This window comes from Acanthopagrus latus, chromosome 21 (assembly GCF_904848185.1).
Source record: "Acanthopagrus latus isolate v.2019 chromosome 21, fAcaLat1.1, whole genome shotgun sequence".
NCBI classification, from domain to species: domain Eukaryota; kingdom Metazoa; phylum Chordata; class Actinopteri; order Spariformes; family Sparidae; genus Acanthopagrus; species Acanthopagrus latus.
In genome coordinates this window covers 26,921,471-27,202,555 of record NC_051059.1, presented here as the reverse complement: position 1 = coordinate 27,202,555, position 281,085 = coordinate 26,921,471, and the positions used below count along the sequence as shown (strand labels likewise).

The 281,085-nt window shown below is 43.6% G+C and overlaps 14 protein-coding genes and 1 long non-coding RNA gene across 33 annotated transcripts in view; 10 read left to right on the top strand and 5 right to left on the bottom strand.

The window, feature by feature from the left end:
- Nucleotides 1–3,328: 3,328 nt before the first annotated feature.
- On the top strand, nucleotides 3,329–8,558 carry crfb16 (cytokine receptor family member B16). Its single transcript, XM_037083030.1, has 7 exons — nucleotides 3,329–3,453; nucleotides 4,378–4,531; nucleotides 5,748–5,938; nucleotides 6,340–6,464; nucleotides 6,732–6,879; nucleotides 7,389–7,540; nucleotides 7,658–8,558. Exons 1-7 carry the CDS (start codon nucleotides 3,387–3,389, stop codon nucleotides 7,775–7,777), a joined length of 957 nt encoding a protein of 318 aa, XP_036938925.1. The 5' UTR covers nucleotides 3,329–3,386; the 3' UTR covers nucleotides 7,778–8,558.
- Nucleotides 8,559–8,714: 156 nt separating this feature from the next.
- Nucleotides 8,715–15,888, bottom strand: LOC119010650 (neoverrucotoxin subunit beta-like). The gene is made up of 4 exons (XM_037082983.1): nucleotides 15,838–15,888; nucleotides 15,073–15,182; nucleotides 13,151–13,263; nucleotides 8,715–12,539 (listed from the first exon to the last, which is right to left on the bottom strand). The coding sequence occupies exons 3-4, from the start codon at nucleotides 13,248–13,250 to the stop codon at nucleotides 10,561–10,563; spliced, it is 2,079 nt and encodes a 692-aa protein (XP_036938878.1). The 5' UTR covers nucleotides 13,251–13,263; nucleotides 15,073–15,182; nucleotides 15,838–15,888; the 3' UTR covers nucleotides 8,715–10,560.
- Nucleotides 15,889–19,413: 3,525 nt separating this feature from the next.
- LOC119010644 lies at nucleotides 19,414–26,494 on the top strand. The gene is made up of 3 exons (XM_037082957.1): nucleotides 19,414–19,613; nucleotides 21,594–21,706; nucleotides 23,169–26,494. The coding sequence occupies exons 2-3, from the start codon at nucleotides 21,607–21,609 to the stop codon at nucleotides 26,489–26,491; spliced, it is 3,423 nt and encodes a 1,140-aa protein (XP_036938852.1). The 5' UTR covers nucleotides 19,414–19,613; nucleotides 21,594–21,606; the 3' UTR covers nucleotides 26,492–26,494.
- Nucleotides 26,495–31,787: 5,293 nt separating this feature from the next.
- slc39a6 (solute carrier family 39 member 6) lies at nucleotides 31,788–42,948 on the bottom strand. Of its 3 annotated transcripts, none has more exons than XM_037082982.1 (12): nucleotides 42,800–42,948; nucleotides 40,878–41,085; nucleotides 39,696–40,239; nucleotides 39,343–39,499; nucleotides 38,927–39,025; nucleotides 38,664–38,833; nucleotides 38,048–38,242; nucleotides 37,675–37,759; nucleotides 37,114–37,515; nucleotides 36,938–37,018; nucleotides 36,073–36,263; nucleotides 31,788–34,445 (listed from the first exon to the last, which is right to left on the bottom strand). In XM_037082982.1, the coding sequence occupies exons 2-12, from the start codon at nucleotides 41,078–41,080 to the stop codon at nucleotides 34,293–34,295; spliced, it is 2,280 nt and encodes a 759-aa protein (XP_036938877.1). In that variant the 5' UTR covers nucleotides 41,081–41,085; nucleotides 42,800–42,948; the 3' UTR covers nucleotides 31,788–34,292. The 3 variants fall into 3 exon arrangements, with proteins under 3 accessions (XP_036938877.1, XP_036938875.1, XP_036938876.1); XM_037082980.1 differs by lacking the exon at nucleotides 42,800–42,948 and adding an exon at nucleotides 42,334–42,777 and having other exon boundaries at nucleotides 34,293–34,445; XM_037082981.1 differs by lacking the exon at nucleotides 42,800–42,948 and adding an exon at nucleotides 42,358–42,777 and having other exon boundaries at nucleotides 34,293–34,445.
- A 20,643-nt stretch (nucleotides 42,949–63,591) lies between these two features.
- On the top strand, nucleotides 63,592–123,090 carry tmeff1a (transmembrane protein with EGF-like and two follistatin-like domains 1a). Its single transcript, XM_037083020.1, has 10 exons — nucleotides 63,592–65,136; nucleotides 91,540–91,649; nucleotides 97,963–98,092; nucleotides 103,869–103,898; nucleotides 107,951–108,047; nucleotides 109,082–109,230; nucleotides 114,153–114,212; nucleotides 117,195–117,318; nucleotides 117,435–117,596; nucleotides 118,804–123,090. The coding sequence occupies exons 1-10, from the start codon at nucleotides 64,980–64,982 to the stop codon at nucleotides 118,886–118,888; spliced, it is 1,104 nt and encodes a 367-aa protein (XP_036938915.1). The 5' UTR covers nucleotides 63,592–64,979; the 3' UTR covers nucleotides 118,889–123,090.
- A 2,096-nt stretch (nucleotides 123,091–125,186) lies between these two features.
- cavin4a (caveolae associated protein 4a) lies at nucleotides 125,187–137,223 on the top strand. Its single transcript, XM_037083029.1, has 2 exons — nucleotides 125,187–125,767; nucleotides 133,861–137,223. Exons 1-2 carry the CDS (start codon nucleotides 125,360–125,362, stop codon nucleotides 134,425–134,427), a joined length of 975 nt encoding a protein of 324 aa, XP_036938924.1. The 5' UTR covers nucleotides 125,187–125,359; the 3' UTR covers nucleotides 134,428–137,223.
- A 1,393-nt stretch (nucleotides 137,224–138,616) lies between these two features.
- LOC119010701 lies at nucleotides 138,617–141,124 on the top strand. Of its 2 annotated transcripts, none has more exons than XR_005072034.1 (3): nucleotides 138,617–139,578; nucleotides 139,659–139,791; nucleotides 140,508–141,124. It is a non-coding gene; the product is annotated as an uncharacterized LOC119010701 (long non-coding RNA). The 2 variants fall into 2 exon arrangements; XR_005072035.1 differs by lacking the exon at nucleotides 140,508–141,124 and having other exon boundaries at nucleotides 138,617–139,241; nucleotides 139,478–139,578; nucleotides 139,659–140,476.
- Nucleotides 141,125–143,855: 2,731 nt separating this feature from the next.
- On the top strand, nucleotides 143,856–152,598 carry ift57 (intraflagellar transport 57 homolog (Chlamydomonas)). The gene is made up of 11 exons (XM_037083013.1): nucleotides 143,856–144,401; nucleotides 145,182–145,356; nucleotides 145,831–145,949; nucleotides 146,352–146,442; nucleotides 147,074–147,145; nucleotides 147,347–147,469; nucleotides 148,801–148,872; nucleotides 150,154–150,285; nucleotides 150,493–150,555; nucleotides 151,038–151,104; nucleotides 152,198–152,598. Exons 1-11 carry the CDS (start codon nucleotides 144,247–144,249, stop codon nucleotides 152,377–152,379), a joined length of 1,251 nt encoding a protein of 416 aa, XP_036938908.1. The 5' UTR covers nucleotides 143,856–144,246; the 3' UTR covers nucleotides 152,380–152,598.
- Nucleotides 152,599–153,122: 524 nt separating this feature from the next.
- Nucleotides 153,123–155,564, top strand: LOC119010652 (tripartite motif-containing protein 16-like). The gene has a single exon (XM_037082986.1). The coding sequence runs from the start codon at nucleotides 153,239–153,241 to the stop codon at nucleotides 154,910–154,912; it is 1,674 nt and encodes a 557-aa protein (XP_036938881.1). The 5' UTR covers nucleotides 153,123–153,238; the 3' UTR covers nucleotides 154,913–155,564.
- A 618-nt stretch (nucleotides 155,565–156,182) lies between these two features.
- tmem71 (transmembrane protein 71) lies at nucleotides 156,183–175,464 on the top strand. 3 transcript variants are annotated; one of them, XM_037083012.1, is made up of 12 exons: nucleotides 156,645–156,831; nucleotides 160,813–160,815; nucleotides 166,442–166,538; nucleotides 167,851–167,940; nucleotides 168,726–168,771; nucleotides 168,949–169,158; nucleotides 169,989–170,260; nucleotides 170,392–170,586; nucleotides 170,901–170,967; nucleotides 171,100–171,161; nucleotides 171,255–171,304; nucleotides 171,406–175,464. In XM_037083012.1, exons 4-12 carry the CDS (start codon nucleotides 167,910–167,912, stop codon nucleotides 171,427–171,429), a joined length of 957 nt encoding a protein of 318 aa, XP_036938907.1. In that variant the 5' UTR covers nucleotides 156,645–156,831; nucleotides 160,813–160,815; nucleotides 166,442–166,538; nucleotides 167,851–167,909; the 3' UTR covers nucleotides 171,430–175,464. The 3 variants fall into 3 exon arrangements, with proteins under 3 accessions (XP_036938905.1, XP_036938907.1, XP_036938906.1); XM_037083011.1 differs by lacking the exon at nucleotides 160,813–160,815; XM_037083010.1 differs by lacking the exons at nucleotides 160,813–160,815; nucleotides 166,442–166,538; nucleotides 167,851–167,940; ... (6 more) ...; nucleotides 171,255–171,304; nucleotides 171,406–175,464 and adding an exon at nucleotides 165,056–166,179 and having other exon boundaries at nucleotides 156,183–156,831.
- Nucleotides 175,465–175,630: 166 nt separating this feature from the next.
- On the bottom strand, nucleotides 175,631–221,527 carry LOC119010656 (zinc finger and SCAN domain-containing protein 2-like). Of its 11 annotated transcripts, XM_037082998.1 has the most exons (15): nucleotides 219,924–219,984; nucleotides 216,269–216,425; nucleotides 210,536–210,624; nucleotides 209,141–209,249; nucleotides 205,486–205,642; nucleotides 199,750–199,838; nucleotides 198,355–198,463; nucleotides 194,719–194,875; nucleotides 188,978–189,066; nucleotides 187,586–187,694; nucleotides 182,903–182,991; nucleotides 182,201–182,814; nucleotides 178,830–178,927; nucleotides 178,651–178,738; nucleotides 175,631–177,935 (listed from the first exon to the last, which is right to left on the bottom strand). In XM_037082998.1, exons 12-15 carry the CDS (start codon nucleotides 182,424–182,426, stop codon nucleotides 177,028–177,030), a joined length of 1,320 nt encoding a protein of 439 aa, XP_036938893.1. In that variant the 5' UTR covers nucleotides 182,427–182,814; nucleotides 182,903–182,991; nucleotides 187,586–187,694; nucleotides 188,978–189,066; nucleotides 194,719–194,875; nucleotides 198,355–198,463; nucleotides 199,750–199,838; nucleotides 205,486–205,642; nucleotides 209,141–209,249; nucleotides 210,536–210,624; nucleotides 216,269–216,425; nucleotides 219,924–219,984; the 3' UTR covers nucleotides 175,631–177,027. The 11 variants fall into 11 exon arrangements, 10 of the variants coding, with proteins under 10 accessions (XP_036938893.1, XP_036938896.1, XP_036938894.1 ...); XM_037083001.1 differs by lacking the exon at nucleotides 216,269–216,425 and having other exon boundaries at nucleotides 219,924–220,046; XM_037082999.1 differs by lacking the exon at nucleotides 194,719–194,875.
- A 1,530-nt stretch (nucleotides 221,528–223,057) lies between these two features.
- On the bottom strand, nucleotides 223,058–228,753 carry LOC119010660 (zinc finger and BTB domain-containing protein 49-like). Its single transcript, XM_037083007.1, has 3 exons — nucleotides 226,496–228,753; nucleotides 224,828–224,888; nucleotides 223,058–224,542 (listed from the first exon to the last, which is right to left on the bottom strand). Exons 1-3 carry the CDS (start codon nucleotides 226,853–226,855, stop codon nucleotides 223,641–223,643), a joined length of 1,323 nt encoding a protein of 440 aa, XP_036938902.1. The 5' UTR covers nucleotides 226,856–228,753; the 3' UTR covers nucleotides 223,058–223,640.
- Nucleotides 228,754–229,367: 614 nt separating this feature from the next.
- si:dkey-7l6.3 (zinc finger protein with KRAB and SCAN domains 1) lies at nucleotides 229,368–233,624 on the bottom strand. Its single transcript, XM_037083008.1, has 4 exons — nucleotides 233,081–233,624; nucleotides 232,137–232,249; nucleotides 231,724–231,841; nucleotides 229,368–230,426 (listed from the first exon to the last, which is right to left on the bottom strand). The coding sequence occupies exons 1-4, from the start codon at nucleotides 233,349–233,351 to the stop codon at nucleotides 229,615–229,617; spliced, it is 1,314 nt and encodes a 437-aa protein (XP_036938903.1). The 5' UTR covers nucleotides 233,352–233,624; the 3' UTR covers nucleotides 229,368–229,614.
- Nucleotides 233,625–234,122: 498 nt separating this feature from the next.
- Nucleotides 234,123–266,305, top strand: lrrc6 (leucine rich repeat containing 6). 4 transcript variants are annotated; one of them, XM_037082990.1, is made up of 12 exons: nucleotides 234,123–234,232; nucleotides 235,267–235,434; nucleotides 235,660–235,737; nucleotides 236,257–236,429; nucleotides 236,932–237,152; nucleotides 237,993–238,166; nucleotides 249,125–249,202; nucleotides 250,999–251,064; nucleotides 251,343–251,412; nucleotides 253,834–253,929; nucleotides 254,883–254,974; nucleotides 265,360–266,305. In XM_037082990.1, the coding sequence occupies exons 1-12, from the start codon at nucleotides 234,223–234,225 to the stop codon at nucleotides 265,553–265,555; spliced, it is 1,422 nt and encodes a 473-aa protein (XP_036938885.1). In that variant the 5' UTR covers nucleotides 234,123–234,222; the 3' UTR covers nucleotides 265,556–266,305. The 4 variants fall into 4 exon arrangements, with proteins under 4 accessions (XP_036938885.1, XP_036938884.1, XP_036938887.1 ...); XM_037082989.1 differs by having other exon boundaries at nucleotides 251,265–251,412; XM_037082992.1 differs by lacking the exon at nucleotides 253,834–253,929.
- Nucleotides 266,306–277,458: 11,153 nt separating this feature from the next.
- The window catches only part of kcnq3 (potassium voltage-gated channel, KQT-like subfamily, member 3), a 77,857-nt gene continuing 74,230 nt past the window's right edge, over nucleotides 277,459–281,085 (top strand). The window contains exons 1-2 of the mRNA XM_037082977.1: nucleotides 277,459–277,716; nucleotides 278,220–278,667. Of these exons, the coding sequence (XP_036938872.1) occupies nucleotides 278,354–278,667 (314 nt within the window). The 5' untranslated portion in view covers nucleotides 277,459–277,716; nucleotides 278,220–278,353. The remainder of the gene's footprint in view (nucleotides 277,717–278,219; nucleotides 278,668–281,085) is intronic.

The following is a 281,085-nucleotide window of genomic DNA, read 5'->3' as shown; positions in this document are numbered from 1 at the left end:
CAGATAAAATAAACTAATTTGAAAATGTGATGCTTTGGCTCTAATGCAGCTCTCTGATTGGTCACGCGTCACAGTTAATATCCTCTAAACGCTGAGTAATGAATCTGAGAGGGACGGCTGACGAGCAGTGTTGTCAGTGATTCAGGTGTTTTTTATGGGTTCACCTGGTTGTTTCCAGGTGCCATAGTGACGGCAGATAACGCTGGTGTGACTCTGATTATTGATCCTCTGTAGTGTTTGATACTTATGTCAGAGAACTAGAGACATTTTTACCCTTTTTTTAAAAAACTTACTAAAACCAGCACTTTGTAGTTTTAGGGAAAATAATCAGAATCAGAGATTTTCTTTTTCTGTCTAAACAAATAAACAAAAATAATCAAACTGTCTTTATTTTCATGACTGAATGAACAAACTGACCTTAAAATCAAGTTTATTCGTACAGCACAATTCAGACACAAGGCAGCTCAAACTGCTTTACAGAGGCACAAAATGACATTAAAAGACATTTAAAGACATTAAAAGTTACATAAAAATAATGAATAAAAAGGAAAACACAACTTCATGCTGTTTAACTTTGTTTATATATGGCGGACCCTGCCATGTTTATAGTTTCAAACAGTGTTGTGGGACCTTATTTTCCTCTGAGAACAGACTCTTTATTAACTGATGGGAAAAAAGTTTGTATTATTATGTCATTTACATTGTAAATGTCAAAAACCAGAGTTTGAATTTTGTTTCCAAACTGCGTAGTGCCCCTTTAAAAACCAAGTAATCGATGATCGATCCAGTTTTCGATAAATTCAGTGGTTGGCAACTTATTAATTGTAATTTGTTTGTCACATGATCACATTGAAATAAGTCAGAGCTGAACAGAATTAAATGGATCGATCGCTCAATAAGAAACTGAAACAATCAGCAGTGGTTGTTACTCTGATACTGAGATGAACATTTACTGCAGCGAAGCCTCGACACGTTTTATTCTGCTGCTCCACATTAAAAATAATCTTATGAAGGGAAGTGAAACCTCAGCAGCGTCACCGCCCGTCTCTTCTCTTTGTCTGATCGCCTCTCACATATTTCCTCCGGTGAGGCAGAAAGAGGAAATCAGAAGGAAGGCAGGAAGCAGCGGGACACTAAACATTTTCATGACCAAATAAGGAAGTCCAAGTCAAATGAGCGAGCAGAGCGATGACGTCGTGTCGTTTATCAGTTCAGATCTGTTGATGTATGTTGGTCCTGTAAAATACATCCAAGTGTACAAGAAATGTTTTAAAATGTTTCAGTCGGTGGGATCAAAACAAATAAATGTTCCCTGATGTTCGCTGTGGCAGATGTTTTGTGTTTTTTTTGCAGATGTTTTGTGTTTTTGCTGCAGATGTTTTGTGGTTTTTTGCAGATGTTTTCTGTGTCTGCTGGTTTCAGGCAAAGAAACAAGCAGCGACAAAGACGAGGCGGGTGGCAGGTTGTGAGAGTGGGTCAGTGTTTTATAGCTTTATGGTCAGAGACAGTTAATGTTTGATCGTCATGAAAGTCCAAAGTCCAACACTTCACACTCTCTCTGTCCTGAAGCAGAAACACTGTGAGACAAGAGCACAACATGAGTGGAATGAAGCACAACAGGTCAAAATGTTTTCACCAGTCAAACATGAGAAGAACAAATATCTTTCTTTTCACAACACATGTGGATGTTTAAGTGGTTAAAGGAGAAATCCACCCATCAGGGTGAACAGTAATAAGGCATCCTGGTGATATTTAATAGAAGAAACATTCCAGAGAAGAAATTAAAACTCAGAGTTTTGATGCTTAGAAATATTTATTTTTTCCGTATCTGAAGAGAGGTGGAGTTTGTGGGAGTCGAAGCCAAATACATGCTGTTCCCCTTGTGTCCTACAGGGGGCTCCGCCTCATAATAATACATCTAAACTGCTCATGCAACTGATAAAAGATGCATTTAATACAAAAAAACACTCAAAAACTGTATATTAAGCATACAGAGAATATCATGTTCTGTGTTTTCATTAATCAAAAAAACAAAAACAGTTGCATCATGTAAACAAACTGGTATTTAAAGGGTTAAAATCCAGAAAATGAATATTAATAATATGATAATTATAATATGAAAATAATATTATGTTAAATATGTTTTGTATTTTCACCTAGAACATTTTGTGTACTAAATGTGGTCTGAGTCATTTTCATGACAAGTTGCATGAGGATTAAAATTGATATAATAGCATCGTGAAATGTTAATGTGAGTTGGACAGTCGCTGCAGCAGCGCGGCCGCCTTGTGGTGGAAAACGATTTGTGGCTCCATTTTATCTCTGCACTGTGATTTGTAATCAGCTTGTGGTGAAACGAACACTGCAGGAACATTTGGGGAAAGTTTAACGGTATGAAAACCTTTCAGAAAACAAATGTTATTAGTCGCCGTGATGGAAGCAGGTAAACCTTCACACCTCAGCTCACACGGCTCCACTGCATGATGCAGAACGTGAAAATAAACCAGAATGTGTTTAGTTAGAGTGTCACTTCACATTAATTCAGGTAATTTTCTTTATTTATCTCTTATTCTGTTTAAATAAATGTGTCACTGTGACGACTTCTGTTGAAATTTCATGTTGTATTTGTTTATTCAACGAGGCAAATTTGTGTAAAAACTCTTTCAACATGTAGATGGACGTGGTTCTGATAATCTGATTCCTTCTCTGTTGTGTTTTTAGGTTTGATGTCACTGATGGAGCCACATGATGCAGGAGAAACCTGCTGCTGATATATAGATAGATGGATATGTGTTTATACTGTATTTGAGATAATGTAGCAGGAACAGTGATCCCTTGATTCTGATCAGGCTGTGAAGAAGAACCAGCCTCACATACCAACAGCAGCTCTGTAACCCGTCACTGTTCTAGCAGCTGATCCGGTGAGTTCAGTTCAAGCTGTAAATTTCGGCTGTCAGTGACGGAGCTGAAAAACGAGTCCAGCCGGCTCTGTGGCCCAGAATCCAACCGCAGCATCCAGACACACCAGCTTTTCTCTGACTGCAGCAACACGCACATGGCTTCTGCTTTCTTAGACGCCAAAGTTTCAAGGACGGAATAAACTCCAAGAGAAGCTTCAAGTTCTGGATTAAACGGGACTTTAATGTGACGTTCACAGTAGATTTAAAGCTTTTATTCTCCTCTTGGATGAGCTGAAGGATCGAGAGATGAGCTCTGCATGAGAAACTAAAAGGAGAATCTAGCTTTTGTTTTTGAGGGATTTTCGGACAGTACTCTGGATTATATGCTGTGGTCCGGATCAGTTTCCATGCAGGTCACTGGCAGGATGTGGACCTGATGTGACCGGGTCTCTCTGTCCTTCTGTCCTGGAGAGGAACATTGTTGTCATGAGGCTGAGAAGCACAACGAATCTGCTGGTGACGACGATGATGGTTCTGCTGGACTTCCCAAACCGTGAGTTCACTTTCACTCTCTGCTGATACAGAAACAGGTTTTGGATTGGGTGTGTCCGATCCACCAGCCAGGGTTGTTGAGAGCGACAATGCTGACCCATCATCCTGATCACGACCTGATTCATCTGCAGACAAACAGGATAAGAAAAGTGTAAATTCAAGATGATTTTCATTGAGAGCTGTTTTGTTTTCATGAAATTGTGTTCTGGTTACATCTTTAGTTTAAATCAACCTTCGCTATGATTACGCAGTGATAATCGAGTTGTTCATGTCAGTGTTAATTATGATAATTATCATGACAATGATCTTTGTATAAATACAGATTATTATCTCGTAATGATGGGGAGTGAGAACACGTTCAGGTGTGACCTGTGATCAGGTCATTTCAAAATCAAACTTGGATTTTTACAAACTTTAGAATATTACTTAGGTAACAGTTCAAACTTTTTTTTTTTCATAACTAATAAACTAGCTGTTCTCTGAGGAAAATAAGGTTTGAGGCTAGACAGGTGGCAGGGTCCGCCACATATAAACAAAGCAAAACAGTATGAACTGTGTTTTCCTTTAAGGTCTGTTTGTTTATTCAGTCATGTAAACAAATAGAGTTTGTTTATTTTGTTTGTTTAGACATTAACGTTAACGAGTGCATCTGTTAGGGACACACATGTGGCTGACAGCACTCTGTTCTGCATACAGAAAATAGCATTTATTCATATTCAAACCACAGAAACTGGTATAAAAAGAAACCTAAGCCTCGTTTGCTCCTGTGTCTGTTAGTAACTACAACTCCCAGAGTGCATCTCAGCAAGAAGCATTCAACCACAGGACTTTAAATCCTGCTTCCTCCTGATGAGAAAACAGATTTAAGCCTGAAGGAAACCCCTGCTGCCTCCTCATCCTCCCCTCTGTGTCTGCATATCTGTAGGTCTGATTTCAGACATTGTGTCTCCAGACGTTCGGATGCTGTCGGCTCCCAGCGGAGTTTCCATGGAGTCTGTTGACTTGACTCACGTGCTGAAGTGGCGTCCGCTGCAGTCACCCTGCAACACGACAGTCCTTTACTCCGTCCAGTTCCAGGGGTGAGTCATCCGTCACAGCTTTCAGTGTTGAGACACTGACCAACATGTTATTAGGTTTTTCAGTCAGTGCAGAGAGACTTTCAGAGAGTCTGTAAGTGTTTACTTACAGAGTCCGAGTTTATAAAGTGAAAGCTTTAGTTCAAGGCCATAAATCTAAATATAGTTAGTTTAATATTAAAGTGACCACGAGGAACTTCTGAGTGAAACAGTCTCTGATTCCTCTGATGATTATCAGTGACCTGTAACAGCAAACGAAACCATCAGAGATGTTTTTATACAGTTATTATTCACGCCTGTGCTCGGGTCTGATCGCATGTATCACATCTAAAATAACATTCAGATCCATCACCTCATCACGATCCATCCTGCGGTCTCTCTGTCACTCGCTTCCAAAACAAATGCAGATATCTTTACAGCAGCAGCTACTGGTGTCACACTGCTTTTGTCCAAAGGGGGCGCTACAGTCGAAAAAGACTGAAAGTTCCTCGTTGTTCCTCGAAAATTGAGAAAACAAGAAATTATCCTCAGAAGATGAGATCAGCATTTTGGGGTTTTTTGGTTTTTTTTTTTTGCCAGTTATGCAAAAGATAAAGGTCAAACTGTAAATACATTATGAATTATGTTAATGCCAACTTTAATCATGATATTTGTTGTGACAGTAAAACAATAAACTTTGTTGACAATAAAAAGGTTTGCTCAGGTGTCAGAGCAGCTGACTGACAGGTGAAATGAAATGACTGACTAATCTGACTGGATAATAACAAAGTAATTAAAGGCACACCTGTCTGATTAATGAGCAGGTGTGTCTGTGATGATGAACCTCAGAGTTGCTCCAGTTCTTTGTTTTCACATTCAGTCTGCATTACATCAGCTGTCAGTCACACAGAACAAGCTCTAATTAATTCTCGGGAACATTCCTGCGGTTGTTTTGAAGTCTTACTAACACTCCTGTGGTGTGAGCAGCGTTCACTGTTGAAGGCAGGTCAGTCGGTCAGTTGTGTCAACACTTTCCAGATTAAAATATCATATATCAACTCACTCTGTGCTGGATTCTTGCTTTTAATCTCACAAGAGTCAGAGTAAAAACTGTATTTCCACAAAAGTGAAGTTTTGTTTAGTTATTTCCATCAACCTTTAACACAACCATGCTTCACAAAGTGCATGAAAATATGTTGACTGAAACAACAACATGGCCCGTGTGTTTTTTCTCCTTCAGGGAGTTTGAGCTGTCGGTCTTGAACGGCAGCTGGGTGGACGCTCCCCAGTGCCAGCAGACTCGTCACACTCACTGTGATCTGACCTTTGACCTGGGCTCCGACTCCGACTACAACCTCCACGTCAGAGCGCAGTGCGGGTCCACACTGTCGCCCTGGACCGACCTCAGCCCACCTTTCAACCGCAGAGACAGTAAGACGCTAACAAGGTTGTTTTTGGATGTTTACATCACTGGAGTGAGTGTCAGATTGCTTCACTGTGCGAGCTGAGGGAGGTGTTTGAATTCAGCTCAACCTCTGACTTAGAGGTTGAGCTCTCTGTAATGTTGCGTTCATGAAGTAAAGTCCATTTCCCCTCCAGCTCCAGTCAACAGTCGATATTACAGAAAATAAACACACAACAGTGGAGGTCAGCTCCAGATCACTGCTGCAGTCAGGTTGATAAACAGGAGTGAAGATAAATCCATTTTTAATCCCAGAAGTTACAAAGTCATCTCTGAGATCTCCTCCTGTCAGTCAATGGCTCAGAATTTGAGTTTTTAAGCGTCTTTACGTATGAATGAATGACGGACTCTCTGAATCTTGTGCTGGCAGCGGTGCTGACAGTGCCGGAGATGGTGGTGACGGCGGTGGGCGACGTCCTTCAGGTGTCGTTCAACAAGCTTCCTCATCCTGCTGTCGTCAGCGTGACGGTGTGGAAGAAAGGCGACGAGCAGCAGGTCAGAGTTTACTTCACATCTTTATTTCCTTCTTTTGTTCTGTTCATCCAGGTTTCTAACTATCTTTTAATTATCCCGCTGCTGCCCTACTTGCTTATTGTCTAGCTTCTTCCTCTTCTTTCTTTCCTTTATTCTTAACTTGTTGTCTCTTTCCAGTTCTTCCCTCCACACATGTAATTCCAATCATCCCTCCTTCCTGCATAACACAGTAGGAAAACATATTGTCACACCTGTGTATCCCTCCCTCCTTCTCTCCGACTCCTTCAGCCTTCTATCTACATGTTGTCAGCTGAGCAGACGATGCTTCCTGTCGCCGCCCTGCAGGAAGGAGCAGAGTACTGCATCAGAGCTCAGACGGTCCTGAACTCACAGATCCACAGCAGCAGCACTGCCACCCAGTGTGTGTCCATCACAGGTACACACATACACACACACACACACACACACACACACACACACACACACTTATATACCTTATTTTTTTTATTTGTAACAACCTTTATTTACATAAAATATGTCCTAACAAAATTGTCCTCACCCCAAAAATACCAGCTCCCCTGAAGTTGAAAGTCAGAATATTCCATGTCCACAGCTTCCAAAATGACTTTTATTCTTCTTTTCACTTTACAATAGTGACCCGACCAAAAATAAATCCAATTCTCTCTATTTTTGTGTTATTGTCTATTCTATATTTATCATCTCTATTTAATGTCAGTATTGTTTGTTGTTATGCACCAACAGACCAAAACCAATTCCTTCTTTATGAAAACTTACTTGGTCAGATAATAAACAAATAAGAAGTGACCTTATCTCTTCTATTTGCTGTAAAAGCCAAATGATCCAGTTTGTTGATTTTATCATTAGCTAAAGGAACGTTGGAGTCTTGGTTCACAGAAATGACAATAATTCATGATTGTGCTGCAGCTCCAGACGCTGCCTGGAAGAAGCCGACCACTGTGACCCTGACTGTCATCACCATGGCGGGCCTCTTGTTCGCTGTGTTCTGGTCCGTCGTTCACTGTCGTCCAGATGCCTGTCAAACATATTTTAACAAAGAGCCACTGCCCCGCACACTGGTCAGTCCCAGACATCAATAGATAACAAATAGATCAAATGAGAATATGGAAATTGTGGTTGTTCAGATGTGATGAAATGTGATGAAACTTCTAAAGAAAATTCATCTTCTGTTGCAGCAACCTGATAGGAACATTCAAATCCAAATCAGCCCTGAGGAGGTGGAGCTCTGTGACCCGATCCACGTGGTGCCGAGCGTCGACTCTCCCGACTGTCGAGCCGAAGATCTCAAACATTAAAAGGTCACGACACATCTGAAGTTCTGCTCTTCATTTTTCAGAGGAACATTAAAGTTTGTTGAAGACGCTGCCGAACTCAGCTCTCCTGGGAATTTTGTTTGTGGTGGATTCGAATGTTGTTGAAGAGACCTTTTTTCAACAAGAACATGAGTTGATTAATTTTTAATGCATGGTTACCTTTAAAACACATATTCAGGTAAAAATTACCTTCAGAAAACTGTATATTCAAAGTCCCCTGAGTTGAATATTCTGTATAAAGATGTTAACTTGATAACATTTTGTTCATGTTGCTGCCATGTAGTGCTGTATGTTTTCTGTTCTTATGGTGTTTTACTGTATTTCATGTTTCCCTGCTGAAGTTAACTGAAAATGAGTGTTGGTGTCAGTTTTAACGAAGAGACATGAAGGTGATTTTCTAACACTAATATTTAGTGTAATTAAATGTAAAATGTTGAAATACCAAAACTTCTGATGGTTTTATGAAAACTAAAATAAACAAATACAACACTGAGAAGACTGTTTGACAAAAATTGGTTCAATATTCAATATTTTTATGTTGGTTAAAAGCAAACACAACAACTATTATTAATGCTCGATCAAGCATCTTAACTTGAATCTAAGTAGTGGAACCTCTTTTTAATGAACCTGGTATGAAGGTGATATTTTAAACTAATGTACAAGTTTAAATACCAAAACTCCAGAAGAAATCCCAGATAAGCAAGTTTAGGAATGAAATTCATCCACTGATTCATAGACTGTTTACCAATAAAAGGTTCAATATTGTATTTTATTTTTAGATATTTAAACAATGCTAAAGAGATTTCTTCTCCAAACCCCACCGACCCCACGTTTATCATGACCTTATTAAATCAGTTTACTTTCTGTCTGTCCTGTCACTAATTGTTGAGGGATAGAAGAAACATATACACACATATTATTGTAAATTAACGCAATTTTTAAACATTTGGCAGTAACTTGATGAAAGTGAAACATACATTTTTAGAATATACATAAAGAAGCATAAACAAAAAAACATTTCCTGCAAGTATCATGTTACCAAAAGTTCAAGTGAAGAAACTGACGTCAGATACCTGGAGCATGATGGGAAATGTGAGAGGTAACACTTTTGTAAAAGTGTTGTAATTTATCAAACAAAGGATTTAAAATGACAGTCAGTCAAGAAAATTTAGTTTCATCACATTTATATAGTTAAGAAAAAATCACAAAACAAACTTTTGATGCGACTGGTCAAACGAGAGTTATATATTCTCTTTATGTCTTTACACTTTAAATGAATAATAAACTTATCATTAGTTCATCAGTGTTGAACAAGTACTCAAATATATGAAATGCATCTGTATCTGAAATAATTACATTTGTTCGATACATTTTAACAGTCAGAAAGTTATGACACTGCTGATATAATTAAACATGCACTCAGAGTAAATGATTGCATGAGAGCAAATTTAAAAAAAAACTAAATAATCTTTTATTAAAAGTTCCAATCAAACATAATCAGTAAAGTGGTCAACTGCTTAAATAAGTTCAGTTTTTTTTCTTCCAACATAAAGATTTGTATTTAAATCTCTAATCTAAACCATAAAACAACATCTCAAATGAAAAGTAGACAGTAAAATCTATCATGTCCCCACAATGTCAGTGGGTCCCCATATGGTGAGTACACCACCAGGTGTCGTCTGACTGTGACCCAAAAACTAAAAAATTGTTTTCCACAAATAAGTAAAAAAATAAAAACCTTCATCCTTTGAATCTTTGCATGTTAGAAGAAAATGTGTGTGATTGTTACATTTGCTGGCGTCGCTTGCAGTGATCAAGTCAAATATCAACATTTTGTAAAATTCTGCATTAAGAGAGATTTGATAGGATTAAATTGGATTTGTGATCTATTGCCACTGAGAGGTGAATTACATCACATTCACCTGTAGGTTTGTCTGATGGTACCACCCAGAGTTGGTGTTAATTAAATCATGTTTTACAGAGATGGTGTTTTTTTTTATCAATGGCCACAAGGTGGTGCCATTTGTAAGATGTTTTAAGATCATGCACATTTATTCATGGAAAACTTGTGCACCAAGTTACATCTTCTAAAAGGGGCACAAGGTAGTCATGGAGAAACAATGCAATCTCAGGTTGTTCAATGTATAATATAACTACGGTAATAATACAAACTCAGAAATATGTATATTCTCCATCAAACAAGCTGTTTTCAGAGGAGAATAAGGTCCCAGGAGGCTGTTTGAAACTAGATAGGTGGCAGGGTCCGCCACATATAGTATGAAATTGTGTTTTCTGTCTATGCTTTATGTTTGTTTATTTAGTTTGTTCAGTCTTGCGAACAAAGAGAGTTTGTTTATTTAGTTTTTTTTAGGCAGAATAAAATCAGTCGATAAAGATCTCTTCTCATTAACATTTGTGCACAAAACTACAAAGTGCTCCTTAAAAAGCAACAGAATTGAAGAAATATATTATATTAGTACTGTATTCCCCCCTGGTTGTAGAATTATATTAAATTTTCCACATAATGCAGCTGAACTTGCTGCACAAGCTTCCCAAACTTTGTTTCAGCCAGATTCAGAAAGTGCATCAGGCCACATCCTCAAAATTTGAAAGTCAATTACAGACAAAAAGTGAATATGCAAGTTTTGTTTTGGCTCATCTAAGTATGCCATGTGCCAAATCTAGTGAGGATGGATGCAAACTGAGGCACGAAAGGTGTTTACCAAAAAATGTAACAACCACGGTCCATATCAATTAACTCAGCCTCACAGTTGTAATGATCTCCATGACATCAACTCTTCCTCTCTGAACTCTTCCGTATCTGACGCATTGTCTTGAACGCTGAACCCATCATCAGGTTCTGGACTCTCACTTGAGTTTGGTTCATCTTGTGGTTCTCCAGGAGGGCTGCATGGTGAAGTTTTAATGGAACCACTGTCAGTCATCGTTAACATTTCTTCTTCAGGCGTATCAGGTTCTGGTCTTTCACTCGCGTCTGGTTCATCTTGAGGTTCTCCAGGAGGGCTGCAAGGTGAAGTTTTAATGGAACCAGTGACTTCATTGGCTGGTCCAACACCTACTGAGGTCACTGCTCTGCATCTGAACTTGTACTCTGTGTTTGGACTCAGATCGCTCACTGTGACTTCTTCAGCTCCTGCTGCCGTCTTTTCTTTCCATCCATCCTGTCCACTGACACAGTACTCAACAGAGTAGGAGGTGATGTTCTCTGCTCCAAACTCTGCTGGACAAATCTTCAGCGTCACACTGTTGTGGTTTATGTCTCTGACTGTTAATGTTTCAGGTTTTGAAGGAGGTTCAAAGTTCTCATTAACAGAGAAGCCGTCTTTATAAAGGTAGATGCTTGAACCTTTCTGTGACTCGTCTGTTGAACCAACTGCCAAGAACTTAATGTTCTTGTTCTCCTTGTTGGCCTCTGCAAAGTCACTGAAGAGTTTTGCTTTTTTTCTCATTTTATCTGTTACTTCTCTTGAGGCGTACCACTGTTCCTTCTCTACATTGTGAGCAGGAGACCCTCGAGCTTCGTCTGGTTTGGGTTTTTGTCCTAAGTACTCTGATAAAGCTGACAGGTACGGTTCATCACTTCCCAGTGATGTGAAAAAAAAACACACAGCATGATCTGCACTGAGAATTTCCTTGTACACATCTGACTGAGATGGGATGATCTTGGTGTTTTTCATCATGCTCGTGAAAGACTTCAAGGTGTAAATTTCTCGTTCTTTAAAGTCCATCCACTCATTCAGGTCTTTGCTTTTGAAAGGGGAAGAATGTCTCTTCTTCCAGATCTCATGAAGCACATCTTTCTCTTCTTCTTCTCCTCCTCGGATCGCTGGAAGTTTCTTTGCCAAGTTTCGTTGAAATTCCAGCTTGAACCCAGAGCACATGTCTTTAAAGGTTTTAATCTTTCTGCCAATTTCTGAGAACTGCTGTGCAGCAGTTTTCAGTGCATCATTGCACCTCATTTCCACCTCCTTCAGGTCCTCCAGGACAGCCTGCATTTCATCTATGAACATAGGACCTACTTCACGCACAACTGTTGTTGCAGAAGTTTGCAGCTGAATCAGTGGCAGCAGCCAAACCTTCACTGGTACGGCGTTTTCTCCGTTGGCTCCCAGCAATTTTGACAGACTTTGGTAGACTTGTACTGCATCCTGAAAGGATGAGGGAGTTTTATCAAGTAAGAAGTCTCCGTGGAACTTACAGGAGAATTTCTCAACTGATTTTTTCTCTTCAGTCTTCATTTGCAGGGAACCCTCACCATCTATACTAATGCTGGGAATTTTATTGATCATCACTTTCAACTTGCCCTCAACTTCTTGACAGTTTTCATCGTTAGACACATCGCTGTTAAAGACAAAGAAAGCTTTTGCTCCATAAAGGATACCTGTGACTACGTGTGTCGCTTTCCCTTGCTCAAAATCATCCAGATACCTCAAATTATTTGTCCCCAGGTGATCCATCGATAGCTGCTCGAACTTTGTGGTTGCTTCATACTTCAGTGTCACTGTGGCCTCTGTTTTCGATTTCTTATCATGACTTAGATATTTGGCCGCTCCTCCAACTTCGACGTTGCCAGAGAGGAAACTTGCCTTGAGGGATGCACTTACATCTAGTGCTGAGGTTTTGTCCTCAATAGATTCAGATGCAACAATCTCGAAAGCGCTGTAGTGCTGTCGCCTTTCTCTTATATACTGTACCAGATCATCATGACCCCACAAAGTCATACCTGCAAAGAAGAGGAGAGGAACAAACTCTCAGCTTCTTTAAGTGTGAACAACAGCAATTAAATTGTTGTATTGAATACCATGAAAAACAAAACACCTCTTTAAATCCCATGTCTGATTTAAAACCATCAGCACTTATCTCAGTCTCACTCCTGAAACCTGCTACTGAATACTAGACTTGTAAACAGTGACTGTAACACTTCATAACCTCAAACCACGTCATCAACTTCCTCTGTTTACAGCCATAACAATAAAACCCCTGAGAGTAAATTATAATGAGCTTCTCTTCACAATGCAATTTTCTTCTGGAGAAATTTTGTGTCCTGGCATTCATGTGGATGATACTTGACACCAACCACCCATCCAAACAAAGTTGCAGCCATTTGGCGCCATGTAGAGCTGTCTCTGGATTCAAACAGGAATATACCTGAGTTCAGTGTCCAGCGTCTGACTGCGGACCAGAACACAGTGCAGTGTAGTCTGGATTTGCAGACCACCTCAGCTACGCAAAGTCAATGAAAACAATGATGCTGAACCATCTTCCTAGTAGCCATGAAAGATTTAGTTGTTGTTCAGCTCTGATTAATTCAGTGTTCAACAGCTGCCTCCTTACCAGGAATGAGTAGATCCCTGCGGCAGTCGTACAGCATCCCGAGGCTGAAAGGTCGGCCGAGTGCCGCCACCTCTATCGTGTTGCTGTCTGCAGAGCCCATAACTCAGCCTGGCCTGAAATAAACAGACGAAAGCTTGTTAGCTCACGTTTCTCCTTCTGTTCAGCCTGTTATTTATCTTTAAACAGCTGCATAAGAATTTACTTTTTAACATTTTTATTTAGTGATGCCAGACATAACAACTGAGACACAAGACATGACATCACAAGACATGACATCACAAGACATGACATCACAAGACATGACAGGATGAGGACAAACGAATGCTGAACAAAAAAAAATAACTAGAATACAGGAAACAGGAAACAGTGGAGGGATGTTGGCACTTTATACTGGAGACATTTTGCTGGAGTCTGTGTGTGAAGGTGTGTGTGTGTGTTGTCAGCAATTAGGCACACACATACATCACTGTGGGGATCCAGACCCGCCCCAACCCGGTAAAACAGAACTGTAAACACTTGTGCCAATTATAGACTCAAACAATGGTTCCCCACTCAGCTTAAAGTGGTTTGGTCCACTCAACACGAACACTGCAGCGCTCAGTACAGGTGTGTTACTGGTGATAACTTCTGACACACAATAGAATAAAACACACACAATTACAAGTTGCTGTATTTTGTTCTCGGTCACCATATTGTGACGTAGAAGCTGCGTTTCCTAATGTATCATGTCCGTAAGGCGGGAAATAAAACCCCCATTGTTTTAAATCATTAATCCCTGAAGTATAAACCCATTTTCAACCTTCGTTGTCTTTTTGATTTGTCTAGTTTTCTGTTAGAAATGCCAGATATTGGCTTTTGTAGATTATAACAGCAATATTTCTGTAATATAATTAGGTGAATATAACCTATGCATCTTTAAAATATATATTTCTTTTATTTTCGTATTTTCATTAATAACTATTATTACTATTAATGTAGTTATTTTAAAGTTTTTAACATGCTGGTAAAACCCTGGAGTTAAATACCTTTCAGTTATTCAGTGCAGTTCAACAGCACGAATTAGCTTTTCCACTTTATATATTTAATACCAGTTTGTTGCACTTTTCTTTGTTTGTTGCACACAAAGGTCCTTTAAGAGGGAGCTGGCTGATGGACAAGCATTTACTATAACAGTCCAAAAATATCAAGAGTTACTAAATGTATTCACAACAAAAACCAGACATGGTTTTTATGTTTTAGTTAACATGGAACTGATGTGCTCTGAATTATTGTCATAATATTGTGACTGTAAGCAAAATCAAAAAGAGACAAACACAGAAATCATCATCACTGTTTTAGACTTTTAATAATATATTTAGATTTACTACGCTGTCCTTTTATATTTAGATGATTTTTTATAATTAGATGATTTCTTTAGATTGTAATACAAATTTTTCGATAAGTGAATAAACGAGCTGGAAAATAATGTCCCAGAAGCTCGAGGGGTGGCAGGGTCCGCCACATATAAACAAAGTAAAACAGTATAAAGTGTGTTGTCCTTTACGGTCAGTTTATTCAGTTTATTCAGTCATGAAAACAAAGTTTCAAGTTGTCAAGTCAGACGCAGGAAGTCTGTCAGGCCGCGTCTTCACATATTTTACGAGCAGTTACAGATAACAGTGACTGATACCGAGAACACGACCACATGAGCTTATTTGGGCTCATCGCAAATAAGACACTGACAAAAACTGATGATGACTGAATGAAATATCAGCCGTCAAAAAATCTAAATTATATGTATGTATCAAATATCTCTATATTTCCAGGTATTGTACCAAATATAGAAATTCCTGTATTGTGACAACATTTAAGTGATGTGAATATTCTGTTCTGCTGTTAAAATAAACTCAACTCTGATGTGTAACTTTTATTTATTTTCTTACTTCCAGCTGGTCGAGTTGGAGAGTCTGATGGTCTCGATGTGCAGAGAGAAGAAATGTGAATGAACGTCACTGTTTCAGAGTGAAGGCGAGCACTGCCGGTCATCGACCACCTGAACAAATCAGAAGAAATAATTTAATTAAAACTGAGGCTGGTTTTCAAAATCACGTCCAAAAGCCACAACTAGAATATTACAGACCAGAGCGCATACGCTGCAAGAATCCCCTCTGTCATAGATACCAGCCGCCTGAATAAACTTCATTTAAATTTAAAAAAAAGTTCTTTCCAGATTCAGGCATTATTCCCTGAGGTGTTGAAAAACGGCCAATATGACAATGTTAAAGGAAGTGAGAAATAAAGTGAGAAATAAAGCTCCTGGATCGTCACTTTATCTGATCAGCAGCAGAAGTTAATGAAGTCTGTTCTGGACTGAGACGCCTTCAGATCAGATTTAATACAAATCTGCTCAGTAGTTTTTGTTTAGTCCTGCTGACAAACAGACAAACAAACAGTCACAACCTCTCCGATGAAGTTAAAGAATCAACTCACATGATGTTTCTGTGCAACAGGATGTTTAAAACAAGAAAAACACATTTCAACTGTGTTAATCAGACTGTGTTCTGAACTGATCTGAGTTCAGTTAAAGTTAAACGTGTCTGAGATCGACAACAAACACACGAAGAGTCAAACTGAGCTGCAGTTAAAATGTTCAGCAGCACATCGACAGAGAGAAAACACAGAAGAGATCAGTGTGTTCAGAAACTTACCGCTCAGAGACGTGAGGGCGAGCTGCTCTGCTGCCTCTGCAGCTGCTTTATAAGGACCACACACACACACACACACACACACACACACACACACACACACACACACACACACTGGGCATGGCTTCAGTCCGTCACTGTGTTCACCGTCTCTCAGTGAGAGAATCACTGTCAGCAGCCTTCAGTCGATCAGCTTCTTGTGTTTTAAAGCTCTAAACATCAGTAAATGTTAATAAATACTGTGCAGTTCATTTATGAACTCTGGTGCCATCAGACAAATTAATACTGATGTTTTTAACCTTTAGGATTGTTTGATAGTTAGTATAAAGTGTTAATAAGACTTTCAACAAAAAATAAGTTTGAATAAGTAAATTTAAGTTGAAATTGTCCATATTTGTTAGTGTTGTTGTTCTTCTACTGCAGAGATTTACACCAAAGTCGCCTCAGTTTTTGTAACATCTGAACATGAACATAAAAACTTTCTAGTGGAAAAAAAAGAAACAATCCGACAAAAAGTTTGACACCAAGTTGGTTCAATTAGATGAAAAGACAAAGATTGTGACAGACGAGTTTATTTTGGCACAGGAGTCAACATTTACAGAAATACTGAGCAGATTGTGCATCTCAGTGAAGGTTTCACCGTCCTGACTCTGTTTCTTATTTCTTATTTTTGATGGAGCAAAATGTAAAGACAAGACTGATGAAGGAAAAGTAACCTGAGCGTGCTCGGTGACGGCCAATCACAGCAGCTGCTGATGGAAGGCACAACTGTTTGATGTAAAGAAGAAATAAACTTTTTTGTTGGAGTTTCTAACAAAGGAAGCAGACAGCAGGCGGCCCCGCTGAGTTAGAGAGGCCGAGACAACAACACTTTGATAATATTACACAGGAACATTTGCTCTCCTCAAAGATCAGGCAGGGTTAGTTTATGACCGGAGACCCGGATCAACTGGAACAGAACCAGCCTGAATGACTCGACACCGAGTGAGACCGTCAGTCTGAAACCAGCCCTGTGAACCTGAAAGTAACAGACAGATCACTACCTGCACCGTCACTGATAACAGCTTTAAAGTTCAAGGTGTGCTAGAGTTTGATATCCGCCATTGAGAGACACTGACTGGTTTCTGTATGAGAGCTGAGGTCAGCTGAGGACTGATCCACATCAGAACAACCATGAAGACTCCTGAGACACCAGGCCACAGAACTCTGTCCACCTCTGGACTGAAGGTGCAGCTGCTGCCTCACCGACACCCTCCGATTATTTCTAACCAGCGTGCAAAGTCTAGTTTTCCCTGAACACTTTGTACGTGATGTTCTGTTCCAGCGGCTCGGCTGGTTTAGAGGTTCTGTGTCGTATCATTCTTAGATTTCAGATGAAAGCTGCTCAGTTTATATCAGACTTCTGGAATTTCTTGCTTGTCGTGGACAGAAAAAGGTGGATCAGAACTGTGTCGTATATGTTTTAATGGAAACATCAACTGTATTAATATCCAGTATCCTGACAGGAAGGACTGCAGGTGGTTCTGCAGGTGGTTCTGCGGGTCATGGGATTTCTGGGAAATCAGCCCGGTTCAGAGTGGACCGCAGATTATTTCTGAAGGAAACACCCCCAAAACACACACAACCAGACAGAAGACATGCAGTGCACATGCTGTTATAGATTTAGGTTCCACTGTTCTGTGTCTTCTTGGACTCCTGTTTTTCTCCATGTGCTCGTTTTGTTCTCACCTGACTTTAATTCATAATTCGAGCCTGTTTTGCTCTGATGTGGATCTGCAGTCAGCTGTTCCTTAGATCCAAAGCTCTGTCTCTGTAAACAGAGTTGCATAGTGCACCTTTAAATATCCAGTACACGTTTTATTAATCTGATTTTTATTGGTGCTTTATTGCCCTTTAATCTCTGAACCACTTCAAACTGACTCATGGAAATTTGTCTGTTTGGATTAATTTTGTTTCTGAGTCCATTTGCATCATGTCTTTTAAATTATTTTTTATCAATACTTTTTATTTTTATATTTTGCTTGTCTCAACCTGTCATTGCAACATTTTCTGTCCTGTTTTATTCGTCACTTTGGGCTGAATCGTTGTATGAAAGGTGCTATATGATTAAAGTTATTGTTGTTATCATAATTAAAAACTTTGCACCTACATGAGTGATTAATGATGTTTCTGACATTTCTGTTCCCGTCACTCGTCTTGGTTGTTTCTTTTTGTCTGAGAGTTTAGGAAACAAATATTCTTCTGTTGGCAGAAAAAAAGAGAAACTACGGTGAATTCTTGGTATTATATTTCTGGGCTGATCTTTAGATAAATTCTTTGATTAAAAATACTTTCTTTACTTTACTTTACGAGGAGCTTTGGATTATTTACTTGAAGCAGCATTTCTGAGGATTTTATTCATAAGAAAAGTTTCATCACTATCTCTGCAGAGCTGATTTAATTTCATATTTATGATGGATGATAGTTTTGTTCTCTATCTGACAGATTTACAGATGAAGCAGCTTTTTGTTAACACGCCCCCATAAACATTTAATGAGGGAGTGAAATGTCTCAATGTTTTCTTTACTGCTTGTTTAATAATTTAACCTTGTTAATAATTCAACCTTCAGGTCCAGAGGTGGACAGAGTTCTGCCGTCAAACCGTTCTCAACTCTTTAATGACGGATATCAAACTCTAGCACACCTTGAACTTTAAAGCTGTTATCAGTGACGGTGCAGGTAGTGATCTGTCTGGTACTTTCAGGTTCACAGGGCTGGTTTCAGACTGACGGTCTCACTCGGTGTCGAGTCATTCAGGCTGGTTCTGTTCCAGTTGATCCGGGTCTCCGGTCATAAACTAACCCTGCCTGATCTTTGAGGAGAGCAAATGTTCCTGTGTAATATTATCAAAGTGTTGTTGTCTCGGCCTCTCTAACTCAGCGGGGCCGCCTGCTGTCTGCTTCCTTTGTTAGAAACTCCAACAAAAAAGTTTATTTCTTCTTTACATCAAACAGTTGTGCCTTCCATCAGCAGCTGCTGTGATTGGCCGTCACCGAGCACGCTCAGGTGACATGTGGAGGCGACTGAAGTAACTTCAGTATAAATCTCTGCAGTCTGACAGGACAGAAGAAGTTTCAACTTATATTTATTCAACTTATTTGCTAAAATTAACACTTTATAATAACTATTAAACAATCCCAGAGGTTAAAAACATCAGTATCAATTTGTTCGCATCAAATAATGTTCATAAATGAACTACACAGTATCTATTAACATTTACATTTAAGTATCATGAACATGAACTCAACTTTCCAATAAACAGTCACTAATGAATAATTTATAAAGTATCTCATTGCTTGTTAACAGTGAAATAACTACTAACTAAAGTGTAATTAAACATACATTTGCCATTTTCAAATAATATGTAATTGCTTATTGTATTGCTATGATAGCTACTGTAAAGTGATATATACATATACACACACACACTAAAACATCAGAGACGGTACGCCTCTCATGTTCTCTGCCTTTTAATAACAGAATAAAAACACGTGTACAGCGTCAGAGTTCAGACACGTCGGGTGAGAAGATGCAACATGTTGACTCGACTCCATCTGAAGGCTGCTGACAGTGATTCTCTCACTGAGGAGAAGCCATGCCCAGTGTGTGTGTGTGTGTGTGTGTGTGTGTGTGTGTGTGTGTGTGTGTGTGTGTGTGTGTGTGTGTGTGTGTGTGTGTGTGTGGTCCTTATAAAGCAGCTGCAGAGGCAGCAGAGCAGCTCGCCCTCACGTCTCTGAGCGGTAAGTTTCTGAACACACTGATCTCTTCTGTGTTTTCTCTCTGTCGATGTGCTGCTGAACATTTTAACTGCAGCTCAGTTTGACTCTTCGTGTGTTTGTTGTCGATCTCAGACACGTTTAACTTTAACTGAACTCAGATCAGTTCAGAACACAGTCTGATTAACACAGTTGAAATGTGTTTTTCTTGTTTTAAACATCCTGTTGCACAGTTTCACCTACTGACCTCTGACCTGCGTCTTACATCATGGCACTGATACGGATTATAACTCTGTGTGTTTTCATGTGTTGGAAGATATAAAGTTCACCAGCTGTTGTTTGCATGTGGGTGGATTTTTAATTGCTCTGTCGTCAGCTCACGTTCACATATTTTAGGGGAAATACTTCATTTTAGTCTCATGTGTTGATCAAAGTTGTGGTAAAAAATGTAATTGTGGCTAATTGAGTTCAGGACCAGCTGCTACAGTCTGTGCTTCGTCTGTGTGCTGTTTGACTTCACAGGACGTTTATTCACACTTCAGACTGTTTGACTCAAGTAAAGCAGTAACATGCCTCTGCAGTAATGTAAGACATCTTTTAAACTTCAGTCACTGATGTCTAAAGAACTTCTTGTGGTTCAAAATTAAAGTTTTTATTACGGACACATTTTACTTCATACAGCAAAAACTGCACAGGGGATTTGAACATCAGGCCTCAGTATCTTTACTAGCAGAGATATTCATCAGCTTTATTCAACAACATGTTTTAGTCATCCAACATTTTAACATTAACCTGCCTGAACAAAGACACAGGTTTGAATAAAGCTGGTGAATATCTCTCCTGGTCATGTGCATGTGTCGTGCTGAGGCCACGAGTTCAAACCCAACCTGCAGCTTTTGCTGCATGGAGGAACATCTGGATGACATAAACTTGAAACTTGAAAAGATGTCTAACATTACTTTATAAAAACTTTAACTTTGAGCCCTGTAAGGACGTCACTAATGAACGTTGGAAGTGGACTTTCAGTCTGGCTCCACTGGACGTCTTTTCAATGCCGGCAAAGATGCTGACGTGTAAAATGTTGTTATTTAACGGCCAATTTTGTGAGGTCACAGTGACCTTGACCTTTAACCTTTGACTACCAAAATCTAATCAGTGCATTCTTGAGTCCATTTGTTAAGGTGTTTCTGAGATATCACATTCTCAACTGTGACTTCATGATGTTTTTTAAACCCAAGAACACACAGAAACAACTTGCCACCTGATTCAAAGTGAAAATAGCATCAACCAGACTTTCAAGTAAACAGCTCAGTCGCTTAATAATAAGAAGTTAATATGTGTGACTTCTTCCTGGAAGTCACGGAGAAGGAAGTCACTCAGACCTTCAGGATCGCAGCACTTATTTCTGCCTCTAACCCAGCTCGGCTCAGACTTCCTGTTCAAACCTCTCTGATGTAAACAAAACAGGTTAGAACTTCTCGTCTCATTCAAATGAAGATTAAACACAGGAAAAAGAACAACTGACGGAAACTGAGCACAAAGTACTTGAATGAAGCTTTGGTGGTCACAAGTGTAACAACATGAGACAAAATGCATAATTTACTGCACACTGTTTCCTCCAGGTGAAGTTCAGGTACTACAGATACTGATCCAGTTTGTTTCCTCCAGTACAGTAACAGAGTTCAGGCTCTGACATGGACTCAGAGTATCAGAGTAAAAAGTCTCCCTCTGAAGGACATTTGTGCTTCGGGTCGACGCTGACCCCAAAACATCAGCAATAAGACTGAAATAGTGATGATATTGTGTTTGAGTTTTCTTACAGTTGAAATATTATTATATTATTTCAAGTACATCAGGACAAAATGGTTGATTCCGCTAGTTCCACGTTTCCATTTTGAGAATACAAATTAAGAATGTGAATGTTTGTGCAGCTGGTGAAAGATGAATAACAGAAAGAGAGACGTGAGCTCACACGCTGTCTACTGCTGTCGTCTGTTCTCTTAGTTCAGGTCGAGCGATGGACTCCGAAGCCAACAGGACGATCGAGATGCCAGCGCTCGGTCGGCCCTTCAACCTCGGGATGCTGTACGACTGCCGCAGTGAGAAATTCATCCCTGGTAAGGAGGCAACAGTTTCACTAATGAATTCATCAGAGCTCAACACGCAGAAATGTCTAGTCAACTGTGGCTGCACAGTGAACTTAGCTCCTGATTCATGAAGACAGTCGATGTGTTTCTGTCTGGAGGAAGGCAGCGACTTGGAAGAGTCCAGTAAAAAACGTATGAAACAGTTTTGTACTGACGACAGTTTGTTGTTTATTCAGTTTGATTATCAGTTTTTCTCTTCTGGTTAGAGTTTCTTACCAAAATCTTCACAGTACACCCACCTTAAACATCAGAAAATACTGAATACACAGTATAAATTTGTAAATTAGCGAGCTTAACATAAATGACTAAATGATATATGTGAGCAGAAAACATGAAGGGTTTGGCAATACGAATGTACTCATTAACTCAACACTGGATAATGTTCACACAGTTCATCTTAACATCCTCTGATAACAGCGAACTAATGTCATCGTGACCACTTTAAGTCTCCTTATGTCAGTCATCAGGACAGTTTTAAGTCCATCTGGGTCGACTAGCTAGCAGTTCTGGAATTATAAAGTTAAGTCATTTAAATGTGTATCAATAAGTTAGAGGTGTAATGTGTCAGAGCCGGCATATAAAACAATATGAAGAAACTAAAATTATCAACAGGATGAGCATAAATAATAGTTTTAATCTCTGTATTAGGTTGCAGGGATTTTTTTTCAGTTAGCATGCTAACCAGCTAGCCTCCGGTGCTCCGAGCCCCCAGCTGGCACAAAGTCAGTCTATAGGATCATTCAGTTACTGGGCTTAGTAGCTTATAGCAGCTACAGTTAGCAACAGTTAGCGGCTATGTTCAGTGTTGGGGTAGCTTGTTATAAAGTAATCTGTTAAAGTACTCACATTGTTTTTTTGTTGTGGCACGTTATCTAGTTGGGTATCGTAAAATAACTTATAGTCTCGACTGTTTTAGACAAACACAGAGCCTGTTTTAATTTGGTCGTGTTGGGTGGATTCTTAAAAAACAACAAACACTTGACTTCAGTCTGTAACTCAGACTGTAACAGTTTTTACAGACGTCTCTTTTATAAAAGTCGTCTTTTGCTGTTTGGAACTGTATGCTACAGTGGAGGACCTGAGAGCGGCCACGAGGCAAAACTGACAGCAAGACTGAGCGGTTCTATCAAATCTCTGGCTGCAGCAAAGACGATAGTGAGCAGCTGTTAGCTGTTACTCTAGTGATACTGTAGGGCTTCGACATGTGGTCTGTTACACCTTCAAACTTTTAGTAAAGGTGCTGTTTTACTGTGTTGTTTACTCCAGAAACAAAGGAAATATTTGTATATATGATATGTTAAGTTGGGTCTTGGGTTTTGTTGAACATCAGCTGGAACAGAGGCCTGAAGAGCAGATCACTGAGTGTGTGATGATACTCAAGCATAATGTTGATGCTGATGCTTCTGATGCTTTTTCTCCTTGTCGTCTGCAGGCATGACGTTATGGGACCACGATGATCTGGTTAAACATGTTGGAGAAAGACCACAAAACTACAATGGTGTGAAAATAGATGCATCTGAATCAATTCAGGACAAATGTTCAGCTCTGAATGTTGAAGGATCTGTGAAGGCGAGTTTATTCTGTGGACTCATATCTGTTGAAGGATCTGCTAAATACCTGCATGATTATAAGACTTACAAAAACCAGGCCAGAGTCACACTGGAATATGAAGCTTACACAAAGTTCCAGGAACTGTCGATGGATCATCTTGGAAAATGCAACGTAAAGCATCCCGAAATATTTGAAAAAGGATTAGCAACACATGTAGTCACAGGTATCCTTTATGGAGCTAAAGCCTACTTTGTCTTTGACCGTGAGGTGTCCAATGGTGAAAGTCAACAACAGTGTGAGGGCCGACTGACGGAGATCATCACAAAGATTCCCCTTATTGCGGGTAAAGGTTCCCTGAATATAAAAGACAAAGACAAACAAAGAGATGATAAATTCTCCTGCAACTTCCACGGAGACTTCTTACTAGATAAAACTCCCGTGTCCTTTCAGGATGCAATACAAGTCTACCAAAGTCTGCCGAAATTGCTGGGAGCCAACGGAGAAAACGCCATACCGGTGAAGGTCTGGCTGATGCCACTGATAAGTTTTGATTCTTCTGCTGCAAAACTTGCGCATGAGGAAAGTTCTGTGTGCATTGATGAAATGCAGGCTGTCCTGGAGGACCTGAGGGAGGCACAAATGAGGTGTAATGATGCACTGAGAGCTGCTGCACAGCAGGGTCCAGGAAGTGGCAAAAAGATTAAAACCTTTAAAGACATGTGCTCCAAGTTCAAGAAGGAATTCCAACAAAACTTGGCCAAGAAACTTCCAGCAATCCGGAGAGGAGAAGAGGAAGAGGACGCTGTGCTCAAAGAGATCCAGGAGCAGAGACGTTCTTCTCCTTTCAACAGTAAAAACCTGAATCAGTGGTTGGACCGTAACGAGAGAGAAACATGCATCTTAAACTCCCTGACCAGCAATATGAAAAACACTAAGATTGTCTCATCTCCAACAGACCTTTATAAGGAAAGTCTCAGTGCAGATCATGCTGTGTGTTTTGTTTTCCCCTCACCGGGAAGTGATGAAAAGTACCTCTCAACTTTATCAAACTACTTGAAACAAACACCCAAAACAGACGATACTGAAGAGTCTCGTACTCATGATGTAGAGAAGGAACAGTGGTACGCCTCAAGAGAAGCAACAGATACAATGAGGAGTAAAGCAAAACTCTTCAGTGACTTTGCAGAGGCCAACAAGGAGAACAAGAACATTAAGTTCTTGGCAGTTGGTTCAACAGACGAGTCACAGAAAGGTTCAAGCATCGTACTCTATAAAGACGGCTTCTCTGTTAATGAGAACTTTGAACCTCCTTCAAAACCTGAAACATTAACAGTCACAGACATAAACCACAACAGTGTGACGCTGAAGATTTGTCCAGCAGAGTTTGGAGCAGAGAACATCACCTCCTACTCTGTTGAGTACTGTGTCAGTGGACAGGATGGATGGAAAGAAAAGACGGCAGCAGGAGCTGAAGAAGTCACAGTGAGCGATCTGAGTCCAAACACAGAGTACAAGTTCAGATGCAGAGCAGTGACCTCAGTAGGTGTTGGACCAGCCAATGAAGTCACTGGTTCCATTAAAACCACAGCTGGAAAACGACTGGCAGATGTTGTTAAAGAAAACAGCAAACTGCTGGAAAATCAGCCAGGTCCTCTCCCAGTTTATAAAGTTCCCCTGGTAGAAGAGACGATGAGAGTCACAGGGGGCAGGTGTTTCAGTTTTGGGAATGAGTCCACCAAACATAATCGCACCATCATGGTTCTCGGAGCAACTGGAGCTGGAAAATCAACTCTCATCAATGGGATGATCAATTACATTCTGGGTGTTGAATGGGAGGATTCATATCGGTTTAAGTTAGTTGATGAGGATCAATTGAAATCACAAGCTGAAAGCCAGACGTCTGAAGTCACTGTGTACAAGATCAACCACCAGGAGGGGTCGAAAATAAGATACTCACTGACCATCGTTGACACTCCAGGATTTGGAGATGTGAAAGGCAAAGAAAGAGACAAACAGATCACAGAACAGCTGCGTGATCTCTTCTCTTCGAACCAGGATGTCAGTGACATTGATGCTGTGTGTTTCGTAGCTCAGGCGGCTTTAGCTCGACTCACACCATCACAGAAATATGTGTTTGACTCTGTGCTCTCAATCTTTGGCAAAGATGTGGCAGAAAACATCAGAGTTCTGGTGACATTTGCAGACGGCCAGCGTCCACCAGTTCTAGAGGCGATCAGAGCTTCAGGTGTCCCGTGTCCTAAAACAGAAGACGGGCTGCCACTTCACTTAAAATTCAACAACTCAGCGTTGTTTGCAGACAACAAATCATCTGCAGCAGGCAGCATGAGGGAGGAGGATGAAGATGGAGGCTTCGGTCAGATGTTTTGGAACATGGGAACAAGAAGCATGAAGAAGTTCTTTGATGCTTTGAATGTGATTGAAACTAAAAGCTTGACATTAACTGTGGAGGTGCTCAGAGAGAGACAGGAGCTCGAGGATGCAGTTGAAAATCTGCAGAGGCAGGTTAAACTTGGGTTAGCCAAGCTTGAGGAGATAAAAGAGACAAGTGAGAAACTGAAGGAGCACGAAGCAGACATCAGCAGGAATGAAAACTTTGAGTTTTACGTCACTGTCACGAAGCCTGTAAAAGTCACCATTTCACATTCTGGATTTTACCTCACCAACTGTCAGCAGTGTCATTACACCTGCCACTTTCCCTGTGGAATACCCAATGATGCAGACAAAAGAAAGTGTTCTGCAATGGCACCAAATGGACACTGTAAAAAGTGTCCAGGCAAATGTCACTGGGATGTACATTACAATCAGAAGTACAAATGGGAGTATGAGGAAGTTCAGGAAAAACAAACTGTGAAAAAGCTGAAAGAAAAGTACCTGGAAGCCTCAGAAGCTGAGACACTTGTTCAGGCACTGATCGACAAACTGAGGGCTGAATACGATCATGTGCAGACTGAGGTGGAGAAACTGATGGAGAGCTCTGCCAAGTGTTTAAAGAGACTCAAAGAGATCGCACTGAATCCAGATCCGCTCTCCACTCCAGAGTACATCGACATGCTGGTTGAGGAAGAGAAATCTGAGGGCAAACCAGGCTGGAAGCAGCGAGTTCAGTACCTCATAACCATGAGAGAAAAAGCCGAGATCATGGCTAAATTAGACAGAGGAGAGATTCTCCTCCAGAGTCCATAGAGATCAAGAATCATTATAGAATGAAAGACAAAATCCAGACCGTAAGAAGACCTAAACATACCGCCAAGACAAAGAGGCATCCACTGCAACACACATGACAACAACAGATGGACCATAATGAGTTCAGACAGATTCTTTTACTTGGAGACTTGAGTTAAATCAAACCTCCCTCACCCTTTGAAATTTGGCATGAAGCTCACAGGTTTGTTGTTTTAATGCCAGTTGGCTACAAGCTGGTGACCTTTTGTTGCAAACCACAGATACACCGACACTGTTGGTCCACCTCGCCTCCAAACTCCCTTAATCCCAATCCAGATCGAATTCCAATCCAAATCCACGGAGGCCACAACTCGCAACTCACAGGTCAAAGGACCCAAAGGACCCAAAGAACCCAAATGGATCCATTCCTCAGTGCGGCCTCCATTGATTTGATTTGTTATTATCTGGCTGTTTTTCACGGGAAGATGGACAATCATCAGACATGTTTGTGACAACCAGAACATGTATTTTTAAGCCAAACTATGATTTTTTCTGAACCCTATCCAGAATAAAAGCACAAAGAAAAAAATGAAAACTGAACCTTAAGAAAAATAAAGTTCCAACACAAAGAAACACCAAGGTTGCACTTACAGTATATGAGGTTTTGCATAAACTTACTTAGCTGACGTCTATTCTGACAGTTGGGTTGATTCAAAGACTTCAGGGCAGCATTTGACCAAAATGGAAATTACAAATTTGACCATGTGTGCTCCTGAATATTTAGGTGTGACCACAGTTTGTCCTGGAACTATTCAAAGACCATGTTTTTTATTTTCATATGCTATCACGGTATGTTAAATATTTGCAAGAGATTAACAAACTGTATGTTTTTTCCTTACGGGTTTTTAAAGAAGGACATCAGCTTCTCATGAACGTTTTCTGCTCTTCAGGTTGTTTCTTTCACATGTATTGACGATGATGGTTGATGTGAAAATGTTTTTTTTTTTCATTTTTGTTCCAGATATGAAAATGTGGCTGAATCACTGACTGATGGAGAAATTATGAGAATGATAAACGTGAATTAAATTCTCTCTATATAAATATAAATACTGCCTCGTGTGTTGTCTGTTGTCCTGTGTAGCAGCTAAACTCTGAGAATATAAAAGTAGGGAATGAGTAAATATATAGGAAGTATATAGGAACTAATGAATGTCCAGCTATCAGAATTCATCAGCATTTATGAGATAGACAGAATTGAATCTGTATTAATTTCACCTTCACCCTTCAAAAATGATAAATTGATAACTGACTGATTAATTTGGTTGAGATATAAAGGTTGCTACTCATTTCTTGACATGTGTGCAGTTACTGTAACACTGTAGATACAGAACCAACCTTCTTTATTAATGAAACGCATAAAAAGGAATTAATTAAACAGGGAAATTCACTTTGCGGCAACTTTCAGCAGCTAAAAGAGACAAAAAGTTCAACAAACCCAGGATATGTTCCTGTTATCTTCACTGACTAACAATCGAAATCATTAAAAGATGATTATCAGCTCAATAAGACATCCCAGGTTTTCCATATCGAGCCATGTGCGTGTTCACATAAAAGGGGAGGTGCTGTGATATTAGATAAAAATGCAAACTAATAAAGAAATACATAAGAAATTAAAACACATAAACCAGGTGGAAAGTAACACAGGTACAGCTGCTAAATGTAAGAAGGATAACTGAGCTGATGGGACTTTTCACACAAAGATAGGCAACTTTAAAATAATAATAATGATAATGATAATAATAATAATAATAATGATAATAATAATAAGTTGGCATAATGGAAGCTACTGTAGTTTCTGGGCTCTCTTCATCAAAAGGTGTTGGCGTGTAGTTTGTTAATAAAGACTTCTGCGGCGGCTCGGCTGGGTGGAAAGATGGAACGATCTTTACTGAAACAGATCTCAAGCCTGCGTCCGAACCAGGCGGCCGCTCCCTGGTTTTCTCAAATCCCGCCAAAGTTCTGTCCATTGTTTTGCCGTCTGCTCTACAGAAATCCTCTCTAGCCTTCAATCTTAGGAAATCTACAGTAACCGCCCCTCCTTCTGTCCTCGTGAGAGCCTTTTTAGAGGTCCTTCTCCAGTACACACCCACTTCCTAATGATAATAATAGATAATGATGTTGCCCATAACTCATCTAACTTGGCTGCAGTCAACCTGAGGTCTTGTCCCTAAAATGACCCCTCAGGTTTAGTACTTGATGGTGGCCTTGACGTCTGCTAACCCACAGCTGAAAAACAACTCCGAGACCCTCGGAGCTGTGAGCCCCACTCTGTCTACATTCCTTAACTCACACAAGGAGGAGAAGCAATCAGTCATCGTTAAATCTAAACGAAGTAAAATCAAAGATCAGAATGTGTTGCCATGCAGATATCTCACTACACCTCTGCTGTAATAAAATCAACCTTCTCATGTGCAACATAATATTATTCAAATGAATTAAGACTGGCAAAACCAACTTGGATTATTATGATGAACATTTGACAGATAAAGAAAGTAAACGATGCTTTCTCAACATCCAATCAGAGGTTGCAGACACTAAATGTAGATGAGAGAACAGTGAGATGTCAACAGTGGCACAAGCAGCGCCTCTGTGTGGATGTAACTGTAAGTGCAGCAGTTGAACTGTTTTTAATGATTTCTTGTCTGGGTTGAACAAGTGGCATGTTGATATCAGAGTCAGTAAGGATCAGATTATTGTACCGAGTGGTGGAGGAGGAGCGCAGACAGACAGCAAAATAAACAAGAAGAGGGAGAAAGACAAAACATTTCTGTTGCTCTTTATATTCAAATTGAGTGGCAGATTATTTGTTCAGCCTCCTAATTTGCTCCCAAGCAAAGCTTCCGTCCTGCGATGTTGTAACCCACCTGAGCAGCCGACTGTATATGATTACACAGAAACAGAAGACGATAGTGCCAAGCTTCACATATACTTCAACCAAAAAGCATAATATTAGTTTCTGACCTGTGTTTGTCTTTCACATGTGAGAAAACACATCTGAAGCTCACTCGCAGTCATGAAATTAAAGTAGTTAAAAGTGAAAAATCAGTGTTTGATTGTTTGTTTTTCTTTAACTTGCTGGTCGTCTCATCTGTTCTTCTGATTATAATGTGGATTCAGTAACATTAATCTGGACACACGTCACAGCATCCATCTGCTCCCAATAACAGCAGAAATCTTTGTTATTTTCATCATTTAGCAACAATTCTTGTGGTCTTCTTGAAAAGATGTGTAATTACACTGTGAACATATGATCAACTCTGTTCCATATACTTGATATGTACAGAAATATAATGAACTGTATTCTATAATAACTTCTTGGTCAAACACTCTCAGATGTTTAGCTACATAAAAAAAAATCAAGATTGTCATGTTAATGATTTGAAATGGTTTTTTTTGTAAAAGTAAAGACTGATTGAAAGAACAAAAAGTACCTGCAGAGGTCCAAAGTGCACAGTGACACATCCAGTTCTACACGTTTTATTTTTAATCACTGAGTTAATTTTTATTCAGTTGGTGTGCTGATGTTCTGAGCTATATATGTGTATATGACAGACACATGTACATATCACAAGAAACTGTATCAAACGTGCCAATCAGTTCCATTAAATTTTATCATCAATTTAGGTAAAAATCTGAATTTGTTTTGTTTTTTACAAGCTGTTTAAAGTGCTCGTTACCTGGAGAGGTGATCCGATGACCTCAGAGACAAATAAGTCCAGAATTTTGGTTGGAATGTACAAAGTCTCCAGTTTTATTTAAGGTTTTACTTTTTTTTTTTTTTTTTTCGGGGTGATCACAAAAACAAAAAGCAATAATAAGCAAAAATAAGATGAAAAGATAATAAAGAAAACTAGGACAACACGAATGACATTACATCTCTGTCTTATCACATTATATAGTTCTAAGAAAACATGAATTAACTTCTCTGACTTGTGAAGTTTAACATCAGCTGTGACCTTCTCTGGTTTCTATTTAGATGGATGAAATATCAGCAAAGTGAAAGAAACACAGACGCTTTCAGTTTGAGCCAACAGGCCACAGATTGTCTCAGCATGGGCTGTAAAACGGACCTCTCATCATATCATATAATCATATCCATCATTCAGCAGAAGCCTCCGTATTACTACAGGACAAGAACACATCATCAGTCCACATCAACATCAAACAGAAACATTATTCACATCAACATGTTTTTAAATCTCAAAGAAAATCAAACAGATATAACTGGGCAACACGTGATAATAAGGTACTTGGAATAATCATCAGCTGATGAATTCTTGATAGATGCTTATTAACATGAGAGTAAATGAGTGTTGATAAGAGGATCTTTAACATGTGTATAGTTAGATTATAAAACAGTCAGAAGCAAATACAAACTCAAATAACCGGAAAAAAATACTTTGACAAGATTTCTGTCACGTGACTACGTTTGCTTGTTCTAATTTCAGATTTCAGGTCTCAGTCTTTTATATTTATACACATCCCAGTATGTACCAACATTTATAAAAAGGGATTATCTGCAGCTGTGTTTCAGTCACATCACCACTGGAAACAGTCGAGGAACCAGCTCTTCTTGTTTTTATAGTCAAAGATCTCTGCGGAATCTGAGATCAAGTAATAAAACAGTGAATATACACATTATCAGTAAATTTAGCTTTAACATGTAATCTGCATTTTGACCCATGATGCATTTTGTGTATTTTTAATTGCATGTTGTTGCTCAGTTGTACTTCAGAAAAGGAACGTAATGAATAATCTCAGTGAAGTTTGTGGTCGTACAGATGTTTGCTGTCACTGTTTGCATGATTATTAGATTATGTAACTGACAACTGATAATAAATTCATTTTTTGGATTCATATTTGTCTTTTTCTCTCTTCAGTCTCAATCATCCTTTGTTATTATTGGCTCACACAGTTTATTGGAGGTAATATTTCCAGGTCATGTTAAGGTTTCATATAAGTTTATATACTTTCCACATCTGAAAAAGTGACTTTTTATAGAACATTTTTTCCATATGAGCTCTGGAAATACTTTTCAGTCTAAACATACAGGTGAATATATTCAAAACACTTAAGTTAATTTGTCTAATGACCAACTTATTCAGTTCATTCTCAGCTGTTCAACAGCAGCAGAGTTTTGAATATAATCCACAAATATGAGTATTAAAGTTGAACTGACAGATAAATAATTGGAAGTTTTCAGTTCTGTATTATTTAGGATGAGCAAGAAAACATGAAACCATAAAGAGGCGGAGCGTCGTGTGAAGGTGAGCGACTTTATTCATGTTCAGGAATGTCAAAGAGCAAAGTGAGTCGACGTCACAGCTGCCTGAAGGTCACTGCGGCCAGCGGATCAATACAGGGGTGGACAAAATAACAGAAACACTGTTTTTACAGTTTGAACTCAACGGTCAATTCTGAGGCCACAAAAAGTTGTAAAGATCAGAAACTGCAACGTCCAAAGTCAGTGTTGGTCCCTGAAGGTGACCTTTGTTTTATAGAGGGAAACACGCATGTGTGCCAGTACACGACCATACGAACAGAATGAGGCTTGAGATGTTTTCAAATGTTTCTCACAGAACGGATTATAAAATATTCTCAACATTTGAGCGCTTCAACTCGAAACTTTGTTCAATGTTTTAACACGTTTTTCTTTTTTCCTGCATTTTAACATCATGACAACACGAGAGACAAAGTGTCTGGAACTGAGAGGGAGGAGCTTTACAATGAGTTAAATAAATAAAGGCTTTAATTGAACTTGTGAAATGTGCCCCTCTTCCACTTTAACGCAGATGTTGTCCTGATGTTTTTAGACTCAGTACATCATCTCAGTTGGAGCCTGATGATCCTGTTCAATGGGATCGTTTTTTTAAGTTTTCACACAAGTTGCAGCCTCAAAGACGACCAAAGAGTCAAACCAGCCGCTCGACGACAACATTCAGACGGTGAACGTTCCCTGCAGAGCTGTGTGACTGTACTGCAAGCTGATTGGTTTAACCTCCGTCAGCAGGTTCCCACCCTGTCATGTGATTCTTTTGGTTCTAGTAGAATCTGACGCTCTTCACAACAAACAGCACATGGAGTCAAACCACAGTCGACAACTGAAATCAATGAAACACATACTTTAACAGCATGTTACATAAATATATACACACAGTAGAATATTGTACATGTCATATACACAGTAGTAGTAGTAATCAGGACTGAGCTGTCATTTTTTTAAACAGTTTGACTTTTTTTTTTCTCGACCTGTGTGGGAAACTTGTTATTTGACCTTCGACATCAGAGAAGCCTCGTAAAAAAACAAAACAAAGACATACTGACATCTGAGTGTTTGTAACTGAACAGAAGAAATATTTTAACAAAGATTAAAGAAACTTACTTAACAAAAATATTAGTTTTTTCTGAATCAGCGTTGAGCTGCCACATCAACCCTTCAGCTAACAATGAAATAAATTAAAAAGACTTTTAAAAACACAGCTACCTGTTTCCCTGCTGAGTCTTTCTGTGGCTGTGATTTGCTTTCAGATGTTGAACAGTGTATTTGTCTTTACGCACAGTGACGTCACAGTTCAGCCTGTCAGTGCTGCTGCTGACGGATGAAAGAACCAGTCTGTGTGACGAGGTTGTCACTAAAAGTCAGAAGGAGTTTGTCGTTTAGACTGTAATGCATGATGAAATGAAATAATGTCTCTGCATGGTGTTTTTAACAGATTTAACATCTAGAAAGATAAAACAAATCTGGGCGTTAATGAGATCTCATCACTGTAACGTCACTCTGTCCTCACACCATCATGGAAATTTTTCCTTTTTATCATTTTTAAACTGCCAATCAAAAGAAATCATTTAATCAGAACATGAATCGTGAGAGTTGTTTTCAGCTAATCAGGCTGGTCGACTAATTGGACAGATTTCCTGCTTGTTTAATTGAACTTTCACATTATTATTATTATCATAGTTATTATCACATGAGGAGTTTTAAGCTCCTGACATGATGGACAGAGTTTCACAGAGTTTATAAAGTGTCTCCAACTCAATAACTCACTGAACTGACACATTTGTTAAGGGAGTCTGGGGACTTTCTCCACGAGCAGCTGTATTTGTAAAATGTAACATGTTTAGATCAATAAAATGTTTCTTCTTTCACAAACTGGGTGTAAACAGTGTGTTCACACAGGACTCTGGATTACAGTGGACGAGCTGTGTGCAGCCGCTTGATGTTTTTTGGTTCAGCAGAACGCTGCGACGCTCCAGAAATGTTTTGTGAACTCGACACTTCATCTAACACTCGACAACACGGAGGGAGGAGATGATGACTGAGTTTTACTTTTTGGGTGAACTGCTCCTTTAATGGCTTCATCTCCAAACAAAACACTTTTCTGGCTCCAGCTTCTCAAATGTGAATATTTGGTGGTTTTCATACTTATTGATTTGCTTATGGTATAAGAACGTTGACCTAACAGAAAGTACAGGAGGATTTTAAAGTGTAACCTGTTACTCAGTTCAGTCGCTGTTATGGCACTTTGAGAATCGACTGGAATACTAACGAGGCTCGACTCAGCAGCAGAAACACTTTCAACTCATCAGAATAATGAGAAAAAAAAATCTGACGTAACAGTTAAAAAAAATAATGGAATTAAATATGTAACTTTCTGTTTCCACTTCCTATGAAAATACAAACTAAACCGAAGTGATTGCTCCGTCTAGAAGAACTAAAACTATGTTACACGTCTGAAGGTCACTGAGATGCGGCTCCTCTCCTTCAGTATCCCAGATCCAGCTGGATTTTGTGCTCAAATACAGCGATTAGCAGCATTATAGAGAAGCCCAGCAGGATGCCGGCGTTCTGCAGGAGGAAGAAGCCGCAGTGGCTGAAGCCGTGATCCCCGGCGTCGTTATGCAACATCTCCGGCACCTGAAGAAGAAAATGACACGTGACGTCATGATGAGCTGCAACGGAGAACAACAACACAATCCAATCATCGTGCTGAAGAGCGACACCGAGGAGGAGCGGCTGATTCGCCAGGCTGAAGTGAAGAGTTGTCTCACAATACTGGTCGTAACTACAGGTTTGATCTTATTGATCGTTCACGCTTGGACAGAAATGTAAAAAGGGATATTTTGGCTTCAGCAGCATCAGCTGACCAACAATTTTATTTGAGTAATGGTCAAGAAAATGTGTTTCATGAGGTCACAGAGACATTTGACCACTCAGATCTTACTGAGAACAAGCAGACGTCTCTGAGATATCACACACAACCATCTCAACAACCATCTCCGGTGCTGAAGCATGATGCCTTCAAACATCCCAACATGCACTGAACTCATCGTGGGGTTGTTGGTTTGAGCCCCGTCACAACTCTACAGGAAGGTGCTCCACGTACAGGTTTCTGTTTTGTGTTAGTCATTACAAACAGTAATATGAGCTGCTTGGAGGCTTTGGAGGAAAACTTGTAAATCAAGCTGGGACAACATGAGTCAGCAGGTTTTGCACTAACTTGTGGAGTCCATGCAGCTGGAGAGCACGCCGTCATGACAGGAAACGAGAGACGAACCAAATACTCAAAATGTTCTGACACTGAAAACTAACTGAAAGCTGAAGCATCAGAACGCAGCGCAGAGCGACGGCCACCAGAGGGCAGCGGAGAGCAACACCAGCCGAGACAGCAGCGCTTTGTGACAGCTCACCTGTGTGTGTGTGTGTGTGTGTGTGTGTGTGTGTGTGTGTGTGTGTGTGTGTGTGTGTGTGTGTGTGTGTGTGAAGAGGTCATCTGGTCCTGAAGGCTGCTGCTCTCTGAGATGAAGCACTGCTGAGAGTCGCAGTGAGTCGGCGAGACTTGTTGAGTGGACGGAACAGATGCTGCTGACTGGACCAGAGCAGGTTCACTTCTCCTCTCACCTGATTCTCTCACCTGATTCACTCTGTCAGCATTCACACTCTGTTTGTTGAAAACCTTGTAATAGTTACTTTGCACTGCTTTCACTTCATAACCCTCCAACATCGTTTGTAATTTTAATGTTTTCAGAGGTGATTCTGATGATTCTCACACTTCAGCTATTATTAGCCATTATTGTTGTGGTTGTTGAGCGTCAGGCTGCAGTAAACAACACAACGCAGCACTACAATACAAACTGTTTCAATGAGTCAGCAAACTGTTCTCAGAGGAAAGCATGCATGATCTCATAAGCTCATGATGCACATCACTTATCTGTTGGCAGCTTTTAACCAAAAGTCATCAAAGTTTTGTGGTATTTGTCATAATGGACCTTGTTGGAAGGTTCCATGTACAACTTCCAGCTTTAGTTCGCTCAGAAATATTCTCGACTTAATTCACTGAATCGGATCAATTTGTGAAATCAGTGGCGACACCCGGATCCATTGAGAAGCAGAAGAGAAGCTGCGTTGTTCTGAAACTTCCCCAGAGAAGAAAAGTGTTTTCAAACTGCTGTTCAGGTGACAAAACCCTGCAGCAACGACTCGCTCTCCTAAACAACTGCAGAAACTAACGTGACGTGCAAGTTTGTGTTTGTCATTGACTCACCATGTCCACCAGCGCCACATACAGGAAGAGCCCGGCTGTGAGGGCGAATATCCACATGGAGATGTTGTCTGCGTAATGTCCGATCAAGATCCCGGTCACCATGCCCAGGTAGGCCATCATGGCCGACAACACGTTGTACAGAATGGCCTGACGCACCGTCATACCAGACTTCAGGAGCACCGCAAAGTCACCTGGGAGACGGAGCAAAGATCTGTGACAACATGTAATCCAAACATTTCTTCATGACGTTATATTTCTTTCCTCACTTTATTAAATGCGTAATATGTCATTTCTGCCACTAGGGGTCAACAAAACACAACAGAAGACGTTGTCGGGGAGAACAGAGTCTGGGACTGAAGAAGAAACACCTGTAGTCTCATCAGATTCTGATTCTGATCCAGAGACGTTTACAGGCGGGAGGAGAGCTCAGAGATTACTCTTTAACTTCTGGGATTAAAAAGTGGATTTCTCTTGTCTCCTGTGGATCAGCCTGACTGCAGCAGTGATCCGGACCCATCGGTGGTTCTGTGAGGATATACTGAGTCTCGTTATCATAAATAAAGTTTGTGTTTTTATTAAAGGAATAGTTTGACATTTAAGACATAGTGAAGACATCTGAAGAGAGTTATGATAACACTGATTCGACTCTCGTGTCCTTGTGGTAATATGAAGCTGCTAGAGCAGCAGCTAGTTAGCTTAGCTTAGCATAAAGACTGGAAACAGTTGGTAACGGCTAGCCTGGCTCCGTCCAAAGGGGAAAAATAATTAATAAGACACATAAATATGAAAAGAACGCTGTGGTAAAGTATTTACAGGTTTTATATGCAGTGACTCTTGCAGATGAGTGTTCTGCTGAAGGTCTTACCTAACTCATGAGGCAGCTCGTGACAGAAAACAGCCACAGAAGTGCTGAGACCGCTGGACAGACCCTCAGTGAAGGCAGCTCCTGCAGGACGATGGCAGAACATTCAAACAGTCATGAGCACGGTAATATTGTTATCATGGCAACAACATCTAAGACCACGAGTAACACCCACTGACCGATAGCAAGGCCGTCGCTGAAGTTGTGCAGTCCGTCTCCCATGATGACCATCCAGGCGAGCGTGGCCACGCCGGCCTGCTGGAAGTGCTCCTCTGAGTAGGAGTGGGAGTGGCTGTGAGGGTGGTGGTTCTGGGAGTGGTGGTGGTGCAGGATGTGGTGGTAGTCGTGGTGGTGGTGGTGCATGCTGTCGGCCTGGCCCACCGTGTCGTGGAAGTGCGAGTGGCATTTGTTCTCGCAGTCCTCGTCGGTGTAGGCCGCGGCCCCCGACACTTCGGCATAACCCTGCAAAGAGACGACGGAGACATGCTGCGCCAGCATCGACTGCTCCTCCTCCGCCAACCCGCCGGCCTGCAGGCTGCTCGAGTGGTCGCCGTACATACCCGCACCGTTGGTCTCCACATCTGGAGAAAGAAAGACAATAATACATTCATTCTTACTGCAGGATACTTTGATATTGGCCTCCAACAGGTACGTCTGACTGAAGATGATCATCCATCATGTCGCGACACAACTTTACTGTTCCTACATTAATTATGACCACCGCTGGATTTTTGTCTCACCTTCAGTCGGCTTCAGGTCGTTCTCCTCCAGAGCCGGCTGCTTCTCTGGATCCGCTTTGTCGTTCTGATCCCACTTCTTCTGGATCTGTGAGGACGGCAGGAACACCTTGTTTTTATTTCACACAACTGAAAAAAGAAACTGTCAGCGCCACTTGTTTCCACCTAACAATAAATATCACTCAATAAATGCCATCTGTTTATTCACTGACTTTCAGAATAATAAAATTCATTTCTAAGAAAAAAACAGTAGATGGATTAGTTTAGATCACTAAGTACAGATAACAGTGAGGGTAGAGAGCCTGTGTTTTACAACAACCACTTTATCTCCGTTCTAAAGAAGCAAACATGAAGAGAAATCGGATCCAACTTTGACCTTCTGTTTCTTGTCTTTGTACATTTTTCCCAGCGTCAGGAAGTGTTCGATCAGAAACATGAAGTAGACTCCGCTCAGAGCCGTCAGGCCTTTCCACACCCCGTCCAGGTTCTCCTCCTCCTCGTGGTGGTGGTGATGTCCCTCAGAGAAGTTCATCATTGGATCCTCGTGGTGCTGAGAGACGCCTCTCTGAGACTGAAGCACCAGCAGGTACAAACACAGAAAGGCTTGAATGAGACGAGGCGGTCGACAGCAAAACAACCGAAAAGCAGCTGGGGAACATTTACAGTTTACACCAGACAGAACCAGGTCTTTCAACACCTCCTCTTCTTTTAGTTTGGTCTGACTTGAGGAGACCTACTGCAGGTAACACACTGACTGAGACATAAGAACCTCATAAACCTGACATCAGAAGACCTAAAAGCTACAGATCTTCAGTCCCTGAACTGAAAAACGCCGAACAGATGCAGAAGAATTATTTGCATTTTTGATCGGAGCTAAATTTAAATTCGACTTGAGAGGACGGACAACCTGAGGCGGCAACAAGACATCTGATGTGAACTTCCTGCAAACTAGAACTTCCAGTTGCAAACATCTGGTCGTCCAGTCGACTCACGTGGGGGATGAGATGAAGGAAGGCGTCGCCGCTCAGCGTGCCGACGGCCAGCGCCACCAGGAAGCTGAGGAGGAAGTTGAAGAAAACTCTGTTCATGAGCGGGATGAGGATGACGCCCAGCAGGGAGAGCAGGCTGATGACGGTGATGGAGACGAAGCCGCCGACCCACGCTGCAACAGAGCCGTCACAAACACTTCAGCTCCCCGAGACGTCCTCCAGAAACTTCCACATAAATCCATAACAGTGATGTGATGTCACCTCACCTGTTGTGATGCTTTTGCCACTTTCTCCACCGGAGCGCTCGCCGTGGTCGTGGTGCGAGCTGTTGTGGTCACCATGGTGACCGTGACCGTGTTTATGGTCTGGAAATAAAAATAAAACAGACTTTGATCAGTCTTGTTTTGCCACATCAGAATACAAAACTTCCATAAAAATGTTCCTGCGGCTGCAGATGATGGCTCGATAACGACGCATCACTTTTTGCCTTTTTCATATCACGTGTCTCGTGTGTTCGTCTGGATCCACGTTTACGAGACGAGTTCACGGATCTAACTGGACTCACGTGGACGAACTGAGTGTTTCTGCAGAGTCTCCTGATCATCGCCACTGCTGGCTGCTGTCCGACAAGTATTATTTTTATTAAAGAATGAGTAGACTCCTTCCATCGATAGGCTCCTACCTCTGTCGACGTGTTCTGTGGCGCGAACATGCAGGATGCACGCTCCGCCATCGATCTGGTGGAGGAGGGCGGGGCAGAGGAAGCTGAAGTCGCTGACGGACACTCCCGTCTCCTGAGACATCCCGTGAGAGGAGAGAATGCTGGAGGCATCCAGACACTGGAGGCGAAACACAAACACTGAGCAGTGACACGCACACAGAGACACATTCAGGCCTTCACAGGCGGTCGTTAATTTAATCTGATTCCCTGATTACAATTTTCCATTTTTTTTGTAAATTTGACATTGAAACTCTCAAATATCCAACATTTTATAAAATTGCTCAGCTGTACGTAAGACGCGTGTGTCCTCCTACCTCTTTGCTGTCCACACTGTTGTTGTCAGGGAGATCCTGGTGGTCGTGATCGTGGACATGGTCGTGGTCGTGGACATGGTCGTGGTCGTGGTCGTGGACATGGTCGTGGTCGTGGTCGTGGTCGTGGACATGGCGACTCTCCCGGTTGACTACTAGGTTGGCAGTTTCTGTGCTGCTGTCTTGACTCTTATTAACTTCAGGTTTCACCACCAGCTGGGTGCTGTGTGCCGCCGTGGCGTCCACCTCCTGAGACGCCGTCTTCTTGTCGTCCAGGCCGTCATGGATGTCCTGGTGTTTGGAGACCTCAGGGCTCTTTGGGAACTTTTTGGCCGGTGACGGTTCGGCGTGGACGTGTTTGTGGTGATGCGAGTCGTCGAGAGGACGGTTTTGATGGGGGCCTTCGTGGTGGTGATGATGATGATGGTGGTCGTGGTGACCCGCTTGCTCGTGATGTCGCACCATGACGTTCCTGATGCGGTCCAGCCCCACGTTCTCCAAGAGACGCTTTAACCCAGCCAGAGAGATGGTGCCGTTTTCTCCATATCTGAAAAGATTCAACGTCATCAGTCGCTGCAAAAATGATACGTACAAGCCGACGTCCAGAGGAGACGTCCCTGCTGTTAATCAGTTACAAACATGTTTCATTTAATATCATGTAACCGTTACTGAAGGTCAACTTCACGTTATAACGACGTCATCGCCCAGCAGGCTCAGCAGGGTTCATCTGACAGCAAAAAAAACCTGAATGAAAGTAAATAGTTTTTCTTCATTTCATTAGCTTATGGTGATGACTAACTCACTGTTGCTACAGCTCGCAGCAGTTAAACACGGAACGTTTGCACACCTGAGGCACCTTCAGTGTGCTCAGACTGAGAAATATCAATACAGATGTAGATACGCCGTTCTGTTTTCCTTTTACTCCACACAGAAGACAATCAGGAGTCAGTAAGTGGATAAAGAATGGCACCGATTAGCAGAATTGATGATGGTATTGATATCTCTATATCTGTATTGGATTTAAAGCAACAACATCAGAATTGTTTCCATTATATTTTCTCCAGTTCAGTGTCAGATGGTCAGGAAGCTTCACGTGGTTGTAAAGAACACTAATCTCTGTGCCACCTGTTAATGTAACTAACAAGAATAAAACAGTGACTGAGTGTTAAACTGTGAGGAGCTCACCTGTTGAACAGAGCCTCCAGGTGTTGTCTCTGACTCTCCTTGGCTATCTGGGAGTCCACCACGGCTGACAGTGAACGCACCGCGCTGTTGGTCTCGGCAGTTGTCGTGCTGCAGTCCGAACTGGTCGACCCGCCGCCGCCGGACAAACTCATGGCTAGGAGAAACATCACGACCGCGACGCGTCGACTCTTCTTCTCATCCATCGTCTCTGAGAAATAAAAAAAGGGACGTTCAGAAACAACAAGATGCTTAAGAGTGTTTGTTAAGCTACGTTCAAACCAAACATGTTAAAACGTTTCACACTCACGTCTGAATTACTGTGCACCATTTCTATCATCAAACAGATTTATACTAATTACTTCCAACTGAACACTGAAAACAAGACTTTTTACTATAATAAAAAAGATAAAAACACTGAACTGACGAATACAATCATCACAATTATACAAAACTTTAAGCAAAAAATACAAAAACATTAACCAGGTTCAGTTTCAGGGTTTGGGAGTCAGATATCTCTAGCATGGCTGGAAATATTACATCGTTATGATGATGAGTTGCATCATCACTGCACATTTTCTGACTATTATCACAACTTTTCATATTTCTGTTTGTTAATCAGCAGCGTTACAACCACAGCACAACACTGTCCTCATGTAGTGGACGAATACAGCAGTAATTAGTACTTATTGTGGTAATTAGTACAAACTTAGTACAAAATGAGTGTAACTAAAATAAGAAATTGATCATTAAAGTCTAGCATTACAACATTCACACGTCTGACGTTCAAATGCACTTTCAAGTGTAAACTGAACTACGCTCTGCAGATAAAATGTCTTCTGTCTACAGTAATACAGATTATAATGAATCATCTGAAGTAAACACACACATTGTGGTCAAAGTTGACACACACACACACACACACACACACACACACACACACACACACACACACACACACACAGGTCTGACGTTGCTTTCAGGGACTTCACGCTGTTACACAATGGAAAACTTTAACCAGACGACGTGTGAATGACGGATTATGGCTAATTCTGGATGTGAGATTACTACAAAACACCAATTATTAATCAAATCCGGTGTGATCACACGAAGCTGATCTCATTATCCGCCAGATAAACCAAATTACAACCCACAGACGGCGGTGTTGTGAGAGGACAGATGGACCCAGTTAGCTGGGTGAGAAAACGGTTAAATACGTTGTCTAGTTTGTTGGATGTTGAGCCGAATTAAAGACATGAGTCTTATAAACTGGATTATCAAAAAATTCAGTCACGTTGAGACGGCTGTCATCATGTGACGTGATATTACATTAAACTTAGAGGTTTTCTGAATGGGGTCTGGCGCGCAGCTCATACAGGCGCGTGTTTGCGGGTGGCTGGAAACAGCTACATTAACTAAACGAGGCGCTCATCTTCAGCAGGAGCAGAGTCGGTCTTACTGAGCAGCTGCCGGTGATACTGACACGGTCGATGCTCCGCCGCCTCCCCGGGTTCTGACGGTGTGTTAGCCGCGTTAGCAGCGCTGCTAGCCGCTGTTAATCGTCAAGTTTGTCGGCGGATGCTGACAGATGGCTCCGGCCAGGTGGCTGCGGCCCGGGCTCGCGGCTCGGGCCTCGTGCTGCTGCCGGGACTCGACCTCAGCTCACGGCCACCACAGACACAGCCAGTCCGTCTGTACCCGCCATGTGTGTCCGTCTTCTCCCAGAAACACACACACACACGCTGGAGGTAAACAGTAACACGTTGGGTTTCTGCGCTCTGCACCAGCCCGGTGCCGTGTGCACAAAGACGGAAACCCGGAAACTGAAGTCAGCCGCCGCCGCCGCGCGGAGCCGACACGCTGCACCTCCGCCCGGACACACACACCAACACAACACGCTCCTACACGCCTGGAACACAACTCACTGTGGTCGTAAGTGCTGTTCGGATCCGCTCCGGGTGCTGTGTGACGGCTTCACGGTGCCGTTCGGTCCGCACTGGTACTGAAGGCGGATGGATGTGGTTTGTGTGCTGCCTCCAAGGCCCGTCGGAATTCTGAGAGACGCTCCGCAGGGTGTGGAAGGAGGGAGGATGTAAAGCTTCCCAAAGCCCCGGGGGGCGGATAAAGTTTGTATTTGATCAAGCTGAAACTGGTGACTATTTTTGTTGAATTAGTATCTTATTTTTAACTCGTGTTGGCAAAACAGACTTTGTGTTATGTAAGTCCTGTGAGTACCATGTTTTGAAAAACTGAAAGTAGAGGAGATTCAAATCTGAAGTACAAGAGCCATATTTAAAATAAGTTTATTTAACCTCTCTTAGAATAAAATAGTATTTTATTACTGGTCGGTAAAGATAAAGAAAGACTTCACATTTTGTACTTTAAATTCTTCCTTTATTTGTCGACTCATCTTCAGGACTCCTCTGTCAACAGCTGTCTGATCTCTTCAACACATTTCTGCACATACATGTTGGATCTCTGGGCCGGGAACAGGATCTTGATGTCAGGATTGTTCTGGTTCTTACTTGTAGACCTTCTTTTAAAGGTAGAACCAGAAGACAGCATCTTCCCGGTTCTTTCTAATTCACACGTGGGGTATTTACTGATGTATATCATGTTGAAGAACAAGATGTTATCTGTATTTCAGCCATTGAAACAAAAACAAATCCAAGAGACACACTGAGCTGGAGACGAGGGGACCGGAAGCACAAAAATGTGAACTTTCTGCATGTTATAGGAGCTGTGAGATGACTGCTTCGAGTGAACGATGGGAGCTGATTGTTTTGTCTTTATTTTTTTTTAAATGTATAAATTAGGTCAAGATATGTGACACATATGTTGGATACAGTCATCATCATCACTGATCATCAGGAAAAACTGCATGTAGAAAGCTGAGAGCGTCACTGCAGTGTGTAATGCAGAGCAAGCACCAGAGAAGGTGGGCAGTACCTGAAGGCACCATGGGAGGACTGGGAGCAGATGCTGCTGCTGTGCAGGACAGTGGTGCAGATCAGAACATGTGACTGGGCTTTCATAGCATGTGACGGCACCGCCAGTGTCCAGGTCTGTGGGAAAGAAGAGGGGAAGGGGATTAATTCAGAAGGATGTGGAAACTCAGAATTAGTTTGGAGTCCTGGGAAAGATTCATGACTCCCTCTGGTTAAAGGTTTGAGCCCTCAGATCACCTGTCTGGTAAAACACAGGAGGGGAGTGATGGTGAGGAGGCAGAACCAGGGTCAAGTTCTGATGGACTCAGAGGAGCTGAGGCATTCTTAATTAAATTACTTTTATTTGTGTTAACGATACGAAATAAGCCAAAAGAAATGTGTTTTCATCAGAAGTTGGGCTGTTCGGAGGAGGACGATGGTTCTGGAGGCCCAGTTCTGCCATTTAAAGAAAGAAAAGATGATGAAAGTTTATCCTTGATTAAAGAAATATATATAATTTCCCACAGTAAGACATTATTATGAGACAAAGAGCAAAAGAGAAAGGGAAAAAGCCATGATTGTTATATAAATTACAACTTTTTATTTAATAATTTTGACTTTTTAAGGCTTGATAATTCGGCCTGAGGCTTTGTTTTACAAAGAAAGATGAAAACAAAGTTGTAAAGTCATTTAGATCAGTTTTAGACTGAAGGGAAACAACGTGGTGTGTTTGAGCTGCATGTTTGTTCCAGAGCGTAAACATCTGCTCATACAGCTCGCAGCCGTTTGACATTTTGCACACCTGAGTCACACTCGGATCTGTTTCCTGCTCACAGTGTTCTCAGCAGTTTCACCTTCAGGACAAAAATGTCTAAATGTAAATATGAGTTCTTCACGTGGATTGTTTTAAAAGGTGCAATATGTGAGAACTGGCCACCTGTTGAATACCTGCAAATATAGCTGCTAACTGCTGCTAGCTAGAAAGCTCAGTTTCTAGAATGCTCAAAATGCAAACAAGGCTTTTTTGTGAATGTATATGAGTCAAACCTTCATGTAAAAGCATAATTACAACGAAAGAGACACTTTTAAGATTTACCTTATTTTAGTTTTTAGCTCAAACTAATTTTCAATGGGAGTGCTACGGGCACTTTTATGCTAGCATCAAAATCTCTATTTTTAAACCACTAAGAAGGCTCAGCACAACATGAAACTTTGCTGGTAGCATCTCCAGGGTGCAGCCAGCGGTCGTATCAACTGACTGTCACCAGACTGGATGCTAGAAGCATCAGGGGAGTGCTTGGTGTCGTCTCATATCGGGTTTTCACTGCTTGAGGTACAAAATGGCTAAAGGCTAGCTGGTTAGCATGCTAACTTCAGCAGATATCTCTGCAACACAACCGTAATCAAAATGGACATTTCTTCATATTCTGTTGATTTTTAAGGCTTTAAATGTATCATTTGTACAAATTAAAGGGTAATAATTCTTCTGGTGCAGTATAACATGTACTGCACTCACAGTAACTGCACTGGAGTCAGCTGGACGCGTCAGCTGTGATAAAAACACTGAGCCTAAAATCAGCTGCCGCCAGATCTGTAATCAGACGCGCCTTCAAAACAAACAGTGGCTCAGTCAACATGTGATCTTATTTTGCTCCCAACAAAAAGGAATTAAATCCACTTCAGGCGCCTCAGCAGAAGTTTTCGATGTGTTGTTGTTGTAGTTTCTACTGAATGTAAGAGTGATACGAGGTGGGCGATCAGGTGCTCGTCGTCTCCTCGGGAGGTTCTGGCTGCATCAACACTGGACTCAGCTAATGTTTACCAGGATTTGTGTTAATGACCAACCTGGGCTGGGTGACACGGTCACACTGACGGGCCTCAAGGCCAAACACACAGACCGGACCAAACCAGGTGGAGTTCTGTGGGGAAGAGAGGCGACTGAAGCCGGGTTAAAGGATCAGTCTGCTGTTTTTATTTACAGACAACACATGTTTTGTTTAGACTCAAGCTTGGTCACAGTTTAATCTCTCTACATATAGACTGTGTACGTCAGCGCTGACCCTCACAGTGGCTGTTGGTTAAAGGTCACATCAGTATTATTTTAATGCAGACAAATCATTTAAACAAAGAATCCACAGAGCTCGTAGAGAGATTCAATCATTTTAAAATGTTTGTCGGCCGATAATATAAAACCACAGAGAGACCAAAGCTTTGATATCTGAATACACACACACACACACACACACACACACACACACACACACACACACACACACACACACATTTGGTTGCACTTTATAATATCTATCATATCATTAAAATAAACAATGATATATATTAAAATGACACATTTATAGTCAATTAAACTTAAGTTAATCATTCCTTCACTGTTAAAAGCAACAACACACTTTATAAACGACTGTTGAATGGAAAGTTGCAGTTAATGTTCATAAAACTTGAAATGGTTGATGAATACTGTGCAGTTCATTTATAAACCGTCAGATAAATGTGATGAATGTTTTATGAAGCACTCCTTCTCAGCCAGTTTCTTGTGATGATGTGATCTGTAAAGAATCGGCTCGACAGCAGCTTCACTCCTGGACACACAGGGTGAACCTGGAGGTCAAGGCCCCCCTGGAGAGTTCTCCATCTCCCCTCTCAGATGTTCAAAAGAAGTCGAGGGCTCATCTCACCCAGCCCTCAAGAACAATATTGGTTTTGGTCTCAGCCGCGGCTGCTGGTCGGGCGTGTTTCTGCTTCTGGACTTTGTGAACTGCAGCTTAACTTCAGGCTGAATAATCCTCACACAGCAGCGTCGTCGTCTTTAAACATGTTACTGCTTTAAAAATGTATCAGGCGTCGAGTCCTGTGCTTAAATCTGACTTCTGAGGTGAAGGAGTATTTCCATTTTATACTACAGTTTAAATTAAACATCAGCAGTCGATCATGTGGCTTAATGTGCTTCCTGTTGATTTTGTTCTCTGAGGTTCTTTAAAGTTGCTTCATCAGATTCAGTAGAATTGATTAAAATCGTGATGATTCACTTTGTTGTGTCGACTGTCAGATGTTGTTCTTTGTGTATTTTTGTCCATGTTGTCCATTTTTCTTTTCCTTTGAATTATTTCCAGGTGATTAGTGGAGAGGCATCACAGTTATGTAAACCACATCCAATATTTGTTTAAAAAGTACTTTTACAGCCGGCTGTTTGCAGAACATTAGATTAAACCAACATTTTACAAAATGTGTGATGAGTAATGATCAGTCAGAGCTCAGAATTCAGCTGGAGGCTCCAACTGCCGACACGCTCCAAACACTTCATGAACGAGCTCATGAGTTCCTGTACGGATCAATATTTTACACATCAGACACATGAGAAGTTCATCAGACAAAATTAAAACAACCCGACAGCATAAAGAGTGTAAAATACAGCCGAGTACAGATGTTGAAAACCTCGAAGACCTTGAAAACATCCACGTGCTGATTATTATCATGATTGTGGAGATAAATCAGGAATAAAATTACGATAATGAATATATAGAATAAATGTGACACTAAAATATGGAGGACGGGAGAAAAAACATTGTACAAACTCAAAGTGAGATAATTCCTCTCAGTCATCTCTGATGAGACCGTCTCCTCCTTCTTGTACTTTATTGATCCTCTGTTGTTTTTCTTTAATGTCTCCGGTTCTGGAGGACGATGGTCGAGTCTCTGAGTATTTACAGCAGCTGAGACTGAGCAAGAGTTTATTTAATACTCTGTCACTGTACTTCAGTAGATTTTGATGGTAGTGCTGAATGAAGTTGCTGGTTTGAGGCTTTACATGTAAGAACGCCTCTTAATTGATTCACAGGAAGAAAAACACAGCTGGAAATGTATTTTTGTGTTTCTTTAAATAGTTAAATATCATATCACATTCAGTTTGACAGGGTTTTGATCTAAAAGGATTCCTTTCATGCCGTCTTTATGTAAAAACAGAGCTGTCAGGTGTTCTGACAGGCTCACAGCAGGATGACAGCAACAGTCTGGAATAATCTCCATCCAGTGAGACGAGTCCGTCCTCGGCTGTCTGTCCTGCCTGGTGACTGCAGTGGTTCTTTAAATGTCCACAAGGGGGCGACGCTTTACATCAGAACGCCTGACTGAAGCATGATGGACATTTCTGGGAGAGGTGGATATTTTAGATCAGACACCAGGAAGCTTGTTCCTCAGACGGGGAGCCGCGAGAAGCAACGAGTCGATTATTCCTGCTGAGAGTTCGTGGAAAAGGAATATGAGAGGGTGGAGCAGCATCGACTTGCTGGTTGAGTTCATGGTGTCAGCAGTGGTTTTGTTTTAGCTTTCTGTTTTTATGATGGGGGGGTTGGTCAGGTTGGCCACCATCCGACAGTGTCTATTTGGAAATGAGACTTTGTCACGAACTGCACCTTTAAAATGAGACCGGCCAGCAGCAGGAGTCAGACTAACACTACGTCTCAGTGTCGGGTCGTTAACATGTTGAGTGCAGGAAAAGAATATTAAAACAAACACGTGTGGGCGGATAGTTTCAGCTGAACGCCAGCGTGCCGTCTCTCACATGATAAAACCTGTTGTTCCTCTGAACTAACACTGCCGGCGTGTTCAGCTGCTGATATCTGAATAATAATGAAGTCGGTGACACGGCGGTCTGACAGAGCGCCCACTCGCCTGCACGTCAGTCCAGCCAGTGAAGGAAGAGGAGGTGTAGACAGCAGGTCTGACTGTGTTTTAAAATGAGCTGTTTTTTGAACAGAGTTTGGTCTGCGACAGCTCAGCCGGCCTGATGAATGTGTTGCCGAACACACACAGTTTTCCTGTCGGTGTTGACTGGTTTGTTTAGCAACAAGCTGAGCTGAAGAGCAGACCATCCGTCCACATTCGCCCCCGCGGACCAACTGACGGACGTCTGAACATGTAAACTGGTGTTTCCTGGATCAGAACCAGCGTCCACACAGAAAGCTCTGGTGTTTTATCTGTTGCTCAGGTTTTGGATTCCACTCCTACAGGAAAGTTTGAGGACCAGGCGTTTGAAAATTATGTTGTTGTGTTTTTTTTTTAATGATTATGCACATCAAGAAAAAGAGTCAAAATGTTGAGAATGAAGTCGATTCTTCTGGTGCGTCTAATACAGTAAGGGGAGCGGCTGACAGTCATGAGAGCGGCCCGAGTCTACAGACATACAGGATGTAGGACACAAAAGATGTATGAGTATAAAATCCAATCCAAAATCCAAAAGTAGAAGAGCAGACGTGTCACAAAAGGCCGACGGGTGAAGGGAGTTTAGACAGAAACAGAGAACAAACAGGAACACATGAGGGCCGGAGACAGACGCAGGATAACAGGAGGGACGAGAGGATGAGAGCTGAACAGACGGACCGACAGAGAGCCAGCGAACAACACAAACAAACCTCTCGAGGGAGATGAGTGCAGGTGGAGAGACACAGGTGAGGGAAAAGAACAGAAAAACACCAGAAACAGGGATGTGGCTGATGAGCTGGAAAACACTGGAAGGAGGGAAAGTCCAGTGAGGAGGTGCAGTGCAGGTGAAGGGCAGGCTGATGAATCTGATTGGACTCAGGTGAGGAGCAGAAGAGACCAGGAGGAAACACACACGATGAAACTAAGATCAGCTTCGTCCACATCAGGCCTTCTGTCGAGGCGATGTTTCATGTCGTCTCTAAAGGTCGACTTCAGTCTTGAAATGTCAACGTCCTCCTCGTCTCAGTTTTCCTCTCAGGACAGCAGAGGAGGAATCAGGTATGTGACAGCTGACATATTGAAGGAAGATATTATGATAACTTATATTTAGTTAATTCAAGCAACTTTACTCAAGCCGACTTTTAAGACTCAACATGACAGGAATACAAAAAAACGACGTGATGTGTGATAAAGAAATAATATCTTTGAGTCATTTGTTCTGCAGGTTTTGATTATAAACCAAAGTGTCGGACAGACGACAACATGGCCTTCAGACAGTTTTGTACACTAGCAGGTTATAATAACGTCTTCAGACGCTCTCAGCTGTCATTTAGTTAAAGTTTCAGGACTGTATTTTGCACGATTGTGACGCCATCATGTTCCCAAAAGTCTGTTCATGGAACGACTGGAGCTGGTTCACTCTGATCTGCAGTTTAAAAACAAGTGTTGTCCTTAAATCTGAACAGACCGCGACTGAAACATGGAAATATTCTTTTAAATACCAGAAAACAATAAATTCACACAGTCATGAGAGAAAAAAGCCATAAAACAAAAAAACTCTGGTCTGCTTCATCAGCCTCCACACACAGCTGAGGGGAAATACACTAAACATAAAGAAACTACAGCCAGCAGCTGAGCTCATCACAGGAAAACAGGAAAATAGGTAAAAAGAAATCTGTTGGACCTTCACCTGGACCAAGCCAGAGAGCAGAACCAGAACAGCAGCTGTGCATGTTTTGTGGAAGCTGTGGTAACCACGGCAACTGCTCTGCACCACACACACACACAGAACAGGGGCGGGTCAGAACTTTTCTAATTATCAATGAACAATGAGAGGATGAACGATGTGGGGGAGCTGAACCCAAACAGAACTTCTGACCACAACGAGTCGTCATGTTCCGCTGTGAGGTTGAACTTTCTCACCCTGTTTGACTTCTTTTCTTTTTGAATCTCTTGTTTTTTCGAGGCCTCATGAACTCACAAAGACAAGAAATGAAACACAAGTCAAAGTAGAGGCCGAGGAAGAAACAAGTGGAAACGCAGTGAGGAGGGACGAGAGGTGGAGCTGATCCTGAGGGCTCAGGCTCAGCTTCCTGCTGCCCAGTGATCACTGAAATAAATAACAGAAGGTGGATTTCTTTTAATTCTACTTAAGAAAATCTCCGTTGTATAAGCTATTTATTTTCACTAACCCTCCTCCTCCATCACCAAGCCGTAGATCCAATCAGACCCAGAAAACTCTTTTTCTTAATTAGATTTCTTCTTTTTGTTCTTAAGAGAAACATGTTGCTGTTTCAGTGAGGTGTGAATAATAATCGTTGAATGTTACAAACAGATGGGTGTCTGGATGGTTCTGGATGGTTCTGGATGGTCCTGGACGGAGGTAGTCAGACAGAAAAGGCTGAAATTAGAAGTTTAACGAAAAGCTTCTTAATCCTTTTTAAAGCTGGATCAGAAAACATAGATGCTTTATCAAGATGAAGAATGAAACTCGTTCTTTACATTGTTTATCCTTGAGATGCACAACATGTCACACAGCATGTCACACAACATGTCACACAGCATGTCACACAACATGTCACACAGCATGTCACACAGCATGTCACACAACATGTCACACAGCATGTCACACAACGTCACACAACATGTCACACAGCATGTCACACAGCATGTCACACAGCATGTCACACAGCATGTCACACAACGTCACACAACGTCACACAGCATGTCACACAGCATGTCACACAACATGTCACACAGCATGTCACACAGCATGTCACACAACATGTCACACAGCATGTCACACAGCATGTCACACAACGTCACACAACGTCACACAGCATGTCACACAGCATGTCACACAATGTCACACAACATGTCACACAACATGTCACACAGCATGTCACACAACGTCACACAACATGTCACACAGCATGTCACACAATGTCACACAACATGTCACACAGCATGTCACACAGCATGTCACACAACATGTCACACAGCATGTCACACAACATGTCACACAACATGTCACACAGCATGTCACACAACGTCACACAACATGTCACACAACATGTCACACAGCATGTCACATAGCATGTCACACAACATGTCATTTTTTTTCTCAGCAGCTGATGAAGAAACTTCTGACTTGTGTCCATGAACTCATTGCAGTCATTGTATCTGCTGTGGTTCAGTAAAACTCTGATTTGTCTCGTGTTTGATCGCAGCTCTTGAAGCTTCATCATGAGGTTTATTATTCACATTAATGAGACCAGCGAGAAACAAAGCAGAACACAGTCGGCTGTCGTACTGAACATCAGGAGAGAGTGTTCGACCCGTCTCCTGCAGAGGGAGGAATATTCCAAACAGACATCTGGAGCAGGAGTTTCATCACATCCTGTCATGCACATTTCATCACATACATCATATTAGAGGCCTTAAAAGGAAAGTTGATGAAACTCTCAGACACACAGTAAAATATTTCTGTGTGAAACGCTGCAATCGGCTGTTATTTTAACGGGCAGCTCGTCATCAAGACGGATCATCAGAGAGAGAGATATTAGAGACGGCTGGTGAATCGTTCCTGAGAACACTGAGAGCTCCACGTGTCCTGCAAACAGGATCAAAAGTCCACTGACAGTGTGGTTCTGTGTTTTAATTCACATTTACACTCAAACTGAATAAAATGCGATGATCGGGGGAGCTGAGGAGGAGCACATGAACAATAGTTTTTGTTCCTGGGATTCATTTTTCTAGGGGAACCTGTCGTGAACATCTCACATCCTGGTGTCACCTGTTGAAAACCACTGGGGGAGCAGGAAAGGTGAGGTCGGTAATCTTAGATGGAGGGCAAGTGTGTTTGAGTGCAGCTTTGCAGCGGCCACACAGAGGCAAAGCAACATGAGGCAGTCATCTGAGACGCTGCAGACGAAATATGGAAGTTACGCTAGAAGCAACGAAGTTTGGGTTCAAATAACAACGCTGCTCGTGTAACTACAATTACACGTGTACTTACATCATGTACGCGACTTCAGTTATGTCACAGCCGTGTTACCTTCTCTAACAGGCCTCGTTGGTTCAGTATGTGGTTTAATTTATCCATGTCCATCCCCAACCGGCTCCCTGCAGAGAATTTTATACACTTTATACAATGTTGCCTGACTTCCTCCTTTGCTGTCAATAATAACTACGTCCACTAGAGGTCGCCATCTAGCGAGATACATAAATGTGTGTCGCACCTGGTTGTTTTTTCTGATGAGGACGAAGGCAGATGTGCTAAACCAGGTTGTCGTGCTCTGACATTTGAACACATTTAACTGTGTTTCTGTTCGATTCCAACAATGAACTCAGTTTTCTCAACAGCTGCTGAACTAACACACTGTGTCTCTGACCTGACTTAATGTTTCCTCAAACTTTTCAGTTTGAACATGTTGTCAGAGCGAGTGGTCACACTCCAAAGTCCTTGACTGGCTGATGGGCGGCGACTCCACAGCTGTCGGTGTCGTTTAGTCTGCTGATCTGAGATGAACAGATTCTCATCAACCCCTCTGACACGAGCGAGTCGACGTCACTGTGCTCTGAGTGTCTCAGCCTTTATTTCATCAGGACATGTCTGTGCTTTTTCAACAGCTGTCTCACATCTCGTGTCACTGGCTGGTTAGCATGCTAAAGTGGATCTATGGAGACACGCATTCAAAGTTAGCATCAATGAGCCAGAGGCATTAGCTTCTACAGCATTAATGTTAGCTTCTCAAACAAGCTAACATTGTTTTTTAGCCTGTCAAAGATGCTAACAACAGTGTTAGCTTCTTTTACAGGCAATCGTCAGCGTTAGCTTCTCCTGCAGGCTAACATCAGTGTAAGCCTCTGAAGCAGGATGTTGTCTGTGTTAGCTTCTCCAGTGTCAGTGTTAGCTTCTCTTGAAATGAAAATGAGAAATCGCGAGACCCGACCAGTCACTGCGTGTCCGACTGTGACAGAACACCTCATCACAGGTGAGGTAGTGATGTCACTGAGTAAATGACATGTGTGCCTGCAGAATAGAGCCAATCAGAAAAGAGCCGTTGAAAAAATAAGGCCGGCCTTAAAACACCTGCTTTCAGAATGGAGTTTGGTTTACCAGCCTGTCCACTGGACCTGCTGTCATGATAACAAGGCACTTAAAGCTGAGCTGACCTGCCTTTTAATAATGAACTTTGTAAACAATAAAGTGATGATGGGAGCGGAGCTGTGTTCACCTCTGCTCAGCTCAGAGTCAACAGTCCAATAATTAAACACAAGCAGCACAGCAGCCACAGTGGGCATTTTATAAACAGCTAAATAAAATGTGGAGTGGCTTTACCCAGATGGGCCGTGAGCTCCACGCCGGAGTGTGATGACGCTCTGAGGATCATAAAGGAACCTGATCGTGTTTCTGTTCAGTTCTCTGACACGTCGACAACCATCAACATGTCTGAGGGGGCATTTCTCAGCCCAGAGTGAGTCTGGTTCTGATTCAGTTTACCAATCTAAACATCCTCGAGGGTCCGACAGATGCAGAGACAGCGCTGTTGAATATTTTTTCGAGGGGCCGTTATCACCGAGCTGCAGCACTCGGTGTTTCTCTGAGCCGTTGATGCAGCTCTCCAACCGTGTCATCACCAGGCAATATTTATTTCTCTGATCCGTGATTACGACGTGGGCGACTTGTTTCTTATAGGTCAACACTGAATTGACTTCGGAGCACGTCGGGGGGGTTCAATCAATAAGAGTGGCTTTGGTAAGGCTGCTCCCTGATCCGTGGCTCAGCTAAATCGATTGTCACCAGGAGGAGGATCCAGAGGGAGCTGGGGGGTGGAGGTTTTGGGTGGTGCTGGTGTGTGTGTGTTCGTGTGTGTTTGTGTGTGTGTGTGTGTGTGTGTGTGTGTGTGTGGAGGTTCGGGCGCTGCTGGTGTGATTGAAGGATTAAATCTGCTGGTTTCAAATCAGTCCACTTCATTAACAGATCGACAGGCTGATTGAGTCGGAGTCCGAATGATGATCAATGAAGCGCAGCGGAGAGCACTGTACGCCCCCACGGGGAGGGAGAGCAGAGGATGATGGGAAACAGCCTGCACAGGGTCGGGTGCGTTTGAGGACAGACAGCCGAGGCGGACGGAGGAAACAAAAACAAACATCAGAGCTGTGTGGCGTGTCGGTGAAATGAAATGACGGATACGTTGCTGTGGAGTCGTCTTCAGCCAGCTGACGTAACGACTGACTCTCAGCAAGCTGCAGCAGAGATCCCTCCGCCTCCCCCCAGAGACATCCTGAGGGAATTCCAGGTCAGATGAAAAATATAAACTCCCTCCAGTGGTTTGCTGCTTCTCCCTGAGGTTTACTCCCAGATGGACAAGAAGGGAAACCTCCAAAGGCCCTGAGGAGGTGTCCTCATCAGATGCCCGAACCTTAACAGAACCCCGTCCACCTCCCTTCAGAGGTCAGAGGTCGCTCTAACGCTTCAGAGGGAGTTTAAGTGAGTTTCCATAAATTAAAATGCGTCCTGAGCTTTGGAGACGGGCTGTTTTTATTCTGTTCGGATGCAACTTTTCCGATCCGATGTCGGGCTCCATCTGCTCTGTGCTGAGAAATGCTTCCGGGACGCATCTGAATACATCCATCAGTTCGTCTCCACAGCTCAGGACCGAGGGTAGAGCATCGACTGGTAAATCACAAGCTTTGTCTTCCAGCTCAGCTCTCTGTGAAGCACATGGCTGCAGTACAGCTGACGCTGCAGCCGCCGGCCCGTCAGCCCTCGCTCATGACTGCGTCGCTTGGGGCAGTAACTCACTCCCGACCCAGAGGGAGCCATCGACCGTTCTCAGGCAGACCACCACGGCCTCGGACTCTGAGGTGCTGACTCACCCCGGCAGCTTCAAACCGTCCTGCATCAGGCTGAAGATCAGGGTCCGATGAAACCAACAGAACCACATCATCTCCCCAAAGCAAAGATGCATTTCTCAGGTTCACAAACCAGGCGCTCTTCTGGTTTTTCCCTCGGCAACGCCTTGAGATCCTGTTGCAGCAGCGACAAGGTGACGACCCTGTTGGAGTCCAAGACGTGTTTGACTCTGTGCCGAGAACACAGAAGCAGCTTTTCAATCACTGGATCAGAGGAGCAAACAGAGTCTCAGCTCGCCGACTTCATCTCTTTATACTGAGTGTATTTCCTCATCAAACAGAGATGGTCGAAAATAACAGCTTGAAAAGACTTATTTTAATATGAACGTCTGAATTGAAGTTTTTTCTTCCAGATACTGGTGTACAAACTGACTCTGGTGACAGTAGAAGTTCTGATCCAGCTTGTTTCCTCCAGTACAGTAACAGAGTTCAGGCTCTGACATGGACTCAGAGTATCAGAGTAAAAAGTCTCCCTCTGAAGGACATTTGTGCTCAAAGCTAACTGAAGCTCACGTCATATTAATAGAATTGAAAGACTATTCAAGTTAAAGGTAGAATCAGTAGGATTTGTCCCAGCTGCTCCTGAACGCACCACAAAGACAGCTGATTGTTGAGTCTCATTCCCAGGACGTCAAACAGACACATGTTGGGTTGGTAAAGCGTCCCGAGCAGCAACAAAGAGAGAAAATCAGAAACTCTCTGCAGATACGAGACACTAACACGACTTTTCTCCACATTCCAGCCTCCCTCTCTGTCTGTTTACGGCTTCTTACGGCTTTTACGTCTTTGTCTCGTCTCGCTGCGTCTGATTGGTCCACATCAGTCTGCTGATGTTGGGAAATTCACCTCAGATGCATCAAACTAAAGTAACGAGGCTGTTGTGAAGCTGTGAGGAGGAGAAAGTTCAGATGTTTGTGTTCAGATATAAAATAGATACAGTACAGATACATGAAAGATGTCGTGAATGTGACGTCAGTAAAACCAAAACATTTGACTCTATGATGTAAAAGATTAAATATGACATCACGGCTTCACTGAATGTTTTCTCACCTGCTCAACATGTAAATGTTCTCTGCAGAACGATCCGTCAGGCGCTGACAGTAATCTGTGTCATTAGAGTCTTAATGTTTCATTTGTTCATCATCACATCCTGTAATTAGATCTCAGGATCAAATCAAAGGTGGAGTCACAAACGAGCGTCCTCTGCGACTCGTCTCTGTTTAATTTTTTCTGTTTTAATGAGAGTCGTCGAGTGTCGTGATCGGACAGTTTGTCTGCAGACGGAAGCGTGGCTTCTTTTGAACGGATCCGTGCTTTCAACTTTCAATTAGCTGGCTGACAGATGGAGGAGGGAGTCATTTCCTTTTTCAGGCGCCGTGCGAGTCAAAAGGAAAATGAGGCCGCGGGGCGAATGAATCCCAGCTGAAGTCGAATCGTCTGTATTTAAATCCTGTGACGGTTCAGGCGGATGTTGTCGGGGAAGGATGAGACAGTCAGGTTCTCCAAAAAAGACGATCCGAGCGTCATGTTATCTCCAGTCTGAACCAGCACTGGAGCTGTGAGGAGAACGAGGCGGCCATGATTCTAATCTCAGTATTAAACTGGACTCACTTCCTCACGTCACGTGTTTCTGATGAACCTCTTCGCTCCAACAGGCTCGTAACTCACAATCTCCCCTGCATTTTTATCACTATGACTGATCTTATGACCTCACAGGTCATTTTTCACAGTTTACAGTCTTTCTTTAATATCTCTCATCTTAATAAAATGTTACTGGAGTCATTAATTATGTAAAAGCAGCGCAGGAGGACGACTGTAAGGATTCCTTACTGCAGCGTGAACGGGACGAGGAGTGAAGGGTCCTGTTACATCATGCATAGACTCAAACTCACAACCATCAGCCAGGTCACCAGGATGTGACTGTGGCATCGGGAGGTGGAGGTGATATTACAGCCAACATGGCTGCCAAAAGGCCGAGCTGCTCGAGACTCACTGGATGTTTTTGAGGACGCCTGGAGACATTTCCAGCTGTTGTTGGCTATTCTAACAGGAAGTCCACCTGCCCAGGACTAAAACATGTAGTTTAATCCATAACCGGGTGTTTTCTTTAAGCTGTAACTTCCTCTGTGGTTAGGCAGAAAATCACCTTGGTGACGGTCGAGAAAAGATCATTATTGGTTTAAAATCACCTGGTTTAGTTACAAAAGATCAGAAAAACCACCATGTTCATCTGAAACACACACAGCTATCAGAAAAAAAAATAAAAGTCTGACATGTACTCCACAAAACTGCGGAGTGGTCCTTTAAAGTAGATTTATATTGTCTGAGTTCAGGCAGATGTGAACAGCGTCTGTATCTGCTGGAAGGTGCAGCTGGAGGAAACACTGAGGAAGCGAGTGTTGGTTTAGGATGTTTCACAGGTCTCAGTCTCCTGCTCGGTGAATTGAAACGTCCCGTGACACCGAGGACACGACCTCCCCGACCCTGCGTGTCCCCTCATTGTTGGACTTTCAGCCGAGTGTCACTTGATTCCAGGGGAACTTCGGCCCGATCGCTGAGGACCGGCAGATTAAATGGCTCGCTAAGACTCTTTCTCCAGCAGTTAAAGGGTTGTGTGGTGATTAGCGAAGGGTTAAAGCTCCCCTCCTCTCTCCGGCCCTGCAGGATGGTTTGGATTATCTCTCCTCACCCCCCTCTCCTGTGTTATCAGCGGAGGGGGTCGACCCTCGCCTGCAGAGGAGCCCGGGCTACAGATGGCGGAGGAAATTACAGTCTGCACGCCACGATCAGGATCAGAGCTAAAACCCCCGAAAACAGCCGTCTCAGGTGGAGGTCTCTGATCGTCAGGGAGACTCAGCTGCTCATGAATGATTCATTTCACTTCATTTTACTTCATTTCACTTCATTTTACTTCATTTTACTTCACCTGCAGGACTTCATACAGTCACTGATTGAATATTAGGTCAAGTACTGAAGTCCAGCGATGAGGTACCTGCAATATTATTTCTTCTTCACCGAGAGAACAGTTCAGACAAACATGTGAATATAAAGCCCTCCTCTCCTCCTCCTGATGATATAAAGTCCTCCTCTCCTCCTCCTGAGGATATAAAGTCCTCCTCTCCTCCTCCTGAGGATATAAAGTCCTCCTCTCCTCCTCCTGAGGATATAAAGTCCTCCTCTCCTCCTCCTGAGGATATAAAGTCCCCCTCTCCTCCTCCTGATGATATAAAGTCCTCCTCTCCTCCTCCTGAGGATATAAAGTCCTCCTCTCCTCCTCCTGAGGATATAAAGTCCCCCTCTCCTCCTCCTGATGATATAAAGTCCTCCTCTCCTCCTCCTGAGGATATAAAGCCCTCCTCTCCTCCTCCTGAGGATATAAAGTCCTCCTCTCCTCCTGATGATATAAAGTCCTCCTCTCCTCCTCCTGATGATATAAAGTCCTCCTCTCCTCCTCCTGAGGATATAAAGTCCTCCTCTCCTCCAGCAGCTGAGACTTGGATTGCGCCTTTTTCAGCTTTTTACAGCAACTCTGTTTTACTGTGAAGCTCCAGAGATGTTTTGTGGACTAACTCCAAGAGATGATGACTGAAATTACATTTCTGGGCGAACTGTTCCTTTAATTCATCAATAATTCTTATCTGATAATATAATGTATGTTGTTCTGAATTCTGCAGTTGTGCATTTTGAGGATTTTTCCCTTAATTTTGATTTTAATACTTCAATACAATGTTGAGGTTTTGGGTTATTTTGCTTCCATGATGTTTCTTTTTTCAGACTAATTGAGTCTGACTAATTCATTTTAGTTGTTTTCTCTTCTGATATTAATTCAAATCAGGGTGTATTTAATTACATTTCAGTAGTGTTTTAAATGAAGGACTGTATTTTATTACGTATTCAAACACGTGAGTTTTTCTTCCTCGGCTGGTTGCTGAATGATTTCCTGCTCGTCCTTGCAGCGAGACGACAGACTCCCAGCGTCTGCCAATCCACAACAAACGCAGTAAGCCAATTAGAGATAACTATCATGGAACTTAATCAAATTAGTATCGCTGATTTGCCGTCCCCTCTCTTTTCCATTTAGGCCCTGCAATCCCCACAACATCCCCTCTCTCCTCCCCTCCATCCCTCCCATATACGCTCCACTACAGCAGGCAGGCGGCCCACCAACAAAGGCTTTGTGTCTTAATGTACGAGGGAGAAAAAGAAACACAGACGGTAGAAAAACCCGTCTGTGCTCCTGCTCGAAGAATTAGTATTCAGGAAGAGGTGCGCTGATGGAGCTGAGGTGGAAACAACCGTCAGAGTCGAGAGTCCAAAATCACAAAGACATGAAAACAGCGACCGTCCTTCCTCTCACACATCTCCACAGGGACAATAAATCAGAAAATAGCAACTGTCAGCTGTGAATTTAAGAATAATTCAAGTATCAGCGTCACGTGTGGCATCACACATCAGATCCAGCAGGTCGGCGGCTGCACGATTACAAGAGTGACACAGTTGTTACGGATCAAGACTGAGATTCGAGTCTTTGTCCTCGTCCACACTTTGACGCATATTTTTTCGAAACATCTTTTTCCCCCTTCGTTATAAATAATCATCAATCCTGTCCAACAGAACATCTCAGTACGCATCAGATATCAGATATTTACTGATTTATTGATGAGTTTTTTGACACATACGTCCTCACTGATGCCGGACGAGTTAAAATGAAGACAGATTATTTATTTTCAGCCCACAGTGTCTGCAGAAACACACAATTCACTGAAATGATTATATCAAAATGCAACGCAGGCAGTCCACAAATCTACACAAGTCAGGCCACAAGAAATCAAGAGCAACAAAACTAAACTAAATATGAATAATGACGACATGAAACAACAGACGCAGGTGAGACACGAGGAGGACGACAGGACCGAGGGACAGACGAGCCATCAGAGAATAATAACACACAGGTGAAGAGGAAACAGACAAAGACAGGAAGTGTACAGCAACACGTGGCGCACGAGGAGAGATCCTACAAAATAAGAGAGGAAATGACTGAACCAAAAACCCAAACTGTGACGAGAATGTAAAAGAGAAATTAACCTGAAACCATCTGCTCAGTGTTCATGTATACAGACACACCAGGTGTTTCCTAAATGTGTTCTGGACACGTCCTAACGATTCTGACCCGACAGCCCCGTTAATAACCTGTTAATGAATATGTAACCGGACCGCTCGGCGCCGCAGTAAGCTGAGACATATGGTGGGAGGAATAATCTGACAGCGACGGCCGGACGACCGTCAGGCTTCAGTTAAAACCCCCGAAACACTTCCAGCAAAGTGGATGAAGCTTAGTGAGAAATTAAGACCAAACCGTCTCCGGCACAACAAAACGAATCTTCATTAGTATTTTCACTGAGCGGCTCTTAAATGTAGCAGCGAGGGTTTTATTAGCTCCTGTTAAACTCCTGTTTGAAGTATTAGTACTGTACTGGAGTATTTAGATTATCTGTTACTTCATATTTATACTTTTTACTCGTCTACATTAATCTGATTACTGTAGCTGGTAGTAACTGACTGCATGTAACAGATTAACTTTAAATACATTTATTTATTATCAGAAAAAACGTTCTGATAATCATAAAAATGCATATTTATATCAACACACACATATAAATGATACAATATATTATATATACAGTAAATATCATATTTATTCACTTGTATAATATTTATATGTTTTAGACATACCACACAGCTCTATATTGTATTATATATATTTATAAGCATATATAGCATACTGTATATGTCTGTCAATCACTTCCATGGCCGCAGGTGTATAAAAGCAAGCACCTAGGCATGCAGACTGTTTCTACAAACATTTGTGAAAGAATGGGTCATTCTCAGGAGCTCAGGGAATGCCAGCATGGTACTGTGATAGGATGCCCCCTGTACAACAAGTCCTGTTGTGAAATGTCCTCACTCCTAAATATTCCACAGTCAAGTGCAAGTGATTGGGAACGACAGCAACTCAGCCATGAAGTGGTAGGCCACGTAAAATGACGGAGCAGGGTCAGCAGATGCTGACACGCATAATGCGCATAGGTTGCCAACTTTCTGCAGAGTCACTTGTTACAGACCTCCAAACTTCATGTGACCTTCAGATTATCTTAAGAACAGTGCATAGAGAGCTTTATGGAATGGGTTTCCATGGCCAAGCAGCTGCATCCAAGCCTTACATCAGCAAGTGGATGCAGTGGTGTAAAGCACGTCGCCACTGGACTCTAGAGAAATGGAGACGTGTTCTCTGGAGTGACGAATTGCATTTCTCTATCTGGCAAACTGAAGGACAAGTCTGGTGGGTTTGGCGGTTGCCAGGAGAGCTACCAACTAACAACCAGGAGGTACTTGTCTGACTGCATTGTTCCAAGTGTAACGTTTGGTGGAGGGGGGATTATGGTGTGGAGTTGTTTTTCAGGAGCTGGGCTTGGCCCCTTAGTTCCGTGAAAGGAACACTGAATGCTTCAGCATACCAAGAGATGTTGGACAATTCCATGCCCCCAACTTTGTGGGCGCAGTTTGGGGATGGCCCCTTCCTGTTCCAACATGACTGTGCACCAGTGCACAAAGCAAGGTCCATAAAGACATGGTTGAGAGAGTCTGGTGTGGATGAACTTGACTGGCCTGCATTGAGTCCTGACCTCAACCCCATAGAATATGAGGATGAATTTGAGCAGAAACTAAGAGCCTTCCCATCCAACAACAGTGTGTGACCTCACAAATGTGCTTCTAGAAGAATGGTCATAAATTCCCATAAATATATATATATATATATATATATATATATATATATATATATATATATATATACAGTATATATAATATTATACATAGTATATATAAAGTTTGTATCCTAGTTATTCATATTTATACACTTTAAACATATTTTTAATCATATACATAAACATTAATTGTGTTTATGACTTTTTTTAATATTATTATATACATACATACATATCACTATATTTCCTGTTTTATTGTTTTATATATGTCAGTATTTTTGTTTTATTTCTTTTCGTTGTGTGTTTTATTTGTACAAACATTAGATGAGATAAAGTCAGATGACTCACGTATAACAGATAAAAATGAATAAAAAAACACTCAATCAGAAAAAAAAATCAATCAATAGACAATAAACTTATAGAAACGCTGAAATCTATAATAAACGTCTGTTTTCTCTCCCGGACGCGGCCACGATTCGTCCTGTTGCTCTGATGATGAACCACTGCACCACAGTGCCTTGCTCAGAGGCACCGTGCTCATTACTCTGGCTCAGAGTCAGTCAGGTGAAATAAATCAGGGACCACTTCTTTATTTCTGCGGCGTCGCTCCCTCCACACCTTCTGGAAGCTCTTTAACCTCGTCCAGGAAGCTAATCAGCGGCGTTGTGAGTGATTTAGAACCGGGCCGCTCCGCTCTGCCGTCTGGCAGGCGGTGATAGCACCCCGGAGAGCTGTTAGAGCCGCCGGCGTGGAACCAACCGTGTCCAACAGCACCGCAGAAGGCCCAAATCTACTGGTGCTGCTGCTGTGTGAGAGGACGGAGACACGACACACTCAGCAGCTGGACCGAGAGGTGGCGGGACAAATTAGTCCACTAGTCCGTCTTGGTGGAGCGCCAGCGGCGTCCAAAATGGATCTGTGAGCCAATCTGAGCTGTGTAAATATTAATCCAGTGGACGTGGAGAGTTTAATGAGTCGTGTTGGGTTCTGTTTGAACAACCGGCTCAGAACCTGCACATGATGATTCAGTGCTGATGAGATCTTCTGTTTGAGTTCTGGGATGAAACACAAACTCTGAAACAGTCGCAGGTTTTATGTAAAGAAGATTTAATACATGAAGACTTTAATTTGTCTTTAAACTATAAACCAAAGACAGAGTTCCTCTGAAAGGCTCCCGGTCCAGCCATGACTGTACTGATACACGAGCATTAAAGCATAATGAAATCTTCCTTTTTACCAAAAGAGAAGAATAATCACTGATTTAAAATCTTTAAACAAATCTGCTCCTGTTAACTTTAGCCCTGTTTCACACTAATAATCCAGGAGAGCTGTTAGCCCCGGGCTAAAGGGGGCTAACAGCTCTCCTAGCTCAGGGCTAACAGCTCAATTAGCTCAGGGCTAACAGCTCTCCTAGCTCGGGGCTAACAGCTCGATTAGCTCAGGGCTAACAGCTCTCCTAGCTCGGGGCTAACAGCTCTCCTAGCTCGGGGCTAACAGCTCTCCTAGCTCGGGGCTAACAGCTCTCCTAGCTCGGGGCTAACAGCTCTCCTAGCTTGGGGCTAACAGCTCGATTAGCTCGGGGCTAACAGCTCTCCTAGGTCGGGGCTAACAGCTCGATTAGCTCGGGGCTAACAGCTCTCCTAGCTTGGGGCTAACAGCTCCCTTTAAAGAGGAAGTTCTGGTCAAAGCCGAGCATGTTAAATGCTCCTGCTTCTCTTCTTCGTTGGTTTTACTAAAAACCACACCACCATCCTCTGTAGAAAATCTATATGTGGCGGCTCATGTTGGTATTGCTGGATAATAAATGAACGTGTGGGAAACACTGCTGATGCCAGAACCGGTGCTGTGTGATGAATACAGATTCTGTCTTTCTGGGCGGGTCTCAGTTTAGACCTTGACGGGCCTGTGAAGGAAACCCTGCTGCTGGACCCTGGAGTTCTCTCTGAAGGACCCGGGTCAGAGTCCAGAGAGTCCACTAACAGAAACAAGAACAGGAGGGTCCACAGAGCCCCTTTAATATTCTGGTGCCGCCCGGTGAACTTCATCTTCTGTTAGGAGAGTGTTGATGAAGATGAAGATGTAAATAATTATGAAATGTGATGTTTGCATTAAACTCTTCTCTCTCTGACATTTTGTTTTATTGTATTTTTTTTTCTTTTTCAAAAGTGTGCGTGCGTGAGCGTGCGTGCGTGTGCGCGGGGGCGTGGAGGGGAGTGTTGCGTCCTCTCACGTGACCAGCCTGTCTGTCCGCTCCCGGTCCGGGTCTTTGTTGTGGTTGCAGCTGCTGCTCTTCTTTTTACGCACCGCGGCTCGCTGACGCGCCTCTTCACGCACCGCACCGCACCGCACCGCACCGCACCGCAGGAGCTCCGCGAGAATCAGCCCGACCGGCAGTGAGGACGAGCCGGGTAGCTGCGTGGCGCGACACCCGCCACAGACACGCTGCGTGGCTCACATCGAGCCAACAAAAAAAAAAAAAAAAGAAAGGAGAAGACGCGGAGGTTCGGTGCGGAGGTTCGGTGCGGAGGGCGGACGGGACGGGAGAATGCAGCCGCTGCCTCCTCGGCTCCCTCTCTGGACTCACCGGACCGCCTCCTGAAGCAGCTCCCCGCACATTCCTCCATCTTCCCCGCACACTGCGCGTCTCTCCTGCGGGAGGCAGCCGGGCTGCTCGCTGTCGGATTACACCACATTGTTTGCACGCCTCCTTTTTTTTTTCTTCCTCCACCTGAATCGAGACTTGCGTGATTTTGTCCTCCTTCATCCTCCTCTTCATCATGGTGTCGGGCCCCACGGCTGGAGGGAGGTGTCCCGGCGGGGTCTTCCCGTACCTGGTGTCCGCCTGCCTGCTGTCCGCGCTGCTCCACCTGCCGGAGGCTCGGGCGTCTTATTACCCTCAGAGCGGAGAGTGCAAAGGGAAGAAGGACTGCACAGGTAGGAACTGCTGCTGCACCTCCATCACCTCCATCACCTCCACACAGGAGCTGTGTGCTGATACCAGAGCCTCCTGCTGCTCCTGCTGCTCCTCCATCACTCTGCTGTCCTCACAGGACGGTCAGTTAGTTTCCTGCTGACAGAAACCACCTTAATATTCCAGACTGTGACCTGAAGGAGTTTATCGTGATGTAGCAGAGATATCTGCTCGATATTTATCAGACAAGTTAAATATCGGCCGATAACTGTTGCATCATGGGTAATCTGCAGGTAGAGCTTATTACAGACGGGTTTAGTGCAGCAGTTGTGATTTTTGTGTGTCTGTGTGTTTGTGAGTGCTGGTGGAAGTTTGTGTTGTTGTCTGTTCCTCAAGACATCGTAAACTCGTGAAATACTTTTATTTCTGCTGGAACAGCGGACGCCGTCTTTCTGTGCCACAGATGTAATGTTTGACTTGTGTTTCACGTGTTGCTGGTGGGCAAATACACAGACAATTAAGACAGAGAAGAAGAACAATAACTACGCTGGTGTGACGTTCATGAAACCAAACTGCTGCGGCCGCGTTGAGCCGAGCCACACTGGAGCTGTCTGCGCTCAAAATGTTGGCTTCTATTATTGATTATTGTATTGGTAATCGTCAGTTGTCATATCGGCTGAAAAATATGATGTTTCTGTTCTGGGACGAACCACAGACTCTGGAAATATGTAGAAAACAGAATTTTAGAGGATTAACACGTAAAGACTTGGATTTGTTCTATAAACTGTAATCCACATGAAATGTTCCCCATGATGTCACTGATCACGCTCCCTCCACACGTTCACTAAGCCACAAAGAAATCATCTAGTTTTTTGTTTTTCTTGTCTCCTCCATGTGTTTGTTCACTGGAGGCTTCAACTGTCCACGTCTCACTTGTGTTTGCTGGTTTTTGGACCAGGACTGTCTTCATGACTGCCTGTGATGTCACTAATCAGGCTCGTTGGCCCCGCCTCTTAAAATCAGGTCTTCAGTGAGCTCCAGAGAAACTGTGAACTGTGCTGCAGACGTTGCAGACGTATGGGAGGCATTTCATCTGCTACAGAGGGAGTCTGCTGTGATCATGCAGCTGTGTGAATGATCATTTATTGCATGTCATGATTGTGTTCAGGCCTCACAAGTGATTTGTATGGATTTTGATTTAACTTGAAGGAATCAGTGAGCTTTTTTTTTTTTTTTTATGAACAATCTTTTCATATGTTTATCATGTTAAACACCAGAAGTGATGGCACCTCCAGCTTCCTTAAATGAGGAAAAATACCTTTTGAAGTGTATTTTGTGTTATTAAAGATGTCTCTATGTTGGTGCCTCGATGTTGAGCCTTGAAAATATCGATGTTGGATGTGTTTTTCGACCGTGTCGTCACCCAGGCATCTCGGGCAGGTTGGCAGCGAGCGTCACCATTTTGGTGGTAACTGACTCCGTCTAACTCCCAGCATGCAAAGGGGCGGAGCTGAAGCGAGCCGCCTAGTTAGTTAAACAAGCACACCTAGCTGGATGCTACTGAGCTAGCTAAGAGAAGCAAATGTCACCTCAGGACACGATACTCACATTAGCATTAGCTGCAAACAGTGAGCAACAGTCGGCACAGGTTTGTGTTTCTGTTCACGTTAGTTCAGATTAAAAATCCTCCAGAAGCTTTCAGCAGCACGAACACGGCGGAGGTGACGACCAGCGGCTGGAATCAGCTCAGGTGACGGCGAGCAGACTGATGTAGAAGTAACTTTAAGGGAAAAATCTTCGGCCTCGTCCAAACGAATTACTGATATTTTCACCCCATAAAAAAATGGACAAACCAAAAGAGGAAGCTGATGAATTATTGTGGACGGACACTGAGGTGTAACGTCATCGTCACCTCACACCGACACGCAGAAACCAGAATGAAAAATGACCAGAAGAAGGCGTTCTTTGAAACGAGAGGCTACAGGAAAATGTTTGTTTTCTGCTAAATGTGGTTATAAATCTGAGAATTTTCTCAGGATCTCGTCACAAGGAGCAAGTTTATGTACGAGGAAGCTTTTCTGAAAGGTCGTCGTAATATTCTCAAAAAACACCAGAGAGCATGACGAGTAAATACACGTGAGATCATGGAGGCGTCTCACTGTCACTGATCAGTCAGTCGATCGACGTTCGTCCTGCGTATCGACGACTCATAAATTCATTATGGAGTTCTTCCTCTTCAGCTTTTATTAAATATGTAGAGGATAAAAACAGCCGTCATGTAGATGCGCTGGCTGTCACTCCGGGGCGTCTGGATGAACCCGCCTCGCTCCTGTTTTATTAATGAAACGCTGAGTCGCCTCCTCTGCTCGGCACGTTTGTTTGCATTGACAGATGGAGCAGTTTTCCAGGCAGACGAGCTCCACGATCCTGATCCGGGCTCTCCGACACGCCTGCACAATGCAAACATTATGCAGAGGCAAAAATGAAAATGTTCCGAGTCACTAACCAAACCCAACACTTCCATTCTCAGCACAGAGAGTTTAATTCACACAGTTCACGCTAAGCAATCACCATGTTGCACTCGATAGCAGATAATTGACTGCGCTGCTCTCAGAGAAAACAGAAGAAAAGGCGGCTTTTAGAGAGTCGGAACAAAATGGCATGTGGCACTTTGCAGGGAGCAGCAGGCTGCTGTGTTCAGGGTTTGACAGGAAAATAGATCCCCGGAGAAGCATCGAGCATTCATAGCACGCCATTATTCTCCGCTATTATGACTGCGCTGTAAAACGTAGCGTGTGGAGCGGTCGGGCAGAGCGCTCCTGACGTCAGCGGTGGATCCCTGAAGGCACCATAACGTTTGTTCTGCCGCACAGCTAACGTAAAGAGAGAGCCGGGTTCTGTTCTGTGGTTCCTGTCGACCCGACCGACCCACTTCCTGTCTGTGGTGGATCAGGGTCCCGCTGGAGATGAAAATATCTTTGAAAACTCCTGAGAAATATTAAGTTGATATTAAAACAGCAGCTGTAGTTTCAGGAGGAAGTGGTTGAGCTGCTGAACACGATGTGAAAACAGTGAAGCTGCTCAGCATGTGTTGATAAGTGGCTGATATTAGACGCAGCCACATGATGTGCTGCTGCGTCCACACGAGCGTCTCCGTCATGAGTCTTGAGGGAAGTCAGCATTTAGTTTCTGTCCTATCGGAGATGTTTAAATGAGTCTTGAGTGAAACAGAATCAGAGCGGGGTTTATCTCGCTCTTGATTTTACGTCCTGTTGAACATAAACTGTGTCAGATGAGTTTAAGATGGAACGAGCCGGATCAAACCTCCCCGAGGCCCCGAGGCCCCGAGGCCCCGAGGCGTCCTCGCAGCGGGTCCCTCTGTCAGGTGAAGTCATCCACACGGTGATGGTTCTTCACCGACTCACCAGCAGCACAAAGAGGACAAACAGTCATCAGTGGACCGTCCCCGTCCGGAGACGAGACGTCATGTTCGGCGGGAAACGATCGGTTATCGACGTCCTGTCCGGCTCCGGGTGGAAACACGGCGAGAGCAAATGAGATCGATGAGTTTGAATCTGTGACATTAACGCGATCGTGTTCAGCCGTCAGCTGCTTCTGCTGCGTCCTCCACCCGTCGTCTGGTTCTGATCTGGTTCAGCTCAGATGAAACGTTCAGTGGAGTTTTCTTTCTTAATAATTGTCCGGTTGTTTTCCAGTTATCGTGTGTCAGTGTGTCCTGTGGTCGTCCTGCCTTCGTCCTGTGTTCCTGTGTTTATGTCTCTTCTCTGTGTTTGTTTCACAGTTAAGCCGTCTGGATTCTCTCTCGCTGGCTTTTTGTTTATCTCTGTTGTCATGAAGCTGATGGGTCGGATGTTTTTACAGTTTAACAATAAACACTATAGACGGGAATGAAACAGTAATCTTCAGTGCAGATGTCAGAATTATTAATCACCCGAAGCATCTTCTTCTGCATCATGTAACATAAAAACCAGTTTCTCATCGGCTGATATCAGAAACCTGTTCGACATACCTGTGACCTGCACACTGACTGGTCTCTACTGTGTGACAGTATGAGGATGTATTTGTCTTCATGTTTCAGATCAGTTTCAGGAGTTTGCAGCGTGGTACCAGGACTGGTGTTGGTCCTGGTCCTGACTCGGTGTCAGTTTACCACCCACAAGCAGCTCGGTCATCGAACATGAGAGAAACTGGATGTCAGTTAAAAACAAGCTCAGGCTCGTCTAGCGTGGATGATTCCGTCAGTAGATCGTCTCGGCCCCACTGCTTCACTTCAGTAATAAAATGGCAGAAGTTGGTAGAGAGCCCAGATGAGCCCAGATGAGCCCGGATGGGCCCGGATGGGCCCAGCAGGTACTGCGAGCAGTTATGAAGTGAAGGAGTTTAACTTCAGTGTTGTTTCTGTGGTGATGTCTCCTGCAGACCGTCTGCAGTGTGAGTGTACACAGAGACGGTGGAGCAGTCGTGTTGTGTTCCAGGACAGTCGGGACGAAAGAGAAGTGAAATCCTGCTGACTATAAAACACGATGTGCTCCTGCAGATCCTCTCAGAACACTTCCTGTTCACTCAGCGCTCACACGTTTCCCTCAAACCCGTCATCGTGACGTCGAGTGGAAGGAAACTCACCCGCTCGACAAACACTCAGTAGCCGGCGTGATTAAGACGCGGCGACATTAACAGATGAATATTGATGTGGTGTCGACACTGTTTACAGTTCACACCCTGCTGACGCTCTGCCAGCAGCTGACGGAGGAGAGAACTGATCAGCTGCTGTGAGGCCGGAGACACGGAGCTGACGGAGCCGGAGAGCGTTTACAACAACACGTGAAGAAGAAGAACGAAGAAAACATATTCTTCTTCTTTGTCTCCTACCTCCTCATTACCTCCTTCTTCCTCTTCATTTTCTTCTTCTTCTTCGTTAAAACACAGGACAACATTTTATCTTTACCTTGCTGTATTTTCTAACCAGCTCCGTCTGCGGCCGGCTGGCAGGACGCGGCTGTGTGGATTCTGGGTGACGCTGCGTGTTTGGACGCTGGTTAACAAGCGTTTTATACGTCGTAATGAAGCAGAAACAAACAGATGAGAACTGACACAATGTTCTGTCTGCTCTCTGCAGAAACAACAGCCACAATGTGAGTTTGTTCACAGCGCAGCAGGTTTCTACATATCAGCTCCTCTCAAGTTTTCCATGCAGATGCTGCTGATCGATGGCACGTCTTCCTTATTGAACAGGACGACGTGCTGGGTGTCTGTTTGTGTTTGAACGTGTGAGGAGCTGCAGTCGTTTCTCATTTATTCACGTCAGATCCTCCCAGAACTAAACTCCAGATACTGCAGTTAAAGTTTGTGTCTGCAGGAGATTTTTGCTCTCTAGTTGTGAATATTGACACATTCAACTGTTTCTGGTGTTTCACAATCAGATTTTTGGGGGGTTTGATGACAGCAGCAGTTGAAAAGCTGCCCTGTCGTCGTCTTCTGGTGCACTCAGGGGTTTTTATCATCATGACTGTGACTCATCAGTTCTTCTGAAGTCACATTTGTCGCCACTTCTTTGTTTTGCAGTAAAAATTGGATCCGGGTTCATTTTGTTCATTGTGTCATTAAACAACATTACCGATGATGATTAATGAGACACGCGGCTTCTGACCTCACTAAAGGTTTATACAACTTTTTTTGGAAACAAGAGAGCAAATTAAAAAAAGACAGTTCACCCCGACATGAAGACGAGTCGTTATCTGCCCGAGTAACTCGCCGTATGACTCAGGATGAAGATGTTATCATGACACGCTGATTCTGCGATGATCGATACAAGACACTCCTCAACTGTACGTCCTGATATCATGATGTAAAAAACACTCTCAAGCTTCATTAAAACCTGAATCAGCCACCAGCTGCTCCTGTTTACACTGTGCTGATGGACGAACAGACGGTCGTCGCTGGACTTTCAGACTGGAGGAAACTGAAAAATGTGGTTTTCCTCGGGCAGGTTCTGATCCTGTGAGGACTGCGGGTCTTTATCTCCTCACCTACTGCTGATGGAGCTTTTATTAGTCCACAAAACATTTCTGTGACTTGATTTAAAATGTAATAAACAACCAAACAAACTTAAAATGGCTCCAGAAGCCCTGAGATCCCAAAACTGATGTGAAAAAAAGACGTCATTTACACTCTTTTCAAAGCAGAAACCTTCAGTTTAGCTTCAGGTGGGGTCACCTTTTCACTTTGGATGAACTGTTCCTTTAATGTGTCTTCAGTGGTGTTTGTGTGTCTGAGCTGAAGAGTTTCAGTCTTAACGAGATGTGAAGGTTTGTAAGAAGAGAGACGGACGAGTTTTGAAGAGTCGTCGGTTCCTCGAGGTCAATCCATGAAAAACACTTTCACCACCTGCTCGCTCACGTTGAGTCCGAGCGTCTCGACACTGAGATGCCGGGACGCCGTGTGTGTAACAGATTATATTTTCAAGGCCACATCGGATGAACTCGTCGACTGTCTTTCCACTGATGCCGGCTCGGTTTCTCGCGGTGCTGCTCCTCTCCGGCAGAGAAGGAATTATCCACCGATCACTTTTGGCAAAGCAATTATCTGCAGCGCCGCGGGGCGACAGGCGCTTTTAATTGTCTTTCATGAGGCCATAAAAGGTGTTTGTCAACTGGCTGGATGTGGACTTTCTAAATCTGCGGCGCATCTCAGAGTTTAATTAAGCCTCAAGGATGAAACGCAGCGTAAAGTCAAGGTGCTCTTTGTGTCTGTCGAGGTCGAAACTGTCTGTCTGTTGTTGTTCAGCTGAAGGTCGGCAGGTCGAGTCTCTGCAATTACATTCACTCGAGTTAATCTGTGAGTGTGGATATTAAAGAATGTGGCAATTTCAGAAAAAGGCAGACGGGTCTTTTCAATTCGTTCCGAAGATTAGATCACATTTGAGAAGAGGCGCCACAGGTTTAAAAAAAGCTGTAATATTCTGACAGCAGGGCCCCAAAATCCTGAACAGTCACAGAGAGGAACGATCTCATCAAGCCTCCGAAACGTTCTGCAATTAACATGCAGTTTTCAGCTTTAATTTCACATCCGATCCTGAAGGTAGTTACACATTAAAACTGCCAAAGTCGTGTAAAGTCACTCACCTGTCTGTGGCCGACCAGCACATCAAGAGGTTCAGTATCTTGCCCAAGGACACTTGGACATGTACATCAGGGGAATCGAACCAGTTTCTGCAGACTCGGCCCCGATGATCATTTGGAAATAAAAATCAGAGGTTCAGCTCGTCTCTGAAGAGTGACAGGCTCCTCTGAGACGGTCGGACACTTTTAATTCATTGATTTGCTGTTTAATAAGTTGAATGAACTGAACATTGAGTCTGAAACTCTTGGAGAGCAGATGTTGTTCCTGTCTTGAACAGGCTCCATCACGTTGGCGGCTCTTGTTTCGTGGTGCTTCCACTGTGACGAGGAGGGAAAATCACCTGCAGTCATGTTGAGAAAGAAAAAGTGACGTGATAAATATGAAACCAGCTTCCTGTCCTTGATATCTGAGGCCGGCGCTGTCAGAGGAAACACAGGACGTCCGTCAGCGTCCACGATGACTCACAGTAAGGTGATCTGGCGGCTCTACAGGTGTGTCGCACCCTGCAGGCCCTCAGGTGCACCCGCCCTCCCTCCCACCACGCGCCCCTCCGTCGCCCTGCAGCGCCGGCTCTCCGCCGCCGTGACACACTGATGTTTGCACTTCAAACGGGCTGATGTCACTCAGCAGGCGCCGCAGGTGTGAACGCTTCGCTGTCTTTCATCTCACCTCAGATCATTTTCAGGGCGATTCTGCAGGAGGAACGTGACACTCACTTCCTCCTCTCTCCCCTCTGACACCTCCTCCACCAGGAGGGCCGGGGTCAGGGGTCAGGGGTCAGGGGTCAGAGGTCAGAGGTCAGGGGTCAGAGGTCAGAGGTCAGGGGTCAGAGGTCAGGGGTCAGAGGTCAGGGTCGGCTGCAGAGCAGCATCACTTCCCTGCTCAGAGACTCGTCTTTCTGATAAAATATTGATATTAACAGTTGATGTTCGATCAGTCAGCCGAGTAAAGAAGTGAACTGATACCTGAGCTCAACTTGTTTAAAGATCTGTGTGTCTTGCAGTGACGTGTCTCTGAATTAAAGATATGAATAAAATGTCCGTGAAAGAATGTTGATCACATGTTCTCTGAGGAGACGATGTCTTCTAATGTCTCGTACAATCGAACCCGTCTGACACGTTCAGTTTATAAAGACCTGAAACACAGAATGTTTCCTGCTCCTGTTGGATAAATGACTTTTATTACTAATGATACCATGTTCTGATTCTGATACCTGAACTTTGTGGATCAGCTGAACTGAACAACACCAGTGTGTTAAAATGCTCCTATTCTTTAACAGCTGCTAACAGTGTGAATGCAGAACGATTCTCGTTGCGTCTCAGCGACTGATGTGCTGCAGCAGACGAGTCAGAGCAGACTGAACTCTCTCGCCTGCTGGTCGCGTCCTTCCACCCACTCTGTGAGCATCAGCGCCACCTTTAGGTTCACCGTGTGTTTTTAAGATGAAGGTCAGTTCTAGCAGAAGAACCTGAAGCGTCTGACAGCAGCTGCAGCTCCGTTAAAGTTGGCAGCGTGACTGGAACATGAAGTGAAGCCAGACCTCCAGCGCAGCTCCCACAGCTTCATCTGAAGGCCTCTGCAGACATCAGGCCCAACAAAGACTCAGTGTTCAGGCAGGTTCGGCCTCCGAGGCTGAAGTCGGTCCAGACCGCCGCCCCCGTGTATACGAGGAGATCAGCACAGAGAGTGAAAGCATACCGCCGTGTACTGATAACGAATACCAGGTGCTGGTACCGTTTCAAATGTGAACGATACCAACACTCGCAGCCGTGGCGCCAACATGGCCTCTGCAGCAGAGACTCTGTCACGTCCACACTCCGGTCCGCTAACACGTCTTTATCCTCCTGGACGTTTGGGCGTCAGACCAAAGGAACAATTAAGATCTGGCGACAACCTCCAGCCCCTCGCTGAGAAAACTGAAATGATTTCTGTGACATTGGCGTAATGTGTGGGCTGTCAATTATGCGAGGTAATGCTGCGTGCGTCGATGGCTCTGTAGATTAGACGTGAATGGCAGATTTATGAAGGCGGAAGCCTCGTTTGTCAGATTTAGAGCGTCTCGGCCTGCACGCTGCCGCCGCGGCTCTGCTCCAGCCAGTGTTCCTCCCCGTGACGTGCAGGCCTGATTAAAGACGCAGGGCTCATCAAAATGCTAAATACAAGGGTGGTGATTTAGCATCCGTTTGCATGTGAGGATGGATCGAACAGCAGCGTGTGTTTCCAAGCTGTCAGGAGCCAGAATCACTTTATATCTGGGGTCAGCGACGGAGCAGTTGTTGGTCTCGACGAGGCCGACGCCAAAACAGTCGCCACACGGACGAGCGACTGGATCCGATGACTAACATGAGACCGGATCAGCTGCAGAATTATCAAATTAATCACAATCAGGTGACAAAATGTCTCAGCAGTAAAACGAGCAGTTTGAACCAAATCTCCAGATGATCTGCTGTCAGTTAATGTCAGCGACGTCTGAATCATCACGTTAGCATTTAGCACGAAGCTCCACTGCAGCTGTGAGCGCGGCGAGAAGGTGAGACGCACGTTTTCATGATGAGGTGAAAAAATGAAAACTGCTTGCAGTCTGTTATCCTGACAAAGTGAAATGATTTAAATGTGACTGAATCATCTGTGAAAGTATCAAATTAATCAAAATCAGCTGACGGATGTATTAAATTAATATGCTAGCAGACAAGTTTGTGACCAAAACGAGCAGAAATTTGAAGCAAATCTCCAGAAGAGACACGAAAGAAAATGTGAGCTGATGTCGGAACATCTGCTGAACGTGTTAGCAGAGTCACGTTATCACGCTCACGTTAGCATTTAGCACAAACATGCCTGGGAAGAATCTCCGAGCTGCTGATCATTTAATGAAAAGACGTCGTCTCTGGTTGTGCTGCTCCTCCGGCTGTGATGATGAATCAGTGCAGGACTCTCAGCAACATGTTTGTGATTGTGGTGAAGGGTCAGAGGTCACATGACAGTAATATTCCCTTCAGAGATGCATGAGAAGCCGCTGGGATGGAATGATGTGAATGAGATGTGTTTGCTCTCAGACCTCAGACTCCCCTCAGGAAGCGTTCAGCTCTGAATGTATTTACTGCCGAGAGCAGCCGCGTCCGTCCGCATCAGGCGCTCGTCATACGTGTTTTTGCCTTTGCTGTTTGATATTTATTCTGAGCAGCTCGTCCGTCTTTGTTCTCCTGAACACTGGTGATTTCTGCCAGACGAGCCGTGTTGAATCCACAGTGCAGTTATCGGTCCGGTCGGTTCAGCTGGTGTCAGTAGAGACGAGCGCGGCTCTCTGCGGTTCATCCAGGAGGATTTTAAACACCTCCATCAAAATAAAATGTTCTGATTTTGGTCTCCACCATCTCCTGAGGGAAACAGCTGGGACTGACAGAAGGAGTTCATGTGGAACATTTGCTGAATTTACAAGAAGGTCCAAATAATGCAGAATGAGTCAGAGACAGAGTTTCACAGAGTTTATAAAGTGTCTCCAACTCAACAACTCACTAAACTGACACATTTGTTAAGGGAGTCTGGTGCTGCTGTGGTGGCTGAACATCTCACTCACCTCGAGCTGTTTATCTTTGATAGATCACTCAGGACTGATGTTACTTCAACATCTTTAACATCACTTCTGATCACCTGTTGATATACAGATATTGATCGGTGCAGCTCATTTACTCAGACGCTCTGTTTCCATTCAAACACCAGATCTGCTGCCTCCACCGCAGATCAACACGTTTCCTTTTCTTCTGTGCAGCTTCTTCTCCACCACCAGCTGTGAGAAGGCTTTCTGCCTCCTAAACACAGTGACTTCAGTCTTGTCTGAGTCGTGACTGTCGAGCAGGACGTGAGCCGCCGTCAGTCTGTCAGGTAACTGCAGCTCATTAGACTTCCTGTTCCTGTCAGCTGACTCGTCAACCGTACGAGCGCTCTGACCTCCTGTGGTGAAGTCGCCGACGACACAATTAAAAAATCTCTCCAAAGGAAAGAAAATCCTGTGAAAATCTGCCGAATAACATTAAAGCCACATCTTCATTTGTTTTAAAGGTTTGATTTTTTTAAATCTAGATTTACATTCAGAGGAAGCTTTAATGATTAGCTGCATTTTAATGGGATTTTTTTCTTGCTGTCTTCAAAAAATAAAAAATAAAATAAATCCATGTATTAAAAAGCCTTAAAATGTCTATTAATATCATCAATTAATATTTTTAAGAAGTTTTCCCACAGTGAGTTAACAGAGAGCAGTTCTGCCTTCAAAGAAGTTTCTTTTTAATTAAGATTCAAAGTATAATATCATATTACTGTCCACAAATTCACTGATTAATGTAAAAACTGATGAACAGAAGATTAATGTTGAACTGAGGCAGCGACTCTGATGTGATGTGATCACTCTCACGTTTCTTTTAACCTTTAAAACCTTCAAACAATAAATAATTAATCATTCACGTCTCCTTCAAAACACACACAAACATTTTACCATCAGAATTGTTGGTTTGTGAACTCAGGCTCAGATTCAGGGCTCAGGCTCAGATTCAGGGCTCAGGCTCAGATTCAGGACTCAGGCTCAGATTCTGGACTCAGGCTCAGATTCAGGACTCAGGCTCAGATTCAGGGCTCAGGCTCAGATTCAGGACTCAGGCTCAGATTCAGGGCTCAGGCTCAGATTCAGGGCTCAGGCTCAGATTCAGGACTCAGGCTCAGATTCAGGGCTCAGGCTCAGATTCAGGGCTCAGGCTCAGATTCAGGACTCAGGCTCAGATTCAGGGCTCAGGCTCAGATTCTGGACTCAGGCTCAGATTCTGGACTCAGGCTCAGATTCTGGGCTCAGGCTCAGATTCTGGACTCAGGCTCAGATTCAGGGCTCAGGCTCAGATTCAGGACTCAGGCTCAGATTCAGGACTCAGGCTCAGATTCAGGACTCAGGCTCAGATTCAGGGCTCAGGCTCAGATTCTGGACTCAGGCTCAGATTCAGGGCTCAGGCTCAGATTCAGGGCTCAGGCTCAGATAGCTCTTAAATATGTGAATTTGTAATGTTGGATTATTTTCCCTCTGTGAAACTCCTGAAATCCAAAACATGGTTTAATCTGTGAATCGATTCATTTTCCACAAACTGTAAAGAAACAGTCTGATGCTGCGTTAATAATCAGTCCCCTCGTCTTCGTCCTGATCAACATGTTGACTGACCGTAGATCAGCTGAGCGCCGTCTTTACGTCACTCTTGCCTCGGGATAAAGAGCAGCGTCTCGCTGATGGTGATGAATGCTTCACGACAAAATAACCTGCGGAGGCTCATTCATACATTTATTTATTCTGCACCGAGTGATTGAACCAATATTTTCATGCCAGAGGTGATTCATAATTCAGTGCTGCTGTGTTTTAATTCTGCGGCCGTCGTACATCATCCTCGCTGCCGTGTGTTGGTATGCATGTGAGCGTCTCTGCAGCCTCCTTTTATTCTCCTCAGTCTTTGTCAGCAGGAGCCTCAGGAGCTCATATTCTCTGCAGGGTTTGTTGTGAAGCCATTAGCCGCCGCAGCTCTCGGGGTTAGCTTCCCCCCTCCATTGATCGTGGCCGGACAAAGAGCCCGGAGTCGGCCGGGGTCGACTCCTGTGCATCTGTGAACCCGGAGCAGCGTCCTGTTACCTCGCTGCCTCGGCTCTGGATCTCTTTGTGCACCAATTAAAATGCATCGAGTGCAAATCACCTGCCGGGGGGAGCCGGGGTCTGGTGTCCTCCGCTGTGCCCAGAATTGGAATGGGACCTGATTAGTCTCGCATCACAGACTCTGCAGGCAAATCCATTCAACGCAACAACAAGACGGGAGGGGGAGGAGGCGGTAAAAAAGCCCCTCACATATAAATCTGTCCCTGTGTCGGCTCAGAGTTCAGGATCCAGACGAGTCGGATGATCCGGTCTGAAGAAAGCTGCGTCTTTCAAACACGAGAGGACTGAGTGTCTGTGCCTCAACACACCGAGCTGCGCCGAGGACAGATTCATTTACCTGTGAACGTTAGCATGTCTCTGACATCACAACCACTTCTTCAGCCGTTCCAGGAGTCGTGTTCACTTCCTGCTTGTGATGCTTCACAATAAAAGCTTTTAGATAAGTGAATAACGCCGCCACATTAGCAGAGCTTTGTCTCGCACGTCATCAGTTACAGACGTGTGCGACACCAGAATCACACTTTACTATAAACTGATCAGTGTCCAAGTTGTAAAGTCAGAGTTCGAACAGTGTGGAACTAAAGTGGACTAGTGAGTAGATGAGTCTCCGTGTTCGCTGTGAGGACGTTTAATGTCCCGACAACCTCTGTAGTCTCATTCAGACACTTGTTAGCAACCGCTAACTGTTGTTAGCACATGAAGAGCTTCAGGATTAAACTGTGGGACATTTAAAACATGTAAATTTCAGACAATTTACCAGAAACGAATGTGAGAACGTGTTGACTTTGAGATGCAAAACTGAAACCTCCTTCCTGCAGCAGGCTGTTCACACAGTCTGGATGACTGTTTGATCATCCAGAGCTGTTGCCTGCTGTTTCCAGTCTTCATGCTAAGCTAGGCTAACCTCATGCCACCTCCAGCTCTGTGACATGCTCACACAGGACGATGTGAACCTGTCTCTCTCTGTCAGATGGTTTGTAGGAACTGAGCTGAAGCTCACGGCCAAGAATGTTTTCTATTCACCCCACGCTGCTCCAGACTGTTCATCTGCAGCTGTGCTGAGGGAGGAGGCTTCACACTGGACTGCTATCTGCTAGATTAAAAGGTTTTCCTGTCCGACTCTGATTGATGACTCTGAAAATGTCGGTCGGGCCCGTGAGTCTCCACTGTCTGCTCTGGATTTTCCATCAGTTTGTGGTTTGCTGCTCGCCACTTGTTTATCACACTAACTCAGCTTCTCCGGCTGAGCTTTGATTCGTCCAGCAGGAGGCCGACCTCAGCGGGAGTCTCCAGCATCTGAGAGCTAAATCTCTCTTTTTGTCTTCCAGAGGAGAGAGCGATGTCTCACGTCAGGCCGAAGCTGTAAAATGTAATCGAACAGCGCTCGCGTCGGGTCGTGTGATGCTGCCTCAGAATCGATACCAGGGTGAGAAATTTTCCATCTCGGCGGCGCTGTTAACACGCCGGCGGGGAGATTTATGTAATTGCTGATGTTAGGAGAGGATGAGGTTAAAGAGTGAACGCGAGGAGGGAAGACGGATGCTGACGGAGTTACAAAGAGAAAACTGGAGAACTGAAACAGAAATTGTTTGTGTGTCAGGAGTCTTTGACTTGACGACGGCTGCTTTAAACAACACGGATCAGTTTTATAACGACGCTGTCTGAGCGCATTGTTCCCGCCTGCAGCTGAATGACTCTCTTTGTCTGGTCTTTGTTTCTCAGGCACCGCGGGAAAGAGCCTGCGACAGATTTGGGGTCGGTCGCGGGCTCGTGGCGTCCTGACAGCGGCGACCACGAGGCTCATGAACAGTCCCAACATGCAGCGAGGCCGTAAACACTGTGAGAGAAACGTCTGGGGGAGGACAAAAGCCCCTCTGAGCCTCTGTTTGGCTCCGTGTGCAGACTCTCTGAAGAGCTTTCCACAGTTAAAGCAGCACTTCAACACAAAAATAAAACAGATTTATTGCAGACGCAGCCTGCAGACGGGGGACTGGAACCCTTCAGTGCTGTGAAAGTGATAATTAACAGCAGAAAAAGTTAAAGTTTACGTCCCCGGGATGTTATTGATACTGTCGCCGACTGCAGTGGGAACATGAAGTGAAAGACCAACATTGTCTCATGAGCTTAATGTTGTTGATACTCGTCCTCAGTCTGCTTTAACTTTATTTAAAGAGTCAGGTAGTCGTGCCGTCCAATCAGAGGGGTCGCATTCGAAGGCAGCGTCGCAAAAACAAATGGTGTTTGCGTTCATGTTGTTGCTTTTGTCAAACAACAGAATTAAAGAGCGCAAAGTGTCCCGCGGTTACAGGTCCATCACTGGAGACCCGGTTGTGCTTCCTGGTGATCCAGACAGATTCTGGAGTGAATACGATCCTCAGCTTCTTACCAGAGAACAGAAGCTACAGGGCGCCTCCTCCCTCCTGAATCATAAACCACAGTCACAAACTGAAACCTGCTCTCTGTTGTGTTAATTCACTGGCCGTCATCCTACTGAGACAAATTACACTGTACAACGTTACGGCGCTGTAATTATGCAAATTGCACAGCGGTCTGCGGGGGTGGAGGTTGTTGAGGATGCCCATCCACAGCCGGCAGCAAGGTGACGAAGAGGAGGAGGAGGAAGATGAAGCAGGTTTATGGTTTTACAGCTGTGCTTAAAGGCCGGAAACATCTGGAGGCAGAGAGACTAACAGCTCATCAGAAGTGCTCATGTGGATCAACCTGCTGCTGAAAGACCCCCAACCGTCCAGAACAGTTCCTGCCATCAGCAGCTCTTCTTCATTTATTTATTTATTGTCTTCAGTTTGTCTCCATGCAGCTTCACCACCTCCAACATGGAGGTTTTGTTTTCACCTGCTCCTGTTTGTCGGCTGGTTCGTCAAAAAAACTACTGAGCTGATTTCTAAGAGAACTTGGATCCAGGATGAGTCTCAATACGGCTCTTTTTTAAAAATTTGATAACTTTAGTGACTAGTTACTTTGCTCGTTCAGGCAGTTTTATCATGTACAGGCTGTTGTAAGATGCTGTTGTAGGCGGGACATCACACAGACATTTTGGTCTCGGGGATCTTGATGAAATAAAGTCAGATTGCGGTGGCTGTGAACAACAGGGGCGGCTGTGGTGACATTAACCTTTCTGAAGTTTTATTCTCAGCACAGTGTGAGCGTCTGTTTGGCTTTGAGACGGTCGAACTCTGTCCGCAGCGAGACCTCTTTAAATGTGTCAGCAGTGAACAGACTGGACAGAAGCCTGAAAGCTGCCACCCAACACAGCACAGAATGAAGTGGCCTGCGGTTCTTCTTCCTCGCCGCCTCGCCGGCTTTCTGTGTTTTGTTTTTGTCGGCCTGAGTGCCTCGGCCTCCCGCGGTGCTCTGAGCAGTGAGCTGCATTAGACGACTCGGGCCGATCCAAAAGTTTGGAAATCCTCTCAGCAGCTCGGTCACATCAAGTCAGCAGCCGGAGGAGCGCAGGGAGCAGCTGGGTGGAGGTTTTAAGGGTTAGAGACGAACGGCTGACTGAGAACCAGCTCATTAAAAAACAATTAGGCAGCTCATACGTTCACCTTCAAGCTCACACAGGCCTCTGAACAAATGATTCAGATCTGGGTGAAGATACGAACAGAGAGAAGCAGCTAACCTGGAAGTTAGCATCGCCGCCGCTGATCATAATGCAGCCAAACAACAATCGCTAACTGTGTTTTCTGATGTTAACACACCTGTGTACACCTGTCTCTGCCAACAATCACAGGCTCCTCCCTCACGTCTCCCCCGCCGATCGAAACATTCAGGACGGCGTTCGTCTCCGTGATGTTTTGAGCAGTTTGTGGAGAGCCGACATCTTTTCTGCTGCTCTCGTGTGACTGTAGTTGTTCTCAGACGCTGCGTGACGGCTGCTCTTATTGTACAGATAAAAAGTATGAACACACACACACATACGCACACACACGTACACACGCACACACACACAGTTCTTATTTTTAATGAGTCTTAAATGGCTGCCTGCCTGAAAGCCGTTTCAAGCAGCCTTCTGCTTTCAGTTTAGATAATAGGTGTCAAAAGTCAAGTCATGACACACACACACACACACACACACACACAGTGTTTGCTGCAGACTGGACGCCCTCGGGTCCGTCGGCCTCTGAATTCTCTCAGCACTCAGAATGTTTCATAGTCTCCTCGTCTGAAACCGTCCTCGCTTTCTGTCGGATGTTTAGAAGCTGTCATGATTTTCTCCTCACTGCTTCTCTTTCTGGCGTCTTTTCAGACTTTCTGTCATCGTGATCTTGTGAATGAGACCCGTCGACACCGGATCGTCTGGTTGAATAGGTTGAACGAAGCTTAACTGTTGCTGCAGTGCAATAAGAAAAATATGCGCGAGCTCACATTTTGTCAGCGTTTCCAGTCGTCGTGGGCAGAGATGAAACAGTTTCTTTGAGCGTAATAAACAGCTGTGCAGAGTTTTAGCATTTAATAAATCTTTAAATACATCTGTGTGTTACTGCAGCTCGACTTCCTGGACTGATTTCATTGGCTCACTGGTCGCTGACGTACCTCCTCCATAAATACAGTCCGAAAGAGTCAATCAGGCCAGTGAAGCTAAACATTAGCATGCTAACATGATTACAGTGACAGTGCTAACATGTTGATATTTAGCATGTTTAGTATTCATCATGTTCACCATCTTAACTTAGCCTGTAAGCATGCTAACGTTCACTATCTAGCACTAAACAGCCAGTTGTTGCTCTCCAGCTAGCTTCAACGCTAACTGCTGCTAATTTAATTCCACCTGCTTTATAAACAAGATGCAACATGTGACAACGTGCAGCTGCTTCCAGAGTTTGTGCTGAGTCAGAAAAACACATCCTGCTGAATACAGAACCGCTTTAAAACCAGGTCGGCTTTGTAAAAGTCATGATGCCGACACACTGAGCCGTCACTGCTGTGGTCAAAGACACGTTCGCCACCTTTAACACATATTTACAGGGTCCATATGTGGCACAAAAAAAGGGGCTTAAAAAAACTTGTTTTTGAGCCAAACCTGAACCTGATCCCCGTCTGCTTCCTGCCTGCAGGTCCTGCTGTTCAGCGCTCTGTGGGGTGAAATGAAATTGGCCGAAAAACACTCACCAGCCTGCTGCTTTTATTGCATATTAAGGTGAGCCTGCATAATGGCGGCGTAAGTCAGGCAAAATAAAAGCACTGCCTGCAAATAAAATAGACTCAGATTTACAGTTTGAAGTGCTTTATGTCGGCTAATAGCTTTTCCATTAACAGTAACAACACAAATATGGAGAGCGGTGAATCAGGGAGGAACAGCAACAGCTTTGTGCTGCTGTAAAGACGTCTCTCTTTATTTCCCCTGCACTTTTTATAAGAGCACCATTTTGAAATAAAGCTCTAAAAGTATTAAATGGCTTTTTGTAAAATCTGTTAAATAAGCGGGAGTGAGCAGAGGAGCCGTCTGACGAAGTCTCTCTGCCTCTGCTCACTTTCATAAACGGAATATCTGCTGAAATATTTTCTCTCCACAATAAAAAGCAGTGAGACAGGAGCCATCGTGTTGTTTGTTTATGTCTCTGCATTAATGATCATAATGACTCCCATCATTAGGATCACGAGGAAAGCAGCACATGGAAACGCTTTCATAAAGAAGGATGATTTTAATAGAAACGTAATTAAAGCCTCGTCAGATTGAGGCGGTGGAGAGCTGCAGCTCGGCCTGGTGCCTCAGCCAACACGCTGAATGTGAGCGCTGTCGGCTGTGGGCGAGTGTGTGGGCTGTAAAATATATAAAGTACATTTCATTGAGGTTTTATTTCATGAATGCGCTGAGCTAGATAATGTGTCGGGCTCGTTTCAAGCCTCGGTCTGAAGTCTGTCTCACCTCGGAGGTCCGACACAGCTGCAGAGACGATGACGACACAGAGCAGAAATCAGAAGACGTCGAGTCCGTTCATGTTGTCCTGCTGAATGTACGAGAGGATAAAACTGTGGTTTTCTTTTCCCTGAGCTGAGGCTTTTATGAAAAAAGTGTTTTAAGCGTATTCAAGGTGAACTGGACTCGCTGGACTGACTTCATCTATTGTCCTGGTTCTCTGTGGTGATTCCCTCCGATACGTTTTTCTCTTTCTGTCAGAGGTTTATTTGGTTTGTTAAACCATCAGACAGCAACAGAGCCGATGCTGCAGACTGTGAGCTGCAGCTTCCAACATATTCAGCCTGTCCGCTCTGCCCAACGAGCCCAGAGACACTCTGGTAGCGACGAGCTTCTGTGGAGGATTACTGACCTGAACAGAGGCTGAAGAGGTCGGTGTGTTTACCAGGAGGACTACAGCTCACAAACAGCTCGGGTGGGTCTTGTCATTTCCTCTTTGTAGGTAAACACGAACGCAGAACCGTTTTTTATTAACACGAGTTCTTGTTTCTGAAATAGACTTCAGATCGAGTTCGGTCTATTTTGTATAAATTCGGCTGGTAGCATTTAGTTTTCCTCTGTTGTTCTGACACAGACGTCTCTGCAGGAGGAGAGAAAACAGACTTGAGGTGTAAAATCATCAGAACGTTCAGTAGATGTTGAGAGGCGACCGTAAACATAACAGTTATTATCCTGCAGCAGGTTAACCGATTGTTCTGGTGTTGACTCATGTACGACACCTTCAAGGTAGAAAACGTGTTTATACTTCCTGGATTTTCTCCTTGATTGTTTGAAGCGTTCCAGGTTTGTCCAGGTAGATTTGGGAGCGACAGTGTCTCTACGCTCTGCTGCCGGCGATACGAGGCCTAATTGTCTCGTCAGTAACAAACCAAACTGACCCGACTCGTCTTGGAGAGACTTCCCTGGAGGTCAATTACTTCCTGCTCTGCCTCAGCGTCAGACTCCAGAATGAAGCTGGAAGCAGTCTGTCTGTCCCTGTGATCTGCCGGACATGAATAAAACATCAGAGCTGTTATCTCCTTGCCTGCTCCCTCTGCGGCCCAGGTGGAGATCAGTCCGCTGCAACAGCTGATGAAGCCAAACGAGCCGAGCGTCTGCCGGGGCCTCCGGGCCGGCTCGCTCTGCCTTCGAGGAAAAAAAACACACAAAACTGGACAAATTAGTCCCAGTTAGAGAGGAGGAGGAGGAGGAGGAAGGCTGGGTGGTAATTAGGCAGCAGGTTCCTCTGCAGCAGCTGCTCAGTGTCGCCGTCTCGGCCGAAGTTCAAATCACAGAAACATCATTTTTCATCTTGTCTGTTACTTGCTGGCCTCCGATACATAAATGTTTATTAAACACTGAGGGAGCTTCACCAGGAAACCGTTAATTCAGTTTAAAGTGGCGGGTTACATAATGCCTGACTTTTATTATGATATATTTTGTGTATATTATGAAGTTGTGGGGTCCTGTAGGAGAAGGAGAAAGGACAACATGAACCATCACCATGTTGAAACTCTCTGCGTCTCTACTTATTTATGATGTTTCAGTCCGAACCTGATGAAGATGGAACAGAATCTAAAATAAAAAGAACACACCTTCTCTTTTCCTGAAGCAGCCGGCAGGTATTCAGCTGTCTCACGTCAACAACATGCAGCAGCAGCAGTGTCGGGATGATCGTCACGGACATTCAGAGATGATGATTTTATTAGCAGATCTGCTGTTTGCGCGTCCTGTAGCGTGAAGCAACACGATCTGAACTGAGCTCGTGTGGAAAACAGTCAGACACGTTTTAGTGGAGCCGGACGATAACAACACAGTTCTACCTGTAATAGAAACAGTAATAGTGGAATTAACTATTCCAGTATGTCTAGTTAACCCAGACTACAGGACAGTTGCAGGATGTAAAGACGTAACTCACATAACATCCTCATCATCTGCCACATCATATACGTATGTCAACATAATGGAGGAAAGTCTTGTGAGTGATCCGTCCAATCAGCTGCTGGCGTCAGGTCAAACAACCAGGACGCCAGAATTAATAATAGTTAAGTTCGACTTAAGCTCCAACTTGAGTTTGTTCTTCCTCTCTCGTTACGACGCTGTGCTGATGCTCTGGTCAGATTGAGGCACAGACGCATATTTGGATTCAGATTCTTCCTGTGAAAAATAGCCGATTTTGTCGCCACTAGAACGTCTGGAAATGTCTGAATCCCAACAGAATACATTGGAAAAAGGCTCCAGGTCATGATTCTGTTTCCTGCAGTCTTGATTCAGTTTTTGTGCTTTTATCCGAGAAGATTCCGAAATAATAATAAGAAAAATAACACTGAAATACTGAAACCAAAACACTGAGCTGCAGGTTTTTTCTTAATAATATATCTGTCTTAAGTAAACTTACTGAAGGCCAGCGACGGTCGAGAAACTAAAACCCAAACAGAATAAGAATGTGGGATATTCAGGCTGAAGGACGTCAGCGTCGCTGTGTTGTCTGTAGCAACAAGGTGGATGTAGAGGAGGAGGAGGAGGAGGAGGAGGAGGAGGAGGAGGCGGTCAGGGTTTCATGTTTTATTCAAGCAGCCGAGGAGAACAGAGAAAAGCTCTTCACACAGAAAACTCATCCAGCTGCTGCGGTCAGGAGGTTTAAAATAGATCCAGGAACAAATGAACAACAGGAGCCGAGCGGCTCGCAGCGTTTAGACTTCATGAGTGTGAACAGAGCTCACGTCCGTCTGCACGCTTCAGCCCTGCTGCTGCTGCTGCTGCTGGGACGGCTTCTCCGTCTCTTTTACACTGTTTGTTCTGTTACTGGCTTCACAAACAGTCACAATATTCTCCACAGTCTGAGTCCACACCAGACTCCAGTAAGATTTTTAAGGATTTTATTCCGAGACAACGTGAAAACTCGTCTCACCAGATAAAAACGCGTCACGGGAACACGTTTACAGTTTGTGGCTGTAAGATATTTATTTTATTAATCGCTCGTCTGATGATGACAAAGTAATGGACCACAGATATGAACTGAACATGTGCGAGTTCTGGAGTGGTGAGCTGCTGAATGACGTCAGCTGAGAGGTAACTGAAGCTGTCAGATAGATGTAACGGAGTAAAAGTACATCAATGTTGTATGAAGGTAGCCGACGTGCACTTAGCTACACTCCACCACTGTGATAAGTAAATCTGTGTGTGTGTGTGTGTGTGTCAGTGGATGCTGGGCAGGTGTGAACGGTGCTGTCTGCTGGCAGGTGAGGTCCGACTCTGTTATTCACATGATGTAATGAGGAAGCTCAGCAGCTCGTCTGCAGCGAGCAGCAGTTGGATTAACACAAACCGTCAGTGAGGTTTTTATTGGAGCAGCTGTGACGAGCTGCTGTCTCACCATCTTGTTCCTTATTTACTTTATTTAAACGACACAGATAAAAATGTTCCTTGTAACTTTGGCGAGGAAGCTGGAACGAGCGGAGACGGAATGAATGTGCAGCTTTGAAGCTTGAGGGAAAATTAGCATTCATGAGTTTTGTGAAACCACAAAGAGAGCGATCACAAACTCACAGTCCTCTTATTTATTCAGCTGAGAATGTCTCCTAAACACACAGAGCGGCTGGAACATTTGTGTCTGCGAGCGCGGTGTGGATTTGAAGTCCCATCATGCATCACTGATGGCAGTATTTTACATGAATGTCACGCCTCCTCCCTCTCCTGTCTGCTCGTCCCCGCTGAGGATAAACTCTCCGCTTTTAGAAAACCAAATCAATACGCCACAGCGGCCCTCGAGAAGGTTTCACTTCTCTATGAAATGAAAACCTCACCCAGGAGATCGTGTGTGTGTGTGTGTGTGTGTGTGTGTGTGTGTGTGTGTGTGTGTGTTGTAAAGTGTGCACCGACTGGAGCTGAATGATCAAAATCAGCTCTCTGAGGCCTCGACAACAGCTTGGTGTTCTCTCCACCACCTAAAGATGGATGTTAAAGGAACAGTTCACCCAAAGATGAAAACAATCAGTCCTCCTCTCCTCCCTCCACGCTGATGAAAGTCAGATGAAGTCTTGTAGTCTACAAAATATTTCTGGAGCTTCACAGATAAAGAGCGTCGCAGCGTTCAAACAACTGAAGTATCTGGAGAACCAGAAAACATAAAACGGCTCCCCACAGCTCGTCCAAGAAGCCCCGAGATCCAGATGTTAGGACGTTATTTACACCCGACAACTTAAAGACGTTAGCGTGCAGCCCGTCTGAAGTGGGTGCGCAGGCTCGACCGCACGCTGAGGCTGTAAATAACTTTTAACGTCTTTTGAAGCCTATTGTGGATCTTGGATTTCGTTGGACGAGCTGTATGGAGCCGTTTCATGTTGTTTTGGTAGTTTATCTCGTCTGTATCTCATGAGAGAGGCCCTTAGTGAAACCTGTGTTGTTAGGCAGCGACCTCTTGTGACCGTTGTGTTGATAACAGCAGCAAAGGAGGAAGTCAGGTGAGGTAGGGAGACGGTGCAGGACGGCTGTTCGTGTCCCAGGTGAAACCAGAACAGAATCCCAACTGAACTGCGACCGTGAGACCAAAGTCGTGTGTTGCAGGTACAGGAGCCACCGGCAGTCGACCCGATCAGTCGTTTAGGTATGAAGACGTGAACGACTACATTAATGAATCGGTGAATATGAGCTGAGTCTGGATCTGCTGTAACGTTGCTCGCTCTGTGAGCTGCAGCACTGAACGGGTTAAAGGATGTGGGGAGCTGAAGGCCTCCGAGCGGCTGACAGAAGATGAGGTATCGACGCCCGTCTCTCATGGAGTCGTGGCTGCAGTGGAGTAGAGGGGGGTTAGATAACGAGCCTGGGAGGAGGGGGTGGTTGGTCGTGGCGGCGGCGGCTGGGTGGCCATGACGACAGGGCCGGGCTCAGGGGATTTGGGCGGTGGATGTGCCTCCGGGCGGCCGCTGCTGCCACGCTCCGTCAGCTTCTTTAGTTCTGCTCAGGTCCAAAAGAGGGAATTATGTGCATTTCAAATCCCTGTTTCTGTTGTAAAATGTATGAGGGGCGAGGAACCTGAACACAACACGGCCGGGGTCGACTGAAAACACACACACACACACACACACACACACACACACACACACACTTTATTTGCATGTGTGGAGGTTTAAAGACTTCTAATCCCAAATTGTCTGGGTATTAAAAGTTTGGCTGCAAACAGGAAACAGAAAAAACTCGGCGCCGGCGGCGTCCGGCGGCCTTCAGGCGTCGAGCTGCTGAAACCTGCCGCAGCCGGACACCTCCGCCCGTCGACCTGGAAACATAGTACTTTACGTGTTCGAGTGTTCATTTTTTCTAGTTCTAGTTTGTGATGAAGTTCAAACTTCCGTTTTCTGCTTCCATCAGCAGATAAAATCTGGGACCTTTAAAGGTCAAAAACGAGGATTCGTGCTGAAACTTTGAGCCAAGACGGGAAAAAAATGGCCAGAATCATGAAAAAGTTTGAATCGCTGAAGCTCCAACTGAACAAACCCGACGTCTCAACTGCCAGAAGAAATGTTGGCAGTGTGGTTTTACTTCATGCTCCAGTTTCACATTTTACACTTTAGACTCACAAACCAGCTGCTGTGGTTCATCAGGAACATCATGTTTTCAATTGGAAAACCACCACAAACACATCTGGAGGATGTTCCAGTACGTCTGTCGACATGTCGATATGAAACATGAAGAGTTGTCTGTGTCTGAACTGCAGCTCAGTCAGGTTTAACCTGTGGCAGGTCGCCGTGCTGTCTGAACCCGACCAGAGATGGAGAATAATTCATGTTCAGGGTGCGAGCGTTAAGACCCGGCCTGTACAGCTCGACTGAATCTCTGCTGTACGTTTGTTATTTATAACTTCAGTCTCGCTGAGCTGCGACTCGTCCGGCTCCGTCAGCAGCGAGAACAGTCGAGGGTTCAAACGCTCGAGAATTAAATCCACGTTCATTTCCACAGAAGCAAACGCAGCCTTCTGTGAAAACCAATTTGTTTTTGCTCCAAAAACTGGAATAACCTCCAGTTTTTTGGGGGATTTTCATTTCAAACCTTTTAATGCGTCAATAATTTAAAACTCTGCATGAAAGCAAAGTGACAGAGCCAGACTTCCTGTGTTCTTCCTCTGTGGTGTTTCTGCTCTCGCCTCCTGCAGTCTTGTCTGTTTTGTCAGCACTTGGTTTTCTTGTCGTCTTGAGTCTGAAGGTTAGTTTTGCTCTCCGTGTCTCTTCTGGAGGTTTTCATCTCTCCGTCAGCTGCAGAGCGTCAGCCTCTCTGCGGCTGGTTGTTACTGCGGGCGGCGGCGGCAGCGGCCATTTTTAGGAGTAGGGGAGGTCCACAAACGGTAATTACAGGCCATTACACGGCTCTTCAAAGCCCACTCAGCTGTGACACACACACACACACACACACACACACACACACACACACACACACACACACACACACACACAGGCAGGAATCTGAGGCTTTTATCTCAAAGAAAATGTGGATGATTTAAGTCGGCTGCACATTTCTGAGTCGCAGAGGCCTGTTATTATCAGACAGGACATGAATGCTTTACAAGCTGCAAGACGTGTGTGTGTGTGTGTGTGTGTGTGTGTGTGTGTGTGTGTGTTTTGTCTTCAGATCTGCTCGGTTTCCAGATAATAAAAGGACTCTGTGAGGTTTTGTTTGCATGCTGACATTTAACGAAGCGATCGGTAATCAAACTGTAACGAATGATTCAGGACGAGCAGCAGCGAGTCCAGAGGAGGATTCATGTAGCCTAGCTTAGCACAAACACTAGAACCTGACACACACTCTTCTTGTGTGTCATATTGTTTTCATAAGCGTCAACATTAATAGTATGTCAGATCATTTTTTGACATAAATGTCAATTTTTTTTCTCAGTGCAAAAAAAAAATGTTAATTTTAGTTTGTAGAGTTTCTTAATATATAACAAGCAGGAAGAAAAAGCCTGAACATCTAAGTCATCATGATAAATGCTGTGCTGTTTTTCCACTGGCTGCGTTGAGTCGGACCCGCTCTGGAGTAGAACCGCCGTGACGTCCCCCCTAAAATCAACAGTCGGCTCATGTCAGCCGACAAACAAACTTCTAAACGACCAGGATTCATAAGAAAAAAGGCAGAAAATCAAACTTGTTCCCAAAAAATTATCGGCCTTAAGTCCCGCCCACAATGGTGTGATTGGTCAGCTCATTACATTATCGATACATTTTGATCAATAAGTAATCTGAGATGTCTGAACCCAGAATCTGACGAGGACACGATCCGAAGCTTCAGACCCGACATGACGAAACGAATCAGGATCAGTTCTCAAAGATGGAAACTGTTATCGGTTCTCCTCCGTCTTCCCTCTGAGGATCATCTTACCTTTTTTATTTCCCAGGTGTGAACACGGCGCTCACCTGTAATTCAGGTGTCTGCCGCGGCGACGTGAAGCCTTATTGCTCCGTCTGATAAACAATCATTTCCTCTGTTGTGCTTCGCTGTGAGACCGTGTCCATGATTCTCCCTGCAGCTGTGCTCTCTGTCTGCTTTTATTGTTCATAAACTCATAAAAGTGTCGGGTTTTCTTCTGAGTGATGGTGCGATCAGAGGAGGGCGTGAGGATTTACTGTGGGTGCTGCACCTTATTGATGCAGCTGCTGGCGATGTGTCTTTGACTTTAACCCTCCGCCTCTGTTTGTTTCTCTGCTGCAGATCTGTCAGAGAAGAAGAGCGACCTGAGGGTCTGCGACGACTCCACCTGTCGATTCGGAGGCGTCTGCAGAGACGACGGCGCTCAGCTCAAATGTGTCTGCCAGTTCCAGGTACGAAACATCAGGAGTTATCTTTCTTCTCTCGGTTTAATTCTGCTGTTATTTATACGTTTCTCAGCTCACAAACATCTAGTTTTTAAAAAGGGTCGATATTTTCCTGCAGCAGATGCTCACTGGAGGTTTTTATCAGACGTTGCACAGAGGAGAGGAAATCGTGCACTTCATGGGGATTAATCCATATTTAGACACACACCTCAGTGTGGAGCAGATACACAGAGCTGTACTCGCACTGTGGATCACAGCTGAGTGGACCCAGGTTCTGTTAGAACTCAAAGACTAACACACTGAGGCTAAATGAACATGTCAGTGTGTTTTATGAGCATCAGTTCTGTCCACAGGTCCACGTACCAGGCTGAACATCACGTTACTGTTGAGGGACAGAGACTCAGTGAAGGCTGTTGTTTGTTGGTTATGTTTGATTTAGCATGCTAACCAGTTAGCCCTGTCCTGGTTCAGAGTGATCCGGGCTCCCAGTCCCAGTCACCAACACTTAGCTGGTCCAGAACAAACAACCTCATAGGTCCAGGGCTGAGGGCGGAGTCATCACGACCAAGGACCAACCAAAACCGCTTCAGACCGCCGTGTTCTGACCGACCCACGAGAGGATGAACAAAAGTTTCAGTAGGACCCGTCAAGTTTGGAGGAGTAATGGAGCATCACTACAGAGATTCACTGTGTGCTCAGATTTTAAATCTACACATGAAGAAGAGTTATTGATGAATCTGATCTGGTTTGCAGCTGCAGCCGTCTTCCTCGCAGTCCACCACTCCTGCTCATGTATTTTACATTGAGGAATTTCAGGCACAAACAAAATCTACATACTGAACGCGGCCACGGTGAAGATTCAGCGTTCGATATGTATTCATGCATGTAGGAACGCCTCCTCTGCCGCTGTGGCTGCTGAGTCTTGAGTTTCTGGGCTAAAAGAAGAAAAACAGTATTCATTTCCCTCGGACGCAGCAGCAAACATGAGCGCCCTGCTGTCGCCCTGCTGTTGGTTCCTCTGACACGAAACAAAATGTAATTACTCTCCAGCCGGCCTCTTGTATTTGTTGCATATTTGTCCGAACGTCAGGCCAGAATAAAAGCAGCCGCAGCGTGAAGGACGACGTCTGGGAGGCGATTCAGCGCCCAGCTTCTGCTTTACTGCAGTAACAAGACGCGCAGATTGTGTTTAAACTCACCGTCACGCCCTGTGATCTGAAAGCAAAACCTGCATTTATTACTCGTGTCCACACAAACGGGACACGATCAGAGGAGTTTCACAGCTGCCGGAGCCAGACGGCAGCGCCGAGGAGACCTCAGCTGAATACTGAGACACGACGAGCGGAGGAGCTGGATCATCACGGCGAGGAGATCAAACCGCCAATCATTCGGTCTAATTTCACAGGAAAGACTCAGATTCAGTCGAGAGTATGAAACTTTAACGCTCTGCTTTGCTTTGGTGTGTTTGATCTGTTAATTATTCGGCTCTGAGTTGATAACGTGCGTCTCAGAATCGAAGCTTTATGAGGCGAGTTCAGCCCGTCTGTTCGCTCGGCGCTGCAGACTGTTGAAGCTGAACGCAGCCGAACAGAAAAGATCTGCAGACGCTTCAGCAAACAGCTCGGCTGCTGCCTGGGTTTATGACGTTCAGGTTCATAAACATTAGTTTGGTGTTCGCTTTAGTTTAATGGATCGTATCAGCTGAAATAAAAATGTGTTCTGTGGCCTCAGCTGGCTGGTGACGCAGCGACGCAGCGTGCTCGGTGTGATTCAGCCACAGATTTAAAAAGAAGAACGAGAGAATTGATGCAAAGATGGAGAACGAGAATCACTGGCTGAGCGCTCGAGGAATGTTTTACAAATGTTGAACCTACATGAGTCAAAAATTCCTCTTTGAATTCCTCGTGTGCAGTTCCTGGTGTTCTGTCAACCGTCGGACATGACGATCGTCACTCGATCAATCAAACGATCGTCACTCGATCAATCAATCAGCAGCTCTGATGCTCCAGCAGAAACAAAACTTCAGACGAGGACTGAAGAGGTTGAAGATGAGTCACTGATGCACTCAGGTGATATTTTTCCCATTTAGAAAATACTTCATAATAATGTCGGTGATTTCCCCCCACAGCAGGCGCAGCTGCAGCAGAAAGCTGAGAGCTGAAGGAGACTCTTGATGCAGAAGTTTGAATGTGAACTTATTAAAGCTGAGAATCACAAATCAAGCAGCTTCACAGTCGGACGCTCAGTCGACCGCTCTGTTCTGAGAGACACAGAAACATGCAGATCAGGAGAACCTGTTTGTGATGTTTGTGACTTCAGGTGTCGTCAGGTAGAAAGAACCCGAGTCACATGATTCACTCAGAGGACAGACAGCAGGAGGACAGGAGAGGCTGCAGCCACCTGGTTCTGATCTCCGACATCCTGGTACCAGTCCGACTCTCTGAAAACCTCGTGAAGTCTGATGACACTGTTTGTTCTTATGATGTCCGACTCCAGAAAGCGGCCATGTTTCTTTCTCACGTCGCTCTAATTCCAACAGAAAGGCCAGCAGGTGTGTGTGAGCTGCCTCCAGGTAACAGAACGGCCTCATGATGTTTTATGTCCTCATCAGTTAAATTCCAGTGGCAGTTTTTTAACCTCGACCCAGGGAGGAAGACAGTGTGAATAAGAGTCCTGATAGTCCAGCGTGGCTGAAGGCTGCTGCTGGCCAACGTCTGGTCACAGGAACAGGAAGTGAACAAAGTGCAACTGGCGGAACAACATGAGATCAGAGTCTGTGGTGTCTCCAGCTCAGCGTCTCGGGTGGAGCTGTTGCAGGACTACAGCTGGATGAGGAGAGGTGGACTCACACACTCACAGCTGATGGATGTGAAGATCCTGACCACAGTATCTTCAGCATCGTGTTGCACTCCTCTGCTGTACAAGGACAAATAAGTGACCTTGTGTCCTGAACAAACAGCTTCAGTGGAAAATAGACCTCTGATGTTGTTTGTTTGGTCGCCTGGCGACGAGGACGGAAGTTAGAGACGAAACATTAAGAGAGGAAAGAACCCGTCAACACATTACCTCTTCTGTTCACGTCGCCGCAGTAGATTTTCATCAGCAGTGGTGGTTGATTAATGGCGTGTTCGCCTCCAGAGGAGAGAGTTTGACCGCAGGATCAACAGATTACTGTGTTCAGCTGCTCACTGAGGGCAGAACCAAGTCGTTTGGGTCCAGATCTCAAGTAAGTCCCAACTCATTTATCTCAGGCAGGACAAGTCAAGTCCCTGCTGAAGAGTCTGCAACCTCACCTGCAGTTTTCAGTCCTCATGAAGAGAAAAGACAAGATATCAGTACCTGTACTGTACCAAACTATTGGTGGACAGTTTGTGTTTTTCATAAAACATCAAATGAAGCTATGAAGACGTGCAGGAATCGTCTGGAAGGCTTAATAACACAACGCCATGGGTGATGTGTTTTCAGCTAAGTGTGTGAGTGATGCATTCTGGGAGACATGAGCGCAGCAGGACACCTGGAGGAACCACAAACACGTTCCTACCAACAGCTTCCTGCTCCGACAGTAAACAGCCTCCCTGTCACACTGACTGATCTAGTTTTTAAGCAAAGCTGTGATGAAGTAAGCTGAGACGCCGACTGACAGGACGATGCTTCGCTTCTTCATATCTATAAAAAACAACCTTCTCTCAGCTGGAGTTTGGATGTGAAGGAGACAGTCTGCCAAAACTGAGCGCGAGCAGCTTTGATGATAACGAGGAAAAGGACGTCCTGCTGCTCGAATACAATCCAGTTCAGTCCAAACTCTCTCTGAGCTCATGAATCCGTCCCCGTGTGCTCCCTGATCTGATTTTAATCAACGATCACTGCTCAATATGTTTGTCATTAATGAACGTCCATAAAGCAGCAGCTGGAGGTCGTTTCTGTCACACGCAAACGCAGTGCAGCAGTGAGATGTGAGCAGAGATGTAACTGTCGTTTTTACTGTTTTGTAACTATTGATTCTTTTCATTCTGGATTCATCTGCTGACTTTTATTCCTTTAAACAGAGTGTGCAGGATTTTCTGCCATCAGTCGTCTCTTCATAAAAACATAAAACGTTGTGGGAGTTGTTGTCTTCACTGTTCACCTCGTGTAACGTTTTAATGTTTTATTCCTTCTAGTTCATGTTTAAAATGTGCTTCCAAATCTTTTCATGTTTGCATCTTCACAGATGTAATGCTTCCACATGAAAAAATTATCTGAAAGGATTTTGGTAAGATTTTAGAAACCATCATAAACCAGCCTGAAAATACTTTCCTTCAGTCCCCAAAGACACGTGAACAGAAGACTGTTCTCTAGAAAATGCACAAATAAACAAGTCTGTAAAATGTCAAGATCATATTAAGACATTCAAAGTAGCCGTCAGTAAGACGAGTAATACGAAAAGGCTTCCAGAGGAGACGGGGAACCTTTACTGCTGTAGGTGTGTGCTTTGTGCTAGCTGGGTTAGCTTGGCTCCGGTGCTGTGTGCTCTGTGCTAGCTGGGTTAGCTTGGCTCTGATGCCGTGTGCTTTGTGCTAGCTGGGTTAGCTTGGCTCAGGTGCTGTGTGCTTTGTGCTAGCTGGGTTAGCTTGGCTCCGGTGCTGTGTGCTTTGTGCTAGCTGGGTTAGCTTGGCTCAGGTGCTGTGTGCTTTGTGCTAGCGTTAGCAGCTGATGGAGCTGCACGTTCTCTGCCGTGCTTGTGCCACTAGCTTGCTGAGACAGACGGATAGGTCCAATCATTTCACTCGGGTCCAGTGAGACGTCGACGGGCTCGTTAGAGGGCAGATACTGGATTTATTCATTACATTTGTTTAAGCATTTGATTTATTGATTGCTCGTATGATAAAACACACTTCTAGATTAATTTACCGACACTCACGTTAAACCGCTACCAAAATAATTGCCAATTAATTTCCTGGTAATTGACGAATCCTTGAGCTGAATAAACTGTCTGCTGGTTGAAAGTGATAGATGTAAAGTACAAGTCCCTTAAATTTGTACTCAAATCCAGCACTTAAGTAAACGTTCTTCCTCCACCGGCGGCGTGTTAGTGCAGCGTGAGCAGAGGTCACACAGCTCAGCTCTGCGGGGGATTCCTGCTAAATGATTGATGGCTGAGAGTTAATAGAATATGGATTGCTGAACACTGATATGTGTGTTTGGCAGCTGCAGTTTGTATCTGACGGCAGAGTCAAGTTATCGTGTCCTAACCTTCATGCAGACTGAATGAAACTCCCGATCCGGCTCAAACTGCTTTTTAACTCTGGTTGCACATGATGCTCCAGATTTTTATAATATTTTCCTCCTTTATTTCATTTCGAAAACTCGTCAGTCACACAGATGTTCTCGTCTCTGTGTGAGTGGCTGTTCTCCTGTATCGTTAAAGTTTAGGCTGAATAAACAAACGTATCTATAAAAGAACTAACTATGAATTTACGTTGGGTTCACAGATCATTTGTGTGCTGTTATCATGGAAAATGCAGTAACATGTCTGAGGTTGTCGTTTGCTCAGAGGACTTAAAGTTACGGGTGTCATGATAAGATTCTAGATCACAAATCTGTTAGTATCAGTCATCCAATTAAAAAAGGCCGTACTGGTGAAATCACAGCTGTTCAGCAAAAGAAGAAACACCTCAGAGACGACACAGCTAGCTTAGCGTTAGCGTTAGCTGCAGCTGCACCAAAACAAACACTGACAGATATTTGTCTTTCTCAGAGATCCTTTATGGGTTTGTTAGCAAAGAGGGTTCACTCCGGACAGATTCAAGAAACTGAACTGTGTGACGAGCTACATTTCTGTCTTTCGTTGTTGTTATTGTGTGAAATTGTCTAACCCGAATCTGCAAAAAGTCACCAGGATGAAGTCAAGTTGCTGGTGTAAAATACCCTCATCTTTGTAAAGAAGAGTCTGTTGGTCTGTTCTGATCCAGACGTGAGAGTCTAACAAAGACAGAACCGTCACTGCTGGATTCAAAAGTAGAGAGAATGAATTGCACATTGTTTGTTAGTCATTCACATCGGCCATCTCTGAACCCCAACCTGTGTCGTTCACACGCAAACCACAGGTAGATAAAATTATCATCAGTTACTGTAAATTAATGAAATGAGAAGAAGAAGAAGCCACTCAGAGTCGCTGGATCTTTAGCTTCGTTAAGTCTCCATCGTTGACAGAAAACCCTCCACAGTCCTCTCGGCTGCTGGTGTCTCACCACCATCATGTTCGGAGTTGTTTGTTCCTGTGAGCAGCAGCGGTCACTTTGAGCCTTTTAATTAACATCTGATTGTGTTTGATTTCCAGTGCCACAAACACTACGTCCCCGTGTGCGGCTCCAACGGAGACACCTACCAGAACGAGTGCTACAGGCGACAGGCGTCCTGCAAACAGCAGAGGCTCATCTCCCGGGTGTCGGACGGGCCCTGCTCCGCCGGTGAGTCTGCCAGGAAACACACAGCGACGCAGTGGAAACCTGAAATAACACTGATTGATCGGTGGTGGAGGGAGGCTCGTCAAAAAGTGAATTACAACTCTTCATTTATTGAAATCGACCGGTGGAAGAGAATGTGAGGACATCAGTCAGCGTCTGTAACCGATTCAGTCTTTTAAAATGTCCTTAAAGTGTCGCAGGAGGGAGTAATTCACCTGCCGCCTCGTTAAAGGAGGCTTGACTTGTCTTCATTTGTCCCCACTGGTCATTTTTCAGTGGAGGGATTGATAGAGAGGTGATCATCAGGTGGGAAGACTTCTCTTCAGATCGGGCTGCAGTCAGACGATCACACAAGCAGAAGTTCGTGTAGTCATTATGAATCCAGGTGCTCAGGTGTCTTTCTGTGGGGTTAAGTGGACTGACAGACGGGAGCAGAGCGACAGACGCTGGTGTTTTGGATTAGCAAACTGTCGCGAGTCACGTGAGGCGAAATCTGCTGCTCGGTTGTTAGCCTCAGTTAGCTTGGTAGCTTCCTGCTCTGATGGGTGGTTTAACTAACCAGGCTCACCTCAGTCAGCCAGTCACTTCATTCTGGAGCAGCACAGTCCAAGACAATGTGCTGTTAATGTCTGTTTACATAATGTGATAATGACTCTTACGAACGTCTCATTAACATGGTTCACGTGTCACTGGGACTCTGACACCGACAGTAAATTCATCGTAATACGAATAGAGTAGAAAACATGTTGCCGCAGAGCATGAACCACTAAATTAAATCCATTTTCTCCATAAAGCTGTCCTTCAACATAACAGATGGCTTCATGTTGCCTGGAAAAACATCACGTAGCGCGCAGCGACTGAGCCGAACACCAAGAGCTCCATCACATAACATGAATATCAATAAATCTGAAGTGTTTTCAGATGTAGAGCAGACAAACAGACAGAGCATCTATCTGACGGTTAGACTAATAATTTACACTGCTGATCGCTCTATAATGTGAGTATAAATGCCTCACTAATGTTTGTAATCAGAGTCGCTGCAGCTTTAAGTTCACTGTCGTTATATTTTTAATCGACTGAACACCCGACGCTGAGCGCTCGCCCTCGATTTTTCCTCTGAGCTCTGGAGAACGTCATCCGTCAGATTGAACGACCCGGTTAATCAACCGCAGATCAATTTTAATTAGAAGCCGAGGATGAGAGCCCTGAAAAATCCTCCTGAAGCTGGGTGGTTCCCAAACCGGAGCCCAGGGACCAGGAGGCCAGGACCAGGTCCACTGAAGCCTTCATCAGCAGGAAGTGTCAAATCTGTTCCCTGCTGTGTTCAGACTGTTCAGATGTTACCGACAGACACAACGAGACAGTGACACAGACCGGTCAGAGGAAACAAGCTGCAGAGAAACTGAAGAACTGATCTGACTGTGTTTATATCCAACTGAATCACCAGTTTTCTGCAGAACCACAGATACGTTTAAACGGATCGGTTCTGATTGTAGGTTAGTTCGGGTCAGGAGAACGTCACGCTCTGGCTTCAGATACTTGGATGAAACGTCTCCAGGTCTCCTTAAAACAAACAGCCAGTATATTAACCACAGAAACAGCTGGATGTGGTTCCACCTTCACATGAAATACATGCAGCTGTGGTCACCACAGAAACAGCTGGAAATGTCTCCGGGCTGCTTAAAACACACAGTTTCGTCTCCATGAGACCGGCAGGATGTGGTCCGCCTCCACGTGAAGAAATAGCTGCTTTTTGGTCGTCCACCTCGTCACCGTCAGCTCCGCCTGTCGATGTGAAAGCTCAGGATGTGATGGTGATACGACTCTTCTGGCACAAATGTCAGCTGTGGTGGATCATCAGTCTGTGCTGTTACGTCCTCTGTAGAAACCTTTGTAATGTCAATCTTTACTTTTTTGTGTATCCGGCTGGTCAGAAATCAGATTTCTTGCACTCATTTTATTTAGCACTGCTTCATTATCAGGTGCTGTCAGGCAGAAAGAGCTGGTCACCGACGCCGCTGCTGTTGTTCTGATGCGAACACGAGTTGATTGGACTTTCCTCGGCGTGGCCTCGGCTCAGTGTGCACGAACAGCAGCAGGAAAACAATGCAGGAGCTAATTTCACTTATCTGTGAATGAGGACGAGCAGTGATGTGAGTCAGTCTGGTTCCCTCCGTGTCTTCTTCTCGGGTTTGTTTTCAGTCTGACTGCCTGCTCAGCCTCTTTGATATGACTGATACTTAAGAAATCAGATTACTGCAGAAGGTTATCGAAGTAACTGGATTACAAAAAGGGGGAGACGCTACAGACGAAGACATTGTCCGAGTTCAGGAAGTTTCACAGTTATTTCTGTCTTCCTGTTTTCACCTGTGGTCTCTCTCCCTCCCTGATGGTGTGAAGTGATAAACCAGCTGAAAATGTTTTTGTGTTGGTGGTTAAACGCCACAAACTGATGAGGTTCACTGCATCAGGATGGTTGGTACCGCAGAGGAATACCCGCAGATGATTGTGGGATGAGTTCCTGTAATTTAATTCACTTTCTGGTGTCTTTCATGTGAACCCAACTTGATCCATCTGGCTCCCAGTGAGACCAGAACCAAACCCTGTTTCAGTCAGGAGTCATGAAAGCTAATGATTCAAAGAAAACAGGCCAGAAACATGTGAGACCTGGACGACACAGTCCCTCTCAGTGTGTTTGTGGTTTTGTTGAAAGATGAGACGGACAGAGTGGATGAGAGTGACGCCTGCAGCAGAGACACTAAAAGCCTTTTTCCTCCACCACATGTTGAGTCTCCTGCAGGGATTTGATCCCATTCAGACACCAGAGCATCGGCACTGATGTCGGGGATCACGTCGGGCTCACAACCAGCGCAGTGCTTCATCCTGAAGGTGTCGGATGTGGTCGAAGGTCAAGCGCTCTGTTTTTCTTCGCAGCTGGTTTTGTGCACGAGGACACAAGACTTTCCTTCACTGGAACTTTGTGGGAGTTCAGACCAGAACAACCGCTGACGCGTACATCACCAGGACAAACAGACATTGTGTTTTAACACAAAGACATTTGCCAAATTTACAAGAAGGTCCAAATAATGAAGAATTAGTCAGAGACAGAGTTTCACTACATTATAAAGTTTGTTTTAACTCAACAACTCTTAAAATCACCACATTTGTTAATGGAGTCTGGTGATTCTTTCTTTCTTCTTCTTCTTCTTCTTCTTCTTCTTCTTCTTCTTCTTCTTCCTCACTTCAGTCCTTGTATGTGGTCACATGCAGTCAGTACAAATGTTGATACAATGTCTGAACAGCCTCAAAAGGACCCAAACCAGGAAAAAACAGGCACAAAAACATGTTTACAAGGATGTCTGGAGACGTTGTGTCATATCTTGTATGCCAGCGCTCAGACACACAGCGTGTGAGGGATATTGGCATGAGTTTATTTGCTGCAGCCTGCAGGCCTGCTGCTCCACAGCTGGATGGCCAGCAGCCATAAATCAGAGCCAGAAACAAAGCGCTAACAGTTAGCAGCATTTTTCTCATCAAACACTCAGCAGACTCTCTGGATTCAGACGTCTCTGCAGGCCAGTCAGGGTTTATGTTCTCATCCCACTCTTGAGAAATGTGTCGGGGAAACTTATAGTAACACCACAGCAGCGATGGAGGTGGAGGTGGCGGCAGTCAACTCCATCTGCAGGGGCAGTGGCCTGATTTCCCCGGAGGCACCGCCCGGCGCTCTGCTCTTATTACCCGTTACACCAGGGATCCGGCGCTGCGATATGCCCTCCGCTTCCCTCACCTCCCTCCTGTCCTCCTGCAATTTCCTCTCCCCGAGATTTATGCTTCCTGTAATTGGAGCGTTCGGCGGCTACGAACCGAGGCGCGAATACTCGGCCGTGTTTTATTTCCCCGAGCAGGAGAGGAGGAGGAAATGCAGCGATGAGAGCAGACGGTGAGGTCACGGCAGGTAGGACGGCTCCTGGCTGGGGTCCAATCACAGGGCAGCGCCGGGTTAACTCCAGAGCTGAAGGTCTGAACCTCCACAGCTGCCTGAGGCCGGATTTAAAACTTGTGTTGTTGGCATTTGACTTTAGTGGCCTTTTGAAAGACAGAGAGGATGAGAGTGACGCCTGCAGACACTTCTTAGTGTTTCTGCTGTCGACCAGCCGCGATGGTTCAGATGTGTTCACCTGAGTACATGTGGACTTTTACATCATGTGATCCTAAACTCACGTCAGTCGTCCAGTAAATTCAAAGATGTTCTTGAACAATTTGAGCACAGAAATGGTTTTGAAACTTTAAACTTGCATCATTTTAGGTTTTGGGCTTTAAAAACTGAGAGGTGGAAGAAGACAGCTCATTGGCCATTGTAGGTTTTAGGACAGGCATGTCGATCAAATGAGCTGTCAATCATATGAGCTGTCAATCAAAGGGCGTAAGTTTCAGGAGATCCGTTGTGGAGGGATGATGGCGTCTGCTGTGAACTGAGATATCACCTTTCTTACTCAACACATTCTGCAGTACCTTGTGCCTACATTACCCATGATGCAACTCAATGGGGCAGTTTATCCAGCTACACACGGCTCCGTCGTCCAGTCCCCAGAGTCACTGCTGCCTTGCAGGATGAACAGACATGTAGACGTCATGTGGTCCTGCAGACTGCAGCGGAGGAAGCAGCTGCTGCAGGAGAAGCTCCGGTCTGCTTCATTAAACACGCTCGGCCATGTTTAATGTCCTCAGCAGGGTTTATTGACTCTCTGCCGCTGCAGCGTCGCAGAGTTTCTGTCCTCTGATTGGTGAAAGCTGCAGCAGAGTGATTTGATTTGAGGTTTCCTGCAGAGTCCTGGTCAAATGTTCTGTTCAGATGTGTGGAATCAGTTTTCCATCTCTGGATGAAGTTCGACAGAACTGAGACTTTAATCGTCAGAGAGGCTGATGAAGCTCCGTTCGTCTCTAAAGATCTGCAGCTCCACTTCAGCTCGATGTAATTTAAAGAAACTGAATAACTTAGTTTGAACATGTTCAACCTGCAGAAGTTCCCTTACTTTCCTTCTTTCACCTCCTACTTACCTAGCAGCCTGCCTTCCCTCCTTATTTCATTCCTACCTCCTTCACGTACCCACTTCCTTCCTCGTTTCGTCCCAGGTACCCTTCATGTCTTCCTCCTTCCTTTTCTCTTTCCTTTCTATCCCTTTAGCTTCCTGCTTCCCTCTCTCCACCTTTACTTCTTTCCCAGTTTCACTTAAATATAGAACTCAAACGATTTTCTCATCAGTAAATGAACATTATAAACACCCGGGAAGTGTTTTCTTCCTCTCTTTACGAGGTTAAAGCAGAGTTCCTCCTGCAGTCTGAAACCAAACTCTTAACGTTCAGTCAATAAGACGCTGACAGAATCGTTAATATCTGCGACCATTTCTGCCTCCTTTTCCATGAAAAACAATCTCATCACGACTTTGTAAAGAAGTGCGGCAGCTAAAGGTGAAATTTAATTGAACAAAGCAGCCGCTGTCCATTTCTTAATGCAGCAGCGGCGTGCCAGCAGCTCCAAACACCAAGTCCATTTCTTAAATCAAGGTTTCCACGCCAAGATTTATACCGTCAGAGTCCATTTCCTGATGGAGCTGCAGATCCCAGCCAGCGAGGCCTCCAGGACGTTTACTTGGACCTGCTGCAGAGCAGAACTGTGTGGTCCCACAGTGTCATCATACAGCACGTGTTATTAATGTGTTACTAACGGCTCATCAGGAGGTCACTGATGGTTGTCATGTCTCTTGTGTCCTTACAGATCCTGGATCCGGCTCAGGAGACGGAGACGGTGAGTGTTTCTTGTTTGGTTTTCCTCTCCGGGGCAATTTCAAGATTTCATTTCCTGTTGCAGTTCTGCTGAATGTCAGACACAAGCGAGCGGTGCAGAACCGGGTCACTGCTGAGGCCAGAACACGGCCGAGCGGAGCGTTCGAGGATCGTGTTGTTTCTGGTAGCTTCAGTCTCTGAAGAACAGATTGATATTTTCTGTCGAGCTGATAAATTTGGCAACAGAGACATTTTGCGACCATCTGTCAGCGCCGACCACAGTGTTTGTTGTTTAATATGGCTGCTGGGGGGGTTTAATTGGAGGGGGTCCCCGGAGAGACGGTGTCTCCACCATCTGCATGTGGAGGGGGGCTTAGGGCCGGTGATTCCCCCTCAGGCGACCTGCAGAGAGAGATGATTACACCTGACCGTCTCTTTGTTTGTCTGTCAGCCTGCGATCATGTAAACACCTGTAGAATCATCCAACCAGCACGGTTTCTGCTGAGAGAGGAAAAAGATCATGTGACACAGATTCTTACAGGTTTAAATGATCGGAAGTTAAAAAAAACAGAATAATTAGAGCGTTCAGTCAGAGACTCTTCTGTCCCATCATGACAACGTCATTATGATCTTATGTGGCTTCATGTGAGCCTTTTATTGATATATTCATAAACTCTAATTATTAATAAATATTAATAATATGCTATAGATGAAATGTGTAGTCTCAAATAAAGTATCCAACACGTCTACAGTCTTATTAAAAAGCTTATGTTGATGCTTTAACCTGCAAGGAAGAAATAACGAGGTCCAACAGTGTGAAGCTGCTCTCAGTTAACCTTTTCAGTCGACATCTAATTAACCTTCTTCTGCCTCCATAATGTGTGTGTGTGTGTGTGTGTGTGTCTTCGTGGTTTGGATCATTTGTTCATGTGTTTCCTGTCAGTTGCGTCAGCTCTGAAACATGGATTTAATCAAAAAAGGAAAAAACAGCCTTTGGTTGATTTTGAGCTTCACTAAGAACGTGACGTCTGCACCGGATCAGAACTGAACAGAGATTTGACTTGGTAACGGCGTTCAGGAGGCAGCGCGACACCATTCGCTCATACACGTCTCGTTCTGATTGGACTAATGCCGCTCGTGAGATGTCAGCATAAAAAATGTCAGGATAAAGAAGAATTCAGCTCCGCAGAGCTTCAGGTCCTGCTGCTGGGACATGAAACCAAAAGAACTCCAGCAGAGTCAGAAGTCGTGTCGCCGCGCTGCTGGAAACTCTAAGCTTCATGCAAAACCTGGAAAAATATCAATATTTGACAGCAGAGGGTATAAATATTAAATTAAAACAAGGCTTGAGTAAAGAACTGCAGCTAAGGTAATGTTTCGTTGTGTTATTAATAATAAAGTTTATACAGAGGATTCATCAAAACAAAGGACAAAGTGCTTCACGTCAGGGCTGCAGAGTTGAAGCACTTTCTTTAATTGACAGTCGAGCGCCTCAACAATGGATTAATCATTAATAAGTTGGAGGTTTTCCCATCAGACAACAGTTTGCTTGAATAATAAATAATATATTTTTAACATTTCTGTCATCTTATCACGCTGATGTTTGTTCAGCTGCTCGATGTTCTGATCAGTCTGGTTTTAATTGTTCCTTCGTCAGTGGAGACAGTCGATTCAGCGACAGAAAGCTTCTCAACTCTCTGACCTACCTTTCCCTTCATCGGCCCTCCACTCGCCCCCTGACCAATAAGTCACCTGTCAGTTTTGGTAAATGAACCCTGATTATGAGAGTCATATTTTTAGACCCTGGGTGACGTGGCGAGGCCGCTGCGGTTGGTCTGGTGGTGTGAAGCAGCAGCAGCTTCCTGCTGTCAGCAGAGTCCAACACAAACAAAGAGCCTCTCTGCTGCAGAGCGGCGGCGATCGATCGGCAGCCTCCGAGCCCCGGCTGAGCTCTCCATGTTCAATACATCCACACACAGCAGGCCAATCTGTCAGCCTGCAGGCACACGCACGCACGCACGCACGCACACACACACACGCACACACACGCACACACACGCACGCACGCACACACACACACACACACGCACACACACACGCACGCACGCACACACACAGTATCCATCCTTTCAAGTCGCATCTTTCTCACAATAACAGAGAGGGAATCTGCTCCAGAGTGAGACCTCTTCATTCTGATTTCCATTTAACTTCCAGAAGTTAAAGTGCTGCATTCTTCTCTAAAGACGCTCCTGCGAGGCAGATCTCAGATCAGCTGCAGCGTCACCACCGTCCCCTCCACCTCCCACACGATGTCAGGATGATTAAACATGAGAACACATGAAAGAGGAAACGCAGACGTAGGAGGATGTTTAACGATCTGGATCATGTAAGGAAATGAAATAAAACAGAACAATGTGGACTCAAACCAACTGTAAATGAAATAATAACAAAATGGTCAAATCATTGTTCATGTTGGAATTTATTGATTTGTTGATGATGCACCGTACAGATAATGATCATAGCAACACTGCAACAAACACACATTAATAACAACATCTAATTACCTGATGACACACAGGTGAGCAGGAAGTAAGGCGGGAAAAAGACAAAAACAGGAAGTGTAAAACAAACATGACATGTCAGGATGAACCCTTCAAAATAATGAAAATAAAAAATAATCTTATTTCCTGTTTATTTGTTGTTGGATATTATATGCAGCATATTTGTACAGTCATCTTCCCCTCGGTACGATCAACAGTTCGCCCCCCTGTATGATCACGAGCTTTTTGTTTATTGTCCAGTTTTTATATTTAATATCTCTCCTGGGAAAGTGAACGCCTCGTGCAGCTGCTGAGGTCGGAGCTTGTGTTCAAGTCCTCCGTGTAGTTTTGGCTGCATGAATTCAATTTTATCGTAATCAAAAAAACTTTAAGAAGTTCTTCAGTCGTCTGTGAAGGTGAAAAGATTTCTAACGTTACAGTGTAAGAAAGTGTTCGTCTTTGAGATTTGTTGTTCATCTACGAGTGACTTTTGTTTCTTTCCCTCTTTTTCCTCTTATTTGTCTCTCCTCGTCTCTCCCTTCTCTCCTTTCTGTTTTCTCTCTTCTCTCGTCTTTGTTTTGCTGCTCTGTCCTTCCTGCTGTAAGTAGACGTGACTGGATGTTTGCTTGTTGAGACTGTTTTGCTCTCATGCTGCTGCCTGAGTCATTAAAACGGAGGTTTTAAGTCTGAACGCAGGTTTTAACGACCGCAGGTGTACGTTTCTGCGGGATGGTTGTTAGACTTCCTGTCATTTGCTGTGGATTAATTTCCCTCCTCTTGATCGCGCTGAGCTTCTCCTCTATCACATTACACGAGAGCGGCGGATGAATCATGAGAACGGCTCCCTCGATGAAAGGCGGCCATGAATAATCCCTGCGGCTCTTTGATATTTGATGTTCCGGTTGTTACCGCCTCGTCTGATCTCAGCTCGCTCTCCGCTGGAAAATGGACGCCGTCATGCGAGATGGCATTAAACGCATCCCCTGTAATGACAATAATAACAATAATAATAATAATAATAATAATAATAATATCATGAGATGATAATACCTGGCTCTGTTTCCCATTTGGCCGATAAGCTCCAGGAGCCTCTTCACACACTCAGCTGTGTCTGATAGAAAAGTGTGTGAGCCGTGTCGTGTGTGTTGATGCTGGTAACGCTGTCATCAGCGTTAATGGTGCGGCGACGACGGCGGCGGCGCTCAAAGGAACAGAAACTGATGTGAGCCGGAGGTTGTTCCTGCCAAATGAAATCAAGTCGCTGTTCTGGAACAAAGTGCAATAATAATAATAATAAAAATCTGATTATGTTGTTCGAGGATGAAAAATAAGAACAGAGGAAAGTTCCACGGTTGGCAAAGCGAGACGGAGAGAGGAGATTAAAAAAGAGGTTTTAAACGTTGGAGTCGTGACAGAAACATGAAGGTGGCAGACGAACAGACTCTCTGTCTGCCGTTGTTTCACTTCTTTACATTTCATCAGAATTACAAACAATCTTTTTATTCCTTCCTGTGTCGATGTCGCTGTTCCACAGATGATGAAGGTTCAGGCTCCGACGTCGGGAAGAAGTTCACAAAGTGCAGCACCTGTAAATACGGAGCCGAGTGTGACGAGGACTCGGAGGACGTCTGGTGAGTGTCTGACCTGCAGAGGTGGAATATAACTGAGTACATTTACTCCAGTACTGTGCTCAGGTACATGTTTCATACTTCTGCTTCACTTCAGTGTCTCTGATGCAGCTCAGAGGGAAATGTTGAATCTGCTGACTGTAGTTATTTAGTTTACAAGTGAAGACTTGTAGCTGTAATCAACAGTCACGACTCTTCACTGTCTGTCCAGAAACGTTTTCTGAGTGGACATTTCCTCCTTTTTTAATCTAGTTTAATCTTTTACTCAGTGAGAATCAGTTGATTTCTTCGTGTATCTGTAGTTTGAGTATCATCCTAGTGATGCTTCAGCTCCACTGGTGATGAAGTGAAATCCTCCTCCTGTCGCTGACTGAACCCTGGTAATTCTTCTCTGACTCTCGGGATCGAACACATTGATCCGAGGCTCAGTTCTGATTCTGTTCTGTAAATAGTTTTCTGTTAATAATAAATGAGGCAACTTCTGTTGAAAAAATGCCTTTTTAACCACGTTAGATCACATCCAGTCACACTGAGCTCTTATTCAACAACATACAGTGAAGAAATGACAACAGATCATTTCTTTGTATTTGTTCTTTCCTCAGTGTTTCGTGCTCTGATGTCAACTTGTTCAAACATCACATCTTCTACCAGACAACATTTAGTACAAAGTCTCTTTGAAACATGTTCTGTCAGACTTTAGAGAAAGTGTCGTCTTAATCAGACGAGATTCAGAAGCGCTTTAGACTTCTGATGTTTGGAACGAGGAAGATTATTTCATCGTCTGTACGACTGAATGGATTTAAAACATTAATCCTGCTCTGAGTTTTGTCTTCTGTCTCAGAAAAGGTCTTTGAAATGTATTAAAATTATCTCTTCATGTGCAGACACTCATCCTGCGGTGGATTAATGAACTGTGTCTTCATTTAGAAGTCTGTAAATGTGCTTCAGCTAATGATTCAGCGCCGGGCTGCGCTCCGCAGACAGAACATTATTCTGCCGGCCAGAATCGGTCCTGACACGCTCCCTCCTCTCCTCAGGTGCATCTGTAACATCGACTGCAGCGGTCACAACGAGAACCCCGTGTGCGCCACCGACGGGAACTCCTACAACAACCCCTGCCTGGTCCGAGAGGCGTCGTGCATGAAGCAGGAGCAGATCGACGTCAAACACCTGGGCAGGTGTCCCGGTAAGACCAGAACCTGATAAAGCATGTGACGTCACTGCGGAGGCCGGAGAGGAGGGTTTTTATTATCTTATCCTCCTGAATACAGAATGACGCTGAAATACATAAATAGGATGATGGTGAACACAACAGGTGTGAGAGGCCGTCAGTTCTCGTCTGGAGCGACTTCATGACTGGAGCTACATTATCAGAACCAACAGATCCGGGTGGGACACATTCTCAGCTGCACATTGATCCACATTTGGTGCTGCAGTGAGTGTTTGTGTGTGTGTGTGTGTGTGTGTGTGTGTGTGTGTGTGTGTGTGTGTGTGTGTGTGTGTTGGCCCGGCCCGCTCTGCAAAGTGTCGGTACCTGTGTGTCTGCAGTCTGTTCAGCTCCCGGTCATCACGCTGCTCGATGACGTGCATGAGCGACCGGGCGGAGGGTTGCTGCTTCGTGGCGGTCGGCAGGAAGCGCCGCGTGACGCTCTGACGCCAACATGTCGTTCAGCCAGTGAGGAGGAGCGCTGGATTTATGGATGTTCAGGAGAAAGACGGGGGGTGTTTGTTGAGCAGGGAGGCTGAACGCGACGAGGAGAACGTGGATGTGTGTTTCATGCTGAGCAGGCTGAAAAATGAGGCGTTCAGTGTCATGTAAAAGCGTGAGATTTGTAGGTTGTTGTGTTTAGTTTTGTTCTCACTCGTTCCACCTGAGGTTCTAGTACCGTCTCTGTCGTCTCTGAGTTCTGAGTGTGGCGGCCGTCTGAACCTGTAGAACCTGGAGACGCTGCACACTGAGGCCGTTATCGTGTTACTGAGAGAAAATGATGAGATTCTGTAAACACTTTGATTCAGTTTAGCAGCACTGAGCGGCTCACGGTGCCGACCCGCGACCCGGCCCAGAGTGTGTGTGAGACAGATGAATCGGACCGCTGACGCCTCCATCACAGCTTTATTGAATCCAAATTGGAGAATCCCGTCAGCCGGGCCTGGTGAGCTTCAGAGGACGGCCGCCGTGACCTCTGTGGATTTATGGAAGAGGCCCGTTCATCGCCGATAAACTGACCCGTTCATAAAAAGCGTTTTATGGACCCGGAGAGACTCGAGAGGTTCTTGAGTCCAGACTGAGACGCTCACTGATCCTGGGTCAGTCGGTCCGCTCAGACGATCGTTCCTTTATTTCTCTCCTTTCTTCCTCTTTGTTCCCTTTCATGCTCTTTGTTTCTTTGTTTTCTTCCTTCTTTACTTGTGTAATTCCTTATCTTCTGTCCTATTTTCCCAGTCTTTTCTTCGTTGTTTTCTTGTTTCTCTTTATTTGTTTTTCTGTCTCTCTTCTCAACTCTTCTTCTCTTCTTTCCTCCAGGTTTCACTTTCATCGTTGCTTCCTGTGTTTCGTTCATCCTTCCTTTTTTCTTTCCTTATTATTTCCTCTTCCTGTTCCTTCTTTGTTGTAAATGGTTCTTCCTCTTCTGTCTTTAGTTCTTTCTTTCTTTCTTTTGTTTCTTTTCTTTGTTTGTTTGTTTCTTTCTTCCTTTCCTTTCGTCTAATTCTTCTCTTTTTGACCTTCCTCCTCTCTCTTTTCCTTCTCATCTCTTCAGTTTGTCTTCCTTATCTTTATCTTCCTCGCTCCTCCTCTGTTTGTTCTCTCACACCTCCGTCCATCCTGTTTTCCTTCTCTTTATATCCGTCTGTCTTGTTTCTTTCCGTCCTTGACGTTCAGCGACAGCAGACGTCCGTCCTTCGCTCTCTCCTCTGTCTGACCTCCGTCTCTCTCAGTTGAAACTCCCTGAATCGCAGATTTTTTCTCCTGCGCTGTTTAATTCCTCCTCTTTTGGATGGTATTGTGTTGGAGGAGAAGATCATTATTCCACATTAACTTGCTGATGTAGTAAAACGCAGGATTGATGTTGTTTCACCCTCAGTGAGCACTGCTGACTGCACAGCTGTGACCGTTTCATCTCAACCATAAATCAGCCTTGTTACTGAAGCCGTGTCAGACAAATGAATGTGTCTAATCACCAGTGTTTTCAATTAACCCACAAACCAACCGTGCAGTTTGTTTCCTTTGGAGCCGAGCGTTGTTTCCACCAGACATTAATCCACACCTCGCTCGGTTTCATCCGACGCAACAGGAAGTATTCGGTCCGGACTCACTGCAGGTTCACAGATCTGTGGTGGTGTTGAGTCTACAGCGACTGATGAAGTGATGGAGGAGTAAAGGAGTAGTCAGTGTACAGTAGAGCTGCTCTACTGCGTTTCTTTACATCCATCAATGATGATTATTGATCAGAAATCTCACTGAGTCGAGACAGCTGGAATTCTTTCCAAACACATGATGTAAAACACGTTAGGAGCAAGGGCTGCTGGGAAAGACCGGTGCTGAGGGACGAACGCAGAGAGAAGTTAGTAAGTAAGAGAGTAATGAGATGTAATGTAATGATGATGGACACTCCTGAGGGAACTGTCCCACCTCGGTCACTCGCCAAAGACTGATAGACCCGAGAAACAAACCCTTCGGCTCAGCTGTTAGCCAGGATGCTAACGCTATGTTAGCAAGACTCAAAGTGAATACCACTGCATACGGTCGACAGACAGTAGATATGATATTTACATCATGTTCAACAACAGGACAAGCTAGCTGAGCAGCTACGTCACCGTCCACTAACAGTCAAAGTGTTCAGAACAGATGAGAGTTCGTCTGCAGCCTCAAGTTAAAGAGTGAAATGTTCGATTGCGTGATCACGACCTGGTAACTCCTCAGATCAGATAACGATCTGTTCATCAGCCTGCATGTCAGCGTGCTCGTTGTAAATCATTGCAGAATATTCTGTGAACTGAGACGTCTATCAGTAAGATCTCTCTGACATGAGGTGACACTTCTGCAGAGTTTCTTGAGGTTTGATTTCAGGGCTGTTATGTAACTTCTACTTCTTCTTCTTCTTCTTCTTCTTCTTCTTCTTCTTCTTCTTCTTCTTCTTTTTCTTCATGTTGTCGTTGATGGAAGCGTATCTCAGAAAAATCACGTCCAGAGCTTCAGGGACATAAATTACTGGAAAGTTTGGACATGCTGCCAAAACTTTTTCTCATCTTGGGACGAAACCAAACATGCAAATAGTTTGCAGATTGTCGCAGATCTGTTTGTGTTAAATATCTGTGAGAGCTGATTTCTTCTGATCTGTGGCTGTCAGACTCTTCTGAGGAGGAGGGAGGTGTTAGATACAAACCTCATTTGCAGTCACAGTTTGCTGTCTGATGTTTTTGAGAGTCTGTGCCAACACCCAGAGCTCCTCCCGACTCCGTACATCCTCCCGAGTATCTTCTAAGATCTGATTTATGTTGATAGACTCACCTTGAATCACAATGTGTCGTCTCACTGCAGACACACTCTGAGCTCTGTCTCTGTGGGTGTTGGCAGGAGACGTTGACCTGGCAGGATTTATGGATTTCTTGTCAGTGGTTATGGCTTTAAGGTGGCTGGTGACCAAGCGTCTGATTGGCTCAGGGAGGTGGTGGGTTGTGGGGGGACGGGGGGGTCCAGCACCCTGAGGTGAGGAGCACCTGCCCTCTCTCATGATCTGCTGTCTCCTCGAGGCGTCCGGCCAAAGCTTTGATTCACCAAACACCAGAAACCAGATTCACGGGTCTGATTCTTGTCACGGTGAATGAACCCAGTCGATTGTGTTCTCGCTGCTCTTTCTCTCCGTCTGTTGGTCAGTTTGCAGTCGTCTTTGATCCGTCACTCTTACTGAATATCGTATCAGCTGATGTGTTGTTATCAACCAACATGGTGAACACCACCTTCCTCCTCCTGACAGAAGACAGTTAATGATGATGTTCTGTACCTGTCCACTGCTCCCATCACGTCCTCGCTCTGTCACACCAGGTGGTTATAGTCATGATGTCATCAGGGAGGAGGAGTTAAGGAGCAACGCCACGAGCAACAATGTAAGATTTGTGGCGTTCAGCACTGACAACATCAGGAGCAATCTCTGCTCCTATTGGTCGACGTCCCCAGCAGAGATATTGCTGTCTGTGGACTGATGTCATGTAATCTGACGGCGGCTTGATCGAGGTTTAATCTCATATCTGCTGTCGTGAAATAAATCGCTGCTCGGCTTGTTTTTCTCACCGCAAACAAAACCGCAGCAGCGTCTCAGTTCAGAGACGAAGCGACGCCTCGTTCACCACCAACACGTTGATTCCCGCAGAATGTTCTCTGTTCTGTATCGTCTGACAACACAAAGAGGGGAGGACGGAGGGAGGGAGGGAGCGAGGGAGGGAGGGAGGGAGGGAGGAAGAGTGAGAGACAGGAGACTGGGCAAGGACGGGGGAGGAGGGGAGAGAGAGAGAGAAGGAGAGAGTTTATCAATATTTCTTCAGGAATGATGAAGCATTAAAAATGGATGAGTGTGTGTTTGTGCTTGGCTATCAGTGTGTGTGTGTGTGTGTGTGTGTGTGTGTGTGTGTGTGTGTGTGTGTGTGTGTGTGTGTGTGTGTGTGTGTGTGTGCGCTCTCTGTTTAACATTCCCAGCAGCCTCTCCTCCTGCAGACAGCGTGAAGACGTGAAGACAGAAAAATAACCACGACAACACACCAAACCTGCCGCTCCGCTTTGTGTGCTGTTTTATACCATCACACACACACACACGCACACACACACACACACACACACACACACACACACACACACACACACACACACACAGTGTGGTTCAGAGTGACCCTTCACTAACTCGACTCTGACAATCAGAGCGAGACTCAGACATAAAGAGTAAACATCCTCCACTTCCTTTAGTTTGTCCTGACGAGTAAATAACACACACACACACACACACACACACACACACACACACACACACAGAAGCTAATATCTTCCACAGACACCAGGATGAGTAACTGTAACTTCCCTCTGTGTGTGCTGACCGTGTCCCTCTGTGTCGTCCACAGCTGATAAAGAGAAACTGGGGAAGAAAGACGACAGCAGTCCTTTCAAAGTAAACGTCTTAGGTAAGGAAGCTGTGAGGCTGAGTCTTAATTTGAAAGATTCATATATGTGTATCTCACAGCTGAGTGTCTAGACAGGAGATGGAGACCTGTGACAGTGTTTATTTGCATATAGATCTGAAACATTAGATCGGATCACGAGTGTCGGGTCACTGAGGACGGATGGTACCAGGTCTGAACAGAACCAGCTCCCAGAAGACTTTGTGTTATTTGAACTTATGTAACCACGCTGTGACGCCTTTAATGCAGGTGATGGTTAAACTTCCTGTGGCCTGTGAGCAGCCTGCTAACCTGCGTCTGACCCTTGTGAGGAGCCGTAGCTGCAGGATGAAAACACAGCACAGAAACGTCCTCTCAGGGGAAACAGAGCAGCAGCATCAAACTTCTCACCGCCCTGAGTCTGTGTACTCTAATCCTGAGCACCACGTGACGCTGTAATTTCTCATCAGTAAACACTCGGAGATTATCGGAGCAGAACGAGGAGGTTCTGCAGCGTTAGTCACCGAGCGAGCGTCGAGTCTGGAGATCAAACAGGAGATGAAACAGAATCTGCAGGGTTTTATTATCTGCAGCTCGCTCTGCACGCTGGTTTCAGCCACTAACTCGTCTCGGGGGAGAGATTCCTCCACGGCTCCGTCACTTCCTTCACTCTGTGTTTTAACTCGGACGACAGGAGGATCAAACTAAACCGCTGCATTGTTCACATCACAACCAGCTGATGATTTGAGACGCAAGAGCCGACAGAAAGGCTGCGTTCAGAGCCGCAGCGTTCACGTCCGTTTATCTGAACTCTGCAGTGTGTTCGGTCTGGACCAGGTGATGATGAAGACCGTCATCAATTAAAATCACTCAGGACACGTCCTCCGTCAGAACACGTCCTCCATCAGAACACGTCCTCCGTCAGGACACGTCCTCCGTCAGAACACGTCCTCCGTCAGGACACGTCCTCCGTCAGAACACGTCCTCCGTCAGAACACGTCCTCCGTCAGGACACGTCCTCCGTCAGAACACGTCTTCTGTCAGGACACGTCCTCCATCAGGACACGTCCTCCGTCAGGACACGTCCTCCGTCAGGACACGTCCTCCGTCAGGACACGTCCTCCATCAGGACACGTCCTCTGTCAGGACACGTCTTCTGTCAGGACACGTCCTCCATCAGGACACGTCCTCCATCAGGACACGTCCTCCATCAGGACACGTCCTCCGTCAGGACACGTCCTCTGTAATAAATGAATAAAAGCGCACTGTGTCGTTTTCTTCAAGGTTTCCAAAGAGCTGCTCAAAGTGCTGAACTCAGAACTGAAGAGTGGATGGATGTTCTCAGCTGCTAACTCTGCTCCACCTGGCTTCATGTTTCCAGGCTTCATGCTAAGCTAACCGGCTGTTTGCTCAGTTTACCAGCAGTGTTAGTTTCACCTTCCTGCTCGTAGAAAACCTGTTAGCCTCATGACGGTTGATTCCTGGCAGCCTCCGTCCCGCCATCGCTTCAAAGACTACACAGTTAGCTTAGCATGAGCCTGCAGCCTGTTCTCCTGTGTGACCATCAGCTGACTGGTTCACAGATGTTGATTGTTTAGAAGCAGTTTATGATTATTTGAACTTGTCCGACTCTCAGCTGCTAAAAAGCTGCTCAGATAAAGTCGAGCTGTTTCAGAGAAGATCTGGATTTTTACAAATGAAACAACCAGTTAATCCTGCAACAGTTCAGAGTTTATATGTGATCAAACCATTTCAGGATGTTTGATGTTTGTGTTTATATTATTGTGCATTTCATAATTTATTATTCTCTTAGAAATGTTGAGCACTTTGGATCTAGGTCACATAAAACTGATCTAAATTAAAATTACCTGCATGAGAGACGTCTATGAGTTATTAACAGGACGCCTCAGACAGCAAACAAGATTAATTATGAACAAAGAAAAGCTTTCAGTGAAAGTAATTCATGGGACAGAAGAATATTGGTGCAGTGAGTCAGAATAGAATCTGATTTGATGCTGATTTTTAACTCATTATTCACCACAAAATGAAATAATTAACATTTCCGCTAAAAATCTTGTCTGGAAGACGTTTTTTACAAAAATCTGCGACGCGCTCGCTGCTCGTGAGGCGTTCAAATGTTGTTTTAAAACCTTTAATCTGTCGGTGCGAGCGGAAACAAAATGAGGCCGTCAGCTTCGTTAACGAGCCGGAGATGCTGCTGGATTCTTCATCAATTTGCAGCTCGCTGAAGATTTCTGAGTCACATTTTAAAAATCCGTCCTTGAGGGTGGAGAAAAAAAGAAAACAGTTAAATATGGGCTCTCGAGAAAATGATGGTTATTAATGTTTTCCCCTGTCGGAGCTCATCTCGTGTTGGAAAGATTCCCGGGATGTTCAGAACGACACGTTTGTTGAATCTGTAATTACAACATCACTTATTCAGCGGTGAAGGTATCAAGCGAGCGCAGGTAGTGATTATCCTCCTCCTGCTGTAAAGAACAGGACCGCGAGTTAAAGCTGCGGTTTCCATAGTGACGGCGCTCAGACGATGCTCAGATGAAAACTGAATAAATCCTGTTTGTTTTTAGAAGACGGGTCTGTTCTGCATGACCTCTGTGAGGCTGATGATACTGACCGTTCAGCTGCTTTGACTGAACGTCACATCTTGTTTTATTCTGCAGGCTTGTAATTCTCACAGACGTCCTGTTTGTGTCTTTGTGTGTTTGTGTGTGTGTGTGTGTGTTGTTGGGTGGTGTTAATGAGCAGCACAGAGCTTTTGTTTCTTTCTGTCTGTGTGAGTTTGTGTTTGAGTTTTATTTCTTTTACTGCAAATGAATTTTTGGTCACAAATATTGTTTTTTTTAAGTCTGCTTGATTTCTAATAATGTCGTCGGCCCTGACAGACACCAGTCGGCCTGTAATTATTATTATTAATGCTGTTATTTGGCCTCCAGTCGATCGTCCTCTCATGATGTGTGTTTGTGTTTTTTCCATGGACCCGTTCAGAAACCACGGGTCTGGACCACGGCGACGGTTTCTACGCGGGGATGCCGATCCCCTGCGCCGACAGCTACGCCGGCTTCTGTGTTCACGGGAAGTGTGAGATCAAATACAACATGGCCACCTGCAGGTGTGTGACGCACCCGAGCTGCTGCTAATGATGCTGATGTCAGGAGTGCAGCGACCTGCAGAGACGGGGTGTTAAACCAGTGTGTGTGTGTGTGTGTGTGTGTGTGTGTGTGTCAGGTGTGATGCCGGCTATAAAGGCGCTCAGTGTGAGGAGCCTCAGGACTTCAACATCCTCTACGTGGTTCCCAGCGGACAGAAGCTTCACTACGTCCTCATCGCCGCCATCATCGGCGCCGTGCAGATCGCCATCATCGTTGCCGTGGTGATGTGCATCACAAGGTGAGGCAGCATCCAGTTAAAAACAAACAGACTGTACAGGTAATTTAAAAAGGATTTAAAGGGTAAAAGACTTTGTTCTGAGAGAGCGCAGACACAGACAGGCGTGTTTCCTCCAGCTGAAGTTCAGATACTCGTGTGGAAACAGACTCTGGTAGAAGAGGAAGTACTGATTCTACTTCTTTACTCCAGTAAAAGCAATTAGAATTAATTAAGAGAGAAGTTTGTGAAAATGTATTTAAACGTCAGGTGAAACACAGAAACAGGAGCTGAATCCCTCTGAGACGACGACGATAAGAAGACGGGTTGATTTTAATCCACCTGTGGAGGAAACAAAACACCTGATGATCCTCTGATGCTTAATGTGAAACACGTGCAGCAGACGTAAAGATAATCAGCAGCCGCGTTATAAGTGAGTTGTTCAGGCACATTCGGCTGTTACTTGAATGGTTTTTGTGTCTGCTGGACAAAATAAAGTGACAACACGCCGCCTGTGAGCGCAGCCTCGTTGTTTCTCCGTCACACAGGAGGTGTAGGTGTGATGTCTGTCAGGACGGAGCTGCCGGTGACAGTTGAGGCTTAAAGCGGAGGAGAATTAAACAGGATTTGATTTGGCCTCGTTTCTCTGCTCGGAGGCAGCCGGCAGACTTTCCTCCGTCACCCTGAGGAGTAAATAAACCTCCCGTCTCTCTGGCAGCTGACAGTGAAACGAGCTTCTCTTTTCATTCATACGTTCATAATTCATCTGCTAATAAACGTGGATGTTCTGCTCCACCTACATGTCACTACTGAGAAGCATCCATCAACCTCAGGAGGCATTCCCCAGCACACAGCAGCGTGAGCTCGCTTCACCACACATGTTAGGATACGTTCACCTCGTTATCTCCTCCCACCACGCTGATGGAGAGTCAGGTGAAGTTTCATCGTCCACAGAACATTTCTGGAGCTTCACAGCAGCATTCTGCTAAACAACTGCAGAAGAAGGAGAAAAGCTCCATTAAAACGTTGCAGAATTAGCCGTCAGTGCTTCCTGTTTGCAGTGCAGACGTGGATCTACAGACAGCTCTCACTGCGCTGCTTTGATCCTGAAGAAAACTTAAAAACGTGATGTTTCTAAGGCAGGTTCTGTGGATTTAAAGAACCCTGCTTTGTTTGTGAGGAGAACAGATGTGATGAATAAATCTCTCTCTCTCTCTCTCTGTGTCTTCAGGAAATGTCCGAAAAACAACAGGGGTCGCCGGCAAAAACAAAACCTGGGACACTTTTCCTCGGACACTAACTCCAGGATGGTATAGCCGCGACGGCCGCGGTTCTTTTTGATAAGTTTTTTCGTACGGCGTGGGAAGACCATTTTTTTAACGGTAGATGTTAACGGTATCCATTTTGTTTCTCTCTCTCCTGGGAAACCATTAAAAAAGAAGAATGAGAATATTTATTTAAGGGGCCTTATTTTCCCTCCTGCTACGTTTTTTCTTTTCTTTTTTTTTTATGGACGGGAGATTTTTTTGCGCATCAATTTTTCTGGATGGTGATTTTTCTTTTAAACAAAAAAGAAAAAAAAAAACAAGAAGGAGGATCCGAATCGTCCGAACCCGCTGTCACTTTCCATCGTTACCATGTCTGCTGTCTTAATGACTTCACACTGCTTCCTTAGAGGTTTTGTTGAACGCTTTATGAAAATGGTTCCTTTGGTAAACTGGCTAATAGATTAACGTCCGCCCCGTCTGGAATGTGATATTTATTGGACATGATTATTTCTACGCCCCTCTCTGTTTGACGTGTTACTAATAATGTGCAGCTGATCACCAAATGCAGTTTGTTTTTCATTTGTAATGTTTCTGTAGGAGGTGAGTGGGCAGCCAGTGATATAGAAATGTTTACACTTATTCTTTTGGTATGAAAGTTCATGTAAAGACGTCACTGTGTTCAAACAAGCTAATAATTTATTATTATTATTATTATTATTATTATTATTATTATTATTATTATTATTATTATTATTATTATTATTATTATGTTTTCCTTTCAAGTAGTTAATACTTCAAGTTTTTATGTTAACTTTTTATTTCAAATGTTGTTTTCTAAAACTTCTAGTTCCTGTATATTCGCATGACTTGTGAAAACTGTGTACTGTGGTGTAGTTTAAACTTTTTAAAAGAAAAGCCGACGGCCTCGACGCCTCCTCCGTCTCAGAGCCGCTGAGATCTGTGAAGCGCTGTTGATGACGGGAGGACGCCGAGCTGCAGGTTAGAGTCGCTGTCGTGAAGAAAAGAATGTGTAATGTTTGGAGCTACGGTCGGCTGTCTTCACAGCGCTGGAAGCACAGCGACGTTCTTCTAAAACCGCTCGTTGCTTCGACGAGGAGCCGAGTCGTGTTGATTTTAACGCTCAGACGCAGGAATGTTTTTGCATCTTCAGAGGATTGTAAAGGAAGTCGTGTCGGCTGTTTCGGGGGGTTGAAGGACAGACAGCAAACGGACGTCAAATCTAAAAGACATTTTTTAACGTACCGGGGAGAGAACGTCTCGGTTGCTCGTGGATGTAATCAAGGTGTTTTGTCTTTGGATGTGAGAGAATAATAATGTCTTTTCATTTTTAATTTACTTGTTTTAGATTTTGCATTTGTTCCTCAGCGAGACGTTCCACACACAGACGATCCCTCACAACCAGAAACATGGAAACATAACAAGAGTCACTAAGAGTCCGTTTCCTCCTGGTGGCAGCATGTGGTCCGATCCAGGGTTCACACATGTGACTGCAGCTCACTTATTCAAGTCTCTCTGCGTGTTCATATGATGACGTCTTAAACATCGTTAAACAGTGGTGACGGATGCTCTCATGCAAAACCTTCAGACATGAAACGAAAAAAAGCATTTAGTCGTCAGGATCGATCTTTTCTGTGGCGTCCGGTCGTGTTCCTGTGTTTAATGTAACGAAACCCGTTGATGTGTTTTATATCAAAGATGGTAACGCTGTCACAAACTAAACCTTCTTACAAATCTGTGATCAGGAAACACGTCTACCACAGTTAGCATGCTAACCAGCTAGCTCCTGATAGCACTCTGTAGCTCAGATACCAGCCTGTAGTTTCAGCTGGAGATGTAAAAGCAGCCAGTCAACAATATAAACTCACTAAATGTCAAGAAAGGAAATATTCTGATACCTGTTTTCCCTCTGAACAGAAAAATATAAGTTTGAGATCAATTTTTTTGTCTCTGACTGAACTCAGACCAGTTTAATCTCCTCGTCAAACTCACTTCATACAAACTGGACAGAAACTGAATCAGAGTCACCAGAACAGTTCTGGTTTGTCTCCACGGTCTCCTCTGGTTCGGTCCAGATAAATCCCCACTTCACAGTAACATGTGAAGATATTCTGTCCCTACACGCTGATGATGTCCAGTCATAGTCCTGTAAATCACCTCTGTACCATCACCCGTCTTCAGACTGACCTCCGTCGCTCTCAGAGTCTGAGATCACCTCCAGTCTGCAGCAGCGTGCCATATTCAGTTCAGTTATGTTGTTCCCTTAAGCTAATCTTTGAAGCGGTATTAGAAACATCACCCTTTTCTTTCCCCCGCCAGTTCTCAGGTCATCAGCACAGGAGAGAACACAACCTGCATCAGACTTTGATCAAATTGATCACCAGTAAATCAAAACTTCTCACTTCCCCCTCAGGGGTTCCATATGAGACTGTGAGGAGCTTAAAGAGCGTGAAGACGTTAATGATCAGTGAATTGGTTTGGGCCCGTTCACACCAGCATTATAACTGTGAAGGTTTGGACCAAAACTAATTAATTTCAATGAAATTGTCACATTGAGTGGATTAGCTGGTGACTCAATCTGCACTGACCTTTTGTTTGGAGCTCAGACACACTTGAATCACACTTACTACAAATGATGTTGACAGTTCTGACCTTTAGCCAACCGGTCCAAAAGTGTGACGCTGCTACATTAGCTGTGTAGCATCATGTGGTTCTTTATAACCTTGCTGGAGATTAACTGCACGATGGTACACACAGCTCTGTGATTATTGTGTTAACGTAGTGTCCGATTAATGACCAAGAGAGCTCACAAGCTACCCTGTCACCTTATGGCTGGCTAGTACTAGCATGTGTGCAGGTAGCTAACATATTACCTGCTAGCTTAGTATCCACATTCACAGACAGTAACAACAAGCATGTAACAGGCAGCCAGTCAAGCCTGTTGCACAACTGCTTGTGAGTAAATGGCCCAAGTGACGAACACTAGCATGAGTGTTGCTGCCTGATGCTGTGACAGCCACCAAGCTGAGTCCGCCTGCTCACATTTATGGTCCTTCAATGCCAGAATCACATCAACATTAAGACTTAATCAGTCCAACACTGTTTCCAGTAATACCAGTAAATTCAGCTAGCTCAACACAATCACCAGAGTAACTGTTGAATGTACATTTCTACCACAGCTACGTAGAAATCTTACATTTCTTTAGGTTGCAAGTTTCTTTCTCTTGTGGTTCCATTTTTTTCCATCTCCTGATGTCTTGTCAAAAATATCTGTTTTTTATTTCTACAAAAGCAGCTGGAAATCCTGAGGCCTCCTTAAAAGTATAGAGATGTTGAAACTGAGTCTTGAACAGTGGTCTCTGGCTTGGCAGCCTTCTCGTCTAGTTGCAGCTCCCCTCCGGCTCACATGCCGACATTTTACTTCGGCAAGCTAACAGACTTTTAGCCCGTATATGTTAAAATCATTCCAAACTGAATGAATTACATGAAAACAGCCGATGAGCCACATGGGTCCAACGACAACATCTCCAAAGAGCAGTTTTCATTCACAGTGATTCGCTGTAGCGTTTGTTTTTAGCTACTTAGCTAATAGGACTACTTAGCTCCACAGCTAACTGAGCTACCACCTGTTTGTCTTTCATTTGACAACGTTACATCAGAGGAAGAAGGATGTGGGTGTGTGACGTGATCATACAGTGAAAAAAAAGGAAAAATAACTTGCTGAACAGATGAGAGATGTTCAGCTGGTAGAGCTCAGAGTTCAGACAAAAAGTTGCTGGCGCTCAGAAGAATCAATATGTGGAAACGGGTTTGTAAAGCTAAAAGTAATAAATGCATAATATGTGACCTTAAGATCCCGTGTCAACACCAGATTACAGCTTCGGTACCTTTTTCTCGTTGTGTATCTGCAGAGGAAGTGAACCTGAGCGCGCTGGGATCCAGAATGTGAGTTCAGGGGAAAGTCTGTCTTCTCTGGATGTTTGTGATTTTAATTTTCTGTCACAGGAGTTTTTCTTTTGTTGTTCTGTGTTCGTCTGCGTCTGCAGGTCGTAGGTAAACTCCCCTCTGTCCTCCGCTGAGCAGCGTGTTTCTACTTGTTGTCGACCATCGCAGCCGTGACTTCTCTAAATGTGACTAGAATGTGTTTGACATGTTAATATTCTGCATGTAGACTTTGAGAGGCTACTTTTGGTCTCTGCTGAAATAAAAAAAGGAAATGTTTTTTTAATGTACACAGAGTTCCGGCGTGTGGTTTGTGTGAACTGTCTCCTGATTGTGTCTTCGTTCTGAGAGGATTCTCTCCGTCTGTTTCCTCCTCTGACACTCTCATTTCCCTCCTCAACACTTAAAGTCCTCCAAATATTTAAACAATGTTCAAGTTTACTCGAGGTAGCTGCTTTTCCTTTAGCTCAGTTAGCTATAACTTGACAATGAGAAAGGAAGTCAGCAGACGTGACTATACTTAACTTAAATAAAACTAAAACGTTCCTGTACTCGTGAATGTGAGTTGATACAGATAGAATTCATCAGAGACGGGGGATGTTTAAAGGTGTGTTCACCAGCAGCAAGGCACGTTTCACCTGGAAGGTGTCTGTTTGTGTTCAGGTCAACTCTGAGTGAAGTCAGCACTCAGCAGAGATTCTGGTTCTGGTTCTGGTTCTCTGTCTCCTCTCTGTAACGTTATGTAACAGCTCCAGTCAGCAGAACAGAACAGAACCTGGAGGTCAGCTCCGGATCACTGCTGCAGTCAGGCTGATCAACAGGAGGGAAGAGAAATCACCTTTTTTATCTGTGATCTCTGCTCGTGTGTGTAAACGTCTCTGGATCAGAACAGAACCTGATGAGACTCCAGGTGTTTATTCCTCCAGGTGTTCTGGATCTGCACCGACTCTCTCGGATCCTGAAACAGACTTTTCTTATTGGACATTTTACAGTGTCTCTGTCCTTGTGTTCAGTAGAATATAATTGAACTATCGAAGCTTTGGGACTTTGTGGTTTAATAACCAGGACAGGTGAGGTTAAATACATCCTCCAGCTGTGACTTCATTATCAGGCTCCACCCACCTGTCGGAGACGAGGCGCTACATCATTACCTGACGCTCTGGTCTAATTACAATTAAAAGCGAAAAAACTGCTGGAGTGCAGAAGCTGAAGCGGAGCAGAGGTCACCGCCGCTCCACGTGAAAGTAAACCAACATGTGTGTCGAACATTCGTACGAGGGGGCCGAGGCTCAGGCTCGCCACCCCGGGGTAAATATAGAGTCACCGTGTGAAGCTGGGGGGGATTTTCAGGAGCAGCTGCCGGCTTCAGTCTGACACATTCAGCTGTCAATCATCTCCAAACTACCACACTGTAAAAAATACATCCATCAGTAAAAAGTCCCTGATCCTGGAGAAAACAAAAGGCAGCACGTATTTATCAGGGTAAACGTTACTTCACTGAACAACACAGTTTATACTGTTGTTCATATGTGGCGGACCCTGCCACCTTTCTAGCTTCAACAGTTACCTCATTTTTTTAATCAGTTATGGACAAAAATAATAAATATACCAGAGTTTCTATTATTACTTCATTGATATTGTTAATTAATATTGTACAGATTTTAAGCCCTGAAGTCTTGAACTCTTCAGCTCTTTTCAACCTCGATGTTTTTGCTCAGAAGGCGACGGCAGTTTCATGGCTGTCAAACTGTGAGTCAAAGACCAACAACTAAACACTCTAAAGTTACAACTGAGACATGCAGAGTACTCTTAGCACATACTGCAGTGCTCAGAATAAATAAATCCGTCTGTGCCGTGGCTGTTTGGAGGAGCGAGAGGTGGAATAGTGTCGGTCTGACGCTCCTCGAGCCGTCACTATAAAGAGCTGCAGATCTCAGCCACAGTCAATGTTTGGACTCTGCTGCCCGGGGAGAGTAAAAATGGCAGCGCTGCAATGTTTAATCCCCCACAAACATTCCAGTTCTGTGTAATCAGACCAGACAACTGGGGATTCTCTGCATGTGTGATCGCAGAGCTGCCGTTGATGTACGTGCTTTTGCAGCTGCTAGCATGAACATGCGTGCAAATATCGGAAAATTATGAATCAGCCTGTGTGGCTCTAACAGAGCAGAGAAGCACTCGGGCGGGGATTTCCATCATCCTCTGCTTTGCATCTTCCCAAAATGTCTCCTTACAAAGTGTCGCCTTACAAAGGCTTTTTATTTTTAGCTCGGGGGGTTTCGTGTGAGCGTTGCCGCTCCCCTCTGAGTTTAGCGCCTGGCCCACATCCCGATGAGGTCTGAATTCAGGTTCCCTTTGGACCCTGAAGTCTTTTTTAAAAAGGGGTAGGTGGAGTTTCTGTTCTCTCCTGTCCCCAGACCTGAGTCCTGGTCACAGCGGTTGGGTGTTGCCTCTCTCTGGTCTCCCTTCTGGTCCCTTCCCCCAAAGTAGAGCACATACCTGCACATTTTTAAGCAAGTTTCAACCAAATTTGATCACCCCCATCATCGAAACTCTGAGATGGATCAGCACAAGTATCGCACGGCGGGAGTCCAGGAGAAGCTGGAGATCATCGGGGTGGAGGACGAGGCCGGGAACCCCATCAGTGCCCTGACCATCCTGTCGCTGCTGGAGCGCGTGGCCGGCATCATCGATAACGTCCAGTCCTGCCAGCAGCGCATGGAGGAGCGCCAGCTGGAGCTGGAGACCAACATCAAGACCATCCAGGGCGACGTCCTCAAACTGGCCAAGGACCACACCGACACCAGCGGCACGGTGGAGAAGCTCCTGCAGAAGACCCGCAAGGTCAGCGCCAACGTCAAGGAGGTTCGGACGCGCGTCGAGAAGCAAAACGTCCGCGTCAAGAAGGTTGAAACCACACAGGATGAGCTGCTCACCCGCAACAAGTTCCGTGTCGTCATCTATCAGGTAAGAAGAGGTGTTGAGACCTGTTTCTGACAAGTGTGAAGATGTTTTTTTATTTCTGTGTTTCTTGATCTTAGAGATTCAACAGTTTCCTCGACTCTTGTACGTCATATAATAACTGAGACTGGAGGACGCAAGTCTCAGATTCTCAGTCTCAATCTCACAATCAAGCCCATCATCTGTGTGATTTAGCTGCTTTTGTGATTGGAAAACGTTCTGTCTGGTCGTCCATTTGATTATTTCGTTGACGCTGATGAATCTGATGAATCATTTTACATCTGCAGGCCCTGAAAATAAATAAAATACAAATCAAATAATTAGAGTTTTAGGTTGAACAGGCCACCAGCATATTCTGCACTAAACGAGGTCTTGTTTGTGGGCTTCAGGAGTCCAAATCCTCTTCTTCATTCTGACATTTTGATTCAAGTAATACAGAACGTGATCACAGTCGTTGTTGGTGCTTAAATCTGAGCTTTGTCACACATATTTGTCACCGGTCGCATATTCCAGCTTTCAAAAGGAATAACCATTTTTGTGGTTTTGGAAATCACGTACATGATTTGCTTGGCATTTAGTTGTTTAAGGCTGGATTCAGACCACCACTGGTGGTGCGGCACAAATGTGGGTCTTCCCATTCATTTTAATGAGGGCAGTCAGTTCTGGCTGGGAGGAGAAACGCAGCCTGATGTCACGTTGCAGTGGTCATTCATATAAACTGGTTATCAGACTCGCAGCCTGAATAACTGAAGCCACAGTGGAGTGTAATGTGTTGTGTGTATTCACTCGCTTTGACTCTGCACCAGTTAAAACACACCGTGCAGGTTTAACCTGCTGTGTCAGAGACGCGACTGCAGATCGGATCAGAGCAGAACGGGTCGCTAGCTGTAGCGTGTTATTCAGCATGGATAAATTCTACCGGCGGGACGTTGAACTCATTCAGTTTGGTTTTGTGCCCCAGTTTAAAACACACTGCAGTGATCACTGCAGCACCAGCATGCTAGCAGCAGGACAACATAGCAGCTTCAACTCTGGGTTAACGGATCAGTGTGGGGGTTCCCAACACGTCACACACACGGACCATGGAGTCGCTCCCACACCGCCCTGCAGCGTTTTGTAGACAAACTGAATTATTACGTTTTGGTAAAAGTGAAAGTCACCCATGCAAACGGTGCTTGACTACAAGTCTTAAAGTATCTGACACGACAGTTTAGTCCTAAGAGCAAAAGTATAAAAGTATGCATGACCTCTTTGATAAATAATAAAGAGGACAAAAACACAGGTGGAGAAATCTTGTGTGCAGAATAACCACAACAGCTGTGATGTTGGCAGACGGTCGTGTGTTGAAGCAGGAATCCGACGTTCACAGTGAAAAAACTCAGCTCTCATATAATTAAGTGTGAAGCTGGTCAACACTCGAGGAGATCGGTGGACGTCGAGGTAGAGCCGCTCCTCTCTGGATTATCAGATCCACAGTCCCGTTTAGGAGGAACTGGAGCATAATTAAATTAAATATCAAAAATAAAGTAGATTCCTTCCCTCAGGCGCTACAGACTCTGCCGAGCAGCGAGATCTTAACTCGAATGAACTCTGACTCAATTCATTAAGCGCTGGACGCAGTAAGAGGCCGAGCAGGGATGTGAGGAAATGTGGTTTTAAGTTCGACGCTTAAGAGCCCTCGCCTCCTCGCCGCTGGCAATTTATAGAGAAGCTCCCTCGTTACGTGGAGAGAGCACACTTTCATCAGACGGCTTTAATCAGGTCAGGTGAAACGAGCGAAAAAATAAGATGATTCACTGCAGAGTGTAATTGGTAATCTGAATCACTCGACTGAACACAAATGTTTGAGTGGCTTTGAGCCTAAAAGTCAACATTTGCTCGGTTCCTGTTGAGTCATCGCTCAACATGAAGGGATGGAAAATAAACGGCGCGAGGCGTCTTATCTCCAAAGAGACGCGTGATGCGATGAGAACACTTTGAGGCCCTCGTGCTGATTGAGGAGGCCGTCGCTGCTGAGGAGATGGACAGACTTTATAATAGCTTTAAATTGGAGTGCTGCTGGATTTTCTGTGTGGGAGCAGCTGGTCAGATGACAGACAGAATAAAAACGTTTCTCTGAACTCGGAGGACTCTCGGCAGTGATCAAAGCCTCTCGCTGCATCGCTGCAGGCGTCACGAGTGCAGCTCTGGTCAGACAAGAGGAACAGTTAAGATGCAGCCTCAATCAGAAACACTCAGTTTGCCGTGAACAGCTTTCGCTACGTGATGAATAATCTGTGGTGGTTGGATCAAAAAAGTCATTAAAGTAAAAAAAGAGAACACAGTGCAGCTTTAAGAATAAAACTGAAGGGAAGGTTTTTATTCATACCACATGAAGTTTATAGTGAGTTTTTAAACTTTTCTTCGTGTCCGGCTGGAAAAACTGAAGGGGACGCTGCGAGCTGCCACTGGAACTCCTCCTCTCCTGACAGTAAATGAAAGATGAATCCTCGTCTTTACGTTGGACTCTGCATATCTTTACCGTTCAGCTTGAGTCAGAGACGTTGGCCTCGTTAACGTCCAGACTTCAGAATAGTAACGGGGCTGCTATGTGCTGCTAACAGCTGCGGTGGATCCGTGACACGGAGGACTATTCTGGGACGGCAGCATTTTGCCTCCCTGCCAGCAGTGACACGCCATAAACTGCTTTCAGCCAGAGTCGGGTCTGACATGGCAGCTCGACATGAGGGGCCAATGTGTGGAGAGATAATCGGGCCTCAATCACTCTGACCTGAACCAGAAGTACAGTAACCGAGGGCACGATAACGATAACAGACTCGGATCAGGATTAAAAATACTGATTTGTGCAGGTTTTAACATCCAGTATGGTTAAAAATACAGAAGCTGATGTCCGATGAGCTGCAGGTGGGGAGGGATTAACGGTCCAGTGGATTGAGGGGTGAAGCCAACTGAACACCCCTCGTCTCGAACCGGCTCTCTCTCCTCCCACAGAACTGAACCAGAACCAGCTCTCCTCTCACAGAACTGAACCAGAACCAGCTCTCCTCTCACAGAACTGAACCAGAACCAGCTCTCCTCTCACAGAACTGAACCAGAACCGGCTCTCTCTCCTCTCACAGAACTGCCGTCATCAATATGAGCAGATTTATTGTGATTTTTTCTGACCCAGTTGGCTCCGTGTTGGTTCTGGTGAGGTGTTGATGAGATGATGTAGTTCACTGAGCTTTAACACAAAACTACACAAGCTTTTATTATTTTTGTTATCTGGAATCTTCTCATTAAAGATATCCATCGACTTTATAAATTTGAAGTATCATCTTTTTATTATATCCATTGACTACTGGACTCAGTTCAGAAACAAGGTCCCACGAGGTCCACGTGGAGGTGTGTGACACCCTAAGGTCCTGAAAACACAAAACATTACAGTATCAGATGATATAACACTTATTATAATGTAACTATATAACTTTTCTTTCTTCATTTTTGCTCATTAATTCCTCCTAATTCTTGCAGCGTGGGACCCAACACTGTGACAGAAACAGTTACATCCATCAGGAGAGCCTGTTACAGCTCAACAAAGGTGCTGCTTTTTTATTTTAGCACTTTATTAAGGCCTAAATTGGTTTATATGTTGGCAATAAGCACCATTTAAGTTTGCAGAATCAGCTGTGAGCTGGTCCTGTTTGTGGTGATTGCTCAGATCAACGGACGACTGTCAGTGAATAACTTTGATACCGAAGAAAACATAAAAACATGACAGTTTTCAACCAAGTTCTGCAGGTGCTGTCAGTCATCTCGATCAGCTCACACTCAGGCTGTATCCCAAGATCACGTGGCGTAGATCGTCACTTTCGCAGGCCTGGGCGGCAGAAATCATGACGTGAGGGTAAAACATCTGGTGACACAACCAGGAAATGCTCCAGAGGCTCGACCGTCACATTTAACAACGGCTGACCAGGTTAACAAGGTCTCTGAGGGACTCGCCTTCAAAGACCACAGAGGCCGAGTCCTTCGGAGGACGCAGACCTGAACTGAGACACGGCAACAGTCACCTTTATCCTGACAGGAAGTGGAGGAAACTCTGATAGCGTCCCAGATGTTGGTGGTGTTTTTCCTTTATTGATTTGCTCGAGAAGAGGGTTCACTCTGGGTAGATTTGAGAAGCTCGTGTTTCTCTGTGTTGGACTTTTGAGTGAATATTATCTGAACACAGGTGACCATCACCTGCAGAAAGACACCAGGAGGAAGTCACTGTCTCTACTGTGAGTTGACGCTATATTACCTGTAAATATGTGATTTATAGGATATAGGATTAATAAACTACCAAGAAATGACAGTGTCACAAAGGCAACAGCTGTGACCGCTGTGATCTGGTCCTTCTTCTTCACTCTTTGTATTTCTGTGCACAGGCTCCAGGTTTAGCTCAGTCCGGGTCCTCGGTGACTGTCCGTCCTGCTGCAGAGGAGACAGTCGCCGTGTTGAGTTTCCTCATGACTGATGTGCTGTCGGTTATTCTGAGGCCTCCGTTCATCTCCTAATATAGAGTTTCAGCTGCGGCCATTTAACCAGGAAGCAACAGGCAGTTTGTTAGAGACCGCCGTCGCCAGCGGCTGAATAATGAAGGCCGGGATGGTAATAAGAAAAAGATAAATGGCTGCTGGTTAACACCCAGGGCCGCTCCGACTCCGCTGTTGTTCACAACACTGGACATTAGAGGACGGTGTGTAATTTCAGGGGAGTTAATGACTTTTAGTTTGTGATATTTCTGCTGTGTGGCAATGAGAGAAGCTGAGCAATGACAAGGTTATGAGTTAAAATTCCAACCGGCGCTGACACGATTAAAACAAGAGGTCACCAGCTAACAGAGAGCGTTACGTAACACCCGACAGCTCTGCAGGTTCTGAGCAAAAGTTACAGAGGAATATTCCTGCAGAGCAAAACATTCAGACTGATTCATTTCAAGATGGAAACTGAATACAACTAAATATCTACCGTCCCGACATCTTGTCAAACATACCCCGTTTTGTTGCTACTAAGAATGCTGCAAAATGTCCCAGCTCATCCAAAATATCTGGTCTCGTTGCCACAAACACATCTGAAAATTGTCCCGAACTCTCGTCAGAAATATCGGATTTTGTTGCCAGTTATAAGACTTCAGAACGGCCAAACGTCTCGTCAAAAATATCTGGGTTGTTTCCACAAATACTGCTGGAAAGTGACGTGACATGTCAGAAATATTAGGCTGGAAACTGCAGAGATGTCTTGTTCTAATATCTGGTTCTGTTGTCACTAACATGGCTGGAAACTGTCCCGACGTTTTGTTGAAAATATTACATTGTGTTGCCACAAACATCTGGAAAATGGCCGGCTGTTTGGAAACGTCTTCCCCAAAAAGCATCCAGTGGTTTCACAGTTATACATGTCCAAACAAACGCCGTCTCCAACAGTGATCTACTGTCTCGTCCTGTACGAAACATACAAATTGGAACATTTCTTTCTGGCTCTGTAAACTCTGTATCATTTGTTGACAGGATCAAGTGTTTCTGTTCATACTGAGAAAACTCTCCTCCTTCTTACGCTACATAAACTCTTTAAAGCTCTCTTGGATCAGCTGGAACGTGGAACAGGATGTTTCTCTGAGCTCGCAGCCGAGTTGTTTCACAGTGTTTACTGACGTGCAGTGTGTGTGTGTGTGTGTGTGTGTGTGTGTGTGTGTGTGTGTGTGTGTGTGTGTGTGTGTGTGTGTGTGTCTCACTCTGCTGATGGTCTCGGCTCCAGACTCCGTCTCCTCCACCAGGATATTAATACGAGCTTTGACCCACATTCTCCTGCTGGTGTAATTATTGTGTCATTCACAGCGTCTGGACGCGCTCTGATGACTCCTCCCTGATTAATGAGTGTGATCGTTGCAGGTGGCCGCAGTTTAATTAGGATTAATTGGCTTTCACAACCAAAGTCACCTGTAGGGCGCAGCAGGTGGAGCAGGCCCGGGAGGAGGTTCAGGTCCAGGAGCTGGTTGGTTCGAGTCGGCCAGTAAGAGACATTATAAAACATGTTGAAATGTACAAAAATCCTGCGTCTTTTTTTAAATCTACGATTCAGCATCTATCTAAATATGTGAGTGACGAACAAACTGTAACAGATCAGGTGAAACTAACAACCACAAGAAGCACAACGATCAGCAGGTTGGGAGTTCTGCAGACACGTTTTCCTAAAACTGCTTATCAACCATTTAAGCAACATTTTGTTCTGAGAAAACAAAACAACAGCTGACATGTTGCGAGACGTTTAACTGCTCCTCTTGTGTTTAAAGCAGCAGTGAACACTCTCGTTTACTGATATAATCATTATGTTTGTTGTATTTGTTCAGATAAAAGCTGACATGTGTCCAGGGTTTGTGTGTGTCGGGAGCTTCTGTGAGCACAGAAAATAGAGAGAAGTTTCAAATCCGAGGACTTGTGTCGCCGCCATCGCCGTCGATGGGCTCAGTCGTATAAAAATGTATTTTAATGAATTGTCTTTTAAGAACAATATATCTAAAATAAGAAAAAGACATGCTGCTCATGTTACTGTTCAGTAACTTTAACACCAGGGTGTGCGTGTGTTTGGATCCTGGTCAGCTCTGACTGAACTCAGCACCCAGCAGAGATTCTGGTTCTGGTTCTGGTTCTCTGTCTCCTCTCTGTGACGTTATCTTCATGAAGTTAAGTCCAGTTCCCCTCCAGCTCCAGTCAGCAGAACAGAACAGAACCTTGAGGTCCGGTCCAGCTCACTGCTGCAGTCAGGCTGATCAACAGGAGGGAAGAGATATCACTTTTTTAATCTCTGAGCTCTGAGCGTCTCCGGATCAGAACAGAACCTGATGATAGTCCAGGTGTTTATTCCTCCTGAAGGTCTGGATCTGCACCAGGCTCTGATATTGTGTGTTTAAACTCAGAGGTGCTTCGAGCTACATGCTAACATCGTGCTGGTGTTAAGCAGGTGAAATGTTCGTCATGATCACCATCTTAGTTTAGCTTGTTAGCATGCAAACACATCTGAGGCTGATCGGATCGGACCTGATCATGAGATATTTCAGTCTGGCTCTGGACCGACTTGTCTTTGCCCGACAGCTGAAACCAGTGGTATCATCGTGATTATCGGCCATCTTGAGTTACGGGTGTTGTTTCTAACAGCAGCTTCCTGTCTGAATGAGTCTCAGTTACTCCTCATCTGTAAAAATAGAAAATGAACTTGATCTCATGAAGATGCCGGTGTGTTCGAGGCAAGAGGCAGCAGGTCGACTCTGACAGAGTCTCAGAGGAATATCATGTGTTCTTTCTGGACCTGCATCAATGAGCAACACAGCAATTTATCAATATTGTCTATGAGACAGATAAGAGGACAGATATCAGTTTCATCTCTGTGTGCTTGGTATGGTGATAGCTGCACAAACTCTTGGACATGTGCAGTGTGTTTGTGTTTTTGTGTTTTTATCAGGTGTCTTGCTCGACATCTCACCTTTACGCCAGCATCGCCCCACAGTGGCACCAGGAGGAGAGAAAACAGAAAACTTGAAGCCTGACAACAATTAAAATCCAGAGAAATTCATCTATTTCCCAAAGTGATGCAACAAATTATTTAAAAAAAAAAAAACAATCTAAAGGAGCCCTTAACATTGTTTTGCAGTGCTGACCAGGATGTCTTCATATAATCATTTCATTGGGTCCCTCGAGAAAAAGCCAGTGGAAAGTCTACGATACTTACACGTTCTGTGCATCAAGATAATCCTCACAGATGAAAACACCACTTTGTGATTCTCGAAGCGTAAATTAAATGTATAGCAGCAAAAGGCTAATGTTAGACTATAAACAGAGTTTGGGCAGATGAGTCTCTGTTCGCTGTGATGATGAGCATTTGATTTAGAATTTTTTTTAAGACGAGGGAACCGGATGTGCAAAAACACACACTGGTTTCTTGGTTTTAGGGCTACAGAACCCATCACTCCTCAAGTACTAGTAAGTTATTTCTTACTGTGCTAAAGAACCTGTTGGACGCTCTGGTTTCCTGACTTTCCTCAAATTGAAAACTCAGATTACGTTCTGTTTTCTTCTCTGCAGGGCGAGACAGAGGTCCCATCAGTGGCTGTCACCAAGTCCCCGAAAGGAACCGGCCTGGACGGGCTGGAGATTGAACCCGACTCCTACGAAGTCCCTCTTGACCTCTCCTCCGACGAGGAGTACCTGAGTGTGGAGGAGGCCGACCCTTCCCGAGCCGCCCGCATCAAGAAATCCATGGTGAAAAGCACCGAAACCCTGAAGGCTGCATTCTCCAAGGAGAAGATGACCAAGACCAAGGACAACATCGGCACCAAGTTCCACAACCTGGGCGAGAAGGTCATGCCGGCCGAGCGGCGGGACAAGATGCACCAGGCTGGCGAGCGGCTGAAGCAGTCGGGCGAGCGGCTGAAGGAGAACATCGCCAAGAAGGCTCCGACCAAAGAGACCTTCCGCATCAAGCTGAAGAAGGAGAGAGCCGTCGCTGAGGGCCAGGAGGGTGCTGAGGCTGAGGCCGAGGGGGCGGAGCCAGCGGTAGCATACACCGAGGTTGCTATGGAAACCAAGAGGGAGGGGCCCGTGGAGGAGGCCGGCGCCACCCGGATAGGAGAAGACGAGTACAGGAAGTAAATCAGACGTCAGATCAGACAGCACTGACATGAAGAGGAGGCGGGGAGAAAACTGGTCACGGCCAGGATTTAGAGAGAAGGTCTGGGATTGGTCGACAGCGATGATGGACATTTTTATTCGCCAGAATGTTTTTAGACAGAAGGTGGGACTGACTCCAGAAGGTCATCAGAATATGAACTGGTAATTTATCTGTTTCAGAGTCGAGTTACTCTTTCAAATGTTATCTGATTTTAACAATAATATAATTTAAACAACTTGACGTGAATGTGAGAATCTTTATTTCCACTGAGACAAGTTCAGGTTTGTTTGACTGATTTGAGTCCAAATTGAGGTTGAGGTTTATTTGCACAAGACTGCTGGAAGGACAGGAAAGATGGCAAATGATTGATGAAAGTTTGAAGAGGATGATGAATGTTGATCTGAAGTTCACGTATTGATATTTAATCTGGATGTACATATATTGTTGTACATACTGCCAACACTGGGAGGGGGGAAATTTGGTCCATGCAGGCCTCAGCTGGTTTGAGGAACCTGGTGAGAAAATCGAGTCAAACTGATTGGACGTCAGACTGGATTCTGAATGAAGTCATAGTAGCCTAAACTTTAAGTTGCTTGAAAGCAGCGTCAGCGATCGCTTAGATAGACATTAAAGCTGCACCAGGCAGAAAGATTTGAAGCTTGGTTTGGTAAGATTGTCGAAGCAAGAAAGAGCAAGCTACATTTTGAAAGTATCTAACTGAAAAATCCCTCTGAAACACATGAACACACGGCCCGACCCCACCGAGTGCCAGCTGACAGATATATTAGCAGCTAGTTGGCTACTTCAGCACTCTCTTTTTAGTCTGATAAACATATGAATAAAAACACAAACATCTCTTTAAATGTCACAACTATATAAACACAGGAAAAATAACTGTCAAGAATGTGCTTCAGTCCAAAAGGCTGCACAGTGCATCAGTTGTCCCTCACTGCTGTATAAGTGTGCTTTGTGCTAACGTTAGCCGCTGAACAAGTGTGTTGATGGCGCCACAGCTCTTCTCTCCGGCTCAAGGTCTGTGTGCTCTGTGCTACCTGAGTTACATCTGATCAACAGTCTGCTGCTGCTGCTGCTGCTGCTCGCTCGTTCTTCGGCTCAGGTGCTGTGTGCTTCGTGCTAACCGAGTTAGCGAGCTGCTGAATATGTGCAGGGGCTGTTGACTGTGAGCACAGCACACCGTTAACCGCATCAAACTACCTCATGTCTCACAATATTGTCATAATGAACATGGCTATTGGTAGCACTTAGTGCTGTCAAGCTAGCATGTTAGCATGGGGCAAATTTTAGCTGCACCCTCTCAAATTACCCTGCTAATAGGTCTCAAGAAACATCCGCCTCGCCTTTAGGAAAACTCCAGGCAGGTACGTTTACAGGCAGACCTGCAGGAAGCTTTTGATTTACTGATTTCTGTCAAGATGTTTTCGATATTCCACAAATGCAATAGAAAATTCTTCTGGAATAATTTACCAACGAGGCAGCATCAGTAAACTCTGACGGTTCTGCTGCGTTCAGTTCATGAGAAGAAGAAATTATCTGGAGTTGGCAGTCTGGTGAGCAGGCAGGAAGTTACGGGGGGTAAAATGTGGTTAGCAGTTACCAAATCAGCCTTAAGTTAGCTTGATAAAGTGATAATGAATGTAAATTGACACTTCATTTTAACTTCATTCATTCATTCACTCCATTTAAACACTTTCCCCCCAAATTCATTCCTGACAGATTTTATCTTTGGATCATCATTATAATTAGAAGTAATCTGAGTCTGATTTATGCAAACTGGTGAATATTTCATCAGATGGCCTACTTTGCATATTTAAACATAAAATATCTTGTCAAAATAAAAAATGCTAAGAATTATTTTGTTCTCTGGAAATTCATAATAAACCTCTGAATGTTATTTACAGATCATTTTTCACCCGCAGCCTGATTTATATCACATTTTATTGAGAAAATGTCTGTACGTGTTTTTATGGCTGTTGACAGGATTTGTCTGATTTATGAAGTGACGTCTAAACTTCCAAAAAAAAATAATTGTCTTAATGTGAGTAATCGATGGGGAAAGCGTCGCGTGTCATCTGTCTCAGTCGATGGTGACTAAACGTAAAGCTCATCTCCATCGTCATATTCTGAGATGTGAGCCTGTAATTTCTGGATTTAAGGCGGTATGAGACGAGGTGTTGGTGGCTTCAAAGCTTTTTTTGAGGGGGAGGGGGCGCTGCTGAATTTTGGCATATGAATGTTTTATTACATTTTTTTTTCTTTCTCCAGTTTTGCTGCTTTATATTCATAGTTTTCTTTTGAAGTCCGGCGAGCGCACCGACTTCATTCTCCTGTAGCGATTAGCGAGGTCGCAGCTTTTCATCAGGATGATCGGATTTTCAGTCATCAGATAGAAGCTCAGCTCACAGTGCTGCCGTTAGATATGAGAGCGGCGTCTTATTCTGAAAAAACACACTTCCTGTAAAGCTTTAAGCTTCTGTTTCATGTAATAACTGACTGTATTTATGTATCCATGCTGAGTTAAACTGTGTTGATGCTGAATGTGATGCAGTGTTGATAGTATCTGAGTAACCAGGTTTCATCTCTTGCGTATATTAACCTTTTTTTCACAGCTCAGTCACTGTGTTGTGTTTGATTTCATGTCATTTTAACAATCGTTGTGACAAAGGATTGACTGAGGCCGTGTACTGTTGTTTTGGCGGCACCAGACATTAATCATTCTGTTTTGTTTTTATATAAATAAAGTTCACATCAAACCTGTATGAAGTGGTGCGCTGGATAAAACACACACCAACAGAAACGTGCTGCTGTCGTTGTTGTTGGGCTGTTAAAGTATTATGACTTTATCACTAACGTTTATCACCACATTCTGTTGAAACGCTTCATTATCCAAACATCAGACGCCACTGTGGACACAATCAGACCCTGCAGGGATAATTTAATTTATATAACTGTGTTTATTATTATAATTTCCATCATCTCTGTGCTTTTGATTTTTGCTTATCTTTTCACAGATGTGAGCTTTTATCACCGGCGTCCACGGAGGCTCAGATCGTCTCTCCTCTCCGCCGCTGTCTCCCACTGATCTCATCTATCCGCCGCTCAAATTAAATCATTAACTCGATGTTGGTGCGAGCAGAACACGATCACTCGCCTGAGTCAGCAGAGTCCCGCAGATTCACTTTCTCTGCCAGCGTCGCCGACTAAATGAAATGCCAATCACTCTGCTCGGCTCCGGAGGGGAATTTACAGTCCGACTGGTGTCTGTGTGGCCGGAGGTTTCAGCAGCAGATTGTCGAGTGTGAATTTATTGGCCCTGAAACAAACTGCCGGGCTTTTATTTCCTTAAGAGTCCAATCAAACCGGCCAGCTGCAACATAAACCCTGTGAGGATGATAAAAGACGCTCGGCGGTCTGACTGGAGGATCGCACGTACGATCAGACACATCCCGGCTGGAGAAGTCGTAAAACAAAATGTTTGCCGAGGGTGAATCGGTCTCACAGCCGGAGGAGACGACACTAAAACTGAAACTAAAAGTTTACTCTCCTTCACTATCAACTATTACAGTTATTATCTTACTTAGAAATACATCATCAGTACATCCATCTGTTTAGGATCAAGATCTTCTTTGAGGTTGCGGCACTTGTTCTGCTTTTGTCCACAGGGGGCGCCAGAATCAACAGAAACTGAAAGTTTTTTTGTAGCAGCTTTAAGTTAAATTAGAAATACCACACTTCTAATCAGATAAACAATCAGACACGTCGAGGTCGGTCATGAAATATATAGTTTTTTTCTGTGGGAGTGTTGAGGAGACTCAGACGATGCTCACTGAGCGCTTCAACACAAAACTAGATTTTTTGATTTTAGAGACTTTATTGAGCTAGAAAATTATCTTTTTAATTGACAAACATGTAGAAGTGTAATTCATGGCATAACTCAAATGGGGTGAAACCAAATGTATTCATCTCCTGACTGATGTCTGTACTTTTGGACCCATGAGGTCATCAGCTGAACACAGACACATCTGGAGGAGCAGGAACGGGCTGAACTGTAATCTGAGAGGTAACTTGTAACTAAAGCAGTCAGATGGATGTAGTGGAATACAACGTACAGCCTCTGAGCTGAGGTGAAGTAGAAATATAAGGTACGTTGACTTTGTGACGTCAGTACTTGAGTTATATTGCACCAGTGTTGACGAGGAGCTCACAGGTTCGATTCATTAAAGCCTGAATGAGTCTGTGGACGAGCTGCAGACTCTGATCAGCTTCAGCTGCCGCGTCTAATTTCAGCACCACTGCTTTTTATAACCTCGACCAAACTTAGAAAGACGACACCTCCTGCACCTCCTGCACCTCCTGCACCTCCTGCCTCAGACAGGCCCGTCGCCTGCAGCCACCTGTGCTCCACCGTTACCAGGTTGTCACGGCAACTGCACCCGTCAAAGCTCGAGAGAAGTGGAGCAAAAACGATGCTAATTAATTTCCCTCCTCTTGCTCAGGCAGAGCTGTGATCCTGAGCCACGCCATCACTGTGTCGCTGCAGCAGCACCGACGCCAAAGAAACATAATTCTGATTTATTTCAGCACTTAAGAGAGGGAGAGGCAGAGAGGACGCGGTAGAGACGCCACTCCAGAGCGATGGCGTTCAGCTCCATCTGTTTGTTATGCATTAGCTGAGCACAATTGAGCTCTTCAAGCAATCTGTTGGACAGACGAGGCCTCGGGTGATTCCAGTGCTGATCCACGGCTCCATTAACACTGTTTCACCTCCTCCTCCAGAGTGCGAACACTTCTTCTTCTTCTTCTTCTTCTTCTTCTTCTTCTTCTTCTTCTTCTTCTTCTTCTTCTTCTTCTTCTTCTTCTTCTTCTTCTTCTTCTTCTTCTTCTTCTTCTTTTTCAGTATCCTGCAGATGTTTCCTGAGGAGTCTGTGTTTCTCTGAGATTGACTTGTTAAATCTGCTCCGTCAGCAGTGTAACACAAGCTTTCACAGGTAGGATTTGCATTTTATTACACAGAGCAGAAAGTGTTTGGAGCTGAACTGGATCCGGGACTCGTTCATTCTTCTCCGTGTTTTGAATTTGTCTTGATTCATCTGCAGAGGATCCAAACTCTCCAGGTACAACACAGGAAATGTCTTCTTTTAAATTATCTGTGTAAAGGCCAAATACAGTTTTCTTTCTTTGTCCACCGTGACAGCTACAAGACCACAGAAGAAGAAGAAGAAGAAGAAGAAGAAGACAAAAAGGTGCAGAGGAGAAGGGACGGAGGGAGTTTGGAAAACAAGCTTCATCTCTCTGACGATGCAAACGCAGGAACACACACTCACCTGGTTTAGTGGCAGCTTCTCCAACAGGATGGAGGAATAAATGAACAGATGAGCCGTTCAAACCACAGAGCGGCAGTAAACACAACGTTTACTGCCCCGTTTGTTCACCGAGGCAGCAGGTGGACGAGCTTCAGTCATCTGCATCCTCCAATAAGTGACAAATTATGAAGCAAGTTTCTGTTGTGTGTGTCGAACAGTTACGACTTTAATTGGAGCAGTTATCAAGATGATACAAACTTTCACTTTATCACTATTTGTTTATGTGTGGCGGACCCTGCCACCTTTCTAGCTTCAAAGTAAAACAGTATAAACTGTGTCGCCCCCTTAAAATCAGTTTGTTTATTCAGACAGAGAGTTTCTTTATTTAGTTTGTTTAGACAGAAACAGCAGAAGAGCCCTTTAATGTTTGTTCATTTACAATTAATTCAGTGCACACTGAGATTCAGGTCGCAAGGAGCCACTTTACTTTCAGGTTTTCCTTCCTGTCTGTCAGTCCTGGGCGACAGATCGCTCCTCCGTTTCTCTCCCTTCCAAATATTTAACTGTTAAAAGGAATCATGAGGCAAAATGTGGTTTGTGTCAATAAATAAATGTAAAATCTAAAGACTTGAGTTCTGGATCTCCTCTCCTGCTCAGTCACATCATCTCCAGACCTGTAAACTGAAAGTGGCGTACAGTGTGTGGGATCTCATCACTTTGCCTGTCTTGTCGGTTTTCAGGGGAACAAAATGAGTCATCAAGCTGCGAGAGAAGGAGTGTTTTCTTTGACAAAGTGACAAATCCAGCTTTTGAAAGAAGTGACGCCCTCCGTTAGGGAGAACGAGCGCTGACACGATGGCAGAGGAAGTGGAATAATAATGAAGACGTGAGCCGATCTCACATCTGGGCTCTCACAGCTGTAATGATATTAAACCCTGTTTCTTTAAATGAGAGAGAAGTCATCCGTCACCTTCACTGACCTCCATCAGCCACGAGTCAGAGCTGCCACAGTACCACTGATGGGTTTTATACCTGCCAATAGTTATTCATTAATTACTATTTCTTCATGTCGAATTTTGTAGGTTTCTTCTTGGAGAAAGTTCCCAGTCTCCTTTAAAAAATCATGTAATTTAGCAAGTTGTCGATTAAGAGACACTTTATGAACTCTGCGAAACACTGCCTCTGATAAATACTTCATCATCGGGGCCTTCTTGTAAATTCGGCATTAAATGTTACACCATCAGTTGTTCTTGTCTTTGTAAAAGGTGTCAGTTTGTCTACAGCTTGTTGTACATGCCAACATTCAGCAGCTGTTTGAACACACTGCTTCATGTGATTTACACTCAGTTTTTAAAAGAAGACAACATTTATTTCCCGTAAACATGTCAAATTTTACAAATAAATTAAACAGTTACCAATATAGTCTTATACTTCTTTGTCCCCGTGGAGAAAGTCCCCAGACTCCCTTAACAAATGTGTCAGTTTAGTGAGTTGTTGAGTTGGAGACACTTTATAAACTCTGTGAAACTCTGTCTCTGACTCCTTCTGCGTTATTTGGACCTTCTTGTTAATTCAGCAAGTGTTCTACATTCTTTGTGTGGAAAACACTGTATCAGTTTGTCTCTGTGGTTTATTTTCATATAGAGCAGAGGAGTGAGATCAGATCACAGGTGATCACTTCAGACGTGTGTCAGGTGTGATCTGAAAGACTGAGAGCTGTCTGAGACATCGATGGCCCGTCGTGTCCGAACAGCTTCCGTCAGTGTTCACAACGATCAGAACCCCTCCCACTTTACACAGAGTCAATAGATTCAGGTCAGTGGACGTAAACACAAGATGTGCGATGTGTGAGACGTTTAACAAACTTTCAGGTTTATGTTTGTTGTTGACCTTGAGAGGTGGTAGACGCGTCAGAAGGTGAGATGAATCTTCCTCATTACTTTGACAACCATCAACCTCCACATGGTCCTTTAATGCTGCAGAGCCGTGGAAACATCACCTCTCACCCCTTTTAGAAAACATCCAGTGCAGTAATGACTCTCAGATAGCAGTTATTTTGGCACAAAAAGGCATAAATAGCCTCTCTGAATGACGCCTGGTGGGCTGATAAGCTTCCCGCTGGTCCTCAGGCGAGGCCTGCAGGCAGCCGGCTCTCATTACCGCCTCACTCAGGTTAAGCCGCAGATCCACCTCTGCCTCTCCTCCCAATTACCTCTCCATCGAACACTGGCAAGCCAAGAAAAGGAGGCCAGGCCACGGGCTGACACGCTGTCTGGCTGCACCCGGCCTGTAATCACACCAGAGCGGACGAGAGCCCGGTTCTCTCTCTCCACAGGCTGCGTAAAGACCCGCTCGAGCCTGGGTTTGATTTGCAGGCGTCTGGAGGAGACTCATTAACAGCTCCTGCAGCCCACATCGGCAGACAGCAGGCTGTCAGTGTGGTGGCTGACAATTAGGTGATACTTTTCATATTAACCACAAGCAAACAGCTCGCTGCATGTGAAGTGAGAGACATGAGTCAGGATGATGATGACTGGTAAAAACATGTAAACCCTCTGACAGCCACATTAACAGTTGTTTTTATTCATGCATCATCTGTCTTCTTGTTCAGTGTGCACACTGTAATAATCCTGGAACAATATCTCAGTGACCTGCTTTATTCAGTGTCCAGTGCTTCTGTGTCTGCAGCTGTGGATGAATCCAGGTTAGATATCATGGTTAGGTATCACTGCTGTGAAATCTCACTGGTTAATCCATGTGATGTTAGTGAGGGATTAAAGGTCTGGTGTGAAGAATTTAGCGACATCTAGTGGTGAGTTTGCAGATTGCAAACAACAGAACACCCCTCGCCTCAGCTTCCTCTGCAGCGGACGCTCAAAAGGTGGAAGTCTCCCATCTGGCACACACATCTGTGGATATTATATTCCATTTCACTGCACCTTTAAAGGAGCTGTTCCTTTAAAAAATAAAGAAATCCAGTCATCCTCTCCTCCTCCTGATGATATAAACTCAGGTTCACAGTAAACAGAGTTTTACTGAAGTAGCTGGAGAGAAATAAAAATCCCAAACTGACTTGTAAAGATGTTATTTACACCCTCGTTGTGCTGTGGAGCTCATCAGCCCACTTGCTTTTAAATCCAAATGTTGGATTTAAAAAGTGTGTAAATAACGTCTTGGAGACTAAGATCACACTCTATGGAAGATCAAGACTGAATTTATATTTTGGGTGAGCTGTTCCTTTAGACCATATTTATATATTCCTCAATAAACCAGATGCAACATGTATATTACTCTCACTGTTGAGTTTCCTTCTACTTTTAAGATGAAATATGTATGAATTTTAGTTTAGAACATTTAAAAATTAAGCAAAATATCAACAGAATGTAATTAAATAATAGCAAGGCCATCATCTGAAACTAGTCTTTGTGCTTTGCTGCAGAGATATCTATTGCAGTCAGCATGCTAACCAGCTAGCCTCACTCCCAGTCCAGACAGTCACTTAATACGACCGCAAGCTGCTCGATTAGCTTGAACTGCTTTTCATTTAACTGTGTGAATCACATCCACATCTCCACGCTGTGTCTCTATCATCACATTTCTCAGCTCAGCTGAGTCGAGGCTGTTGGTGGAGCAGCGCCGCAGCTCGCCGGGCATCATCAGTGATGCAGCAGGCAGTGAGCCGGCCTGTCAATCAAAAACTCAGTCTCCAGGGAGCTTCACCTGTGTGTTCACAGACAGACAGGGAGCAGCATGCAGATTAAACAAACACACACTTCTCCTCGCTGCCTGCTGCACCACGGGGGGGGTTATGAATTATTCACACACACACACACACACACACACACACACGTTCTCCTCTCCAGTGGTGGAGGAAGCATGCAGACCTCCATCTTTTATATCTGATGTTTGTTTGCCTCTGTTGCATTTCACTGCACCAGATGTTTACAGCTGAGCTCATTTTAACTATCCTGTGTTCTACATAGACTGCTACAGGACTAATGACACCTGTGATTGCCTCCCTCTTTCAAAATTACATTTTGTTAGTGAGCTTTTAATTTGAAAAGCTTAAGCAGCAAAGCATCCGCACGAAGACTTTTATTTCGAAGGTCGCAACAGGAAGCCAGTGACGCTGTGTCGTGAGGTTAGCAGACGATGCTAACAGTTCAACAGTTAGTCCCGTTAGATGAGTGACGTGCTGCTACACCGCCGGCTTGTTTTACATTAACGGCCCGTAGACACGCTTTAAACTGATAAAACGTTTGACTCTGATAAACGGCGAAGTTTAAAATATTATTTCTGTATCGGCGAACGTTAGCTTCCTAGCTAGCTAGCGTTAGCAATCGGTTGCCTGACAACAGAGAGGAAGCCAAACAAACTAGCTAGCTAGCTAGCACAAGCTAGCTGGTTGGCGGTTGGAGCCTGGGAACTGGTTTGGTGTCATTATATTTAAACGTTGAGATAAATGAAATAAAGCAGATAATGGCGGATGACGGTAGACGAGGGGATGAAGATGACCGCGGTCCCGGAGCAGCTCATCAGGTGTTCGTGGTGATGGAGTGTCTGCTGGAGAAGCTGAAGGTGTTAAACTTTGAGGAGGAAGTTCTGGCAAAACACAACATGAAGAATCTGTCCAGGTGAGGAATATTCAACCGTTTGACTCTCACAGGTGCGTAGATGTGAGCTCCAGAAATCCTGTAAAGTGTCGCTGTGTTGAAACTGTGAATGAAAACTCAAGACTTCACAACCTCTGCGCCTTCTATTTCAAAACATCAAAGTTGCAAAACACTTTAGTTACACATTACTTTCCACATCACATTTTCTCCAGATGTGATGATAGTGCATGTTTTTTGATGTCCCTGGTTTTAGAGAGTAAGAATTCTACAATATTAAAGAGGTAATATTACAAAGTGAATGAACAAGCTCTTCTCGTAGAGAGATCAGGTCCCAGAGCAATGTTTGAAGGTAGAAAGGTGGCAGGTCCGCCACATATAAACTGTGTTGTCCTTGAAGTCCGCAGAACGCTGCGACTCTGTGTTGTTGGGACGCTCCAGAAATGTTTTGTGGACTACGAAACTTTGCCTGACTTTACATCAGCATGAGATAGGATGACAGACATCTTCTTTTGTTTTCTTGGTTAAATGTTCCTTAAAAGTTTAAGTGATGAGGATTCAAATGGAGTATAATATCCACTGAGTCCGCTTTGTTGTGCCGCCATGTTTCTGCATCAGCCCAGAACGGACCCTTTTAGCTTCCTCTGCAGGAGAAGCTGAGGCGAGCGGTGACGCCTGAGTTTTCCTTGAACGTGTCCCTCAAGAAACACGGCACAAAGCCACCACTCATTGCAGAAATGAGAGGAATGAGAATCTTCCTGTTTATCCCCTCCTGATGGCTTCCCGTCTGTTTTCCCTCACCAGACATTACTTTGTCTCCAGTCCATATCTGGCGTCCAACCCAGGCGAGCAGTTCTACATGTTCACCATCATCGCAGCGTGGCTCATAAACATGGCAGGCAGGCCGTTCACGGAGCCTCAGGAGTACGATGAGCCCAACGCCACCGTGTCCAACATCCTGGCAGAGCTCAGGTCTTTTGTGAGTGACATTTTACCTGCACTTCTGCTTGTTGTGTCTCAGAGCGTCTGCAGTTTAGATCGTGTTGTGTTTTCTTACTGAAGTTATTTCTGTCGTGATCCTGTGATCGGTACGCAGGTTCCAACTGACGTAAAAGTGCTTTCAGAAGTCTTCATATGTAGAAAACCTGCAAATGTGGTGATCACATATGTAACACAGACCTAAAGTCAGACTCTTCCTCTAACAGCTTACACTTGGTTTTCACTTTTCACGCACATAATCGAGCGTCTTCTTCGTGTAGCTCAGAATAAAATCTTCTTCAAATGTTCAGAAGTCTGTCTCACATTTAGGTGCTCTGTAACTTGGCAGATGAATAGTGAATAAAACAGCTGAATGAAATATAAAGTGATTCTGATTCTGACCTCAGGCTCCTCGTTGTGAGTCAGAGATTTGTGAGTACAGGGGAGTTAATTGACTCGTCGATGTGTCTGTCAGGGTGTGAAAGTGGACTTCCCGCCCTCCAAACTGAAATCCGGTTCAGGTGAATACGTCTGTTTCGTGTTGGACCGACTGGCTGAGGAGGTTCTTAGGAGGAGGGGCTTCTCCTTCAGAAGGTACTCAAACGTTTCTCCTCTTCTCTATCTTATATTTGGTTTAGGTCCCTTTAAAAATCCTCCAAGTGTTAAAAAGCTGAACAGACACTGGTTTTTGCAGGTTTATTTCAAGGCAAGTCAAGTTTATTTAAATACCGGCATTTAGAAACAAGACAATTCAAACAGTGCTTTACAGAGAATCATTAAAATAAGACCTTAAAATATTAAGAAAATATTGAAATTGCATTTAAAAGTAAATGAAGTGGATTCCGTCACTTGTGCAAAGAGATAAACAATACAGAGAGCCACTCACAGAAAACTGCTCTGTAAGCTTTATTCTACAGGATCACATAGACAAGAGGGTCCAGGAGAAGCTGGTTGTGTCTGTGTCTTTTGACTTCCTGTCCATCTTCCTTCCTCCAGACCAAACTACCCAACAGAAACCACAGAAGAAGAGTCGGTGATCGAGGACGACGCAGAGCTCACGCTCCGCAAAGTAGAAGAGGAGATGATCGTAGGTGTTCAGCTTGAGTTGGTCTGATGTTTATTTGTTGCTTGCAAATTTGAGCCTGTTTGAATCCAACTGAATTAGTTTTTTTTTTTTTTTTCCTTAATTTTTTTTGGCCTTTTCTGGCTTTATTTGATAGTACAGCTGAAGAGTTGGACAGGAAACAGGGTAAGAGAGGGGGAGTGACACGCAGCAAAGGGACCCGGGCCGGGAGTCGAACCCGGGTCCGCTGCAGAGCCTTGGCACATGGGTCGCGCGCGCTACCAACTGAGCTATGCGGTGCCCCAACTGAATTAGTTTTTAATATGAGTAGACGTTTCTAACATTAAAAGCTTTCAGGACCTGTGTTACATTAAAATCACTGATCTGTCACATTTTGAGACAGTACAGATAGAAAAGGATTACTACAACCTGTGACCCTTCAAAATACTTTCTAACCGTTGTAACAAAAAGCAGATTCATGAATAAAGGAATCACAAACTTTAATAACATGACTTTGGTGTTTTTAGAGGAGTCTGGTGGCTCAGTTCAGATCTGAACTGATCTTTTTATTTCCGGTTAAGTAGAATCAGAACAATCATTTGAATCATGTAACGTCAGTAAAGTTCCCCCTCATGTTTTATGTGTGTGATCTCAGGAGGAGGCTGATGATGATGAGGAGGAGAACGTGATGGACCTGGAGGCTCTGAAGTTACGAACCACTCACACCGTGAGTTCATCTGGAAATATGATGCATTTAAAGACTCGAAGATAACTGCGTAAATCTAACAACTTTTAAAACACATCTAATGTAAGATTCTGTCAGGAGGGGCTGGTTATCCTGAAAGACGAGCCTCCTCCAGGTTTGTCACTCTGAGTTCTGCTCCGCTTTAGAATGAAACTGATGGTTGTGTTGTTGGTTCTCTGACAGGAAGCAGAGCCGTCCTCCAAACCGGACGAGATCCTGGAGTCGACGGTTGATGCTGCAGAGTGGAACCTGGAGGTGGAGAGAGTCCTGCCACAGCTCAAAGTCACCATCAGGACAGACAACAAGGTAAACACTCACCTGAGCGCCACATGTAGCCAGCAGGTTGAAGGGCTGTTCTCTGAGCCTGATGCACCATCAGTGTGTTTTCTAGTTTGTGGCTAAATAGATCCTGTCTGGTGATATCAGCCCAGGAGAACTCTGAGAAATCAAAGATTGCAAGACTGTTGTTCCAGTCTGACTGTCTGAGTTTCCCTCCTGTATAAACTACTTTAAACACAAGCTGCTGTTATTCTGTAGCTTCAGGTTCTAAGGTGAGTGCAAAGCAAAGCACTCTGGGTCGCTGCTCCACGTTTACATTTGGCACCAAGGGAGCTCATTCGATGGAAAAAGTCAATTTCAATTGAAAGTCTGAGCAGGTTTGAGCTCTAAGAACTGCTTTCATGAGTGGAAGTGAAGCTGTAACCAACTGAGGGGAAACTGAGACTCTGTGAGGATAAAAAGCAGCAGGCAGGTGTCTCTGTGCTGATTTTATTGTCTTTAATGGCTCACTGGTCCCTGAAGGCAACGCTCTGACATCTGTCTGTTGGTTTTGTTGCAAAGCAGAATGTGGTATTAAAGTGTTGTCTCATAGATCAGCTGTGATTAGAAAAACAGTCCGAACCTTTACTTCTTAACTACTGTTGTACTGCAGGTAACTCATGATTATCCTCGACATCCGTTCTGAATCCATGTTCATATTCTGGAGAGCATCCAGCCAAGTCACCAGGTTCAAGTGTTCGCAGTCAATGTTCCTGCAAACCACAGATACAGTATGTCCATCCACTCTTGTCATAAGCTGTGTAATCATGACGTTTTTACAAAACGCATCATCTCACATTGCCTGTTTATTCCTCCGACTTGATGTGGAGAGGTGGAGGGGAGGGTGGTGGAGTTATAGCCAACAATTTTTAAGTGTGAAACCACTGGATATTTTTGACGAGGTACCACAGCTCTTCAACATTTGAAAGCATGACATCACTGGATATTCTTTAAGTCTGGGACTGTGCCCAACACACCAGGTGTTTGTTAATGAGTCCTCAGGAAATCTCCAGGTGTTTTCTCCAGAAGGCTTCCTCAGCAAGTTTTGTTATGTAGCTTAATGATTGTTGTTTTTTGCTCTTTGTTAATTTTAATGCTCAAAAATGATGTGAAAGTTCACAGATATCACTGGAAAATGTGAAATGTCCACTTGAGGGAGGATTTCCAAACCGGTCAAAAAACACAGATGTTTACAATCTGTCTAGAATCTCATCACGCTGATTGTTCATTCTGTTATTCTGTCATAATGAGCTTCACCCCCCTCGACTGCTGCTCCTCCAGTAGTTTCCCAGCATGCTCACTGTTGTGTCGCTCTGCAGGACTGGAGGATCCACGTTGACCAGATGCATCAACACCGAGACGGGATCAAGTCCTCGCTCAAAGAGGCAAAGGTGCATTAACAGACCTGGTGACAGCTGTGTGTGTGTGTGTGTGTGTGTGTGTGTGTGTGTGTGTGTGTGTGTGTGTGTGTGTGTGTGTGTGTGTGTGTGTGTGTGTGTGTGTGTGTGTGTCTCCCCCTGCTGCTGTCTGTTGGTATTGGCACTACTTCATGTCAGCACACTGCTCCAAGTGTTACTGTTGACATTGTACACGTGTTTCCTGCGTTGAGCCTGATTTTGCATCGTTCCTGTGAGAAACAATAATTTAATTAGCTGCTGAAGAGAAGAAAAATGATCCCACGTTAGCTGAGTGTTTCCTTTTTCTCTTCTCCTCGACATCACAGAGACAAATATTTTACAACGCTCCGCGTTTCTGACAGCTTTAGTTTAGCAACACTTTAGAAAGTAAGAATTTCACACACAGAATATATGACGACTAAATTATAAACTACCCAACACTATACAGTGACTTTAACCGAAACTAGAGCAGCTCAGTAGAGCGCATACCTCCGCCAAGGCCCAACAGTAAACTTCAATTCACTCAAGCCTGATCCAACATAACGTAAAACATACAAAAATTAAAAGGTGAGAGAAAACCTGGATCTGTCCCATGTGAACAGATTCTGTCCCACCAGAACTTCTGATTGCAGCTGTTTGTTCGTCCATGTGAAGGACGTCCCGTCTGTTCCCCAAGTGTGTGTTGTTGCAAATCAATACTCAGCTCACGTCTGTGCAGGACACCTGAGAAAAAGACGTTTTTTTTAAAAGTCAGTGTGTTCAGCTCACAGTACTTTTATAGCATCTAACTGAATCTCTCTCGTGTTTAGTGGCTGCTGCTGAAAATACGTTTCCTGTGTTACTGCTTCATAATAAAAGCTTTAAAATGACAAAATAATGTCAGGCTTTTATTGTGAAGAAGTTAGACGTGTTCGTAACTGAATCTCATCTGGATTCATCCTTTGTGGAAATCTGTTCTGTAGTTTTTGTGTAATCCTGCCGACACAGTTGGACTAATCAAACATTGTGAACATGTTTTAGGAAGAATTGATGGATTAAAGGAGAAAATAACGAGCAGTCAAATCCAAATCGACAATAATCATTAGTTGCAGAACAGTCTCAGAATAATCACAATTATCTAATGAGTACAGAAGAAATGTACTCACTGAAAGAAGTTCATAGACTGGAAGTGAAAATGACAGCAGGGGTTCTTCTGGAAAGACACTGACAACATCCTTTAGTAATATCCAGCTGTGTCGTGACGGCGTCCTAGTGTGTCCTCTCCTGTCTCTGCAGAGTTACCTGGACAAACTGCAGGAGGACATCGGTAAGACTCTTGAGAAGGTGAGCAGCAGAGAGAAATACATCAACAACCAGCTGGAGCATCTGATCCAGGAGTACCGCAGCGCTCAGGCCAAACTCAGCGAGGTAAACACCAAACCTGCCTAAAAACTAAAGATAAGAAAAACACAAATTTCAAGCTGATCCATTGAGGGTTTAAGGAACGGACAGAAAGGACTGACAGGAAAGTTGTTCTGTCCTGATGCACGTTTAGATTTCAAGTTTGGGAATATAAATCATTTTTTATTTAAGAACCAAACAGAAACCTGGTAACGAACACAAGTTCTCCAACAGGCAAAGGAGCACTACCAGCAGGCCAGTGGAGGAGTGACTGAGAGGACCAGAGTCCTGGCAGAGGTCAGTGAACACAACTAGAAACTGCAATATCACCAGACTCCCTTAACAAATCGCATCGTTTTGAGAGTTATTGAGTGAGGGACCAAGGAAATATAGTGATATTATATTGAGAGTTTTTCAACACAGCAGCTACAGCAAATTCTGAATCATTGGTGCATTCTTCAGAGTGCAGCTTGAAATGCAAAACATGAAGTTGTTTGTTTCCTTGTAAAAAGTGCCAGTTTGTAGCAGCACAGCTGCACCAGCGACTTCAGTTGTTTACCAGAATGTTACAACAGTGTTTTGCTGTGAAGCTCCAGAAATGTTTTGTGAGCTGTCAAATGTCACCTGACTTTGCATCAGCATGACGGGAGGAGATGATGACTGAATTTATCACAATCATAAGAAGGAAAATATCTCCAGTGAGTTTGGAATTCAGCTGAAAGCTCCTGTGACGACTGACAGCTTGTGACCTTCTCAGTGTTTTTCTGTGTGTGTTTCAGATCAGTGAAGAGCTGGACAAGGTGAAGCAGGAGATGGAGGAGAAAGGCAGCAGCATGTCTGACGGAGGTAAATCTGATGACTGACTCCATGTCTAAGTCAGTTTGAAGAAATGAGCTGCCTGTGTTTGATACCGACAGTCTGTTATTGATACTGACCGTCAGTCTGTTATTGATACTGACCATCAGTCTGTTATTGATACTGACCGTCTGTCTGTTATTGATACTGACCGTCGGTCTGTTGTTGATACTGACCGTCTGTCTGTTATTGATACTGACCGTCAGTCTGTTATTGATACTGACCGTCTGTCTGTTATTGATACTGTCAGTCTGTTATTGATGCTGACCGTCAGTCTGTTATTGATACTGACCGTCTGTCTGTTATTGATACTGTCAGTCTGTTATTGATGCTGACCATCAGTCTGTTATTGATACTGACCGTCTGTCTGTTATTGATACTGACCGTCTGTCTGTTAGTGATACTGACCGTCTGTCTGTTATTGATACTGACCGTCTGTCTGTTGATACTGACTGTCAGTCTGTTATTGATACTGACCGTCAGTCTGTTATTGATACTGTCAGTCTGTTATTGATACTGACCGTCTGTCTGTTATTGATACTGACCGTCTGTCTGTTATTGATACTGACCGTCAGTCTGTTATTGATACTGACCGTCTGTCTGTTAGTGATACTGACCGTCTGTCTGTTAGTGATACTGACTGTCAGTCTGTTATTGATACTGACCGTCAGTCTGTTATTGATACTGTCAGTCTGTTATTGATGCTGACCGTCAGTCTGTTATTGATACCGTCAGTCTGTTATTGATACTGACCGTCTGTCTGTTATTGATACTGACCGTCTGTCTGTTATTGATACTGACCGTCTGTCTGTTAGTGATACTGACCGTCTGTCTGTTATTGATACTGACCGTCTGTCTGTTGATACTGACTGTCAGTCTGTTATTGATACTGACCGTCAGTCTGTTGTTGATACTGACCGTCAGTCTGTTATTGATACTGACCGTCTGTCTGTTATTAATACTGACCGTCAGTCTGTTATTGAAGCTGACCGTCTGTCTGTTATTGATACTGACCGTCAGTCTGTTGAGACTGACCGTCTTTCTGTTATTGATACTGACCGTCTGTCTGTGATACCTCCCTCAGCTCCGGTGGTGAAGATCAAGCAGAGTTTGACGAAGCTGAAGCAGGAGATCGTTCAGATGGACGTGAGGATCGGCGTCGTCGAGCACACGCTGCTGCAGGCCAAACTCAAAGAGAAGTCCAACATGACACGCGACATGCACGCCACCAACCTCCCCGAGCCGGCCGCCGGGCCCTTCGCTTAGGTTGACCGCCACAAACAACAACCACCAGCAGCTGTCTCATGTGTTTCTCTTGATATTGGTTCCTTATCACTTCCAGAGATTTCAGCTGGAACAGTTCATCACTTTGACTCTTTGTCCTGAATGTCACTTATTTATTTCTCAGCTACATTTTTTATTAAGAGTATTTGGTGTCCTTCTTTGTGAATATGAACATACAATAAATTTTTATTCCAACAATAATTTCTCTTTGTTGAAGTGGAATTTGAGCAAAAGGCCACTAGATGTCAGCAGAGAAACTCCTGAACTTGTTCATGTTTAAATGACAGAATGAATACAGGTCAAATGTTAATCATTAAACATGAGAACATTATATTCCGGCGACCTGAATGTTTGATGACAGGCTGGTTTGATAACTCCCTGCTGAAGGTCGACTGTTTTTATGAGCCGGGAAATAAAACTGGACAGAATCTGAGGAAGAGTTAGAGAACTATGGAGCCGTCAGCAAAGCCTGAGGAGCCCAGAAATACTTTACAACTACAGACTTTGATGTTGTCTAACGTGGAGCAGGTTTTAACTGACGCTTCGTTGTAAACAACCGAACAAAGTTCAGTGTCACAGAGCTGCTCCTCGTCCAGAGTGAGTCACAGCTGGATCAGCCCTCCCTCTTCTTCCTGCTCTCAAACACAGCAGCTCCACTCTGTCACTAGATTTCCTTGTTCCCTCCCCTTCAGATCTGCACTCTGAAATGGGTGTAACCAGGAAGTGAGAGAGCTGACGAGCCCCGTTCACTGCAGAAACACCTGTTGATCAGATCAGAGCTCAGACCAGTTTCAGTTATCAGGAAGTGAAACTCAGACAGTCGTTGACACTCGGAGGAGAGATGGCGCAGCAAAACCATCAGCTGGACCGAGCAAAGTTCTGCTGTTCCGTCTGTTTGGATCCACTGAAGGATCCGGTGACTATTCCCTGTGGACACAGCTACTGCAGGAACTGTATTCAAAGCTACTGGGACAAAGAGGATGAGAAGAAAACCCACAGCTGCCCTCAGTGCAGGCAGAGCTTCACACCGAGGCCTGTCCTGGTGAAAAGCACCATGTTAGCAGATTTAGTGGAGGAGCTGAAGAAGACTGGACTCCAAGCTGCTGCTGCTGATCTCTGCTATGCTGGAGCTGAAGATGTGGCCTGTGATGTCTGCACTGGGAGGAAACTGAGAGCTGTCAAGTCCTGTCAGGTCTGTTTGGCCTCTTACTGTGAGAAACACCTCCAGCCTCATCATGAAGCTGCTCAATTCAAGAAACACAAGCTGATGGAGCCGTCAGAGAAGCTCCAGGAGAACATCTGCTCTCGTCACGATGAGGTGATGAAGATGTTCTGCCGTACTGATCAGCAGTGTATCTGTTATCTCTGCTCTGTGGACGAACATAAAGGCCACGACACAGTGTCAGCTGCAGCAGAGAGGACTGAGAGGCAGAGAGAGCTGGAGGGGAGTCGACACAACATCCAGCAGAGAATCCAGGACAGAGAGGAAGATGTGAAGCTGCTTCAACAGGAGGTGGAGGCCATCAATGGCTCTGCTGATAAAGCAGTGGAGCACAGTGAGAAGATCTTCACCCAGCTGATCCGTCTCATGGAGGAAAGACGCTCTGATGTGAAGCAGCAGGTCAGATCCCAGCAGGAAACTGAAGTGAGTCGAGTCAAAGAGCTTCAGGAGAAGCTGGAGCAGGAGATCACTGAGCTGAAGAGGAAAGACGCTGAGCTGAAGAAGCTCTCACACACAGAGGATCACAACCAGTTTCTACACAACTACCCCTCACTGTCAGCACTCAGTGAGTCTACACACTCATCCAGCATCAACATCCGTCCTCTCAAGTACTTTGAGGATGTGACAGCAGCTGTGTCAGAGCTCAGAGACAAACTACAGAACGTCCTGAGAGACACATGGACCAACATCTCACTGACAGAGACTCAAGTGGATGTTTTACTGTCAAACCCACAACCAGAGCCGAAGACCAGAGCTGGATTCTTAAGATATTCACGTGAAATCACACTGGATCCAAACACAGCAAACACACATCTGTTATTATCTGAAGGGAACAGAAAAGCAACATACAGTCAACATCAGCCTTATTCTGATCACCCAGACAGATTCACTTCATATCTTCAGGTCCTGAGTACAGAGACTCTGACTGGACGTTGTTACTGGGAGGTGGAGTGGAGAGAAGGGGGAGTTGGTGTAGCTGTCGCATACAAGAATATCAGCAGAGCAGGAAATGAATCTGAGTTTGGACGAAAGGACACATCTTGGTTATTATATTGTTACAATAACAGTTATAACTTTTATCACAACAAAGTCAGAACTCCCGTCTCAGGTCCTCGGTCCTCCAGAGTTGGAGTGTACCTGGATCACAGTGCAGGTATTCTGTCCTTCTACAGCGTCTCTGACACCATGACTCTCCTCCACAGAGTCCAGACCACATTCACTCAGCCGCTCTGTGCTGGACTACGATGTTTTTACACTCATGGAGACTCTGCTGAGTTCTGTAAACTCAAATAGACATTTAAGGGTCAGTGAGTTAAATTCAGAGTTTTAACTCTTAAACTCATTCTGTCTTCATGTTTGTGGCTGATTGTTGTGTGGTGTCTTCACCTGTCAATCAAACATTGTGGGCGGTACTTTGACATCTTGTCATCTGTTGTTGTGTAAATGTCTGAGTGTCTTTAGGTGGCGCTCCTTCCTGTGTCTGTTTAACCATGGAGGCTCTCACTGCTCATCATGACTTTTGTTCAGCTGAACTGACATTTGTCTGCATGAAGATATAAACTTCTCTGAGCTCTAAATGTGTGTTGAATATTTGTACTGATGTGTTTGCATGTTGTTGTTTCTCTTCCACTGCATGAGTCTAAAGAGAGAAAGCAGCAGAGCTTCATTCATCCAACATATTCAGTTCTCATCACTCTGTACAGTTTTAAATTCACCTAGAATCACATTTACATTTATTTGTTTGTCAGAACAAAAGCTGTCGTTGTTCCGATCGTCACACAAATTCAATAATATGTGAGGAAGATCATTTATTGTGTTCTTGTACGTAGCTGAGATTCAAACAAACTGATTGTGTGGATGAAGTGAAATCATTGAACAGACTTTACTGATGGGACGTGTGAACAAACTGAAGCTTTACATCATGAATAAACCAACATGAACAAAGTCTTTTCTTGTCGTCTTCATTCCAGGGTCTCACACAGAGCTGATGGAGAACATGTGACACTAACATGAGAGAATAACTGAGGCAGTTTTCCTCCTGAAACACCACAAAGTTCACAGTTCATGTTCAGAGCTGAAACCGTCAGAAAATCATCAAATGAATAAATTATTCTTCACATTTGGTTACAAGTATTTCCACGTTGTTGAATCATAATTCTAGAAGTCAGAGAACTTAAAAACCCTCAAACCTCAGATTCATAAATACTATTTACAAGCTGAGCGCTGATGTGAATAATATCTGTAAAGGTGAAACTCTTCTCTCCCATCTTTCCCGTGTGACCTGAATGCAGCATCAGTGTTCCAGGCTATGACTCCTGTGAACAAAGTGACTCAGTGTGATGTTACATATATTTAAATGTGTCTTTACTGATGTTGTTTGAAGCTGCCAAAGGCTCAGTGAAGTTTCCACATGTCTTCCTGCAGTGAACATCACAGCAGGTGAACAAGTGAACTGTGAAAACTGCTGCAGGACACCAGAGGGCGCCGTCACCCTGCTGCCAGAGATGTAGTGGAGGCTAAAGCTGCTCCGCTCACTTTGTCTGCAGCTTTTAGTTCAATAGCTTTTAGACTGATAGATGAGATTTCTGTCACTTACATTCTGTCAGGATTTATTACACACACTTCAAATTCATTTATACATGTGTTATTTACGCTCCTTTTAAAGCTGAAATCTTCATTTCTGTTGCTAAGCTAAAAGCTTTCGCCTGGATTGTGACGAAAGAGTAAATATCATCTTTTAAAGTCAGTTTGCTTCCGCTCTTCAGAATGCTGCAACTTTAATTAGATTATGATATATTTTCATTTTTAAATCATTACATTTCAGAAAACTTGTAACACAACAGCTATTTTATCTCATTCATCTCATCCAAAGTCAGAATTTGATTTTTTTTTTTAACATTAATTAGGTAACACAGATAATATCCACACATAGATCCTTAAAGTTCCCTTTTCTGTAAAGTCGGCCGTGCTTTTACTTTGAAATCCGAATGCTGCGTTGCCTTGTGTTTTACTGTGACAGCGAGCGGTGCTTCCGGTGTGTGGGCGAGGCTCGTCGACAGCTGCGGAGCTCCGAGCTGCAGCAAGAAGAAGAACAAGAAGAAGAAGAAGAAGAGAAAAGACGAGGAGAAGAAAAAGAAGAAGACTTGGAGTTTGATCTTTTCGAAGAAGAAGAAGAAAACTTTATTTCTTTACTTCCGGCACAGAATCACACGGTGAGTTCACGGTCCCGTTATTCTTCTTTGTCTGGATTCTGTTCATGACATCAACACCAACATATAAAAGAAACAGAAACTAGTTCATGGATGTTTTTATTTATTTATTTATTTATTTATTTATTTATTTGCTGACATTGTTTGATTGATTTAATGACAAAAACCAAACAGACTCACCAGACTCACTTTATCACGGACACATTGGAGGAATTCTGCAGTTAAAAATAGTCTGAAGCCACTAAAGGCTCAGGGTGAGATATAGAATATGTACATGGATTCAGTATGCACGATAAAGAGGCGTCACAGAAATAATTTTTAAAAATAAGAAAGAGTCACTATTATAGAGAATTAAATGCAGTAAAAGTAACGTAAAAGTGTTAATAATAAAGTGGCACTGATGCTCCATCACAGAGCAGGAAGATGAATTAATGACATAAAGTGCATTAAAGCTTAAATCCTGAGCTGCAGTCAGAATATTATACATGTGAGAACATTAGAAACACAAGTAAAAACTGATTGATTGCATTGAAAAATACAATAAACACACAATGAGGCAGAAATACTTCAAAATGCAAAAGACAACTATGAATGTAATTCTGAGCACAAAATAGGAAAATAAAGGGCTAATATTTAAAAATAAAACGAAATACTGTAGATAAATATATTGATAATGAGGACGCTGTAAGCATCACACATGCAGGATGGTACGAGCTGCTGCTGCTGGAATGGTTTGATCCATCTCTCTGTTTCCTGATACGCATTTTCCTCCAACATCAGCAGCTCCAGCAGAGACAGTCTGCTGCTGCAAGGCATGCTGGGAAACGGGGAGTGGGGGAAGAGCCCACCGTAAGAGGGGGAACCTGAATACATGAATAACTGCAGTGCTGTCAGGAAGTCTTACAGATACTGAGGGTCAGTGAACGTCACAGAGACACCAGGAGATATATTTTTCTGAGATATTCTGATCACACCACATGTTTTCTGTTTCCTCTCTCACTTCATCCTGCAGCTCGTAGAGACGTAACATATAGAATACAGACTGAAATTCAGCCTGTTCACTCACAGCAGAGTCTGTGTCTGCAGAGTCACTGTGGAGAAGAGAGAAAACACTCTCCTCCTCTGTGTTTATGAGCAGAAAGCTGTTTGTTTTCTTGTTATTTTGTCTGTTTTTCACTTTTCTGTACAGCAGCTACTTTTAAACTCATCACCAGGAGAAATATCAGCACTGTGCGTTTCTACAGACCGCAGATATGTTGAGTCTTTACGGCTCTTTACGTTTCACTGTGCTGATGTTCTGGTTATTTTTAGGCACAGAAAGCACCTGGTTAGATCATGTTTTGGCTTGTTTTGTCGTCACAAACACGGCTGGAAAATCTACCTGTGTCCTGTTGAGAACGTGCAGTTTTTGGCAGAAAAGCATCCTGATAACTGTGGTGAAGTTTGTGTTTTTCAGCAGCAGAATTCACTTTTATTGATTAAAAATACTGCGTTTTGTTGCCATGAACATGACTCGAAGACTTTTCCGACATCTTGTTAAAAATACTGAAAAAGAAATTACTGGAAAACAGCCAAACATCTCGTCAAAAAATTCCCAGTATAGCTGCCTCACAAACTTAAGGGTCTTATTAAAAATCACCAGCTTTCAGCCGCCAAATGTCCCAGTGTCTTGTTAAAAGTATCCAGTTTTGTTGCCACTAATACGGCTGGAGAATATCCAGATTCCTGGGAAAGCATCAGGTTTTCTCTCGCAAAATTTCTCATATTTCTTTTCTGCTCAACTAGAAAATGTCTTAACATCTCGTTTTTCGTGTCTCAGTATTATTTTGGTGCCACAAACGCAGCTGCAGCGTCTCCTGAACGATACCCAGTTTAACTGCCTCAAACTTTTAACCGGTAATCAGCTGGAAAAAGTCCTGATGTGTCGTTAGAAATACTGAGTTCTGTTGGCAGAACGACGGCTTGAAAACGACCTGAAACTGAATATCTGGTTTTCAGCTGCAAAGATACATAAAGTGGTTGGACTTGTTTGACTGTTCACATTATAAAACACACCAGAACACGTTTCTGCCTTCTTCAGGTCTGGAGTGTCTCGGTAACATTCTCAGCAAAATGTGTGAGGTTAAAGTTGAACTGGACAGACGAAGAGTGAACTCCTCAGGGTGGCGTTGGTGCTGCGCAGCGTGTGGAGGTCGGGGAGAGGTCTCTGGACCGTTGGTGTTGTTTTAAATCACGAGGAGCATTTTTCAGTTGAATCAGAGGACGAAGAGAAGGAAACCCCCACCAGCCCTCTGTCACCCCTCCGCATTCACCAGGACACAGACGCTCTCTGTTCACCAGCAGCCAACTGACCCAGTTCATCTGTCACCCACCAGAACAGAACAATAGGGAGCGGAGCGGTGTCAGAGCTCTGACTGATATTCAGGATTTATTTCAAATGATTTCCAGTTTTAGATGAGACGACGCTGCACGTTCCTCTCTGGTGTCTGTTTCTAGTCTTAATGCTCGTCTTGATTCTGTTCCCTGTGATCCGAACACTAACACATGTAGAACCGGACTGACACAACGTGCAGTCTGATGTTACGTGATGATCCGTTCACAAGCAGCAGCGTCTGTAAACGGAGTGGTGAAATATAGAGCTGCAACGATTAACCTGAGTTTACTTCAGAGGCCCTGTGCAGACGTGGTGTTACCGTCCATCCTGAGTGAGTTTCTACTCAAAGACAGAAAGAAGTTCATGTAGAACATTTGCTGAATTAACAAGAAGGTCCAAATAATGCAGAATGAGTCAGAGACAGAGTTTCACAGAGTTTATAAAGTGTCTCCAACTCAACAACTCACTAAACTGACACATTTGTTAAGGGAGTCTGGGGACTTTCTCCACGGGGACAAAGAAGTCGCCTATATTGTTCCTGTTTAGTGTCTTTGTAACATGTGACATGTTCAGATCAATAACATGTTTCTTCTTTCATAAATGGAGTGTAAATGGTGAAATCAGTGTAAACAGTGTGTTCAAACAGCTGATCAATGTTGGCAGGTAAGACTTTAGCACTTTAGACACAGAAGCAGACAGGCTGGTACAGACATGCTGCCACAAACTGACACTTTTTACAAGGAGACAAACAACTTCAGCTGAAACATTTAATGCTGAATTTACAACAAGGACACAATGAGTCAGAATCTGTCAGAGACACAGTTTCACTACGTTATAAAGTTTGTTTTAACTCAACAACTCTTAAATCACCACATTTGTTAATGGAGTCTGGTGATTGTGTGGTAACAAGTTCAATCAAATATCTGCTGCAGACACTGGCAGGTTAACAAAGACCAAACTACTACTACTACTACTACTACTACTACTACTTCTTCTTCTTCTTCTTCTTCTTCTTCTTCTTCTTCTTCTTCTTCTTCTTCGAGGGATGGTGCGTGAAGGAGCTGAAGGAAATTAAGTGTTTTTTCGCTTTTTCTATCTATTTTTTCGCGTTTTTTTTTACGGTGTGGTGTGTTTATGAGTATAGTTGTGTTAGTTTAGTTGGGTTTTTTTTTTGTTGTTGTTTGTCTCGGTTAGTTGGTTTTTGTGGGTCTTTTGTTTGTCAGCCACGCTCTGAGGAGCTGGTATGACGTCCAGCAGCGTCTTCTCCGCGCTGACACGGAAGCATGGCATCAAAACTGGAGCCGGCTCCCCGTGCAGTGTGGAGGAGGTTGCTTTGGCAGTGGGAGAGATCATCGGACACGGCTCTGTGAAGTCCGCCGCCCGCATGAACAGTGCGGTGGTCTTGTTCCTTGAGAAGGTGGAACAGGTGAACAGGCTGGTGGAGACGGGCATCACGGTGAATGGGATGTTTGAGCCGGTGACACCGCTGACACTGCCGGCAACAAAAATCACTTTATCCAATGTGCCACCTTTCATTAGTGATGACTTCCTGATTAAAGAGCTGTCCAGGCATGGAAAGGTGGTGTCACCGATAAGAAAGGTGTTGTCAGGCTGTAAGTCGCCTCTGCTGAGACACGTTGTGTCTCACCGCAGACAACTCTTTATGATTTTGAACAACAAAGACGAAGAGTTTGACTACCGGTTCAGAGTCCGTGTGGATGATTTTGATTATATTCTTTTTGCAACTTCATCCACTGTTAAGTGTTTTGGATGTGGCCAAGAGGGACATTTAATCAGAGCATGTCCTGGCCGCGGCGCTCCGGCCGCCGCGGGTGCGGCGGCGGCGGCGGCTGCGCCGCCCGCTCCTGTGTGGGGGCGGGCGGCGGTGGCGGCGGCCGCCGCTGCTGCTGCTGCCGCTGCCGACGGCCGACCTGTTCCGGCGGTGCGGCGTGCGGCCGCAGTGGCCGGTGGCGGGGCTGGTGCCGCGGGGGGGAAACAAGTGGCAGAGATGCAGAGCCAGGCTGAAGAGAGCACTGAGGTGAATGGCGAGACGGGGGAGGTGGCAGGTGACACGAGTGAGACAACAGGTAAGGACGAGGTGTCAGGTGTTTTTTCAGATAAAGTGGGAGATGAGCTGGGCAAGGATGTAGGGGAAACGAGCATGGGGAAAGAGGCAGGTGAGGGTTCTGGTGAAGTAGGTGAGGGAAACCAAATAGCAGGAGAAACAGAGGAGGGAGGTGAACCAGGTGAGGAAGAGGCAGGCGAAGCTGAAGGTGAGCAAAGTGAAGCAGGTAAAGTAACAGGTGAGCTGTGTAAAAGGGTTGAGGTCGTTGGTGAGCTGTGTGAAGCAGGTGAGGTGACAGGTGAGCTGTGTGAAGCAGGTGAGGTGACAGGTGAGCTGTGTGAAGCAGGTGAGGGGACAGGTGAGCTGTGTGAAGCAGGTGAGGGGACAGGTGAGCTGTGTGAGGGGAACACAGTAGCTGAGGAGATGGAGGCCTGTGGGGCTGTGTTGGTGTCTGTTCCTCCTCCTAAGCAGCGCAGCAAGAGGAGGAACATGTTGACTGTGGAGGTGGGTGGAAAAGCTGGACGTCTGGCAGGTAAACCGAGTGCTGCAGAGAGCAGAGCAGCGCTGCATGACAGCAGTGACAGTGAAGGGTGTGTGTCTGACAGCAGCGACCTGTCTCACACTCAGCAGACTGCTGCTCAGGTGTATCCTGCAAACATCGTGAAGTCTTTTCTACAACAGACCAAAGGGCTGAGGAACATAGCCTTAGAACAGCGCTTCCCTGACCTGCAGGGTTTTTATGACTCAATTAGACATGTTGTGAAGCACAGAGCTGAGTCAGACCTGACAGACCCGGAAGTGTACAGGCTGAAAAAACTGATCAATAAAGTCAGAAAACAACTTGCTTATTAATGAAGATGAATGAACAGATTTTACTTTTATTTATTTCACTGATTGTTTTTAGTCTTGTTTTTAACATCTCCATCATTATGGATGTTTTTAAAATAGGCAGTTTGAATGTAAATGGTGCTAGAGAGACGAGAAAGAGGGCAGTAGTGTTTGAAATGGCTAAACTAAAACATATTGATGTCCTGTTTTTACAAGAAACGCACAGTGATGTTGGAAACGAGGCAGACTGGAGCAGAGAATGGGAAGGAGAAGTGATCTTAAGCCATAACACCACCCTCAGTGGGGGAGTGGGCTTCCTGTTCTCTGGAGGTTTTACTCCAACCTCTCTGGAGGTCAGGCATGTTGTGGAGGGGAGGTGCCTTTTAGTCAAAACTCGTTTTGAACATTTTAACGTGGTTTTTATCAACATCTATGCTCCGAACAACGGTACAGAGAGGAAACATTTCTTTGAGAAAGTGAATGATGTTTTAAGCAGCTGTGACTCGGAGGACTATTTATTCATGGGTGGGGATTTTAACTGTACTGAAGACGAGATTTTAGATCGCAACCATGCAGAGCCTCATCCAGTATCCCAGCATGCCTTGAGGCAACTGGTCTCCTCCTGTGACCTGGTGGACGTGTGGAGAAGGATGCACACAGGCTGCAGACAGTACACATGGTCCCACGTAAGAGAAAACAGAATCTCTTTGGCCAGACTTGATCGTTTTTATGTTTTTAAACATAGAATCGGTGTTGTTAAAATGTGTAAGATTTTACCAGTTGGTTTTACGGACCATTCTATGGTTTTATGTAACGTTTTTATCAGAAACATTTTACCTAAAAGCGCCTATTGGCATTTTAACTCGGTTTTAACTGTTGACAAATCTTTCAGAGAGGCTTTTAGCTATTTTTGGAATGATTTTAGACAGAAAAAAACTGAGTTTGTCAGTCTGAGGCAGTGGTGGGACCATGGAAAAGTACAAATTAAACTTCTATGTCAACAGCACACGCTCAATGTCACACGTGACATCACCAGATCTATCAAAGATCTGGAGACTGATATTGTGGATCTCGAGTGTGTGAGTGAGTCCACAGGAAATCGAGGATATGTTGAAATCCTCAAGAATAAAAAGGTTACTTTAGCCAACCTGCTGGACACTAAAGTACAGGGTGCACTGGTCAGGTCCCGGATTCAGAACATCACAGAGATGGATGCTCCATCAAGTTTCTTCTTTGGACTTGAGAAGAGACGAGGACAGAAGAGACAGATCCACTCTCTGCTCTCTGAGACAGGACATGAGCTGATGGAGCCGGGCCTGATCAGGAAAAGAGCTGTCGAGTTTTATGCCTCATTATTTAAGAGCGAATACAAGAGCAACAAAGAACTGATGGAGGAGTTCTGTGGTGGACTTCCTCAAATATCCAGAGAGGCTAATTCAGAGCTCGACAGCCCACTGACAACGCAAGAGCTGTATGCTGCGCTGCAGAGCATGCAGGGGAGGAAGGCTCCAGGCATCGGCGGCCTCACAGTCGAGTTCTACAAGGCTTTTTGGAACATCTTGGCCCAGGACATCCTGGATGTCTTTAATGAGAGCCTGGTGTCTGGGTCACTGCCTCTGTCCTGTCGGAGAGCCGTCATCACCCTCTTGCCAAAAAAAGGAAATCTGCAAGACATCAAAAACTGGCGTCCTGTTTCTCTCCTCTGCACAGACTACAAAATTCTGTCCAAAGTCTTGGCCAAGAGACTGAGAGGAACCATGGAGCAGATTCTTCACCGGGACCAGACGTACTGTGTGCCCGGCAGGTTTATGGTAGATAACATCTACCTCATTCGAGATGTTCTGGAGGTCTCCAGTTCATTAGGCATAAACACTGGACTGATCTCATTAGATCAAGAAAAGGCTTTTGACCGCGTTGAACACGACTTCCTTTGGGAGGTCATGGAGAGGTTTGGGTTCAGCGCTGGTCTCATAGCCAAGATCAAGGTGCTGTACAGTGACATTGAGAGTGTGCTGAAGTTTAATGGCAGCTTGTGTGCTCCTTTTAGAGTGCGTAGAGGTGTCCGGCAGGGCTGTGCCCTGTCGGGGATGCTCTATGCGCTCTCCCTGGAACCCCTCCTGCAAAAGATAAGATCATCTGTTCGAGGTCTGGTTTTACCTGGTTTTAACAGTAGCGTTGTTTTATCTGCTTACGCTGACGATGTCGTTGTTTTTATCAAAGATCAACAAGATGTGTGTATTTTAAACTCTGTAATTGAGAAGTTTTCTGTTGTGTCGGCTGCGAGGGTGAACTGGAGGAAGAGCGAGGCCCTTGCTGTTGGTGAGTGGCGTGAGGGCCTCCCGGTTCTCCCTCAAAGCCTGTCATGGAAAAGAGAAGGCTTGAAATATTTGGGTATTCACATTGGGAACAGCGACATAGAAAAGAAAAACTGGGAAAACATCACAGAGAAAATAGACAATAAACTAGCTAAGTGGAAGTGGCTCCACGGACAAATGTCTTTTAGAGGGAGGGTCCTAGTTTTAAACAACCTGGTGGCCTCTCTCTTATGGCACCGGTTAGCCTGTCTGGACCCTCCATCAGGCCTTATTGCTCAAATTCAAACAAAGATGGTCAATTTCTTCTGGAGTAAAAAGCACTGGGTTCCACAGTCGGTGTTGTTTTTATCCAGAGATGAGGGGGGCCAGGGCCTGGTCCACCTGGCTAGTAGAACAGCCACCTTCAGGATCCAGTTTATTCAGAGGTATCTGACTGGACCTGAGGATCTGGTGTGGAGAGACGTGGCTGGCTGCATACTCAGGCGTGTCAATAACCTGGGGCTGGATGCTACTCTGTTTTTAACTGATTTTAAATTTCTAAAGTTAGGTGGGTTACCTCCTTTTTATCAGGGTGTTTTTAAATCCTGGGCACTGTTTAAAAGTAAAAGAAGTGAAAAATGTGACTCTCTGTACTGGTTGTTAAAGGAGCCTCTAATCTGTGGTGCCAGGCTGGATGTGTGCTGCAACACCGTGCCTGGGCTGATGGGGGCGCTGTGCAGCTCAAACTTCGTCTGCCTGAGTCAGCTGGTAGAAGCAGCAGGACCGGCGCTCACGGACAGCCGGACTCTGAGCTCGGTGCTGGGGGTGCGTTCTGTCCGCCTGATGCAAAGGAGCCTGGAGCTGTGGAAATCGAGGCTGACCGAGAGGGAGAAAGTCCTCCTCCACAAGCACAGCAGGGGAGAAGCTGAGCCCGACCCGGCAGACCCTTACCCGGAGATCCACCTGTGCCCTGGGTTCACGGAGCTCAGCGGCCCCCTATTGAAGAACGACAATGAGAAAAAACTAAGCCTGCACAAAATAGAAAAAAAGACTCTGTACACAAGTTGTGTAAAAACTATTCATAGAAAGTGGCTGTGTGACCGAGCAGAGTGTGTGTGGACTGAGAGGCTGGGCGGGATGAGGCCTCAGTGGAGAACACTGTACAAACCCCCTCTAAAAAAGAGAACCGGAGATCTCCAGTGGAGGATTTTACATGGTGCCATTGCAACCAATGCCTTTTTATCTGTTCTTAATCGCAGTGTTTTAAATGAGTGCCCATTCTGCGGACTGACCGAGAACATTTTTCATGTTTTTACTGAGTGCAGGAGATTGGCAGAGATTTTTAATGTTTTAACCCGTGTTTTTAACCTATTTGGTGTCCTGTTTGCCACCCCCGTTTTTATCTGTGGAGTTGGTTTTAAAAAAACAGAAAAAGCAAAGCGTCAGCTCCTAAATTTTTTAATTGGCGAAGCGAAATTGTCAATCTACCTGACGCGTAGGGACAGACTGCAGGGTGGGCCGACTCTTGACCCTGTGACCTTGTGGAAGCACAACGTGAAGGCCAGACTGAGGCTGGAGTTTTGCTTCCACAGGATCACAGGGAACATAAATGTGTTTGAGCAGCAGTGGGCTCATGAGGAGCTGTTGTGCCGGGTGATCGGTGGAGAAATCATTTTTGCCGCATTCCTCAATTGACGTGCTGATTGTACAACTGTTTGCTGTTTTTTAAATTAACTGTAAATAAAGTGCTGTTAAAAATCAAAATCTTCTTCTTCTTCTTCTTCTTCTTCTTCTTCTTCTTCTTCTTCTTCTTCTTCTTCTTCTTCTTCTTCTTCTTCTCCTTCTCCTTCTTCCTCTTCCTCTTCCTCTTCCTCCACACAGAGTCATCATCACATGACTTCTCCTCTGCACTCGGTCTGATCCCTGCAGGGTTTGTTCAGTGTCCCTGTCAGAGTCCAGGTTCCTCCCAGCAGACACAGAGTTAACAGGAAACATGAGCTCACAGTCACAGCCCTTCTGTTTTTCTCTGTTTTGCTCTGAACTGGTTCTCAGGCTGCTGCTGCTGCTGCTGCAGGATGTGAGAGAACCACAACACTGAACACATTAAACTGAAGATCTCAACCAGATCTGAGCAGGAACAAGTTCAAAGGTAAGGCTTAAAAACAACTCTTTATAAATATCCTGCACTTGTTCTGTACTCTGATCACTTTGGATTTATATTAGCTCTTAATTCAGTTAATCCCTGGAACCGCTCAGACTAACTGAGGATTAACTGAACTGACTGAGCTTCAGATCAGAGACGAGCTGGAAGAAGGTTTTTAGTTTTAACCTCTGACGGCTCGTCGTTCTCCCTCCTGGAATTTCTTTCATGTGCTTCTTCTCAAACCAAACCACCAGTGAATGTACCAGTGAGTGACAGCTGGGTTGATCTTCTTCCTGTTGTCCAGAAACATCATGTGCATGTCCACGAGCCACACTGTTGTTCCTTTATCACCCTGAACACACACACACTTTGTCCTGCTGCCACAAATACTCACAAGAGCACCGACTGTGGATTAATCCGCCGCTGAAAATAGTCTGTACTTCATCTGAGTCTCTGTGTGACTTCTCCTCTCTACACCTGAACTTTCTCCTCCTCACAGCTTCAGAACAGCCTCGTTACTTTAGTTTGATGCATCTGAGGTGAATTTCCCAGCATCAGCAGACTGATGTGGACCAATCAGATGCAGCGAGACGAGACAAAGACGTAAAAGCCGTAAGAAGCCGTAAACAGACAGAGAGGGAGGCTGGAATGTGGAGAAAAGGCGTGTTAGTGTCTCGTATCTGCAGAGAGTTTCTGATTTTCTCTCTTTGTTGCTGCTCGGGACGCTTTACCAACCCAACATGTGTCTATTTGACGTCCTGGGAATGAGACTCAACAATCAACTGTCTTTGTGGTGCGTTCAGGAACAGCTGGGACAAAATCCTACTGATTCTACCTTTAACTTTAATAGTCTTTGAATTGTATTAATATGACGTGAGCTTCAGTTAGCTTTGAGCACAAATGTCCTTCAGAGGGAGACTTTTTACTCTGATACTCTGAGTCCATGTCAGAGCCTGAACTCTGTTACTGTACTGGAGGAAACAAGCTGGATCAGAACTTCTACTGTCACCAGAGTCAGTTTTTACACGAGTTCCTGAACGTCTCCTGGAGGATGTTTGGACTGTTGGCTCATCTGAGGGAGTCAGACAGGAAGTGAGTGAACAAGACAAAACCAAACTTTAATACATTTTGTCCCTGGAAGTCAGCTGACATCTCACCTCCTGACGGCAGAATCGACATGTTGTGTGTTTGAAGATTTGCTTCATTAAGAAGCAATGAGACAAAGACAGGAAGTCAGACAGCACTGAGACATCATGTTGTCGGGAGGTTGGCTGCATGTTTCTCACAGCCGGTGTCGGGTTTCTGATGTGTTTCGCAGATCGTCAGAAGACGCTGGGCGGCAGACAGACAGACAGACAGACAGACAGACAGACAGACATGGCTCTGTTCTTCTCCGGAGCTGTTACAAGTACGTCACCATCAACACACTCAACACAGTAACACAGCTGCATCAGCGTTCAGGCGCACGTCCACACTGAGGGACACTCTTTGTTTTTTGTTTTTTGGAGTTGCTGGATGTAAAGTGTCCAGATGAAATGAGCAAAGAATAAAACTGAAGAAGAGACGATGATCCGAGGCACAATTCTCTTAAAGGAAGTTAAATAACTGAATAAAGAAGGAATATTGTTAAATTGATGACCTGAGAGGCCGTAACTGTTTAGTGAAAGTGTTTCTCAGGTGTGATTTTTCTATAAAGGCTAGAGACAGAAACATGAATGATATCATACGAATGATAGTGACATTTAGTGTGAAGTTTTTAATAATCTAAGTCAAACTCAAGAATAAGACTCAGAATGTTTCCATTTTAAATTCCCTCGGCACTGGAAGACAGTCAGACGCAGCTGAAAGCTGGAAAAGCGACTTTACAAGACTCGACACATATGAAGGACTTAAAGATCCACCAGCGTCACGCCTTTGTTCGTGACTCTGCTGCTGTCGAGTTTTTACGAATGGTCTTGAAACAAACAGGACACAGAGCTCCCTGTGTGTCCGGCACATTCCTGCAGAGGACTCAGCAGCATCACGTCATCAAGAGCAAATTTACTCAAGTGGCTCCCAGGAACCTCCTGCACCTCACAGCGATAAAACTCCAGATGTCTGTATTTAGAAAGTGTGTGTGTGTGTGTGTGTGTGTGTGTGTGTGTGTGTGTGTGTGTGTGTGTGTGTGTGTAACTCACTCTGTCATCTGTTCAGGTTCACCTATCAAACGTCGGCTGCGGGGATACGACTCCTGTCACAGGTACGAACTCTGGTGTGTTTTCATACCAACAACAAATATCCCGTCCAGGTTTAAAGGTCCAGTGTGTAGGATTTAGTTTTGGGGGAGGAGTTGAATGTAACTGTGATTTTCGCGTCTGGAGGTCTTTACACAGCGGAGATGTAATGATATGTCACTTTAACACCGTGTGTCCCTCAGCCTCGACCAGTCCGTCCTCTCTCCCGACTCCTCCTACGTCTGTTACTCGTCCGTGGATGGCGGCGATCCGTGCTCCTGCCGCCGCTCGCCGCGTCTCCTCACCAACGGATACTACAGCGTCACCGAGGACAGCTTCACCTGGGACGACGACGGCAACGTGTCGCTGACTCCCTGCAAAACCAGCGTGTCCTACAAGGAGAACCTGGTCAGGTGAGATGCTGGTGGGAAACTTTGTTTGTTCTGTAGAGCGTGACGTGACAGAGATTAGAGATACATCTGTGCACGACATATCTCCTTACTGTGGTAAATACTGTAAACACATCAGATAAATCAGCTTCCCGAGTGGTGGTGAACAAACTCTGTACAGTGAAGCTCAAACATCACAGTCGACCAACAAGAGACACACACACACACACGAACACACACATGCTCCTCTCTTTGTAGCGATGAGGTCATTCTCAGGAGGCCAATCACAGCGAGCCGTTGAACGTGTTGAAGTGCTGTAAATTCCTCACGTCTGACATCTGCTGCGATCAGGAGCCAGAGTGTGATGTCACCTGTCACGGTTGCTAGGAGACCCTCGTGTTATTGAAACCGACATCATCAACACTGGAAGAGCTGAACATGTTTACTGATGTTATTAACTTCTGAGATTCTGTAGATTTATTTATTATTTAAATATTCGACATCTGGAGCCGTCAGACTGAGCAAATCCAGCTGAAACACGAATACGATGATTGATGGAAATTTATTGTTACACTGATGTTAGAGGTCGTTTTTTTTTTTTCTTTTTTTTTTAGAAAAGAATGTTTCAGGCTTCAGTTTCTGAAATGCTCATTTTGGTACCTTGTAATTATTATTATTATTGTTTTATTTGAAATGATGATTGAGCAGAAAGGGGAATGACTTCATGAGGGAAATATGGAGGGAAAGTTAATAAAATAGATTTTGAAGAGATTCTGAGGTAAGTTGAGGATTCATAGCTCTGAAGACAGAACCGCGGGCCCGAACACCCGGATCATTTCCTTCTGGTTCTTCAGGGTTTTCCGGCGCAGGCGGCGTCCTCGCAGCTCTCTGGCTCGCCTGTTCAGCGATGTGACGGAGAGCTGCCAGTCCTGGCTGGATGAGAAAGTCTTCAGAGGCGTGTTCGGGACCGGACAGAACCAAAACCAGAACTGGGACGAAGACCAGGACCAGGACAAGGAAGTGGACTGGACCAGGACCAACAAAGAGGGCCCGGCCCCGCTGGACCTGTCGACCTGGTCCGGATTCACCAGCACCGAGCTGGACGGCAGCCACAGCTTCACTTACGGTTTGCAGCACCTTGTTCTTCTGATCGTGACGTTCTGTCGTAAACACGTTGTCTGTTCTGTTCTGCAGAGATGTTAGCATGCTAACCAGTTAGCCCGACCCGACCTGTCTGTATTTATTTGTCTCTTCCAGACCACACCGAGATCCCGCCCCCTCCGGACAAAGTGGCCCCGCCCCCAAAGCTGCTCATCCAGGAGGAGATTTGTTCTGAGATCTGTCAATCAAAGGAGCAGTTCACCCAGTCACTGGGCGGCTTCTCTGAGGTCCCGCCCCCCTCGCCCTTCTACACCAGCAGCTGCTGCTGCCAGGCCTCACCTGAGCACACAGGTGAGACTCTCCTCCAGCCTGACGGGATGTTATTGGGACAAAACATCATTTTAAAACCAGCATCCTCTTTTCGGCATTTATTGATAAATAAATCTAATAAATTCTGGTTTAAAACACATTAGAAAAAGATCAAATGCAGGTAAATTCACAGATGTTTCAGGATATCTGAGATGTTTGATTTATACTTTCACAGCTGCAGTAATGTTTCACCTCCTCCGTGTTGTGTTGGTTGTGTTGGTTGTGTTGGTTGTGTTGGTTGTGTTGGTTGTGTTGGTTGTGTTTCGATGTCTCTCTGACGTGAGTTTGTGTTTCAGGGTTAACGATGACGGCTCTTCTGCTCTTCATCTTCACCGTCTTCATCGTCACGGCTCTGTGCTCAGGGTAACTCTCTCTTCTTTCTGATCGATTCAAACAGATAATCTGAGTAAATACTCGTCAACAAAAATTTTAAAAATGCGAGAATCTTTTGTCTGGGACTCGATTCAACATGTTCTCACTGTTTCCTCCCTGCAGGTGTCTCCTGTGGAGCGCGACTGTTGCATCGACCGCGTTCATGGCGATCACAGCATTCATGTGTGAGTATCATCAAAGCTTCTCTGTTGATCTGCTGGTGAAGTTTTCTACCTCAACAACCGTTCAAACATTTCTGATCTCTCCGTCTCCTTCAGTCCTGACGAAGTCGGGGCCGCTGGGCGAGTGGAGGAGGGCGAAGACGGAGGTGCGTCTGACATCAGACTCGTTTCACTTCATTTCTTTGACTGGCAGCGAAGAAAAAACAATAACCGACTTTTTTTTTTTTTTGCTGATTCTGTTTTTCAGGATATCACATCAAGAAACGAGTGAAAAGCGTCTGCAGAACGTTTCCAGTGTTGTGAAATGTGAAAACTGGAGGAGGGACAGAAAAAACCAGTCTGCTGGGACTCAGTGGAAATATTTAACATTTCACCAACATGTTTGCATGTAAGTTGCACTTAAAGGACCAAGTTCTCCTCGAGCTCCGGAGAACGTTTGACAGAAAACATCAGTTTGATGCTTCATGATAAAAATCACAACCTGTTGAATGTCGGTCTGTATCTAAATGTTCTGCGCTGAGCTGCGTCGATCGAAGGGCTGAAGTTTAAACTGTCAACACATTGACAGCATTTAATATTTGAATCTTAAAGCCGTGAAAAACTGAGCGTGGTGACGTGTCCAGACGACAGGTCGCGTCACCTGGAAGCTGACTGACGTTTCCTTCCTGTTACATGTCAGAATAATAACTGTTCACCGGCGATCACGAGCTGAATCAGACGATGTGATTCTGTTAAAAGGCCGAAGGAGCTCATGAACATGGTGACACAAGTAGCTGTAGTTTAGCATCTATAAAATATATTTTAAAAAATATATCCTTATCATGTATAACAAAAAAATGTACCTGATGTATTTTTGAAATACTGTAAGGTATCTTCTGTGTCAGTAGTTAAACTTGGCTGTTTTTGGGACGTCCAAACGTTGTCGGACTCTCCTCGTCTGCAGAACAGATTCAGGTCCAACAGCTAAAAGAATTCAGCGCCGAGCGTTCTTCTATTCCTTCAATTTAAAAATAACCGCTGTGACTTTTCTAAGAACACAAACGCACAAAAACACCTGAAGTCCTGATCTGCCGGAGGTTGTGACCACAGGAGATTAGTGCCATTGTTTTTTTATCCCTGAGGAAACTGAGTCGCTCCAATAAAATGACTCACATCTTTCAAAAAATAATACATCGTGTTGGTACATTAAAGCTGCACAAGCACTTGTGAAAGTCTGATTTCCTGGATCTCTCCGGGACTTCCTGACGGCTGTGAAAAGCAGCGTAAGGAGGAGACGCTTAGTTCGTTTGACTTTCGCCCAGTTGACGGGTCGGTGGGCGGGGCCAGAACCACGAGTCGTTACTCACATAATCCTACCTCGTTCTGATGGATTCATACTGACGGTGAGACACCATCAGATAAAATAAAAACAGATAGATGAAGTCAGAGAATCATATTGATCTTGTTAGCATGGCGTTCTCTTGTGCAGCTTTAAGAGAAGCAGCTGATAAAACGCCATGAATCGTGTCCTCAGTGCCTTTAAATCAGCCAGCAGCGCAGAAACACAGAATATTACAGGGAAGAGATCGATTTAAACCTTAAAATGCTGCTGAAACATTAAACAGACGTGGAGAACGTGTGGTTTCACAGCTGGGTGGAGTTTCCTGCATTTTAGATCTAAAAAAAAATATATTGTCTCTAATAAAAGTGGCCGTGTTCACACATTTGACAGCGGAACTAATGAGGAAAAATCTAAAGCAGAAACTGTTTTTAAACTCCTCGTTCAGCCTGTCGGGAGCTGTGATGATGCTCCGAAATAATCAGCTTTAAACTGTCCTGTTAAGAGTGAGACAGCGTCAGGAACAAAACTCTGATGTTTCTGAATCGATCGAACCTGCTGCACACGCAGGAGAAGGTTTTATCAGCAGCCTGCCGTCACTGTTGGTGCGTCAGCGGCAGATTTAACGTCCTCGTGTGAACACAGTCGCTCGTGTTTCTCTGTGGGACAAACTCCACCCGGCTGGCAGCTCAGGCAGGAAAAAGAAACCTGAACTCCTCCGTGAGTTGAGTCTGCGTCTGCGTGCAGGTCCACAATCCTTCACACAGCGTCTCGACTTTCTGCCGGAGCAACAAGAAACTCAACGCTGAGCTTTAGAGCTCAGAGAGGGATCAGGGAGAAAATCTTTAAGGTCAAATCGAAAAGGAAAAATCATCTTGTGGTTTCAGTTTAAAATGAATCCTCGTGCTGCAGAAATAATTGAAACCAGTCAAACAGTCACAAACAGTTTGTATTGATCAGTTATCGCTCTGTCGTGGCAGGAAGCTGGATATTAGACATAAAGAAAAATAAGTACTGTATGGCTTTATAAAGTTTGGCTTTATAAAGTTTTTTTTTTTTAAATTCTATCATGTTTGGGCCTCAAACTAGCCAAGACCTGGATCGTACCTGGAGGAGGAGCTGAGCTGAGCTCTGCGTCCAGCAGCAGCACACATCAGCTCCTCCTGTCTGAAATATAAATGTTCTCCTGTGTGATTTTGTGTTGATGAGCCGGAGGAGCAGAGAGGTTCCATCTGTAGCGCTTCATGTTCCAGATCGTCTGATAACGCTGCGTTCAGGTCATAAAGGGATTATCACAATCACCGCCTGCCGACTCCTTCACACCGATGTTGAAGTTGTAACCGCGTTTTTAAGTCGTTAAAGGTCATTTGTAATTTGTACTGCTCATTTCCTGTTAGCATGAACGCTCACACTGTTTTCGCTACCGTCCATTTTAACCGACGTGAACACAGCGTCTGATCTGAAACCTGACGGGTCAACAGCTCGCACACCAGAAAGCAAAAAATAATCAGAAAACAAACTGTTAGAGGCTCGATGACGAAGTGACGACAAATGTAGCTGCAGAGCTAACTGCTAACATGCTAGCAACTGTCCATTTGGGACTCACACTTCGGACTAACACTGCGCTGTGATTGGTGTAAATCACAAGTTTCATCACGATACTGTATCGTATTTTATATCACAAAGTCTGCCGCGATATGATTCGATTCAGGACAGGAGACAGTATGAGAAGATTATATATCCGCTCAGATTAATTAAACGTCCTGAGGCTTTGTGGCGGTCACAAGGACGAGTCACGGCGACATGTAGCAGCCAATCACAGCGCAGCAGGGCGGGACGAGGTCGACTCTTCGTCTCCGGCTCTGTTCGCTCACAGGTCGGCAGCTATTGGTCGATGTTCACTGAAGCTGAGCCCGATTTGATCCCAAAGAAAGATTTTGACATGAAATGTGTAATTCTGGTGCGAGCAGGCCTTTAAAAGGTCGAACGTCTCTGTTTCTGTGTAACCTGAGTCATCGATGTGTTTTTATTCACTCAAAGTGCCAAAATTTGTAGAAATCTGGTGATTCAGGGAAACGTTACGTCACAAGAATCAATCTATATTACTAATGTTTTTGTAATATTGTGCTCTGCAGAACTTCTTGCTTTGCATTTAAAGCTGCACGTCTCAGAATTTTTATACGAACACGATCAAGCGACACTGTTGTAATGTGAGAGAAGTCGATCCTGAAATCCTTTTAGCCTCTTTTAGCTCCTAGTTTTGGTTTTTACGGCTGAAAATAAGAGGCGGATTTTTCCCTCGGGAGTTGGTGGCGAGAAAAACATTTTAATGCAGCTTTAAATGACCAAAGTTAAATGTGTAACTTTAGGAGGTTGGTTTTCTTTTATATGATAAACATTTAAGAAAAAAAAAAAGAAGAATTTACTGTAAAAGGAAAGTTTCTGTCACTCGAGTTCATGAAATGTGGATCTTTCTCGGATGAATCTGTCAGTGTAGCTCTTGTGTGTGACGTGATGCAGCTGATGTACATGTTGTTGTATATATCTTTATTTTTATTGACGGCACTTATTGCATCTGTTAACTCTTTATTACACTGTGCTGTAACCCTGTTGTTGAAGTCTGTGGTCGGTAACTTCCTGTTCTGAACATGTCAAATTAAATCTTAAACGACGCACAAAAACTAGATTTGAATTTGAAACTGAGACGTGATTAAGATCGTTCGCCTGAACGAGCAAACGACGATCGATCGATGTGATAAATTTAAAGGACAAAGTCGTCCTGTTCTCAGTGTTGATCACTGAGTGTTAATCAATAGTTTGGGAGCCGATCAGCTCCTCGTGTCGGCCTGTCGACGGCTCTGTGCTTTAAGATTTGATTTCAACAGAACTTTTTGTTTCGTCAGATATTTCCAAACTCCAGTGAAAATGTTTTCTTTCATCTGAAGTTTGTGTGAATGTTCATCATCCATTAAAGCATGTTACAAAGACGAGCTGCGTCTGGTTTCCTTCAGTTTACAGGTGCAGCTGAGTGAAGATGCAACAGACTCCAGATTCAGCTGCTGCCAGTGACCACAAGTTACACAAATAACACAAACAACACAGTGAGGGGCTGTTTGTCAGGATGACTGTCAAAAGGAGCAATAAAGAAATGTTGTGTTTTATTTAACTTTTATTTGGATCCGACATGAATGTTCTTTTATTACAAAATGACACAATGATCATAAAAAAAGTCTAAAAATAAAAACCCGACAGTTGAAGACAGAAACAGGACACGTTCAGACAAGCATGCAGACTTTTCTCCAAACATGATGAAGCAGCAAAAATAAGACGTGTAAAGTATTTTTCATTGTATAACTGATGACGGAGGGGTGAATAATGTCAGGTGACGTTACGCTCTGAGATCGTCTGATGCCTGCAGGTTTAACACCGGCTCCAGACTCCACCCACAGGTGGAGACGGCAGGAAGTGATCAGTGAATTCACCTGCTGAGCCGAGCAGATGCTGCTGATGAGGTGAGTCAATCTTCTCTTCACTCATCTGCAAACATTTTTAGTTCTTCCAGAGGGTTCGGGATCAGAGAGCAGGAGGAGCGAAGGGTGAAACATCAGAGCGCGACTTCAAACATTAACACGTCTGAAACATGTTCCTGTTGTTTTTAAATGAGTGAGCGTGAGGCGACAGAAGTCTCCCACTCAGATCAGTGATGTGAAACAAAATGTCTCAAATCACGATTTCATGTGGAAACTGCATGAGCAAAGAGGAAGTAGTGAAAGTGTTAACAGGATCACATCCTCAACAGAACTAATGATCTCCTCAAAGTGTCTGCAGAGAGTTAAAGACATGAAGCGGCGCGTCTGTGTGGCTGCGTTCAACAGATATCTGATCTAAACTGTTTGGAATCTTCTCAACCACTAACCCACCATCATGTTCTCTAAACACTCATGTAAACGTGAGTTTCAGCAGGTGTCACACGCTTGTTTGGACCCTCAGAGGCTCCGTAGGGAACGAGATCACACCATCATGTTCTGAAGTCACCAGTGATCAGTAAATTAAATTTGAGATTACAACTGTGTTTTACTGTAAATCGCTGAGGATGGAAATACAATACATGTAAGATGGAGATAGGAAAAAAAAAGTAACAAAGTACATTTTTTATAAATAATAATAAAAAACTACTCTGACATAAAAATACACCAAATTTTGCCTGGTGTTTTTGAACTGTTATGGTAATTTCATCCATTTTCAGACAAAGCAGGTGCAAAAACTTCAGGTTCTCGAGAAGGTTTATGACACGTGATGAAAACTACATAAATACAGTCGGGCGCCTCAAATGTTGTTCAAGGTCTCAGTTTTTTAGTAGCTGGTGTGTGTTGGTGATGTTGGGCCTTGGCGGAGGTATGCGCTCTACTGCGTGCTGATCTCGCTGCAACGTGAGAAGACTTTTTTTGACTCCTTTAGGGGAAACAAGACGTTGAGGAGGCCGGGCTGTTCTTCAGTCCACCTGGATCCTGTGGGTCTGACCTCTGACCTGCTGACTTCATTCTCACCCTGTCACTGAACCGTTGGAGCGAACCGTTTCTCTCCCGCGTGCACGGTGACGTGGCGGCGCAGGTGGCTGCCGGAGATGAAGGTCTTGCCGCAGTGCGAACACCTGAACTGCTTGCAGTCCGTGTGCACCGTCATGTGCACCTTCAGGGATCCCGACTGGGCGAAGCGTTTCCCGCAGTGCACGCAGCTGTAGCGCTTCTCTCCGGTGTGCACGCTCTGGTGGCGCTTCAGGTTGCTGGAGTCAGAGAAGCGTTTGCCGCAGAGTTCGCAGACAAAGGGCTTCTCGCCCGTGTGGACCCTCATGTGGGTCTTCAGGTTCTTCAGGCAGGCCAGAGTTTTACCACAAAAGTTACAGGCGAACGTCCTCCCCCCGCCGTCCCCCCGGCTGAGACCCGCTGCCCTGTTCACACCACCCTGATGCCTCCACCTGTCCCGTCTGATGAAAGCGTTCTGTCTCTCCGGCACCACCTTCCTCACCGGAGGCTGCTGCGGGTGGTCTGCAGATATCGGCGCCCTCTGCTGGTGGTTCTGGAAGCCTGCAGGCAGCTGCCGCTCTGCTGCAGGCTGAGTCACTTCTCTGACGCTGAAAGTGAAGCTGCTGCCGGAGTCGGACGCAGCCGGGACACTCGCGCCAGCGTTCAACACATACGAGCAGCCGGGATCCTCACTCAAAGGATTCTGGGTAGTGAGGGAGCCGTGCTGAAGCGGTGGCTCGTACATCAGACAGTCATAACTGCTGCTCTCTGACCTCAGGCTGCTGGTCAGTGTTTTCTGTACAGACATGGAGGTGGAGCTGACTTCCTCGGTCATCCATGACGGAGTCGAACTACCACCTTCACCTGCTGCCTCCTGTTTGGTCACTGGGGGCGGAGCTTCTGTCCCTGTCGTCTGTCCGACATGATGAAACTCTTCTGGAGGGAAAGAAAAGCAGGATATCAAAAATAAAATCTGATCTCTAACATTAGACGGCTCCAAACTGTTAGTTCTCTGACCCTTCTTCTCCCCGATCAACAGTCCAATCAGAATCTAAATTATCATCTCTGCTTTAATCACTTCACACAGGGCCCGACATCACGTGGCACCTGGAGGCCCAGTCGGCACCATCGTGGTTGTGAAGTAAGAACAGATAGCGATTATTAGAAATCGAGACCGATTATCGATTTGGACCCGATATTTATTTGCAGTGAAAATAAAACTGTCAAAATTTAGAAGAATCAGTAATGAAATAAATCTTAATCCAGTTTATTCAATTACTGTTCTTGAGTGCATCAAATCAGCTCCACGTGCTGAACAAGATTTGAAAGAACAAAACAAGTAAAGACTAAATGACAAATAGAAAATGAAGCTGGAGGTTTTTGAACATTTTGCTTTAAAAATGAAAGATTAATCTGTTTAGTTGTTGTTCTGCTGACAGATTTATCAGTTTATGGTTTAGGGTCTAGTTTGGACCGAGCCGGACTCGAGTGTGGATCCAGTCTTGGATATATAGAAACTAAAGGACGCATACAGAAGTCCAGATGTCCACCGGGTCTGTTACAGACTCATGACTGTCCAGAGTTCAGTAAACCTGCAGCAGCCCATCCTCCTGACTGTATGTGCTGTGTTTATGTAAGAAACTGTACTCACTGTCCCGCTCAGACTGAGACCAGGACTCGTCTTCGTCCTCCACTTTGATCACAGCAGTCGTCGGTGTGGCCGGCTCACCTGCAGCCGGCTGCGATCAGAGACACACAGAGTGACACATGAGGCAGGAGGTCAGGTAGTCTGCAGCACTGACATCCTGCCAACAGTCCTCGTCTACTCACCGTCCCCCGCGTGCCGTCGTTCCCAGAGTCTGAGGACGGATCGGCGTCTCCACGCAGCAGCGTCTCCTGGTTGGACGCTCTGGACTGCACCGCCTCGCCTGGAGGAGACAAGTCATCATCTAATTATCTGAATTATTTGGATCATCTGTGTTGTGCTCGCTTGACCGTTCAGGAGACATGAAGACGACTCAGAGACCTCGCTGGCTTACGCTGAGGAGCAACATCACATCTGTCTGCACAGAGAGCTGCCATGATGATCCTAACCAGTCTTCTCCAAGTGTCCAAATTATACCTTCCATCTTCAGGAGGAGGTGCTTCTATACATGTTATCTGTTTAATAACGTAGTGAGGAGGGGTGATGCAGAGTCTCTGCCCTGTTAGTCCTGTAGCAGAGGACTGACAGGTAAAACAGGTCAGAGACACTCAGTCTTATGAGGTTTACGCAAACAGTTAAGCCTCAGCTCAGTTTGTCAGACATCTGTCCTGTAGACATGTCTACAGTAGCTTTCAGTATCAGTACAGGTTACAGAGACCATGAGAAGTCATTATTCAGACTTTAACATCTGTACAAGACACGTATGACCTCCTATAGGCTGGAGACAGTGACCACAGTCTGCAGCGACGTAGAAAACAGCTGTGATCACATGTTTGTTCTTTTAAATCTCTTCATGGATGTTACTGACTCAGAACATCTGAAAAAAACATGTAAAAAATCAGAAAAAGTAGCGTCAGTAATTACAGTCAGTAATGTATTTTAATTAGCAGCAGCAGAGTGATAGGATGCTTCAGTAACATCAGGATGTCTGTCATGTCATTACATGGTACATTATAGAGGGTCTGTTGTGTTTCACTCCTAATTTAAAAATATTTATTCCTGTCATCACACATCAGACTGCTCATCACTGGGACCAAGCACACTCATTTATCTAAAATATAAATAATTATTCTGTTGAAAAGTAACTACAAAGTACTTAAACATGAAGATAACTAGTAACATCTTTCATTGAGGACATTAGTGAACTTGTTAATAGAGTTTTTCGGGTGACCCCCCTGTGAGGACTCTGTCTCCGGTACCGGACCGGTACCAGGCCCGCTCTCTGCCGGTCCCGGTCGTGTCCAACACTACACGTTACCTCGCGGCGCTGCGCTCCTCCTCGGCTCGTTGCCAGGGTGATGGGCGGGCGGCAGAGCGCGAGCGCGGCCGAGCAGCAGCGCGGTGCCGCTCGCGGTGGCCGCGGCTCGCAGCGCGCTCGTCCGGGCGGCTCGCAGCTCCATGAGCCGCAGTTTCCTCCGCAGAACCTCGTTCTCTTTGCGGCTCCGCGAGATCTCCAGCTGCAGCACCGAGTAGCCGCTGTCCACCAGCTCGCAGATCTCCGCCACCGCCGTGTTTGCCAGCACCTCCATGATGGAGGCGAGCTGCGTGTGGAAGGCGGCGGCCGGGGACATGATCCCACTTCAGCGCGTTTTAAACGGAACAAGTCGGGTCACTGGGTCCGGACAGAACCGGACAGGAGGCCCCGCTGAGCTCTCTCCGATGATTCAGACCTGGATGTGGATCCACTCCGAATGTAAACAGTCCCGAGGCAAACCAGGAAGTGATGCAGGAATCAAAGCCACGGCAAACAACCCTGAATGCGCATGCGCAAAGTATCATTATACATTATTTTCTGCATTTAAATATGTGAGCAGCATGTAGTTTAGTGAGGGTATTTAAAACATTAATGAAGTAATACATCAAACTCTTCTCCATCAGAGAGTCACCGAGCTGCTCTCAGAGGAAGATCAGATCCCAGAACAGCTGCGGTCCAGCCCGCCGTGTTCAGAGCAGACGCTCCTTTTTTCCCAGTGCGCGAATGCACTAACAGTTACGGTAGCCGTACTGAACCGGCTCTGTGGGTCAGACTGCAGACTCACACTATCAACATGTCAACACACCCTCCTGACACGGAAGCTGGCGTTTGTCCACAACTTCCTTCCTCTGGAGTAGTAACAATATTATTATAAGAAACAAATCCTTATTGTTACTAACATGGTTTAAAGAGGGATCATCCATCTCCTCGATCTTTTTGATAATGCTGGTAATATGAATATTTGATGTCTACAGTTTTCCTGTTCCCTTCAGAGGATTTATATCTGCAACTCTACATATCACAGTAGAGTTAACTCAATTCATAAAGAGCCACTTAAGTTGCAGTAAGTATAAAACAAGTCAACCTGTACTGATGCTGAGGGGAACTAATACTAATAATAATTCATTTAATTTATATAGCGCTTTTCAAGGACCCAAAGAGATAGGTACACAAATAGCAAACAAAGAATAACAAATCACAAATAACAAAACACAAGAAGTGAACTAACAGAACGTGTAATAAACATATTTGTCAGTGTTTTCAAAGAATGAACAGATTTGTGTTTAGAGGCAAGTTTTACTGGAGCTCCCAAATAAACTGGAGAACAGACGGTTTCTGCCCCACAAATACTGCATATCTAACAAGGCTACATTTTAAAATACTGCGTAATATCTACCCAGTTGGTAGTATTATTGCTAAGTTTATAAGTTTATAGATGTTGATGATTCTTGTACTTTTTGTAATTATAATACAGAAACAATTTCACATCAGTTCTCTTATGTGATATATCTAAAAAGTTTTGGAGTGATGCTGAATCTAATTTTTTTTTTTATGCTTCTAACTCTGTCTCCTCTCTTACCCTTAAATATATTATTTCCTGCTATGTTAACCCAGGAGATGATGCTCTTGAACATTCACAACAAAAAATTTGCAGACTCACTATCTAAATTTGCTCCTTTTCTCCTGGAACTGAGCTCTTTGCTTAAATCTCTGATTTTGTTAAATAACAAAAAAAAGGTAATACCTTACAGAGTCATTATGAAAAGTTTTTCCCTGAAGCCTGTCTGAAATATCAAACTAACAAAAACAAAAAAGGTTATTTCCATAAGCTGTCTGAGATTCATAAACTAAACTACTTGCATGAATAATACGAAGTGCTTTTACTGAGTACTCATCGAGCAATACTTTGTCAAAATCCTTAATGAAGCCTTTGTAATTTAGTTTATTTTAGACTAAAAAATAATTTATAAATGCCTATATTTATAGTACAATTAGTTAAATGCTTGATTACTATTTTCCGTGACACTTGTGGTCTGTCTGTGACAGAGAGCCATGGACATTAGACCGACCCTCAGTCGCACTCATTAACTACAAAATACTTATTAAAAACAAAGACAGGAACATTAATAATTAAGAAGAGTTTCTGCCTTGATGAATGAAAGAATGTTTGAGTTTGCTTAATTAAAGAAAAAGAAAAAAAAAACTCCTGCTCGTATTAAAAACACCAAAACTTTTACTGACAGAATGTTCCGCTGTGAGCGACGGGAGATTCTGAGTGAACTGATGTGGATCGGGAACGATGGAGGGTTGACGCAGCGAGTTGACCCAACTGGTTCTGTTTGTTCTCCTGCAGACAATAAGTTTGGAATTGAACACGGAGCTTCTGAAGGTCGGTGGCGCTCTTGCGTTTGAGAGTGTGAGTCTGTTTGAGCAGCGCAACATTTCCTATTGATCTGACAGAAAACATTTGACAACACCAGGCTTGTAAAATCAGTTTGACTCGTTTAATGCTTCCTCACAGACGGACAGAAACCAAAGCAGTCTGTGTTGTTGGGGATGTTCAGGAGTCTCTCAGCCTGAAGACAGAAGTGGTTCCTTCTGGTTCTGTTAGTCTTTTCAGTATTGTTTGAGCTCTGAGCAGACACCTCACCTCTCCTCGGTCACTGGTGCTCTGTGGATGGATGGATCACCTGCTGCTGAGCCTTCCTGTCCCGGGCCGAGCACCAACCAGACAACATGTCAGTCCACAGAACTCGATGACAGAAAGTCAGGATTCAGTTCAGAAACCTGTTGTCCAGCTGGTCCTCAGCAGCCTGTTCCTCTGCCCACACTTTCAGCTCCTGGCTGCTCTCGTCCTGGAGAAACCAACAGTGACCATCAGCACTCTGCAGATACATCAGCCATGTTTGATCCCCTTGTAAAGTCCAGGTGAAAGATACTCACACTTTCCCTTCAGGCTCCTGTGGCGGCTCGTCTCCACTGTTTGTCTCGTCTTCTTCGTCTGGTGATTCGTCCTTTCAACCGTCCATCACCTGCAAGATGAGAAAGAAGAGCAGTGGTAGTTTCACGTCTCTTTGTGCAGGATTTTGTGTCTATTTGTGGAGGTTTATTGTGAATTTGTGGAGGTTATAGAGATTAAGTGTGTCATTATGGAGGTTTAGTGTGTTATTGTGGAAGGTTTTTGTGGTATTGTGGAGATTTTGTGTGTTATTGTGGCAGTTTTGTGTGTATTTATGGAAGTTTTGTGTGTTATTGTGGAGGTTTTGCGTGTATTTATGGAAGTTTTGTGTGTTATTGTGGAGATTTTGTGTGTATTTGTGGAGGTTTTGTGTGTTATTGTGGAGATTTTGTGTGTATTTGTGGAGGTTTTGTGTGTTATTGTGGCAGTTTTTGTGTATTTATGGAAGTTTTGTGTGTATATGTGGAGGTTTTGTGTTATTGTGGAGGTTTTATGTATATTTATGGAAGTTTTGTGTGTTATTGTGGAGGTTTTGTGTATATTTATGGAAGTTTTGTGTGTTATTGTGGAGATTTTGTGTATATTTATGGAAGTTTTGTGTGTTATTGTGGAGATTTTGTGTGTTATTGTGGCAGTTTTTTGTGTATTTATGGAAGTTTTGTGTGTATATGTGGAGGTTTTGTGTTATTGTGGAGGTTTTGTGTATATTTATGGAAGTTTTGTGTGTTATTGTGGAGGTTTTGTGTATATTTATGGAAGTTTTGTGTGTTATTGTGGAGATTTTGTGTGTTATTGTGGAGATTTTGTGTGTATTTGTGGAGATTTTGTGTGTCATTGTGGCAGTTTTGTGTGTATTTGTGGAGGTTTTGTGTTATTATGGAGGTTTTGCGTGTATTTGTGGAGGTTTTTTGAGTCAGTGTGGAGGTTTTGTGTGTATTTATGGAAGTTTTGTGTGTCAAAATGGAGGTTTTGTGTATTTGTGGAGGTTTTATGTGATTGTGGAGGTTTTGTGTTATTGTATAGGTTTTGTGTGTATTTGTGGAGATTTTGTGTGTTATTGTGGCAGTTTTGTGTGTATTTATGGAAGTTTTGTGTGTCATTATGGAGGTTTTGTGTGTATTTGTGGAGGTTTTGTGTATATTTATGGAAGTTTTGTGTATTATTGTGAAGATTTTGTGTGTATTTATGGAAGTTTTGTGCGTATTTGTGGAGGTTTTGTGTGTATTTGTGGACATTTTGTGTGTTATTGTGGCAGTTTTGTGTGTATTTATGGAAGTTTTGTGTGTTATTGTGGAGGTTTTGCGTGTTATTGTGGAGGTTTTGCGTGTATTCATGGAAGTTTTGTGTGTATTTGTGGAGATTTTGTGTGTTATTTATGGAAGTTTTGCGTGTTATTGTGGAGGTTTTGCGTGTATTTATGGAGGTTTTGTGTGTCATTGTGGAGGTTTTGTGTGTCATTGTGGAAATTTTGTGTATATTTATGGAAGTTTTTAGTGAATCTGTGAAGTTTTGTGGATTTGTGTGTATTTATGATCATTTTGTGTGTCATTGTCTAGATTTTTAGTCTTTTTTGGGAGATTTTGTGTGTATTTATGGAGATTTTGTGTGTTATTTATAGAAGTTTTGTGTGTTATTGTGGAGATTTTGTGTGTAGTTATGGAGGTTTTGTGTGTCATTGTGGAAATTTTGTGTATATTTATGGAAGTTTTTAGTGAATCTGTGAAGTTTTGTGGATTTGTGTGTATTTATGATCATTTTGTGTGTCATTGTCTAGATTTTCAGTCTTTTTTGGGAGGTTTTGTGTGTATCTGTAAGAAGCATCTAACATGTGTACACACTGAGAGCATCAACATTAGAACCAGTGACAGGTGAATAAACATGGATCATTGTGTTTCAATGTCATGTTGTGTTGTGAAACCATGAGTCCTGGCATTCATGTGGATGTCTCTCTGACAAACATCAGTCACCCAAACACAGCTGCAGAACAAGTACACCCCCTCATGGCAGCAGCACTCCTTGGTGGCAGTGCCCCCCCACTCAGGAACGACCCGAGGAACGTGGGAAAGAGCTCAAGGTGTCAACCTGACCTCCAGATTCCCCAGATCTCAATCCAACTGAGCTTCCACTGGATGCAGTCAGAGCCAAGAACAATCCATGGGGGCCCCAACATGGATGGTAGTTGGTTCTGATGCATCCAACAGATGCTCAGCTGGATTGGGATCTGGACAATGAGGAGGCCAGTTTGACACCTTGGGTTCTTTGCCATGAGGGGGTGCAGTTGGTCTGAACGGTGTTTGGGTGGCTGGTGTTTGTCAAAGAGAATCCACAGAAATGACACAACTCAAAGTTTCCCAGCAGAACATTTGATTGTAACAAGATGATCAATGCTCATTTCACTAGTCAGTTGTTTTAATGTTTCAGCTGAACAGTGAAGATATACATGTTAAATACTTTTCATATTTTGCATAAATTGAAATTTTAACTAAATTATTATTATTTTATTATTATCAATATTATCAATATTAAATATATGCTGATCAAACATGATGTATTATTATAGATTAAGTTAATCAGCATTAAAAGCAGAAAGTTGAGGCCTTAGAGAGGAAAAGTGAGACAAGCCAGTGTCCTGCATTATGGAGGACAATTATTAATCAATTTATTAACTGCGTGATGTCGGTATACTCATAAAGCAATTCTGTAGAAAGACAGCTGATTTTTGAGTCTCAGTCTCAGGTTGTTAAAAAAAAACACTTTGTGGGCTATTAACAGGACTCATAGAGAGTCGAGTTGTTAACAGTGAGAAGACGAACATTTTATTTCAAGATATATTTTTACATATATTTTTTGTGTTTATCCAGTAGCTGTAAAAACACTCTTTGAATCCTGTGGGTTTTGAGGTCGGGCCTCAGTCTGCTCTGGTTGGTCGGTTCACACGAGTCTGATAACCTGGTTTGCCTGGCAGAACACTAACAACTGGATCGCTGTTACTGAACTTTAGTGACGAGAACTCCACGGTGGTGAACTGCTTGTCATAGCTTACTGCACTCAACATTGTTTAGTTAACACTGTTAGCCTTTATACCATGATGTTTCTCCAGCAAAACAACTCTCAAGGCTTCATAAAGCTCATCAAGCACTCTCTGAACAAACATTTGCATGCTGGAGTGAAGACGAACCTGAACTGAAAACAAACCTTCAATACACTCAGAAGGACGCAGACAAACTAACAACCGCTCAAGCTGTTTGAAGCTATCAGTTCACTTCACTTCTACCATGAACATCACCACAACAACTGCTTCCAAACAAAAATGTCACCACAACAACTGCTTCCAAACAAAAAATGTCACCACAACACATTCAGATCCTTATTAGTGGTCTGCTGGGCAGTGAGGCCGAGGGCCCTGTAACAGCTTTGTAATGATCTCTGCATGGTGTTATCAAGCAGGATGCTGTTGCACACAGTTGCAAGGAAAATTAATTCCTGCAGTTGTTTTAATTTAGTTCTACCACAGAGGTTCAACATTATCTTCAAGCAAAGGCATCGCGCCCATACACACTGAACTCGCCAGGGAAATCGTCATGGACAGATGAGGGCAGAGATCCAAGCTGCTTTAGTGGCGTCAGGCTAGCTTCTACCGTGGCCCTGAGCATGTCCCTAGCCAGGCCGAGGCCCAAGCTAAACACGCACACTTTGTGCACGCTTCTACCAACCATAGGTGTCTGAACATGAGGGACCTGTAAGTTGGCGGGATCGCACAAGGGCTCGTAAGATACGCTATTACCAATACCAGCAACTGATCAAAGGCCTGACTACTGCCATTCATGGAAAACACTGCTTACAGCTCCGATGGACTGCACTCGGGCATTTGCCATTGAAGATAGCTGAAGTCTGGTCAAGTTAACCAGTAAAATATATTTATAACACCAGGTTAGCCTGGCAGACCACTAACAGGTGGATTACTGTTACTGAACTGTTGTCCCTCAAAAGCTCTTTACCACCAGGCCTCCAAAACAACACGTCTCCACTCAGTTCTGCTGTAGCTCTCAATTCACTGCACTTCTACCATGAATAACAACACCAATGTTAACACCAGGCTCTGCTCAACATCGTCTATACACTCTGAAGGACGTAGACAAACCAACAACCGCTCAAGAGAAACCTTACACAAGCCACCAGAAATCAACATGTCTCCAGTCATTCTGCTGGTGTTTGTAGCTCAGTTTGCTGCAGCTCTACCATGAATGAGACGACAAGAACCGCTTCTAATCCAAAAACTGAGCCATCGCACAGTTGCACGTCTAAAACTGAAAACAATCCTTTTTAGTTCCCTGCCACGCGACTAGGCCGAGGCTAATGTTAATAAGTAAACAAAACCCATTTAAAATATTAAAATCCATTTAAAATACGACTTTTACTTGTACATCACTTGTTTGCAAATTTGTTTGCCTTTTTAAAAGACAAACAGAGAAAGAGGGAGAGAGACTCGTGTCCCAACAGTGACACTGTCGTGGCTTCTGCCAACACAAACTGTCGGTATTCAACCACCTGTGAATGAGACTCGACTATTCTCTAGAATCATTTACTGATCCCAGAGTATTAATGAACCGCAACTGACAAATCTCACACTTTCTGCCTTTAATTTTTGCACCTGTTTTAGCACTGACCTTGTTGGACCAGGTGTCTCTCCTCTCCAGGTCTGATCACCGTACAGGTCAGAGCTGTTCCACCTGAAGCTGAAGTCAAGTCCCACTGCTCACCTGATATATACAAAATCTGATTGTAACAGGAAAAAGAGGATGTAATTAGATTACAGGCACATCAAGTAAAAAGGGGATTTCTTACACGATTATAATTTTATAATAAAGAATGATATAGCAGTCTGTAACCATGTGCATGACATCACTCCAGGAGTCTCACATCACTCTGGATTGTAAAATCTGCTATAATCTGATTCAATAAATGTTTCTTAAAGTTAAACCAACTGTATTAAATCCTGAGAACATTTAGTGCTTTACACACAAGTAATGATTTTAAATTCAGTGCAGTGATTTAATTAACATATTAAACCAGAACTGAGACAAACACACTGAATACATTCTGTGCAGCTACAATGAGGCTGCATATTGTGTGTTAAACTACTTTAGCTGCTCAGAAAGACCTTCTAGATGCTGACATGCTAACATACTGAGATAGTATCAAACAACACATGGAGCCTGTTAGCTAACTGTGCTGTACTCGGCTGTAACGATGCTAGTACTAACAAGCTAACATTACACAGCAGGATAATGGCTTCATGCTAACACTCTCCAACAGACACACATTAGCTAACATGCAAACATTTCTGTAAAAACACGACGATTAAACGACTCAGACGTCTTTATAAGCTCGTTATACTGTCAGTACCCGGTTCTGACCACCAGTGGTGCTCTCTCTACTCTCTGGACTAACAAGCTTTTTGGATTCATTCCAGGTCCAGTTTTCTTTATTAAATTCGTAAGTAATCAGTTTTTAAAAGATTTCCTTAACATTTAAATATCTTCAAAGAACAAAAACCTCATGTGAGGCAAGTTTACTGATGTACAGCAGCACCATTCAGACAATAGTTCAGACTGCTTTACATAAATATACATCACAAACAATAAAATCTATATTCTTAATTCTGTTTGTGAATCCAGCTATTCACTTGTCTTCTGCAATTAAAAAAATGAATATTTTAAACTGTAAATCTCTTTTTAATTTGAACTTTTTATCTATGGATTAATATTTTCATTCATAATTCCTCATTTTATTACAGATTAAAACATTAAATAAAGATACATTTATTAGAATATTGAAAACGTTGTAATTTAGTCTATTTTAGACAAAAAACATATTTTATTAATGCCTGTATTTATTGTACAATTAGTTAAATGCTTTATTACTATTTTCCATGACACTTGCGGTCTGTCTGTGACAGAGAGAGACAAAACCCTCAGTCGTACTAATTCACTACAAAATACTGCAGATCTATCAGCCATGTTTGATCCCCTTGTAAAGTCCAGGTGAAAGATACTCACACTTTCCCTTCAGGCTCCTGTGGCGGCTCGTCTCCACTGTTTGTCTCGTCTTCTTCGTCTGGTGATTCGTCCTTTCAACCGTCCGTCACCTGCAAGATGAGAAAGAAGAGCAGTGGTAGTTTCACGTCTCTTTGTGCAGGATTTTGTGTCTATTTGTGGAGGTTTATTGTGAATTTGTGGAGGTTATAGAGATTAAGTGTGTCATTATGGAGGTTTTGTGTCTATGTGTGGAGGTTTTGTGTTATTGTGGAGGTTTTGTGTTATTGTGGAGGTTTTGTGTGTATTTGTGGAGGTTTTATGTGTATTTATGGAAGTTTTGTGTGTTATTATGGAGGTTTTTTGAGTCAGTGTGAAGGTTTTGTGTGTATTTATGGATGTTTTGTGTGTCAAAATGGAGGTTTTGTGTATTTGTGGAGGTTTTGTGTATATTTATGGAAGTTTTGTGTGTTATTGTGGAGGTTTTGTGTATATTTATGGAAGTTTTGTGTGTTATTGTGGAGGTTTTGTGTGTATTTGTGGAGGTTTTGTGTGTTATTATGGAAGTTTTGTGTTATTGTGGAAGTTTTGTGTGCATTTGTGGAGATTTTGTGTGTTATTGTGGCAGTTTTGTGTGTATTTATGGAAGTTTTGTGTGTCATTATGGAGGTTTTGTGTGCATTTGTGGAGGTTTTGTGTGCATTTGTGGAGGTTTTGTGTGCATTTGTGGAGATTTTGTGTGTTATTGTGGCAGTTTTGTGTGTATTTATGGAAGTTTTGGCGTATTTGTGGAGGTTTTGTGTATATTTATGGAAGTTTTGTGCGTATTTGTGGAGGTTTTGTGTATATTTATGGAAGTTTTGTGTGTTATTATGGAGGTTTTTTGAGTCAGTGTGGAGGTTTTGTGTATATTTATGGAAGTTTTGTGTTATTGTGGAGGTGTTGCGTGTATTTGTGGAGATTTTGTGTGTTATTGTGGTAGTTTTGTGAGTATTTATGGAAGTTTTGTGTGTCATTATGGAGGTTTTGTGTGCATTTGTGGAGGTTTTGTGTGCATTTGTGGAGGTTTTGTGTTATTGTGGAGGTTTTGTGTGTATTTGTGGAGGTTTTGTGTTATTGTGGAGGTTTTGTGTGTATTTGTGGAGATTTTGTGTGTTATTGTGGCAGTTTTGTGTGTATTTATGGAAGTTTTGGCGTATTTGTGGAGGTTTTGTGTATATTTATGGAAGTTTTGTGCGTATTTGTGGAGGTTTTGTGTATATTTATGGAAGTTTTGTGTGTTGTTGTGGAGACTTTATTTGTATTTGTGGAGATTTTGTGTGTATTTATGGAGGTTTTGTGTGTCATTGTGAAGGTTTTGTGTGTCATTGTGGAAATTTTGTGTATATTTATGGAAGTTTTTAGTGAATCTGTGAAGTTTTGTGGAGTTGTGTGTATTTATGATCATTTTGTGTGTCATTGTCTAGATTTTTAGTCTTTTTTTGGGAGGTTTTGTGTGTTATTGTGGCAGTTTTTTGTGTATTTATGGAGGTTTTGTGTGTATATGTGGAGGTTTTGTGTTATTGTGGAGGTTTTGTGTGTATTTGTGGAGGTTTTGTGTATATTTATGGAAGTTTTGTGTGTTATTGTGGAGGTTTTGTGTGCATTTGTGGAGATTTTGTGTGTTATTGTGGCAGTTTTGTGTGTATTTATGGAAGTTTTGGCGTATTTGTGGAGGTTTTGTGTATATTTATGGAAGTTTTGTGCGTATTTGTGGAGGTTTTGTGTATATTTATGGAAGTTTTGTGTGTTATTATGGAGGTTTTTTGAGTCAGTGTGGAGGTTTTGTGTATATTTATGGAAGTTTTGTGTTATTGTGGAGGTGTTGCGTGTATTTGTGGAGATTTTGTGTGTTATTGTGGTAGTTTTGTGAGTATTTATGGAAGTTTTGTGTGTCATTATGGAGGTTTTGTGTGCATTTGTGGAGGTTTTGTGTGCATTTGTGGAGGTTTTGTGTTATTGTGGAGGTTTTGTGTGTATTTGTGGAGGTTTTGTGTTATTGTGGAGGTTTTGTGTGTATTTGTGGAGATTTTGTGTGTTATTGTGGCAGTTTTGTGTGTATTTATGGAAGTTTTGGCGTATTTGTGGAGGTTTTGTGTATATTTATGGAAGTTTTGTGCGTATTTGTGGAGGTTTTGTGTATATTTATGGAAGTTTTGTGTGTTGTTGTGGAGACTTTATTTGTATTTGTGGAGATTTTGTGTGTATTTATGGAGGTTTTGTGTGTCATTGTGAAGGTTTTGTGTGTCATTGTGGAAATTTTGTGTATATTTATGGAAGTTTTTAGTGAATCTGTGAAGTTTTGTGGAGTTGTGTGTATTTATGATCATTTTGTGTGTCATTGTCTAGATTTTTAGTCTTTTTTTGGGAGGTTTTGTGTGTTATTGTGGCAGTTTTTTGTGTATTTATGGAGGTTTTGTGTGTATATGTGGAGGTTTTGTGTTATTGTGGAGGTTTTGTGTGTATTTGTGGAGGTTTTGTGTATATTTATGGAAGTTTTGTGTGTTATTGTGGAGGTTTTCTGTATATTTATGGAAGTTTTGTGTGTTATTGTGGAGGTTTTGTGTATATTTGTGGAGATTTTGTGTGTTATTGTGGAGGTTTTGTGTATATATGTGGAGATTTTGTGTGTAGTTATGGAGGGTTTTTGTGTTATTGTGGAGGTTTTTAGTCTTTTTTTGGGAGGTTTTGTGTGTATCTGTAAGAAGCATCTAACATGTGTACACACTGAGAGCATCAACATTAGAACCAGTGACAGGTGAATAAACATGGATCATTGTGTTCCAATGTCATGTTGTGTTGTGAAGCCATGAGTCCTGGCATTCATGTGGATGTCTCTTTGACAAACATCAGTCACCCAAACACAGCTGCAGACCAAGTACACCCCGTCATGGCAGCAGCACTCCTTGATGGCAGTGCCCCCCCGCTCAGGAACGACCCGAGGAACGTGGGAAAGAGCTCAAGGTGTCAACCTGACCTCCAGATTCCCCAGATCTCAATCCAACTGAGCTTCCACTGGATGCAGTCAGAGCCAAGAACAATCCATGGGGGCCCCAACATGGATGGTAGTTGGTTCTGATGCATCCAACAGATGCTCAGCTGGATTGGGATCTGGACAATGAGGAGGCCAGTTTGACACCTTGGGTTCTTTGCCATGAGGGGGTGCAGTTGGTCTGAACGGTGTTTGGGTGGCTGGTGTTTGTCAAAGAGAATCCACAGAAATGACAGAACTCAAAGTTTCCCAGCAGAACATTTGATTGTAACAAGATGATCAATGTTCATTTCACTTATCAATTGTTTTAATGTTTCAGCTGAACAGCGAAGATATACATGTTAAATACTTTTCATATTTTGCATAAATTGAAATTGTGAATATATTATTATTATAATTATTATTATTGTTGTTGTTGTAATTATTATTATTATTATCAATATTAAATATTTGCTGATCAGACATGATGTATTATTATAGATTAAGTTAATCAGCATTAAAAGCAGAAAGTTGAGGCCTTAGAGAGGAAAAGTGAGACAAGCCAGTGTCCTGCATTATGGAGGACAATTATTAATCAATTCATTAATTGTGTGATGTCGGTATACTCATAAAGCAATTCTGTAGAAAGACAGCTGATTTTTGAGTCTCATTCTCAGGTTGTTAAAAAAATCACACTTTGTGGGCTATTAACAGGACTCATAGAGAGTTGAGTTGTTAACAGTGAGAAGACGAACATTTTATTACAAGACATATTTTTACACATATTTTTTGTGTTTATCCAGTAGCTGTAAAAACACTCTTTGAATCCTGTGGGTTTTGAGGTCGGGCCTCAGTCTGCTCTGGTTGGTCGGTTCACACAAGCCTGATAACCTGGTTTGCCTGGCAGAACACTAACAACTGGATCGCTGTTACTGAACTTTAGTGAGGAGAACTCCACGGTGGTGAACTGCTTGTCATAGCTTACTGCACTCAACATTGTTTAGTTAACACTGTTAGCCTTTATACCATGATGTTTCTCCCGCAAAACAACTTTCAAAGCTTCATAAAGCTCATCAAGCACTCTCTGAACAAACATTTGCATGCTGGAGTGAAGACGAACCTGAACTGAAAACAAACCTTCAATACACTCAGAAGGACGCAGACAAACTAACAACCGCTCAAGCTGTTTGAAGCTATCAGTTCACTTCACTTCTACCATGAACATCACCACAACAACTGCTTCCAAACAAAAATGTCACCACAACAACTGCTTCCAAACAAAAATGTCACCACAACAACTGCTTCCAAACAAAAATGTCACCACAACAACTGCTTCCAAACAAAATTGTCACCACAACAAATTCAAATCCTTATTAGTGGTCTGCTGGGCAGTGAGGCCGAGGGCCCTGTAACAGCTTTATAATGATCTCTGCATGGTGTTATCAAGCAGGATGCTGTTGCACACAGTTGCAAGGAAAATGAATTCCTGCAGTTGTTTTAATTTAGTTCTACTACAGAGGTTCAACATTATCTTCAAGCAAAGGCATCGCGCCCATACACACTGAACTCGCCAGGGAAATCGTCATGGACAGATGAGGGCAGAGATCCAAGCTGCTTTAGTGGCGTCAGGCTAGCTTCTACCGTGGCCCTGAGCATGTCCCTAGCCAGGCCGAGGCCCAAGCTAAACACGCACACTTTGTGCACGCTTCTACCAACCATAGGTGTCTGAACATGAGGGACCTGTAAGTTGGCGGGATCGCACAAGGGCTCGTAAGATACGCTATTACCAATACCAGCAACTGATCAAAGGCCTGACTACTGCCATTCATGGAAAACACTGCTTACAGCTCCGATGGACTGCACTCGGGCATTTGCCATTGAAGATAGCTGAAGTCTGGTCAAGTTAACCAGTAAATTATATTTATAACACCAGGTTAGCCTGGCAGACCACTAACAGGTGGATTACTGTTACTGAACTGGTGTCCCTCAAAAGCTCTTTACCACCAGGCCTCCAAAACAACACGTCTCCACTCAGTTCTGCTGTAGCTCTCAATTCACTGCACTTCTACCATGAATAACAACACCAATGTTAACACCAGGCTCTGCTCAAGATCGTCTATACACTCAGAAGGACGTAGACAAACCAACAACCGCTCAAGAGAAACCTTACACAGGCCACCAGAAATCAACATGTCTCCAGTCATTCTGCTGGTGTTTGTAGCTCAGTTTGCTGCAGCTCTACCATGAATGAGACAACAAGAACCGCTTCTAATCCAAAAACTGAGCCATCGCACAGTTGCATGTCAGACACTGAAAACAATCCTTTTTAGTTCCCTGCCACGCAACTAGGCCGAGGCTAATGTTAATGTTGAATCTACAAACATGAAGCTGTCTATTTAAAATGTACAAGTCCCCGCTCAATACCCACAAGGTTCAAAGGAAATAGAAGCATTTTAAACAGTTTTTTTTTTTTTTTCACAAAATCCATTTAAAATACAACTTTTGCTTGTACATCAATTGTTTGCAAATTTGTTTGCCTTTTTAAAAGACAAACAGAAAAAGAGGGAGAGAGACTCGTGTCCCAACAGTGACACTGTCGTGGCTTCTGCCAACACAAACTGTCGGTATTCAACCACCTGTGAATGAGACTCGACTATTCTCTAGAATCATTTACTGATCCCAGAGTATTAATGAACCGCAACTGACAAATCTCACACTTTCTGCCTTTAATTTTTGCACCTTTTTTAGCACTGACCTTGTTGGACCAGGTGTCTCTCCTCTCCAGGTCTGATCACCGTACAGGTCAGAGCTGTTCCACCTGAAGCTTTCCCTTCAGGCTCCTGTGGCGGCTCGTCTCCATCGTTTGTCTCGTCTTCTTCGTCTGGTTATTCGTCCTTTCAACCGTCCATCACCTGCAAGATGAGAAAGAAGAGCAGTGGTAGTTTCACGTCTCTTTGTGCAGGATTTTGTGTCTATTTGTGGACGTTTTTTGTGAATTTGTCGAGGTTATAGAGATTAAGTGTGTCATTATGGAGGTTTTGTGTGTATTTGTTGAGGTTTTGTGTGTTATTGTGGAAGTTTTTCGTTATTGTGGAGGTTTTGTGTGTTATTGTGGAGGTTTTTGTGGTATTGTGGAGGTTTTGTGTGTATTTGTGGAGGTTTTGCGTGTTATTGTGGAGGGTTTTTGTGTATTTGTGGAGGTTTTGCGTGTATTTGTGGAGGTTTTGCATGTTATTGTGGAGGGTTTTTGTGTATTTGTGGAGGTTTTGTGTGTTATTGTGGAAGTTTTGTGTTATTGTGGCAGTTTTGTGTGTATTTATGGAAGTTTTGTGTGTATTTGTGGAGGTTTTGTGTGTATTTGTGGAGATTTTGTGTGTAGTTATGGAGGTTTTGTGTGTCATTGTGGAAATTTTGTGTATATTTATGGAAGTTTTTAGTGAATCTGTGAAGTTTTGTGGATTTGTGTGTATTTATGATCATTTTGTGTGTCATTGTCTAGATTTTCAGTCTTTTTTGGGAGGTTTTGAGTGTATCTGTAAGAAGCATCTAACATGTGTACACACTGAGAGCATCAACATTAGAACCAGTGACAGGTGAATAAACATGGATCATTGTGTTCCAATGTCATGTTGTGTTGTGAAGCCATGAGTCCTAGCATTCATGTGGATGTCTCTCTGACAAACATCAGTCACCCAAACACAGCTGCAGAACAAGTACACCCCCTCATGGCAGCAGCACTCCTTGATGGCAGTGCCCCCCCACTCAGGAACGACCCGAGGAACGTGGGAAAGAGCTCAAGGTGTCAACCTGACCTCCAGATTCCCCAGATCTCAATCCAACTGAGCTTCCACTGGATGCAGTCAGAGCCAAGAACAATCCATGGGGGCCCCAACATGGATGGTAGTTGGTTCTGATGCATCCAACAGATGCTCAGCTGGATTGGGATCTGGACAATGAGGAGGCCAGTTTGACACCTTGGGTTCTTTGCCATGAGGGGGTGCAGTTGGTCTGAACGGTGTTTGGGTGGCTGGTGTTTGTCAAAGAGAATCCACAGAAATGACAGAACTCAAAGTTTCCCAGCAGAACATTTGATTGTAACAAGATGATCAATGCTCATTTCACTAGTCAGTTGTTTTAATGTTTCAGCTGAACAGTGAAGATATACATGTTAAATACTTTTCATATTTTGAATAAATTGAAATTTTAACTAAATTATTATTATTTTATTATTATCAATATTATCAATATTAAATATTTGCTGATCAAACATGATGTATTATTATAGATTAAGTTAATCAGCATTAAAAGCAGAAAGTTGAGACCTTAGAGAGTAAAAGTGAGACAAGCCAGTGTCCTGCATTATGGAGGACAATTATTAATCAATTGATTAATTGCGTGATGTCGGTATACTCATAAAGCAATTCTGTAGAAAGACAGCTGATTGTTGAGTCTCATTCTCAGGTTGTTAAAAAAAACACACTTTGTGGGCTATTAACAGGACTCATAGAGAGTCAAGGTGTTAACAGTGAGAAGACGAACATTTTATTTCAAGATATATTTTTACATATATTTTTTGTGTTTATCCAGTAGCTGTAAAACACTCTTTGAATCCTGTGGGTTTTGAGGTCGGGCCTCAGTCTGCTCTGGTTGGTCGGTTCACACGAGTCTGATAACCTGGTTTGCTTGGCAGAACACTAACAACTGGATCGCTGTTACTGAACTTTAGTGACGAGAACTCCACGGTGGTGAACTGCTTGTCATAGCTTACTGCACTCAACATTGTTTAGTTAACACTGTTAGCCTTTATACCATGATGTTTCTCCAGCAAAACAACTCTCAAGGCTTCATAAAGCTCATCAAGCACTCTCTGAACAAACATTTGCATGCTGGAGTGAAGACGTACCTGAACTGAAAACAAACCTTCAATACACTCAGAAGGACGCAGACAAACTAACAACCGCTCAAGCTGTTTGAAGCTATCAGTTCACTTCACTTCTACCATGAACATCACCACAACAACTGCTTCCAAACAAAAATGTCACCACAACAACTGCTTCCAAACAAAAATGTCACCACAACACATTCAAATCCTTATTAGTGGTCTGCTGGGCAGTGAGGCCGAGGGCCCTGTAACAGCTTTGTAATGATCTCTGCATGGTGTTATCAAGCAGGATGCTGTTGCACACAGTTGCAAGGAAAATGAATTCCTGCAGTTGTTTTAATTTAGTTCTACCACAGAGGTTCAACATTATCTTCAAGCAAAGGCATCGCGCCCATACACACTGAACTCGCCAGGGAAATCGTCATGGACAGATGAGGGCAGAGATCCAAGCTGCTTTAGTGGCGTCAGGCTAGCTTCTACCGTGGCCCTGAGCATGTCCCTAGCCAGGCCGAGGCCCAAGCTAAACACGCACACTTTGTGCACGCTTCTACCAACCATAGGTGTCTGAACATGAGGGACCTGTAAGTTGGCGGGATCGCACAAGGGCTCGTAAGATACGCTATTACCAATACCAGCAACTGATCAAAGGCCTGACTACTGCCATTCATGGAAAACACTGCTTACAGCTCCGATGGACTGCACTCGGGCATTTGCCATTGAAGATAGCTGAAGTCTGCTCAAGTTAACCAGTAAAATATATTTATAACACCAGGTTAGCCTGGCAGACCACTAACAGGTGGATTACTGTTACTGAACTGTTGTCCCTCAAAAGCTCTTTACCACCAGGCCTCCAAAACAACATGTGTCCACTCAGTTCTGCTGTAGCTCTCAATTCACTGCACTTCTACCATGAATAACAACACCAATGTTAACACCAGGCTCTGCTCAACATCGTCTATACACTCAGAAGGACGTAGACAAACCAACAACCGCTCAAGAGAAACCTTACACAGGCCACCAGAAATCAACATGTCTCCAGTCATTCTGCTGGTGTTTGTAGCTCAGTTTGCTGCAGCTCTACCATGAATGAGACAACAAGAACCGCTTCTAATCCAAAAACTGAGCCATCGCACAGTTGCACGTCTAAAACTGAAAACAATCCTTTTTAGTTCCCTGCCACGCGACTAGGCCGACGCTAATGTTAATAAGTAAACAAAACCCATTTAAAATATTAAAATCCATTTAAAATACGACTTTTACTTGTACATCACTTGTTTGCAAATTTGTTTGCCTTTTTAAAAGACAAACAGAGAAAGAGGGAGAGAGACTCGTGTCCCAACAGTGACACTGTCGTGGCTTCTGCCAACCCAAACTGTCGGTATTCAACCACCTGTGAATGAGACTCGACTATTCTCTAGAATCATTTACTGATCCCAGAGTATTAATGAACCGCAACTGACAAATCTCACACTTTCTGCCTTTAATTTTTGCACCTGTTTTAGCACTGACCTTGTTGGACCAGGTGTCTCTCCTCTCCAGGTCTGATCACCGTACAGGTCAGAGCTGTTCCACCTGAAGCTGAAGACAAGTCCCACTGCTCACCTGATATATACAAAATCTGATTGTAACAGGAAAAAGAGGATGTAATTAGATTACAGGCACATCAAGTAAAAAGGGGATTTCTTACACGATTATAATTCTATAATAAAGAATGATATAGCAGTCTGTAACCATGTGCATGACATCACTCCAGGAGTCTCACATCACTCTGGATTGTAAAATCTGCTATAATCTTACTCAATAAATGTTTCTTAAAGTTAAACCAACTGTATTAAATCCTGAGAACATTTAGTGCTTTACACACAAGTAATGATTTTAAATTCAGTGCAGTGATTTAATTAACATATTAAACCAGAACTGAGACAAACACACTGAATACATTCTGTGCAGCTACAATGAGGCTGCATATTGTGTGTTAAACTACTTTAGCTGCTCAGAAAGACCTTCTAGATGCTGACATGCTAACATACTGAGATAGTATCAAACAACACATGGAGCCTGTTAGCTAACTGTGCTGTACTCGGCTGTAACGATGCTAGTACTAACAAGCTAACATTACACAGCAGGATAATGGCTTCATGCTAACACTCTCCAACAGACACACACGTTAGCTAACATGCAAACATTTCTGTAAAAACACGACGATTAAACGACTCAGACGTCTTTATAAGCTCGTTATACTGTCAGTACCCGGTTCTGACCACCAGTGGTGCTCTCTCTACTCTCTGGACTAACAAGCTTTTTGGATTCATTCCAGGTCCAGTTTTCTTTATTAAATTCGTAAGTAATCAGTTTTTAAAAGATTTCCTTAACATTTAAATATCTTCAAAGAACAAAAACCTCATGTGAGGCAAGTTTACTGATGTACAGCAGCACCATTCAGACAATAGTTCAGACTGCTTTACATAAATATACATCACAAACAATAAAATCTATATTCTGAAGTCTGTTTGTGAATCCAGCTATTTATTTGTCTTCTGCAATTAAAAAAAATGAATATTTTAAACTGTAAATCTCTTTTTAATTTGAACTTTTTATCTATGGATTAATATTTTCATTCATAATTCCTCATTTTATTACAGATTAAAACATTAAATAAAGATACATTTATTAGAATATTGAAAACGTTGTAATTTAGTCTATTTTAGACAAAAAACATATTTCATTAATGCCTATATTTATTGTACAATTAGTTAAATGCTTTATTACTATTTTCCATGACACTTGCGGTCTGTCTGTGACAGAGAGAAACAAAACCCTCAGTCGTACTAATTCACTACAAAATATTGCAGATCTATCAGCCATGTTTGATCCCCTTGTAAAGTCCAGGTGAAAGATACTCACACTTTCCCTTCAGGCTCCTGTGGCGGCTCGTCTCCATTGTTTGTCTCGTCTTCTTCGTCTGGTTATTCGTCCTTTCAACCGTCCGTCACCTGCAAGATGAGAAAGAAGAGCAGTGGTAGTTTCACGTCTCTTTGTGCAGGATTTTGTGTCTATTTGTGGAGGTTTATTGTGAATTTGTGGAGGTTATAGAGATTAAGTGTGTCATTATGGAGGTTTTGTGTCTATGTGTGGAGGTTTTGTGTTATTGTGGAGGTTTTGTGTGTTATTGTGGAAGGTTTTTGTGGTATTGTGGAGGTTTTGTGTGTATTTATGGAAGTTTTGTGTGTTATTATGGAGGTTTTTTGAGTCAGTGTGAAGGTTTTGTGTGTATTTATGGATGTTTTGTGTGTCAAAATGGAGGTTTTGTGTATTTGTGGAGGTTTTGTGTATATTTATGGAAGTTTTGTGTGTTGTTGTGGAGGTTTTGTGTATATTTATGGAAGTTTTGTGTTATTGTGGAGGTTTTGTGTGTATTTGTGGAGGTTTTGTGTGTTATTATGGAAGTTTTGTGTTATTGTGGAGGTGTTGCGTGTATTTGTGGAGATTTTGTGTGTTATTGTGGTAGTTTTGTGTGTATTTATGGAAGTTTTGTGTGTCATTATGGAGGTTTTGTGTGCATTTGTGGAGGTTTTGTGTGCATTTGTGGAGGTTTTGTGTGCATTTGTGGAGATTTTGTGTGTTATTGTGGCAGTTTTGTGTGTATTTATGGAAGTTTTGGCGTATTTGTGGAGGTTTTGTGTATATTTATGGAAGTTTTGTGCGTATTTGTGGAGGTTTTGTGTATATTTATGGAAGTTTTGTGTGTTATTATGGAGGTTTTTTGAGTCAGTGTGGAGGTTTTGTGTATATTTATGGAAGTTTTGTGTTATTGTGGAGGTGTTGCGTGTATTTGTGGAGATTTTGTGTGTTATTGTGGTAGTTTTGTGAGTATTTATGGAAGTTTTGTGTGTCATTATGGAGGTTTTGTGTGCATTTGTGGAGGTTTTGTGTGCATTTGTGGAGGTTTTGTGTTATTGTGGAGGTTTTGTGTGTATTTGTGGAGGTTTTGTGTTATTGTGGAGGTTTTGTGTGTATTTGTGGAGATTTTGTGTGTTATTGTGGCAGTTTTGTGTGTATTTATGGAAGTTTTGGCGTATTTGTGGAGGTTTTGTGTATATTTATGGAAGTTTTGTGCGTATTTGTGGAGGTTTTGTGTATATTTATGGAAGTTTTGTGTGTTGTTGTGGAGACTTTATTTGTATTTGTGGAGATTTTGTGTGTATTTATGGAGGTTTTGTGTGTCATTGTGAAGGTTTTGTGTGTCATTGTGGAAATTTTGTGTATATTTATGGAAGTTTTTAGTGAATCTGTGAAGTTTTGTGGAGTTGTGTGTATTTATGATCATTTTGTGTGTCATTGTCTAGATTTTTAGTCTTTTTTTGGGAGGTTTTGTGTGTTATTGTGGCAGTTTTTTGTGTATTTATGGAGGTTTTGTGTGTATATGTGGAGGTTTTGTGTTATTGTGGAGGTTTTGTGTGTATTTGTGGAGGTTTTGTGTATATTTATGGAAGTTTTGTGTGTTATTGTGGAGGTTTTGTGTGCATTTGTGGAGATTTTGTGTGTTATTGTGGCAGTTTTGTGTGTATTTATGGAAGTTTTGGCGTATTTGTGGAGGTTTTGTGTATATTTATGGAAGTTTTGTGCGTATTTGTGGAGGTTTTGTGTATATTTATGGAAGTTTTGTGTGTTATTATGGAGGTTTTTTGAGTCAGTGTGGAGGTTTTGTGTATATTTATGGAAGTTTTGTGTTATTGTGGAGGTGTTGCGTGTATTTGTGGAGATTTTGTGTGTTATTGTGGTAGTTTTGTGAGTATTTATGGAAGTTTTGTGTGTCATTATGGAGGTTTTGTGTGCATTTGTGGAGGTTTTGTGTGCATTTGTGGAGGTTTTGTGTTATTGTGGAGGTTTTGTGTGTATTTGTGGAGGTTTTGTGTTATTGTGGAGGTTTTGTGTGTATTTGTGGAGATTTTGTGTGTTATTGTGGCAGTTTTGTGTGTATTTATGGAAGTTTTGGCGTATTTGTGGAGGTTTTGTGTATATTTATGGAAGTTTTGTGCGTATTTGTGGAGGTTTTGTGTATATTTATGGAAGTTTTGTGTGTTATTGTGGAGACTTTATTTGTATTTGTGGAGATTTTGTGTGTATTTATGGAGGTTTTGTGTGTCATTGTGAAGGTTTTGTGTGTCATTGTGGAAATTTTGTGTATATTTATGGAAGTTTTTAGTGAATCTGTGAAGTTTTGTGGAGTTGTGTGTATTTATGATCATTTTGTGTGTCATTGTCTAGATTTTTAGTCTTTTTTTGGGAGGTTTTGTGTGTTATTGTGGCAGTTTTTTGTGTATTTATGGAGGTTTTGTGTGTATATGTGGAGGTTTTGTGTTATTGTGGAGGTTTTGTGTGTATTTGTGGAGGTTTTGTGTATATTTATGGAAGTTTTGTGTGTTATTGTGGAGGTTTTCTGTATATTTATGGAAGTTTTGTGTGTTATTGTGGAGGTTTTGTGTATATTTGTGGAGATTTTGTGTGTTATTGTGGAGGTTTTGTGTATATATGTGGAGATTTTGTGTGTAGTTATGGAGGGTTTTTGTGTTATTGTGGAGGTTTTTAGTCTTTTTTTGGGAGGTTTTGTGTGTATCTGTAAGAAGCATCTAACATGTGTACACACTGAGAGCATCAACATTAGAACCAGTGACAGGTGAATAAACATGGATCATTGTGTTCCAATGTCATGTTGTGTTGTGAAGCCATGAGTCCTGGCATTCATGTGGATGTCTCTTTGACAAACATCAGTCACCCAAACACAGCTGCAGACCAAGTACACCCCGTCATGGCAGCAGCACTCCTTGATGGCAGTGCCCCCCCGCTCAGGAACGACCCGAGGAACGTGGGAAAGAGCTCAAGGTGTCAACCTGACCTCCAGATTCCCCAGATCTCAATCCAACTGAGCTTCCACTGGATGCAGTCAGAGCCAAGAACAATCCATGGGGGCCCCAACATGGATGGTAGTTGGTTCTGATGCATCCAACAGATGCTCAGCTGGATTGGGATCTGGACAATGAGGAGGCCAGTTTGACACCTTGGGTTCTTTGCCATGAGGGGGTGCAGTTGGTCTGAACGGTGTTTGGGTGGCTGGTGTTTGTCAAAGAGAATCCACAGAAATGACAGAACTCAAAGTTTCCCAGCAGAACATTTGATTGTAACAAGATGATCAATGCTCATTTCACTTGTCAGTTGTTTTAATGTTTCAGCTGAACAGTGAAGATATACATGTTAAATACTTTTCATATTTTGCATAAATTGAAATTGTGAATATATTATTATTATAATTATTATTATTGTTGTTGTAATTATTATTATTATTATCAATATTAAATATTTGCTGATCAGACATGATGTATTATTATAGATTAAGTTAATCAGCATTAAAAGCAGAAAGTTGAGGCCTTAGAGAGGAAAAGTGAGACAAGCCAGTGTCCTGCATTATGGAGGACAATTATTAATCAATTGATTAATTGCGTGATGTCGGTATACTCATAAAGCAATTCTGTAGAAAGACAGCTGATTGTTGAGTCTCATTCTCAGGTTGTTAAAAAAATCACACTTTGTGGGCTATTAACAGGACTCATAGAGAGTCGAGTTGTTAACAGTGAGAAGACGAACATTTTATTTCAAGATATATTTTTACACATATGTTTTGTGTTTATCCAGTAGCTGTAAAAACACTCTTTGAATCCTGTGGGTTTTGAGGTCGGGCCTCAGTCTGCTCTGGTTGGTCGGTTCACACGAGCCTGATAACCTGGTTTGCCTGGCAGAACACTAACAACTGGATCGCTGTTACTGAACTTTAGTGACGAGAACTCCACGGTGGTGAACTGCTTGTCATAGCTTACTGCACTCAACATTGTTTAGTTAACACTGTTAGCCTTTATACCATGATGTTTCTCCCGCAAAACAACTTTCAAAGCTTCATAAAGCTCATCAAGCACTCTCTGAACAAACATTTGCATGCTGGAGTGAAGACGAACCTGAACTGAAAACAAACCTTCAATACACTCAGAAGGACGCAGACAAACTAACAACCGCTCAAGCTGTTTGAAGCTATCAGTTCACTTCACTTCTACCATGAACATCACCACAACAACTGCTTCCAAACAAAAATGTCACCACAACAACTGCTTCCAAACAAAAATGTCACCACAACAACTGCTTCCAAACAAAAATGTCACCACAACAACTGCTTCCAAACAAAATTGTCACCACAACAAATTCAAATCCTTATTAGTGGTCTGCTGGGCAGTGAGGCCGAGGGCCCTGTAACAGCTTTATAATGATCTCTGCATGGTGTTATCAAGCAGGATGCTGTTGCACACAGTTGCAAGGAAAATGAATTCCTGCAGTTGTTTTAATTTAGTTCTACTACAGAGGTTCAACATTATCTTCAAGCAAAGGCATCGCGCCCATACACACTGAACTCGCCAGGGAAATCGTCATGGACAGATGAGGGCAGAGATCCAAGCTGCTTTAGTGGCGTCAGGCTAGCTTCTACCGTGGCCCTGAGCATGTCCCTAGCCAGGCCGAGGCCCAAGCTAAACACGCACACTTTGTGCACGCTTCTACCAACCATAGGTGTCTGAACATGAGGGACCTGTAAGTTGGCGGGATCGCACAAGGGCTCGTAAGATACGCTATTACCAATACCAGCAACTGATCAAAGGCCTGACTACTGCCATTCATGGAAAACACTGCTTACAGCTCCGATGGACTGCACTCGGGCATTTGCCATTGAAGATAGCTGAAGTCTGGTCAAGTTAACCAGTAAATTATATTTATAACACCAGGTTAGCCTGGCAGACCACTAACAGGTGGATTACTGTTACTGAACTGGTGTCCCTCAAAAGCTCTTTACCACCAGGCCTCCAAAACAACACGTCTCCACTCAGTTCTGCTGTAGCTCTCAATTCACTGCACTTCTACCATGAATAACAACACCAATGTTAACACCAGGCTCTGCTCAACATCGTCTATACACTCAGAAGGACGTAGACAAACCAACAACCGCTCAAGAGAAACCTTACACAGGCCACCAGAAATCAACATGTCTCCAGTCATTCTGCTGGTGTTTGTAGCTCAGTTTGCTGCAGCTCTACCATGAATGAGACGACAAGAACCGCTTCTAATCCAAAAACTGAGCCATCGCACAGTTGCATGTCAGACACTGAAAACAATCCTTTTTAGTTCCCTGCCACGCAACTAGGCCGAGGCTAATGTTAATGTTGAATCTACAAACATGAAGCTGTCTATTTAAAATGTACAAGTCCCCGCTCAATACCCACAAGGTTCAAAGGAAATAGATGCATTTTAAACAGGTATTTTTTTTTCCACAAAATCCATTTAAAATACAACTTTTGCTTGTACATCACTTGTTTGCAAATTTGTTTGCCTTTTTAAAAGACAAACAGAAAAAGAGGGAGAGAGACTCGTGTCCCAACAGTGACACTGTCGTGGCTTCTGCCAACACAAACTGTCGGTATTCAACCACCTGTGAATGAGACTCGACTATTCTCTAGAATCATTTACTGATCCCAGAGTATTAATGAACCGCAACTGACAAATCTCACACTTTCTGCCTTTAATTTTTGCACCTTTTTTAGCACTGACCTTGTTGGACCAGGTGTCTCTCCTCTCCAGGTCTGATCACCGTACAGGTCAGAGCTGTTCCACCTGAAGCTTTCCCTTCAGGCTCCTGTGGCGGCTCGTCTCCATTGTTTGTCTCGTCTTCTTCGTCTGGTTATTCGTCCTTTCAGCCGTCCATCACCTGCAAGATGAGAAAGAAGAGCAGTGGTAGTTTCACGTCTCTTTGTGCAGGATTTTGTGTCTATTTGTGGACGTTTTTTGTGAATTTGTCGAGGTTATAGAGATTAAGTGTGTCATTATGGAGGTTTTGTGTGTATTTGTTGAGGTTTTGTGTGTTATTGTGGAAGTTTTTCGTTATTGTGGAGGTTTTGTGTGTTATTGTGGAGGTTTTTGTGGTATTGTGGAGGTTTTGTGTGTATTTGTGGAGGTTTTGCGTGTTATTGTGGAGGGTTTTTGTGTATTTGTGGAGGTTTTGCGTGTATTTGTGGAGGTTTTGCATGTTATTGTGGAGGGTTTTTGTGTATTTGTGGAGGTTTTGTGTGTTATTGTGGAAGTTTTGTGTTATTGTGGCAGTTTTGTGTGTATTTATGGAAGTTTTGTGTGTATTTGTGGAGGTTTTGTGTGTATTTGTGGAGATTTTGTGTGTAGTTATGGAGGTTTTGTGTGTCATTGTGGAAATTTTGTGTATATCTATGGAAGTTTTTAGTGAATCTGTGAAGTTTTGTGGATTTGTGTGTATTTATGATCATTTTGTGTGTCATTGTCTAGATTTTCAGTCTTTTTTGGGAGGTTTTGTGTGTATCTGTAAGAAGCATCTAACATGTGTACACACTGAGAGCATCAACATTAGAACCAGTGACAGGTGAATAAACATGGATCATTGTGTTCCAATGTCATGTTGTGTTGTGAAGCCATGAGTCCTGGCATTCATGTGGATGTCTCTCTGACAAACATCAGTCACCCAAACACAGCTGCAGAACAAGTACACCCCCTCATGGCAGCAGCACTCCTTGATGGCAGTGCCCCCCCACTCAGGAACGACCCGAGGAACGTGGGAAAGAGCTCAAGGTGTCAACCTGACCTCCAGATTCCCCAGATCTCAATCCAACTGAGCTTCCACTGGATGCAGTCAGAGCCAAGAACAATCCATGGGGGCCCCAACATGGATGGTAGTTGGTTCTGATACATCCAACAGATGCTCAGCTGGATTGGGATCTGGACAATGAGGAGGCCAGTTTGACACCTTGGGTTCTTTGCCATGAGGGGGTGCAGTTGGTCTGAACAGTGTTTGGGTGGCTGGTGTTTGTCAAAGAGAATCCACAGAAATGACAGAACTCAAAGTTTCCCAGCAGAACATTTGATTGTAACAAGATGATCAATGCTCATTTCACTTGTCAGTTGTTTTAATGTTTCAGCTGAACAGTGAAGATATACATGTTAAATACTTTTCATATTTTGCATAAATTGAAATTGTGAATATATTATTATTATAATTATTATTATTGTTGTTGTAATTATTATTATTATTATCAATATTAAATATTTGCTGATCAGACATGATGTATTATTATAGATTAAGTTAATCAGCATTAAAAGCAGAAAGTTGAGGCCTTAGAGAGGAAAAGTGAGACAAGCCAGTGTCCTGCATTATGGAGGACAATTATTAATCAATTGATTAATTGTGTGATGTCGGTATACTCATAAAGCAATTCTGTAGAAAGACAGCTGATTGTTGAGTCTCATTCTCAGGTTGTTAAAAAAAAAACACTTTGTGGGCTATTAACAGGACTCATAGAGAGTCGAGTTGTTAACAGTGAGAAGACGAACATTTTATTACAAGATATATTTTTACATATATTTTTTGTGTTTATCCAGTAGCTGTAAAACACTCTTTGAATCCTGTGGGTTTTGAGGTCGGGCCTCAGTCTGCTCTGGTTGGTCGGTTCACACAAGCCTGATAACCTGGTTTGCCTGGCAGAACACTAACAACTGGATCGCTGTTACTGAACTTTAGTGAGGAGAACTCCACGGTGGTGAACTGCTTGTCATAGCTTACTGCACTCAACATTGTTTAGTTAACACTGTTAGCCTTTATACCATGATGTTTCTCCAGCAAAACAACTCTCAAGGCTTCATAAAGCTCATCAAGCACTCTCTGAACAAACATTTGCATGCTGGAGTGAAGACGTACCTGAACTGAAAACAAACCTTCAATACACTCAGAAGGACGCAGACAAACTAACAACCGCTCAAGCTGTTTGAAGCTATCAGTTCACTTCACTTCTACCATGAACATCACCACAACAACTGCTTCCAAACAAAAATGTCACCACAACAACTGCTTCCAAACAAAAATGTCACCACAACACATTCAAATCCTTATTAGTGGTCTGCTGGGCAGTGAGGCCGAGGGCCCTGTAACAGCTTTATAATGATCTCTGCATGGTGTTATCAAGCAGGATGCTGTTGCACACAGTTGCAAGGAAAATGAATTCCTGCAGTTGTTTTAATTTAGTTCTACTACAGAGGTTCAACATTATCTTCAAGCAAAGGCATCGCGCCCATACACACTGAACTCGCCAGGGAAATCGTCATGGACAGATGAGGGCAGAGATCCAAGCTGCTTTAGTGGCGTCAGGCTAGCTTCTACCGTGGCCCTGAGCATGTCCCTAGCCAGGCCGAGGCCCAAGCTAAACACGCACACTTTGTGCACGCTTCTACCAACCATAGGTGTCTGAACATGAGGGACCTGTAAGTTGGCGGGATCGCACAAGGGCTCGTAAGATACGCTATTACCAATACCAGCAACTGATCAAAGGCCTGACTACTGCCATTCATGGAAAACACTGCTTACAGCTCCGATGGACTGCACTCGGGCATTTGCCATTGAAGATAGCTGAAGTCTGCTCAAGTTAACCAGTAAAATATATTTATAACACCAGGTTAGCCTGGCAGACCACTAACAGGTGGATTACTGTTACTGAACTGTTGTCCCTCAAAAGCTCTTTACCACCAGGCCTCCAAAACAACATGTGTCCACTCAGTTCTGCTGTAGCTCTCAATTCACTGCACTTCTACCATGAATAACAACACCAATGTTAACACCAGGCTCTGCTCAACATCGTCTATACACTCAGAAGGACGTAGACAAACCAACAACCGCTCAAGAGAAACCTTACACAGGCCACCAGAAATCAACATGTCTCCAGTCATTCTGCTGGTGTTTGTAGCTCAGTTTGCTGCAGCTCTACCATGAATGAGACAACAAGAACCGCTTCTAATCCAAAAACTGAGCCATCGCACAGTTGCACGTCTAAAACTGAAAACAATCCTTTTTAGTTCCCTGCCACGCGACTAGGCCGACGCTAATGTTAATAAGTAAACAAAACCCATTTAAAATATTAAAATCCATTTAAAATACGACTTTTACTTGTACATCACTTGTTTGCAAATTTGTTTGCCTTTTTAAAAGACAAACAGAGAAAGAGGGAGAGAGACTCGTGTCCCAACAGTGACACTGTCGTGGCTTCTGCCAACCCAAACTGTCGGTATTCAACCACCTGTGAATGAGACTTGACTATTCTCTAGAATCATTTACTGATCCCAGAGTATTAATGAACCGCAACTGACAAATCTCACACTTTCTGCCTTTAATTTTTGCACCTGTTTTAGCACTGACCTTGTTGGACCAGGTGTCTCTCCTCTCCAGGTCTGATCACCGTACAGGTCAGAGCTGTTCCACCTGAAGCTGAAGACAAGTCCCACTGCTCACCTGATATATACAAAATCTGATTGTAACAGGAAAAAGAGGATGTAATTAGATTACAGGCACATCAAGTAAAAAGGGGATTTCTTACACGATTATAATTCTATAATAAAGAATGATATAGCAGTCTGTAACCATGTGCATGACATCACTCCAGGAGTCTCACATCACTCTGGATTGTAAAATCTGCTATAATCTTACTCAATAAATGTTTCTTAAAGTTAAACCAACTGTATTAAATCCTGAGAACATTTAGTGCTTTACACACAAGTAATGATTTTAAATTCAGTGCAGTGATTTAATTAACATATTAAACCAGAACTGAGACAAACACACTGAATACATTCTGTGCAGCTACAATGAGGCTGCATATTGTGTGTTAAACTACTTTAGCTGCTCAGAAAGACCTTCTAGATGCTGACATGCTAACATACTGAGATAGTATCAAACAACACATGGAGCCTGTTAGCTAACTGTGCTGTACTCGGCTGTAACGATGCTAGTACTAACAAGCTAACATTACACAGCAGGATAATGGCTTCATGCTAACACTCTCCAACAGACACACACGTTAGCTAACATGCAAACATTTCTGTAAAAACACGACGATTAAACGACTCAGACGTCTTTATAAGCTCGTTATACTGTCAGTACCCGGTTCTGACCACCAGTGGTGCTCTCTCTACTCTCTGGACTAACAAGCTTTTTGGATTCATTCCAGGTCCAGTTTTCTTTATTAAATTCGTAAGTAATCAGTTTTTAAAAGATTTCCTTAACATTTAAATATCTTCAAAGAACAAAAACCTCATGTGAGGCAAGTTTACTGATGTACAGCAGCACCATTCAGACAATAGTTCAGACTGCTTTACATAAATATACATCACAAACAATAAAATCTATATTCTGAACTCTGTTTGTGAATCCAGCTATTTATTTGTCTTCTGCAATTAAAAAAAATGAATATTTTAAACTGTAAATCTCTTTTTAATTTGAACTTTTTATCTATGGATTAATATTTTCATTCATAATTCCTCATTTTATTACAGATTAAAACATTAAATAAAGATACATTTATTAGAATATTGAAAACGTTGTAATTTAGTCTATTTTAGACAAAAAACATATTTCATTAATGCCTATATTTATTGTACAATTAGTTAAATGCTTTATTACTATTTTCCATGACACTTGCGGTCTGTCTGTGACAGAGAGAAACAAAACCCTCAGTCGTACTAATTCACTACAAAATATTGCAGATCTATCAGCCATGTTTGATCCCCTTGTAAAGTCCAGGTGAAAGATACTCACACTTTCCCTTCAGGCTCCTGTGGCGGCTCGTCTCCATTGTTTGTCTCGTCTTCTTCGTCTGGTTATTCGTCCTTTCAACCGTCCGTCACCTGCAAGATGAGAAAGAAGAGCAGTGGTAGTTTCACGTCTCTTTGTGCAGGATTTTGTGTCTATTTGTGGAGGTTTATTGTGAATTTGTGGAGGTTATAGAGATTAAGTGTGTCATTATGGAGGTTTTGTGTCTATGTGTGGAGGTTTTGTGTTATTGTGGAGGTTTTGTGTGTTATTGTGGAAGGTTTTTGTGGTATTGTGGAGGTTTTGTGTGTATTTATGGAAGTTTTGTGTGTTATTATGGAGGTTTTTTGAGTCAGTGTGAAGGTTTTGTGTGTATTTATGGATGTTTTGTGTGTCAAAATGGAGGTTTTGTGTATTTGTGGAGGTTTTGTGTATATTTATGGAAGTTTTGTGTGTTGTTGTGGAGGTTTTGTGTATATTTATGGAAGTTTTGTGTTATTGTGGAGGTTTTGTGTGTATTTGTGGAGGTTTTGTGTGTTATTATGGAAGTTTTGTGTTATTGTGGAGGTGTTGCGTGTATTTGTGCAGATTTTGTGTGTTATTGTGGTAGTTTTGTGTGTATTTATGGAAGTTTTGTGTGTCATTATGGAGGTTTTGTGTGCATTTGTGGAGGTTTTGTGTGCATTTGTGGAGGTTTTGTGTGCATTTGTGGAGATTTTGTGTGTTATTGTGGCAGTTTTGTGTGTATTTATGGAAGTTTTGGCGTATTTGTGGAGGTTTTGTGTATATTTATGGAAGTTTTGTGCGTATTTGTGGAGGTTTTGTGTATATTTATGGAAGTTTTGTGTGTTATTATGGAGGTTTTTTGAGTCAGTGTGGAGGTTTTGTGTATATTTATGGAAGTTTTGTGTTATTGTGGAGGTGTTGCGTGTATTTGTGGAGATTTTGTGTGTTATTGTGGTAGTTTTGTGAGTATTTATGGAAGTTTTGTGTGTCATTATGGAGGTTTTGTGTGCATTTGTGGAGGTTTTGTGTGCATTTGTGGAGGTTTTGTGTTATTGTGGAGGTTTTGTGTGTATTTGTGGAGGTTTTGTGTTATTGTGGAGGTTTTGTGTGTATTTGTGGAGATTTTGTGTGTTATTGTGGCAGTTTTGTGTGTATTTATGGAAGTTTTGGCGTATTTGTGGAGGTTTTGTGTATATTTATGGAAGTTTTGTGCGTATTTGTGGAGGTTTTGTGTATATTTATGGAAGTTTTGTGTGTTGTTGTGGAGACTTTATTTGTATTTGTGGAGATTTTGTGTGTATTTATGGAGGTTTTGTGTGTCATTGTGAAGGTTTTGTGTGTCATTGTGGAAATTTTGTGTATATTTATGGAAGTTTTTAGTGAATCTGTGAAGTTTTGTGGAGTTGTGTGTATTTATGATCATTTTGTGTGTCATTGTCTAGATTTTTAGTCTTTTTTTGGGAGGTTTTGTGTGTTATTGTGGCAGTTTTTTGTGTATTTATGGAGGTTTTGTGTGTATATGTGGAGGTTTTGTGTTATTGTGGAGGTTTTGTGTGTATTTGTGGAGGTTTTGTGTATATTTATGGAAGTTTTGTGTGTTATTGTGGAGGTTTTGTGTGCATTTGTGGAGATTTTGTGTGTTATTGTGGCAGTTTTGTGTGTATTTATGGAAGTTTTGGCGTATTTGTGGAGGTTTTGTGTATATTTATGGAAGTTTTGTGCGTATTTGTGGAGGTTTTGTGTATATTTATGGAAGTTTTGTGTGTTATTATGGAGGTTTTTTGAGTCAGTGTGGAGGTTTTGTGTATATTTATGGAAGTTTTGTGTTATTGTGGAGGTGTTGCGTGTATTTGTGGAGATTTTGTGTGTTATTGTGGTAGTTTTGTGAGTATTTATGGAAGTTTTGTGTGTCATTATGGAGGTTTTGTGTGCATTTGTGGAGGTTTTGTGTGCATTTGTGGAGGTTTTGTGTTATTGTGGAGGTTTTGTGTGTATTTGTGGAGGTTTTGTGTTATTGTGGAGGTTTTGTGTGTATTTGTGGAGATTTTGTGTGTTATTGTGGCAGTTTTGTGTGTATTTATGGAAGTTTTGGCGTATTTGTGGAGGTTTTGTGTATATTTATGGAAGTTTTGTGCGTATTTGTGGAGGTTTTGTGTATATTTATGGAAGTTTTGTGTGTTGTTGTGGAGACTTTATTTGTATTTGTGGAGATTTTGTGTGTATTTATGGAGGTTTTGTGTGTCATTGTGAAGGTTTTGTGTGTCATTGTGGAAATTTTGTGTATATTTATGGAAGTTTTTAGTGAATCTGTGAAGTTTTGTGGAGTTGTGTGTATTTATGATCATTTTGTGTGTCATTGTCTAGATTTTTAGTCTTTTTTTGGGAGGTTTTGTGTGTTATTGTGGCAGTTTTTTGTGTATTTATGGAGGTTTTGTGTGTATATGTGGAGGTTTTGTGTTATTGTGGAGGTTTTGTGTGTATTTGTGGAGGTTTTGTGTATATTTATGGAAGTTTTGTGTGTTATTGTGGAGGTTTTCTGTATATTTATGGAAGTTTTGTGTGTTATTGTGGAGGTTTTGTGTATATTTGTGGAGATTTTGTGTGTTATTGTGGAGGTTTTGTGTATATTTGTGGAGATTTTGTGTGTAGTTATGGAGGTTTTGTGTTATTGTGGAGGTTTTTAGTCTTTTTTTGGGAGGTTTTGTGTTTATCTGTAAAAAGCATTTAACATGTGTACACACTGAGAGCATCAACATTAGAACCAGTGACAGGTGAATAAACATGGATCATTGTGTTCCAATGTCATGTTGTGTTGTGAAGCCATGAGTCCTGGCATTCATGTGGATGTCTCTCTGACAAACATCAGTCACCCAAACACAGCTGCAGAACAAGTACACCCCCTCATGGCAGCAGCACTCCTTGATGGCAGTGCCCCCCCACTCAGGAACGACCCGAGGAACGTGGGAAAGAGCTCAAGGTGTCAACCTGACCTCCAGATTCCCCAGATCTCAATCCAACTGAGCTTCCACTGGATGCAGTCAGAGCCAAGAACAATCCATGGGGGCCCCAACATGGATGGTAGTTGGTTCTGATGCATCCAACAGATGCTCAGCTGGATTGGGATCTGGACAATGAGGAGGCCAGTTTGACACCTTGGGTTCTTTGCCATGAGGGGGTGCAGTTGGTCTGAACGGTGTTTGGGTGGCTGGTGTTTGTCAAAGAGAATCCACAGAAATGACAGAACTCAAAGTTTCCCAGCAGAACATTTGATTGTAACAAGATGATCAATGCTCATTTCACTTGTCAGTTGTTTTAATGTTTCAGCTGAACAGTGAAGATATACATGTTAAATACTTTTCATATTTTGCATAAATTGAAATTGTGAATATATTATTATTATAATTATTATTATTGTTGTTGTAATTATTATTATTATTATCAATATTAAATATTTGCTGATCAGACATGATGTATTATTATAGATTAAGTTAATCAGCATTAAAAGCAGAAAGTTGAGGCCTTAGAGAGGAAAAGTGAGACAAGCCAGTGTCCTGCATTATGGAGGACAATTATTAATCAATTGATTAATTGCGTGATGTCGGTATACTCATAAAGCAATTCTGTAGAAAGACAGCTGATTGTTGAGTCTCATTCTCAGGTTGTTAAAAAAATCACACTTTGTGGGCTATTAACAGGACTCATAGAGAGTCGAGTTGTTAACAGTGAGAAGACGAACATTTTATTTCAAGATATATTTTTACACATATGTTTTGTGTTTATCCAGTAGCTGTAAAAACACTCTTTGAATCCTGTGGGTTTTGAGGTCGGGCCTCAGTCTGCTCTGGTTGGTCGGTTCACACGAGCCTGATAACCTGGTTTGCCTGGCAGAACACTAACAACTGGATCGCTGTTACTGAACTTTAGTGACGAGAACTCCACGGTGGTGAACTGCTTGTCATAGCTTACTGCACTCAACATTGTTTAGTTAACACTGTTAGCCTTTATACCATGATGTTTCTCCCGCAAAACAACTTTCAAAGCTTCATAAAGCTCATCAAGCACTCTCTGAACAAACATTTGCATGCTGGAGTGAAGACGAACCTGAACTGAAAACAAACCTTCAATACACTCAGAAGGACGCAGACAAACTAACAACCGCTCAAGCTGTTTGAAGCTATCAGTTCACTTCACTTCTACCATGAACATCACCACAACAACTGCTTCCAAACAAAAATGTCACCACAACAACTGCTTCCAAACAAAAATGTCACCACAACAACTGCTTCCAAACAAAAATGTCACCACAACAACTGCTTCCAAACAAAATTGTCACCACAACAAATTCAAATCCTTATTAGTGGTCTGCTGGGCAGTGAGGCCGAGGGCCCTGTAACAGCTTTATAATGATCTCTGCATGGTGTTATCAAGCAGGATGCTGTTGCACACAGTTGCAAGGAAAATGAATTCCTGCAGTTGTTTTAATTTAGTTCTACTACAGAGGTTCAACATTATCTTCAAGCAAAGGCATCGCGCCCATACACACTGAACTCGCCAGGGAAATCGTCATGGACAGATGAGGGCAGAGATCCAAGCTGCTTTAGTGGCGTCAGGCTAGCTTCTACCGTGGCCCTGAGCATGTCCCTAGCCAGGCCGAGGCCCAAGCTAAACACGCACACTTTGTGCACGCTTCTACCAACCATAGGTGTCTGAACATGAGGGACCTGTAAGTTGGCGGGATCGCACAAGGGCTCGTAAGATACGCTATTACCAATACCAGCAACTGATCAAAGGCCTGACTACTGCCATTCATGGAAAACACTGCTTACAGCTCCGATGGACTGCACTCGGGCATTTGCCATTGAAGATAGCTGAAGTCTGGTCAAGTTAACCAGTAAATTATATTTATAACACCAGGTTAGCCTGGCAGACCACTAACAGGTGGATTACTGTTACTGAACTGGTGTCCCTCAAAAGCTCTTTACCACCAGGCCTCCAAAACAACACGTCTCCACTCAGTTCTGCTGTAGCTCTCAATTCACTGCACTTCTACCATGAATAACAACACCAATGTTAACACCAGGCTCTGCTCAAGATCGTCTATACACTCAGAAGGACGTAGACAAACCAACAACCGCTCAAGAGAAACCTTACACAGGCCACCAGAAATCAACATGTCTCCAGTCATTCTGCTGGTGTTTGTAGCTCAGTTTGCTGCAGCTCTACCATGAATGAGACAACAAGAACCGCTTCTAATCCAAAAACTGAGCCATCGCACAGTTGCATGTCAGACACTGAAAACAATCCTTTTTAGTTCCCTGCCACGCAACTAGGCCGAGGCTAATGTTAATGTTGAATCTACAAACATGAAGCTGTCTATTTAAAATGTACAAGTCCCCGCTCAATACCCACAAGGTTCAAAGGAAATAGATGCATTTTAAACAGGTATTTTTTTTTCCACAAAATCCATTTAAAATACAACTTTTGCTTGTACATCAATTGTTTGCAAATTTGTTTGCCTTTTAAAAGACAAACAGAAAAAGAGGGAGAGAGACTCGTGTCCCAACAGTGACACTGTCGTGGCTTCTGCCAACCCAAACTGTCGGTATTCAACCACCTGTGAATGAGACTCGACTATTCTCTAGAATCATTTACTGATCCCAGAGTATTAATGAACCGCAACTGACAAATCTCACACTTTCTGCCTTTAATTTTTGCACCTTTTTTAGCACTGACCTTGTTGGACCAGGTGTCTCTCCTCTCCAGGTCTGATCACCGTACAGGTCAGAGCTGTTCCACCTGAAGCTTTCCCTTCAGGCTCCTGTGGCGGCTCGTCTCCATTGTTTGTCTCGTCTTCTTCGTCTGGTTATTCGTCCTTTCAGCCGTCCATCACCTGCAAGATGAGAAAGAAGAGCAGTGGTAGTTTCACGTCTCTTTGTGCAGGATTTTGTGTCTATTTGTGGACGTTTTTTGTGAATTTGTCGAGGTTATAGAGATTAAGTGTGTCATTATGGAGGTTTTGTGTGTATTTGTTGAGGTTTTGTGTGTTATTGTGGAAGTTTTTCGTTATTGTGGAGGTTTTGTGTGTTATTGTGGAGGTTTTTGTGGTATTGTGGAGGTTTTGTGTGTATTTGTGGAGGTTTTGCGTGTTATTGTGGAGGGTTTTTGTGTATTTGTGGAGGTTTTGCGTGTATTTGTGGAGGTTTTGCATGTTATTGTGGAGGGTTTTTGTGTATTTGTGGAGGTTTTGTGTGTTATTGTGGAAGTTTTGTGTTATTGTGGCAGTTTTGTGTGTATTTATGGAAGTTTTGTGTGTATTTGTGGAGGTTTTGTGTGTATTTGTGGAGATTTTGTGTGTAGTTATGGAGGTTTTGTGTGTCATTGTGGAAATTTTGTGTATATTTATGGAAGTTTTTAGTGAATCTGTGAAGTTTTGTGGATTTGTGTGTATTTATGATCATTTTGTGTGTCATTGTCTAGATTTTCAGTCTTTTTTGGGAGGTTTTGAGTGTATCTGTAAGAAGCATCTAACATGTGTACACACTGAGAGCATCAACATTAGAACCAGTGACAGGTGAATAAACATGGATCATTGTGTTCCAATGTCATGTTGTGTTGTGAAGCCATGAGTCCTGGCATTCATGTGGATGTCTCTCTGACAAACATCAGTCACCCAAACACAGCTGCAGACCAAGTACACCCCCTCATGGCAGCAGCACTCCTTGATGGCAGTGCCCCCCCACTCAGGAACGACCCGAGGAACGTGGGAAAGAGCTCAAGGTGTCAACCTGACCTCCAGATTCCCCAGATCTCAATCCAACTGAGCTTCCACTGGATGCAGTCAGAGCCAAGAACAATCCATGGGGGCCCCAACATGGATGGTAGTTGGTTCTGATACATCCAACAGATGCTCAGCTGGATTGGGATCTGGACAATGAGGAGGCCAGTTTGACACCTTGGGTTCTTTGCCATGAGGGGGTGCAGTTGGTCTGAACAGTGTTTGGGTGGCTGGTGTTTGTCAAAGAGAATCCACAGAAATGACAGAACTCAAAGTTTCCCAGCAGAACATTTGATTGTAACAAGATGATCAATGCTCATTTCACTTGTCAGTTGTTTTAATGTTTCAGCTGAACAGTGAAGATATACATGTTAAATACTTTTCATATTTTGCATAAATTGAAATTGTGAATATATTATTATTATAATTATTATTATTGTTGTTGTAATTATTATTATTATTATCAATATTAAATATTTGCTGATCAGACATGATGTATTATTATAGATTAAGTTAATCAGCATTAAAAGCAGAAAGTTGAGGCCTTAGAGAGGAAAAGTGAGACAAGCCAGTGTCCTGCATTATGGAGGACAATTATTAATCAATTGATTAATTGTGTGATGTCGGTATACTCATAAAGCAATTCTGTAGAAAGACAGCTGATTGTTGAGTCTCATTCTCAGGTTGTTAAAAAAAAAACACTTTGTGGGCTATTAACAGGACTCATAGAGAGTCGAGTTGTTAACAGTGAGAAGACGAACATTTTATTACAAGATATATTTTTACATATATTTTTTGTGTTTATCCAGTAGCTGTAAAACACTCTTTGAATCCTGTGGGTTTTGAGGTCGGGCCTCAGTCTGCTCTGGTTGGTCGGTTCACACAAGCCTGATAACCTGGTTTGCCTGGCAGAACACTAACAACTGGATCGCTGTTACTGAACTTTAGTGAGGAGAACTCCACGGTGGTGAACTGCTTGTCATAGCTTACTGCACTCAACATTGTTTAGTTAACACTGTTAGCCTTTATACCATGATGTTTCTCCAGCAAAACAACTCTCAAGGCTTCATAAAGCTCATCAAGCACTCTCTGAACAAACATTTGCATGCTGGAGTGAAGACGTACCTGAACTGAAAACAAACCTTCAATACACTCAGAAGGACGCAGACAAACTAACAACCGCTCAAGCTGTTTGAAGCTATCAGTTCACTTCACTTCTACCATGAACATCACCACAACAACTGCTTCCAAACAAAAATGTCACCACAACAACTGCTTCCAAACAAAAATGTCACCACAACACATTCAAATCCTTATTAGTGGTCTGCTGGGCAGTGAGGCCGAGGGCCCTGTAACAGCTTTATAATGATCTCTGCATGGTGTTATCAAGCAGGATGCTGTTGCACACAGTTGCAAGGAAAATGAATTCCTGCAGTTGTTTTAATTTAGTTCTACTACAGAGGTTCAACATTATCTTCAAGCAAAGGCATCGCGCCCATACACACTGAACTCGCCAGGGAAATCGTCATGGACAGATGAGGGCAGAGATCCAAGCTGCTTTAGTGGCGTCAGGCTAGCTTCTACCGTGGCCCTGAGCATGTCCCTAGCCAGGCCGAGGCCCAAGCTAAACACGCACACTTTGTGCACGCTTCTACCAACCATAGGTGTCTGAACATGAGGGACCTGTAAGTTGGCGGGATCGCACAAGGGCTCGTAAGATACGCTATTACCAATACCAGCAACTGATCAAAGGCCTGACTACTGCCATTCATGGAAAACACTGCTTACAGCTCCGATGGACTGCACTCGGGCATTTGCCATTGAAGATAGCTGAAGTCTGGTCAAGTTAACCAGTAAATTATATTTATAACACCAGGTTAGCCTGGCAGACCACTAACAGGTGGATTACTGTTACTGAACTGTTGTCCCTCAAAAGCTCTTTACCACCAGGCCTCCAAAACAACACGTCTCCACTCAGTTCTGCTGTAGCTCTCAATTCACTGCACTTCTACCATGAATAACAACACCAATGTTAACACCAGGCTCTGCTCAACATCGTCTATACACTCAGAAGGACGTAGACAAACCAACAACCGCTCAAGAGAAACCTTACACAGGCCACCAGAAATCAACATGTCTCCAGTCATTCTGCTGGTGTTTGTAGCTCAGTTTGCTGCAGCTCTACCATGAATGAGACAACAAGAACCGCTTCTAATCCAAAAACTGAGCCATCGCACAGTTGCATGTCAGACACTGAAAACAATCCTTTTTAGTTCCCTGCCACGCGACTAGGCCGAGGCTAATGTTAATAAGTAAATAAAACCCATTTAAAATAGTAAAATCCATTTGAAATACAACTTTTGCTTGTACATCAATTGTTTGCAAATTTGTTTGCCTTTTTAAAAGACAAACAGAAAAAGAGGGAGAGAGACTCGTGTCCCAACAGTGACACTGTCGTGGCTTCTACCAACCCAAACTGTCGGTATTCAACCACCTGTGAATGAGACTCGACTATTCTCTAGAATCATTTACTGATCCCAGAGTATTAATGAACCGCAACTGACAAATCTCACACTTTCTGCCTTTAATTTTTGCACCTGTTTTAGCACTGACCTTGTTGGACCAGGTGTCTCTCCTCTCCAGGTCTGATCACCGTACAGGTCAGAGCTGTTCCACCTGAAGCTGAAGTCAAGTCCCACTGCTCACCTGGAGAGAGGAGGAGGTAATTTAGTATAACATGGTGACTACATGTGTGTGCGTGTATGTATATGTGTGTGTGTGTGTGTGTGTGTGTGTGTATATATATATATATATATATATATATTGTAACAGGAAAAATAGCAGTCTGTAACCATGTGCATGACATCACTTCTGGAGTCTCACATCACTCTGAACGGTAAAAGCTACTATATTCTGATTCAATAAATATATTTCTTAAAGGTAAACCAAAAGTAAACCAAATATATTCAATCCTGAGAACATTTAGTGATTTATAGACGCACGGGGAGTCAGTGCAGTGGTTTAAATAACACATTAAACCAGAACTGAGACAAACACACTGAATACATTCTGTGCAGCTACAATGAGGCTGCATATTGTGTGTTAAACTACTTTAGCTGCTCAGAAAGACCTTCTAGATGCTGACATGCTAACATACTGAGATAGTATCAAACAACACATGGAGCCTGTTAGCTAACTGTGCTGTACTCGGCTGTAACGATGCTAGTACTAACAAGCTAACATTACACAGCAGGATAATGGCTTCATGCTAACACTCTCCAATAGACACACACGTTAGCTAACATGCAAACATTTCTGTAAAAACACGACGATTAAACGACTCAGACGTCTTTATAAGCTCGTTATACCGACAGTAACCAGTTAATGTGTCCTTACTCGTTAATAAAGGCAGCTGAGCCGCTGCTAACGTGATTCCCAAAACGTGTAGTGCATCTGCAACAACTTTAAAGTCAGCTAGCATAACATGACCAGGTACTGAAACTGACCTGCAAACGTTAGCTAACTCTATGGCGTTCTAAAGAATACATACATTTCAAAAAACGTTTCATGCCGACTTTACCCAGACTCACAACTTGTATTAAGAGAGTGACCGCTGTTTAATTCCCTGTGCATTATTCATGTAATAAACACAGCAGAGGTAAAACGACCAAAATCACAATGGAGTTTGGTGCACCTAGCAAAACACAACATCGATTGCGGATTTAATTGGATGTAATTAAAGGATTATGTTCCAGCCGAATTCACCTCAGTTTACCAACAGTTAAATGTAATGTCCTCAGCTTCTGTACAGAGTTATTTCAGGAGCATTTGAGGCAAAAACAAGACATGAGAGGGAGGCTGGCTCCCTGTTAACCTGCACATTATGTCGAACTTTCTGGGCTGAGACAACATGAAGGTAGTTACTATGTGGAGCTGCTGGTATATTAAGTAACATCACCTGGGCTTATTACCTGAGATCTGTAGATAATAACTGATCTGTACACCTCCCAAACAGACATGAAAACGCCTGTACTGGGCAGGTAACTGGGCACATAAAGCAGAATCATACAGAACAGTTTACTCACCGTGTTTGTGTCCTCAGAGAAGAGCAGCAGGGACCAGAATGAAGATTCCTTAGTGGTATATATACAAGTCTACAGTTTTGGAGGGAAATGAGCTAACTTCGCGCGGGAAACGAGCGAGACCGCCCCTTTTGCCGCACACCACCTGCACTGGTCAGAAAACTCTGTGGGCGGGACTTATGACAGAGTCAGTAATGTTGAACTGTGTTTAGCTCAGTTGGTAGAGGAGGCGTCTTGTGATGGATTAATTTGGGGGCTTGAATGTGGCTGAGGATATATATTTCATCCTGTATTCTCTTCATCTTTCTTGTCATTCCTCTGATCTTTATTTGTTATTCCAATACTAAGTAATCCTGTGTCAAAATCCTTAACATTGAACACAAGTACATATAGATCAACCAACTTTGATGTGGAGTAAAAAAAAGTTATTTTCCATAATTTGTCCAAGATTCATATACTGCTGAACTTAATACTTCCTAGACTGCTTGCATGCATAATATGAGGTACATTTATTGTGTACTTTTTGAGTAATAGTCAAAATCCTTACCAGAGAACAATAATACATATTTTTTACTACTTGTATAGAGCAGGTTTTTTTATTCCAACTCAAAGTTGGGCAAAATATACTTATTCTTTTTCTCTGTTCTCTGATTTTTACACAGGATTACTCAAACAGTACACAGTAAAAGTACTTCATAGTAGTTAGGAAGTACTAAGTTCAGCAGTATATGAATCTTGAACTACTTATGGAAAATATTTTTATCAAACCTGGGCAAAAATAATCATTTTTGTTTTCTGTCAAGGATTTTGATCAAGTATTATTCATTATAGTCTAGGAAGTACTTAGCTCAGCAGTATATGAATCTTGGACTATTTATGGAAAAAAAAAAAGTTCTTCTCATGTCGTCTTTTACTTTGAAATCTAGAAGGATACCTTCATGATATCTTCAGTTTATTACTGGGAATAATGACTGTAAAAGTCTCGTATGTTTCATGGGTCTGACTGTGAGACTGCAGTCTGCCCCACAGTCAGAGCGGGTTCAGTATGATTACAGTAAACTTTAGTGCATTTGCGCACTGAAAAAAAAAACGTGTGTCTGATTTGACCAAGCAAAGGCGAACCATGGCTAGCTGGACCGCAGTCCAGAACACAGGTGGCAGGGTCCGCCACATGTAAACACAGTAAAACAGTATAAACTGTTTAGTCCTTTAAGGTCAGTTTGTTTATTCACTCGTGAAAACAAAGGGTTTGTTTACTGAGTTTGTTAAGACAGAAAAAAAAAAAATCAGCCAGTGATGATCGTTGTCTGCTCATTAACATTTAGAAAACCACAAATCTAAAACATGTGGATCTTCTTAGCTGAAGAGTTTTCAGTTCAGTGTTAGCATTTTACATCTAACACAGAAGTCAAATGGTTTTCTTTATGGATCTGACACAAGTTAATTATCTGCCAGACCTCTTTTATAACTCGCCAGGATGAAAACATCATAAAAGTATTTCAGCATCACAAGACAACAATCTGATATTTCTTTAACAATACACAGCTTCTTATGTGAACAACCTTAATTTATTTTGTGCAAGAAAGTTATTTATTGCTACAGCGGTTCCACATCACTGTTCTTACCTTATATAAATCAAATGTTTACAAAATAACTGATACAAAATGATTTTAGAATGTTTTATTAATCAAGAATGACACACAAACAAACTGTATGTGACTCATAAGTATTTTGCTTTTAACATAATTTATGAGTATTATTAAATGTTTTTGGACTTGTACACTTTATACATTTTAGAAGCAGAGGCTCATTAGCAACTTTTAGGTTTTATTCTAAAATTAGGCGTCTCTGTCGTGACAAGCTGCTCAAATCTCAAACACAGAGAGATTTGAGATGCCCGTCATCGGTGGAGGTAACATCCTCAGACGTCTTGTTTTGTTTGATCAACAAAAAAGTCAGAGATAATCACTATAAGTCAGTATAATGTTAGAAAAGAACAGCAGCAAATGATTGAATTTGAGAAGCTAGAATCATCAAATCTGTCATTTTTGCTTCCAGACAATTTTAAGACAACGTTAACCTTCGATAAACTCATTTTGCTGCTGTCGCTCAAAGTAAGACTCATTCTCCAACACACATCTTAAAACCTTAGAACTTAACTTGTCCTCTGTGCCAAAACTAACTCCCTCAGAAATGTTCTGGATATTATTTATACAGCAGTAGAGTCTGGAGTGAGACCTCCACACGGTCAGTCAGCGGTCAGGACGTTGGGGTGGCATTTCTTCATGTGTAACTTGAGGCTGTATTTGACGATGAAGCTCCTGGAGCAGAGCGTGCAGGCGTATGGCCGCTCTCCCGAGTGAACGCTCAGGTGCGACTTCAGGTGAGCTGACTGGGTGAACTTCTTTCCGCACTGGTCGCAGCTGAACGGCCTCTCGCCCGTGTGGATCCGCATGTGGACCTCCAGGTTCTGAGAGGTGGCATAAGTCCTGCTGCAGATCGAGCATATGAAACGCTTCCCTCGCGAGCCGCCACTCGTCTGAGAGTGACCTGATTGATCCCTGTAGAGGGCGAAGTTCATCATGTCAGCGTTGTCATACTCAAATGCAGAGTTGCTGCTTTCAGACAGCTGAGAGTCTGTGGACGTTGAGCCCGAGACACTGACCAGTTTGATCCCGAAAGCATCGCCGTCTGTGTTCTCGTTCTGGTGAAACTGAGCGAAAGTCATCTGACTTTTAGACTGTTTGGTCCATGTCAGGCTGAGATCCAGTTCTGCTCTGTTTGTTGGAGACTGAGACTCCATCAGAGCGCCGTTACCAAAATAAGCTGTTCGTCTGTTGGCGCTGGGAGGGACCAGCGAGCACTCCTGGTGGACCAGCTGGACGTCCGTGTCCATCTGCGAGGAGTACGAACAAACCGACTCGCCAGCGTCTATTTCATCGACGCCAAGCTGTCCGGAGCGGCCCGGCTCGCTGCGGGGAGAGTCCAGAGTGAAGACGGACAGGCTCTTCTTCGGCGTCCCTGCTTTCAGTCTGAGCTGCTCAGAAGACAAACTCCTGTCAGCCGCTTCGCTTCCTGGCCAGTGTCTCTTCCTGCTCCGGCTGCTGGGGGCTGATGTGGCCGTCCCTCCGTCAGCAGCTGTTTTGTTACCTGAAAGAAGAAACCGAATACATCACCACTGCTTTACTGAAACATCCTGCCGGTCTAGTCAGCTCAAACTAATCGCTCACACTTTTACATTTTCAAACATTTATTCTTTAATTTAAAACCTAGAGCAGACCAGTAATGGATTTTTGGTAGCAGATATCGTATCAGGAAGTAAACATGACCATACCTCAGCTTACTCTTCGCATCACATTACATGTGTACAAAAAGGCCGAAACACAGTAAAAAGTGTTGATGTGTGGACCAGGCCAGTGTGTCGTTTAGACTCACCTTCATCAAAGGTGTCGTTACTGTCCGAGTCTTCATCTTTAATCAGCACCACGTCTGGAAGCTGGAAGAGATTTGATTCAAAGTTAATACTGTTGTTCAACCACAAGAATAATGAAACTGGTACATCTAATAAATATCATTCAGTTATTAACCTGTAAACAACAGGACAAGGGATTTAGCATTTATACAGGAGATGTTGACGTGATGTAAAGTTGATAACGTGCAAACTAATAAAGATAAAATCCTAAAATTAGAGTCCTGATTAGCCGACTTATCTTTAAGGTTAATTAAGTTTTAATGAGAAAATGCTTAAAGATAACAGGAGAAGGTTGTAACACTGGATTAAACTACAGCCGAGTGATTTACCACAACTGTACAAATGTTAATAAGACTTCTGACTGACTGACACACCACTGTGCTTCTGTATGGACGCTTGATTTGGGAGCAGTTAATCCCGTTATCTCAAAATCCTCATTTAATCATCACATCATCAAAAAAAGAAGGTTTTTCAAGATGGAAAGAAAATTAACATGTTATCACGAAATTGACACTTTCAGCCTCAGGTAATGTGACCAAGATAAAATAATAAATAACAAATGGTTATCGTGAGATAAAGGATCCACATCAGCCTGTCGCCGTGCACCGAGCGTGCGCAGAGGTCTGCAGCAGAGATAACGAGATAATTAACTTCTGATCTGGAGATTAAATGGGATTAAATATAACTGCAACCGCGTCTGGTTTCATCGCACACGGCGGCTGATGTATATTCTCCAGGCCTAATGGCACTATATGAAAGGATGCAGTGATTTTTATCTCCTTGAAATCCTGAATATCATCATTAAGGACTTTTTTTTATTTTGTGACAATAAATTCTAACATCCGCGTTGACTCATGCACACAATAAATCAGATGTTCTTCCTCATGTAATTATTCCTTTTATAAAAGGATTACAAGACATGTGTTGTCATCAAAATCCTCTGACATTTTGGAGATTAAATTCACTTTCAGTTTTAAAACTAGCACGCCACGATGTTTAGTATCTTAGTAGGCTAACTTTTTTCGCTGACCTGATTATCCTGCTGTTGAGTTGATAACAGTTATAGTCGGCCTGTAAAACCATTACTTTAGACCTTTTAAAGGAGCAGTCTGTAGTTTTTGGGGAAGAAACGTTAATGAGAAGAGAAAGACCTTCACTGACTGAAACAAACTAAATAACAGTGATACAAAATAATGATAAACTGAATTAACAAACTGTCTGAAAAGGACAACACAATTTACACTGTCTAACTTTGTTTATATGTGGCGGACCCTGCCAGCTCTCTAGCTTCACACAGTGTTCTGGAACCCTATTTTCATCAGAGAGCAGCTTGTTTATTCACTGATGAAAACAAAGCTTTTGTTATTACCTAATTAATAGTGAAATATTAAGAGTCTTAGATTGAACTTCCTCTACATCATCAATGTAATCAATCATGATTAATCTTGCATTATTCCTCTGCATGGTTATAAAAGTCCTATTATTTCCTCGTTAGATCAAACAGCCTCCTGTCAGCAGTGTTTATTATTCTGTCATGTCCAATAATTAACTCGATGATCGATTAGTCGACCAGCTGTGAAGGAGTGCATCAGCTGGGAGGTGTAGATGTTGACGGAGGCGGACATGTTTACCTCCTCTCGCACCACCACAGTCACGTCAGCTCCTCCGTCTCCTCCGGGAGCAGCAGCGGTGTCTCCTCCGTCGCTGTCCCGCTGCTGCTGCTGTGTTTCCGGCTGCTGCTGCGCGCTCTCCGCGGCGGCTGCGACCACCGGAGCCTTCCCCCCGCTGCCCCCCCGGACCACGATGGACTCGATGAGGTGCAGCTTCTTCTTCAGGTCCTCGTTCTCCTTGTGGCTCCGGGTGATCTCCATATGCAGCACGGCGTAGCCTTCGTCCACCACCTCGCAGATCTCCGCCACCGCCGCTTTGGTCAGCGCGCCCATGATGATGGACAGCTGCTCGTGGAGCGCTTTGCTGCTTAACACGGCCATCCCGAGGCTCGAGGGGGGACCCGCCCGGACCGAAACCCGTCCCTACCGGACAGCACGACGCTCCAACCGGCTCTGAGACGGCCGTTAATGTCGGTGAAGGAGCAGTTGAGGGGTCTGTTTGGATCTGAGGGAACCCGTCACTGATTACAAAGAAGAAGAAGATGGGACGTTCTACTTCCGGCCGGCTCGCACTTCCGGAATAACAAAGTTGACTTCAAAATAAGAGCCTGTGTTATTGTTGACGATTATTAGTTGTGACGACTGGCAATCACAGAAATAAACACGAGCTAGACAGAGACATAAACAAGTGGATAAAGAACAGAACAGACTAGTGAAAAATGAAGGGATACAAACATTACAACTGAATAAAATACATATGCTGTAAAATCCTTCCTGACCTCTCCCCTGGTCAACAGGGAGGTTATTTTCTTCATTTCGTGATTAATTTTAGTTCTGTAATCATTTTTGGACTGATGTAATATATCTGAGTAAGTTGACTCATTTATTGGTGTGTCTACCTGCTTGTACCATATTTATTATTTTTTCCTGTTTGACATTATTCTGCAGGATTCCTAAAGGATGAAGCCCAACCACATTTATCCTCTGAGATTTGTATTCCTATAAAGAGCATTTCCTACTTGAAATCCCTGTCAGAATCCTATAGGACTCAGGATACCAATTTAAAAAAAAAAAAAAAAAAAACCCAAACAAAAAACAGGAGGATAAAGAAGACAATTGAAAATAACTATGTAGATAACAAATACAATCATTAAAAAGAGATTAATAGGATAAATACATAAATAAAAATAAACTTAGATAACTATAATACATGTGAAAATTTTATGATATAATAAAGACATCAATAAATTCAAATCAAACACTGACAGGTTTTTAAAGAATGGTTGTAAATAGATAAACAGGCAGATTCAACCAAGAATAAGAAAGATAATCATATTTATACACATGAACAAAATTTAAGGAAGCAGCAAACTTGAATTCTTAAATTGAAGACTTTGGTTGTTTGTTTGCTGCAGTGTTCACTGTTAAGATTCAGCACACAACTTCTGCAGCTCGGAATGTAATACTGAGTTGAAGATGATTCAAAACTAATGTCAATGAATTCAACAGGCCTGTGTGTGTGTGTGTGTGTGTGTGTTATGAATGGTTTCTTTTGTGTACACACTGAAAAGCTGTTTTTCTGCTGAGTGAATGGTGAGCAGCATTCATCATGTGTGCTGCTATTGTTTGGACTGGAAACAAACAGCGAAGACAATGTTGGACTGATGTGCTGGCTCGTTGATAACTGGGCCGTTTGTTCAGTTTCAAATCTTCCCCTCGCAACAGAAAATCCTCACTTCTGATTGGCTGTCAGACATCCATTAAAATCTGTTGAACAGCATCTTAACTCTTAACTCAAGGTGTATTCACCTGTAAGTAACCGTAGTGACAGTACTGATGTCACACCTTTATTAGCAATGAACTAACATGTCATGGACTCGGCACTTAAAGTTCTAAAGGTCCAGTTATTAGTCATTTAACAAAACCAGGGCAGCGCTGTTGACCTTTAGGCTCTTTGCAGACTCCTCACTCCACTGCGATCACTCATGTACACACAACATTTCACAAGTACGTCAGAAAACAATGAAACATTTCAAAAACCTTTTCTAATATGTGATTTCTGAAATGTTGCTGTCTTATTAAATGTCATATTCAGTGAAATGGAAATGTTCTTTTGTGAATTGTTGTGTTCTCTGAAATGTTTTGTGATTTTTTTTCTTCTAAATGTTGCTGTCATTGTGAAATGTCATTGTATTTACTTAAGTGTTCAGCCTTCAAGTCTTCAAATGTCGTGCTTTGTGTATTTTTGTGGTTTCTAAAATGATGTCTGTTGAAATGTTACGACCTTCAGGGCCACCGTACTGCTGGCTTCCTCTTTTTGTTGCTGTCACTGTTTGATATAAATAAAGAACACTGTGAAAAGAACAAACTCTTCGCCCAAGATTGCACACTTTTAATTCCAGATAAACACCAACTGATAAACATTCACATGCTTCTTACTGGTGCTTCTCTCTACAGGAGTCACTTTCAACAGGCGGCTGATGTCGAGGCCAAAAGTGTCAAAGTGGACCCAAAACGTCCCCCGGTTCTGTTTGAGGTAAGAAGTGATCTGGATGGTCTCAGGTCTTCACCAAGGCAGTTCAGATGGTTACAAATATGTATAAGGCCTGACAAAATTAAACAGTCGTACTTATCGATGAGCTGTTCAGTGGAAAAGCACTCGTACTTCAAAAACATCTATAAAAGAACTTCAGCTTTAAAGGGGCACTACGTAGATTTGGAGGAGAAATTCAAACTTTGATATTTACAATATTAATGAGGTAATAATACAAACTGTTTCCATCAGTGAATAAACCAGCTGCTCTCACAGGAAAATAAGGTTCCAGAACACTGTTTGAAGCTAGAAAGGTGGCAGGGTCCGCCACATATAAACAAAGTAAAACAGTATAGAGTGTGTTGTTCTTTAAGGTCAGTTTGTTTATTCAGTTTGTTCAGACAGAAAAACATCAGTCAGTGCATTAAAGTGAATAAAATTTCCGCTCCATAACTGCAGAGTGCTCCTTTAAAAAGATCGGTTTCAATCAGAAGTTCAGTATCAGCAGTAAGGTTCTGGTCCATCACAGTTTGGAGCTCCTCACAGAACCATGAGTCACAGCACGATGTTCTGCTCTCACAGAGAGTGTCTCTCACTTCCAGTTGAGTTAAACAGGAGCAGCACTCTGTTCAGCCGGATGGTGTTTCTGCTGATGGATCCTCAGGTTCTGCTTTCCAGCAAATCTTTTCCCACAATGCTCGCAGGCAAACGGGCGCTCTCCGGTGTGGACGCTCTGATGCGTCTTTAGGTGTCCCGACTGCGTGAAGCGCTTCCCGCACTGAGCGCAGCTGTACGGCCGCTCGCCTGTGTGAACACGCACGTGTGTCTCTAGGCTCCGGGACGACGTGAAGCACTTCCCGCAGTAGCTGCAGACGAAACGCCGGTCCCTGCAGTACCTGTTCAGATCCAGTGGGTCCAGTCTGGGTCCACCCAGACTGAGTCCTATAGGGAAGCCTGCAGCGTTCAGGTCTGACACTTTGTCCTGGAGAGAAGGCCGGTGAACGACGGGCACCATGCTCGGCCGGCCTTGATTGGTCCATGAGGAGCACAGATCCAGCTCTGTGTCAAAGGGGAGGGAGCTGGTCAGAGACACGCCCCTCTTCAGCTCAGAGGTCCCGGGCAGGGAGGCGGGGCTTCCTCCCGACCCGAGGAGGAACGACTTCCTCTTCTGGACTACAGGTGGAGCTTCACTGTCCGACTCTGAGGCCAAGTCAAACACGACACCTGAAGAGCTGCTCTGAGCGCCCCCTGCAGGGCCCGGAGACCCCAGTGCATTATGGGATTCTTGATGGTCGACCCGCTCAGACGGCCCGTCACTGTTCTGATCCCACGTCCTCATGTCGGCTGCTGAGGTGGAGATCATCATCCCTGAGGGTCCTTCCCCACTGTCATCTGCATCCGACAGCTGCACCTCCGTCCCTGCACACACACAAACCAACCGACAGCAACACACACTCCTGTCAGCATGTCTATTTTCAAATAAAGATCCTGCACTAAAAAAGAAACTGGCTGCAGGCTGTCTGGTGTTCAGTGTATGTGGCTCCAGTGATGTCACTCAGTGTCTAAGTTGCATTGTGGGTAACGTAGGCACAGAGAAAGAAAGAGAAAGGGTGATCTTTCTGGTTCTGCTGTATCCATTTTGATCACTTGTGTTGAAACCATCTTGAATGAGTTTAACAGTGGTAAAGGAGTGCGGTGACAGACCAGCGGACTGCTTTTCAGAACCTGGTGCCTACATTGCCCACAATGCATCTTAGGGCCTATGTCCACATAGCGTTATAGTGCCAGTGTCTTTTTTTCCCTTTTTTTCCCAGCGCACAAACGCATCATGTCAGTGCTCCTGAGAGCACAACCAGCATGTTCTGTGTTATAAACACTCTGTGGAGACCAAAACTGGTTGCCTGCATTACCCAGAATGCAATGCACTTTCAGAAAATGTTTGTATGGTAGTGAATGGAATTATCTGATCCCATTTCAATTGTGACATGAATCACACCAAATTCAACTTTGTCGTAATTAAAGAAAAACCTCATGTAGTTAATAACCACAGTTATGTGAGAGGAGAGCTAGTTCTGGTTCAGTTCTGTGAGAGGAGAGCTGGTTCTGATTCAGTTCTGTGAGACGAGAGCTGGTTCTGGTTCAGTTCTGTGAGAGGAGAGCTGGTTCTGGTTCAGTTCTGTGAGCTGCTAATATACAGGAGCAGCTCGACAATGTTCAAGTTAGGAGACGACGTTTCGAATGACACTGACAACACTGTCATCTTTATAAAGATGTATTTTCACGGTCTATATTTCATCAGTTTGATGACAGACTGACAAACATCATCTGTGTGATTCACACAATTCAAACAGGATCAATACTTTATCTGTCTCTTCATTCAGTACCAGACAGCAGGTGGTTCAGTAAGGTCCATGAGGGGACCTCCACTCTCTATTTGTACGAACAGAATAATTCTGTTTAATTCAGCGTGTCTTTGTTCAGCTTGGATGGATTTGTGTGTCAGTTTCCGTCTCGATATAAATGTTTGTATGAACTTTAAACTGGGTCAGATGTCCCTCTTGTGTTCACGTTACTGATTCTGATCAGTCTCACTGACCTCAGACCTACTTTCATCTTCCTGTTCTGCGGTCATGTACGGAGGTATTTCTGTGTTGTAGCCTGTTTTGTGGCTGCTGTTCCACTGAGAATGACAGGATCGTTAATGTTCTTCTCTTACCGTCTTCGTTGAGAAGCAGCTCGTCTGTGACGTCGTCGTCGTTCGCCTCCTCTTTTGCTGCCTCCGTCTTTATCAACACGACGTCCTGACTGTTCGTCTCCTCTGCAGCAGACGAGTCCTGAGAGTCAAAAAACAACGATGACGTAAAACGACCGACATCATTTGAACTTCTTTAATGAGTATGCATGTGCTGGGTCAGACTGCTCCAGTAATATTAACTAAATAATGTCGACATAGCATACAAAGTAACTACAGCCAATGTGGCTGATGCTTTTCAACATGCTGAAGAAAAGAAATACAGTAAATGAATAAATAATAAACTGGTCCACTGTATGTTACTGATGTATGTTGTTCATGTCTTTACTGAGCTGAAGACAAACCCTGGACACTTCACTCTGTCCGTGTCCTCTCACCTCTTTGGTGGCAGCGTTCAGCGCCGGCACCGCCTCTGACACGGGGACCCGTCCAGCTCGTCTGAGGTTTGTTGTTTGGTGTTTGAGTCCAACTCCAGCTGGTAAGGCACGTTCTGCAGGAACAACGACAATAACACAACGTTGGTTCCTCACAGGGGATGATGAGGGACACAACCAAGGGTCTCTGAAGCGTCTACAGTGGGTCTCAGTGATGGCAGAGGAGTCTACAGTACATTAGCTGCTGACTAATTAATGGTTTCTGTCGTTTTTGCTGGTTCTGGCGAGGATTTCCCTCTATTCGTTGTCAGTTATGATGGTAGATGAAGACTCTTTGGGTTTTGGACTGTTGCTGGTCTCAGTCTGAAGATGACATATGAGGAGAAAACATATCGAGAACCGTTTCACTTGGTAAATGTTCTCATTATTCGGAGATTATTACTATTTTAATCCAAGATCCACATCATAATTTTCCTGACATGCTGAGACACTCATTTGTTGTTCTGAGACACCTGGTCATTATTCTGTGAAGGTTTCTTATTATTTTAAGAGATTAAGTCATTGTTTTGAGAACACTGCTCCTTATAGTGGCAGGTACCTCTCACAGGAGTGGAGGAGGAGAGACCAGGTGAGACCAGGCGTTGTAGAAGTTATCACAGAGCAGTTTTAAGTTTTATCTGAATGCCGAATTCATGCTGAGACACACCAGAACCAGCTGTACTGCCCAGGTTTGTGCACACGATCGGAACATGTGCCTCGTAGCATGGAGACGTTTCATTATCAACACTTCTCAACCGGAGTTTGGTTCGGAGCGCTCTGGACGCGGAGCCTCGAGGGGTCCACTCACCGCAGGACTCCGGACACCATCACCGGTGTGATCCAGACACAGCTGCCGGACAGCCTGAGTGATTGGACCGTCTGCTGTTCGGACGGGCCCCGACACTCACCCACAGTGAAATCCATCGGCCCCCCGCCGACCGCGTCCTGCGCTCCGTAGTCCAGCACCGGGACGTTCCCCCGGTGTCCCCGGGCGATGATGGTCTCGATGAGCTCCAGCTTCCTCCTCAGCGCCTCGTTCTCCTTGTGGCTCCGGGAGATCTCGAGCTGCAGCACGGCGTAGCTGTCATCGACCAGCTCGCAGATCTCCGCCACCGCCGCTTTAGTCAGCGCCTCCATGATGGACGTCAGCTGAGAATGAAGCGCCGTGTAAGTCGTCATGTTGGTCGGACGTGAAGCGGCGACAAACACCGGGGCGAGATTCAAACGACCATCAGCGGACAGCGCGGCGCGTTCAGGGGCCGAGACCAACGTCCGGACGGCTGCTGGCGGTTAGCAGGTCCCGCTTCGCACCGAGCAGAGAGCACCCGGCCCGGACACACGGAGGGATTCTGCGGTTAACCGTTGTTGTTTGTTGTTGGTCGGTTGTCTCCTCCTCCGCGTGTCGTTCAACAACTTCCGTAATGCGCCTTTCAAAATAAAAGATCAGATTGACCCACAGGGCGCTTCCTTGCTGGAGAGCCTAGCTGCGACTTTATGTATTAATTATTAATTAAATGATGATTAATTAATCAATTTGAAATATTAATATAATTGTATTTTTAACCATCAGAAATCTCCATATTTGATGTGTGGACAATATCAGTATTTCAAATATGATCAACAATAATCTTTTATTTAAAAAGAGAACTATTTGATTTAAAACTACAAGTCAAGGAGGGGTGACAGGACCATGACTCAGAAATGTTCAGTTAGACACCAGATAAGAAAAAAACACTGTATCTTGTTCGATTGTTTATTTTTTTCTGTGACTGTAGCATTAAAGGACTCAAACCTAATTTCATTTAATACAATGTACCTTGTACTCTATATATGATATGTTGTTTCCACATATGCTAGAGAAAGAAATATGGTTGGAAAAAACGTAGTTCTTTATTCATTTCCTTATTTATTACAAAAATAAATATATATATATAAAACATCCTTCAGGTGTAACACGTTTGATCGGCAATTGTAGTTGCAGTATTCCCCACAGCACTTGAACGCAGCACCAGGTCGGTTTCTCCGGCAACGGCTGACAACAGAGAGGAAGATGGTGTACAGTGAGTTAAAGATAACTAACACCCCAAAATGGGTCCACATAAAGCTGTAGTTTGTTTCTTTGCATGTTTACTGTTGTTATTATTTCCTGTTAGTCGTGAATTATATGTTTTACTGAATATTCCAGTGACGTATAGTGTAGTTTGTAGTTTTGGAAGTTGGGTTGAGTCGCTGCTGAATGCGACTGACGTAAACGCCAGTTAACGTTACTGCTAATTAGCTAGTTGGCTAATGTTAGCTTACCAGTGAATTGCTAATGATTTTGGGCACTTTGATAACAGTTGATTTAAGTGAAAATCAAAGCGGTTGCTAATCAACATCAGTCAAAAAGTAAAAATCAAATTATTTAACATATGTACCGTCACTGAAATGCTACTATCGGAGGCTAGTTAACGTTAGCTTTCAGTGCTACTGCTGGATAAGTCTAGCTAAGCCAGGAGCTACCTGTTGTGTTAATACTTAGTGAGTGTAAAAAGTATACAGATCATTTACTTCATTAAAACTATTATAATCTTACACTGTGAAATTACTCCACTACAAAGCGAAGGATCTGTTTCCAAAACTTTGGCCTCTTTATGTAAAAGTATGTAAAATGAAGTCATACTTTTAGGTATTAAAAGCTAAGATACTGTGTTAAAATATTACTTAAGTAAGAGAGAAAACCACCCATAAAAATACATATCTGATATTAAAATTGCTGAGTGTAGTGCAGTGTAAGTGTACACTGCATGGGTTGACAGATGACAGATGATCAGACCCAACGTTCAGTTAGTTCTCTGATTAGTGTGTTTTTAACTGATAAAATACATGAATCAAAAAAAGAAGTAATAGTAATATCAATCAGAGTAATCAGTGACATCTCTGTCCTTGATGCTTCATTGTGTGTTGTTGTTCCTGCACTATAGCATTTTCTTCTTTCAAACAAGCAGCACAGGAAGCTTCAAGAATCAAAATCACAACATAACAAGTGAATGAGATTCATCCATCACACTCCAACCTTCACTGTCTGACCCGTGTGTGTGTTCTGTCCGTCCAGTCACAGAGGACATGGTCCGCCGACGGGCCGAGCACAACGAGTGTGAGATCTTCTCGCTGGAGGAAGTTTCCCTGCACCAGCAGGACATCGAGAGGATCGAGCACATCGACAGGTGGTGCAGGGACCTGAGGATCCTCTACCTGCAAAACAACCTCATCCCCAGGATAGGTGAGACAGCCTCTCAGTGAACATTTATGATCTGTGAGTTTAAAGAAGAAAAGGGGACATCTGTGTTAAAACGGTGCTAAATTTAGTTGAATAGTTTTAGATGTCTTACATTATTTTAATGTCACGCAGGTTTAAACAACAACCTTTCAACCAGTTTTATCAAAGATGATATCATAGCAAAAAGCCAGTCCAGTGTTTGTGTTTTGTAATTTGTTGAATATCCAGAGAATCTCGGTCGCCTGAAGAAGCTGGAGTATTTGAATCTGGCCTTGAACAACATTGAAGTCATTGAAAACCTTGAAGGTCAGTATGCAGAACTCAGATAGTTGATTTGAAGTTCAGGATTTTATGTGAACATTACTCACACAAGGGCCTCATGCTTTAGTGTGTAAATGATTCACTCCTGTTGATCTCTTGACATCTTCAATTGAATTAAAGCCTAATGTCATAATGAGGAGGAGCAGCAACAAATCCTTACATCTGAGAATGTATAACACATTTGGCATTTTTACTTTAAATTAGAAAATTTAAATAATTAAAATGATTACTGATTAACCTTCTGTCCATTACTAATGAAAGTTTAGAGTTCATTTATTGTGAAACTCCACAGAGGTTGTTGTGATCCATTTCAGAGAGAGTGTCAGAGTGACACGAAGCAGAGACCGGTTTAGCTGTTCTGAAGTCCAGTAAAGTACCCAGGAATGTCGAGTTTGATACAAGACAGGTGTGATGAGTGTGTGTCGTAATGAGTCGAGGTTAGATAAACTGGCTGTTCACAGCTCTGACAGACACAATGTTTGTGTGTTAACTTCCCGTCTTCAGGCTGCGAGAGCCTCCAGAAGTTGGACCTGACGGTGAACTTTGTGGGCCGTCTGAGCAGCGTACAGTCCCTGAAACACAACATCCACCTGGCGGAGCTGTTCCTGGTGGGGAACCCCTGCACTGAGTTCGAGGGCTACAGGCAGTTTGTGGTTGCTTCTCTTCCTCAGCTCAAGGTAACTCCACCTGTCCACCTCCGCCTCAGAGCAGGAAACAGCTGAGCGTCCGGCACCACCTGCCAGACAAACGGTTCTAAAAGTTCAGAGACACCATCGATGTGTTTCTCAGCAACTCCCTGCTTCACAGCTCAATTTTTGAACCTTTGACAATGTTTACATCCATCACTGCCTTTAAATCAGGGATATTCACAAGTCAGTGACGCAAATCATATTTAGACAGTTCGGATAAGCTGAGAAGTCATTTCAGCTGATGATCATGTGACAGAGGCTTTGATTCACAGATACGAGGACTTCTTGCTTATACAAAATAATAAAGATGATGATAAAGATAAGAAACTTTGTCTTTTTAAAGGATTATTTAGATACATACGACTTGACTTGCTTTTAGACTTGACTTGCTTTTAAGAGCAAATGTTAAACTGAGACTAACGCCTCAAATTCTCATGATCAAATGATGTACAATGATGTTCAGGTCCCTGCTGTGTGTCTCTGTCCTCAGTGGCTGGACGGGACGGAGATCAGCCGTTCGGAGAGGATTCGAGCCTCACAGGGGCTGGAGGAGGTAAAGAGGCAAGTCTGGGAGCAGGAGAAGGAATACCTGAAGAGGAGAGCCAGGGAGAAAGAGGAGATGCAGAGGAAGGCAGCAGGAGACGAGAAAGGAAACGAGGAGAGGAGTAAAGGCTGCGATGGCCGCCGGTACACTGACGAAAATAACACAGCGTGAGTGCAAACACAACAACTTCCTGTCACTTTACTCATCGTGGAGTCCACTGTGGGGAGTATTAAGCTGTTGTGTTGCATTCTGGGAAATGTAGGATCCCATGTTTTTTAGAGATGCACATGAGGGACTGAACATGTGGAGATCTCTGCCTGAAATCTGTTTACTCAGCAAGGAAGTTAAACTATCAAATATCAGCATCACAGTGTCAGAGTGTAAAACAGCCGACTGTTTTCATTGTCAGTTAATCAGTTCATAATTTTCTCAATTAGTGGATTAGTTTGTGGTTTATAGAATGTCAGAACATGGAGAAAAATGTTGATCGGTGTTTCCCAAAGTCCAAGATGTCTTCAAATGTCTTGTTTTGTCCACAACCCACAGAAAGTCAATTTACTGTCACAGAGTAGGAAAGAAACCAGAAAGTATTCACATTTAAGAGGCTGGGATCAGAGAATTTAGACTCTTCTCTCTGTTGTTTGGATTCTGACAACTAATTGATTAATTAATTGATAGTTCCAGTTCTAATGTTGATTGTTAAGAGTGGAGTAAAAACACATTTTCCCCTTCAAGTGTCTGAGGATCGAGTGATTCTGATGTGTTGTACAGATCATAAAGCACAATGAGGCAAATTTGTAATTTTAGTCTGTGTTAATAAAATTGACTTATCTTCCCTCTGAAATCTGGTGAATGAAAGCAGAAAGTCTTTGATAATTAAAGAACCAGGACCGGTCAACTGGACTCAGGTACAGAAAGTTTAACTGAGTGAAACTGAACGGACTTGATAAAAGTTACAGTTTCATGATAATCTCTGCTCCACTACAGCAAACCTCTTTTCTCTGTAGTCCAGTGTTGGAGGAGAACAAGGAGAACCAGGAGGTGGAGGAGAACGTGATGAGTCCGGACCTTGATGATGAGCAGCAGGAGAGGGAGTTCTGGAACACGCCATGTTCATTCACCCCCGAGTCTCGTCTGGAGGCTCACCGCCACCTCGAGGAGAAGAGGAGGGCAAAGGAGAAGTAGGTGCTCTGAGATTTTTCTGTTTGTTAAAAAAACTCATGGTTCAGTTTGAATCTGTCTGTACACCTTCAGAAGAGGTCCTGGTCTTGGTCTTGGTCTTGGTCCTGGTCTTGGTCCTGGTCCTGTTCAGCTGTTTAACCAGACTTATTAGAAGTGGGTCTGGACTGATGAAGTTCATACAGGCGTGATCTGAAAGTCTCAAAACAGCAAAAACAATAATATCATTAATTTGATTTTGTTACTATAAACATCCACTGAGCCTAACTGAACCTTATTGTTTGTCCTGCTGCTGCCACTTTGAGCAAACCTGCTGCAGAGTCTGATAAAATCTAACATTTTACACAGAGATGCATCTCAAAGTATTAAAAACTAAATTCCACTGGATCATCACTGATGCGTTTGACAAACACACAGTTTCACTTTACTGTCTGGGATTAAAATACTATAACTAAATTATGTAGAACAGTGTTTAAAATGTCAAAGATTTAAGTGGAGTTTTGTAGTTTTGACTCTGACTGCTGTGTTAAACATTTGTAGTGTACTGCACTAATTTGGCCACTGGGTGTCACTGTAACATCAGTCTTCAGCATGAGAGGACCATCTCAGATTGAGCTGATCAGTATATGCTGACCCACACACCTCATGGCCAAAAGTATGTGGACACCCACACATTCCACTAATGTATGGCTGATGAGGGAGGCTGCATGAAGGCACGCTGATGACGTGTATCGTCCTATGTTGTGTATGTCGACAGAGAAGTTACAGATGGTTTTGAGTAGCTGTTGAGCCGGAGACAGTCCATGTGGATCCAAATAAACAACTGTTCAGATTCTGATGGAGACATGGACTCAAGTCTTTGTATCTCCACCACTGTTGGTCATTAATGTCATTATGAGCTGCTGTTCCAGTTTATCCCTGAGATGTTGGATTGGGTTGAGGTCTGTGCAAGCTTCCACACTGAACTGTAAAAACATTCCTTTACTGAGCAGCTTCAACCAAATTCAATCGAGGAAATGTTGGCGAGTTACATTTCTGTAGGTTCACGTATCAATTTCATGTTGCGACACTGCTGTGTTTATATTCTGGTTAGGTTTAGGCACAATAACTTCTTGGTTACGGCGAGGACAATGTCATGTTTTGGCTTAAAATACCTGATTCTGTCGCCACAAGCATGGCTGGAAAATGTCAAGACACGATGATCATGTAAAGGGCTGTCCACATACTTTTGGCCACATACGGGTAATATACCTCAGTACCTCATTTTGCTGCACATGTGAAACCATTTTTCATGAATATCGATGCTGAAATGTGCTGAGGCTACAGGTCATCTGGTCAACAAGTGCTGCCTTCTCAGCCAATCACCAGGGGAAGAGATCAATCAGTCAGCCTCTTTATTGACCACATGAGGTGGAGGTGATTTGTTTTCAGTACAGGATGGACGAAAACATCAGTTCAACAGCAACAAACAGACATAAATATCAGGTTTTGACACAACAATTAGCGGGACAGATGAGGCTGCTTCCACAGGTGCTTCAGTCCAGGTTCATCTGTCGGGTTAATGAGAAGTTTTCAGGGTCGTTATAGCAGCAGAACACACTGTACAGAACGGCGGGTTCAGACGGTCCAAGAGGATTTTCTTCTGACGTTGTGTTTGTGACTAATGAATCAGGTGGGAGGTGCCAGTGGGCCTGAATGATGAACTGATGGTGTGTTCAGGTGAGCTGACCGTCAGGGACTGCTGTGTCAGACTACAGGAAGAGTTTGACTAGTTCTGCACAGTTTATTAAAGAATCATCAATATTGCAATAAATGCAGAATTTGCATTATAGCATTATAATGAAGGCTGTCTTGTTCTCCAGATGTAAGAACACGTGTTTGTTTGGAACAGACCCCCCCAAAATATGAAATCTTCATGATTTTAATAGTTTTTCAGAGAAAAATAAAATTGCAGTGCAAGACAATGATAATTTTCACTAATTTTAAATCATCTCATATGTAGATCACACACAGCAGGGCGGCAGCGATGAGACGAAACGAAGAGTTAAGAAGACAGAGAGCGAGACTGGAATGTGGAGAAAAGGCGTGTTAGTAGACATGCTTCTATAAAATATCAAGCGAATTTTTAGCGAACTTTTGAGTTGACAAAAAATAAAAAAATGGACTTCCGTAAACTGTGTTGAGCGAATGAACTAGGCTCCGTAAAGCATAAATTGGTCAGAGGGTAACGAGGCGACTTGGCTACATCACATGTGATGTGGAAGTGGAAGTAAACAAACCAGGACACAAATTGCAGGGAAGTCTTCAGGGAGCACTTTTGACAGGGCAAGTTGTTACTGTTCTCGCGTGTCAGCTAGCATCAGCCACGTCACATGCTGTCCAGAGACGCTGGCCATCGTTCATCTGCAGACACCCTGCAGCCTTCTGCCTGGATGTTCATATTTTTTAAATTTGCTGCTGTACTTGAGACTCTTTACCAACCCAGACTGTGGCTGTTTGACTTCTGTCTTTGTGGTGCGTTTAGGAACAGCTGGGACAAATCTTACTGATTCTGCCTTTAAGTGTAATACTCTTTGAATGATATTGATATGACGTGAGCTTCAGTTAGCTTTGACTGAACACATGTGTCTGTAGTTCTACTGGAGAAACGAATGTGTGGACTTCTGGCGCCTCTGACACTGTGAAGGTGAAACTGTGCCCGCCTGCCACACACGCTCAGACACGACGCTGATGAAAGCGACATAAAGCGTTTTCAACAAAAGTGTTTCAGGGCAAAAATGTTGCTGACATTCATGTTCTTTACGTTGTGGAGGACGGCTGCTCTGTGCGGCTGGACGGTTTGTTGTCATGGACTGTGAATTCGTGTTAAACAAGGTTGGCAGATGAAGACAGGGAACATCATCACTGATGCGAGTGCATTTTATTTATGTGTCTGCACTCGTCGGTGGGTTAAAACACAGACGGTTTGTGTGAACTGACGAGACAGGAAAGGTTGAGTGTGTGAACTGAATGCTTTGCTTCATGTGTCTGACTTTATTCCCTTACACTCGTATTAGATGCAAATAAAAGGAGGAGACGTGTTCACAGAGGTCGGCTGTGTGTTCTGCTGTATTCTCTGAGGTCAGCTCTGAGGTCAGGTCATCCTCTGGAGCTGGACCTGATGAACACATGTGACTACTGCGGAGTCAGTGACACGGGAGTTAATTCATTTTCTACCTGAGTCAGAAGCCAGATGTTAGCAGGTGTCAGTGGGTTGCGTGGACACAAACATGGGATGGTGATGTTCCTGCGTGTCTGCTGGATGAGGCAGTAACCATCTGCTAACATGTCAGCCTTAACAATGACAGGAAGTGATAATGTCTCACGGCTGTCTGACTTTTAGCTCATGGTGACGTTCTGCTGCCCCGTCTGTAAACATCGGGTCGCTGCCCGCAGCCTCCTGAACCAATCTCATGTAAGTCAGGCGTGTTTGTCGGCCAATCAGACTGTAGCATGATTCATACGGGTTGGTACTGACTTGGCAGATTATTCGTTAAAATCTAATTAATTTTCCCGCCATGCTGCTAATTAGTGCTCACCCTTAAGGTGACCCTGTTGCTGGGGTGTTAATTGGGTGTGCGTGTTGCACATCCTCTCCTCACTGTGCTTCCTTTCTCCTCTCTGACACTCACACACACCTTCTGCCTTCCTCTGTCAGTGCAGTCCTATCAGCTGGAAGGTTTCACTCTGTGAGCGCAGCCAGTGGAGCGATGCGGACACATCAACGTGCTGATTCTGTGCTATTAGTAACCCGTCAGTGACAGCTGACTCGTGACCACAAAACAAACTGCTGTGAGATAACATGTAAGAATTCTGCTTTGACTCAACTAGGCCTTTGTTTGCTGCTCACCTCCATGATCCTGAGTGTTACCAGCTATTGTTTAGACTAGAGAAATACACAGATGCACTCATACGGTGCTTCTGATTTGGTCGCCTGTCGCTATAACTTCCAGGAGAGAGTGAGGAAAGAAGTCAGAGAACGAGATCACACGTAGTGTGAACAAAATGTTTAAACGTGACCTCGGCTGTGGACATTTCTACCCACTTCACATCAGGAATGATGAACAACTGCTATGATTCCACGCAGCTTTCGTCTTCAGCAGCAAAAAACAAAACACTGTGCGTTCATATTTCCAGGCATCATAAATGTTCTTTTTACCACTTTTTATTGGTAAAAAACCCTCCTGGGATAATCTCACAGTCAACAAGTCTCACATTCCTTCATAAAGATCAAAGTCGGCCTCAACATGTTAAAAAAGAAAAATAGAAGAAAAATGCTTAAAAATCACTGATGAGGATGCAGACTCCTGTTTCCTAAAATCAGTAAAGTACTTTAACAGTCTAATTTCCACCTCAATTTTAATGTATTTACATTTTTTATAGTTTATATCCATTAAAAAGTGATGGAGCGTTTGATTTTTCTACTAACCATTGTGTGTAGTCGGCAATTTCATGATTATAACCCTTCTCTGCCGGCGTACAGCCCTCGCGACCAGACAGATGTGTGAACTTGATTCCTGCTAAAGCTGCTGCAGGGGTGAAAGTTACTCCAGTTCGTCTCCAATGGAGCCTTTGTTTTTTTAACAGCGATCAGCAGGTCTCTGACCAGTTGCCTGCATCAAATACTCATTAACACATATTCAGTTTGTTAGCTTTTATTTGTTTTGAGAGCAGTTGTTGTCAGTGAATTTCACTTAGTCGTTGTTGTGGTGAAGACCGGACAGTAACTGTGATTTAAGACCAAACCAATAAACCTGACATGTAATATATCTCCAGAATGATAAATAAACGAAGCCTCCTTCACTCCTCCAGCTCCTCTGAGACTTCAGGGTCGGTCCAGGGTTCAACTTTGTCCAAGGGCACTCTGACAGAGGAAGCAGGTTCTGTATACTGACAGTTCACAGGGGGAAAAACCTCCTGCTGGCTCTGATTATTAAAACAACAGCCCTCTGGTCACTGGACAGACTGTCCACTTCTTCTGAAGCTCAGTCTGCTTCAGGAGAGAGAAGAAACACATGAGCAGTTTTATCTCAGCTCTGTTAATCCAACTGTTTTTTTTTGCACACTTTAAATTTGTGCATAAAAATGGCAGAAAGAAACAATTGTGATTGGTAAAAATGGAAATGTTGGCATATAAAAAAAGACAAGATTCATTAAAGGCAGCAAAACCTTGATGCTGCAGAACCGGCTTCATTTCAAGCTGCTGCTGTGAAGAGCAGCGTGTTGTTCAGATCCCTTCAGACCCGTTTGCCTTCAGGACGTGATTTTTCTTTTAAAGGTGTTACTGATAACATTCACCCCCCTCCACTGAACTCACGTCACAAAACTGATGTTGTCTGAATCTTCTGCTCCCTCCAAAGTGTTTGTTATAACCAAATGCTGCTAACGTGGGCTAACATCAGGAGAGATTTCTTTTTCTACTAGCTCTGTAGATACGTTATTCAAAAAATGATTTCTCTGCATAGAAATGTTGTGAATATGACCTCGTAAAGCTTTTGTATATCTGTTCACCTGAGGGGTGGACTCGTGATTTGACTTGAGACTTGTTGCAGTTCAGTCTGGCTGTCAGTATTTCACTGCTTCAGTATTTTTAGGATTGGGAAGAAACTCAGAGATACACTTTTAAGAAGTTATTTGTTTGATTATATTTATTTTGTCAAATATGAACTCATTGAATTCATTGTCATACTTTTTGACCAGCTTATAAATCGGCCATTATATCATTATTTGACAGGTTGTAATATCTTGTCTGTACTGACGGCTGCTGCAGTATCTTGTTGGAGAAAACAGTGACTCGACTGAACTTAAAATTTACCCCCATGCTGATGGAAAGTCAGTGAAGTTTGTGTGTCCACAAAGTATCTCTGGAGCTTCACAGTAAAACTGTGTCGTAGTTTTATCCAAAACAGCTGAAGCAGCTGGAGATAAACAACTGCAAAAATAAAAGAAATGGTGCCATACAGCTCATCCAGACAACCTGAGATCCCAAACTCATCTGAAAGGAAGTTTTTTAGAATCTTTTTTAAGATGAACTCTTCACTAGAGCTGCTAAACTAAAAGTACACCCTGTTTGAAGTGGTCGCACAAGCTTGACTGCTAATCAAGGGTGTAAATAACATCTATTAAAAATGAATTTGGGGCTTCTGGAGACTTGGATTATGCTATACGCTGCATGTTATGCTGTATGGAGCCATTTTGTGCTTTGCTCAGTAGTTTTGTTAAGATTGCTGCAACTCTGTTTTACTGTGAAGCTCCAGAACTGTTCTATCGACCACAACACCTCACCTGATTTTATATCACCAGGAGGAGGAGAGGATTCATTTTCATTATTGATTGAACTCATCCTTTAACTACAGACTCTAGCTGACGTGACTTGACATGAACTGTGACTTGAGCGGCTTCAGACTTTCCTTGAGACAAGAACCAAATGACTGAAGTGTCACGTCTGCTGTTCGCCCTCCGCTCACCCTGCTGCTCTGTCACTCACTGCAGTTAGTTTTCATAACACCTCGAGCTGCAGGATCACAGATAGCTGAGCTGCGTATGATGAACACTGTAGCAGTATCCTGCTGTGTTCCTGCTCTCACCGCTGCTTAATCTCCTGCCCACAGGAGCCTTTTCACATGAACCTGAAGTATATTTCACTGTTTGTTGTCTGGCTGCTTGCATTATTTGTGTCAGATTAGTTTCATCAGCCCTCGTCTCTTCTGCTGCTGGATGTCTTTTCTGTACTCACTGAAAGGGATGTGTTATTTGTAACACTTCGTTTACCTTGTGACATAAATGTAATAGAACGTTTGTGAACCTGAAAATCCAGCCACTATAGTAAACGTGAACAGAATAAACCTGTTTTTGTGACGGTTTATTAATTCAGAGTCCTTCCTTGAAAGTAAATGGCAGTCAGAACTCGGTAAGGAGCACAGGAAACCACTTTGTATTGATAAGAAATCAGGTAATTCCCCCTGGGTAAGCTCTATTTGAAGGAAACCAGTGTGATGGCTCAGAAGCCAACCGGTGACAGTCTGCTTCTCTAATCCATATCATAAAAACATCCCAGGCCGGCATGCTGTCCAAGCAGAAAATCAGGGTGATACGGTGTTGCCGTTTTTATCGTCTCCCTGTGCGTGGCTGTCAGAGCGCGCTGACTTGATGCATGCAGTCGTGCCGTCACTGGATTGTCAAGAAAGATGAATTTCCTGCTCCTGAGGTGGATCCTGCGATAAGGTCAGCCAGGAGACGCTTCTGTGTTTAATGGCTGCTCTGTTCCTCTGAGAGGAAGGATAACACCAGACGAGCCTGCAGCCTGTAGAACTGAACCTAAAAGCACAGTGGAGCTTTAAGGTCGAATGAAGCTGACAGGCTGATGAATGGGTGCAGTTAGTTGACGTGCATGGACGAGATGGACGGGTGGAGATTTGAATAAAAGGTTCTCTACATGAGATAACGTGGTGTGTTGGATGGTTGGATGTTTTAATTAAGATATTTATAGAGTGACTCCAGATTTCGAAACAGGAATATTTCCTTGGATTAAAGATTTCTGTTGACAAAAAGTTGAATTGTTGAAAATGATTACAGAGGGGTGATTTGATCAGTCCTGAACATGTTTCTGTCTTTCTCCTCAGATGACGTCTTTCTTTCACTCTGAGGATGGAGGCCTGGTCGTCCTGTGTTCACAGTTTTGTTTGTCAGTTTGATTTATGTTGTTATTAGTTTTGGAAGGGAAGTTCTGGGTCCTATGGCCGACTGTGTGGTAGGTCCAGACCTTCCCAGTCCATTTGTCCATTTTGGCCAGGTCTTAAGTTCAACCCACAGGATCCAACAGAGGTCTTGTGTCCCCGTCTTGAAGGGTCATAGCTAAATTGGCCCACAGTGGGGCCTCCATGGAGTAGACTTGTTCTGAGATGTCCCATTATCGCTGGATTGGTTTGGGATCTGGGGAGGTCAGGTAGATGCTTTGACCTCTTCATCATGTTTCTGAGGCTTTTCTCGAGCAGTTTCTGTGGGACGTATTGTCCTGCTGTCAGGGAGCGATGTTACCATGAAGGCTGTACTTGGTCTGCACCAGCAGCTATGTGTCAATTCAGGTGCTTCATCCTGTGAAGGCCGCATTTGAAGACCGAAGGCCGTCCCATTTCAAATCCTGCTTCAAATGCGGCTGAGGAATGCAGCCTGTGTTTCCCGTGCCCTGAAGAATCCAACCGCTGCATCCTTTGCAGCCCACAGTATCCCAACATTCATTGTGCACTGATGGCGGTCAGATTTGTTTTTCCAATAGACAACTACAGACACACGGAGTGCAATAGCAGCTGGATACACTTTTAAATGTAGATACAGGGTTTCAAGTCACTCAAATAGCTAATGGTACAATAATTTAAAAAACAAGGGACCCAGATACTGTCGTAGTTGCCAGGCGACAGGAGCAGTGCCTCATGATACAAAGGTTCAAGGACATCACAAAAAACATGCACACAGCCGTGGAGATGGAGCCCAGCAAGCCAGAATGACTCGAGGATCCTCCGTGATGTAGTAACAGAGTTTGGCCACTGTGTCGATTGGCTTCAAAGCCTGGTGCCCTTCCCTTCCTCAGGGCTTGGTAGGGTCATATATAGTAAACTCCCCAGAGTATCTCATTTAACAGGGCTCTTCGTAGACTGTACTATTCGAAGGATGCAGCCGCTGGATTGAGACGCAGCTCGTGTTTTAGTTGGTGTTGCATGTCAGATGGTGTTCACGCGATCGCCGTGACTTAAAGGCTTCCCAGCAGAACGTCTGTTTGAAATGAGCTGATCAGTGTTGTTCACTTCACCCGTCAGTGGTTTTAATGTTTGGGCTGATTGGTGTCTATCACCATAATACACCACCAAACTGAGACTTTTCAGAAGGTGTAGTCTGTGGCCTGAGTGTAGTGGATCAGCACTCGTAGATCTGAGCCTTCTCTGCAGACAGAGTTGCACATGGCTTACTGAAAGCTGTCGAAACACATCGTCCTCAGCTCTAGACTCCATAGGAACCAGAGGTGGAGCTGTCACCACTGATGTCTCCATGACTCAGCAGTTTGATAGACGCCCTGTCACACCCCTCTGAAAAAGAAAGTTACAGAAGAGGTTTTTATAGAGCAGAGAGCCCCAAGTGACCTTGATGAGTCAACGGTATGTGCTTTAGGATGGAGAGGTGAGGTGGAGTGATGAAGAGGAATGAGGAGGAATAATCAACAGTCTTTATTAGTCTATATTAACTGTTTTCATTGCAGGAAAATGATTATTTAATGATCTCCCCCAGAATCCACAACTTCCCTTTTTGAAGTTTGGACTTCACATCTAGAATTCATCATTTTTGCTTTTCTTTTTGTTGTTCATGCAAAGTCCCACCAGTGTCTTATTCTTCACTGGCTTTGGAGTGAAATCTTTGCAAACATTCAGAAAACCCATTCCAGGAGTATGATTTGCAGCGTGTCGTTCATTTTAGCCTCGCACTCACTTCTGTAGAGTGTTTTGGAGCAGCACCTGGTGCTCATTAGAGCAGCTGCAGCTTAACTCATCTCAAACCAAGAAACCAAAGTAAGGAGGAAGTGTCATTATGTCACAGACTGTGATGTCTATATGGGAGATGCATGGAGAAACAATCTACAATCCAACATATCTACATCGTCTGACTTCTGAGGGAAAAATATCCCTCCAGAAAACAAAAGAACTGTGGACAGTAAGTTAACCAGCCAGATGTGCGTCTCATTCAAGCAGTACAGGAAGACATCACATTGATTTTGAATCAATGGGTCACCTGACCTGGGAGAAATTATCGATGAACTGTCTTCTGATTTACAAAAGATGATGTGACTTGAATTTATGATTACCTGCGAGTGAATAAGAATAGGTTGTTGGTTAAAACATGTTCCACTTCTGCCTCTCTGCTGTAGCATGAAGAGGACATCTGACATGGTGATCCTGCGTCCTCCTCTAACGTGGATGATCACAGTGGTAATGGAACCTTTAACCCAGCGAGTGTTAGCGCCTCGTCTAACCGCTCATCTCCAGCACACCACTTAAACTCATTAGAGGTCTCTCAGCAGCGCAGTGCTCGAATAACAACAGGAGTTTAACGTCCCTGAGCTGAGCAGATTGAAGGTTCTTCGAACACGCCGTCACAGCCCTCCTCTCTGTGGCGGGTGCACGGCTGCAGAGGTCGTGATGGCCGACCCTCCACACAGCGCTAAACATGCACCAGCCTTGACCGCCGACTCATTCCTCTGCTGCTCAGTGGGCTGAATAGATGGATGTGTGTGAAGTGAGAGTTTCCCTGCCTGTGCTCTTGTCACAGCCTGCTTCATGTGGCTCGTGGAGCGACTGCTCGTACAGCAGATGTTGATGAGAATACAGGAAATCATTTGTCTTGGAGGTGGTGGACTGGTGGCTGGAAAAACACTCTGAGTGGCTTCAGTTGTGATCCTTTTCCTGTAACCAATCATTTTGGAAAGGAAGATGAAGAAAAACCTGCCAGTGTTAGCAGCAGATCTTTATGAACACAAGATCTGTTTCAGGTGATCCAACCACTGAACCATTGAACTAGTAACCAAAATATCACCAGACTCCCTAAACAAATCACACAATTTTGAGAGTTGTTGCATAGGTAGAAACTTATGAAATCTTAGAAAAACTGCTATAGAAAAGGTTGTCTCCTACAGTAAAACCCACTATTGCACATCATCTGTTGTAACTCCCTTTATTGACCCCTGGAGGAGAGGTGGCTCTCTCCTTCACCCCACAGACCTCATAACTCTCCTACTGTCGTCTGTCAGTCCACCTTTTACACACACACGCACACACGCACACACGCACGCACACACACACACACACACACACACACACACACACACACACACACACACACACACACACACACTCATGTTTTGCTGTGTTCTCTGCAGGGAGAAAGAGAAGAAGCCGAAGGCTCCGAGGACGCTGATCACTGCTGATGGACGAGTCTTGAATGTCAACGAGCCAAAGTAAACACACACACTCAACCTGTCGTTCAAGGAAAGTTGCAGCTTTTGTTTTTTTTAGTATTTTTAAGGATAATTTAGGAGCTGGCCTGCTCAGATCACGTAAACCATCAAACACAGTTTCACTCAGTAATAACTTGCTGTCATCATCCAGGACTTATTGTGCAGTAGGTGGTTATTATGTTATATTTTAGTTCCCTTCAGTCTTGATTTAACATAAATGTTGTAGATAATGGGGTTGAATTTAGAACCTGCCCGTCAATGATACAAACAAAAACCAAAAGAGCAGAGAAATTACTTATTCTTTTGATATATATGTACTTTTATTGTTTATTTTATACCAGATACTTTAAGAATTCAACACAATTTTCATGGACGACTTTAACTTTTTCTAAAGAAATATTTGAACATGGTACACTGTTACGTGTACCAGAGTATCTCTACAGTGGGTGAGTAAAGTATCTGAGTACTTCTTCCACCTCTGGCCGGACCTCATCTCAGCAGCAGCTCATTGATCGTGCAGTGCTACAGTGTGACCAGCTGATGATTGACTGCCAGGGAAATCGACCGATCCGCTCAGCTGCAGCAGCGAATGCAGCTGCAGGCAACGTAATTGGTTTTGGTTCGTGTTCCGTTCAGCAAGAGCAACAAAACACATCCAATCAACTGCTTCAATTTTGTTTGGGTCACAGCCCAACTCTCATTCACTTCACACTTCTTCATACCTGTAGTGTTTTTTTTTTTCTGTGAGTCCCCTCGATTACCTTGTCGTGGTCAAACTGCTCAGACGGCGAGGTGCGTGAAGAGCTGCCAGGTGCTGTGTGATTGCTTTATTTGTGGCCTTCGGTTTCTGATCTCTGGTCCTGGATTGGAGTGAGCCGGAGGGGCAACCTGATATCTGCGGGCCACCCCGGTCTCCCTCCATTAGCCAGAGGTTTATATCCAGAGCAAGGCCACAGGGGTCGAGGCCTCAAAAACACGGCTGATTTCATTTGTAATCTGAGCTGAGGACACACTGAGGTCAGGAATGTATCCCTTATATGATTCACATCAGTAGACAGACAGGACGGATTGGTTCACTGCTGCCTGGGTGATAACAGTCAAAGCATCATGTCAGTCACGTTAACAGTTTTTATCGTCCTTTTCATGGATGGCCTGTAAAGTCAGACTGTAGACTGACACCACCTAAACACAGTATTTCTCATGAGAAAAGGTTTTGATTGAACTAATTTAGGAGGACGGCTGTCAGAGAGCCGTAGATCACCTGATCGTGTCAGAGTATTGAGATGTTGAAATGTTAATGAATAAACATTTCAATTTCACTCAGTTTTCAAGAATAACTAATAACTGTAAGTCTTCTAGGTGTTAAAGGAACAGTTCACCCAAGTCATCATCAAAGCTGCTGATGCAGTCGTCCACAAAACATTTCTGGAGCTTCACAGTAAAACAGAGCTGCAGCATTGTGCTCAACAACTGAAGCTGCCAGAGACAAACATTCTGCCGAATTATCTTTCAGTAGCTCCTGTTTGCAGTGATCCTGTGGATGAACAAACAGCTAGCACTGGGTAACTTTAATACTGGAGAAAACTTAGAAACATGATTTTTCTCAGTCAAGTTCTTCACATGTAAGGAGTCTCTTTGTAGCAGGAGAAAACAACCAGGGACACATGAAATGGTTGCAGCAGCAGCAGCAGCAGCAGCAGTTTTGTGTCTCTTACAGTATGTTTAAATATTTAAGGAGGACTGTTTGCAGCTCCGCAGTTTGTTATGTCTTGTTCTTCTTCTTGTGCATTTACAAGGTTGGATTTCTGTCTGACTGAAGATGAAGAAAACAACGCGATCGTGTTGGACCTGGCAGTTTACAGGTAGGAACAATGAGCTCCATCTGCCATCAGATTCTTTTACAATAGATAAAAACTGTATTAGATCTTTACTGTAGTTTATAATTGATAATCTACACATAATAGCTGTATTTAATATGTGTTCCTTTGTTTTCTGTGGCTATTTTTGGCTCAGCTGTATGTTGATGTTGATTTCCTGCTTGTATGTTTGTTGTGATTGTCAGATTTGAGGTGTACAGCGAGGGCAGACTAATCGGTGTTATACAAACTGACCTGGACCTCCGTCTTCTCTCCCCTCACAGACACATGGACACCTCCTTGATAGACGTGGATGTTCAGCCAACGTACGCCAGAGTGAACGTCAAAGGAAAGGTACACTGTGGAGATTTTAAAGGGCAGCAAGAGTTCGACACACATCTTAAATCTCCTCTAATTTCTAGAGTTGTAAGTCAGACCATTAGTCAGCAACATTTTCCCTCATCAGATATTCAGATTCGGTCTGTGTGGATTGATTTTTGATGTTAGTCTTCACAGAATTCTATGATAAATTAAAGATATGTGACAATTCTGCATTAGATTACCTCAACGACTGGAGCTTTGTTATGAATTTATATCATCCGAAATGTTTCCAGCAGTGCTCACACTGACAGATAAAGCTGAATCTCGTGTTTTCTCACTCCGCCTCCTAACATACACATTTGTCAAAGGTATGGAGTGAGTCATATGGTTGCAGCTGTGAATATCCTGAAGAAGATGCTTGTTGCTGAGTCGGGTGCAGAGAGGAGTGTGATGGATGAAGAGTCAGATTTAGAGCAAATGAAATGCTGTCAGAAGCTGCTGCGTCATCAAACTGAAGCCTCCTGCTGAGACGTTAATGGAGACGGTTTATTACACATCCTGAGAACTTCTTTTTTCTTTTTTTCAAAATGGAATCTGTCCAGAGCGAGACTCTTTCCCCACTAAATCTAAAACTGATCAGCCAAAGTGTGGATGTAAATAAAATATGACCAGTGATCACCTGAGCAGTTTGTGTTATCTTGTGCCAGGCGCTGGTTTGTCTCGCTGTGTGAGATCTGCACAAGTCTCACTGTGGTTTATCATGAAGGGAGGCTCGGTTCTGCATGTCATCGGACCCACATAGTTTACCTCCAGGGACCAGGTGCAGTGTTGATCCAGGACTAAAGCTGTGTATTCAGCTGTGTGTACACCTCTGTGTGACACAGAAGTATGCAGACACCTTCTTTTCATCTCATTTCCACTTTTCCCAGCAGAGAACCTAGAAAACGCCCTTAACCATCCGTTTGTATGTTGACTTATGGGTGTTTTGCGGCTACATCACTCTTTTGATCTGTCAATGAGAAGAACTGCCATTACGCAGAGTTAGAGCTATTTATATCGCCTGTCCCGCTCATTCATCACATGTAACCCTGCAAGCCATCAATCATCATATTTATAGTGTTCATACAGAAACAGACTTTATGGGAGCCCCAAGAATCTCGACTCAAACAGAGGCTGAGTCCTCTGCAGCGGCCCGGACTTCATGTTGCCTTTTGATGCATGTTTTTCCTTCACTCTGCCCCCAAATCTACCTCCAGTTCACTTCCAATCTATGCACATGAAAGAGCAAAAAACATATTCACCTGTTGTGGAGGGAAGCAAATCCACATCTTGGCTTTGAGAGTTCTGCTTTGTTGAACTCTGACCGGTGAAGTTGCTCCCACAATTAAAAAGAGCAGATGTGTGTTTGACCTCTCAAACGGACAGCTGTGCCTCACATCTGCACGCAAGCAGGCACCAAATATCAAGCTAGTTTTCTATCAGCTGAGGTCTTTGTGGTGTGTTCAAGTGCAGCTTTTAAGCTTAGAAACAGGCAACATGAGGGAACACAAGTCATCTGTAGAAAACTTCACCAGTCCATGTGAGCTGACACATCACCGCTCAGTCTGCTTTTATATTTCCCAGTTTTTGCGTGACAAATGGCGCCAGCGTGGTTAATGTGTGTACGCATCATTTTAACATCTGCCGTCCCTCAGTCAGCCGCACAGAGGAAATGTGCGGAGGATTTTAATCTCCACGAACAGACCACAGCAACCTTTAAGCCTGATTAAACAGCTGTTTGGCCACACATAAATCCAAGAGGTGTCATCTCTTTTTGTTTCCAGCCTCCAGAAAACCAATTATACACAGAGAATCCTGCACGTTTGGAGTTCTTGAGCCCTCGCTGCCAGAGTCCTGAATGTCATGGCTCCGCTTCAGGCTGTTAGTGTATTTATGGATGGTTGTTTTATGCCAGGGGTCAGCCTGATTGGACGGGTGGTGTGATTTACTCAGTGATACATCAACCCAGGCCTTTAAAATTCGTTCTAAATATGAATTCGTTTGGAGGTGCACAGGGAATTGACTGGAGTAATCGGGTGTGTATATCACGTCAGTATCACCTGACAGCTGCAGCGCAGTTCGAGTTTTCCTCCTTCTCCCTACTGTTGGCATGGTTTCCCCTGAATTCCCCTTCTGAAGGAAACTAAAGTGAAAGGAAAAATGGAAAAATCTAATTTTGTCCCTATTTTTCCTCCCACATGGATCGTTTAGGTTTTCATAGGATTTCGCTCCAGTGACTGATTGCTGCTGTTCTCAGCTGAAGCTATTCTGGTCACACTCCTAAGTCTTTTCTGGAAAGTGTACCTATAAAAAGGTCCACTAATGATTAAAGTCATTTGACACACTGGGACAGCGGCAGTGCCAGATCAGCGCATTAATCTTCTTAATTAAAGTTATGAATAATTTAATCTGCAGATATTTCAGCTGGTTCTGCCTGCTGAAGTGAAGCCCGACAGCTCGACAGCTCAGAGGTCCCAAACCACCGGACACCTGGTCCTCACCATGCCCCGGGTACGTACAGCGACACATGCACACCTGAGCCAGGTACAGGTGACTGTGAGGCTGGTGGGCACATGTCCAGCTTTCAGGAGCCAGACGAGTTTTTCTTTGTGGGTTAGTTCTTGTCGAGTGTTACTTTACACTTTTTTGTTTAAGTAGCAAATGGAAACCAAACTGTTACGCTGCTGTTCCAACAATTTAGTTCAAAGTTGAATGAAATTTAACATGAAATGTGGCGCAGATGTTCGTGTTCAGCTGATGGTGAACTGTTGATCCCCCGGCTTTCTTCTAGCACTCCCATCAGATCAAAACTCTAACTGGATCAGTACTTCAGTTTATGGCTTTGAGATTAAAGCGGCAGCCAACAGTGAAGACATCCACAGGTTCAGTCCAGCTGATGTTGCATCTGTCACCATTTTCCCCCAACAGTTCATAGACAGAAGGAGCTATAGATATAGAATCATCTGTGTCTCAGCTCCTTCATTCTAAACCCTCCGCAGATGTTCAATTAATATATGAAAAAGCTAGCTTGGTCGCTCTGAGTGGGTGTGTTTCAGTGATCTGGGTTTATTCAGCTCCACCTCTTAATCCGCAGACCTTCTACAGTCTACTGATGAAATATGAAACAAACCCTGATTCTTCTCTTTGAAGGAAAACTTCAGAGATCTCATTAACTCTAAAATTACGACTTTACTGATGAGCTTCATACCGTCGGCTGTTCTCTGTGATTGTTTTGTCCAAGCCAATGAGAATCAGGCATTTTGTAATAAAGGAGCCTTTTACAGTGTCTATAAAGAGACACGGGTGCTGACAGTGCAGAATCAGAGCTGCCACTATTAATCCTCCATATGGCTTCTGATCCATCCTGCACCAGAGCGCCAGTAAACAGTTCAGGAATAAAAGTGTGGAGGCTGTTTGCAGAGACTTTGAGTAAACATGCTCTTTCCTCTGATGTGTCTTTTTAGGCTGAAGGTGAAATCAAAGTGACAAAGACCGTCCAGCGTCCGTCCGGAGTGCGGCAAACACAACGCAGCAGCTCGTCTGAGGACAAGAAGAGGTAAAGATGTTCTCTACAGACACCACAGCTGCCGAGGCGATGATGCAGACATCCCTGTAATGTTTTCATTCATGATGTCACTGTCTTTATGATGTCATAATACAATATTTGTGACAATGTGAGCAAGCATATCTAAAAAGGAAATATAAAACAATTTTAAGAACGGACAAAATATAAAAGCACATATAACAGTGAACATAAAGACTTAAAAACAATGATGGGAGATGGACATAGAGGAAAAAAAAGAGTTTGTACAGAACAAAGTACAGTGATATGAATCACGTTGATGGGTTAATCCATTTCTTCTCACTAAAGTCTGTCCGGTGCCTGCAGGCGCCCTCAAACCTCTCGTTCACTTTACTTTGTTCTGTTTCGGCTGCAGTCAGTTAAATTGTCTTTCATCAAGACCTCTTTGTCATCCGGCTCCTTGAAACAGCGTTGTCTTCCTCTGTCTTGGTGTCGAGGTGTCAGGTGTGTTTGTGTGGTTGAAAATGGGACAAAGGACCTCAGTCAGTCAGTCAGTGTGGGAGGATTTCTGCTCTCTGGGCTGCAAATTCATCATCTATCACTGATTTTTAATTGACATCTGACATAATATAACACGCAATTGAGTTGCTATGAAATTTTGATTACCGACCGATAACTCTCTTTGTGACACCAGGTTCATAATGCGCTGCATGGCCTGCGGGGAGTCCATGATGACGTCACTAAAACTGTCAATGAATGAGATTGATCTCAGCCCACGTGACCTCATGTTTACTCATCTAGGTTCATATCCATTGAGTCTGTGTGAACACAAATCTGACCAGAAATAAAAAAGGAAATACTCGACCTTTTCTCCTTGATTTGGACCAACTGAACTAGACGACAGTTATAAAACAGTCTCAGTGAACACTCTGAAACTCAGGTGATTTTTAAAATTTGCCAAGTAATATATATAGCATCATATTTATATTCTAAAATACACGAAAACATGATAACAAATACGTTATAAGTTTGTGTTATAAATGAGACATACGGAGAGACTAGCAGCAGCGCTGTGGCCTGCAGCAGCTTTGTGTTGGTGTGAGTTTATCAGAGTCAAGCGTTGGTCTCAGTCGGCCCTGGTGTTAGTCTTTGTTTGGCCTTGAGTTGAATACGCATATACTCAACTGCCTCCGGCTTATCAGGTCCCTGTTGTCCTAATTACAGATGCCTGTTGTATTTTAAACGCTCTGCGTGATTCATGTTATCAGCAGTGTTGATAATAGTGTTCTCCCGGCTAATGACTACGTACCGGCCACAGATAACCTTGACCGCAGCAGCAGCAGCAGCAGCAGCAGCAGCAGCAGCAGCAGCAGCAGCAGCAGCAGGATACTCACACATCCAGTGAAACTCTGCTGTGGTGGGGTTGAGTCCCAGCTTCAGGCATCCAGGCCTGAGCAGCTGTTTTATATTTGTTTATTCATTTTGTTAGATGAGGATTTCAGGTCGAGTTGAATGTTTGAAAAAATGTCCATGAACATCAGAATATCTCTGTGGTTCGTCTCCCTTTTGCTTTAATGACAGCGTGCACTCGAGCTGCATCGACTCCACAAGTCAGTGTCAAACCTGCTGACTCGTGTTATCCCAGCATGTTCCACAAAGCTTCTTGTGATGTCACAGGATGTTTGGCTTTGTGTCTTTTGTGTTATGTTGACGGGGGAGGAGGTCCGGTGACTGTGGAGGAAAGTTCTACCTGATCGGGATTTGGATGCAACTGATCCAATTTCTGCAAATCCAGGTTTTAGTGTTTCATGCATTGTCCTTTAGTTTAGCCATGAGATGAAGCTCAGAGTAACAACTGGACCCTTCAGAATCAATACACCTACAGTCCTGATGATGTCACATTTGTTGATGTCTGGATATTTGGATAATGCACTTACTGCATCATCTTGTTTTTGACTCTGAAAAGACGTTCTCCTGTCTTCCAGGTAGTCGTCGGTTTCCATTTCTCCACATACAGAATACAGATCGATGCACAGAGGCCCGAAAACTTGCTTATGTTACATTAGGGAGGAAAAACAGTGGAGACTTCTCAAATCAATCTGCACTTCCACCGGCAGCATCGCACAAGTGTAATGTCACTTTGGCAGAAATAAAAGCAGACATGATGTTTACTGTGATCGATCAGTTTTGAGGATGCTGCAGCATGTTTTGGAAACTGGTCAGCACAATTCTGAAGCATTCAGACGAGTGAGTCCGTCTCTGACAAAGTCCCTTACAAACATCATCAGTCTGTATATTTCCCCGAACCATTCACCACTCCTCTGCTTCAACTGTCTCCTTTAACAGAAATACCCCAAAGTATTTCCTGTCACTTCTTCTTTGATGCTCTTGTGTTTAGTGTTCAGTTAATGTCCCTGAAACTCAACACTTCCTGCAAGAGTTTCAAATTAAAACCCAACGAAAAAGGCCTCTTAGATTGAGATGTCTGCAGGAGGTGATGAGTCGAAACATCACAATTAGAGGCAACTCAAAATTAGAGAGTCAAAACAGCAGAGTGATTCAGACGGGACTCTGTCGTTGTACTACTGGAGAGCTGCGGAGATTTGATTTTGGAAAAGAAGAATTCAGGAGAAGTAACATAAATCATGGACATTTCTATACGTAGACGTCGATGTGAAAACTGAATAAAAAGCAAGAACGTTTACATTTTACTGATTTTGATTAATCTTTTTTATATTCAGTGATTTGTATTAATTTGATTTTTATATGCACAATATATTATGGAAGTCAGTTGTCCATATTTTGTTTGATCAGTATCATATGAGACAGTGAAATAAGTTCCGTTTCCTCTTAAAAGTGAGGGATGAAAACTAGCAGTATAACTGATGCTAAACACAGCAGAGAGATTCAACAGTGCCACATCTAATATGGTGACGATGTCGATCCAGCGAGTCATTGCTGCGTCTACATATAACTGTCGGTTGCTGCACATCCTTTCACATAAAGACCGAATAGTTCAGTGTCTCTAGAAACAACATGACTGCCGTATTGTAGTTTCACTCTCTGTAAGATTTTATGCTTCAACTTCCTCTGTGGAGGAGACTGAACCATGTCTGGCTCAGTGGGGTCAAGTTTAGGTTAGCTCAGAGCTCAGCAGCTTCACCTCGTAATCCGCACATTAGTCTGCAGTGCAGTTTGACTGAGCGCTGTTCCCCTCCTTCCCTGGAGGTACGCTGGTCGCCGCGCTAACATCATTATAATTTTATGAGCAGGAGCTGCTTCTTGTCCTTCATCTGGCCCCATCAAACACAGCGACGAGCCCCGCTGCAATCCTGTGTCCTCAAATTAAACATTCGATAAAAATGCTAAGCTGCTGCGGCACCACGGCAAGGTGACAGGTGAGCAGCACCGCCGGCTGCTGAGTTATTACATCATTTGGATGATTAGAGGTGAACTTTGACCCCAGACGTACCCACAGATTCTCTATTCAGCCTCTGGTGTGGTTGGAAGTGAATCTGAAGGCCACGATTAGGTTTCAAATGGAGTCACTCGATGACACAATGTGCGAATAGTATCTCGAGGTGGCAAATCAAACATTATCTAAAGCCCACAGCTTGTGACGGCTGAGATGAAGTCCAAGGTGCATTTGAAAGGTCAAAGGTCAGGGTCAACTGCAAAGTTAATCTGTGTTATCAGGTTTGTCAGGGGGCTCACAGCTCCTGCAGCTTCACAACGAGGGCTGCAACTAAACACACATTTCATTATCACTTAATCAGATTTCTGTCTTTTTTCACAAAATCAATTAATCAATTAAGTATTAAATCATCAGCACCGTCCACTACAAGCTGAAACAAATTCAAGCTTACAGTTTGTTTTTATGTATGAATGAAGAAGAGAAATGATCTCTGACTGTTTCCTGATCTGTTTTCTCACAATGTGTTCAGAGAGATTTTTCTTGAGTTCTCTCACACGTCAGAGACTCCACAAGCCAAACTGTCCTCCCAGGTTTCATAATAACATATCAACAAAACAGAACTCTAACAGTATGGTGGCATCAATCAGGGTGTCTGAAAGCTATGACAGCATATCTAAGTGTTTTCTGACTCCTTCAGTCTGGTCTTAGGTTTGTTGTTGTGGTGCGATGCTGGCGGCACTTAAATATGATGTTTCAGGAAGACGAACTGACGGACTGGAAACAAACCAGCAGTTCAACCAGATGATACAAACCTCTTTATTTGCATATTTAAGTTATTCTAATAATTACAGCTGCAAGAAATTGGATGCACCTTGTGACAGTTCTGCTTCTTGTATTAACGAACCCTCAAATCAGTGAAGATGTTGTAATATCAGACAGACGTTGTGGAAAATGAGAATCCTGCAGGCTTTTGCTTTTTACATCAAGCAGCACAAAAGCAGCAGCGTGACGTCATTCTGCAATGTTGCTACTACACAGTGCTCACATTGTTATATTGATGCTGAAACAGTCTGATGTGCGGCTGTTCTAATAATCACTCGATGTGCAACGACTGTCAGTACAGCAGGTGGAAGATGAATCAGTGAAGTGAATCTGGAAGCTTTGACAAACAGTTTAGATGATCATTTTACTGTTTTTTTCTTCCATATATATTTGTTTAACTGCTTGTGTTTTCTTTACATGTCCAACTTCTTTTTAGGACTGAAAGTAATCTGATTATTTTCTTGGCTAAGCAATTAATCATTCACACTATTACATGTCAGAATATAATGAAAAGTGAAAGTCACAATTTCCCAAAGCCCAGAAAACCTCATAGTTTAAGTCAATTTTATCTAATTTTTCTCAGTAAACTCAATTAATCAGCAATCAGCCATAATCAAGTGTTTATTGTAAGTGCTGTCGTGGACTTAAGCTACTAACTCGATCAGTACATGCAGTCAACCAGCAGAAATGATTAGCTGCACAGTTTGCGTATCTGGAGGATCCATCATGGCGCCTTTAGGGAGACCAGAAGGTTCGGCCGGCTCTGCGACTTCTCATAATAACGCATGAACATAATAAACTGACCCGGTGATCGTGTCCCTCAGGGCTGATTTGATTTTCTTGGTTTATAAAAGAACAACTGGCGTGTTGGACCCCTGACCCTCCTGCTGACCCCTGATCAGCCAGCCTGCAAACTTTACAACAAATGACTTTATCAATATTTCACCACCCAGCTCTCTCATTATAACATGTTCCCTGTCTGATGGTGAGGTGCGAGTGGCAGAGTCTTTGCTCCTCTGTTGACACTCCACAGACCTCATTACCTGTGAGACGTAATGACCAGCGGGCTTTTGCCTTGGGTGACCCATTACAGGGAGCCATTTTGGACTTCCTAACCAGGGAGGGCATTAGTAGAGCAGCTCTGGACTAATGACTCCATCCATCTCCCCTAGAGAAGTGCTGACCATTAGGTTTACCTGCCCGTTACCAAGATGAGTGCTGGAGCTAAACTTAGCCCGGCCTCCAACATGTCATAAATCTCCAACCCGTCCCTCTGTTACACCTCCTCATCTGAATTAATGAATTCTGCTTTCATTCAGCGCTCTTTCATAAAGGAAACCTTTATGAACAGAAGACATTTTGAGTTATAAGTGAGACAAAGAGCTTTAATGTCCTGTTAAGGACGGACACAACCGCGCTGACAAGAGCAGCGCACAAAGTCGGCCCACCTTGGAGTCGTCCAGGCGGGCGGAACCATCACACCACATCTACACCAGGCAGAACATGACACCGAGCTTCTCTGAGTCCATGTGACTTGTTTAGTCTGGTTCTTATCTAAATGTGAATCACATCCACTCCAAACCTAATCCCCTGTGGATCAGTGGCTACAGACACTGAACAGAACCTGCTGATGTTGTTACTGCAGCCAATTATAACTCAATTACTGCAGATCTCCATCGCTGAGCTGAGAGTGAGAACCTCACTGGAGCTCGGTCCTGATAAAAGCTCGGTCTCCGTTATCTTCATGAGACCTGCTCTTACATTAGCATTGAGTTTACTTGTGGACGTATCAGCCTGCGAGGACACTCAGTTCGTGTCTTTGTCTGACAGATCACACTGCGGTTGGACGGATTAGCCTCCAGGTGTGAATGTAGAGCATCTCTCAGTGAACTTGCTCTGAATAAAGAAAGGTTACAATACAATAAAAACGCAGTCCGTCACCTGTACGACTCGCCAGTCCAGTAGGCTTCAGTAGCATTAGCATCCTCGGCTAATAGCTCCACTGATGTTGCCGCCTTTGGGATGTAAAATCATCAGACTAGGAAGTCAGCATTAGTCTGATATCCGATGATTCACTTTTGTCTGGATCTGAATAAGTTATTGAATCGGATCAGTTCCATCTTGGTTGTATCATCAGTACAAAAGAAAAACAAAAGTCAAAGGACAACTGAGTTAAGATACATCCGATCACTGATCTTAAAATGATTGATAACTTGATGTTAACGCAGGTGACTTGTTCAGACACATTTATTTATTTTTCTCTTCAGCAGCTTCTTAAAGTGAACATTTCCTTGTTTATTTAAGTAAACTGAATTTCTTTGGGTTGTGGACAAAATAAGACATTTGAGAACGTTATTTTGGTCCTTAGGAAACGTTGATTGACATTTGTCACCATTTTATAGACCAAACAACTCATCGATTAATTGATAAAGTAATCGACAGATGACAGTAAAAATAATAAATTCATCTGCTCATGGTCTGCAAAGTTAAGATGAATTTGGCGCCATGGTTCCGTTCACAGCACAGTATAAAATATTCAGTATATGTATTATATCCCAAATATCACACAGTTTTCCTTACGGGGCTTTAGGTCTGAACAGATGTGACACCCTCTGTCCTCAGAGCCTCAACTGGATAAGAAAGAAAACACCTTTTTTACAGGAATGACAGGAAGAAATGAACCACATTTTGAAGGTGATTTTCTGTTCTTGTGTTGTTGGACGTTTTGGAGGACTTGAGTCGTCCCTTCCTTCGTTTGTTTTCTCTTGTACGAGCTGCAGCAGCCATTAAATCGCCGTTTGTACACCGTGTCTGTCATACTAAACATATACAATCTAAAAATAGACACTTCTTTTTCCATCAGCAGGAAAGTGGTCTGAATTACTTTTCCATTTTCTCTCGCCGAGCTGGTAATTTTGCTGCTGCAGAGTGGCTTCGCTGCGCTGAATGAAGTGGGACTTCCATATACAGTGTTAGTCCTCTGGCAGCTTTATTCCCCTCTCAATAAACAAGTGGCAGAATGTACAGAGTAATGAAGAGGCTCCTCCTCCTGCGTCCTGCTCCTGTTTATTGTCAGCTGCTGTGCAGGAGATTAAATTATAATTGCCACGCTCTTTCCTGGAAAATCAGCACATTTATTGATATCATCTCGCCTTCGGTGCCCATGTGTGGACGGATACCTGACGCAGACAGCCTTTATAACCATTAAAGATCGTTTAAATACCAGCCACCTATGAAAACCGACCGCTCAACGGACTGCACACTTTACAAACAGTGATTTTACATCAAAAATCAGACGCTGTCCACTTCATTTTGTTGCTGCAGCAGTCCATCATATCCTCTCATTCGATAATGAGGAGGTTCTGTTAGATAAACCTGGAGGAGTATCGTCATGTTCTTGCACATTCAGATTCGTGTTATTTTCATTTCAGCGACGAAGCTTCGAGCCGCCTGGTGCTGCTGCTGCTTCACGCTCTGTCAAATCTTTCACATTTAATCACAGCTCATTTTAAACTGTCAGGACTCAGAATATACTCTTCGTTATTCTCATCACTTTGGCCTCCAATTCTTCATTATTTGTCATCATATATCATCTAAAATCCATCTGTGTAACACAGCCTTGGATACTAACATGCACTATAAACAGGGAGTGAACACTGACTGGATCATCAGAAACAGGTAGTGAAGAATCCTGGTGGGAAACTGAATGAATCACAGCATCACAGAGCTGCTAGCACGGCTACGTTAGCACGTAGACACACTGTCACACATCTCACATGGCTGACATTATCACACACACACACACACACACACACACACACACACACACACACACACACACACACACACACACACACACACACACACACAGTGATCATAAGAATCCCCAGAGAAGAATTTAAAATCATTGACCACTCACTGCTCAGCTGACTGTGTGTCTCGGGGTTTCTGTGGTTTAAACATTATGAATTGATTAATTGGTGTGGGATGGAAGTGATGAGTCCAGAGGAGAAGATCAATTTGGTTTTTAATGGTAACAGATTGTGTGGCAAACTGGACCATCGTCCCCGTGGAGATGATTTAATGGATGTTGTTGTGCTCAAGAACAGAAGATGAATTAAAAGAAATGTCAGCATGAAGAAATTTTGTTTTATAGTTTGAATTAATGACTGATTTCAAGACGGGTGATGACAAAATAACTTTTTAAAGAGCATTGATTGACAGACGACACTTAGATTACATAACGAGTCGGCAGGATTTAAACTCACATCATCATCAGTTCCAGGTTACGTGTTTTATTTACTGGAATCCACTGGATTTTATCAAAACAACAAACCAACAACAGGTTTAATCAGGTTGTGGCTGAGTTTAGTGTCATCTAACATATTTGTGATACCTCACTATGAGAACTATGAACAAGTTTATCTAAAAATAATTGATATAAAGATTGTTTATAATGTAAGAAAAATAAGTTAGTTTAAGTCTGTAGTCTAACTAGAAGCACAATCAGCAACTATTTGATCGAAAAAAATAATAAATAAGGTGATTTATTTGACCAGATGTTTGATGTTGCGATCTGTGACTCTTTCAGGCGATACTACAAATGTGTTAATAAGTGTATAAAATGAAATCAGATCTGGAGATGGTTCTCTGTCCACGGCGTGTTTTCATCACCGGCGTCGTCTGAAGGGAACACAGAGATAATTTACGTCCTGCTGAGATATGAAACACACTGTATCCGACGTCTTGTAATTTGTTATTTCATAGCGCTACAGGAGCCCAATTTAAATATGTGATGTAACACCTGAGCTGTAATAAATATATGCACAGTCATATTTCTACTCGGTGCCTTTCCACCATATATTATAAACATATATCAGGTCCCAGATTGACTTCGTACGGTCGCATTAAATCTTGAAACTTTGACGTCTCTGCACCAACATCCCCGAGACGAATGACAAGTGATTTACTTCAGCTCAACATTAAAGTAATTTGGTGTCCGCTAACCGTTTTACACTGTGTCACTTCAATGACTATCAGGTGTTGACTCAATTAGGAATTAGGTAACTGTTTGCAGATTTAGTATTCCTGAGGGGAATTAACCGGGATCCTGCAGGATGTTCCTGAGGTTTGCTGAATCGTCGTGTGTGCTGGCTCTGTAAACCAGTTTGCGTGTTTGGAAATACTTGCTTCTGATTGGCTGGTGTACTGTCGCACCAGTCCAACATCAAATCCCTCCTCTGCATCCGAGCTCAGAGAACCCGGTGCAGTTTTCTTGTCAGCGAGCAGATTTGCAGATCACGACATAAAACATAAATAATGCAGGTTATCGACAGCGTGACTAACCAGCTGGGCCCGACCCGTCCTGTCTCGAGGAGTGATAGTCTGACAGCCCCGTAGTTTCAGCTCGGAGATGTGGAAGCAGCCAGATCACTGCTCGGCAACTTGATAAACTCTCAAAACGTCTAAAAAGGAAACATCTTGACACATTATTTTCCTCACCAAACAGAGAAATACAGCCTCACACCGTCTGAATCAGAGCCGATGTTAATCCGTACTGTATCCCCGGCTTCAGACTGACCTCTGTCGCTCTCTGTGGCTGTGTTCAGGCCCAGTCTGCTGTCCAGTTCTGTTCACTGGAAGGCAACAGGAAACTGGTCCAGTTTGGGAAAATATCATGATTTGGGGTCCAGTCAACATGTTAGTTGCATAAAAGTTCAGATAAAATCAGTCCTCCTCCATCTTCTCTATCAGCAGACTTTACTGCTCTCACATGACGTCACTTGACTTCCTCCTTTGCTGCCGTCATTATAACTACGGCCACTAGAGGTCACCACCTAACAGTTAACATGGATGTGGTTCGTACAGCAACTCACACAGCTGATTTACTGGTGAGGCTGAGCTGCAGACTACACGTGTTAGCTTTAACTACAGATAGCCAGGGGAACGTCACAGCGACTTCACGCTACATTACAAGCTAATTCACAGGAAGGTCAAATTTTTGAATTTGTTCTGGAAGTGGTTATTGTATAATTATATAAACAGTGACACAGTATGTAGTCTCCTGATGGTCTACATATATATATGGTCTCTTTTATTGTTTTCCATTCAGACAGATGCAGAGAAAAGATAATGTCGCTGCCTCTGACTTATTTTACTCTCTGATGTTTCAACTCTACAGTAAAGCGAATGTTCCTGAGAGGCTGGAGGTCGACCCCAGTAAACACTCGGCCATCGACCTCGCCAGCATCGTACCTCGTCAGAGCAGCAAGGCAGGTCCGCTGGAAGCATCCAGGATGAATCCTCCCGCCACCTCTGGTCACAGCAGCTTCTCCGAAGGGTTTGTGGACGACCCTGACGTCCCACCACTGATATAAGACTGCAAGAAGTAACTCGGACTCTTGAGCTGCTCTCCAAGTCCTCGACCATCCAAAATCAGTCAAAACTGAGTGACACATCGACATGGTGGCTGAAGGATGTAACACTGGAACTGTTGAGAGGTAGAAATGAGAGAGATAGAACCATAACTTGGTATTTCCTTTCACAGCTCACTGAAAAGAGTCAATAAACCTAAAATTTCCCACCTTGACAACCGTTAAGATGCAACTTCTGTGTGAATATCAATATCAAATCCTGATGTGCTCATATGTTCCTGCTCATGGTGTGTATCTGTTAACATTGCACCTGTACTGGTTGTTAAAGGAGAAGTATCCTAAGGTCTTGAATTGCAGACAATTAAAATGTTTTCTTTTGATAAATTAGAAATGGAAAACGTGGAGGATGTTGATCATCACGATGAGAAACTTGAACCAGCCTCATCAGATGCTGCAGACACATTCCAATTGGTACTAAAACATATTTGATTCCCATCATTTCAGCTCAGTCTCCAGGAGATAATGTCAGCAGGCAACGCTCCTGCAAACCACAGATACGTCTGAGGTTGACATGTGTGCAGTATTTTCAGAGTGAGGAGTGAGAACAGGCTGGATGTTCTTCAGTCGTGAGGTGCAGGAAATAAAAGCTGATGTTCTTCTTATTGAAGCGAGAGGTTTCAGTGAGTTCACGCCTCTCTGAACCCTGACGTTTGCCTTTAAGAATAAAAAATAGCTTCAGCAAGAGAAGAAGCTAACTCTCTGTGCTCCTCTTTGGTTTGTGTCCTGTAAACTGCAGCTGGGAGGGCAACACTGCAGAAAGCTGGAAAATCAATCATCCTGGTTCTGTCTGCTTTGCCTGTGGCCCATTTGTGTGTTTTGGAAGCCGTTGTACTTCTGCCCCGTTGTGTTTTCTCTTTTCTTGTGATGCTCCTCCCGAGCGTCCTCCTCAAAGCTCAGCAGCCGATATTCTGCCAGACTTTGATCAGCGCCGCTCCTCTTCGTGCCCAGAGGACACGGGTCCAAACTCATTCTCCAGCTCGCTCATCTCTCCTTGAAACTCGGCTGAGTTGTCACCCGCAAAACTTGGAGGTCAGGACTCCATCTTCTCCTCCCTCCTCCCTCGGCAGCTCTGAGTGCCGCTACAGCCGCAGCGCCTTGAGAGATCAGTTTGGCTTTGGACCATTTCTCCTCCTGACAGCTCCACACGTCTCTTATCATCCCCGCGTTCTATATTTAAACTGCGTGGCTCGGATCATCCAGCAGATTCTGATGTTTGTGGTTGTTTGTTGCATGAAAAAAAAAAAAAAAAACGCCCATCCAGAAATAGTGTCTGTAACGTTTCTGTGTGTGGATCCAGAACCGCTCCGCTGGGTTTGAATATGAGCATGTGTTGTTTTTCTAACATATTTTGAATATATATTGTTAAATGTAAAATATTCAGAGGTGTGGTGCAGAACCAGCGCTGTGGTGTTTCGTCGGATCAGTGACAGCCAGATGAGGCCCAAACTATCTTGGTGATGATGCAGGTTAAACTTCATCCTTCCGGTTTAAAAGGTAACAAAAGCTCGACCAATCAGACTTCACCTGTGTGTCCGTACCTGCCCTCTGATTGAAAGTCTCTGGCCTTCAAATACTGAAGCAGGACGCTTTCAGAGCTACCAGAGAACATTTATTTAAAAACTATTACTCCGACCCAGATCTGAACGCAGCCAGTTGGCAGTAGAAGCTGATCGGTGGTCACACACACACACACACACACACACACTTCCGCTCTGCCTCATTAATTATTGATAAATCATCTGTGTAAATCATGTGCGGGGCGACTCTCACATGTTGTGCTCGTGTACATTTAACTGAATCCTCTTCGCTTCAGTGAAGTCGGCCAAACATCTGAGCGGACGAGACGCTGATCAGTTTGTTACTGATATTTAATGATCCATTCATCACCTTTTTCTAGCCCCTCTGCCACCGTGATGTCAGCGTGGTTTTCTACAGAGACAAAAGAGAAAGCTGATCTATATTTTATTTCCCTAACTGTCTTTGCTGTTGCGAGATAGGGCGACATTCTTGTTCATGTCTCAAGGAATAATTGATAGATCCTGACGAAGAAATTCAGGTGTATTTCGGTGGTTGGTATCTATGAGTGAGTGCAGTTCGATACAGATCTGTAGAGCTGAAAGAGACAGTTCAGGTCATTCTGATGTGGGATTGTATGAGTTATTTCTCCCTCGTCAGTGTGTGACCTGCAGCAGCAGACCGTCAGCAAGCATCAACATGTATTTTAGCCACCAATTATCTGTTCAAGTGTACGCTATGATTTTAATGTTGTTGGTGCATTACATTGCTGTAAAACAGCCTTTTTCTCTTGGCACTTAAATCTGTGCCGTTAAGAAAAAGTGTGTTTACCTGCATCAGTTGCCTGTGACAGGTTAAAGATCAGGTGTCTGCTTTTCTAGCCTGTTGCTGTCATGTGGACTCTGCGTCACACTGTCTCTGTAAACAAACTCCTTCCTGTTTAATCAGACGCAGAGAATCCAAAAAAAACACACTTTTGTTTTCCGTGTGATTAAATCCACACAAAGAAAAGCCTGAACCACCTGCCGCCTCTCGTATCTGTTCCTCATCCGTCCGGCCTCCATCGCTGCCTCATTGATTTTTGTCTGTTGCCATGGCAGCAGATGGTCCTGCTAGTTTTGAATATGCGGCGCCGACTCGATGTGTCGACCCGGGTCAGACAGACCCGACTCGGAACTTTCCCGATCCGCTTCTGTTTCGCAGAGCTTTAGGTTTCTTTAATAAAAATCAGGCAGCCGAGGGATAAAACACAGTGAGGCTCCATCCCGTCACCTCTTCTGTCGTCTCGTTGGTTTGTTTCCAGTTTGAGGCGTCGCGGCTCAGACGGGATGTTTACTGTCATCACTGGACAGGATTCCTGGGTTTTGAAGTTCAAACAGTGTTTGTGATCTGTGAAGTCGTCTGAGTTGCTTACTGATGCTTTAGAGGAAAGAAAAATCACTCTTTCAGAAGCTGGGTGAACATTTCCGACCAGTCGAACCTGCCAGGGATGAAAGATTTCACACTTCTCCTGAATCTGGAACTCAGTTTCCGAGGGGTTCCCTGGTCACACCTCTTTCTTTATGTTGTCCATCTATAGTTGTTAGAGGTGTAACGATACATCGATTCATATCACTGCCATCGTTAAGAAACGCCTTTATTTTGAAATTCTGGAAACTGAAATCTGTGTCTCTGTTTCTGTCCATGTGCTCCTTTCCAACAGAGCTTTGTGTTTTTTATTAGGCACAACTGATTGTTTTCCATTTAAATGTCTGGAACTGTTGATCAAATAATATTTCCACTTCACATCGATCGCAGGCATCGAATCGAATCGTACCGTGGCAGAAGTTCTGATGTTGTATCGTTGTCCAAAGAATCGATTTAATAAAATATCGTGATGGAATCTGTGATTTACACCCCAAACAGTTGTCAGTTATTAGTGGTATAAAAAGTAAACCATTGAAATAGTCAAGAGAAAGTGAATAAGACAGAATCTTCTCAGTTGTTTATAGTAGCGTCACTTCTCCAGAACATTCTCAGGATTTACTGTGAGCAGTTAACACGTCTGAGGTCGACATTCGTACCAAACGTGTCACATCATACACGTGATGTGCACTTTATGTGACACTCACTGTAGAAATGTTCCTCTGACACAAACATCTCATTCTGCCGGCTGTAAAAATGCAGAAACCTTGAATCATTTTACTGCATAAATCCTGCAGCTGCTCTGCTCTTCAGACAAACACGAGGATTCGCTCAGGTCGTGTTTATGCGACCTCTGACCTCTGCAGCGTGCCCTCCACCGTCAGGACTGTCTGCGTGATGAATAGGACGACTGCTCTGTGATTCTCTGTACATGAGGCTCTGCCCCGGGGGCTGATGGGAGGTTTCTGAGCCTCCGTGTGCTGGTATCAGTGTCAGCATGTGTTGTGCTGTTCAGCCAAATGAAGAACAGTAAAAACTGTGAGTCCTGGCAGCTTAAAGTCTGAGGTAGCTGCGGCTCGGCTTAATTAACGCCATGCCGCCGCTCTGCGGGGTTACGTCCTCCGAGGACGGCGCGGCTCCACGCAGAGCTCAGAAATTATGTTGAGAAGATTGGATCCTTGCTGGAGATGAAAATTCAGATTGGACGTTTGATTCTCGCTCTGAAGTATGAAACAGAATCAAAGGGAGACTTCAAGGAGTCGTGGGGAGGAAATCCAAAGACATTTTGTTTCCTGAGTGGTCTTTCCGTTTTTCCCCTGGACTCTCACTCTTCCCCCTCTCCCTCCTCTCCTCGCTGGGATGAATTATTTAATCGTTCTCAGAGTAAACCCCCACCTCCCCCACCTCCCCCACCTCCCCCACCTCCCCCACCTCCTCCACCCCTCCATCTCTCTCTGTATCTCTGCTGGGCAAGGCGTCCTGTGCTGCAGCCAAGGACAGATGCAGAGCTGCGATGGAGGCTCGCACTGCAGCGATGTGGGAAAAAGAGCCAATAAGAAACAATTTATTAGTGTGAACGTGAAATCTGAGGAGCAGAGAGCTGCTGTGTTTCCTTCAAGGCTTCATGGAGGAAAATGTCGTGTTGTTGAGACGGAAAGTGCAACTCTGCTGTTCCCTCTCAGACAACATCGGGACATTTTCATGGATTATGTAGCTCTAAATTTTCTTAAATAAAAATTCTCTGAATTTAGGAGCTACAGTTTCTAGAATGCTTTTGAAGAGAGGCGGCAAAGTCCGAACGTCCTGTCCTCCAGGAGAGGTTCAGGTACTACAGACACTGATCCAGCTTCTTCTTTGGCTTCTTACGTCTTTTACGTCTTTGTCTCGTCTCGCTGCGTCTGATTGGTCCACATCAGTCTACTGATGTTGGGAAATAACAAGTCCAGAATCCAGAATTCACCTCAGATGCATCAAACTAAAGTAACGAGGCTGTTCTGTAGTAAAGTACAGAGACCTGAAACATGCAGTGAACTACAGTAACTAAGTATTATATTCTCAGGCAGCTTCTGCAGTCGTCAGAAAAATCTTTTGTCTCTGATTTCGTGTGAAAGCCTAAATATGTCCAGCTCACCTGCAACTTACCTGCCAGGATTTTACTGCCTTTGCAACCAAAAATCAAAAACAAGACAAATCAAAATGAGGAAGCAGCTCAGAAGCATCAGATCTGAGGTTGGATCTGTAACTGCAGGTGTTTCAGACTCTGCTCATCGACACCAGCAGAGCTGAAGCTGCAAATCAAGACAATCAATCAACGTCTTCAAACCAAACCGCCGTCGAATCAAAAATCTAAAAGCATGTAATGCTTCATAAAAGCTGCTGGCTGAGCGACCTTTCCACTCGACCCCTGGTCTCTACACCTTCTCCGTCCGTGTGAGAGGAAGTAAAGCTGATTGTAAATCAATAATCAATGCTGCTGCTGCCACAGAGGTGCCTGCATGTGAACTACATGTGGATGAAAACATCACTATTAAGGTAAACTGTCTTTATTTGTGTTTAATTTTTAATCTGCCTATAATGTGATATTTCTATTCTGGAAGGAAATATTCTGTAACGAACCAGTTTCCCCTCAGAGATCAATGGAGTGATTCTGATTCTGATTCTGATTCTGAAGTCCTAATCTGACCCGATGGATCCAGAGAGACGCAGGCAGCAGCTGTGGCCTCGGGGCCCGTCGGTTACCTGCCGCTCTCACAGAGGTCACGTGGTGATTCATGCCGACCGGTGAGATTGATTTGTTTGTTGTGCATTTATGCTGAATCGTTGTATCTGAGCTGTGAGTGTCAGTCCAGCAGCAGTCGCTCCTCCGGCAGCCGACAGCTGGACTCATTTTTCATGCGTCTGGAGACACGAGCGGCTTTGATTCATGGCGGCTGTAAGTCAGCGAGCGTCTCCAGAGGCCGAATCACAGAACGGCCTCACGTGTTCGTCTCATGAAGGTTAACCAGCGCAATGATACCGTCACCTTCCATACAGCCGCAGTCACTCACGTGAAGCTGGGAGAAAATCTCTCGTTTTTATTCTGGTCCGACAGAACAACGTGATTTGATTTGGACATTTTCAAATGTTTTCTGCAGCCTGTAAACCTGCTGAGGTTTCATCTCAAAGTCTTTTTGTCAAGTCAAGTTTGTTTTATTGAATTTTCAGCAGCACACAAGAATCACAGAAGAAACTTTTGGAGATTGTAAAGGAAAAAACAACCAAAAAACACGTAAAATGGCTCCATACAGCTGATCTGACTCTAAAAGATGTTATTTACACCATCGTCTCCTGGTTGAGCTTCAGACGGGGTGCATGCTAACACTTTTAGCTCAGCAGCTACATTGAGCACTTTGAATTAATAAAGGAACGAACATCTTGTCAGATCAGTTTGTGATCTCGGGGACTCGAGTTACACCAGACGAGCTGGATGGAGCCATTTGTTTGTTTTTACATTTTTGATCGAACTGTTCCTTTAAAGCTGTTTAAGTTCATTTTTTCATCACGATTCTCTCTCTTCCAGCTCTGTGTTTGGTCTCCTCGTCCTCCTGGAGGAATTATCTGTCCCTCTTTAGCTGCTGAACGCTCGACTACGTTCACCAGCTTCTCTCTGACCAAAAACAGGGAATGTGCTGCAGAACCAGCAGCTTTAAAATGTTGAAATGTGTGTTTCCTCAGCAGTGATTGTGTGTTTTTGACAGTCGGAGCGATCATCTGTTGGGTATTGTGTATCTTTAGGGGCTCTGAATGCCGAGGAGTCGTCGTGTAACAGAGACCTGGCCGGTCTGAAGACGCTTCACTAAAACGAAGTGCCGACGTCAGGGATTCTGTTTTCTGCTCGTGTTGCTGTTTAGTTGAAACTGAATCTCTTTTCTTTCCTCGACGGTCTGAGAGCAGCCACAGTTTTTGTCAGGAAGGTCTGCGAAGCTTCTGTTGTACTATCTTATAACTACATCTCGTTTGATAGAATACATCTGCTCCAGCTGCTCCGGGATCTGACGGCCAGCGAAGCTCTCAGCTGTGATGTGAACAAATAAAAGCCGCTGAGCTCAGCAGGACGTCTCTGATGGGGGAGGAAATGGGATTTCTTCATTTTGCTCGTTACTGTCGGTGTACTTCCTCTGCCATCACACTCACTTCCCTTTGTGTCTTTTAACCTTGTATGAAAGTTGGATAAAGCGGATGAATAAAACAGGAGGAGTCGGCCACATCGCCTGTAACGCCGTCAATTATTCACCGGCTGGAACTTTGACAAACACACAGGAAACCAGAGAGCTCTCTGGGTCGCACCGTCCTGTCAGAACAGACAGGAAGTACCTGCAGTCCGAAACATTACACATGTTCACCTGGTAGAACAACACAGGAATAAAACATCATCAGATTCTGTTCTGATCCGGAGACGCTCACTGACGGGAGCAGGTGATTTGTCTTCGCTCCTGTTGATCAGCCTGACTGCAGCAGTGATCCGGTTCTGTTCTGCTGAATGAACGTTACAGAGAGGAGACAGAGAACCAGAACCACAACTGGAGTCTGACTTCACTCAGAGGCTGACTTGAACTCAAACACGGACTCACTCCTCCTCGATGTGAGTGAAGAAACATTCAGTGACAGGTGATTAAATGAAACGCACCTCTTCCCGGGTCGAGAGGGACGAAGGGGAGAACATGGAGAAAGTTCTGGAAACTCATCATAGCAGTCGTCCATCGAGGAAAAGACAGTCGCCACGACGACGGTCGGCTTGATCAACAGTGTATGAACGTGTTTGAATCCAGCAGACGTTGGTTTACTCGTGCGGCAGGTCTAAAGATCGGATCTCTGATGCCTTGAGAGAAACATTTCTTATTTATGTGCAGCTGTTGATGAAATGTGTCAGCCTCTGTCCTGCGCCGGCCCAGACGGCTCTGAACACGTTCTTGGCACACGGTGCGTTGGACACTTTGGCGGTTTGCTGCGTTGGACTCTTGAGCAGGACGTTCCCACTGTGGGGTTTGAACCTGTGAACCTGCAGGCGGTGTGAGCAGCAGCACGCGTCCTGTCAGCCGCCTGCAGGACGGATGGTCTCGGCCCGGGGACGGCGTGTTCCTCTCAGCCAGTAAAATTACACGGGTGATGAATTTGTTTCCATTCGTGGACACGAGTATCGATCGCAGCCTCGTCCATCACCAATCACTTTACACCCACATATCGACACGAGGCGCTCCGAAGTGTTCGGCCCGGCTCCATCAGTCTGCTCCTGCCCAAACACCTGACGCTGCCCGAGAGCCGGGCTGTGACTCAGCAGGTTGCAGGTTGAAAACCTGGACAGTAGGAGCTCCTTTTTCATTTTAATTCCAGCTGGCGAGATCTCAAATCTGAATTCATCTCAGATTTCTCAGCTCAGGTCCGGTCCAGCAGGAGGTGGTGATCACTGCCACAGACCTGAACGCAGCTGACGGTCAGTCAGCTCGTCGATCTGTGAGAGGAGACGTCGTCCTGCAGGAGCGAGTCCGAAACACAGAAATCTGTCGGCGTCTTTGACTCCCCTCCTCTCAGAGTCAGTGTGTTTAATAAAGTCTCTGCACAAACAGAAGATGTTTCCACGTGAATTAGGTAAAAACCACAATCTGGTGTTAGAGAGTCAGTCTGTGAAGACGACTCACAGCTGAGGCTGTTATTTCCTAAAGCAGGAGGAAATTCTGTCATTTATTATCACAAATGGAGATTTGTACCTGCACTGAGTCATTGTAAAGGTTCAGTTCACCCAAAATTACAAGGAAATACAATAAAAGGGTTCAGAAGTGAAATGTGAAATTATTTGTATGACGCTATCAATCAAAATACTTAAGAATCAATGGAATGTGAAGCCAATCTGTCATTGTTAGATACACACACACACACACACACACACACACACACACACACACACACACACACACACTCACACTATACAACAGATACACGGTGGTCATGATGTGCACAATTAAAACCCAGTAGAACACAAGAACAGATCCAGTCAGTTCTTTCAGGAAATAAAATCCTCTTTTTTACACACACACACACACACACACACACACACACACACACACACACACACACACACACAGGCAGCCTAACAGGATTTGAGGAGGAGAACAGAGCGATCTTAAAATAGATTGATTGCGTGTCTCGGTGGCCTTTAGTATTTCTGCCTAATCGTTGGCGGTCGGAGGATTTGACTAATTATCTGGATGAGAAACGGCAGAAAGAAGCCTGTAATTGAAAAAGCAATAATTTGACTCCAGCTGTCTGCGGCTGCTCTGCAGGACCGTCCTCTGCTTCACCGCCGGGCAGGACGGAGCAGCTCCGTCTGATCTTCTGTTAAAATCCAGCTACAGAAGCTGCTTTTATAACTTCCAGCTCAATTAAAGTCGCTCATGACGAGACTTTGAAATGAGTTTAGCTCATGAGCTGCAGACGGAAGCTGATCAGTCAGTCAGAGTGTTTTTCTCTCCTTTTTCTCTCCTGTTGATCTGGACGCTGTCAGAGGGGGACGTCAGGGGTCTTTAGAGTATGTTAGAGTATGTTAGGGTATGTTAGAGTATGTCAGGGTATGTTAGGGTATGTTAGGGTATGTTAGAGTATGTTAGAGTATGTTAGGGTATGTTAGGGTATGTTAGGGTATGTTAGGGTATGTTAGGGTATGTTAGAGTATGTTAGGGTATGTTAGGGTATGTTAGAGTATGTTAGGGTATGTTAGAGTATGTTAGAGTATGTTAGAGTATGTTAGGGTATGTTAGAGTATGTTAGGGTATGTTAGGGTATGTTAGAGTATGTTAGGGTATGTTAGAGTATGTTAGAGTATGTTAGAGTATGTTAGGGTATGTTAGAGTATGTTAGGGTATGTTAGAGTATGTTAGGGTATGTTAGGGTATGTTAGAGTATGTTAGAGTATGTTAGAGTATGTCAGGGTATGTTAGGGTATGTTAGGGTATGTTAGAGTATGTTAGAGTATGTTAGAGTATGTTGGGGTATGTTAGGGTATGTTAGAGTATGTTAGGGTATGTTGGGGTATGTTAGGGTATGTTAGGGTATGTTAGAGTATGTTAGAGTATGTTAGAGTATGTCAGGGTATGTTAGGGTATGTTAGGGTATGTTAGAGTATGTTAGAGTATGTTAGGGTATGTTAGGGTATGTTAGAGTATGTTAGAGTATGTTAGAGTATGTTGGGGTATGTTAGGGTATGTTAGAGTATGTTAGAGTATGTTGGGGTATGTTAGGGTATGTTGGGGTACGTTAGGGTATGTTAGAGTATGTTAGAGTATGTTAGAGTATGTTAGAGTATGTTAGAGTATGTCAGGGTATGTTAGGGTATGTTAGGGTATGTTAGAGTATGTTGGGGTATGTTAGGGTACGTTGGGGGTCTTCAGGTGACACTAACCGTTTTCAGACAGGGCAGCAAGCCTCCAGTGTGGCCGTCCTTTTTGCAGCCAGGTGAACAGATGTGGACAGTCGGCGGTACACTGGGGGTCTGTTTTGTTCCGCCAACTTGACGCCTTGAAAGGTACATTTATTTCCAAGCTGCTAACAGACGCTAATTTCAAATTAAAAGCCTCCTGCTAAGAACCCAGTTCTAAACGCCAATGGGGTGCAATGTAAAGCTCTTATTTTGAAGACAAATTCGACCTGCTTCATGTCACGTCACATGTTTACGTCTACCAGTGGAGGCTTTTTGGAAAAGGAGGAATATTTCACCTCCCTTATAGACAGACAGATGTTCCACCTTTTCTATCTAAAAGGGGCGACTGTGTAACTGTGTAAACAGCTGAGGTATATATACGGCGATTAATCGATTAATCGCTGTTATGAATTTAACCAAATAAAATGATTTTTTAGTCAGCGATCAGATTACAGATACTTTCTTTTCAAATATCCAAACAAAATACAAAACTCTGGTGAGAGAAAATGAGTTTTATTAAAATATAAATATCTGTGATTACAAACTGACAGACTGATTTTCCTCCTGGTTATAATGAAGTCATCACTTTATGTTATTTCATATAAAGTTAATGTAACTTTATGTTCATTTTATCGATTCTTTCAGCTCCAAGTGTATAAATCTGACTGTACATCACATGAAGTCAGCGATCAAACAGATTTCATGCGTTATTGATGAAATGAATTAAAGTTTGCATCCTGTTTCATCTACAAACAGCTGACTCGTCATCTGCTGGTTTGTTCTGTTATGATGACGGTTCTGTTGGACTCAGCTGAGGGCCCCACATCAAGTTCTGCTCAGTGTGGGTTCTGTTTATTACTGGGCTGTTTACACAGGTTCTGATCTGGACCATCACCAACATGTCAAGATGTTCTTTCCTAAAAATCATATAACTTCCAGTAATCGTTCCAAAGTTTGTGTGTGTGTTTACTCGTGTGTGTGTGTGTGTGTGTGTGTGTGTGTGTGTGTGTGTGTGTGTGTGTGTGTGTGTGTGTGTGTTGTTCTGTTTGCTGGTCAGGCCAGATTCCTCACTACTAGAACTTTGACTCCGGTTCTGTTTCACACTGGACCTCTGTTGGATTTGTTTCTGCTCTGAAAACACATTCAGAATCTGAGCTTGTTGTGTGACATGTTTCATGACAGCGTTCAGAACCGAATCTCAGTGTAAACCCAGTACAGTTCTGTCTTGTTGGGTCGTGTGGTTCTGGAGCCTCCAGAGGACGCTGAGAGTTTTAATCACGTGATGCAGGTCTGAAGCGTGACGTGGTTTCATGTTTACCTCAAAGGCTCCTGGTGCTTCTGTGCTGTTACTCTGACTTCTAATCCAGTGTATGTCAGCTCCGACATGTGTGTGTGTGTGTGTGTGTGTGTGTGTGTTGACATGCGTGTTTCCTCCTGAACGCGTCAAGGTGTGCGTGCACACGTGCGTCTATGTGTGTGATTGTGCGCGCGCACGTCACGTCTGCGCTCCCGGTGATGAAATCCTGATTCTCTCTCTCTCTCTCCTCCGGTTCAGTTTGAGTATCGACCTCCTTCACGCAGCATCTCCGCTCTCCATCCTCCTCCTCCGCCTCCTCCTCCTCCTCCTCCTCCGCCTCAGCCTCAGCCTCAGTCTCAGCCTCAGCACCGCTCCCTCTGCAGGTGGATGGAGGCTGGGAGCCCCGGAGACACGCGCCATGCACGGGAGCAGCTGCCGGTAGGTCTCGGTGCGGCTGCTGGGAGCTGGTTTCTGTCTTCCTCCTGTGTGTGTGTGTGTGTGTGTGTGTGTGTGTGTGTGTGTCTGTGCGGGATGCAGCTGCGTGGTCTTTGTGTCTCACTGTGCGGGTGTGTTTTTAAGGCAAGTGTGCATTTGTTGCGTGTTGGATTTTTCTAATTGATTGACAGGAATCTGTTGTTGGATCGCGTCTTGTCGTGTAAAGATCCAGTTCCCCCCCGCGGGTCTCCAGTGAGTTTATCCGACTTTGCGCCGCTCTCCCCCCGGTGTTGTGTCTCTGTGGTCCCGCTGCTGTTTTATAATCAGGGCGTGGAGCGGGTTTGGTTGTTTTACGCACCATCCTCCTGAATATCTCGGCAGGTTTCTGCTCTCAGATGGTTCCCCCCAAAAAATCCAGGATGTAACGCTCTGCTCCTCTCTTCCTCTTCCTCCTCCTCTTCCTCCTCCTCCTCCTCCTCCTCCTCCACCTTTTCTCTGTTTTCCAGTCAGATCGCTGAGCACCTCCCTTCGCGCCGGCGACCACATCCTTAGATGACCCGCGGCTGAAGAAGGGGGGGTGTCTCCGGATCCAGCGCCCGGATCATGGCATGCTGCCCACAGCGGGCATCCAGCACTGACCATGGGGCTCCGGTCCAGGACCGTCGCTAGCGGCTCGGAGGAGCACAAGAAGAGCTCCGGCGCTTCTCACGGGGACTTACTGGACCACGGAACCGGCGGAGCGGACAAGGATGGCGCCCTGCTGCTGGTGGCTTCGGGCCGGGATGACTACAAGCGGGGCTCTCAGGGCATCGGCATCGGGCTGCTGGCCAAGACCCCCCTGAACTACACCCGGCCGGCCAAGAGGAATAACATCCGCAAGAGGAGGATCCAGAACCTGCTGTACGACGCGCTGGAGAGGCCGAGAGGATGGGCGCTGCTCTACCACGCGTTCGTGTGAGTACATGAGATGTTTTTACACAACTTGTTCCTGAACTGAGCAGCTGGAGGAGGAAACACAGTGTGTGTGTGTGTGTGTGTGTGTGTGTGTGTGTGTGTGTGTGTGTGTGTGTGTGTGTGTGTGTGTGTGTGTGTGTGTGTGTGTGTCCGGACCACTGGACTCACTGAGTGGCTGCAAGGTTCGGTCCATTAATGAAGCTGCTGGATGAGAGAGGCCGTGAGTTTCCTCCTGACCTCTGCTCCTCTGCTGTGTGTGTGTGTGTGTGTGTGTGTGAACCACTTAAACCCACCAAACTTACATAAGCGGAGCTCCAGCAGATGGCTGATGAAACAGTGGACTCTCTCTGTGGTGCAGCAGCTCACAGGGGACGTTTGTCCTGAATTGTTTGTTTGGTACCTCAGAGAGAACTGGACCCGCTCCGCCGGTGTCACAGTGTGTGGAGGGAGTAGGTGTGTGAAGTATCAGGAAAAAAACAAACAAAAAACAACTGAACTAAGAGTTTTCAGACGTCCAGGAGCTGAAACGTGCTGATTCTTGTCAAAAAAAAAATAAAATAAAATAAAATAAAATAAAATAAAGGGATGCAGGAATCAGCCCGATACTGGAACATTTACATGATCGGTTGTTGGCAGATAAATAAATGTAATTTGTTGGCTTAACCTGTGCAGGTGGCTGTCTGCACCTTTAAAGCTGTTGTGTGAGCAGCCAATAAAAACAGAGAAGAAGAAGCTCGCTGATGTCGCGTATCGGCTGTGAGAGTCAGGTGATTATCGGTTATCGTATCGGCTGAAAGAAATCCATATCGCGCTTCTCTACAGATATACGTCTCTAATTTCCTACTGCCTAATGTGACGCCGTTTCCACTTCACACAGTTGATCATTAACTTTCCTTAACTTTTGTTGCAAAAATAGAGAAAACTTCCTCGTCTGTGACTCTAAAACAGATCAAATCTTAACGAGTCTGTTTGCCGAGTTTCTTGTCAGAACATCTCGATACACTTACCAAACAAACTACGAACACCTTTAGTGTCTTCATGTTTTTCAGGGTACAACATTGTGTTAATGTCTTTATTAAATCTGAGTGTTTCTCCGTCACTCGTCTGTCAGACTGTCGTCCCTCTCTTGTCCAGAGGAGGCGCCAGAATCAACAACCACTGAAACTTCCTCGACATTTGAAGACGTCATCTCGGCCTCTGGAAGATGTCTTGTTTGTTTTAGGATTTTGTCGACTGAATGATTAGTTGTGAAATGAATCTGCAGATCATAAGTTAAACATTTCAGACATCCGGACGTCTTCGACCCACAAACCACCAAAAACCAGCTCAGTAAAAAAATTCTTCTCTTAACTTCTGTGAAGCAACACGGCTGTAAGATGAAGTTAATTGTCTCCTCATGATTCACATCGTCTGATTCTTTTCTAAATATGTTGACGAGCGTCTGCACGAGGGCAGAAACACGAGCTGATGAGCTGAAGCTCGTCCGGCTCCGTGTTCGTCTGAAGTCCACGTTCTGATCTGCTGCTCAGTGATGAATCCTGCTGGATCCAGTCGGGCTGCGAATAATAGTCTCACCCTGGACGTGATGATCGCTGCCGCTGCAGAGGTCTGCGAGCTGATTGGACGATGCTGATGTTTGTGTCATTATCAGTATTTAATGTTCTTCCTGATTCGGAGCCGTTTCAGCTCTCCTGTCCTGTCGCTGTCCGGTCCGTCTCAGAATTCACTGCCGGTCCAAACGACGGGATTGTAGCTGAACTCTGAGCGAACATCTGTCGGCTGAGTCTTTTTCTTCATCAGCTCGTTTCATTTCATCTTCAGTTGTTGAAAACGTTCTGCTCAGTAAATATCTCTAATCACAGAATATTTCAGGGATTCTTGTTCACGTCCGGTTTGTTTAAGATTCAGCATAAATATTGTTCCCAGATTCTAGTGAAAACCTTGTTTAGGGATAAATCACGTAGTTCTGACGCTGACCGAGAGGTTTACAATCAGCTCCGTTGTCAGTAGAAACCTCCTCCTGCCTGACAGTCTGAACTCAGGGCAGAAACACTCGGAGACGTTCTCGTCTTCTGACCGACACGACCGTTTATTTTCCTCGTCTGGGCTCATTAACTGAAAGATGAGAGAGGAAACACACTCTGACTCATCCCTCGGCTGCTCTCGTGTTCGACTGGCAGCACGCATGTTTCTCCGCAGCAGCGACATATGTATCTTCCAATATGGCCGCTCCGTATGTGCTGCTGGCGTCAGAGCGGCGCGGAGCATCAAGTGACGTGTAGAAATCCAGCCTGTAAACATCAAACACACAGCTGCACCGCGCCGCCACAGGAAGTGACGAATCGAAGCGTGCAGAGCTCGTCTCTGACTTATGATGTCATCAAGGAGAGTGATGTCAGCAGCAGGTGGAGGTGAACT

Coding starts and splice junctions, on each gene's coding strand:
- si:dkey-7l6.3 (XM_037083008.1), bottom strand. CDS start 233,351: ATGACGACTTACACGGCGCTTCATTCTCAGCTGACGTCCATCATGGAG. Junction 232,250..233,080: donor GCCGATGGATTTCACTGTGG/GTGAGTGTCGGG, acceptor TTGTTCCTGCAG/AACGTGCCTTACCAGCTGGA. Junction 231,842..232,136: donor TGAACGCTGCCACCAAAGAG/GTGAGAGGACAC, acceptor TTTGACTCTCAG/GACTCGTCTGCTGCAGAGGA.
- LOC119010644 (XM_037082957.1), top strand. CDS start 21,607: ATGGACTCCGAAGCCAACAGGACGATCGAGATGCCAGCGCTCGGTCGG. Junction 21,707..23,168: donor CAGTGAGAAATTCATCCCTG/GTAAGGAGGCAA, acceptor TGTCGTCTGCAG/GCATGACGTTATGGGACCAC.
- LOC119010660 (XM_037083007.1), bottom strand. CDS start 226,855: ATGGCCGTGTTAAGCAGCAAAGCGCTCCACGAGCAGCTGTCCATCATC. Junction 224,889..226,495: donor CTGTGGTGGTGCGAGAGGAG/GTAAACATGTCC, acceptor AATCTCTTCCAG/CTTCCAGACGTGGTGCTGAT. Junction 224,543..224,827: donor TAACGACACCTTTGATGAAG/GTGAGTCTAAAC, acceptor TTCTTCTTTCAG/GTAACAAAACAGCTGCTGAC.
- LOC119010656 (XM_037082996.1), bottom strand. CDS start 180,275: ATGTCCCCGGCCGCCGCCTTCCACACGCAGCTCGCCTCCATCATGGAG. Junction 178,928..179,962: donor GAGGAGCGCAGCGCCGCGAG/GTAACGTGTAGT, acceptor TGTCTCCTCCAG/GCGAGGCGGTGCAGTCCAGA. Junction 178,739..178,829: donor ACGACGGCACGCGGGGGACG/GTGAGTAGACGA, acceptor CTCTGATCGCAG/CCGGCTGCAGGTGAGCCGGC.
- crfb16 (XM_037083030.1), top strand. CDS start 3,387: ATGAGGCTGAGAAGCACAACGAATCTGCTGGTGACGACGATGATGGTT. Junction 6,465..6,731: donor AGAAAGGCGACGAGCAGCAG/GTCAGAGTTTAC, acceptor CGACTCCTTCAG/CCTTCTATCTACATGTTGTC. Junction 6,880..7,388: donor CCAGTGTGTGTCCATCACAG/GTACACACATAC, acceptor ATTGTGCTGCAG/CTCCAGACGCTGCCTGGAAG.
- LOC119010652 (XM_037082986.1), top strand. CDS start 153,239: ATGGCGCAGCAAAACCATCAGCTGGACCGAGCAAAGTTCTGCTGTTCC.
- lrrc6 (XM_037082989.1), top strand. Junction 251,413..253,833: donor GAGTGAACGTCAAAGGAAAG/GTACACTGTGGA, acceptor TTTAATCTGCAG/ATATTTCAGCTGGTTCTGCC. Junction 254,975..265,359: donor TCGTCTGAGGACAAGAAGAG/GTAAAGATGTTC, acceptor TCAACTCTACAG/TAAAGCGAATGTTCCTGAGA.
- tmem71 (XM_037083010.1), top strand. CDS start 156,607: ATGCTGCGTTGCCTTGTGTTTTACTGTGACAGCGAGCGGTGCTTCCGG. Junction 156,832..165,055: donor TTCCGGCACAGAATCACACG/GTGAGTTCACGG, acceptor TGGTTGTTAAAG/GAGCCTCTAATCTGTGGTGC.
- ift57 (XM_037083013.1), top strand. CDS start 144,247: ATGGCGGATGACGGTAGACGAGGGGATGAAGATGACCGCGGTCCCGGA. Junction 150,286..150,492: donor CTCAGGCCAAACTCAGCGAG/GTAAACACCAAA, acceptor GTTCTCCAACAG/GCAAAGGAGCACTACCAGCA. Junction 151,105..152,197: donor CAGCAGCATGTCTGACGGAG/GTAAATCTGATG, acceptor TACCTCCCTCAG/CTCCGGTGGTGAAGATCAAG.
- cavin4a (XM_037083029.1), top strand. CDS start 125,360: ATGGATCAGCACAAGTATCGCACGGCGGGAGTCCAGGAGAAGCTGGAG. Junction 125,768..133,860: donor TCCGTGTCGTCATCTATCAG/GTAAGAAGAGGT, acceptor TCTTCTCTGCAG/GGCGAGACAGAGGTCCCATC.
- LOC119010650 (XM_037082983.1), bottom strand. CDS start 13,250: ATGGGCTCTGCAGACAGCAACACGATAGAGGTGGCGGCACTCGGCCGA. Junction 12,540..13,150: donor CAGGGATCTACTCATTCCTG/GTAAGGAGGCAG, acceptor TCTTCTTTGCAG/GTATGACTTTGTGGGGTCAT.
- slc39a6 (XM_037082982.1), bottom strand. CDS start 41,080: ATGGATGAGAAGAAGAGTCGACGCGTCGCGGTCGTGATGTTTCTCCTA. Junction 37,760..38,047: donor ACAAAGACAAGAAACAGAAG/GTCAAAGTTGGA, acceptor CCGTCCTCACAG/ATCCAGAAGAAGTGGGATCA. Junction 37,019..37,113: donor CAGCGACGGCCTTGCTATCG/GTCAGTGGGTGT, acceptor ATCGTCCTGCAG/GAGCTGCCTTCACTGAGGGT.
- tmeff1a (XM_037083020.1), top strand. CDS start 64,980: ATGGTGTCGGGCCCCACGGCTGGAGGGAGGTGTCCCGGCGGGGTCTTC. Junction 114,213..117,194: donor TTTCAAAGTAAACGTCTTAG/GTAAGGAAGCTG, acceptor GGACCCGTTCAG/AAACCACGGGTCTGGACCAC. Junction 117,597..118,803: donor GTGGTGATGTGCATCACAAG/GTGAGGCAGCAT, acceptor CTGTGTCTTCAG/GAAATGTCCGAAAAACAACA.